General features: G+C 39.8%; 12 protein-coding genes and 1 long non-coding RNA gene across 27 annotated transcripts; 8 read left to right on the top strand and 5 right to left on the bottom strand.

Moving 5' to 3' along the window:
- Positions 1–30,570: 30,570 nt before the first annotated feature.
- tnfaip2b (tumor necrosis factor, alpha-induced protein 2b) lies at positions 30,571–36,465 on the top strand. Its single transcript, XM_056248173.1, has 11 exons — positions 30,571–30,721; positions 31,613–32,273; positions 32,773–32,884; positions 33,424–33,546; positions 33,642–33,736; positions 33,875–33,967; positions 34,046–34,172; positions 35,410–35,535; positions 35,641–35,796; positions 35,985–36,106; positions 36,184–36,465. Exons 1-11 carry the CDS (start codon positions 30,661–30,663, stop codon positions 36,344–36,346), a joined length of 1,839 nt encoding a protein of 612 aa, XP_056104148.1. The 5' UTR covers positions 30,571–30,660; the 3' UTR covers positions 36,347–36,465.
- Positions 36,466–46,673: 10,208 nt separating this feature from the next.
- LOC130083035 (uncharacterized) lies at positions 46,674–54,119 on the bottom strand. Its single transcript, XM_056247998.1, has 11 exons — positions 53,781–54,119; positions 52,399–52,936; positions 52,210–52,303; positions 51,985–52,086; positions 51,790–51,890; positions 51,550–51,648; positions 51,220–51,349; positions 50,765–50,881; positions 50,496–50,648; positions 47,241–47,362; positions 46,674–47,067 (listed from the first exon to the last, which is right to left on the bottom strand). The coding sequence occupies exons 1-11, from the start codon at positions 53,890–53,892 to the stop codon at positions 46,893–46,895; spliced, it is 1,743 nt and encodes a 580-aa protein (XP_056103973.1). The 5' UTR covers positions 53,893–54,119; the 3' UTR covers positions 46,674–46,892.
- Positions 54,120–57,231: 3,112 nt separating this feature from the next.
- Positions 57,232–74,576, bottom strand: LOC130083148 (uncharacterized). The gene is made up of 11 exons (XM_056248172.1): positions 74,467–74,576; positions 72,972–73,485; positions 72,492–72,579; positions 72,227–72,340; positions 72,013–72,113; positions 71,768–71,866; positions 67,069–67,198; positions 59,610–59,720; positions 59,353–59,505; positions 57,975–58,096; positions 57,232–57,850 (listed from the first exon to the last, which is right to left on the bottom strand). The coding sequence occupies exons 1-11, from the start codon at positions 74,567–74,569 to the stop codon at positions 57,697–57,699; spliced, it is 1,689 nt and encodes a 562-aa protein (XP_056104147.1). The 5' UTR covers positions 74,570–74,576; the 3' UTR covers positions 57,232–57,696.
- Positions 74,577–77,253: 2,677 nt separating this feature from the next.
- LOC130083146 (eukaryotic translation initiation factor 5-like) lies at positions 77,254–83,999 on the top strand. Of its 2 annotated transcripts, XM_056248170.1 has the most exons (12): positions 77,254–77,354; positions 77,587–77,785; positions 79,194–79,473; positions 79,645–79,726; positions 79,815–79,987; positions 80,712–80,823; positions 80,980–81,107; positions 81,187–81,348; positions 82,037–82,198; positions 82,710–82,874; positions 82,978–83,118; positions 83,581–83,999. In XM_056248170.1, exons 3-12 carry the CDS (start codon positions 79,402–79,404, stop codon positions 83,674–83,676), a joined length of 1,293 nt encoding a protein of 430 aa, XP_056104145.1. In that variant the 5' UTR covers positions 77,254–77,354; positions 77,587–77,785; positions 79,194–79,401; the 3' UTR covers positions 83,677–83,999. The 2 variants fall into 2 exon arrangements, with proteins under 2 accessions (XP_056104145.1, XP_056104146.1); XM_056248171.1 differs by lacking the exons at positions 77,254–77,354; positions 77,587–77,785 and adding an exon at positions 77,926–78,036.
- Positions 84,000–85,406: 1,407 nt separating this feature from the next.
- mark3a (MAP/microtubule affinity-regulating kinase 3a) lies at positions 85,407–120,216 on the top strand. 7 transcript variants are annotated; one of them, XM_056248169.1, is made up of 20 exons: positions 85,407–86,067; positions 88,184–88,375; positions 88,929–88,982; positions 99,259–99,307; positions 100,442–100,507; positions 100,636–100,706; positions 102,740–102,796; positions 103,119–103,355; positions 103,433–103,552; positions 104,786–104,885; positions 108,612–108,724; positions 108,811–108,961; positions 110,386–110,588; positions 111,402–111,505; positions 112,954–113,193; positions 113,405–113,431; positions 116,069–116,178; positions 117,126–117,182; positions 117,823–117,867; positions 119,027–119,056. In XM_056248169.1, the coding sequence occupies exons 1-18, from the start codon at positions 86,014–86,016 to the stop codon at positions 117,179–117,181; spliced, it is 2,004 nt and encodes a 667-aa protein (XP_056104144.1). In that variant the 5' UTR covers positions 85,407–86,013; the 3' UTR covers position 117,182; positions 117,823–117,867; positions 119,027–119,056. The 7 variants fall into 7 exon arrangements, with proteins under 7 accessions (XP_056104144.1, XP_056104141.1, XP_056104142.1 ...); XM_056248166.1 differs by lacking the exon at positions 117,126–117,182 and having other exon boundaries at positions 85,408–86,067; positions 119,027–119,256; XM_056248167.1 differs by lacking the exons at positions 113,405–113,431; positions 117,126–117,182 and having other exon boundaries at positions 85,408–86,067; positions 119,027–119,256.
- A 595-nt stretch (positions 120,217–120,811) lies between these two features.
- On the bottom strand, positions 120,812–121,429 carry LOC130083034 (creatine kinase, testis isozyme-like; the record flags this gene model as incomplete). The annotated part of the gene is made up of 2 exons (XM_056247997.1): positions 120,812–121,078; positions 121,198–121,429. Coding segments are annotated over 2 exons (411 nt in total), but the record flags the coding sequence as incomplete, so codon positions are not given.
- An 8,785-nt stretch (positions 121,430–130,214) lies between these two features.
- yipf3 (Yip1 domain family, member 3) lies at positions 130,215–137,578 on the top strand. The gene is made up of 9 exons (XM_056248162.1): positions 130,215–130,470; positions 131,984–132,193; positions 133,479–133,585; positions 133,682–133,727; positions 134,779–134,871; positions 134,982–135,113; positions 135,202–135,315; positions 135,404–135,527; positions 137,021–137,578. Exons 1-9 carry the CDS (start codon positions 130,399–130,401, stop codon positions 137,149–137,151), a joined length of 1,029 nt encoding a protein of 342 aa, XP_056104137.1. The 5' UTR covers positions 130,215–130,398; the 3' UTR covers positions 137,152–137,578.
- Positions 137,579–138,918: 1,340 nt separating this feature from the next.
- On the bottom strand, positions 138,919–156,134 carry ckba (creatine kinase, brain a). Of its 2 annotated transcripts, XM_056248156.1 has the most exons (8): positions 155,976–156,134; positions 154,667–154,871; positions 153,799–153,953; positions 153,419–153,551; positions 144,586–144,757; positions 144,159–144,282; positions 139,426–139,615; positions 138,919–139,306 (listed from the first exon to the last, which is right to left on the bottom strand). In XM_056248156.1, the coding sequence occupies exons 2-8, from the start codon at positions 154,857–154,859 to the stop codon at positions 139,128–139,130; spliced, it is 1,146 nt and encodes a 381-aa protein (XP_056104131.1). In that variant the 5' UTR covers positions 154,860–154,871; positions 155,976–156,134; the 3' UTR covers positions 138,919–139,127. The 2 variants fall into 2 exon arrangements, with proteins under 2 accessions (XP_056104131.1, XP_056104132.1); XM_056248157.1 differs by lacking the exons at positions 154,667–154,871; positions 155,976–156,134 and adding an exon at positions 154,105–154,387.
- Positions 156,135–157,003: 869 nt separating this feature from the next.
- Positions 157,004–173,630, top strand: trmt61a (tRNA methyltransferase 61A). Its single transcript, XM_056248159.1, has 4 exons — positions 157,004–157,167; positions 158,331–158,718; positions 163,511–163,777; positions 173,254–173,630. The coding sequence occupies exons 2-4, from the start codon at positions 158,388–158,390 to the stop codon at positions 173,571–173,573; spliced, it is 918 nt and encodes a 305-aa protein (XP_056104134.1). The 5' UTR covers positions 157,004–157,167; positions 158,331–158,387; the 3' UTR covers positions 173,574–173,630.
- Positions 173,631–192,911: 19,281 nt separating this feature from the next.
- On the bottom strand, positions 192,912–209,587 carry bag5 (BCL2 associated athanogene 5). 2 transcript variants are annotated; one of them, XM_056248150.1, is made up of 5 exons: positions 209,453–209,587; positions 198,707–198,980; positions 198,195–198,623; positions 197,182–197,405; positions 192,912–194,476 (listed from the first exon to the last, which is right to left on the bottom strand). In XM_056248150.1, exons 1-5 carry the CDS (start codon positions 209,473–209,475, stop codon positions 193,951–193,953), a joined length of 1,476 nt encoding a protein of 491 aa, XP_056104125.1. In that variant the 5' UTR covers positions 209,476–209,587; the 3' UTR covers positions 192,912–193,950. The 2 variants fall into 2 exon arrangements, with proteins under 2 accessions (XP_056104125.1, XP_056104124.1); XM_056248149.1 differs by lacking the exon at positions 209,453–209,587 and adding an exon at positions 206,364–206,680.
- On the top strand, positions 198,489–206,119 carry LOC130083141 (uncharacterized). 2 transcript variants are annotated; one of them, XR_008806815.1, is made up of 3 exons: positions 198,489–198,627; positions 198,776–198,999; positions 205,871–206,119. It is a non-coding gene; the product is annotated as an uncharacterized LOC130083141 (long non-coding RNA). The 2 variants fall into 2 exon arrangements; XR_008806816.1 differs by lacking the exon at positions 205,871–206,119 and adding an exon at positions 200,815–200,950.
- Positions 209,588–210,442: 855 nt separating the features above from the next.
- Positions 210,443–224,291, top strand: LOC130083140 (cytochrome c oxidase assembly factor 8). The gene is made up of 5 exons (XM_056248160.1): positions 210,443–210,700; positions 211,174–211,371; positions 211,631–211,694; positions 214,857–214,947; positions 224,161–224,291. The coding sequence occupies exons 1-5, from the start codon at positions 210,560–210,562 to the stop codon at positions 224,264–224,266; spliced, it is 600 nt and encodes a 199-aa protein (XP_056104135.1). The 5' UTR covers positions 210,443–210,559; the 3' UTR covers positions 224,267–224,291.
- A 771-nt stretch (positions 224,292–225,062) lies between these two features.
- On the top strand, positions 225,063–268,714 carry klc1a (kinesin light chain 1a). 5 transcript variants are annotated; one of them, XM_056248141.1, is made up of 17 exons: positions 225,063–225,438; positions 236,270–236,546; positions 238,061–238,126; positions 238,762–238,926; positions 239,031–239,109; positions 242,111–242,336; positions 243,191–243,278; positions 244,540–244,641; positions 249,026–249,199; positions 250,768–250,867; positions 251,945–251,997; positions 252,134–252,201; positions 252,333–252,441; positions 256,287–256,421; positions 264,247–264,377; positions 267,121–267,184; positions 268,479–268,714. In XM_056248141.1, exons 2-17 carry the CDS (start codon positions 236,271–236,273, stop codon positions 268,542–268,544), a joined length of 1,902 nt encoding a protein of 633 aa, XP_056104116.1. In that variant the 5' UTR covers positions 225,063–225,438; position 236,270; the 3' UTR covers positions 268,545–268,714. The 5 variants fall into 5 exon arrangements, with proteins under 5 accessions (XP_056104116.1, XP_056104115.1, XP_056104118.1 ...); XM_056248140.1 differs by having other exon boundaries at positions 256,287–256,448; XM_056248143.1 differs by lacking the exon at positions 267,121–267,184.
- The last annotated feature ends 1,726 nt before the right edge of the window (positions 268,715–270,440 follow it).

The following is a 270,440-nucleotide window of genomic DNA, read 5'->3' as shown; positions in this document are numbered from 1 at the left end:
CTATATGCAAATATAGCAAAGTAGTGACTGGTTTACAGCGATTGGTAAGTTATTGCTACCAATAAACATTACTTTGTGAAACTAATCAATGGACAGTAAATGTGTTGTTGTGCGAACTAAACGTATTTATGAAAAGCAACGAAATCCAGACAGCTCTAGAATATAAATAGGCCTAACTGCACTGATTACCGTAGTGATTAAGGGTAAGGAAAAAAAAATAAGTTTTGGAAGATCACTCGCTCGTTAATTGGTTAATTTCTATAAAAATGTTCACTAGCCTATTAAAGCATAAATTACCGTATGGTATGATGTATGCAGCTCATGGCTGGCAAACTGAAGGTTGTTTATCTAATCCTCACAAGTAGACGGCCATGTGTCAACACCATCAAATATTGAAGACAGTTTCCTTTCAAATTTTTGGAAGCATCTCATATCTGTTGATTTATATGTTGTTTTTTGATTAAAGCAGCTCCACAACCCATCCGTTGGTGACTGAAATCTAGCAGGGCATAATATTATTTCAGTTTTGTCATCTGTTCCAGCAGTTTCTTCAACTGCTCACCCACAGTCTCTCTGCACTCTTAGAATAAAGACCAAAGTCAGATACCATGTCAACTTAAAGAAAATAACCCACATGCTATTATGCTGATCTATACAAACAAAAAGTAACATGGGCAACTTTTTAAACTCCAGAGAGACATGTCCCCAAGAACAGTATACAGCTGAAAATGATATGTGAAACTATTCTGCTATGATGAAACAACAGAAATAACCAAATGATGAAACATAAAACCCCACGAGGTCAGGTTGTGGCTGGTTCATGGTTCCCTCTGCTTGTATCTACACACTCTGGATCTACAAAACATCTTTCTCCATTGACAGCCTATCAAAAGAAACGTTATATGTATTGTACATATGTATTGATGTTAAATGAACAATATTTAACAAATATTGTTGTTGTATTGTCCTAAATGAACAACTACTAGTCGACTAGAAAAATATTTTGTCGAGGGCAGCCCTAGATGCATGTAAAGGTATTGTAGAAAACTCTAAAACAAAAGGTTCTGTAACGTAGTGTACACGTACACATTATATGTATGTATTATTATATGTACATATGTATTGGTAATATTGCATTATATTATTGTTAACTTTTTTAATTATGCCCAATTGTTTTTGAAGGCTCACAATGAAAAGGAAATGTTGTTCTCCGTCTGTCACCTTGAAATGAAGGGATTTTCCACATGGCATTTAGGTGAGTGGCTCATCCTCTCTAAACCCAACAAAAGCACTGAAGGAATCTCTGGCAGGGTACTTGACATCCGACACCCTGACTGCAATCTAATACTTTATTTTCTTTGCTGGATAAGCCATAACCTCTAGTGGTTTCAATGGTTTCTGGTTAAGGTGCTTCTCCTTTTTAATGTGCTGCAGCAGGGCTGTTGCCTTTATTCACCTACAGTCTATGTCAGTTTGACTGTCATGACCAGGGTTGCCACTTGCCAGGTCTGTGCAGCAATACTAGCCCAATGGCCATTCAAAACTAGCCCAATTCAGTACTAATCCTGAACCTACCCCTAAACCTAAATGTAGTTACCTTATATTACACAGTTCTTCCTTAAAGGGATAGTTCACCCCCCCAAAAAAAATCTGTCATTAATTACTCACCCTCATGTCATACCAAACCCATAGGACTTTTGTTCATCTTCAGAACATCAAGATCTTTATTGATGAAATCTTAGAGATTTCTGTCCCTCCATTGACAGCTACGCAACTACCACTTTGATGCTTCAAAAAGTTCATAAAGAGAGGAATTGAGCAGATTAGTCAAAATTTTCTGAAGAGACACGATCGCTTTATATGATTAACAGATTGAATTTAGGCTTTTATTCCCCACTTAAACATTGATCAGCGAATATAAACAGAAGCTCAACCGAACCTACTTGATGTGCGAGAATGAACCTCATTGGTTCTTGTACGTCAAGCAAACATGCTTGAGCTCCCGTTTACCACAACTGATGAGTGAGTTCAATGTTTATATGTGAATAAAAGCCTAAATTAAATATGTTCTTCATATAAAGTGATCGTGTATCTTCAGAAAATTTGGACTAAACTCAATTCATATGGATTAGTTTTACGATCTCTTAAAGAACTTTTTGAAAGCATCAAAGTGGTAGTTGCGTAGCTGCAAAGTCCTTTTAGGTATGTCATGCCACTCGGCCGCCATCTTGACAACGCCTCCGGGCAGCTATTTCGGACTAACAAGACCAGGCTCCTATCTAAATGAATGGGCAGAGAGTCAGAACTGCACTTTCACTGGTCACCGGGACATAACAACTGCATGTATAGAAACAGCAGTAATTATATGATAAAAATCGCTGAAAAAGTTTGATGACTTTGCCCCAAAATAAGGTTTAAAACGCCTTTTTCCCCACAGGTTATACTTTTACTACGCATACGCAAGGGTTCACGACACCAACTTAATTTAGGTCTCTATCCAGAATGCCAGTGTTGTGCTCTACAGCACATACTTAGAATGTAAGGTAACATATTTGTGGTCAATATAAAATGCTTTAACTACTGTAACAAGCTTCAGATGTTATGGGAAGAAGGAGGCGGGAACCGGCGAAGATTCAACCATTTTAATAAATAAACAAATACAAAAATGGAAGTATGCCAGCAGCCCCGGACGACTGCTGGCCACACAAAACAGAAACAAAACACCTCCTTTTATGCTTCCGCTCCTCCGTGAGAGATACGAGACCGGTGCGTCGCGCAGGTGTCGCTCATCAGTAATCAAGCCACCGGCCTCTTCCATGTGGATTCCATCTGATCTTGCACACAGCACCATAGCACAACACAACTCGCTGTCGCCAAATCGTCTCCGCTGTCGCAAACCTCAATTGTGCGCATGCGTCAGTGGAACCAGACGATAGGCTTAAATGTTTTCCGGCTTGACTGTTAAAAGCAGACGATTGGCTTTCCAGCGGAAGGGGCGGGACATCTGCATACAACTGCCATCTTTGATGTTACGGATTTTCCCTATAGATTTTCCCTAGGATTGAGGAAGTGGCATGTCTCTATTTAAATTGTCTCTGGTAGCTTTCAATGGAGGGACAGAAACCTTTCAGATTTCATAAAAAATATCTTTGTGTTCAGAAGATGAACGAAAGTCTTATGGGTTTGGAACGACACATGAGGGTGACAAATTAATGACAGAATTTTCATTTTTGGGTGAACTAACCCAAAAGTACATTGTATTTGCAGAAAAGTGCATGTACTGTAAAATAATGTGCAACCATTATAACAAAAGGAAATAGCAGTCATGATGTCCATAAAAACCATTAATTTGGGTTCCCTTTCGAGGTAACTCGTGCTGCACAATGACGCTTTGGAAACGCCCCTACGTGATTGCGTCTGAAGCACATGTGTCAACTAGTCCAATGGCGAGAGTAAACGTCACAGGTGGGTGACGACGTGACCATGAAAGCATATCCGGAATGACTGGCGTTAGCTCTGTGTTCATACTGTCTGTGTTATTTATTGTCTGTCCCGAAATAGTATAGCTCAATATAAAGAAATCATGGCAAATAAACAAACATTCAGATTCTGTCCTTCTCCCTGCACACACGAGCTGTGTGTTGTGTGTTATGTGTTTGGGAGTGGATTAGGGGGGCTGACTGCAAGCATTGTGAGAGACTACCGCTTCCCTCTGCGGCTGCTGGGCGTGAGCAGCCCCAGCCATCCTCGAGAGGCTGGTTCCCTTAGTAGATTATCTGGAAGAATGGAGGATTCTGCCAAACATATCTCAATGGGTCCTGCAGATCTTGGTTCTCCTCTTCTGCTATACAACATCTTCTGTTACTCACAGTAGTACATCCAGGGAAGGCTCATCATCTTTCGTGGCACATACATTTCCTGGAGATGATGGTGGTCTTCATGGCTTTGAAGCATTTCCTCCCAGACCTAAGAGGCCATCATGGGCTTGTCAGGACAGACAACACATCGGTGGTCTCATATATAAATCATCAGGGGGGTCTGCGTTCACGTCCACTATGTAAACTGGCACACCAGATTCTCCTATAGTCCCTGGTTTACATTCTGGGGTATCAGAATGTAGGAGAAGACGTCCTGTTGAGACAGGGGTTGAGGCCCTGGGAATGAAGGCTTCGCCCCGAGGTGGTGGAGCATATATTAGAGGTTTACGGCCAAGCAGAAGTGGATCTGTTTGTGTCTCAGAACACGACGCACTGTCCACTTTGGTTCTCCCTCACACATCCAGCCCCATTCGGGTTGGACGCGCTGGTACAGACATGGCCGAGGCTACATCTGTTCTCTCTTCCCCCAATTGCTCTGCTCCCAGGAGTTCTGGAGAAGGTCCGCCAGGACGGAATAAGTCTACTGCTAGTAGCACCGTACTGGCCGAGCCGAATATGGTTCTCGGATCTAGTGTCCCTCCTCAAAGGCTCTCCCTTGGAGATGCCGGTCAGGAGGGACCTTCTGTCTCAGGCGGGAGGAGTGATCCTTCATCCCCGCCCGGAGAAATGGAACCTGTGGGTTTGGCCTCTGAGGGAGACTCTTCATAGACTCTGGTGGATTATCTGGCGGATTATCTGTGGGGAGAAACCCTCTGATAACATGTTTCCTTGTGGCACTTTAAGGCTGAGGCCTGCAGTCTGTACCAGAGTTCCAGCTTGGGACCTGGCTTTGGTCTTAGAAGGTTTATCTCTGGCTCCTATCGAGCCTCTTGACACAGTCCCAGAAAAGTTTCTGACCTTTAAAACAATGTTACTTCTAGCCATATCTTCACTAAAGAGAGTAGGAGATCTTAAGGCTCTGTCGGTATTCCCTCGTGATTAGAATTCGCACCAGGGATGGACAAGACTTTCCTTTACCCTAAGTTGGGCTACGTTCCAAAAGTTCTGACCAATGTACCACGACCTATCGTTCAGCAGGTGTTCTGTCCTCCTCTTTTCAGAAATCAGGACCAGGAGAAGCTGAACCTTGTTTGTCCAGTTAGAGCGCTGGATACTGTGGAGGAAATCTGATCAGCTGTTTGTCTGTTTTGGGTTACCTAAGAAAGCGCTCCCTGCATCTAAACAAACTTTCAGCAAGTGGATAGTTGAGGCTATCTCTTTTGCCTATGAAGCTTTGGCCGTTGGAGCTCATTCTACTAGGAGTATGGCCATGGGCTTAATTTCTGGGGGTTTCACTTCAAGAAGTTTATGATCCTCTCTGCTCACTTTCCTCAGGTTTTATGATTTGAATCTGGGTGCTCCTGGCTCACAGGTGCTTATGTCGTAAATGTGCTCTCAGTATTCACTTGACAGTAGGGATGCACCGAATCCAGGATTCGGATTCGGATTCGGCCGAATATTAGGCTTTTTAACGGGGTTCGGTTTCTGCCGAACCTCAGAATTTTTTTCCACCGAACCGAACCCTAGGCTTGCACTACGCGCGCTACGTCGAAGTCACCGATCAGTGAATGACATCAGAGTACCGCGTGAACGAATAGAGAGCAGACGGCTTCTTATGCTTTTGAATTGCTCTCGCGGTACTTTGATGTCATAAACTGATCTGTCTGTGCAGCGCCGGTTCAAGTCGAACAAGCCTGTTGTGTAACGTGTTGTGTCAGGAAGAAAAATAGGGATAGCTCACAGCTAAAGTTATTGCAGAGGACAGACAGACTCACGGAGGCGATTGGCATCTCACAACTCGCACTTTATTCCGCAATCGAACTTGTGTAACTGTCTGTCACACGTACCATCCACAGCGTTACTTAACAAAATAAGGTAAAAAATGAGCATCAAACAGAAATAACCCGCATACATGGGCATGTGTTCGAGGCGCACGGTACATACAATACGGACTGCAGACAGTTCAACAGGAGCGCGCAGTTCTTAAAGGGGCCACACCTTATTCCCACTCGTCGTTACAGTAGGTGCACCGTTCGAATGCAGTAGGCTGTGAGAAAGTGAAAATGGAACTCGTGAGCAGAAAAAGTGTTGTTTGGCAGTACTTTCAGTGAAAAGAAGGCAATTCAAGTCGAGCTACATGTTCAATTTGCAATGCCGATTTGTCTCATGGTGGCAAGGAAACAATAGGCTACACAACATCGCCGCTGTTAAAATGCATAATGTTGCTTATTCTTTCTTTTTTTTTTTTTTTACAGATATAAAAGTAAAAGTAGTGTTTATTATTTACAGTAATAAAATAAAATGAAAAATCCACTTTGTTTACTTCATTAATGTGTTTACTGTGTTAATGGACTGAGGATGAGAGTAGGATTCGGTATTCGGTTTCGGCAGAATCTTAACCAGTGGATTCGGTATTCGGCCGAACCCTACAAATCTGGATTCGGTGCATCCCTACTTGACAGGCACTTGTAATAATGGGATTTAGGCATTATTGTTCACAAAGCGTCATTGACACTGCGTGAGTTCCCTCGAAAGGGAACGTCTCAGGTTATGACTGTAACCATAGTTTCCTAAGAAAGGAACTAGACGCTGCCTCACCTTGCCATACTTCCTGCATCCCTGTGATCAATTTACTGGATACTGGGGCAAGTTATCACTTCCATTTAATATGTAAATTTATACAGTTTATGAATTACTATTTCGGTTGGCCTAAACAGCAATTTTATATTTTTACTTTTTATTGAAGGGTTTTGTGTTTTTCAATATTTACTTTTTGCTGAAAGTATAGGCGGTTTATGGCAGGTTCCCATTATGTCAACATGCCCCAGTCTGCCCACTGCCTAAAGAAAATAGAAATAGCCTAACAAAGGAAATACAAGTGAAAGTATTTTACCTGGCTCAGGTGAAAGAAGCAGGATGATTGATCAAGGCTTCAAATATATTTCAGGTAAGAGCTTCACTATACCTTCACTACTTTTTAAAAAACTTTTAAATGAATTCATTTTGGAGAGATTTTGCTTAGGAAATTAGGTCTTTAATGGATCATGACATTCATTTCAGCAGTTACAGGTTAAATGTTTGTGATACTTTTGAGAACTTTTTTACAAACCTTTTTTACCACCCCCCTGAACTTTTAAATGAATTCATTTTGGAAAGATTTTGCTTGGGAAATTAGGTCATTATTTGGATCATGACATTCATTTCAGCAGTTACAGGTTAAATGTTTGTGATACTTTTGAGAACTTTTTTACAAACCCTTGATTTGTACAGTATTTTTTTGGGGGGGGGGGGGGAATACAGAATAAAATATAATGGAACAAGACATTTGCTTATATTAGTTGACTCTGGTGGCACAATCAACTTAAGCTGAATTTGTTAGTTGATTTTTTTTTTTTTTTTATGTGCTTATGATTTATTAAAACCAGATTAAACAAATGTGTGTGTGTATGTGTAGATATACTTCTGCTTTCAAAACTACATGTCAGAAAGATTCTGGTTACATTTTCCAAAAAATTCACGCATTATACACAGCTCTTACGTTCTTTCTTGTTTTTTTTTTTTTTTTACTGTTTGTGATTTCAAAATTTCACTTTAATCAAGAGCCCGAGGCACCTGATATATTAGAAAATTAGAAATACATTAGAATAACTGTGTAAGGTGAGTGCCAAAAAGTCTGGGCAACCCTTCGAGAGAGCAAAAGGCTCCTGAGAATTAACATTTGAACCCTCCCTTACATAATTATGTTACAGCAACATCCGAGACGCAGCACACAGTGCACCTCTCCCCCTTCTCCTCCTCACCTAAAACTCACAAAAATAAAACATGAAATGTTAAATGTGTGCAAAAAAGTAACTATATACATGTTTGGTAACATTTAAAATGTCTCAGTGCACCTGGAAAAATGGTCTCATTCACCCAACCATAATGAAAAGCTTAAAGAAGTTATAAAATATGAGAAAAGTGATGTGTCCCGTAAAGGTGTTCCCTCCCCCAGATCCTCTCCTATATGTAAAACAAGAACCCATTCAAGTACAAATTCTGATCTCACAGCTGTAAGCCCCTCAATAGGGGACCAAAGTCTAATTAACAGACAGACACCATTTGGTAAGAATATTGAATTATCTGGGTTTATAAGGAAAAGGGGCAAAAAGGTTCGGGGTGTAACTAGATTTCCCACACGATTGCTGTGTGTATATTTAGTTGCCAGGTAAATATTTCTTTGATGGTTTTATTCTTATGAATTGGATTTTGAATTATTGCTTCATTACCTGGTCAATAAATTGTAAACATTTGATTTTATTCTGACTGACTCGATTGGTTTCGTATTATTATCGGATTCGTATGTATAACCCTAATTAAACACACCTGAACAAGGCAATCAAGGTTTTCATGATTACTTGATTACAGGCAGGTGAGTTTTTATCAGGGCTGCAGCTAAACTCTGCAGGACAGTGGCCCTCCAAGACCGAAGTTGCCTAAGATATTAGCCAATTGCCTCTGTTTGATGAACAAAACTGGCGAGATTGTGTCGTGAGACTGAGACCTGCGGAAGACCTCTAAGTGATATAGCTTCCTGAGTGGGTAAACATAATCAAATTACTTTGTCACGCGGAAAGACAGTGCGCAGAGACAGAGATATAATGCCCTCGATTCAGCCGGGCCTTACAACTGTACATTAGAAATACTGCTTCATTGTGGCTCTCTGGAGTTATTAACATTATTTCAGTCTCCCATAAGTCTTATGCAATGGGTGCTGCAGAGGTTTGCTGTGGGTCTTGCTTATTGAGAAAGTGTAAAAAATGTAAGCATCCTTTTTTTTAAAAAAGATTGTTGTAATATATATTGTTGAAACACTTTGTATGACTTGAAATTAGGGTTATAATTACTCCGAGACAATTTTTTTAGCGCATTTTTTAGGAAGATAGCAGTAAACCTCTCCTAGAAATGAAGATAGTAGATCAGAGAGCTCTTCCTCTTGAGGGGGATTTCCTGTTATATTACAATCATAGCAGATCCTGGAGTCACTTACTGGCAGAAGAACAGAGATCAGAGTTTACTGAGGGGGGTTCAGGGTTGGAGCTAAACTCTGTAGGACAGTGGCCCTCCAGGACCGAAGTTGCCCATCCCTGGAAACACATTCACTCAAATGGGCTTGATCTTCCTTCCTCTCTTTGACACCTACTGCCTATTTTACTGGATAGCTGACTCATGAGTTTTAAGGACTGAGGCAGGGTTTTCCTGGAATGTTCTTGATACTCTATGGCTGGATCTATACAGAGGATATGGCCTGGATAGATTTCAAGTGTTTTGAAATTGATTACATCTAACATTTGAAGAGATTATTTGTAAATTGCTTGGACCTAATTGTTCTTCTTAAGGATTAAAAAGATAAGCATTTAAAAAAAAAAAGATGTGATTTTTACCCTGCTTACATTTCTGCAAAACATGAAATATGTTGCTCCTGCTTTGTCACTGCACTGTTCAGGTGTCATGGAACAGAAGAATGCAGACAAAGGACAAATTTGAATAGAGTTTATTAAATAACACAGGAAGTTAGCAGGCGAGTCTCTGGATTGCAGAACGTGATTGTGATACTGGCATGTGAATGATAAGTCTTATCTGTAGCAGGTAGAGATGAGAAGTGGCTGGTGGACTGAAGACTGGCAGACAATGACACACAGAATACAAAGGACTGGACAGTTCAATAAGCAGAGAGAAACTTAATGAAAAAATTATTGTTGTCAAAATTTGGTGCATTGATATTGACCAATACCACAGGGGTGCTAAACAGTAACTCAGATACTATGAGGTATCCATTACTGTCAGCCCGGTCTGAAAAGATTGCGAGACTCTCTTTTTATCCTCAACTTAAAGTGATAAGAGATGTGTTTCCTGCAAAAAGACAACCTTAGAGTGTAAGCTATTGAGATGAGAAGTCACTTTGTAAATCGGGACTATGGCTTTAAACCAGTAATCTAAAATTATTGGTTATTGTATGAATCATGACAGTTCGAAAATGAAATGTCTGTGGTGGGTGGCGCTAAATGATAAAAGGCCCTGATATACTTTTTAAATATCTTTAAAAAAAAATCTTTTTAAAAACACTGTTTTGAAAAAAGAGGATATGTTAATAGAAAGGAAGATGACAAGACGTCAGGGACTCTACAGCTCACATGAACCACTGGACAGATCAGTTTCTCCTGTCAGTAATATGGTAAACCCTTTTATTTGAAAAGGGAAGTTCCTTCTATTACTTTTTCTTGTGGCTTTGGCCTCTAAAGGCTTCTGTATTCCAACTGAGTTCATAAATGTAATGGACAGAAGATAAATCAAAGTTCAGTTCAGGCAGTTCACAGTAGTTCTATTTTCAACAAACACTTCAATTAGTTTCTATTTATCTTTCTGTTTCTTGTCTAATCTGTTGATAAGTTTCACAAACATTTAAAAACAAAACAACAAGAAAAGTCTTGCAGCATGGTTAATGAATCAAGAGGCCTTTCAATTCAATGACCGAGTTTTACTTTAATTTCACAGAAATTTCGAAATGTTGATTTACAGTGATACGATCTGATGATGGTTACATGGACTAAATGATTTGATGGATTTTAAGGTTATTTAACTTTGTTTAATTGTATTTAATTATACGGTGGCCGAGAGAGCTCAAAGTGCTGCAACTGAATAAAACACATCCAAATAGAAAAAAACAAATTAAGAAAACATTTTCATCAGTTTTACAGCACACGTGCGCTCCAAATACTCACAACACAACCAAATACAGAAACGCGCTGCAAAAGCTGCATTATTTTCTCCTGGGAAGTTCCCATGACAACGCAGCACGGTGTACATCAGCTGAATAGCTGTTAAAAAATGTCTTATTATTGCTGTTAGCACAACTTCTGAAAATAAATATAAATTTTTTACAAAAAAGGTTTTAAAATATGCGTTGTATAACTGTGTGTGAGTGTCTCAACTTTAAAACCTGCTGTCTCTTTGAACCCTGCATTAGGCCTACCTAACATTTCTTACCCATGAAACTTATTTAAACATAACATGACAAAAATGTGTAAAAGGGAACTATACATCAGTTACATTATGTAACTGATGTATAGTTCCCTTTCGTCCTGGGAACTCTGACGTGTCGTCGGGGAGTTCCCTGACGAATTGGGATCACGCTAGGGAGCCTAATTACCTCTGATAGAATTAAAAACGAGCCAATAAAAATTGGCATGCAATCTTTGCATTCCGCGAGCCGCCTACAAACGCGGATATAAAAGCGGAAGTAAAACATTGCATAGACGCTTTTTTCTTCGGAGCCTCTCAGTAGTGTCTTGGTGCTGCTGTTCCTTACCTTTGGAAGAGAAACGAGCTGGTGGAAGAAGACTTCTGACGGCTGCTGGTGTGACGGTGCTTGTGTGATCAACGCGACTGAGTGCAGCACGAGGGCTTGCAGTTTCACCCGGAAGTGTCTGCCGCGCTGATCCCTCGGTGCTTCGGCGCTTCAGAGTGCTTCTTATTATTAATTTTTTTTTCTTTTTTTTTCTTTTTTTTCTAAAAGAGCTCCACGGTGTGTTCGCGTCCTTTTCAGGATGTCGTCACACTCGTGCGTTTCTGAATGCGGTCGACTTCTCCCTCAGGCTGATGGCCACAAACACTGCCTCACGTGTCTGGGCTTAGCGCACGCTGAGGCAGCGTTGGACGAGTCATGTTCTCATTGCGGAATATGACTCTGGCGATGCTATGTTCGAGACTGAGATCCCTGAAACACATGGGAATCCCTTCAGAGAATCTCCGGTCTAGTTCGTCTTAGGGGTGGTTAATCTGTCTGATTTCCCGATTAGATTCGATTACGATTATTGAAGTCCCGATTCGATTACAGTCGATTTTCGATTATTAACGATTCTCGATTAGCGATTATTGATTTTCCATTTCACAACAGTAAACGAAAAAACACTACAAAGTGATTGCAGTATTAAAAAAAGTCAGCTGCTGAATTACTTAACTCTTTTATTGAGTAACAACAACTCAAAGCACTTTCTGTGTTGTGTAGTTATAATTTCAGAATTATTTGTATGTAGCTTATGTTCTGTAGAACACAGAAATGAATACATCACATTGTGTTGTGACTCATCAAGTTGAACGAAACAATAACAAATAAATGAAAGGCTTATTTCCTTAAGGAAGTAGATCAGAAACAACATACTGTAGAAATTGGACAATTTTCTTCTAGAAAGACAAGGTGTTGTTCAGGTGGAGGAAGACTGCAGGTTGCAGTCGAAACATGTCAAGGTAAATAAAAAGTTTATAATGCAAATTTTTTTTTGCATTATATGCGGTTAGAACAGCTGTCAGCAGCGCGTCCTCATCCATATCAAGCGCCTCGTCCCCTGAGGCGGCGGCAGCGCGGGCGGGAGCCGGCGGCTGCGAGTCCGGGAGAGGGGGCGGAGAAGGAGAGATAGACGCTCGAGGGAGTCATTCCGGCGAGCATTTGCATCAGAAAACGACGGCAGTGCAGCCCGCAGGGTCGACATCAGAAGTGCGTCGCTGAGCTCACAAACCCAGGCAGAGAGCGCAGATCACATGGCGGTCTCCGTCGCTGTGCGGGGCTCTGCACGCGCCGCAGGAAGTGCAAGGCATCTTGAAAAAGACGCTCGCTGCTCTTTTAGACAGTAAGTTTTGCAAGAAAGGATCCGTCGCCGGATAGCGTAGCTCGCACGGATGGCTGAAGGTGGCGAAGACGGCCGGCTTCTTCAGGCGCTGTCTTGTCGCTTCCTCGACGGCGGCTTCTCTCTAGATCCAGCGATGCGGCAATAATAATAACGCAATTTTTTTTTTTTTATAATAATAAAAAATCGATTTTTGAAAATTTAATAATCGATTCATAATCGTCCATAACATAATCGCGATTAATCAATAATCGATTTTTTTAACCACCCCTAGTTCGTCTGCTGGTTCAGTTCAGCGGACGGCTACTTCGGTGATTCCTGTTGGTGAGCGAATGAGGATTACTGTGAGAAACGCGACAGGTGAAAGATCCTGTTGGGCGCCTCACACTTCTAGTTGCACGATCCATCGGCGCTTCCGATGGAGCGGCCGGAGCCTCCTCGGGGCGCTACCTGTGGATCAGATGTCGATCGCGGCATCGGAGGAAGAGCGGTCATCTTCTGGTGATGACTCGGCGGGACTGCCCCCTTCGTGTGTGGTGGTTCAGGCTGAGCCAGATCCGGAAATGGCCGCTATGCTCGAACGGGCGGCCGCGAATGTCGGGCTCGCGTGGAACCCTCCGCCGGGTACCGAGAATTCGCGGTTGGATGATTGGTGTCTTGGAGCGGGCCGTGCTGTTGCCCCACGACCCGCTCCGGTCCCTTTCTTCCCGGAAGTGCATGAGGAGTTGAGGAAGTCTTGGTCGGCGCCTCTGGCGTACAGGCGGAGACAACCTCGCTCCTCCTTCCTTACCACTCTGGACAGCGGAGCGGCGCACGGGTACGAGGGAATCCCCCCCAGTGGAGCGGTCTATCGCGATGCAGCTTTCCCCCAGGGGGGGGCCGGCGGGAGAATATTTTTTTTCGTTCTGTTCCGCCCAAAGAAAAAGAGCAGTTTCCTCTTCCTCCTCCATGTCATCCTCGGTCGAGACTGACGGGCACTCAGTCTCCTCCACCCAAGAGGGTCCGAACGACGGTGGATGCTGTCTCCGAGCAGCATCGCTCTCGTTCCCCTCTTCCCAGTCTGCGGATAGCAGCGACGCTACCCCGGTTGCGTCGCTCCGGTCGGCGGCTGGGCCCAGAGGGGCAGAGACCAGCTCTCGAGGAGGCAGGGCCTCGTACCTCGTCTCTTCCCCTCCCCTCGCCACGGGGCAGCCCGCAGCAGAAAGCCGACGAGCTCTCTCTGCCGTCTGCCGTCTGCCCCACGGTGGACCGCCCAGACCCCGCTTCCAGTGGCTACATTGCCGCTGGAGCCGGGTCCCGGTCTTCCACCTCGCTGCCCCTCCGCGGGTACGCCGCTGGTTCGGGTGGGCTTATTGGGTCGGTACCTGGAAGCCTGGCTAGCGTTTCCGGGTCCGTCCCGATGGCTCATCCACACCATTCGGTTCGGCTATGCAATTCAGTTTGCACGCCGGCCTCCCAGGTTCAGGGGCATCCACTTCACCCGTGTGCGGTCAGTGGATGCCCCTGTCCTGCGGAAAGAGATCGATGTCCTGCTGGCGAAGGACGCGATCGAGCCGGTCCCTCCTGCCGAGATGAGGTCCGGGTTTTACAGCCCCTACCTCATTGTACCCAAGAAAGGCGGTAGGTTACGGCCAATCCTGGATCTGCGAGTTTTGAATCGGGCCCTGCACAAACTCCCGTTCAAAATGCTCACGCAGAAGCGCATTTTCGAGTGCATCCGTCCCCAGGATTGGTTTGCAGCGATCGACCTGAAGGACGCGTACTTTCACGTCTCGATTCTTCCTCGTCACAGACCGTTTCTACGGTTTGCTTTCGAGGGTCGAGCATATCGGTACAAGGTCCTACCCTTCGGGCTGGCCCTGTCGCCCCATGTCTTCACGAAAGTCGCGGAGGCGGCCATTGTTCCCATGAGAGAACAAGGCGTTCGCATTCTCAACTATCTCGACGACTGGTTCATTCTAGCTCACTCGCGGGAGGTGTTGTGCGATCACAGGGACATGGTGCTCCAGCACCTCAGTCGGTTGGGGCTTCAGGTCAACTGGGACAAGAGCAAACTCTGCCCGTGCAGAGGATCTCTTTTCTCAGTATGGAGTTGGACTCAGTCGCCCAGACCGCGCGCCTCACGGAGGAGCGCGTCCAGTCAGTGCTCACCTGCCTGGCAGGACAGCAGTTCCACTGAAACAATTTCAGAGGCTCCTGGGGCATATGGCAGCCGCAGTAACGCCGCTCGGCCTGTTACATATGAGACCACTCCAGCACTGGCTTCACGATTGAGTCCCGAGGTGGGCGTGGCAGAGCGGCACGTTCCGGGTCAAAGTAACCCCGCACTGTCGCCAAACCTTCTCCCCGTGGTCGGATCCTGCGTTTCTACGGGCCGGAGTGCCCCTAGTCCAGGTATCCAGGCATGCTGTGGTTTTCACAGATGCCTCTGCCATGGGGTGGGGGGCCACGTACAAAGGGCATGCAGTCTCGGGTCTGTGGACGGGGCCCAAGCTGCATTGGCATATCAACTGCCTAGAGTTGCAAGCAGTACGCTTGGCTTTGTGCCGCCTCAAGGGGCTTCTCAAAGACAAGCACGTACTGGTCCGTACGGACAGCACTGCGACCGTTGCGTACATCAACCGACAAGGTGGTCTACGCTCCCGCCGCATGTCGCGACTCACCTCCCACCTCCTCCTATGGAGTCAGAAGCATCTGAGGTCGCTTCGCGCCACTCATGTTCCAGGGGAGCTCAACCGTGTGGCAGACGAGCTTTCACGGTTGCCTCCCCTGCCAGGAGAATGGCGACTCCATCCCCAGGCGGTTCAGCTGGTCTGGAGTGTTTTCGGAGTCGCACAGGTAGACCTGTTTGCCTCTCCGGACACGACCCATTGCCAGTGGTTTTACTCCCTGTCCGAGGGGACCCTCGGCACGGACGCCCTGGCTCACAGCTGGCCCCGGGGCCTGCGCAAGTATGCGTTTCCCCCAGTGAGCCTTCTTGCACAGACACTGTGCAAGGTCAGGGAGGACGAGGAGCAGGTCCGGTTAGTGGCGCCGTATTGGCCCACCAGGACTTGGTTCACGGAACTCATGCTCCTCACGACAGCTCCTCCTTGGCCGATTCCTCTGAGAAGGACCTCCTTTCCTCTGAGAAGGACCTCCTTTCTCAGAGACGGGGCACTCTATGGCACCCGCGTCCAGACCTCTGGAAACTCCATGTCTGGTCCCTGGACGGGACGCGGAGGTTCTAGGTGATCTACCACAGGCAGTGGTAAACACCATCACTTCTGCTAGAGCCCCCTCTATGAGGCGCCTCTATGCGTTGAAGTGGAACCTATTCGTCGAGTGGTGTTCCTCCCATCAGGAGGACCCCCGAACTTGCCTGATCAGAGTCGTGCTTTCCTTCCTACAAGATGGGTTGGAGCGAAGGCTGTCTCCCTCCACCCTCAAAGTGTATGTTGCCGCAATAGCCGTACATCACGATGTAGTAGAAGGCAAATCCGTAGGGAAGCACGACCTGATCATCAGATTCCTTAAGGGTGCTAGGAGGTTAAATCCACCTCGTGTTTTGCACTCTGTACCCTCTTGGGACCTAGCTCTGGTACTGAGAGCTCTTCGAAGTCCTCCCTTTGAGCCCCAGTGGAGCTGAATATCCTGTCCATTAAGACAGCGCTCCTGTTGGCATTGGCCTCTTTTAAGAGGGTCGGGGATCTGCAGGCTTTTTCGGTCGACGAATCGTGCCTAGAGTTCGGGCCGGGCCTTTCTCGCGTAATATTGAGACGCCGGCCCGGATATGTGCCCAAGGTTCCTACCACTCCCTTTGTGGATCAGGTAGTGAACCTGCAAGCGCTGCCCCAGGAGGAGGCAGACCCAGCCCTAGCTTTTCTCTGTCCAGTCCGCGCCCTGCGAGTTTACATTGACAGAACGCAAAGCTTTAGGACCTCAGATCAGCTCTTTGTCTGTTACGGAGGCCAGCAGAAGGGGAAGGCCGTCTCCAAGCAGAGGTTAGCTCACTGGTTAGTGGATGCTATCACCCAAGCGTATGAAGCTACGGGTGAGCCTTGTCCTCCCAGGTTGCGTGCTCACTCTACGAGAGGTGTTGCCGCCTCCTGGGCGTTGGCTCAAGGCGCCTCGCTGGCAGACATTTGTAGAGCTGCGGGCTGGGCGACACCGAACACGTTCGCTAGATTCTATAGCCTACGTGTGGAACCTGTTTCCACCCGAGTACTCGCTACGGCCAGTGGTGCGAGGGAATAGGTTGTGTCGGCTTGCTACGCCACTCCGTGCCTCAGCCGGATACGTGCATCTTTCGCTCCGTTGGCGCCCTACGTTGGTTAGCCTCGTGAGTTCCTCCATCACCCCTCCGGTGCCAGGCGTGGTGGACCGCCGGTGCCAGGTCTACTACCTCTAAGGGAGTTGTTGTGTAGACTGGGTGTTATGTCCAGTGGTCTCTTCGGTGACCCATTATGCCACGTGCAGTCCAGCCGAGTCTTCCCCTTGACAGACTCGTTCTGTCGTCCCTGTTGATTATGCTCCCACTCCCCTTGGATGGGACTACCTCAGGGACTGCCATATGTTTCACTATCCCCCTGGGGTAGTACATATGTGTATTCCAGGCCTTCTTCAGGCATCTGGCTTCCGCAGCGTTCCCTTCCCCTTTTTACGGGTTGGGCACGCTTTCCCAGTGTTATCCAATCTACTCTGTGGGTCTTGCGGAACAGCAGTGTGACTCCCTTGCTAGCTCCCGTAATTTGTGAAACTGCTTGGGTAGCTTAGCTGGGCGCTGGAAGGGGCCAGCACCATGGCGTTTTGTTAGGGATCCCAATTCGTCAGGGAACTCCCCGACAACACGTCGGAGTTCTCAGGACGAAAGGGAACGTCTCGGTTACGTATGTAATCCTGGAGACGTGTCGTCCCTTCGTCATGTTGCTGTACCTTCGCGGAGGGCTGGACTCTGTTCGGCTCCTCAGCGAAAAGCGTCTATGCAATGTTTTACTTCCGCTTTTATATCCGCGTTTGTAGGCGGCTCGCGGAATGCAAAGATTGCATGCCAATTTTTATTGGCTCGTTTTTAATTCTATCAGAGGTAATTAGGCTCCCTAGCGTGATCCCAATTCGTCAGGGAACTCCCCGACGACACGTCTCCGTTCCCTGTACTCAGGGAACGAGGGTTACATACGTAACCGAGACGATTAATATCTTACACTCACAGTCTTTTTCTCCATTTTTTGTTTGTTTGTTTTCAGCTCTTATTTTATTTACAGCTCTTCTGTATTTAGTTGTGGTGTGAGTATTTGGAGCGCTCATGTGTTGTAAAACTGATGAAGCTGTTTTCTTATTGTGCGGGTTTATTTTCTGTTTGCATGTGTTTTCTTCAGTTGCAGCGCGTTGAGCTCTCTCGGCCACCGCATAATTCTCTATATGAAAACTACAACAGAAAAATCATGTGATTTAAAGGAATACCATAAGGACTATACCATGCAGCTGACAGGGAAAGCCCCTGAATCTAGGTCACATAAGAGGAATCTAAATGTCAATGAAAACTAAACATAGTGAAGTTGCAGTACCACAGATGTTTATATGATTTATATGTGTTTGTCCTCAAGAAAAACTACTAAGATTAAATATTATAGCCTATTTAAGGTAATCCTATTATCTCAGTTAAGCTAGTACATTAACAATTGCATTAACACTAACGAACAAAAACAATATTAACAATATTGTAACAATATTACCAAAAATGCCAACATGACATCATGACTTTGCGTAAACATACACGCCACTTTCAATTCAAGTGGCGTGCTATCTATACGCATTTTGTGCTATCCGCGTGTATGTCCACGCCGAAATCTTTTGCGTGTATGTCTACGCCATTAAATGTCCGAGTGTTTCCGCGTGTATGTGTACGCCGTTAAATGTCCGAGCGAAACGAAGCTAAATCTATATCTACATCTGTGGAGCGATATTTCTTTTCCTAGGATGGTAGGAGAAGACTCATAAATGGTATTAACCCCAGTGACGGGTAGGTTTAGGGACGGGGTTGGGGTAGGTCATATATTTATATATACATAATACAGTAATATGACGTTAAGTCAAAGGCGTTGATAAACACGCTGAAAAGCGATTATGCGTGTTAATAGCACGCCAAAAATGGAAATACGAATTGGCGTGTCATACATACGCCATTTCATGAGATCAGTCTGAAAATGCACATTTTCGTTCTACAGTGTTTAAAAGTTTAAGGAATCATTGGAACTGTCATTTGATGCACTTCTTGTGGGAGTACAAGAACAAACCACGTGTGGGTTTCCTCAGTGGTAAAAACTTTGGTGTGCAGGAACATGTGCTGAGCCACTGCTCTAACTGTACAAATAATGCAGGGTTAAATGTTTGCATGTATCATGAAAAATCATGTAAAAGCTGAAAAGTGTGCAATTTCTATGGCATTAGTGTAACTAAACAAAATTGGTTTCATTAACATCTTTTAGTTTAATTTCATATGCAAAATCCACATACATTATTTTATTTACTTCCATATTAGCACCAAATGTACACTCTGTGTACTTTCCATTAATTTACACATGAAGTTTAGAGATAAGTTGTAGATTTATACTTTAATTGAACTACTGTCATGGAGAAAGCAGATGCAGATGGGGATGAACTCATCACCAGGGTTGAGGTAATGGTGAATCACAGATAATGCAGGTAAGTGAACAACAATGTGAGAGATACAGAGGATAATTGAAGAGACTTGAAAGTTCTTTGTTCTTTCAGAAGTACAATGGAAGTAACCAGGAATAAGGAGCATAACGATGAGATTAAGGAGAGCCATGAGGAGAGGAAAACAACAACAAGGCAACATAGACGAGATCAGATCTTGAGTGAGTGAGCATGCTGGGTTTTTATAAGGTCCCAGATGGTGGAGCGGGGAAAGTTGGAGACCAAGACAAAGCAGGAGGGATGAAGAAACGGTGCAATGCTGGATCAAAGGACCAAGGTTGATCCGAATGATCCGAGGTGGAGCTGGGGATGATAGTGTTGATGATTTACCTTGGATATGAGTGAGAGTGAGCTTGCAGTGTATTCGCGGATTTCGCGCATAGTGCATGGATTAGGGCAACAAATTTGGAAATCCACTGTCTCCTCAAAAGAGTCCGTTGCAAGCAGCAGAAGGCCACCTTACGCGACACACACACACAGTAAACCTGTGTTTTTCACTCAGCTGCGCATTAATATAGCACCGAATTAATACCAAACACAATATACATACGCTGGTCGTTCTGTTTTCTATCATGCGCCGTGCACGATTGCGACTATGTAATATGCACGCAAACGCACCAGGGTTCGACAGAATCAAGTTGAGTGTGAAACCAGACCAACGCTGCGGGGGACGCCGGGAACAATCGCGCTCGGGCTCGGACTGCAGCAAACGAGCCCAGTGTGAAAGCACCCTCAGGGTGGTGGTTTTTTTGGGGAGCAGGTGCTAGTGATTTGAATTCAGGAAGAGGGAGTAGAAAGAAGATGGTGAAGAAGACCATGGTGAAACCATGGTAACTACTCTATTTTGTAGCCAACAAACATTTGAATATTATATTGAAGCTTGACACATAGTCAAAGACAGACACAGACGTTGAATGCTTATGCTTGACCAGTCTTGTGGAACTTGTATTATATTTTTTCCAGGCAGTTGCATAACCATCCGGTTTCTTTCAATAGACCATGATGTATTTTTCCACCCCCATGGAAAAAGAGAAAGGGAGTTTTGAAATATTCTACAAGCTGACATAAATCATACAGAGGAATATCCAAGATTCTTTTTTTCATACAGTGAAATTGAATGAAGACCAGATCTGTACCTGATCACCATCCACTTTCATTGTACAGAAAAACAGCAATGAGAATCCTCAAATGTCTCCACAGAAGAAAGGATGTCATGAGATTGGAACAACACAAGGGCGAGTAAATGGTAAATTATTGAATGACCAAATGTTAACTTTTAAAGTGAATTCTTCTTTTAACAAGTAATTGTTTCTGGTCAGGTCTGTGTGTGTTCATAGTAACAGCTAAAGTAACACTAATGTTAAATGACATTTCACAAGACATGTTTCACATGTCCATATTAAAATGTTGTGGCTTTACTACATTTTGAGATATCATGTTCCTTATTTTACTTCCCTTTTTTTCTACATACTTTGCAGATGTGCAATACTGAATAAATGGTAACAACACATGTAGGGGAGAGCGGGGCACAACCTAACGTTGACTCTCAGTCTTTATTCACCTTTTTCTCATGTTTTCTCAATAGAATTAATAAAAGTATAGAATAGAATAGCATAGTTCTAGGGCACATTGTAACCGTTCTCCACCTGCACAACTGGGATTTAAACCCTGCTAGTGTCTTCTGCTAGTTAGTGAAGCATTAAAGAACCATATCAACTGTTGAATAACATATTGGAGATTAAAATAATATCAGATTCATTTAAAATAAACACCAAAAATAGAGATGAATGAGATGAAAATGAACATAATTGTTTTTACTTTTGCTATGGTTAAATAAATGTTCAGTGATATCTTCCAAAGATTTCTGAATTTTGGTGCAATTTTTACTCTATATAATATATATATATATAATTATATATATATATATATATATAATTCAAAAACTAGTAAATGCACTAAGTTTCGTCATGCTAGCATTTGTGGAGGTATTTAAAACAAGGGTGTTACAACTAGCCCCAGGTTAGGTTGTGCCCCCCCTTCCCCTATTATATATTTCTAAAATTTATATACACAATTATTAACTAAATTCTTAATATTTCATAAAACTCAACATAAAGGCATAAATATATTTATCAAGTATATTCCATAGTGTTTATGTTTTTATTATGATTACATTTAGGATTCATACTTCATCAGGAGTGCTTTTTTTAGTATGTTGATCAAGATTGTCAATTGTTCAGTCTTGGTTGGGGTCGACCACATTCCTGTACACAGTTAAGAAAACTAACATGAACACGTCCAGGCAAACCTTTGTTTTGCTTGCTCTTTCAGAATACAAACACATTTAAAAGCGGTATTTTGCACAGATAATGGCGAAGTTTCATGTCCACAAATAAAGGTTGGATAGTACTAGGTTTATTGAGACACAGACAAACAGAAGTAATAATAAACAATATATGACCGGTACTACTGTTTCACTATGGGGAATGCGCTGAGCAGCCATATTGGATTCTGAAGTCGTGGGTGGGGTGTTGCACAACTCTGACTTGAGGGGGTATTCCAGTTAAAAGTTCCTACTGGGAACTAGGACTTTCCCACTGGAAACATTTCCGTTGTGGTCCGTACTAGGCTATTTGCAGCGCCTTTTTGTATTTGGTTGTGTTGTGAACTTTTGCAGCTCCTTTCTGTATTTGGTTGTGTTGTGAGTATTTGGAGCGCACGTGTGTTGTAAAACTGATGAAGATGTTTGTCACAAGGTGACGAACCAGCAGCGGAACTATATATTCCACGGAGGAATGTTTCCACCCGGAGCACTTTCAACGGAACACCCAGCCAGCCTCGTATGCATTGCTACCATGGCAACAGCAGCCGCTAATGACAGAGTGACAGCAGGTGCGGCGCATCAAGGGGCTGTTTGATGATTGGGACACACAGCGCTTTGAAACAGATAAAAACCAAGCTTTGAGAGACCAAGAAGTTGAGTTCAGTGCAGTGTTCTGTGTTCGGGTGCTGTGTCCTGACTTTGTTCCGTCGAGGTGGGCTGAGAGTTTCTGTGGGACAAATTGGCTGGTGAGATCGACCCGCGGAAAGGAATCCGCTACGAAGGATTGGGTGGCGTGGAACAGAGGAGCAGAGGAGCAGTCGCCTTTGAAATATCAAGTCTCCTTCTTGGGTAGAGATAAGTGCAAACCTTTTACTGGCCGTACGGTATGTGATTTATACACAAAGACACTATATATATGAATAGAAGCGATCTAGGAAAAGGAGTCTAGACACCGTAATGAGAAGACAGCTGTTGTGATGCATGATTGAGGTTGCTATATATTCTTCCGTCTTACTGTCCCCGCTGTTCAGAACAAGGAGGTGGGCTGTGGCCTTATATTTCACAGAGTGGTTGAGAGTGACGTGTGTTGATGCTGTGCCCCACCGTGTGAGTTTGAAGTGAAGTTACTGCATGCTTACTATACCGAATTCTGTCACGTGCCCATCGGCCTTGCCCTGTGTTGCAGTTTGGAGTTGCTGAGGAAGAGATTTAGTGACGGTGGGATTTAAAACTTGCTGTGTTCTGATTCATCATTGATGCTGTTCTGGAGAACGGAGGAAATCCAGTTATCTGCTGTTCTGAGTGTCCCCCTCCTAAAGCCACTTGCATTCTGTTCCATCATCACTGTTGTGGAGAGCGGAGGAAACCCAGGTATCTGTTGTTCTGAGTGTCGTACATTCTAAGCCTGCTGTGTGCGGATTCATCATTGATGCTGTCCTGGAGAGCGGAGGAAGTCCAGTTGTCTGTTCTGAGTGTTGTACATTCCAGGCCTGCTGTGTTCTGATTCATCATTGATGCTGTCCTGGAGAACGGAGGAAATCCAGTTATCTGCTGTTCTGAGTGTCCCCCTCCTAAAGCCACTTGCATTCTGTTCCATCATCACTGTTGTGGAGAGCGGAGGAAACCCAGGTATCTGTTGTTCTGAGTGTCGTACATTCTAAGCCTGCTGTGTGCGGATTCATCATTGATGCTGTCCTGGAGAGCGGAGGAAGTCCAGTTGTCTGTTCTGAGTGTTGTACATTCCAGGCCTGCTGTGTTCTGATTCATCATTGATGCTGTCCTGGAGAACGGAGGAAATCCAGTTATCTGCTGTTCTGAGTGTCCCCCATCTAAAGCCGCTTGCATTCTGTGTTATCAACACTGCCGTGGAGAGCGAAGGAAATCCGGTGTTTGCTGTTCGGGGTGTTACCCCAAGGCCTGCTGACTCCAGGAGCTGATCGATTGTCCGGACTTGCCGATCTGACCACCCAGTCAGCCTTCTCGCCAGCCCTCTGAAACTTTTCGTTACCCGTTGTATGGGGAAGAACCTACTGTACTTGGAGTGCCCACTTGCTGTCCGGCCGACGTCCCGGCGGCCACTGGATACTGAGGAGGAAGGAGGAGTTTTAATTAGGATCTACAAATTCTTTTAATCAATAAAGTCTGTTACATTTTTACTTTCCTTGTCCGCCTGGTTTCTGGTTTGCTCCTCAGTGGTACATTCTAAAGGGAGGGGGTAGACCTAGTCGACCCTCCCGACCTGTGACATGTTTTCTTAATTTGCCGGTGTTTTTTCTATTTGCATGTGAGCTTTCTCGGCCACCAGCTTTCACTAGTTACAGAAAAGATATGTTTCATGCAATACAGAAAAGTCATTCCTAAAACATACTAAAAGGTTTTGCAACACACATATTTTAAGTCCAGAGCCGTAAGGTTTTGTTTGTGTGTGTCCAAGCTGTGCTGAAGAAGAGTGTTGGTGGTGTGCTTGACTGTCATGGAAATTCTTAATATGAATACAACCTACTTAATCTGACTTCTTCACCACGGACAATTTAAACAACTTGCAATTGTTAAAAGTAATAACTACAGTATCTCGAGGTAATTCCCCTAATTCTATACACTCTGCCGTCCTTCTCAGGTGTACGCTGGTCCTACACGATCATTAATACTAACTGAGTATTACAGCCTCACCCCGAGGGCAGCTCTATAGTCTTCCAACTCTATCACTGTCTCTGCGGTGGTCTTCTGAGCATAGCATCTTTAGTACTTCTATTACTACCTCAATCACACATAGATGTTCTTTTGTTGTCTTTTAAACGTAGAATCTGTTTCTCAGCTGTGCAGCATATACCTGACACGACTCCCCAAGTTGCTCTTTGTAGAAATTAAGTTGTATTCACGGCCGGGAGATCATTGGCCACAACAACCAAGTGAGTCTCCTGAATAATAAGATACATGTAGGCTACATTTATATCATAAAATCAATGTCACTCAGGTCTTTTTCACTGTGATTTGTTCTGGTGATTGTTTTGTAATGATCTAAGCTAATCATATGACTGTTAAGTGCACCATTTCAATGTGTTAAGCACTGTGTTAAGCACTTTTTGGTTAAGTATATATGGCCTTTGACCTGAGCATCCTCAGTCTGCATTTCTCTGTACATTTAATGTTGAAAATACCCATTACATCAAATGTTTCTATCACAACTGTGTGCAACAGCTTTGAGGTCTCATCTTCAACCCCAGACTTGATGTGTTGTTGAAGCAAGTAGTTGGTGGTGTTGTGTATCTTTACCTCATTTGCATTCTACTTATTGAAGTAGAGTTTTCTGTCCTTAGTCTCTTTTGATCACTCTATGATTGAGACTTAAAAGGCAGAAGTGAGTGTTAACCTCAATGATTATTCATTGTATGGTTCAATTCATCTGTTTTTTCTCTTGGTTTACTTGAAGTTTAATCTTGTTTAATTTTAATCTTGATGTGTATTGTGTATTGTTTGGTGAATGGCGAGACGAAATACCAATTTTCAGCTAAGGCTGAACAATAAAGTACTACTACTATACTAAGTTTGCTAGTTAATCATTTAGTTCTTTATTTGTGGGTTAGGGAGGTGGGTGCCATTTATTTTAAACTTGACTTTTTCTCCTGTTTATGTTAGCAAGCGAGTTAGGTTAAATTGCTGTACTCTTGTTTTCTTTTCTTTTAGTTTAAGTTGTTTGGTTAACAAGGAGTTAGACTGATTATGTTTGTTGTTTTGGCAATACCCCCTTCTGAATCTGATACCCCTCTTTTGTTTTTGCTTAATTTGAAAATGAAAACTACTGTCACGAGAATAAATGAAGGATCCAAAAGCAGAGATGACAGGAATAACAGTCTTTAATGAAGTAATAAACAAAGGCAGTCTGTCGTTAATGCACACAGAACTAGAGAGAATAACTTAAGAGAGAGCAGACTCCTGTCACGATGAAAAACAGAACAGGACTCCCTTGGAGCAGACTTGATGAACAGGAGTAGAAGTCTCAGTCAGGGAGAGAGAACCGATGAGGTTCACATACAGCAGGGCACAGAAAATACTTTGACGCTAGACTGTTCCAGATAAACAAGACAAGACAGGGTAAGCAATTAACTGTTCAGACATGAAGGTAGCAGAAGACGTAACGTGTGACATGCAATAATGATCCGACGAATCTACCAGAACAAACACCAGATAAAGGGTGAACACTTAGGGAAAAGTAGAAACAGGTCTCGAAGCAAATCAGCGCGTGCAATGACTAACAGGTGCACGTAGAGAGGCCTGCAGAACAGAGCAGAAGAGAGAAAGTGTGTGTGCGTGTGCGTGTGTGTGTGTGTGTGTGTGTGTGCGCGAGTGAGAATCAAAAGGGAAGAAAAAACTGACTCATGACAGTACCCCTCCCTCAACGAGCGCCTCTAGGCGCTCGAGGAAGGAGCCTGACGGGACCGGTAGAAGTCATCAATCAACGAGCGGTCCAGGATGTCCCGGGCTGGAATCCACCGCCTCTCCTCAGGACCTTACCCCTCCCAGTCCACCAAAAACTGGTGACCACGCCCCCAAGGACGAACGTCGAGGATCCTGCGGACTCTGTAAATAGAGGCCCCCTCGTCAATAGCAGGAGGGGGACGAGAGGGGCGGGCAGGCGCACGAATAACGGGTTTAATGCAAGACACATGAAAGACCGGATGGACACGGCGCATCTGACCGGACAGTCTAAGCTTAACAGCGACTGGACTGATGACCTTTACAATAGTAAAGGGCCCAATAAAACGAGGCATAAGCTTGCGAGACGTCTATTGAATAGGTAAATTGCGGGTGGATAACCACACCTTCTGACCGCAAACATATCTGGGAGGTCTTACTCTGCAGCGATTGGCGGCTCGACGAGTACGTTCTCTAGTTTGACATAAGGCAGATCTCACCTTCCTCCAAGTACCTTTACACCTCTGAATGAAAGCTTCGACGGACGGAACTGAGGCCTGAGACTCTTGCGAAGAAAAAACAGGCGGTTGGTAACCGAGGCAACCCTCAAACGGAGATAACCCATTAGCGGACGATGGAAGAGAATTATGGGCATATTCGGCCCAGGGTAACTGATCGCACCATGACACGGGATTCTGAGAGGTGAGACTACGCAACATGCGACCAAGAATCTGATTGGTCCTCTCGGCTTGCCCATTGGTCTGTGGATGGAATCCTGACGACAGACTGGGGGAAGCCCCTATCTGGCGACAGAATTCCCTCCAGAACTGAGAGGTGAATTGAGGACCTCTGTCAGACACAATGTCCAAAGGAAGACCATGGATCTTGAATACGTGATCCACCATAATCAACGGTAATTTAGGGAGCGGAATAAAATGCGCAGCCTTAGAAAAACGGTCCACGACAGTGAGAATGACCGTATTACCAGCCGAAAGAGGAAGCCCAGTAACAAAATCCAACGCGATATGAGACCAGGGACGGGAAGGAATGGGAAGAGGATTGTTCCTCCCGCCGGAGGATTGTTACTAGATTTGGTCTGAGCGCAGATATAACAAGAAGCAACAAAACGGCGAATATCTCGCTCACGAGTGGGCCACCAGAATCTCTGACGGATAACTGCTAGCGTTCCTCTAACACCGGGATGCACGACTAATTTAGAAGAATGCCCCCAGCAAAAGAACCGTCGAATGAGCGGCCTCGGGTACTTACAAAGTTACCTTAGGAGCGCGGGGTGATCGCGTGGTGTCCCAAAGTGCACGCTTAACCGCTTGTCCCACTCCCCAGACGGCTACCCCGACCACACAGCGCTGAGGTAAAACCATCTCATCGGTCGAGGCACCCTCTGACGAGTCGAACTGCCGAGAAAGAGCGTCTGGTTTGAGGTTCTTGGAACCGGGTCTAAACGAAATAGAAAAATCAAAGCGATCGAAAAATAATGCCCAGCAGGCCTGAAGAGCGTTTAGACGTTTCGCTGAGCAAATGTACTCCAGATTGCGATGATCCGTCCAGACAATGAATGGTACACTGGCTCCCTCAAGCCAGTGTCGCCACTCACCAAGTGCCAGAAGGATCGCCAGGAGTCGTAGTTGCGCTCCACGGGCGAAAGACGGTGTGAGTGTTGCGACAAGATAGCTCCTACCCCACTGTCGGAGGCATCGACCTCAATGACAAACTGACGTTTGATCAGGAGTGATCAGGATGGGCGCTGAGGTAAAAAGCCTCTTTAGACGGTCAAATGCATCCTGAGCAGTCTCTGACTAAGCAAACCTGGTCTTGGACGAGGTGAGAGCGGCAAGGGGAGTGGCAACCTGGCTAAAGTTTTGAATAAAGCGCCGGTAAAAATCTGCAAAACCCAGAAATCGTTGGAGCGCGACTCGAGAATCAGGGACAACCCCACCGAGAACTGCTCGAACCTTGTCAGGGTCCATACTAATCCCCTCCGCTGAAACAACCGAACCGAGAAAAGTAAAAAGAAAAGTAAAAAGAAAAGATTGGGCGTGAAAGGCGCATTTCTCAGCCTTAACGAATAGGCGATTCTCTAATAAGCGCTGCAGGACACGACGAACGTGTTGAAAGTGTACTTGGAGGGATGGTGAGAAAATTAGGATGTCATCCAAGTAAACGAAAACGAAAACATTTAGCATGTCTCTCAAGACATCATTTACTAAGGCTTGAAATACAGCGGGAGCGTTCACCAGGCCGAAAGGTAAAACACGATATTCAAAGTGTCCGACAGGAGTGTTGAACGCGGTCTTCCACTCGTCTCCCTCTTTGATACGCACCAAATGGTAGGCGTTGCGCAAGTCTAACTTTGTAAATATCTTTGGGCCCTGTAGGATCTCAAAAGCAGACGACAAAAGAGGCAAGGGATAGCGATTCTTGACTGTTATGTCGTTCAGCCCTCGATAGTCGATACAAGGACGCAAAGACCCATCTTTTTTCTTTACAAAGAAAAACCCAGCACCGGCGGGAGACGAAGAAGGAACAATGATCCCCGCGTCGAGAGACTCTGTGAGATATTTTTCCAGAGCCTCTCGTTCGGGCGCAGAAAGAGAGTACAGTCTATCGCGAGGAGGCATGGTGTCAGAAAGGAGTTCGATAGAGCAGTCGTACGGACGGTGAGGCGGTAAAGAAACCGCCCGGGAACGACTGAAAACCGCAGATCATGGTACTCCTCCGGGACTCCAGACAAATCATCAGACTCTTCCTGAAACACAGAAACAGAAGACACGGGAGAGACAGCAGATACAAGACAATTTACAGGTGCAGGTAGAGAGGCCTGCAGAACAGAGCAGAAGAGAGAAAGTGTGTGTGCGCGTGTGTGTGTGTGTGTGTGTGTGTGTGTGTGTGTGTGTGTGTGTGTGTGTGTGTGTGTGTGTGTGTGTGTGTGTGTGTGTGTGTGTGTGTGTGTGTGTGTGTGTGTGTGTGTGTGTGTGTGTGTGTGTGTGTGTGTGTGTGTGTGCGAGTGAGAATTAAAAGGGAAGAAAAACCTGACTCATGACAACTACATTCCTTCAAGAAATATTATGTGGTTATTTTTCGGTTGTTGTGAAGCAATTCTGGGTCTGAAGACGGGGTGGCTTCATGCTGTTGCACATTCATTTCACCACCTTCCATTTTTGCTGTGGCTTTTCTCCCCTAGACCAATCAGGAAATTGTAACACATATATTGTCTGATGCATGTGAGAATGAAAATGTTGGTATTTAGAAACACTAATTTCTAGTACTACTGTAGCACAAAAACATCAATAAACATCATGGACTTTGAAATAATGGCAAATCTCTTTACTCAATATCAGCCCATTATATGTCCTCCCTAACACCATTTCACAATTCTGGGTGATAGATTGTTATTGTTTTTTTTTTTTTTGCTGTCCGAGCCAGGTAAAAGTCATGCTATAAGAGATAACACTAGGTCAAGAATTTAATTAATACTTTTTCCAGTCCAAAATTACTCATTGTTTTGGCTTAGGCAAGCGAACAGTGTCAGAAGTGGAGTGTACTTTCCCTTCATTGGGATTTTCCTATAAAGCACTGCTCCAGACTTCCAGTACCACTTGCAGATATTCCCGATTACCAGAAGGAAAGGGCAGGGGCAGGGCCATGAAATCTGGTGGATTTCATGGATAAAGACATAGAAAGGGAAATGTGTGGATGTGTTCAGTAATGAGGCTGGCTGATCCTAAAAGGTCTTTTTTATTTTCATTCATCCATCCCAGGAAACCATATATCAGTAAAGAAACATTCCATACTTAAACTTTGACAGTCTAGTTGGTGAAATATGAAACGTTCTATGGTTAAAATCTCACATGATGATGTTTTGTCAATGTTGATGACCATGTTCACCGTTTATACACGCGTGCTGTTATTAGCGTGAACTCTTTATCATATTATTTTGGTGATTATCAGTAGGCTACATTTTAGTTCGAGTAGCCTAGGATATAACTTCATTTAAATTAAAAAAACAGTTATAAGTTGTATAATAATCAGGTACCAATATAACATTCCGTTGCCAACCTGAAACAATGTTACAGTATTTTGACGGTGATTCTCTTGCAAAAAAATAAAATAAATAAATGCTGGATTTTAGACGTAAATGTAGCAGGATATTTTTACAGCATATCGTTTATAGTCCTATAGCAGAATGTCAATGTTACTTTATTTATTGTTATAAATAATTATAAACTATTTGAAATCACGATTTAACCCAAATCAAGAAGAAAAACGGACATTCACTCAGGAATTAAGGTAGGGATTTTTTTCACCGAGCTCAGTAATGTCTTTGTTTATTTCTATCTTGCTTTTTTGTTTATTTCTCTTACTGTAGCCTACTATAAATAAACTTGTTTAGCCCGCTTCAGTTGGTTAATATTGGATCAGCTCCGTTCGGGAAAAACTGTGATGTTGTAAGATGTGCTCCGCCCAACCGGCGCCTTGGGCGGATGGAGACTATAAAAAACTGTCCGCAAGTTTATCTTATCCACAAACAGTTCTAGATGAATGAAAAAAGATAGAATTGAAATTCAGTTTTTTTTCTTTTTGCGCACCTGATATCACGATATTTGTTTTTTCTTCATCAGAAGAGATGGCAAAAAAGCTCGGAAAGCTAAACTTTTTTAAACGGAATTACAAAAAGACCGATACAGGTAAGAGTTATAGATGCTCATTAAGTCTAGCCTAAGCTATGTTCAGTAGCCTAAACAATCACATTTTAGCATTTTGTAATTGGATATACAAAATTCCATCTTATTTTGTATAGAGTTATTCTCAGAGTCATCTTGTTTATAAAGATATGCATTGACATTCTACATTTTACAGAAAGAAAAATAACACGAAAGATTTTGTTATGAATTTATGTCCATATTTTATTATGAATTCAGCAGTAGGAAATCATTTAAAACCACAAAAAGAAAAAACTTAAGTGTAATTATATTTTAAATGTATGTTATTAGTAAAAAATATATCTATAGGCTATTTAAGTAAAATTATTGTGCTGTTGTAGCTAGGTTAGTTGTAGTTAGTTACTAGTTTAATCAAATTACGTTTACACTTTATTTTAAGTTGTCCGTGTTACAGTGTAATTATACATTTAATAATGATAATGAGTAATAATAATATATTTACTATATAGGGTTAGGGTGTGGTTTAGGCTAGTTGCATGAAAAGCACAATTTATAGTTATTACATAGTAGCTACCTACGTGTGTAACAAGGACACTGTAAAATAAAGTGTTGCATAAATTACTAGTTAAGAAAATCACACTTGTGACATCAATTATTGTGATGAAATTATTGTGTGAAGTTCAAAGGATGGAAACAAAGATTATATTTACCAATTGAGTTTTTTACAGTATTAAAGTGCATCACAAATAAGATCATATCTCAAAACTAGGCTATGGTGTTCTGCTTAGATATAAATTTACAGAAATCTTGCATTTTTCCTATACATCATGCATTGGAATGCTTTTTAAAAGGATTAAACCCAACATTGCTTCAAAGAACAGTCCTTTTCAAGCATCCTTTTTCTGTGCTCTACAGAGGTCCCCACTTTTAAGCAGAATCTACAAGAATGTCGCTTTGTGGACGCAGGGAAACAACTGATCATCCGAGAAGACCGTCTGTTTGCGTTGAAGCAGGAAGGTATCGGATCCAAGAGGAAGCTGGTGGAGGAAGAGGAAGATTCAGAGGCTAGACTAGCAAAAGACTATGAGGACCTGCTTGAGTCGGTGATGCGGACACTGGAACAGTCCCTCGACATCCAGAGTGCCGAGAAGCAGGAGGCACTGAAAGATGCAGTCCAGGCTGTTCTGCAGGAGGAGGAGCAAGACACACGCTGGGAAGGGTTTCAAGAAAAGGGACGCCCACCATGGAGGCCGAGGCGGTGTAAACAGAACCACGAGGCTCTGCTTGAGCGACTTGTTCACAGGCGGATGGAAGAAGCAGAGTTAGACTCCAGCGTTGAGATACAATCCTCCATGGAGCAGTCGATCATTAGCAAAGCAAAACGCCTGAAAGAAGACTTGCTGGAAGTTGCGACGTGGGTGCACAGCTGCTACCCAGAACAAGAGAATGTGTGCCAGTTTTATGCCACACTGTACCATAACACCTTCAGTGCCAAGTTGAGAGAAGTCGCAGAGTACACACTTTGTGATGAGGATTGCGTTCTGTTATTGCAGTGGGTGAACCAGCATTACCCCAAGTAAGACAAATGACACTAGACTGTTTTTTTTCTCATAATATGTACACGTTATCTATCTATCTATCTATCTATCTATCTATCTATCTATCTATCTATCTATCTATCTATCTATCTATCTATCTATCTATCTATCTATCTATCTATCTATCTATCTATCTCTCTATCTATCTTCAGTAGATATTAAAGAGATTTAAAGGGATAGTTCACCCAAAATGTAATGTTCTGTCATCATTTACTCACTGTCATGTCGATTATTTCAAATCTGAGAAGATATTTAGAAAAATGCCAATGAAAGTCAATGGGGTCAGGGATTTTTTTTTTTTTTTTTTTAACTCTCATTGACTTTCATTGTATGGCCAAAAACAGTTGAAAGAAAGACATATAGGTCTGGAACGACAGGTAAGTCAGGTGAGTAAATGATGACAGAATGTCTATCCCTTTTTGTTGTGTTTTTCTGGGTTTTGAGGCAAACTTAAATTTGGTCTTTCTTTGTTCGCAGTATTTTAAATGTCAGAAAGATAAAAGAGGTGATCGACCACACAAAGCTTGATCCACTGCTTCCTGAAGACATGATTACACCACTGGAACAGCAGTTTTTGACCAGCAAGAAGGTTTGATGCTTTCTGATACATTACGTTATCCTCAAACAAGGCATTCTCTAATTAAAAATGCACACGTTTGCATACAATTCCTTTGGATAAAGCCAGGTTCAAAATTGTTCTTGTTTCACAGTCCAATGTTTTTAAAGAGGGGATTTTTTGGAAATCTCTTTTTATCAGTCCATAAATTAGAAAAAAAATCACCATGTTTTCAGGATTTGTAAAAAAAAAAATATATAAATCAGGCGAATGTCATTTGACCAAACCCCTCATTAAAATATATAATAAAAACTGTTTGGTGGATAAGTGCTACCAAAGTGGAGATCAGCGCATGAGAAAAAGTATAGCTTTTAAAGATTGTATTGTAATTTAACTCTAAATCTAGAAGTGTAATAAAATAGACATTTAAATGTGCGTTTTGGAGGTTTTCTTTCTACTAGTCTGAAAGAAGGCATAATATGCAAGCAAAATAGCCCAACATCTCATCATGCCTTAAATGTGCTTCCAACACAAGGATTAAGTTTTAATTTGATCACATTATTGTTCACTAGAGGGAAGTGAGCACACACCTCCGCAAAATTCTGGACAGAGAAGAAACAGCCTGGAAGGAGGGAGAACTTCCACAACTGAGGGACCAGGTGTACTGCTGTATTCAAGCCATTGATGTGATCCAGGTAATGAAAAAGAGGAAAAGTAACAATTCTTTCCCTTCATCAAATAATGGATTTTTGGAGAAACATATTTTTTTCTTTTCCCGTTCCCTTTATAGTGCTTTCATGGACATGTTGAAAATACTCAAAAGATCCTAGGTGATGAGACAAAAGTGAGGAATATCACATGCCAGATGAGCAATTTTCTGAAAGAGTGAGTGAATAAGCTGAATCATTTGTTTCATATTCATTTCTGAAACTACATTCTTTTTGAGCATTCCTGCTCTTGTATTTAAGTGAGTACTATATATTTTACACAGATGATTTATTAACTCATATTCCATCCCTACAGTTATGAAAGATTTCATGCAAAGATCATCAAAAGCAGGCAGACCAACACTGAGGCCGTTTTGATGGTCAACCTATCATTTCTCATACAGTGCAGGTGGGTGTCACTTATATTCAGCTGAAATATCACATTTAACTTTTTTGAATTTGTATTGAGTTTCTTTTTCCCCCGCAGGGACTATATTACAAAGAATGCACATCTGTTCCCTGAAGATGTCAAAACAAATTGTCTGTCTTTATTGACTACCATGACAGAAAGCAGCCAACATTACTTTACTTCTAATATGCATAAGGAACTTAAGGTAAAAGCTAAATTTTGTTTCTTTCACTGTTATGTAATGGAAGAAAAAAAATGGCCCTGTTTTTGCTAATGCAGCTCTGTCAAACTTTTCAACATTAATGCAGTATATCCTACAACTTAGCAGGACATTATTTGCTTATAATCTACTGAGTATCCAGAGTTTAAATCCTCACAACTGAGTGTAAAATTAACTCTTATATACGGTTTAAGTACGTAAATAATAGTAATATTATATACGGTTTAAGTAATGTAAATAATAGTAATATTATATGATTAATAGAAGTTTTAATGCATTGAAATGTATAAAATTCATTTTAAAAGGCAAGTTTGGGTAAATAGAATCTGGGTCATTTTTAGAAAATTGTGGCATTTTTGCTAGAAATGTAATTTTTCTTTGTATTATTTCTATAATATAGAAAAATATATACACGACTGATCAAACGTTTGGGGTCATTAAGATTTGTAAAATGTTTTCGAAAGTCTCCGCTCACCAAGGCTGCTTTTAAAAAAAAAACGGAAAAAAAAACAGTAATACTGTGAAATATTACATTTGACTATATTTTAATGTAATTTATTCCTGTGATGGTAAAGCTGAATATCCAGCATCATTACTCTAATCTTCATGATCCTTCAGAAATCATTCTAATATGCTGATTCGCTGCTCAAGGATCGTATTATATCAATGTTGAAAACAGTTTTGCTGCTTACATTTTTTTTTTTTTTTCAGGATTCTTTGATTAATAGAACAGCATTTATTTGTAATAGAAATATTTTAAAACACTATAACTGTAAATACATTTACTCCCACTTTTGATCAATTTAACACATCATTGTAAAAAGAAATTATGACCCTAAACATTTTACCCAAAAAAGTAACTGCTGAACTTCATATTTTCACACCGAAGTATGTACATGTATTAAAATACTAAATTGAATAATGGCTTATAAATGACCCAGACCTCAGACTACTAGACCAACACAATAGACTTTCATTGTTTTCAAAAACCCATTGAGGTAGTTTATCTTGGCAGCGAATACATTCATGTGAGCAGTTGGCTGTCGGGTCCTCATTCTTCAGTTATATAACAAGCCGGAGTTTTAACTTTTATTAACTGCTTGTCTAGTTCATATGAGCGGACTACATAAATACTTACTCAAGCAAGCCTACATCATGACCAGATTCTGCATGTTAGTTTCTTTATGCATTAAAATAAATGCCAATGTATCTGTTCCTGCAGGATTTGTACAGGAAGGTGGGTTCCTACCAGTGGCTCAAGGATAGTCGCGGTGTATGTGAAGAGATACTTGCAAAGCTGGACAGACATATTCAGAAATTCAACAACTTGGACAAAATGTGTTGCCAGGTATAAACATATAGATCAACCAAAATATTGACTTCTTTATTTGCTGTATATTTAATTGGTCATGATTGATTGATTGATTGATTGATTGATTGATTTGATGATTAGGAGCTACTGGGTGGGATGCATAAGGAGTTTCTTGCTGAATATGTACGGAAAATGATGAAGCAAAAGATCATACTTTCAAATAAAGATCAGCAACAGATGGCAGCATCAGAACTGTGCTTAAACAGTGAACGCATACATAGATGCCTGACTGCAGCTGTAAGTACACACACAAAAAAAAACACATCATAAATAAAGGTTAAATTTGTATGTTTTTTTCTTTTTGTTAAAATGCAAGTTTAATTTGCTGAAACCGCAGACCTTATTTCCTTAGAAACCAATATAATGATCCCTTTTGTAACATACATGGCATTGTCTAATTTTCCTCATTCATTCATTATTTCCAGGGATCAAACATGGATTGGTTGAAAGACATTCTTCCCAGATTAGCAGAACTTCTGAAATTACAGGATCCAGACAGTATAAAGTTAGAGCTTGTAAACCTGATGAGTGTTTACCCTGATCTCAGGTATAGTGGATTCTGCTGTGGAGTTATTCTGGCAAGAACGACCGTTGCACTTTCCTCATGTCTCTTTGTTTTTACAGTGACCGTCATATTTCTGCTTGGCTGAGACTCAAGGGAAATCTTTCTACATTAGACGTCAGGAACATCCGGAAGAGCGTCACTTGCAGCCAAGATCAAATCAAAGAAAAGAGCGATTCGCTCCAGTTTAGCAGGAGCTTCTTTTCCATAGTGAGGATTAAATGAATTTTGCTTCATAACATTTGAACATTGCTTATGTAGATTTGCTTGCGCTCAGGCATCGTGCAATCATTTTGTACGTACTGAAATTCTTTGTGAAATAAAATGACAAATCACCATTTTTATATTTTGTGTTATTCCTTTAATAATAATAATACATTTTATTTATAGGCCACTTTAACTTGATTGGATAGAAAAACTATTGACTGGTCAATAGTCACAGAGAAGCTATCAGATTGTGGCGGAGTAGATTTTGTACTTACCAGGATATACCAGAATTTTAGTTTTACCACTATTAAGTTTTGATGAGAAATTTGATGAAAACCAGATTTTAATTTCAGCTAAGCAGCTAGACAGAGAAAGTGGAGAAAAAGTAGTAGGCATGGAAGACATGTAATGCTGGGTGTTGTCAGCATAGCAGTGGAAATTAATACCGTACTTCCTAAAAATATGTCCAAGGGGCAGTAAATAAATAATAAATAAAAGAGGGCCCAAGACTGAGCCTTGGGGAACACCATGCAGGGGCCTGTTTCAGAAAGGAGGTTAAGTGAAAACTCTTGAGTACGTTAACCCTGAAATGAGGAGAACTCTGGGTTTTCCATTTCAGAATGGGAGGTGTGTCAAACCCGAGAAAGCAGAGTAAGTCAAGCCCGTTTCTGAAAGAGAGGTAACTTATACTCAGAGTCAGTTACCATGGTAACTAACCTGGTCAGGAGCAGGTTCTCTCATGTAAACCCAGAGTTTTTCTTTTAATAAATGCATCTTGATATAAGAATCTTTAGGTATTTTGACTGGAAACAACAAGACAAAAATGCTAAGTAAGAAAAGCATTTTTTGCAGTGCAGTACATTCATTCATTGCACATTTTTCTATATAACAACGGAGAGAGCACATTAGTAAGGCCACTGTATCAGAGTGGGGAGGAAAGTGTCCCTCGCTCTCACGCTCTTTCGGAGAGTTTTTGTGTTGTTTTCTGGACACAAACCCGTGAGATCCATCAAAGAGAAGTTTCACAGGATTGCAGGACAGTGGTGGAGAAATCGGTTTAAATGAGACTAATTTGATAAATGACGTTCATTTGATAACATCTTGCTGTGACCTCTGAAAGTAACTTAATAATTAGAATATCCTTTAGGATTTCCAATGTGTTTGGATGACACACTCCCATCATCGCACCTTCCAAAAATGAAATTACTGTATGGAATGGAAGGATGCCAGATGGAAGGGTAGAGATATATGCCGTAACCACGACCACAGCTGTTAAATACACACTAATTATTTACAATTTATTTGGTCATCTTTATTTCCTAAAATACAAAAGGAACGGTTATTCTTTTTCCTGTTGGATTTTAATATTCTTCCAATATTGTGTTTCTCATTTTCATCTATCAGTGGTGGTGCAGGTCCAGCCTGTGCCTTCTTGCTGTTGGCCCAGTAGAAGTCAAATGTTAATTTCATTAGCCTAAAAAAAGGTTGGATTAGAGAACATTTAATTATGTCGCCTAACGATTACAGCTCCATTGACTACCTGTACCAATCCATTGATGAAGTCAACAGTTGGATGTATCAAAAAGTTCTTCAGTTAAAGACAAAACTGAAGTCATTGCGTTTGGAAACAAAGATGAAGTTCTCAAGGTGAATGCATACCTTCACTCTAGGGGTCACCGTCAAACAACTAAAAATCAAGTCAGGTGTGTCTCTAGAGTCAGACCTTAGTTTCAGTAGTCATGTCAAAGCAATAACTAAATCAGCATACTATCATCTCAAAAACTGCAAGAAATAGATGCTTTGTTTCCAGTCATGACTTAGAGAAACTTGTGCATGCTTTCATCACCAGCAGGGTGGATTATTGTAATGGACTCCTCACTGGCCTTCCTAAAAAGACCATAAGACAGTTGCAGCTCATAATAATAATAATAATAATAATAATAAAACCTTTATTTAACCAGGTGAGCACATTGAGAACACTTTCGCATTTACAACGGCGACCTGGCCAAAAAAGCGTTGAGGTACATAAATCACACATACTTACAAGACAAAGTAGTACTCAATAAACATAGAAGATTAATATACAGATCCGTAGATCATGTACACAGACTCATGCAGAACACTCCTGCCAGGATTCTGATCAGAACCAGAAAATATTAACATATCACACCAGTCCTCAGGTCTTTACACTGGCTCCCAGTTACATTTAGGATTGATTTTAAAGTATTATTACTGGTATATGAATCATTCAATGGCCTAGGACCTCAATAATTTGCAGATATGCTCACTGAATATAAACCCAACAGATCACTCAGATCATTAGGATCACATCAGCTAGAAATACCAAGGGTTCACTCTAAGCATGGTGAGTCCGCTTTTAGCTACTATGCTGGAACCAGCTTCCAGAGGAGATCAGTGTCACGGGTGTGGTGCAGGTTGAAGGAGATGCAGAGCCAAAAGGCTCCAATTCAAACATTTACTAATAATCCCAACAGGTACAGACAGGTAGAAGTATTCACACACAAAACCATGTAACATAAACAAGAACCAACAAGGACTGATTGAACAGAGGGAAACTAAATACAGATACAAATGAACACTAACGAGGTGATGACAGGTGACACGGATGAAGACGATGAACGGGTGTGTAATGAGGTAGTGAGTTCAGGTGTGAAGACACGAGGGATTCTGGGAAGTAGTGAAGACATTGGCCCAATCCCAAATGGCACACTTCATGTGCACTTTCAGTCTTGTGGACTTACAATGGCTGCCGCGTACGCGTGCGCGTGTCCGTTAAGTCCGTGAGACCGTAGTGTGTCCATAGACAGTATAAGAAGTGGACAGAGCCATCTCATTGGAACTCAGTTGAGACAGTTGAAGCCCTTTTTAGCGTTTTTTGAGCACTTCCGTTCCTGACGCGCAGACTCAAACCGACTCAAACTAAGCTTGATGACGTGAGCAACCTGTCTGACAGACGTTAATCTTCTAGTAGCTGTGCGTGAAAATTGCCAACGTTAATCTTGCAGAGACGGGGAACTTGAGCAAAGAGTTCTTTGGCGTGAGTGAGCAGGAGTAAGTATTCCGTTGCTTTTATGGACTCATTATCTATGGGCTTCTCCCTTGACGGGACGTCCCCCCGATTGCCTGCGAGCTTCTCCTCCTGTCTGTACGGTAATTTCTGTTCAGCGCGACAGAGAGTCGAGTGGTTATGACGCAATCGTTAGCCTATTTTTACTAAATCTGTTTCTACGGGGCCATAATGTAACATAGAAGGTAATGGAGCCCTTTATACATTGTCGTGTTTCTTTAGAAATAAATAATGGACAAATGGAGTCTTTAAACGCCTCAGATGTAAAGTTATTCGCTGTCAAAGTGACGCCAAAATGAATGGGAGTCAATGGAAATGCTAACGCAAGTGAAGTTCTGCTACAACATGGCGGCACCCGGCCGGCTTCAACTTCCGGTCGATGGATTACCCCCTTGAGTGTGTCCCATTTGTCATTTTTAGATCTCAGAAGGGTGCTCGCGAGCGCCCCGTGTGGTCGATTTGCGCCCTTGATGCGCACTTTTGCCGAGCCCGTGCTGATGCGGACTCCACAGCAGACTTCTTCCCGACAGTCAAAGCGGCATTACGTTACGAAAGTGCGGACTCAGAGGAAGACCGCGAGTGCTTAGGGTTCCATTTGGGACAGGGCCATAGACAGAATGGTGCAGACGATGACTGTGACAATCAGATGTGCTCCTACAGTAGTCACATTTAAATCCAGACTCAAAACACATCTATATAGCAGTGCATTTACTGTATGAGCACTGTGCCACTGAGTCAGACTGTTTGTGCTGTATTTTATTTTCTCTTTTTTATTCTAATCTGTTTTAATTATTCATATTTCTTTTGATTATTAAAAAATTTTCTATGTAAAGCACTTTGAATTAGGCCTATCATTGTGTATGAAATGTGCTATATAAATAAACTTACCTTGCCTTGCCTATGTGAAAAGAGCATTATACTATGTGGAATCAGCTGCTGCACATTGAAATAGACACTGAATTATATTTATTTAATATGTCAAATGTTTGTCAAGTCATGTAGCCTACAGCCATGAACCTTTTATGCTTAAAGATTTAACTGATTGAATTATGAATTTATTGTTCATTTTTAGTTGCTGCCACTTTTTTTTTTTTGCCTGTGGGATAGGCCTACCATGAAAATGACTTACCTTTCTGTCCGTTTTCACCTGAGAATATAACAGTGATTAAGAATTATACTTGTGTATTGACTCGGAAGTATGTGAACGTCTTTTTGTCGGGTGCTGTTGCCATGGTGAATCGTAATTTCGGAGATCCATTGATCATGGCTTTTCATAGTCGTGGTGCACGTGCTTAATGCCTGGTTCAGATTACACGATTTTTTTTTGTCTGTTACGATAGTCACTGTGTCAGATTACGCGATTTTGACTCCTAAAATCTTGTCGTGTCGTTGACAAGAAACATGTCAGACTACACGTTGCTTCCTGACCAGTCATCGCGTGCCGTCTGTAACGACGCGCGTGATGTCATCGAGAAGGCGAAACTAGTAGCGAGTGACTTCCGGAAACGAACGTAAACAAACAATGGATGAAGCAGTGAGTGTTGGCTGTCCTGTGTTCAGAAAAACGTAAAAAAAGAAAGAAAACCCGACAATGAACACGTTCCTGGATTGCTCGAAGAGGACAGTATGGGCTGTCAATCCTCCAAAGAGAACTTGAGGTAAAATATTGTTTTCTGTTACTGTTCCACAGCTCCACGAACCTTTCCTCCATGTCATAACTCCACCTAGTAGCACCATCGTCTCTCTTTCGTTTCGCCATTTTTGAAAGTTGTGTACGGAAAAGCTTCTGTGCTCCTATAGCTTCTGTCAGGGGCGGATCTAGAAAAATATTTATGGGGTGGCAAGAGGGGGGCAGGAATTTTTGAGGGGTGGCAACATGGCAGACGTATATATATACTAAATTTAATCACAGTCAACACAGTTTGATGAGAAATCGTATGTATACAAAAGGGCATTATTTGTATTATTATTTGTATCTTTTTTTGTGGGGGGGTTTGGGGTCACCTGTGAGTACAGGGCTGGACTGGGACAAAAAATCGGCCGGGGCATTTTGGCCCAGACTGGCCCACTACATATGATCATAAACACAACCGAACTTTGCACTCCCTTGAATATGTATACCAACTCCTATAAAAACCACTAATGTCATAAGTGAATAGGAGTGAGTAAGAGTTAACAGATGAAATAACTACTAAGTTGAATTATAGCCCCACTCCACAGTGATGAATGCTAAAACAAGCTATAAGCTGCATTGGTATAGCAATAGCGTTTTTTCCCACAGGATTTTGGGAAATCTGCGGTGAGTGCACCTCTCTCTCTCTAGGGGGGTTCGGGGGCATGCTCCCCCATAAGAAAATTTTGTGCTTTTTAATGTTAAATTCATCAATCTGGTACACTTTGAGAGTTCAAAATAAAGAGCTCCAACCCATATTCAGTGTGCAAATTGAACAAAGAAAAACTCAAAACTCTTTTAGTTGTGATATAGTGTCTGTCTACATTACACTACTATATAATAATAGTTATAATATTATGGCCAGTCCAGCCCTGCGTGAGTATAAAGGCAGGGGTGCGTTTAACTTTTGGAGCCAAGGTGTGCCGACCTTTTTTCCCTTTTTTATATATATTATTTTGTTGAGCACCCAACTTGAGCGTTTTACTGTGGAATACTGTAGGCTACTGCTTATAAACACCAGGCAGATAATGATATGAAACAGATGTGCTTTACTCATCTCACTTGCACAAAATAAATGCAGTAATATAAAGCATAGAAACGCACAGGTGAAATACACTGAAAATGATATGCATTTAAAAATTTGGTCGGGTTGAAAACTTATCTCTCTGGTAATGGAAATCGGTCGCTGTTGTCTCTTGCTGTCTCCCGCTCTCGCGGTCAGATCACCGGAAGTTTTCGCCGGAAGTATTTGCCCACACAATAAAGTACGAACGTCAACGGTCGTCATATTGTGCACGTAGCGAATTCACTGCAGTCGGACATGGGAGATTCGTGCTCGTAAATTGTCAAATTGGCCATAACTTTTAATTCGTTGCTGCCAACTAGGGTGGCAGCAGGGGTGGCAAGGCTTTCTTTTAGGGTGGCATTTGCCACCCTATGCCACCCCGGTAGATCCGCCCCTGGCTTCTGTGCTCCATACATGTGACGGAACCCGCCGTGGACGACCGTTAAAAAAATTAAACATAGTATTTTTGTCGTGATGTCGTGAAGCATCGCAGACGCAACGTAGGTTGTCGCCCACTATGACACACTATACGAGATGATACGATCGAATCTTGCGTCCCGACGCCCGTTGTCGTTTGCGAATCCCCACGACACCCTACGTCAAACGGATCGTGCCAAAATCGGGCTAAAATCGTGTAATCTGAACCAGGCATAACTCAGAGGCTGCGTACCAGGCTGCGTGGTTCCAGTCCAAAATTGTCATGCCCTTCACTCGCTAACTTCCCTCCGTCTCGTTCACTCGGATGTACGTCATTGCTTACGTTGCATGAGTGCCCACTACTGGCGGAAACTGCAATGGGCTGAACTGGAACGATCCTAAGCCCTTGATCACTTGGAATCAGCTATGGAGTTGATTTATTATTTAATAGTTTCCCTTTAAGAATTTGTTTAAGGCAGCATCCAAATGTATATAGATGTGTTTGGGTTGTTTTAAATTGAAAAAAATCATAATTAATATATCATAGAGTTGTTTGTGGTGGTGGTCTCTGGTGGTGATTTGACGAGATCTGCGGTGACGTCACAATCGTGTTGCATTGTGGTATATGGAGCTGCCTGAAGTGTACATATGAAGTAGACTTGCTCCCTCGGTCAAAATCGAGGGAACGAGGGTCTGTCCATATAAACTTCCCTCGTCCACTTCACGAAGTGGAACGCACTTCAAAATGGCGGCAGGGATTCCCCCTATGGGAAGTGCTTAGGGAAGTTCGCAAGTGCGTGTCTAAAAGTGGACTGGAACGCAGCCAGAGTCAACCTACTCAGAGTTGATTGAACTAACTCAATTCAGCTGTTCTGAAACTGAAAACTTTAGTGTTTCCCATCTCAGGGTAAATCAACTCAAGAGTTCAACTTTTAACTCAGAGTTGGTTGAACCCTCCTTATTGAAACAGGCCCCAGGTCGCACTCAGATCGAGCAAAATAAGTAAAGTCATGCTGCATGACCAGAATGGACTGCCATAAGCAGATAGTTCTTCGGCAAGTGCGGTTTCTGTGCTATGAAATGGACAGAATCCAAATTGAAATTTTTCAAACAATTTATTGAGAGACCTGCGCTGCTACACTCTTTCTACTATTTTAGAAATAAACAGTAGGCCTAAGAAAGATGAAAATTATCAAAATTAGTTGGATCTAATTTTAAACTTTAAAATGTATCTTTGTTCTTAAAGGGACACTCCACCCATTTGCATTAAGAGGTCCATTGTTAGACAACCAGTCATACTATTGAATGGTCGTGCAACATTCTTTCATTTTCCCCTGAGACGAGAGAAATCTACTATTTACCTTTTTCACTTCCTCCTACAATGACGCAAAAATCGTCATTTGACGTCATTGTAGGAGGAAGTGTAAAAAGGGGGGATTTCTGTATAGACTACAAGCACAAATTCCCACCCTTTCAAACCCGCCCATAGGGGGTTGGACCTAATGCGCTAACAGAGCTATCACAGATCAGTGGGTGGGACTTCACTTGCAGATACTGAAAGCAATATCAGCCATCTTGTTTATAAGCTAAGCTAACAAGCGCTGTGGATATAGGAAGTTACGACAATGACGGAAGAAACTAAACATGATATGGAAGAAGAGGATTTTGAAATTCTGCTGCTCGAATCCGCTGTTCGTGGCTATCTTTACGAGCCGCAATATAGTGAAGAGCAGCTGAGGCTGATGGTGGAACAGGAGGCGGCTGCCTGTCGCGGACGAGGAGCCCGGGCTGGCTTGAGCTGGGCGGACTGCTGGTGCGTGTGCTCTCGCTGTGCGCTACGGACACAGATAGAGTCCGTCTGCTGCAGAGAATTTCAACAAGGCAGTTTCTCCTGGACGAAATCTCTGAATCAGACGACCACACGGACGTTTGTGTTGTGATGTGAACCATCCTAGTTTCGCCTGACTGAACATGCAGGTATCATGCAATAATTCACCATATAGAAAGAAATACAAACGAGTAATTCACTAATGAGTTTGCCAATGTAACGGGGTTCGTTGTTGTGGGAAGAAGGAGGCTGGAACCGGCGAACATTTAAACGTTTTAATAGTAAAATAAACAAATACAAAACAAAAGTATAAGCCAGCTGGCCACACACAACAGAAACAAAACATAAAATCAGGCCTGTTCCTTTTGTGCTTCCGCTCCTCCGTGAGAGATATGAGACCGCTGCACAGGTGTCATTCATTATCACTCGCGTCGTCCTCTCACGTCCCTCGCCCTCGTCCTGCTCGCCACAACTAACTAGACATTTTTTGTGAAATGAATTTTAAACTCATTTGGCAGCTAGCCTTCTTGTAGACGGAAGAGCGATTTCTCTGATGTTTGCGCTGTTCTGGATTAGTGGGAGTGGCTTGCGGAGCTGTGCAACATGGTGCATTGTGGGAGTTGTTGTCTTACATACAAATGCGCCCCAAAGTTATTTTCTGTCTTTTCTCGGTCAAGAGGGCACCAAATTTAAAATTTCTTTTACATTTCGACTACATATATAACCCACTTTCAATAAAGATTAATGTTGAAATGGGTGGAGTGACCCTTTAACAATACCCTCTTCTCCAGTTTCTCATTGTAATGTGGTTTATAAAATACATTTTATTTATAGGCCACTTTAACCTGCGTGGATAGAAAAACTATGGACTGGTCAATAGTCACAGAGAAGCTATCAGATTTTGGCAGAGTAGATTTTGTACCTACCAGGATATACCAGAATTTCAGTAATATGGTTTATGAAAAATAAACCTAAGAGAATTTTTGGTAATTGTCTCTTAATATCAGTATCAAATAATTCCAGTACACACATCCTAATTGTTTCTTTGCCGCTATGTATGATAATTACTGATTATGAGAATGCCCATAACAGACATCTACAAACAGGATGTGGTGTGAAAGTGTCAAGTAGTAAACTATTCCAAGTTACCGGTGCAGTTAGGAAACACATCTGCTGTCACAATGGATGTGTAGTTCCTGACAGACTGAAGACTGAAGATTTCCCGACAAACCTTATCCTCTACAGGAACACAGGATGTGGTTTTAGTGTACTTATTTTTACCTCCTGCTTCCTATCCTTGGAAACGAACTGTCAATCAGCCATACACACACAATGCAAATGCATTTAACCATGAAGACATGAGACAACATCAATACTCTGTGAAAATTATTTTATCGAAAAAAAAAGACATTAAAGAATCAAAAAGGGCCATTTATGTCTTTTTACAACTTTTATTGTATACTTGTTGTACAGTACTGCTGACTCTTGTATGATAAATTGCTTATGATGTACCACATTTATAAGTCACATTGGATTAAAAACATCTCCCAAATGAATAAAAAAAATGCATCCTATTTTCAAATGAAATTACATTTATATTAGAATAAATACCAAAATTCAACCAATTTAAATATTAAATAATTTTACAATAACATTTTTAAATATACATATTTTTTAATTAACAACGAATTATCATAAAAAAACACTGAGTATCAAAAAAAGCTATTTTTTTTCCCCAGTGGTCCAAAAGACCAGCAGGCATGTTACGTCACCTGCAGTTGTGCGCACATTGTGATGGCAGAAAAACAGCGGTAACAAGTGGAGGGAAACGGACAAAATCCACAGAATAAGAGAAAAAATGTCTTGTGCTTTTGGATTTTGAATGAACTGGAATGCAAAAAAATATCATTGTCAAAAGATGCCCATTGAAGCTAAACGGAGTCATTTATGGTTACAAGCCACAAACTGAACTGATGAAACCTGCGATGATTAGTCTACTATTAAACCAATGTGATGTAAACAATAGCTTTACATATTATATATGCAGTTTACATAAATAGCATTTAAACCTATAATAATTTTATCTCCAAATTCTGACTTTATAACTCACAATTGCGAGTTTATATCACAATTCCGAGGAAAAAAGACTTTCGAATGAATGAAATTAAAAAGAATTTATATCTCACAATTCTGATTTTTCTTCTCAGAATTAAAAAGACATAAACTCGAAATTACCACTTTTATTCTTTTATTCCATGGCTTCCACACACTGTCCTTTTCTGCCAACAAAACACGCCATCGCTGTTTGCAAACACCTAAACGGTCTTCAAATACATTATTTCCTCTTTCAAGTAAAAACAAAAAGGTCATTTGACACAAATTATATGTATAAAAAATTAGAAACATTGAAAAAAAGAAACAGTAATGCCAGTCATGCCATGTAAACACTTGTAAACAAAGGTTTTATGAGTCTGACTCATGGTGTTATTCATATCAAAGACAACAGCAAAAGCCCTTCAGGGAATGACGGGTGACACATCTAGGCTTTGGATCCAGGTGAAGGTCCCGGATCACATCCAGTACGTCCCTCACCACATCCAGTACTTCCCTAACCTGTCGCTCTGATAACACCCCCTTCCAGCGCAGCAGACCAGGTACATACTGCTCACTGCAAAACATTCAGAAGACTTCACTGCACTTTCTGATGAAAACAAAAGTACTCATTTACACACAAATACTCTTTCAAATATCAATAAAACCTACATTTCCAGACCTGTAATTACATGTTTGAATATTACAAATGTTATACAAAGACAGTCGAGTGTTATTGGCTGAGTTTACCTGTCCTTTGGGAAACTTTGGGAAAAATCACAACAGATAACCTTCAGTGCATTTACATCAATGCAAAGCACAACTTCACTCAGTCTCTGAAGGAGCTGGTTCCTCTGGTCATCACTGCCACTCTGCAGGAAACAGATACATTGTCTATGAAAATACTGCATTGTGTTGATGCTGTGGCTAATGTGCACATGAGTCATACTCTTGGGGATTATCTGATCGTCACTGTCAAAGTTCTTTTTAATTCAGTATCTTAAAGACATTAAAATTACGGTAGACAATTTCGGAGAGAACAGCTCAAAGTGCAACACGGGCTGTCATCTCTTAATTAATTACAACGTGGTGTGAGCGCAGCATAAGCTCGTTGTTTTAGATCAGAAGTCTTCATCTCTGCATAGCCTCATGAAACACACATGGAGATATTTCTGTCATGACAACTCTCGAAGTGTTTTGCATGGTAATGGCTATGACACTGTTAATATGTTTGGTCTTGGCAGAATAGATCTGCTATGCTGCTGGTTATTGCTGACGCTGCTGCTACAGAGCAAGTACAGGACTTGCTACTGCCAATAAATATATGACACGCTGCTGTGAGCAAGTAAGACATGCTGCTGCTGTACAATATAGCATGTATGAAATACCCGTAGCAGATCTATACAGGTGGAGCTGGGGAAGGTGGAGGGTTTCTGAAAGCCACTGCAACTGCTACACCAAATGGTGACCAAGTCTTTGAAGGTTGAGAAGCGAGCTCATTGGCTACTGATACAGCAGGAACCAATCAGGTGTGCCCTAGAACATCGGTTCCCAACAGGGGGGTCGCGGCCCACAAGGGGGCCTCAGCGAGCTCTGTGGGGGGCCGTGTCATATTTTGAAAGGTTTGAGCAATGAGCATTAAATAAAAGTCCTTAACTTTTTTCTGTTCAAAATTTACTAAATTTATATAATGAGCGAGTTCATCATGAATCCATTTTCCAATCGGTGTTTTTGTCTTATCCTGAACCACCATGGTACACCTATAATAAGTGTTTACATTGGGACTATTTTACACTGCTTCGGATCGCTGCCGCTGCGGAGTAGCCCAGTACCTGCGTGAATCGTCATAGACGTATGTAACCCCTCCACCTGGGTCCTTCTCACCCCGCTCTGAGTGGGTCTCCGGCATGAGAGTCAGGCGCTCTAACAAGGAGGCTTAAGATTGCAGCCTCTAGCATCTGTTGCTAGAGCGCCTATTGAGATCAGAGGAGTGAGGTTTACTCGCACAGCAACTACTAGCTGGCCTCCGTTACACTCACCCCCCTAAACCTCACTCCCATCCGGGTCACGGCACCAATGTAACCCCTCCACCCGGGTCCTTCTCACCCCGCTCTGAGCGGGTCTCGAACCCGGGTCTCCGGCGTGAGAGTAAGGCGCTCTAACAAGGAGGCTTAAGACTGCAGCCTCTAGCATCTGTCGCTAGTGCGCCTATTGAGATCAGAGGAGTGAGGTTTACTCGCACAGCAACTACTAGCTGTCCTCCGTTACACGTACACAGAGAGATGTAGTTCCGGCTACAATGTTCTTCCGAAAGACGCATTATTCTGGTAATAAAGTTTATTATCGCTCGCTATAGCGCCAAAAGCGTAAAAAATAAAGCCTCACATTGATAAAGCCTCACAAATAACATGCAAGTATTGAGGCCCCAGACAACAGTCATTTAGTAATAGCCTATATTCTTTCTTTTTTTACCTACACACCAGTGTGAATATTTTTGTTTTTGCATTTCAAATAGGGCCAATATATAGGCTTCTCCTAGGCTTACGTTTTTAAATTACAAAGGGCCTACTGATGTTTTTGTTATTGTATTTTCAATATTATAGGCTATTATTTGTGCATAAACATACCGTTTGTTTGAAAACAACATATTTTGTCATCCTTGCTGCAAGCTTACAAGAGCGATAATATCATTAAATGTGAAGGGGGGCCCTAAAATATTTTCTTGAGAAAAAGGGGGTCTCAGACAAAAAAAGGTTGGAAACCACTGCCCTAGAATGATGTGATTGCAAGCAGATTGTGTTATGGACCTATCAGTCTGCGGCATCTAGAGTTTCATGACGGATATATGTACAATATTTAGGCCCCGTTTACACGAGAACGATTCCGGGTGAAAACGTAAAAATATTTTATCGGATGTGCCTTTCGTTTACACGGCAACAGCGTTTTGGGGGCTTAAAAACGCAAAAAAGTGAAACCACCCTCCAGAGTGGAAATCTTAAAAACGCTCCACTGTCGCGTTCCCGTCTAAATGGTAAAAACGCAAATCTGCTCACGGTCGTCGCGTACGCGTTTACGTCACATGCATGCGCCAGTACAGGAAAATAACAACCAACATGTCGGATTATTTCCATACGTCGGACCTTCAAGTTGCCCTAGCAGCTCTGAAAAACATACAAGAGTCTTTTCAGCAGTTGTAAAAAATATTCTAAGATATTGGTGTTGTTGTGTGGCAGTGCTTCACATTGCCACCTAGCCGCCTGGAGTGCATACTACATCGAATTTCACATGCTTTTGCGTCACCATATGCACGCGGATTTCCCAACCATAACGCTCGTCTAAACGCAGAATAAACAGTGATAATGCAACGCCACTTTTGCGTTTTCTCTTCAGATCGTTTCCGTGTAAACATAGCCTTAGACCACTTCTATTATTGATTGCTATCAGGATGAAGAGAGTTTTAACCGGTATAACAAACAGTGTTTGTGGAAATATGAAGTTCACAACGTAATTTCGAGAGGAGTGAACCCATCTAATCTTTCAATTAACTGCCGGAGCATATAAGCAGTCGCTCACCTTGCTCTGTTTTGGCATCCCTCCACCTACCCAACTCTACCAATATAATTTAGGCATCTTGCTACCATACTCATCATCCAAGCATTAATAGTCTCACTGGGGGGTATATCTAAGCTCGAGTTGAAGCTGCTTCCTCGAGCCCCTCCACTGCGGACAGCAAGCCAAATACGCTTAACCTTATCAGCTTAAAGATCATGGGCAAAGGAACTTGTGAACTACTGGATCATTTAGTTTGAATTGCATCATTTGCTTCAATAAGCAATGGTTGATATCAGTTCCCTATGTTGTTTTTACTCATGTACCAATTGTAACTTGAACATACAATAACTGGGCCTTTGTACCACCACTATGAGTATAAGTACATTTCTGATGAGATAAGAACTTTTAAAAACTTAATGCAACAGGAAAGTGTTTTTTTTTTTGTTTTTTTACCAGTTCAGTGAATGTGTTGTGAAAATTGAGAGCGTCCTCTCTCATCCTTTCTCCGACATTTCCCCATCTCTTTTCAAGCCGCTTGATCTTGCTCTTCATCAGGCAATCCAGATACACGCGTGAAACACAGTCGTAGGCGACATCCACAAAGATCTATCAGAAAGAAAGTGGGGCAGAAGAGCAGAAAATAAGTGTGAAAGAGTTATGTAAAGTTAAAGTTCTGTTGTTGAAGAATTAAGTTTGAGTGGGTTTATGAGTACAGAACCAACCTCTTGAATTTCCTTTCCCACGTCATTCTGAGGCAGAGATGCACACTGCTTTTGGATTGCCTCTGTCAGGGTATGAATTTGCTCACATCCCTTTTTGAAATAACGTCTCAAACTGTCCTGGAAATGTATATTTACAGAAAAAATATAGTAATTTCCTAATTATTTTCATAATTATTTCTCTAGGTTAATGTCAATTTATAAATATACACTATTGTTTACTATAAAATCATGGTTGAAATGCTTGAAAAGCATTGTTCATTGTTATTTCATGATGTCTAATGCATACTAAGTACACAAATTTAACCTTGAACAATGAAATGTAAGCAAACTATATAAGCAAACAAAAAATAATTTCAGAATTTCTGGGACATTCCATTTTAGGAATTCTGTTAATTTGGGAAATCCCCCAACTTTCCTTCCATGCATAAACTGTTGATGATGAAATACTGACATACCTGTGCTAAGTGTTTCATCATCTTTTGTACAATAGACAAAACGTGATCTTCCATCTCCTTTAATATGCAGCAGATGATGTTTAAGAGATCGTTGTTTATATCTGGTTTGTTGAGTTGGGGAGCAAAAAATCTAAACAGGAAAATAAATATAAGAATAAAACTGGTTTTACGAAAGAACTACAGTTCTGTGGTTGCCTGTGTATGAACATAATGCAGGTATACAGAATGATTCAGAATATAATGCATATAAAGTCAGTTAATTGTACACTGGACAGGTTTTGAGTGATATATAAAGTTATTATTGTATTTATCATTAAAAATAAAACTCACCTGAGTTGCCTACAGGTGCTGATGACCCGAAACAGGTACACAGAGTTTGTTTTCAAGGGTTGCCAATTTGTTAGGTGTTTTTTCTCTGCATCCACATACCTAGAAAACATATGAACAAGTAAAAGTTCATATTAATGTTCATATTATTTCAGTATGTTGGTATGAAGAAATCAATAAACAAACATGTATCAAAAATAAATATTTTGATAATAAGAAGACAAACACATTTTATACACTTACTTCCGAACAAAACGATGAAGCTCTTTGAGACAGAGCTTTTGTGCCGTACACTTAAGGGTCTTACTAAATGCTTCAGAATTTGCAAGAACAGCATTCAGACACTGAAAAGACATAACAACATAAAATAAGTGTGCAATGCATATTTAGAAACCATTAAAAATCCATTTTTGAATGATTGTGCATTGTTTACTCTACCTGAGTGACATCTATGTGCACTCTGATGAAACTTTCTTCGTCCGTCGATTCCTGTTGCTCATCATAGCGCAGGATGTTCTGTAGAGTCTTAGAGATGTCATTCTGTGGCATTTAAAATGGGACAGAGACACATGTTTTATGTCCTTCCTGAATATTTAGCTTCCTCCTTGTTAGCCTAATACATTGATAATGCTTTTAACAATTAAAGGTGGAGCATATTATGACCTTTAGTATTGGCAGTAGTTTCCTTATTGCTTTCTCAAACCATCCCGTCAACAGCAGAGGGTCATACACTCTGACGACATGCTGCGAATCTGGACTGTAACAAATTAGTTCATATTCATCAACAGCTCATGCTTCATTTGTTTATTACAAGCAGATTTACGGAAAAGTAAACACCAATTAACATCATACCTGAAGAAAACATCTTTCCCCCACTGTAAAATGCAGAAGGTCTCTTTCACAGACAGATCTCTGTTTAGGAGCATGTCCAACTTGAGAAAGAGGTGATGGCTGTAGCTGTCAACCAGACGATCTAGCAGCCCAGTATCTTCCAGTACAGGTGTTAATCGAAACACCTCATGGCATATCATGCTGTGTGTGCTCTTTAGAAAGTCCCGTAACTGCTCTAACTGAGATCCTTGTGGTCCCTCTACTGGCAGTGTGGGAATGTGGTTTTCCACAAACTGATCTATTTCTTGAAGATACTCACAGGGCCAGGTTTGAGGGAATCTGCCTTCTTTCTTGTCTATGGTAACACGGTTCAGTTTGCTCCATCTTTTCAACACCTCAGCTGCCTTGTCAAGGTCTTCAGGGTTTGATTGTTCACTCAGAATCTTTCTGAGAATATCAAGCTCTTTCTTGCCACTCACTTCAACATCTGGACCTATTAGATCCAGATACACTCGTCCAGACTGATCTGAACTTTCCATGTATTCAAACGTCTGTTCCCCTGTTAAAAGCAGTGACAAATAAGAGTGTGCATGATAAAGAAAAATGTATAAAGCTATGTAAGATATAAAGATGTTCCAAGATCTTGTTTGCATTCATTTTGGTTTCATATGTTTTGAAAACATTTAAATGCTATTTTCAAGAAAAGTGTAAATCATCAAATAAAAAGTCTTTCTTACACTTGTGAAGCAACACAGATTGAACATTATTTCAAAGATCATGAATTATTCAGTTATAATTATCATTTAGTTTTGGGGGAGTCACCACATAACATTTTTATGTGTCTTATCATAAAAGGTTATATATTTTAAGAGATATTTTGGGTCTGATATTTTAAGAGACTTGTTGACCCTGTCTGACACATGAGGGTCTGCAGGGGTCCTCTCTATGATGTCATTTCCTGTTTGTTATCCTGCATATTAATTTGTTTTAATAAAGTCCTTTTATGAAAGAGGCCTGTTATGAGAGGCCTTTTATGAAAGCCGAATCACTCTGATATTTTAATGTTTTAATGTTACATTTTTTAAATTAATTTAAAAATAATCTCAGCATATTTAAGCCATTAAGGGAATCACATTTTAATGCATTTTTTAAAATAAATTCAATATGCAAAAAAAATTAGTGTCATCTGATCCAAAAGCAAGTGGAAATGTATTCCCTTTGAAATATTGTTTAACCCTAAACTTAAATGTGATTCATCAAACCATGCAAATATACAAAACATGAAACAATATGCTTGCATAGTATTCCCATGGAAACTTGTTGGCTTTTCTGACAAGTGCAAAGATGCAAAGATTAAGTTTCAAATCAATGGACTATTATAAATGAAGAAGAGAGTGTCTTACCATCTGTCTGCTTTATGGTTTTCATTAAAGGTTTCTCTTCATTCCCATCCTGTTTTTTCCCCTTCAATTTATTGTAAATTGATTTACCTATTTTTGTTTGCTTCAATGCCATACTTGACTGAGACAAATAAAGAGCTTGCTAGTTCTACAGTATACATCCGAGTAACTGGTGAGATTACAGTGCTCAAAACAGGTACACTTATGGAAGTTTCCCCTGGAATTGGAAAAATTCCAGCCAATGGATTTACAGCTTAGCCATTGGTTGTTTGGTACTTTCCTCACACCTCACATATTCCTCGTCCTTGGACTACCAGGATTTACTGACACTATGTAAGAGGAAATGAAAGTGAAACCCAGTCTCATACTGTCCTCACACATTACAGATTCCTCAGCCTTGGGCCAACTGGCTCTGACACTAAGAGTAAATAAAAGTGAACCCAGCTCTTTGGTTGTGCCATCCTAAATTAAAACCAGGACACAAAACCAGCACATTTTACTACACTGTGCCATGTACTGCACGTACAATTACAATTTTAAAGAGTTGCAAGAAGATACATCTTATAACAGGGAAAGTGAAAATGACATTAAAAACATGCAGTCCTTAGAAGTGCCATGGCACTATTGAGCCAACACATGGTAGATCTTGTAAAAGTGAGGTAAGACTGAACACATATTACACCCCTGTTACTATATGAGGTTATTATGGCATGGTGACAAACCAACAGACAGTGGAGTCTTAAATATGATTAGTGCTTTAAAGCCTGCCCTACTGTATCATACACTCACCTAAAGGATTATTAGGAACACCATACTAATACTGTGTTTGACCCCCTTTCGCCTTCAGAACTGCCTTAATTCTACGTGGCATTGATTCAACAAGGTGCTGAAAGCATTCTTTAGAAATGTTGGCCCATATTGATAGGATAGCATCTTGCAGTTGATGGAGATTTGTGGGATGCACATCCAGGGCACGAAGCTCCCGTTCCACCACATCCCAAAGATGCTCTATTGGGTTGAGATCTGGTGACTGTGGGGGCCATTTAAGTACAGTGAACTCATTGTCATGTTCAAGAAACCAATTTGAAATGATCCGAGCTTTGTGACATGGTGCATTATCCTGCTGGAAGTAGCCATCAGAGGATGGGTACATGGTGGCCATAAAGGGATGGACATGGTCAGAAACAATGCTCAGGTAGGTCGTGGCATTTAAACGATGCCAAATTGGCACTAAGGGGCCTAAAGTGTGCCAAGAAAACATCACCCACACCATTACACCACCACCAGCAGCCTGCACAGTGGTAACAAGGCATGATGGATCCATGTTCTCATTCTGTTTACGCCAAATTCTGACTCTACCATCTGAATGTCTCAACAGAAATCGAGACTCATCAGACCAGGCAACATTTTTCCAGTCTTCAACTGTCCAATTTTGGTGAGCTCTTGCCAATTGTAGCCTTTTTTTCCTATTTGTAGTGGAGATGAGTGGTACCCGGTGGGGTCTTCTGCTGTTGTAGCCCATCCGCCTCAAGGTTGTGCGTGTTGTGGCTTCACAAATGCTTTGCTGCATACCTCAGTTGTAACGAGTGGTTATTTCAGTCAAAGTTGCTCTTCTATCAGCTTGAATCAGTCGGCCCATTCTCCTCTGACCTCTAGCATCAACAAGGCATTTTCGCCCAGGACTGCCGCATACTGGATGTTTTTCCCTTTTCACACCATTCTTTGTTAACCCTAGAAATGGTTGTGCGTGAAAATCCCAGTAACTGAGCAGATTGTGAAATACTCAGACCGGCCCGTCTGGCACCAACAACCATGCCACGCTCAAAATTGCATAAATCACCTTTCTTTCCCATTCTAACATTCAGTTTGGAGTTCAGGAGATTGTCTTGACCAGGACCACACCCCTAAATGCATTGAAGCAACTGCCATGTGATTGGTTGATTAGATAATTGCATTAATGAGAAATTGAATAGGTGTTACTAATAATCCATTAGGTGAGTGTATTCGATACTAAGACCTCTAAATATCAAAATGATAAAAAACTGTTGCTGAAAACCTGTTATAGAATCTTCTACATGCCATCTGTCATCTGATTGATTGTTTATAATTTTTTAAAAGGGCTTTTATTATTCATCCATCAATTTAAATTCATCCCCCTATAGGTTGTTGTACATATGTCTTTTGACTGTGAAATCTTTACTGATTTTTATAAAGTACACATAAGAATAACTTTTATGTCAGTAATATTTCAAGATGAACACTTGACTGAAGCAACTTAGCTTTATTGATTAATCACATCATTTTTTAGAAGAATCGTGTTAATGTCAAGGAATGGCTGTAGTGACATTAACACGGAAGTTCGTAACATGATGGAGAGGAGTTAGATAACAAAACAGTCTTTAATAAAATAAAGGAGGAACACTCAGGAGATCGCAGGAGAATAAATCAAATACAACCACATTAACATTGAGAATATGAGACATTAGAATGAAGGAAACAAAGGCCCAAATACATACTGGGATAATTAACGTAACTAGGAACACATGAGAACTCAATTAAACACCATGAAGACAAACTAGCAAAGGGAACACAGGCAAACAGAAACAGAACACAGAGAAAACAAAAACAAAACTGAGCATAATCATTACATTTATAATGCAAGAATCAAATATAATGCATCAGGCTTTTGAGGAACGGTTATCTCTCAATTGTCATTGTATTGCATTTGCATTATATGTTTTGAGTAAAATCTATATGCATTTTATGTAGGCTGCTATATTGTTATTAAGACCTCTACATTACAAGCTATCAGAATTTTATCTTACTTTTTGGCCATATAAATATCAGCAACTACACCAAAATGCATACATTTCCCTCAGTTTGGGCCTCTGAATAAAAACAAATATTTTTTTTTTACCTAATTGAGTATGAGCTCTATATTTTCTTATTTATAAGTAATAAAATCCTGATGCATCAAATATGATACTCAATAAACTGTTCCATTTAAAAAACGTATGCCTTATATCAGGGTTTGAAATTAACACCAGCCAAATGCGGGTAAAAATGAACTGTGGCGGGTAACGCTGTCAAATCACTAGCCAATTTGACGTGTTACTTTACTCATTTTGCTGGGGAAGTTCGTGTAAGCCAAATCTGCGCAGATTTAGTGCAAATACTCAACTTGTGAGTCATTGTGATCTATTAAATACAGCGTATTGCGCAGAATCTGCACATATCTGGCTTACGCTTCTTGAACATGCACGTCACTACACAACAAATAACAGCGCGCTTGTTCATTTGCATTGAAGCAATATCGAAGATTAAAAAGCATTTGGTTAACAGAAAAGACATTGCTATTTTACAACATCCTACATGTTCTTTTTACTGTATTGATCTGTCCACCTAAAACACATTTTTGGTAAAAAAGGATGAGAATGCCAAATTGGCCGGACAGATTTCAGACACACTGGGAGATAAAGTCACTGGAGTAGCTTTGATGCCTGCATTATGTGTAGGTGTGAAAGAAATGAACTAGAACCGTGTTAAAAAATTTACATCAGATCAGTTTTGAATGCTAGATGGCAGAAATAGCACAATGTTTGGAGAACATTCTCCATATCTTACTATTACCAACTGTAGGGTTTGGGTATAGGTTGTCATAAACAAGGGTAAAGGTTTACTGAAAAAGTTGATATGTATTTGCAAAGGTACTTAAAGTCAATTAATATAATGTCTTGTGGGGTACCATCAATGTGTTACCAAATATCTTTACTTGAAAAAATATCAACCTTCGTTTTCAGCATCTGACCTCCTTGAGCAGCAATAACGTTTCAGATCTGCAAGTTGGCTTGGGGGAACTTTACAAAACTGATTCAAGCCAATGATGTTGATAGGTTCAGAGGCATCTATTTTGAGCAAGCTATTTACCAGAAAATAAGGAAAAGCCCAAAGGACAGGTGACACTGTGACTTCTATGATTTGGATACAGGTCCCGGATCACATCCAGTATTTCCCTCACCTGTCGCTCTGATAACACCTCTTTCCAGCGCAGCAGACCAGGTACATACTCCTCACTGCAAAACATTTAGAAGACTTCACTGTTTGAAAACTCTAACACACTGAAAAGAGATACATTTAAAGACCTGTAAATACATGTTTGAAACTGAAGTGAAGTGTTGATGACTGGTCTGGGTTTACCTCTCATGTGGGAAATCTCTGAACAAATCACAACAGGTAATCTTCAGTGCATCTACATCACTGCAAAGCAAAACTTCACTCATTCTCTGAAGGAGCTGGTTTTGCTGGGCAACACTGCCATTCTGCAAGCAGAAAACTCAAACCATGAGCTTTTTATTTATATAATGAATGTAAAAGCAAACTGTTCTCTTATTTCAACAGTCAATGTGGAACAATTATGTTAAAGGGGTCCTATTATGCTTTTTTACATGTTCAACTTTCTTTAGCATGTAATGTTGCTGTTTGAGCATGAAAAAGGTCTGCAAAGTTACAAAGCACAAACTCACTCCAAAGGGGGTTATTCTCTATATTAGTGCTCACTGTTTCTGAACTCCCAGAAACGCCTCCATTGAAGTCTTGAGTTTTCTTCTGGGAACGAACACTTCACAATATTCCTCGTTTAAATAAATAAATAATTCCCGCCCAAGGCATACACAAAAAAAGGAGCGAGCTCTGGTTGAGTTGCGTTTATAGTGTGTTAAAACTCGCAGTTATGGTAAGGGGCGTGCGTGACATCTCTGAAACAAGCTCAAAGCGGCTGACCAATTGGTGTATTCAAGCCCTCCTGGGAAGGTTATTACGAGATGTCAGGTGCATTCAAGTCGCTTTCGTTGAAGCAAGATGGTGTAACGGAGGCCAGCTAGTAAGAGCTGTGCAGGTAAACCTCCCTCCTATGACCTCAAGAGGCACACTAGCAGCTGATGCTATAGACTGAGGTTTGAGGCTCGTAGAGAGCGGGGTGAGTAGGACCTGAGGGGTTACAGGTGTATCTTCTCTTATTTAACTACACAAAAATTCTGCAAGATTTTTAAACTCTTTTTTAAAAATTAAGAACTTGCATCGGGTGTATTTTGCTTTTTTTATGTTTTTATTTCATTTATGAAGCCATTGTAAACTTGACATATTATATTGTTATATTACAGTGCATTTTGTGCAGGCAAATAGCTTATTTAAAAATATCCCGAGCTTCCCACTCTTACTTTATGACACTGTTAATGTGCGTTCAGCTCGTAAATCTTTTATGACTTCAATGCACCAAATCAAAACACACTTATCCAGCTGACCAATCAGAGCACATTGCACTTTTCGGGAAGGAGGGGCTTCATAAAGCGTTACAGAAAGACTGGGAGGAGAGGTGCTGCAACAATGTAAAATATGTGAAAAATAATGTTTTGTGAACATCCAAGCATGAAAGGCTATTCTAGTAGACTCCAAAATCAAGAAAAGGGGCATAATAGGTGTCCTTTAAATATAGTTTGACCCTGATTTCCATTAGTCAGGTGCATCAGGAAATCAGCCCTTAAATACAAATGGAAATGAAAGCATTAATTTTTTTCACCAGTTCAGAGAATGTTGCGTGAAAACGTTGAACATCCTCTTTTATCTTTTCCTCAGCATTTCCCCAAAGCTTCTCTAGCTTTCTGAACTTTGTCTTCATCAGGCATTCCAGGTACACTTTGGAAACACAGTTGTAAGCTATTTTTATAATGATCTGTCAGAAATAAAGGAAGTATTGGAGAGAATGAGGGGTGACGTATGGAGCTTGAATCTTTTTGAACGGTTTTAAGGTCATACACAGTCATACACAGTGCGTACCATTTTGATCTCTAAGGCGGTCGGAGGCAGAGATGCACACTGCCCGTGGATTGCCTCCATCAGGATATCAATATGCACATTCTTTTTCTTGAAATAACTTTTTAAATTGGCCTACAAATGAACATTCAAAGACAAACAGGATTGCAAGATTGATATAAAATGTGTTAGGTATCAGTATCCTTGGATAAATCTGATATGAATTTATGCAGCTGAAATAATCCCAATGAGATGGATAGAGTTAATTTCAAGTGCATGATAACAATCTTTTCTTCTGAACAGATGATCATTAACACATACTGTATGTTGAAAAAATCGTACTCGGTTACTAACGTAACCTCGGTTCTCTCTAGAGAGGGAACGAGTACTGCGTAATAGCTTTACGCTAGGGGAAAAACTCTTTTCCGCGAGATATTGAAGCCAAAAATTATCCTTAATTTTTTATTAATGTAAAACGCTTTGCAGCAGCAAGCAGACATAGGCGAAACAGCTCGCGCGCCTATTGGTTGCTCTGCAGCAAATGCAGCAGCCTATCGAGAGAGACTCTGCGTGACGTAATGACCAATGGGGGCAATTCGCGCCCATATCGTCACGTCCCGCCAGAAGGGGCGTGGTCTCACCCTATAAATATGCTCGTTAGGCTGATACAAGCTGGTTTTTATCGCTGAAGCGAACCAGAGCGTATTCCAAGCACGGCAAGATACGCAGTACTCGTTCCCTCTCTAGAGAGAACCAAGGTTACGTTAGTAACCGAGTACGTTCTCTTACGAGAGTATCTCTCGTACTGCGTAATAGCTTTACGCTAGGGGAACACAATGCAACACGCCGTGCGTACAGGGATCCAACACCAAAGTCCCGAGGGCCGAAGCCCAGGGCTCATGTAGTGCATAATCACCATAAACTCACATAGAGTGGAGGAAGAGAGGCTGGAAGCATCATTCCCTATAAAAAAGCACCCAGCGGGGCTATCATATGACAATAAAACGCGCAGCCAGGGTGAAAGCTTTCAGCCTGATCTGGGTGGCCATACGTGTGTCAACACTCATGGGGCTGCAGTAAACTCAGCATCTGGGCCGCACAGCGGGGCAGATAGCACTGAATTTTAGACCGCCAAAAGCTTAGCTTGTAAGGCGGGTACCTCCAGGTTATAGTATTTTATAAATGTAGACGGCGAGGCCCAGCCCGCGGCCGTACAGATATCTTGCAGGGAAACCCCGCTCGACCATGCCCACGAAGAGGCCTTATACGCATATACTTTGAGCGTGGATGGGGTCCTGCCCTTATCCAGTAGCTCTTGAAGGAAGGAAAGTACTTCCGAAACCCCGCATTCCACAGGTGAAAAGCTCTGGGCTTGACACCATGCAGAGAAACAGACCATTTCGAGGAGTAGAGCCGCCTGGTAGACGGAGCTCTAGCCTGCGCGATCGTGTTTAACACTCCTTCTGGGAGGCTAGCAGGTACCCGTTGATGGCCCATGCGTGCAGGGACCACAACTCCGGGCGAGGGTGCCAAATCGAGCCCTCCGCCTGAGAGAGGAGGTCTCTCCTCAATGGTACAGGCCATGGGGCAGTGCTGGTCAGCTGCATCAGGGCAGGGAACCACGTCTGGTTTGTCCAGAGCGGAGCTACGAGCAGCACTGGGCATCCGTTCTCCCTGATTCGTTCCAACACCTGAGGCAGGAGCGAGACAGGAGGAAAAGCATATAGGGGGCAGCGGGGCCAAACATGAGCCAGCGCGTCCTTGCTTTTCGAGAAAAACTCCGGGCAATGAGCGTTTTCGTGGGACGCGAATAGGTCCACCTGTGCTCTGCCGAACGTTTTCCACAGCAGCTGGACCGTCTGCGGGTGCAACGACCATTCCCCTGCTGGAACATTGTTCCTGGACAGTCTGTCTGGTCCCACATTCAGGTGACCAGGCACGTGCGCTGCTCTCAGTGAGAGCAGGTTGTGCTGAGCCCAGACCAGGAGGCGTTCCGTCAGCCTGTGAAGGTTTCGTGACCTGACGCCGCCCTGGCGATTTATGTATGCCACCACTGACATGTTGTCCGACCGGACCAAGACGTGGTGGCCTGTTACCTGGGGACAAAAACGCCGTAGCGCTTTGTCGACTGCTATCATCTCCAAGCAGTTTATGTGAAGGAGCTTTTCCCGTTCTGACCACAGGCCAGCTAGCGGTCTGCCCTCGAGCAGCGCTCCCCACCCCGAGGTGGAGGCGTCCGTAGACACCACCTTCACACTCGAAGCGGTCCCCAGACTCACACCTGACTGATACCAGTCGGTTATTTTCCAAGGTTCCAGAGCTGAAACACACTGAAGGTCGACCCTGAGGCGAAACAGACCCGCTGTCCATGCCCTGGGTGGAACCCGCGCTTTCAGCCACATCTGCAGTGGGCGCATGCGGAGCAAGCCCAACTGGAGTACAGAGGCTGCTGAGGCCATCAGCCCCAGCATTTTCTGAAACCTTTTGAGCGGAACTATCGCGCCGTGGCGGAAGGATTTCGCGCCGCGCTGAATATTTAGCCCGCGCTCTGGTGACAGGCGTGCTGTCATGGACAGCGAGTCCAACACGGTTCCCAGAAAGGAAATTTTCTGACTGGGAGACAGTGAGCTCTTCGCCCAATTTACTGTGAGGCCCAGCTCCTCGAGGTGCTCGAGTAATGCGGCCCTGTGTTCTATGAGCTCCGATCGTGATCGAGCTAGAATCAGCCAATCGTCCAAGTAGTTCAGGACTCGCATGCCCTGAAGTCTCAGGGGTGCGAGCGCCGCGTCCATGCACTTCGTGAATGTACGAGGTGCTAGGGACAGGCCGAACGGCAGGACTGTGTATTGATATGCCTGGCCCTCGAAGGCGAATCTCAAGAATCGCCTGTGATGGGACGCTATTTGTATTTAGAAATAGGCGTCTTTCAGATCTATCGACATAAACCAGTCCCCGTGGCGCACTTGCGCGAGGATTTTCCTGGTCGTAAGCATTCTGAACTGGCGTTTCACAAGCACTCTGTTCAGCTGTCGTAGATCTAAAATGGGTCTGAGACCCCCATCCTTTTACGGTACCAGAAAATATCTGCTGTATAGGCCCCCTTCGCTCTGAGCCTGAGATAAAGGTTCTATAGCCCCTTTGCTCAGTAGTTTCGCTATCTCGGCACGAAGTAGATGAGACACTTCGTTTTTCACCGTAGTTTCGACACGCGCCGTATAACGGCGCGGGCGTTGAGCGAATTGTAGCGAATAGCCTCTCTTTATAGTGTTCAGCACCCATTCTGATACCCCGGGAAGCTTTGACCACGCATCTGCGTGAATAGCTAGAGGCAGAATGAAATCCGGGCTCCGGCCGCGACAAAACGGCAGCTCGAGAGCCCGGGCATACTGGGAACACAACACCGTGTTTACAGCGTTCGAGGCGGGGGGCGCGCTGATCACAGCGGGCGGCCTGGCCGCGCTCAGCTTTTTTATGGCAGATTGTGCAGAAAAAGCGAGCGGGGGAGATCCCGTAGGAATCGGCGTGTCTGTGAGAAAATGTGGGCGCGGGGCTGCGGGCACATTTATTACACTGAAAACATTGTCGGTCATGGCCGACTGAATGTGTGTTGGTTTCGTTTTTACAGAAACCAAGGGACACGCAGCATGTAGTGTGAGCGGGCATGGTGACATGGGCGCGTTTACTACATTGTTTGCACAATCGACCTGAGTCGATTTTATTTGTGCTAGCCCTGCACCGTGGCGGGCTGTGTCTGGGTGTGGGAATGGGCACTGGGTGGGCATTCTTACAACACTCATAACACCATCGGCCGTGGCCGGATTGTTTGTGCGAGCCCAGCATTTTTGCGGGCTGTGTTTGTGTGTAGAAATGAGCCCTGGGTTGTAGGCATTTTCAATACACTCATAACACCATCGGCTGTGGCCGGAATACCAGAAAATACACCATTTATGTGATTTATCTGGGTCGCCGTGGGAACAGCATTTGTGTGCAGGCAAGCGGGCATGGTACTGGCTTGCTTACTGCAAAATACACTGGAACAGTCACATTTTCTGAAACTGAACGAGCGAAAATTTCAGTGGAAGTCTGGCCACGGCGAGACTGAAACACCGTCGATTTCCTAGGAGGCTAGGAAGACTTGTGTTGGTTTCGTTTTACAGAAACCGTGGTAGTGTTTGTGGGCACTGGGTTGTGGGCACATTCACTACATTTAATGCACAATTGACATGCGTCGATTTCATTTGTGCGAGCCCTGTACCGTGGCGGGCTGTGTTTGTGTGTAGAAATGAACACTGGGCTGTGAGCATTTTATTACACTTATAACACCATCGGCTGTGGCCGGAAAACCAGAAATACAATGATTACATGATTTTTCTGGGTCGCCATGGAAACGGCCTTTATGTGCAGGCAAGCGGGCCGTGGTACCAGCTTGTTTACTGCAAAATACACTGGAACAGTCGCATTTTCTGGAACTGAACGAGCGAAAAGTTTCGGTGGAAGTCTGGCCGCGGCGAGACTAAATTTTTATCTGCTGCGAGAGCCGGGATCGAACACGGGTCTCTCGCGTGAAAGCTTCAGGTTCTGCCACTGGGCCACAGGGAGAACTACACTAGCGCAAGCAGATAAGAGAGCGTCATCACAGTTTTGTGTGTGTCGGCGTTGAGAAGGGTCTGGCTGCAGACTTGCACTCTCAGACTTGCACGCTCAGACTTGCACGCTCAGACACGAGCGCTTCCGCTGCAAGTGACGTCACTTGCAGTCGACACCTGCTCTCCGCTACCGGCTGTGGCGTCACTTGCAATCCCTTGTTCTCCGTGTTATTTCACAGAGTCGATTGATGCCAGATTTGAAGATAGCCAGCAAGTGGTGTTTGGATCAATCTAGTGCACTGTATGGTTCTGTTCATTTGCCCAAAGTAGAGTGTATGGAGGAACAAGACGTTGCGGAAGCCATTGAGAGATTAGAGAAGGCTGAGTTTCCACAGGACAGAATCGATGCTCTGGAACCCTTTTGCTTCATCTTTACTGTAATGAATGACATGCAAATGTTTCTTGAACATGTAGTCGATGTCATGAAATTAAAGGTAAACTGTCGAACTACACTAGAGCAAAGTGTAATAATGTGCTAATGTGTTTTTATATATGCTGTATATTGTCTATTTCTACCTTGTGTTTGTCTGTTTTGCACATTAACTGTGTGTAATAACTGTAAATTGACATTTACAATAAAAAGAAAAAAAATGCATCATCTTGATGTTTTACATCTACAAACTGTTCCCACAAAGTTAGGAGCATGAAATTGTCCAAAATGTCTTGAAAATAATTAAATATATAATAATAGTAAAAATAATTTCTTTCTTTCTCAAAACTGAGTTTTGATTTCTAAGTGATCAATTTATGTACAAGTGTTTTCCCACATGATTGGCTGTAGGTCATCAGTAAATTAATGTGGCATTTAAATGCCAGTGTTTCCCAAATGAAACACAAGAGCTGTTAGTTTTGAATGATGTGTGTAATGTAGAGAAATGTGTTTAGAGTTTTGCAAATAGTTTGTTTTTCAAATGCAAACTGAGTGCAAAGCATATACTGTCCTTGTATTTTTGCAGGCTTGGTCTAAAGATTGGGTACATGAGTGAATGGTTTCACTGAGTGAGCCTCAAATTCCACTTGTAGTGTTTTAGCAATTTGAAAAAAACTGTCAACAAAATGACAAATGACACCTTAACACGACCAAAATGAGCGTGTCTACGCGTTCAAAAGAAACACGTAAAAAATTGCCGCGGACAAACACTTCGTGTTGACGCGGTCAAATTTCACGCGTTTCGTTTAAAGACTATTACGATCGCGTTCCGTAGAGATCAGGCGTCGATTGCAAGTGACGTCACTTGCAGAGGAAGCGCTCGTGTCTGAGAGTGCAAGTGACGTCACTTGCAGAGGAAGCGCTCGTGTCTGAGCGTGCAAGTCCGAGAGTGCAAGTGACGTCACTTGCAGAGGAAGCGCTCGTGTCTGAGCGTGCAAGTCCGAGAGTGCAAGTGACGTCACTTGTCTGCAGCCAGACGCTATTGTCGGCGTTTGTATGCAGGTGTGCGTGTTATACAACAGGCTCATTGCTGCAATAATGACATTTTCAGCCGCTCAAACTAGGAGCTGAGAAATGTTTGAGAAATGGAGATTAGTCCGGCCTCGGCGGGGACTAAAACACACTCTTTTCTCATTTGCCGGTGACGCACGCCCATGGGGGGCGGGGTAGATTTCTTATAACGTAAAGAAAGCTAGCCGCGGTTTTTAGGGCTCGCGGTCTTGATGCTGGCCCGTTTCCTTGACGACTCGCGGACAGAAGGCGGAGGTCCACAGAGCTCGCCTGTTGCGCGGCGGTTGCGCGGGCGCTTCCCAATCGAGGCCGATGCTTCCCACGGCCTGAGAGAGCAGACGCATCAGCTCAGTCTCAATGCCGGCTCTCTTACCAGTGGTCTGGCGGGAAACGCTAGCGGAGGGGAGATCCACGGAGCTCGCCCAATCCTCACTATCGGATGCCAGAAGAGAACACGCCTCGGTGGGTTCGTCAAACTCGTGGATGGACGCGGCGGCAGGCGGCGGCCGTTGTCCGTCAGTGAGCGACTCGAGCGAAGCCGGCGAAGCTGGCGGGCGAACCGGCGAGCTTTGGCGGGCTGGAGAAAGCTCGGGAGCGCGCTGGGCGCGGCGCTTCTTGCGGCGCGGCACCACGGCGGGCTGCGGTGAAGGCTCGGAGAATGATGCCAGGCGAGTCCTCAGAGTCACCATGGGCAAAAACTCGCAATGAGGGCATCCGCCGTCAGCGAGCGCGAGAGCCGCGTGATCCTCACCCAGGCAGGAAACACAGATGACGTGCCGGTCTCCATCGCTGAGCGGGGCGCGGCACGAGCCACAGGAAGGCATCTTTAAAAAGACGCAGCTCTTTTGTGAGAGAAGTGTGAGTCGCGTCAAGTAAGCGAGCAAACACTCTCAACAGAGTAAATACACACAGAGTATAAAAGGATATAGAACGCCGGAAAGCGCAGCAGGTACGGCAGTTGAAGGCGGCGAGGCCAGCGACTCCAGAGCTCGTCCCGCTGAAAGGCTTGCTTCGACGGCGCGGCTTCTCACTCCGGATCCAGCGATGCGTGTGCTTCGCTGAAGAGGTAAAAATCAGCTTGTATCAGCCTAACGAGCATATTTATAGGGTGAGACCACGCCCCTTCTGGCGGGACGTGACGATATGGGCGCGAATTGCCCCCATTGGTCATTACGTCACGCAGAGTCTCTCTCGATAGGCTGCTGCATTTGCTGCAGAGCAACCAATAGGCGCGCGAGCTGTTTCGCCTATGTCTGCTTGCTGCTGCAAAGCGTTTTACATTAATAAAAAATTAAGGATAATTTTTGGCTTCAATATCTCGCGGAAAAGAGTTTTTCCCCTAGCGTAAAGCTATTACGCAGTACGAGAGATACTCTCGTAAGAGAACTAGACATACCTGTGTTAAGCATGTCATGATCTTTTGTACAATGGATGAAGCCTTATCTTCCAGTTTCTGTAGCATGCTTATAGTTATTGAGACATCATCGCTGTTGTTTTTATCTGGACTGATTTGTGTAGCGCAACATCTGTAGTAAAATAACACTGATTTTATGAAAAAAATGCAGAAAATTCTGTGAATTAAACATTGTAGGGTTAACTCTGTAAGCATGTGAATCAATACATTTTAGGGAAAAAGCCTATTAGAAGTGCACTAAAAAGTTAACTTAAAAAGTTTTTGATAGAAAGAAATTAATATTTGCACTAATATCTTTTAAAATGATACACTCACAGGATATAATGACTCTAGTCATAACCTAGCCATTTTATTTTACACAAGGGCTGTCCCTAAAGGTTGACACAATGTTTTAGACAAATATGGCAGTCAAATATTAGTCACGATCTGTGTGCTTAGTTTAGTTTTCATGGACTTTTAGGCTTATATAGCCTGAACACAATGGGTATACTGCAGGCATTCTAGGTCAACCTTCTAAAAGACCTAGATGATGGCGAGGGAGTTAATCCGGACACAGTTTGAGAACTGCGTCGGGCAACAGACCTGTCTCTTCAGGCTATCAAGCAGATGGCCAGAGCTATTGGTCGAGCTATGACAGCCCTGGCAGGTTAGGAGAGCCACCTGTGGTTAAACCTCTCTAATAGCCTCTTTGTGGAGTATGATTTATGATGTATGTTGAAATGCCTACTTGATAGCCAATCCAATTTGTTCCTTACGGGGACAAATAAAGAAGAAGAACTCTAATATAAAAGAGAAGGACAAGTCCTTTCTGTTGGACAGCGTCAACAGGGTTGTTGAGAGGTTTCAGGAGGCCAAAAAGCAGGCGGTGTTCCAGCAGTATCTCCCTGGCCGGTCTAAGGTCTCAGGAGCAGCTCCTCACATCGGGCGCAACAAAAGCAGAGCGTTACCTCTCGATTTGGGGTTGGGGAAGTGCTTGAAGTCAAAGTCTGACACAGGTAAGACGTATCTGAAGAACACCATTCTAGCTAGGAAGGATTCGGCTAAGAGGTCCTGACACCATCAGTGCCAGGCCTCTATAAGGGCAGGCCTCTCCGGGGGAAAGTGGTGTACACCTCAACACCACCACCTCTGGTCCTTCAGGGCGCAGCAGTTTCCAAACGAGTCTATATCCCAGTGCCAGCCCGTATACATAGCAGCACTAGGAGACTCGCAACCTCTAAGGAGGTTCTTAGAGCAGCCAGTTCGGTTGTTCCCTGCCGGTCAACTGTTTCAGGGTACCAGAGACTAAGTACACCAAAGGCCAGTCTCAAGAGACTGGTTCTCTGAGTAGACTATCTGGCAGCATGGAAGCTTCTGCCAAATATGTCACACTGGGTCCTGCTCACATTAGAAAAAGGATACAGAATTCCGTTCGGTTCTCGTCCTCCCTGTTTCAACAGGATTCTGCCCACTACGTCGGCCCCTGAACAGGCTCTGGTTATGGAACAAGAGATGAAGACTCTCTTGACCAAATAGGCTATATAGAATGTGTTCCTCCACCTGAGATAGTCCTGGTTTTACAGCTGGTATTTCATCGTCCCAAAGAAGGATGGGGGGTTGCGTCCTATTTTAGAACTATGCCATCTAAATCAATCTTCGTTGCAAAGTCTGTCCGGAAGAGTCTGTCGGAAGAGATGCCTGAGGTCCCGCCTGATCAGGTGTGTGAACCGTCCATTAGATCCATGCCTGTGGGAGTTTTAGTGGAGCTGGGAGAGGAAGAACAGCTAGAGACTGGAATACAGAGGTAGTGCTTCCCACCCTGTCCACACACAAACCTTCTCTGTCACTGGTCCCCTCCTGCACTAATGTCTCTTCATCACCAATGGTCCCATCCAGCACAGCTGTCTTCGTCATTGCTGCAAGTTCCATCCAGCACAGTGTTGTCTTCATCGCCGCTGGTCCCGACCAGAACAGAGTTGTCTTCGTCACGACTGGTTCTGTCCAACGCAATATTTTCTTTGTCGCCATCATCCTTGTCTACCACCAAGTCTGTCTCTACACCCAACTTTCCTCCCCTGTTCGGTCCACCTAAGCCAGCCATTGCCTTTGCCCTGCCTCCACTGGATTCTTTCAGCCCTTCGGATCCACCATGCAACCCGGATCCGACTTGGGACTCCGCAGAGGCATGGGAAATCCCTGGCTCCACCTCGGACCGTCGACCAGCCGGCTCCGCCCTGGCTTCTCATTCCCTCGGCTTTAACTGGGACCGTCATCCCTTCAGTTCCACCGGGCTCCCTCGTCCCACTTGCTCTGTCCTGGTCAGTCGTTGCTCCATCATCACCTGGCACTTCCAGGCTGTCAGCTGCGCTCGATCTCTCAGGCTCCACCAGGGTCCTCACTCACACCGCCTCAGTCCTCAGGCCCACTGGCTCCACCTCAGCTGCTCGTAGCTGGGACTCCGCCTTTATTGCCAGGTCCAGCGATGGTGTCGGGTTTCTTGATCCAATGGACTTCACCTGGGCCTCATCTCCCTGTGTCACCTCAGTCGGTCATGGTCAAATTACCACTTTGGCTCCTTTTACACTGTCACATAGCTTTACTTTGTTAGATTTCATATACCTTAAACTTCTGAACTTTTCATCATTATCCTCTGGGCCAAATCGTTACAAATATTCCCACAATTATAATTTAACACTTTGAATAAATCAGTCAAGGGTGACAAATATGTCTTGACATTTTCATAATGCAGAGTTAATACAATGTTACCGTTTCTGAGCCATGTAAAAAAAATGATTTCCATTACACGAGAGTAGATGTTAAAACTTCATGCTGATTTGTACTCGGCTTTCGCCAAGATAAGCAAAACTAAGACGTAGCTTTACAGTAAACTATGCTTCTCCATCCATTTACGCTTCTTTCCATAAGGTGGTGTGACTCCCCTTCTGTCCGGCGTTAACGGCAGCAGTGTACTTGGTGCGTCAGCGCACGCGACGGCTGCAACTACAGGACCAGCACGACAACCGTCTGGATTGAACCGAGTAGGGGACATCTCTAGGGTCTTCAAGTGGGCACCTTCCGTCCTCAGTGTTTCGTCGACTAGCCCACGACACCTCAAGAGGGCTCGACAGTGACTCTGGCGTCCCAGAGTCACCCCCCTCCGTCCCCCACTCAACTCAGCCCAGCTTACTGACCTCTACATCCCTCCTGCTGCTGAGACCTAACCACAATCTCACAATCTCTCCGCAACCCGACCATACGCGCCAACCCGTTTGACGAAGGCTGTCGAGCCCCACTGGTGCGTTAATATGCAGTTTCAGTGGACAACGGTTCCGTATGGCATACCACCTACCGCAAAACACAATATCTGCCCAACCACCCGTCATTCACGCAATATCCACAGGAACGTATACAAACAAACCAACAGATTCTTCAAGTTTTCAAGAATTCTACTAAACCGTACCGTGGCGGCCTGTACACAGCCAGCTAGAATCTTTCCGTCTCAACCACAGCCAGTTGCTGCTCCTTTCTGCTGCTTCAGATAAGTTCTTTACTGTGCGACGCAACTCTTGGCCGCTGAATCCGATGTCTCTGAGGAACCGGGTTGTAGAGTGTGCCACAAAACCTCGACAACCCACTTCCACTGGATAAACCTGGACTCTCCATCCCCGCTGTTCTGCTTCAGTGGCCAGATGAGCATACCGCAGTTTCTTCCTCTCATATGCCTCATCTACCGCATCCTCCCATGGCACTGTTAACTCTATCAGTTGAACAATGCGTGCTGATCCAGACCACAAAACAATATCTGGTCGTAGGTTAGTGGTGGCAATCTCAGGTGGAAAAATAAGCCGTTGGTCAAGATCAGCCAGCATCTTCCAGTCCCTAGCAGCTTCCAGTTGTCCTGGGCGAGAATTGGTGTTAACACCTTTTCTTGGTGGTTGCTCGCCTGGGTGGAGGAATATTGTCTTCTGCGTGTAATGTTTTGCTAGAACAGGTGGCAACTTATTGGTCATGTTACGCTTGCCTTCTAATGCTAAAGCCAAACATCGCAGTACTTGGTCATGGCGCCAAGTAAACCGACCTTGGCTAAGAGCCACCTTACATCCTGTCAAAATGTGCCTTAATGTGGCAGGTGATGAACACAAAGGACAAGAGGGATCCTCTCCTACCCAGAGGTTTAGGTTCTGCGGTGATGGGAGAACATCATATGTTGACCTAATAAGGAAACTGATCCTACTCTCTTCCATTGACCAAAGGTCTCGCCAGCCCATCTTACGTTGTTCCACACTCTCCCATCTCATCCACTCTCCCTGCTTGGCCTGGGAAATGGCCTTTATACACCTCATCCTCTCCTCCTGCTGTCGCACCTCGTTGACTACCAGCTTCCTCCTTTGAGCTGGGCCTGCCTTGTGCCATTTAGGAGGAGCTAAACTGAGCCCAAAACCCCCTCTTCCATGCTGTACCTGTCCCACGATATCCCTAATTTGAAGGGCAGCCTTTGCCTCTACTACAGATTTCTTTGCTGACCACTTTCTACCAGTTTTTAACACAGGGGCTGCCTCCCTGACACATTTGTCGCGTGACTCTACTAAGGTCATTTCCAGTCTGACCTTGGCACACTTGAACTCCTCGATTAAAGCAGAGACTGGCAGCTGCAATATTCCTTTACTATAAAGTAGTATACTTAATGATCATTAGTAAATACCTGAGTTGCATACAAGTGTTGATAATCCAAAACAGATACACAGAGTTCTTCTCAGTAAACTTTAGTTTTTTTAGACGTTTATTCTCAGTATCCACATACCTAAGAAAACACATTTTTATGTTAAGCACAGGATCACAAACCTCCCCTCTCCTGCACAAAATAGATAATCACTGGATACTCATTACATGAGAGTTTTAATCTGTAAACCTTGGGCAAGGGGTAATATAAGATGAGGAGAAACCTACTTCTGAGTAAAGCCATGCAGCTCTTCACTACAGAGTATTTGTACTGCATGCATCAAGGTTAGACCAACCTTTTTTGCATCTAAAATAGCACAATTCAGACACTGTGAAAGCAAAACATAAAATATGTGAGCAATATATCATATAAATCCCCTGTACCTTTTTACATGAGAAAATAAAAATAAGTCTTGCTTTACTTTCTCTCTCCAAGAGCTACCTGAGTGACATCTATGTGAAGTCTTATGAAAGTTTCCTCTTCCATTGAGTCCTCATTATGTCCATGTTGCTCATCATAGTGCAGGATGTTCTGTAAAGTCCTAGAGATGTCATTCTGTTGCAATTAAAGTTGGACAGAGACATGTGTGTTACATCTCTCTTGTTTTGGGTCCATTCATGTATTACTGAGATATTAGTCATTATAATGAGAGAGAAATACAGTAATTAAAATAGCACACAAACAGTCATAAACTGTGAAGTCATACCTGAAGTTTTTGAAGCAGTTTCTGCTTTGCTCTCTCAAACCATCCTGTCAACAGCAGCGGGTCGTACACTCTCAGTTTTGAGTCTGAACTGATACATATAGTACACATCAATGTTCAAAAGGTTGGTAAGCTTTTTAAAAGGTTTTTCTCTTATGCTCTTCAAGGCTGCATTTATTTGTTCAAAAACCCAGTAAAAAGAGGAATATTGTGAAATAATATTACAATTTAAAAGAACTGTTTATTGTAATATATTATAAATGTAATTTCATCCTGTGATGGAAAAGCATATTTAAAATACAATAAGTGTCTTTAGTGTAATTTTTGATCAATTTAATGCATCCTTGCTGAATAAAAGTATAAATTTCTTTTTTTTTTAAAGTGTCTCCAAACGTTTGAATGATAGAGTGCATTTCAACAGTTCAAAATTAACTTGTTTGTTTGTTATACAAATTTTACATACAACAAATTTGCAGTGCATACCTGAAGAAAACATCTTTCCCCCACTGTAAAATGCAGAAGGTCTCTTTCACAGACAGATCTCTGTTTAGGAGCAGGTCCAACTTGAGAAAGAGGTGACGGCTGTAACTGTCAATCAGACGATATAGCAGCCCAGTATCTTCCAGTACAGGTGTTAATCGAAACACCTCATGGCATATCATGCTGTGTGTGCTCTTTAGAAAGTCCCGTAACTGCTCTAACTGAGATCCTTGTGGTCCCTCTACTGGCAGCGTGGGAATGTGGTTTTCCACAAACTGATCTATTTCTTGAAGATACTCACAGGGCCAGTTTTGAGGGAATCTGCCTTCTTTCTTGTCTATGGTAACACGGTTCAGTTTGCTCCATCTTTTCAACACCTCAGCTGCCTTGTCAAGGTCCTCAGGGTTTGATTGTTCACTCAGAATCTTTCTGAGAATATCAAGCTCTTGCTTGCCACTCACTTCAACCCCTGAACCAGATGTCATCCTTAAGTCAACTGTGCTTTCCTGTTCTCCTGCTGAATGCATGTGAATTTCTGTGCATTAACTGCTTTTGAAATTTCAAACTTATATATGAAACAACATGCAAAAGGACAACACCTGTGTCCACATTCAGAGGACTGCATTCTGCACTGTAAAAAAATCCAACTTTCATTTTTAGACAAACTCTATTTTAAAAGCTGGATGAAGTATCAAATGTAGAAAACGTTTTGTATGAGCACCTTAAAATATTAAAAAGCAAAACCTTGAATGTCAAGTTTGGTGGTGAGGGTGAACTAACAAGCTACTGATCATGCTCAGTTTGATCACTGATGATGCACTTAAATAATTTGTTTTTAGTCAAATCATGTGGACTTATGATGACATAAATGTTTTTTATTCAGAAATAATTGATGTTTTAGATTTATGTTGTGTTTTTGATTATATTTTGCTGTAAAAGTTTGTATGATGTTTCAAGTCACCATTAGTGATAAGTGTTTGGCGAAGTTTCTTCCATTTAAATAAGTATAACTTGTTTTGGTGTAGGAAATCATTTTATCAGTTTGATTAACAAAATGACACTATTATGTGATATTAATGCTCAGCTTAAAGGAATAGATCACTTTAAAATGAAAATTCTGTCATCATTTACTCACCCTCAAGTTGTTTCAAACTTGTATGAATTTCTTTCGTCTGCTGAACACAAAGGGATATTTGGAAGAATGTCAGTAACCAAACAGTTAATGGACCCCATTGACTTCCATGGTATTTTTTTCCTACTATGGAAGTCAAAGTGGTCCATCAACTGTCTGGTTACTGACATTCTTCCAAATATCTTCCCTTTGTTCAGCAGACGAAAGAAATTCATACAGGTTTAAAACAACTTGAGGGTAAGTAAATTTTTTTTTTTTTAACAGTGTGATTGCAGTTTTTTCTCAAAGATGCTGACCATTTTATTTTACCCTCCAAAAATGGCTGACTTTACTCAATTATTTAAAAATGAAAAAGCATTATCTTACCATCGGAGGTTTCTGCATGTTGATTTGGCATCACAAGAGGAAACTGATCCTCTTTATTCCTGGCTGTTTTTTTCCCCCAAAAAAACTTTAACGCTTTAAACATTTTTGTAGGTGTAATTTTTCTGTTCATTAAGGGCTTTTAGATTCTGCAATCTGTTAGATTTAGATCCCTAAAAAAAGTCAGCTGTAGTACAGGTGCTCATTAGTAAATGGTGAAATTCAACTACTGTATGTTGTGGCTGTTTCTGCTCTTACACACAGGATATGATTGTGGTTAATTTCTTTGAAGTATCAGATGTATGTTGCAGCAGGTTTGAGCAGAAAGTTTGCACAGTGTTTCATGATATATGCCATGTATGGTACCAGTCAGAAGCTGGATATAAATGATTCTCTATTGTGATCAACTATTATTATTATTATTATTATTATTATTTCTTATAAATTATTATTTCTCATCCATCCATTCTCTATACCGCTCAACATCTGTAAGGTCACGGGAAGACTGGAGCCTGTTATTATTACTATGACATTATGTATCAAAATATATATATATTTTAAATTATGTTAGGTGCGGTTATGAAACCTTGTTCTGTCATGTAACTTACAGCTGTAAAAAATTTCCTCACGTGTTCATTTGGCTTGAGTCATTCTGTCATTATGTCTATACTTGACAATATGGTGATGTTTTATACATGCTTGCTTCGTCTCAAAGTTTACATGCACTGGACACATGGAGCTCTGAGGTTCATCACTGGTTTTAAAGTCCTCACTCACCATTTGTGAACTGTATGAACGTGCTGGGTGGTCTTCTCTATCAACACAGAGACTTCAACACTGGTATCTTCATATATAAGGCTATTTTAGGTCTACTTCCATCTGACCTACATCACCGTAAATAATATCGGGACTTACAATCTTCGTTCCCAGGATCTTTTCCTTCTGTCTGTTCCAAAGGTTAGAACTGAGCTGGGGAAAGGTGTTTAAGTTCGCTGCTCCCTCTACATGAAACAAGTTACAGAAATGCATGAAACTTAATAAACTGGTCCCATTGGTCGCTTTTAAGAGGATGTTAACTGCCTTGGAGGCAGCCACATGTGGCTGTAGATTTTTTGCCTGATGTGTAAAGGATTGGTTGACTTCAAGGGATTTGCTATTTCAGATGTTTTATGTTTTTATTATTTTTGTTTATTTTGTATCTGTATGTATGGCTGTACTGCTGCCTGTCTTGGCCAGGACAGTCTTGAAAAAGAGATTTTTAATCTCAATGAGTCTCTTCCTGGTTAAATAAAGGTTAAAAAAAAAACAATTCTTAAACCTGCTGACGCACTAGATGACGTGTGTATGGGGTCTTGATCAAGGACTCTATTAAATGATTAAATTTAGTTTGTTTTCCTGTAATAACGGATGGCAGAGAGAACATTAAAAGTAAATTTATTATATTCATTGTATATCATATGTATATATCTATGGTAAACAAGCACCAGTTCTACAAAATCCGTAAATATCCCTTGAGGACCATAAACGGGCAGGGGAACAATTTTTCCTTTTTTCGGATTTAAACCAGTCCAAAATATGAAATGAGGGTAGTGTGCAAAGTGGGCAAGACCCAAGAACTCACTGGTGTGGTCATCAAGGGAGCGATTCTCCTGGGTAAGGAGGAGGTGAACGGCTGGCATATCAGTTATTTCTCTCTTCTAGGTCCAGTATTCTGTCACGTGCAGGCGAGACGAAGGCAAGGAAGAGGTGAGGTGGATATAATAACAGCTGTTTAACTCTATTCTATTAATGAACAAAGGAAATCAAACATGAGTTCAAAAACCAATGTAACAGCTTCAATTGCTTGAATTTTTACAGAGGTTTTGCGAGAAAAACACAGACTTGATTAAGACAGGAGGATTAAAATTACAAATTATGTCTGTGAAACATAAATTTCTCCAACGTCCCCCTGGAAAACTAGTCCCGTCCGAAGAGGGCTATACTCTGAAAGCGAGTTAACAAACTGAACAAGAAATAGGTGCACAAAGCAATAAGTAACCATGACAACAAACTAGGGCATAATCAGTAACCAGAAAGGAAGCACAGGAAACAAATGCAAACAGAAAAGGAAATAAACATCCACAGAACATAATTTAAACCTGACATGCCACAAGTATCATTAAAGTCAATAGTCTTAGAACTTTTTGTATGCTAAGTTAATGGTTTGCATACAACCACGGGGTTGGGGCCCACTAGGGGGCCTCAGCAAACTTCTGGGGGCCCCAATAAGTCTTGAAGTGATTAAAATTGTGTTATAATTACGTAATCTTAATTAAAATGCTAAAAAAAACAGTATTGTAGTCAAAAAAGTTGAGAATCATAATCTAAGTTTTATAATGTCATATGATACACAAAAGACATATGGAACTCTTTATGGTGCTTTTGCACCTTTTGTGAATCTGATTTGTATGTGGTGACTACATAAAGCCTAATTCCATATCTTACCATTTAAGTTTTGCAATGACTATTTGGGTACAGTAGCCTAACTGGTATAGCCTGCACTCCCCTTACTATTATTTTTTATTAAAAATTCTCTTTTAAAAGGACGTTGCATTTTCTTTGATGCAAAAAGCCTCAACTAGACTAACTTACATAACCTATATAATTCTCTATTGCGGGATATGAATTGCATGAGAAGAACGTAAACCGAAATAAATACTGATTATGTGATTCAGTTATGATTGACGTCAAAAGGAGCAAGTCAGCGTTAGGAAATTGAATACAGAAAAGGATTTTAGCCAATGAATGGCCACGGTAGGCGGGGCTATGTGGCTTGCACGCGAGGTACACGCCCATCATCAGCACTCACAACTCATTCTGCCTTTGCGTGGAGCAAAGAAGGTTCTGGAAAGGTAAGACGTGACATTAACCAATTTTAAAACTAAATGCTGGTAATTTAACACGTCTAAGACATATATCCGTAGTGTTTGAGTCTAATAAATGCCAAAGAGGTCGTTTGAAAAAAACGTTTGTTTTCTTGTTATGACGAAGCGGGGAGCTGCTTAGCTTTATAAGTATCACACAGCAAGTGTGTTGCCAAGTTACATTTGACAAATCTAACGTTAGTTTTTTTTTCTAATCCAGCTTCTCTCCGGAAATCCGATAGCTACCCCTCGACTGATCGGCTGCATCGCTCAGCACTTTCCAGGTTTTATCTCTGTACCGTTGTGTCGTGTTACATTCTTTGGATCACGACCCAACATATCCAGGCTTTCCACTGTCAACCCTTCACTCCGTCGGTGGACGACTAGCGTTGTGTTTATGTCTTTATTTTACGGAAACGGTGAGTATACGGCCGATCATTTGCATAAACGGCTTTGCCAATATCTATTACACATTTGTAAATGCGTTTTGGGTACATATGACTTGGAAACGAGTGTTTTGGTGGTTTTTATAACTAGCTAATGGGTGTGAACTAGCTTGACGGAGGGGAACAAAATGGCGTCATGGTGCTTTTGCGCACTCCGCTGCGCGCTAACCGTGACGCACTCTGCACCACCGCGACGATCACACAACTTTACGACTCTTTCTGAGGTTTGTCAAAGCAAACGCGTCTTTGCTGTGTTTAAATCATTTAGGGTGATCTAATGGCAGTCGTCGATATTCGGCGTGTTTATTTCGATGTACAAATAGCGTACCTTTAGTGGGTTTAGCTCGAGCGGGTAACCATGTGTGTATATCGACCTTGGGTGCAATAACGTTACGTGTGACTCGGTAGCTTACACAATTTATAAACGCATGCTAAAAGACCCTTATACACTGACGTGAGCTCTGAATATTTCTTATTCTCTTAATGTTAATGTTCTTTCAAAGAGACTAACCGATGGACACGCGCATAATACTACGTGATCGTAATTTTGGTTTTTGGAAACCTTGTTCTGTCACGTAACTTACACTTACAGCTGTAAAATTTTCCTCACCACGTGTTCATTTGGCTTGAGTCATTCTAAAACCTGCTGACGCAGTCGATGACGTGGGTAGCTGGGGTCTTGATCAAGGACTCTATTAAATTATTAAAAAATACCTCTATTAAATTATTTAATTTAGTATGTTTTCCTGTAATAATGGATGGCAGAAAGAACATTTCAAAGTAATTTATTATATTTATTGTAAAGTTAATTATATGTGGCCTAACCACCATTGACATGTATTTTTCCAATAGTCAGATAGGCCTATGTTTTTATGACTGACAGACTTTTACGTTTACGCTCTTTGACCCGTGTAATTAATTATTCAATGTGACAAGACAAGAAACATTAACAGCCTTTTTTTCTCTTCATATTAAGATCATTAGTTAATGTGTTTTCTAAAATATAAGTATTGTTTGCGAACAGTTAAAATAGATTGTTACACAATAAATTATATATTTTTGAAACTATTTCCTAAATACCTAAAAATGAGTCACTAAATGGTCATAAAAATGAATACGTTCAGTCTTGATTCAAGTCCTGAATTGGTTATATTATTCAAATGTTGCACAGAAGATAAATCGTGCTGTTGTACTAAATATCTGCACAGCTGCAATTTTTCCGTATACAAATATTGGCCAGTTAGTTTGTATATCTCTTCTGCCTTCAAAATGGCTTTCAGAACAATCCAATGCATCAAGTGGAATGTCAAGTAACTTATCTAATTAATTTAAGCAGTGGAAATAACTGTTGTATAATAGTGTATTTCACTTTGCTTTTCAGAGCTGTTGCGCAGCTGTTGGAAAGCAAGCGGAGGAAACCTAGTCCACGAGCAAGGAGTTTGCAGCCACTGTGGCAAGATCTTTTTCATGTCAGAGACCGAGCACACTTGCAGTTGTTTATGTCATCCCCTCTTCTCCAGACAGAAGATACCCAAAAAATCCCATTCAAGATCTTCTTATCTTGCTGATAGTGCCTCAGCTCACTCAAAATGTCTGTCAACGTCAACCGCAATGTGTCGGATCAGTTCTACCGCTACAAGATGCCCCGTTTGATTGCCAAGGTACACAAGAGACTTGTTTTGGTCTGAATGCTGTATAAATATGATAGTTTCACTAATTATTTCTGTGTAGAGTAATAATTTCTTATTGGTGTTTTGGCAATCTGATATTCAGTTTTTTCCAAACACATTACATTCCAAATTTTTTTCCCCACTGTCAATTTCATTTAATAGGTGGAAGGCAAAGGGAATGGAATCAAGACGGTCATTGTCAACATGGTTGATGTTGCAAAGGCACTGAACAGACCTCCAACCTGTAAGTTTGTTTTTACAATTAGTTATAACATAGACATTATTCTTTCATTAGTGTTTCGTTATGAAACAATTGATTTTTTTTTCATCAGATCCAACTAAGTTTTTTGGCTGTGAGTTGGGGGCGCAGACTCAGTTTGATGCTAAGAATGACCGCTTCATTGTAAACGGATCCCATGAAGCCAACAAACTGCAGGACATGCTAGATGGATTTATCCGCAAGTTTGTGCTGTGCTCCGAATGTGACAATCCTGAGACTGACCTGGTAAGTTGACAATCAGGGTTTTTGCCTGCTGAAAAGAGGTTTGTCCACTCATGGTTAAAAATTAAAGATTCTGTTTACTTATTCGTTTTGCTGTCGGTCAGATAGTGTTTGGAGAACATTTAGAGGTGAACTTAAACTTGTTTTTTGCCTTTTTGGGCAAGGGCAGTTGGTTTGTGGTGTTCTGTACTCTTAACTTTGTCCTTTGACTTTCATAACGCCTACACAAAAAAAGATATTGAAAAGATATCCACGGTTGTGAAAGCATTAGTTATTTGCTGTTCTGTGTATTTTTACTTAAACAAACAAGAAAAAAATAAGAAATATAAGGTTTAAGTTTTTCATCTAATATATTTTATTGCAACATTATTTCAATAAGCTCAAAGTCTGCAAATGTTTATGGCATAAATTGATTATGGCCATTTTAGCTAACTTAGCTCTAATCACATTTTAATTTACACAATTATCAGCGTTAAAACTATGAATTTTTTTTAGACGCCTAAGAGAAACTGGTGATTTATCTAATGTCAGTGAACACTTTAAACCATTGCAATACCTTGTAATAGCAAGTTTCTTCAATACTTCCACATTTTCTGCTATTATTTAAAAAGAAAATGCAATCCAATCCTCACATGGTTTTTGAAAATCGAAACCTTTGTTGTCAACAATTCAGAAATCCTTTTATTTTCAGAAGCGGTCCTCATAGTATCTGATGTTTAATTCGCAGCATGTTAACCCAAAGAAGCAGACCATCGGAAGCTCTTGCAAGGCTTGCGGTAATCAGGGAATGCTGGACACTCGGCACAAACTGTGCACATTCATCCTCAAAAACCCACCTGGTGAGTTGTGGACTGTTAAAATGCTTCTACTTCTGTTATTTACTATATTTAGTATCAGAAATGTATGCTTTGTTTGCTGTTTAAATGTCTAATTTTAGCTTTTTATATAAGTGTTATAAACACAATTTTTAAGAGCTAATCTGTTTCAAAATGCAGAGAGTGATAGCAGTTGTGTGAAAGAGAAGAAGGAGAAAGAGAAGAAAAACAGAAAGAAGGATAAGGAGAATGGCTCTGGGAGTGGTGAGGCTGGGAACCATAACGACATAGATGCTCCAGATGCTGTGGTAAGAGATGCCCATGAAGATTTTTTTACTGTAATTTGTAACCAGTACATTGAAGTGTATGTTTGTGTGGATTGTGTAGGATGGTGAGGAAGATGACGATGACTGGGCAGAGGAAACCACAGAGGAGGCCCAGCGTCGGCGTATGGAGGAGATCAGTGACCATGCTAAGAACCTGACCCTCAGCGAGGACCTGGAAAAACCCCTGGAGGAGAGGGTCAACATGTTCTACAACTTTGTCAAAGTAAATAATGCCACTCTTGGTTTCAGTGTAAAAACATTGTTTTTATGATGCCCTTGCACCTGGTGAAGTTACACTACTTTTCAAAAGTTTGGGGTTGGTAAAAAAAAAAAAAAAGATGCTCTAAGGCTGCATGTACTTGATTTAAAATACAGTATGAAGAATGGCAATATTGTTAAATGTTATTACTATTTAAAATTGATATTTTCTATTTGAATATATTTTAAAATGTAATATATTCCTGTGATGGTAAAACCGAATTTTCAGCATCATTACTCCAGTCTTCAGTGTCACATGATCCTTCAGAAATCATTTAAATATGCTGATTTGCTGCTCAAGAGACATTTCTCATTAATGCTGAAAACAGTTCTGCTGTTTAATATGTTGATGGAAGGTGCATTCAGCATTCTTTTATGGATAGAAAGTACAAACGAACATCATTTATTTGAAATAGAAATCTTTTGTAGCATTATAAATCTTCTTACTGTCAATTTAGATCAGTGTATTGAGTCCTTGTTGAATAAGTGTTTGTATTTTTGTAATTTCTTGTATAAAACATTTTACCGACTCCAAACTTTTCAATGCTAGTTTACCATAGGTCTGTAAATTAGATTAAAATTAACATGGTTTAAATAACCAAAGATCTATTAATGCTACTAGGACTCAGACATCTCTCTCTTTTTCTACTCAGCAAAAGAAAGAGAGTGGAGCAATTGGCTCTGCGGATAAGGAGATTCTGGCTGAAGCAGAAAGGCTGGATGTGAGAGCCATGGGACCGCTCATCTTGAGTGAACTGCTCTTTGACGAGAACATTAGAGACCAAATCAAGAAATACAAACGTCACTTCCTGCGGGTACTTTTTCAGAACTCCAGTTCTAATTTTAAATCTGATAGATGGGACGCACAGGATCTGCATTTACAAGACTAATTGGAACACCCCTGTAACTTATTTAATTTTTGCCTTAAGCTCAGCTCCATTTTAATACATTTTACACCCAGAATTTGACAGATTTTGCCCCAAAATTAGCACCTAAAATCATCTTGGTCTAGTGATAGATGAATATTTAAAGCAGGACACTGAGACCTGCTGAGATGATGGTGTAAAGCCATGCTAAAAATAAGTCTTGGCTAACAATTTAAATGACACTTTTGAATCAGCAGCTTTGATATCTACCAATTTTCACTTGCTGCTGAGATAAATGAAGATTAAGCTGTTTAAAACTATCTACTGGTGCAAAACAGTTTATCTAGCTCAACATGCATGCGTCTGCGAAAGATTACGAACGAAGTGCTTATGTTTGATAAATGTACATAGTTTTACCACAATCACAGTGCTGAAAGTGACAGATTCTCCTTTCTTGCAGTTCTGCCTCAACGATAAGAAAGCTCAGAAGTATCTGCTGGGAGGTTTTGAGTGTCTGGTGAAGCTTTATCAAACTCAGCTGCTGCCACGAGTGGCCGTCATTCTCAAAGATCTCTATGATGCCGACCTACTGGAGGAGGATGTCATTCTCGCATGGGCAGAGAAGGTGTGCATTTCAAAATTTTACATACAACTTAGATTGATAGAGCATTTTGTAAGATCAAGTTCTTTGAACTATGAATCTTGATTTAATATGCCTTTGTTTTAAGGTATCAAAGAAGTATGTTTCCAAGGAGCTGGCTAAGGAGATCCATGCCAAGGCGGCTCCCTTTGTCAAATGGCTGAAGGAGGCAGAGGAGGAGAGTGAGGGGAGTGAAGCAGAGGAGGATGATGATGATGAAAATGTTGAGGTAATTTCATCCCCAATATATATATATTTTTTTACCAGTTTGAAACTCTTGGATTAGCTCAATTTAGTTATGAGCAGATTGGACAAAAGTCCTTTTATCCAGCTATAGCTGCATCATTTTATCTCAGTCCTTGGAAGAATTAGTTGTTTCTCAGGCTTCAGCCATTTCTCAAGATTTCTCAAGAACCTATGGAAGCTTGTTTCCACCATGGGAAGAAAAAAAAAATTCTATCCTGTTCTGCTATATATATATATATAATCACGTACACGTGGCATTTTATCACAAACACAAACTCTTAATTTGTAGTAAATTGGAGAAACGGCGTTATTTTAACTGTCAGCAGGAGCCATGGGACTGTAATTAGTGTAATTACATTAGTCTTCTCTGGGCTAGAATTAGAGAAAGGCTTGTGTAATATTCTGATTCTTCGTCTTTCTCATTTGAACTCTCTTTGGTCTTCAGGTTGAGTACTCTTACTCTGCACGAGAGCTGAAGGTGGAGACCGTTCAGCCAGGGAAAGCAGAAGAGGATGATGACCTTGATATAGATGCCATTTAAAGAAATAAGTGAAACTGCAGCTGCCATCCTGGAACCTTGCTGCTTCCTGTTGTAATAATCAAATGGATCACAGTTGCCTCCTGTTTAGCCCCAGTCTTGTTTTGTCTCACGTTCTCCTTGGTTATATTTGATTTTCAAGAGTGGTTTTAATATAGCTCTTTCATTGACTTGCTGCTAAAAGTAATAAGAACTTTTGAGCTTTATTGTCTGTATTGAGCAATTTTGTTGTATTGTGAGCTTGACTTTGATTAATGGATTTGCTTATACCGTACATCTGATTCTTTTTTTCTTGAAGTCATAAAATAAAGGTTTTTGCTGTACATTATATGGACTATTTTGATTTCTTAACTAAATGGCATCACATGATTCATCACTCCCCTCAACCACATGCCTTTTTACCAAAAACCCTACCCACCAAAAAAAAAGAATATCCAGAATATGCATAACTCTTAGTCAGAGCATTTCTGATTGGTTAAAAATAACACGGACTGCTCCCCAGACTCAGTCTGGCTGTTCTTAGGACATCTTTTGAGATGTGTAGTAGTAACATCTGAAATTGCTGCCATTGTCTATTGTGGAAATAATACTTATTGTTGAATGTCAAGTCTAAAATGGCCACTAGATGGCGGAATACACCAGGGCATAACTGAGGATTCACTTCTGAACTGACATAAGGCTGGAAATGGGTGGTTCTCGAACCTTTCTTTTTTTTTACTTAAATGTGTTTGTTTATTTCTTGTTTTTCAATGTAAATTCATGTTCCAGTTACATGTTGACATTTTTAGGCTACATAGATAAGCATTTTTGTTGATTGATTCAATGATTGCTCTATTTATTAAAACTAAGTATATTTCTCAAGTGTTCTTTTTCTTTTTTACATCTATCCAAAATAACAATAGGAAGGTAGTATTAAATGCTATATTTTATTTGTAAATTGATGTTCAGCTGTTCTTTTCAATAGTCTTATTTTCGGGATCATCAGTCATCAAGTTTGGTAATCTGGTGTCATGATGCTGGTCACAGACATGGAGATGTAACTGCTTTAGGCATTTATAAATTCTGTTTACTTTATTTTTTATTTATTCTGATATAACTTTTTTTTTTAAAGATAATTTAAAGTATTTTTTTTTAATGATCTTGAAGCCCTCTTGGAAGCTGTATGGTTCCCTAATGTATGGAGAACCTACTGTAAACTCATGACTCAGGTGGAAGAACATAATTCACACAGCATCCTCTATAGTGTTTCCTAAGCTAGCCTATATCCAATTTAATATCCTTTATAAATAACGTTATAACATTAATAGGTTAATATCATAAGGAATGTATTCCCTGAGACAAACCATTTAAGACACATGTTTTTTTGTTTGTTTGGTCATAAGATCTCAACATGGCGGCGCCCACAAGGGGGCGACCCGTTCCATGTAGAACAAAACAGCTGTTTCACAAAAACTAATAAATCTAGTTTCCATCTGACGTCGGTATACAACACTTTTAATGACATTTCTCAAACGTGCATCTTTGAGTAAAGCACACTGACCAATTAATTGAAAACCTTTGTCTTCATTTGCCAAACCGGTCAAACCATATATGATGAAATTACAATTCAATTGAACAGGGTGTGTCACAGTTGTTATGGTATGACTAAGTTTTCCCCCTTTTTCCATATGAACACCTACAGCTCCCTGAGGGATGCGGCGCTCTCCAATGAGCACAGGGATCCGTCTGTTTCCTCACTTCCTCTGTCTCGCTCAGGGCTCGGCTCGAAACTCCTGCGCTGTTGAGCAGCCATCTTGGATCTCGCTTTGAACCAGAGGCGACAGACGCGGCTGTTCGGGTGGAATGGAACCGTCAACGAGCGTGACTTCCCCGCGGCCCCGACGCCTGTGATCACCCGCTTCACCCCGCTGCTGCCGTTACCACTGAATATACCGGACAGTCCGTTTGAAGGACCGTTCGATGAGCAGATTGTCTTTGGGGGAGATCGCAGAGGAGGCCCCGTGAAGTGCAATTTTCTCTATTCTTAACGTTACCTGAACCGGACATCCGAAATATGAAGCAGACAGCGACGCCAGGCCCGAAAGTATTATGTTTTTAGCAGTGCACAAGTTAACCGGTCTCGTTCGCTTTTCAGGGATCTTTTAGATGGCGTAAGTTACACTCGGTAATAAAACGCAGTGACGTCCGGAATATTTCTCCCAAACTTTTAACAACTTTGTTACCAGCTATAGAAGCAATTCAATGATATTGACCAAGCGGTCAAATATATTTCCTATTCGTTGCACTGCAAAACCTGCTGTTTAAATAGTAATTCCGGGAAAGCAGCTTTCCATCAACACTATGTCAACAACAAGAGCCCCCCTGCCAACCGTCAACGAACGGAAGGCTGAAAACGTAAGTAGCCTGTTTATGTTGTAGTAACTGGTTGATAGCAAATGATAACTGTTGTGAACTGACCCAATTCTGTGTTGATTATTCACTAATGAGTGTATTATTTGATCTTGTCGCAATGTATGGCTGTCTCAACATCTAATGAGCAGCCTAAGTTACGTAGACAGCGATTTTAGTCAAACCGATGCTGCCGTCTAAAGCCATTCAGCTCATTTCCTCCAGAATTAAGGGCAGTGTCGCATTCCATACCGTCTTTTGTGTGCTTTAAGTGGATTAGCAGTATCGTGCCAGTCTTTGGACAGATGGGGCACCAGGCTGAAGTGACGCATGGGGTCTGGGGCATCGGTACTTTGGCTGCTTTTATGCATGATGAGTTCAACATATGCTTGATTGGTTAAAGTCCTGCACACTAGTAAGTGATCGTGCGTGGGTTTGCATGTTTAATGCGCCAATAGGATGCAGATATTGCGCATTGGCGTCAGTCTGTCCTATAGGTTACTGCTCGTACGTCAGCAGTGAGAGAAGGTGACATGGGCACGCGCGCTTATGCAGGTCCCCCTTAAAGATGCCTGTGAAAAATGAGCATTAAGTTACGGTCTTTGACTTTTCCACTGCATATACTATGCTGTCTGTCTGTCTGTCATTCAATCATTCTGTCTTTCCACTGTTCTATCAATCTTTTTGTCATTGCCATTCAATTTGTTTTTCTATATGTCTGTCGTTCAGTTTGTTGTTCTGTCTCCATCTCTCAGTCTGTCGTTCTGTCTGTCTGTCTGTCGGTGTCTGTCTATCACTCTTATCGATGTGTTGTTTTAATTCTCTGTCATTTTGTTGTTCTAGCTATCTAAATATGTATGAATTGCTCTTTTTATGAAATGAGAATATATTGTGCACACTGTTCATATATTAAGTTAAAGGATTCTGTAGATGCTTCGGTGTGTGTGAGTGAATGTCATTCTTTATGGATTATGTATTGACATTTATTAATGTTTATAATGTCTTACCAGAATGTACATATTTTAATACACAACTCTTGCTCACTTTTAAAAGTCAAATGAGGTTTCAATCACCCATCCATTCCCCTCAGCCCCATCTGCCCCAAAATCTCTAACACACACACACACACACACACACACACACACAGTGTCAAAAAGACTCCAGCAGTGATGCAGCTCGTCAGTATCAGTGTTGCTGGATGGGAGAGTATTGATGAGATCTTCTAATAGAAAAGACAGGGCTGTTTGGTTCAATGCCATTTAACTTGCAAACAAAAAAATGAGAGGATCGCAATCTAATATGAAGCATCGTGCAAGCATAAGCGTAAGTGACCTTTTTTCAAGATCGTTGTGCGTTTTATTGCAGGGGGGGTTATATCATTTCTATGGTTATGTTAGATAATGTTTATTATCAAGTGTTGGTGTTGGTGGATTTATAATCTATTAGGCAGAGCTTTGTGGATAAGTCAAGTCGGGCGTCAGGGACAATATGCAGGATTTAGTGGGAACATTGTATAGCGCAGTGTCAGCGTACTCTTACATACAGAGGTGTTAGTACCACATGAGAATCACTGACTTACTAAACATCATCCTGTTGCACTCGTGACCTCTGAATGGAACTGTTCGTTTATTTGTAGCCTGGTTTATGTTGCACAAAGGTCCTGTCACAAGGTTACAAGAGACCTTGAGAAACGTTAGAGTAATGGAATTAACTTGTATTGTGTTTTTAATTTCAGACAGACTCCGATTAACTTTTTGTTAAACATGTTTGACATCTTTGAGAAAGTAGTAAAAGTAAATGCAGATGACTCATGATATAATTTTGTGACAGTGACGATCACTTGGGGTGATGATGGATGTGCTAATAGAGCTCTCTGAGGACACTGGATGGGTGGAGTCAATATTAGTGATTTCTGCTCTGACTGGGACCTTTGTGTCTGTTGCCAAATACCTGGTCTTTGTATGACTGTCTGTCGGAAATGGTCTAAATTCTTGGAGGGCAAATTCTGGAATAAAATGTAATGAGCAAGACTGAAATTATAATTTAGAAATTTTGGGAGGGATTAAGTTTTACATTTTTGTTGTTGTTGTTTGTAATTTACATGTGTTTTGAATTCTAACAGCATACAACGAATGGCCATGGCCGAGGGGAGGTGACCTCTCGATCTGTGAGGTCAAGTGCTCGAAACCGGAATTCTGGCTCAGGATTGGATGATGTGCACCCTCTTGTTGGAAATTACCGGCTGCTAAAAACCATTGGAAAGGGCAACTTCGCCAAGGTCAAACTGGCTCGCCACATCCTCACAGGAAGCGAGGTGAGGAGTCAAAAGTCATGAGTGTGTTTCCTGATCTGTGGGGTATGGGAGTTTTCCAGAGACGGACATGTTAGCTTTCTGCTCTCATGTTTCCTTTTGGATTTTTTGGGAATTACAACACGTATACAGACATTTATAATAATGTTACAAAAGATTTCGGTTTCAAATAAATGCTGTTATGTTGTACTACTTTCTATTCATCAAAGAATCCTGAAAAAAAAGTTTCACTGTTTTCACAATAATATTAAACAGCAAAACTGTTTTTAACTTTGATAAGATATATTAGCACCATATCAGGATATTAGAATGATTTCTGAAGGATCGTGTGACACTGAAGACTGGAGTAATGTTGCTGAAAATTCAGCTTTGCATCGCAGGAATGAATTACATTTATGTTTTTAATAGTAATGTTTCACAATATAAATGTTTTGAATGTATTTTTTGATCAAATAAATGCAGCCTTGGTGAACACAATAGAATTTCAGAAACATGATTTCCTTTTTAATGGTAGTGTATAAAGTTCAGGTTCTCATTTTCCTCTTTTCCTCCTTAGGTGGCTATAAAAATGATTGATAAAACCCAACTGAATCCAACAAGCCTTCAAAAGGTGAGGTTCACATTTGATATTAAAATGTGCATGTGTTATACTGTATGTATTAAATGTAAAACTGTGTCGTCATGGCTCAGGTTTTTTTCTTCCTCAATGCTTCTAGTGTTGTGTAATTTACCTTCAGGAAGTTCACGTTCTCTGTTTGTTCATGACTCTGGGACATTGTTTTTGTCTGTGTGATACTGTGTATTGGCTGCTTGGCTAGTTTTGTGTTTGGTAGTGGCGCAGCAGTTCCATATGGATTCATAGGTAATGTTGGCTTTCAATTTAAATTTGAAACTGAATGCAGATTGCAGTGCTGATCTTCTATCCAGAGCGTTTATCAGAGGCTTGTGTAGTGGAAATGGAACATCCTTTCAGCTGGTGTTGTCAGTCACCCATCATCATGAGGAGTTTATTCAAACAGAAGCTCCTCCAGCAGTAACCTTCGCACTCTTGAGCACAAATACTGAAGTACACCAGCTGTGCTGCAATACTCTGCCCACCTACTGCAGGCTGCGCCGCCACTCAAGCTCTCGACTGAAAACACTCTTCCACACTTGTGCATTTGCAACCTTGTGTTTGGAAAGGTTTATTTCTAAATATACAAAGCTGTGTGGGAATGTGGAGCGAGCAAATGCTGTAATTTGGTAATTCAATTAATATAGCATGGGCAACTTGTGTTCTATATGTTAAGACATTTTGTTCCCTTAAAGCGTTAGTTCACCCATCTTTTTTTTTTTTATGAAATCTGAGAGCTTTCTGTCTCTCCATTGACAGCTACACAACTACCACTTTAATGCTTCAAAAAGTTCATAAAGAGATCGTAAAACTAATCCATATGAATTGAACGGTTTAGTCCAATATTTCTGAAGAGACTCGATCGCTTTATATGATGAACAGATTTAATTTATGCCTTTATTCACATTTAAACATTGATTAGCGAAAATAAACAGAAGCTCAACCGTACTTGGTTTACGCAAGAGAATGAACCTCATTGGTTCTCACACGTCAAGCGAACATGCATTTACCACAACTGATGTGAATGTTTATATGTGAATAAAAGCCTAAATTCAGTCTGTTCATCATATAAAGCGATCGAGTCTCTTCAGAAAATTTGGACTAAACCACTCCATTCAAATGGATATGATGAACAATTTAATTTTGACTTTATTCACATAAAAACATTGATCATGCACATACGGAGCACATCAAATATGGTAAGCGCATGCACAAGCATACTTGATTGGTGAAACCACATTGGTTCTTGTGTGTGAGTAAATGTTGACTTTTTTTTCTTCTTCTTTTTTGGTGAACTAGTCCTGTAATATCTGTATTGTTCCACTTATTTGGCCCAGACACAATCTTAAAATGCTCTGTGACACTGTTATAGATTAATTCTGTATTGCTAAATCTATAGTGCCACAGGTTTTTTTTTTTAGTTGTAAAAAATTGGACGCCAACAAAAAACTATAAATAAATGCATTTTGGATTGCTCTTGTGGATTGCATGCAACAACAATCATACAGCACGACAATCATAGTCTGATTCATAAAACGAATGATTTTTAACAAACCAGAAGGACTAGTGAATCAGTCTCATGAGATGTTTAAATCAGTTTGACTCACTCAATAGTTTGGAGTGGCTCTTGACTTACTTTCTGAATCAAGTCATTACTTTCATCATGTCAAACTCAAAATTAATGAACTAATTTATTATAATTATTAATATTATTTTTGATTAAGGAACTGGAAACGATTGCCATTTCATATGTCTCAGTACAGGTGTGTTCACATTTGTGAAATTTTGAAAAAGCTCAACAACCATCTACGCACACCTGGGCAATAGATTCGCCATTGGCTAGTCAATTTTTGGGGTTACTCGCCAGACTGATATAGATGTTTATAATTCCACCAAATCAGCTTAAAAATGGCACAGCTTTTTAAATATCTAAATGTACACTCTTAAAATCAGTCAATCAAGCATTAGTAGAACTTTAGTAAATAGAGATAAAACTTGATAATCAAGCATGAATGCAAATTTGTCATTTTAACTGAACTTAGGACTGGTGGTGGTGCTTAAGATATAGTTGGTCATTCCGTGTTTCTGTGAAGGAAAAAAAAAAGATAATAGTAATTATTATTAAAAGATAATCCTACTACTAATTCTACTGATAATGAGAATATACAACCATACGTAAAAAAAATATATAGTATAGGCCTACAACACATGAGCTGCTGGGTTCATGAATGTTAATCACCTTGTCAGCGTTCGTTCGCTCTGATTTGCTGAAATTATGTATGAGTGCCATCCAATAAGATTGCCGTTTTGCGCGTTAGTGCCGAGTCGTGCGCCTTCACACTAGAGTTTACGGTACGTTAAATACAGGTACGCTGAGCTGAATTTTAAATATTAAACAGATCGCTTGACGGAGAGCGAAACTCTCAAGCGCTTAGTCAGTGTTCAGCGAGTGAAAATATATCTATGCTAAACTTATACCTGGCATCTAGTCAAGTCAAGTCACCTTTATTTATATAGCGCTTTTTACAATACAGATTGTATCAAAGCGCTTCACAGTGATAACATGAAAACAATATAACAAAGTTTGTTTCTAAAAGAAAATTGCGTCAACGTCCACCTGTCCACCACTCCAAACTATCTATCACACACACTGGCGAGTAAAATCTAAGAATGTATTAATAATAATAATAATTCATTACATTTATATAGCGCTTTTCTTGGCACTCAAAGCGCTTTACATAGAAGGGGGGATCTCCTCAACCACCACCAATGAGCAGCATCCACCTGGATGATGCGACGGCAGCCATATTGCGCCAGAACGCCCACCACACACCAGCTTACTGGTGGAGAGGAGACATAGTGATGAAGCCAATTGGTATATATATATATGGGGATGATTTGGAGGCCATGATGGACAGAGGCCACTGGGCAAATTTGGCCAGGATGCCGGGGTTACACCCCTACTCTTTCGAAAGACATCCTGGGATTTTTTGTGACCACAGAGAGTCAGGACCTCGGTTTAACGTCTCATCCGAAGGACGGATGATGTATTAGCCAATGATGGATTAGCTCAATTGTATGAGGCACTGCTCAGTGCTCACACAAAAGTCACTGTGGTCTGTTGGTCAATGCAGCAAATTGGCATGGCCAACTGAACCTGTTGCCAAATCTGCGTGGATCTTTCAACCTCTCTGGAAATTCCCAATAATGTGGATTCTTATTGAAATTACTGGATTTTGTCTGTGAAAATTTGCAGAGCAATGGTAATTTAAATGTGACAGTGTCTAAATGCTGCTCCTTTAGTAGGAACTCTGGGATAGTAGTATAAATTAAAAAAAACTCAACTTATATTGCTTGTTGCTTTATGCCGTTGTGCCTGGTTAGGACAGTGTTATGGTGGTGAACAATTTGGGGTTCATAATCAGTCTTACCATCAGCCAACATGAAGGGAGGAGGAAGAGGATATGAGGGGGAAGGACAGATGGACATTTTGGTGGGCTGACAGTGAAGTGACAGACTGGAGGGACCTCAAAATGGTATGAGATGGAAGATAGAGACTGGAAAACAGGCACAGACACAAACAGCTTGATGTCAGTCTGAATGAAAGGAGTAGAAGATATACATACAGTATAAGTGATAAATGTGAAATGAAAGGCTGGAGGGAGATGCGGGAATAGGATGATCAGAAGAATTCAAATGATAATGCTAATCAGTGCTCGCTCAGGGATACACAAGCCGGGCCGCGTCTCTAATTTTAGCTGGAATCTGCTCGCCGCAGCCACCATTAGTTTTTCCACAGCGACCATTGATTGGGATTCAGAGTATATCCTCTCTCTGTGGCCTGCTGGTCCTCAGCCAACACACGACTGTGACTCACGCACCGCAATAATGACAGACCGTCACAACCAGGCTGGCTCTTTTTATGTTTTTGCTCTAATTATCAGCATCATTTTGATTTTCTCTTCCTTCTAACCCTCTATGGTGCGTGTTGTAACAATGATGTTTTATATATATATATATATGAAATTTGAGGTAAGGTACACTTACACTACCGTTCAAATGTTTGGTGTCTGTAAGATTTTTTCTTTTTTAAAGAAATTAATACTTTTATTCAGCAAGGATGCGTTAAAGTGATCAAAATGGACTTTTAAAATGCTACAAACGATTTCTATTTCAAATTTCAAAGCATTCTTTTTTTATCAAAGAATCCTGAAAAAAAAAAAGCATCAGGGTTTTCACAAAAAATGAACAGCTGTTTTCAACATTGATGATAATTTTAATCATTAATGAATGATTTCTGAAGGATAATGTGACACCGTAGATTAGAGTAATGAGGCTGACAATTCAACTTTGCATCACAGGAATACATTTCTAATTTAATATATTTTAAAATGTAAAGTTATTTTAAATTGTAGTAATATTGCACAATAATACAGTTCTTTAATTTTTAATCAAATAAATGTAGCCTTGGTGAGCATAAGAGACGTCTTTTAAAAACATAAAATCATAGCGACTCTGGTAGTGTAGCTTCTGTAAAAGTAAAAACTTATTTGGAAATATGGCATTAAAACTCTGAACCATACTGGAAAATGGTTGAAGAAAAGTTCTCTTCTATTTAAATTAGTGTGCATGCGTGCGTGTACAAAGTTGATGCGTATTCTTTGTTTTTCATTTTCTAGAAGTAGTTTAAAAACCTTGCTGTATTTTTGTGTAGTTAATTAAGAGAAGGTACACCACCATCTTGCTCAGACGAAAGTAACTTGAACGCACCTAATGTCGCAAACACGACTTCTCAACTCGTAAATACGAACTTCCCATGAGGACTTGAATGCACCATTAGTTAACAATAACAACACTTTTCTGAATAGCATGAAAGTATGTGTCCCTTATTTCTGTTGTGGTCTGTTTGTCTTCATTTCTTTTGCCGTTGAAGCAGTGGTGCGTGCGGTGATGTTTTTAGAAATCGGTTGTGTTACTCTAGTGTCCTCATGATTGTGCATGTGTGTTGTTGTGTAATTGCCCGTGGGCGTCTGAGCTCGACACTCGGTCTGTGTTCCTCGACTGAAGTGAGATGTTCTGCTGTGGACTGGTGTTTTTTAGTCATCACAGAGGCGTTAAGATGGTGCACCAAAGGGAGGGAGAGTGTGAGAGCTGAGAGAGACCAAAGAAAATCTTAAGAAAAAGAGAGACAATCATGTGGAAAATATAAATCTGATAATTAAACCTGGAATAAATTGTCAACAATGATGTGAAAGCAAAGTTATGACTAAATGAAATGTGTAACTGATTAGATATTGTCCTTTTTATCCCACTTTTCATAATTCTGGTAACATTTTACAATAAGGTTCATTAGTTAAGGTATTAACTAACATAAAAATACTGGCGTTCATTGGTGTCATGTTGGTTCACAGTGCATTAACTAATGTTAACAAAAATAACTTTTGATTTTAATAATAATTAGTAAATGTTGAAAATTGAAATTCACAACTAAGATTAATGAATGCTGTAGAAGTAGGTTCATTCTTAGGTCATGTTAACTATAGTTAACCAATGAAACATTATTGTAAAGTGTTATAATTATTTTATCTGAAATTTAAGAAAGCATTGTTCTTATCACAAACCACAGATCTGAATGTCTTTTTGTCAAGGAGTTGATTGATTCAGACATTTTGAAAGTGCCACTGTCTAATGACAAACTACAGAGAGAGCAGGATGGCATCATTTGTGTCATGTGTTATAAATCAATAGAAACAGTAAATGATGAAAGAAACAGACCATCTTTTCTCAGACCTCTGTGTTTCACCCAACTGTTAGGCTAATAGTACTGAGACAATTCTCTATTGATGTGTCTTTATTGTTCCTATCTGCATCCTGAAGATTTTTCTGACCGTTGATTAGTTTCTTATTTATGTGATAAAAAAGAGAGATCAAAAATCATCAATGTAAAAACCTTTAAAAGGTTAGTTCACCCAAAAATGAAAAATCTGTTATTTCCTCACTCTCCTGTTGTTCAAAATCCAAACCCATGAGACTTTCGTTCATCAAAAGACAAATTAAGTTATTTTTAATGAATTTTAAGGGATTTCTGTCCCTCCATTGAAAGTCTATTCACTCAAAACTTCATAACATTCATAAAGAGATCACGAAAGAAATCCTTATGAATCAAGCGGTTTAATCCAAGTCTTCCGAAGAGACACAATTGCTTTATATGATGAACAGATTTAATTTAGGCTTTTATTTACATATAAGCATTGATCAGCTAACATGCATGGAGCTCAACCATCTTTCCTTGATGTGCGAGAACAAACCTGATTTGATTCTTGAGGAGACTCAAACATGCTGTGTAACACATGAAAATGAACCTCATTGGTTTTCATACACCAATCACGCAAGCTTCAACTTCTATTTACCAAATTGTAGTTTTCTGTACATTTTCTGATCAATGTTTAATGTAAATAAAAGCCTAAATTAAACCAGTTAATCAAATTAAAGGGGTCATATAATGGTACATGCACTTTTACAAGTTGATTGTACTGAAATGTGTGTTGGCAGTGCCTGTACACAAACATCATATAATGATAAAAATCCATCCAGTGGTTTTGTTTTAATCTCCTTATATGTTTTCCCCTGCCTCAAATCAAGCCGTTCGTTTTTGTGACGTCAATAAAACGGACGCCCCTCCCACGATTGTTGATTGACGGGAGCGTTTCAACACAGACCCGCCCTCGCACATGAGGGAGCTGTCAATCATAGTCTGCGCAGCGCGGACCGGACCGGTCCGCGGCGCGGTCATTGTTGATATGCTGGAGCACTGTCTATGAGCAGAATGGCGTCTAAGCGATTGTGGTGTTCTGTTCTTGGGTGTAATAACGAACACAGTCATTTTTAATGTTCCTGAATCCGAACCGCTGAAGACGCAGTGGCTGAGTTTTGTTTTCGAAGGGAATATTCCCCACGAGCAACGTCAATGCTCTCATGTTTGCGCGAATCATTTCACACACCAGACTGCTTTATAAACGAGGAGGGTCAGTAAAAAGCTGGATTTGCTAAGAAGCTTTGCTAAAAAGGATCGGTACCAGATATTCGTGTTCCTGCTGAACCTCCAGAAGAACGGAAGTGAGTGAAACGTTTTATTAAACTTTATATTAATATATTAATCTTTGCAAATCGCTAGCTGCACGCTTCACAATGAATGCGTCTAAGGTTTACACTCAGTCAGGGTACATTACGGCATGTTTTCTATGTATGACGTTCTCAATATAATTCATAATTCCACGTTTATACTGAACAACGCGTTATGGTTATTTTGTTATTGTGTTACAAACGGTGTAGCACAGAACAGAGAGGCGAGTGAGCGCAGCTCATGATCATTTAAAGGCATATGCACTGAAACGGCGTGCTGAAAACAGAGCTGTTTTTGACCAGGTAAAATAAGTGTTTTCTTACAATATTAATGAGAATTTTTAATTAAAGTATATTACAAACTTTTAATTTAGACTCTAAAGATTCATATTAGCTTGTACAAAAATGGCATTATATGACCCCTTTAAGTAATTGTGTCTTTTCAGAAGAGTTTCAAACTTCTGTTTGATTCATATAGATTTATTTATTTTACGATCTCATTATATACGTTTTAAAACGTAGTTTTAGGTGAATAGACTTTCAGTGGAGGGACAGGAATCTATCAGATTCCATTTAAAAAAAAAACTTCAATCTGTCTTTCGAAGATGAACAAAAGTCTTATGGGTTTGGAATGAAATGTGGATGAGTAATTGACAGAATTTTCATTTTTGGATGATCTATTCCTTTAACTGTAATATGCCAAGTAAACCAAACAAGAATTTGATCCTGATTTACCCAATGTTCAGAATTCTGTTCTGGAAATGTATACAAACATGTGCCTATTTAATGCCTCATTTGGATATTTAAAAATAACATTGTAGAACATATGTATTATAAAACGATTTTCTTAAAGGGGGTCTATTATGCCCCATTTTACAAGATGAAATATCTTAGGTGTCCTTAGGAAAAAATCGTAGGTGTCCCAGAACGTGTCTGTGAAGTATCAGCTCAAAATACCCCACAGATCATTTACTATATCCTGTCCAAAATGCCCCCGTTTGGGTGGAAGCAAAAACACGCGGTTCTTTTGTGTGTATCTTTAAATGCAAATAAGCTGCAGCTGCTCCCCGCCCCCTTTCAGAAGAGGGCGGAGCCTACAGCTTGTTCCTCCCATACTCTGGCAACAACAAAGCAGGAGAAACCAGAATGCAAATGTATCCCACAGAATGCGTTTTTGCATTCCACTGTGCTCCCTTTCCATTATTTTCTAAACAAACAATTTTCTTTTCCCTTCCATTTGGGGACATTTGCACAAAACACGTCTTTGCGTCTAAAAACGCAACACACAGTGGAAAACACAAGGTGTCGAGACACGTTTCTTTAAAACTTTATAATGCCGTTTTCTGTGCGAGACACTAAAGGATGCCAGAAGTAGTAGGTCATCCGGGTACTTTTTGCCTACTCTTTTATGAGTACAGTGAATTTGGACCTACTACTTTTGTCACGCACTGTTTTTCGCCTACTATATAGTAAGGAAGTATGTGATTACGGATGCAGCCATGGTGTGGAGTGTGTACAGCTCACTCAGGGGAGGATCTAAGCAACAGGACAGATTCCATCACCAGTCACGGATGGGGCTTGTTACATTAGCCACTTTCCGACCGGAGGGACTTTTGCAGTTCCTAGAACCCTTTTTTTCGCGTGCTCCGATCGGACTAAGTTGGGGATTTTTTAGTTCCTCAGAGCGTAGTTCCTATAACTCTTTCAGTACCTAGTCTAGAGCGAGGACTTTTTTAGTTCCCTTTCCCTAGGTCTACGTTGATTGGTTTAATTTATAAGTCACGCCCACGGTCAACACATTTTCTTCACTGTCTGTTGCAAATCGCCTATGTAGGCTATGCTAACTCATAACTTAAGACAAACATAACGCATTCAACCAGCTAATTGCTAATGCTTGCTAAACTTACCCGTCGTTTTGTTTGCCTCCTGCGCTCTGCTCTTCTATCTTCTTCCATCATATTACTTAAGATCATATTACGCTAGAGCCTCCGTCTTCTGTGTTTCTCTGTACAGAACTCAAGCCGTCGTTCGTACTCCGTTATTAAGGTCCCGGCAAGGCAGAACAGTAACATTCCGATAGCCTCCTCCACGCTGGTTTGTTGTTGTTGTATGTAGTGGTGCCGCCGTGCTTGCGTCACTCCCTTACCCCTCCTACCAGTTCCTATGGCCACTTGGCCAGTGCGAACGCAAACAGCAAAACCGAGTTTGGGGGAGAGTAGTTCTTAGAACTGTTTAGAAGTGGACAGTTCCTATAACTAAGTTCCTGTAGCTACTTGGTCGGAAAGCGGCTATAGTGACAACACAATGTATAGAAAAAGTGAATGGCTTATTTTGAGACGCTGTTTATAATTTAAGGGGAATGTAAAAAAAAAAAAAAAAGGGAAAGGGTGGATTTTAATTATTATATAGTGGTTGTGTACACACTTCAGACACATTTATGTTCAAACTCCACGTAAAAGTGGATTTTGCATAATAGGTCCCCTTTATGTACTCAACTGGGGAATTATGGTGATATATATAACTATTCATTAATATTTACTGTATTCACCAGTGGATTCTTGCCTTAAAAGAAATCCCAGTCAAGCCAGTATCTGAGGGAGGAAATCTCTTTCTGAGTTTGTATCTAAATGAACATGTTTTTATTGTATATGAGTGCTGCCGTGGCCTCAGTGTTTCATAGTTAAAAAAAAAAAACGATTATGAGTGGTATAACTCAGAATGTAGTGTAGTGAGAATTGGATTGGGTTTATGCAGTACCGAAAGTGTTTCCCTGTGGTCCAAAAATCGCACCGCGTCTCTCGCACCCTCTCCAAAGCCACAGCTACACTTGTGAGAGCAGGACGTGGAAAGCAGAACATGCTAACAGCTCAGGAACACAGGCTGCCTACTATAGCGCTATTAAAGATGCATGACACTTCCATTCCATTGAGAGGGGAGGATTCAGCCTTTTTTTTTTTTAGGGATCAATAATGAATAGCACTTAACGCTAGTTTCCACAGAAAAGCAAGCACTCTGTTCACTATGACAATGACACAGTCCAGCTGTATTTAGCTTCCTGTTCCATGTTAATGCTGAAAGATGGTACAAAGCTTTTGTTTAACAATACACTGTGACATGTTGATTACATTTTAATTGTTCTTCTCTTCAACAGCTTTCCAGAGAAGTCACAATCATGAAGAATTTAAACCACCCAAATATTGGTAAGTGTGTTTATTTGCACATGCACACCCCCACCACCATAAGTAGAGGCTTAGATACTGTTCCTCTCATTTAGTTTAATTGATTCTTCCACATTTGTTGTTAGTTCCTGTTTGCAAACAGCATAATGTTTAGCAGAGCCAGACACATCGTCATGTCTTCACACAGAGGGGCTTTATGTTTCACTAGCCTATATTTAGACACTGTCGGTGGTACAGCATGAGAGAGCTTCATGGTGCTTCACGACCGACAGACGTTAAACAAAATGGGATGAAGTGGAACCTGCTTTTAAATGTGCAGAGGAGTATTTATAAATAAGAAATGACTTCCAAAGAGATAGGAAAATAAAGCTCATGAGAGCGAGGCAGTAAAACCTCTTACAAAAACAGTTGATAATATCACTGTAGTTTGATGTATACCAAATGATTGCCATATTCATATGCCTTCTTTACATCACAGTATTTTAGTATTATTTATATACTCTATATTTTAAATTCGTTTGGTTATATTTTCTGTTTTTTTTATTTACAGTTTTAGTAATTTTGTATTTAGCCAAATACACACACTTTTTTTGAGAATTGTATTTAAGACTGAGGCCCTATTTACACTAGTACATTTTCATTTTTTTCAAACGCATAACTTTTGCTACGGTTACGCCTGGTGTCCACACTACTTCCACCATTGAAAACACTAAACAGAGACTTTTGGAAACGCTGCAGACCCCGTTTTAGTTTGAAAACACCATGGTTGAGTTTCGGTGTAGACGGACCAAAACAGAGACTTTTGAAAACGAAGGTGTGGCTGCCCACATTTGTTCCCTGATTGGGTCTTCTGGATCATTGCGTATTCTTCCTGAACACACTACCTGAAGCCCAGCCTCGACGACCGTTTAAACGATAGAAACTGCATTTTAAAACACCATAATGCGAAAACGATCTAGTGTGGACATAGCCAAGTTGTTTTTAAACTCATATGTGAACACCAACACCCCCCCTAATAAATGTCTGCTCGGGATCAGATGAACCTGTTGTTCTTCTAAACAAGTCTTAGAGATATCAAGATTTGTGCCTGATTTGACCTGAAAGAAACTTTTTCTATGTTATCAAATTCTCTCTTCTCTGTAACTTTCTTTATAGTCAAACTGTTTGAGGTGATTGAGACTGAGAAGACACTCTTTCTTGTGATGGAGTATGCCAGCGGAGGTAAGTGTGTGTGTGTGTGTGTGTGTGTGTGTGTGTGTGTGTGAGCGAGAGAGAGAGAGAGTTTAATTTTGTGTTCTTGTTCTACTCTTGGTCTTATCTTTGACCTCTCTGCTCTGTGTGTTGTGCAGGTGAGGTGTTTGACTACCTGGTGGCTCATGGGAGGATGAAAGAGAAAGAGGCCAGAGCTAAATTTAGACAGGTGCAGTTCTCTTACTGTTTTCTTTCAACATGTTAGGCAAACACATCTGATTGGTTTTCTGCTCGGTGTGAGTTTAAATGAGGCTCATCAGCCCACTAGGCACATGCATATCGTGACTGTTATTACATAAAATCTTACAAGAGCCCTTTGACACAAGTATGTTGAAGAATGCGAGGTTACTCAATGTCACTGCACTAAAATGTGGAGGGACTGAAGACACTGACATCATAGTTAAAGTAATATTACGCTCAACTGTGCCGTATTATCTGCACTTAGTGTATTTGTTGCTTTTCAGTGTGTTGCATAGTACTTTTAACTCGGGATAGAGCGGTTAGTCATTATCAGCATGGTTGAGCGTGGCCAATTCTGTGAAAAATAAGAGTCAATCAATGCAAACCATTGAATTTTGGAAAAAGCTATTAATCCGAGTATACAACAACCAATTGTATATTGATTGACTGGACCAATGTTCTTTTCCTGACATTTGTTTAGAAATATCTATGCGTGATTGGATGCAAACGTCAACGTTTCCACACTAATTTTTTTAATATTAAGTGATCAATAGCTAAAGTAGTTACGGTTTTGCCAGTGCAAAAGTTAGGTCTAAGTGCAGGCTATGCAATTATTTTTCGGGGGGTGTTATCATTGGCGCTAGTAGCCTAAAAAAGCTCATTAGCACAAATCAAAGTTTTATTAGCGCACAGAGAATGTTAATTAAAATTGTTTTATTTTTCAATATAAATTATATATAATACATATTTTGTTTGGCATTCTTATGCTCATTAATTATTTGAATAAAAACCAATAATACTGTGAAATATTACTATAATTAAAAGCGACTCTTCTGTTTAAATACATTTTGTAATGTATTCCTTTGATCTAAAAGCTGAAATTTCTTCAGTGTCACATGATCCTTTAGAAATCATTCTAAGATGCTGATTTTCTGCTCAAGAAACATTTATTATCACCAATGTTCAGAACAGTTGTGCTGCTTAATCTTTTTGTGGAAACTGTGATGCTTTTTTGTCAGACTTTGTTGAATATAAAAAAACAGCTTTAATTTGAAATAGAAATCTTTTGGAGTGTATCTTTTTCCGTGTCACATTTGATCAATTTAACATGCCCTTTCTGAATAAAAGTATTTGTAAAAAAAAAAAAAAAAAAAGTCTTAATCACCCCAAAGTTTTGACCTGTATTTTATAATAAATTAAAATGCATGTAATAAAGTTGAATCATTCACTCATTCGTCATTCCCTCATTCATTGACCCACATGACAGAAAATCATACTGATGAATCACTTACTTTAAAGGGATAAAAAAAGAAAATGAAATTCACCCTTATGCTGTCTCAGATGTTTATGACTGACTTTCTGCTGTGGAACATAAACAGAGATTTTCTCTGTGAGTCTGTATAATGCAAGTGGATGGGCAAAAACTTAAAAACATAACAAAATGGACAAAAACTGTAAACCGTGCTTTATAAAATGGATAGTTCCAGTCCTTGATTCTGATTGGTTGAGCCGCGTTCGAAGCCGTTGTAAATTACTCAACAAACTTACACCTGTGACCGCATTACATTAGTATTACTGCACAACTGCCGTTTGTGAATTTTTATTTTTTTATTTTTTGCTGCATCTGTTGCTTGACAACATCTTTGGAACTACATTGCTTGGCGGAGGAATACATGTGTTATAACATATTTTTTCTTGCTGGTGTTTATTTTATGAATAAAATAAATATTAAAATGAATATTTTTATGGAGTAACCGTTTTATAAAAGCAATAAGCCCCTTGAAGCCGCTTCGCGTCGTGCCTAACAACGCCCCTTAGCTGTTCTAAATTCACTTTAAATTCGCGGGGCTTATTGCTATAAGCACACCGTGAAACTCATAATAAAAATAATGTTTTAATAAAGTTATGAAATACCATTTAAAGGCTATTTGATGACCCTAATCCTGATCATTTTTTTCCAATGATGATTTTTTTTCTCCAAACTCCAGACAGATGATCTGATTTATTTATTGTTTTGTACAGATTGTGTCAGCTGTGCAGTATTGTCACCAAAAACACATTGTGCACCGAGACTTGAAGGTAAGCAGTTGTTGTTTGTTCTCATGTTTTTGTGCATAAACAAGAAAAGGGACATGACGTGGTTGTATTAAAGTGTATATAGGTCGGTGTAAGAACTTACAAACAAAAGACGAAAAGGATTCTACAGTGGCTCCAAAATGTATCCGGACACTTAAACAATAATTAGAAATTACATTTCATTAGAAGATGAAATATCAAGTAGCATCTTCAGAAAACGATTCTCAAAACTAATTTCACGTTTCTTAGAATTTCTAATGCCTTTTGGAGTCTCTCTTTTTCCCCCCTTCTTCTTCTTCTTACCCCTCTGTGTTTTTTTCCCCAGGCTGAAAACCTGCTGCTAGATGCTGATATGAACATTAAGATAGCTGACTTCGGCTTTAGTAACGAGTTCATGGTGGGAAATAAGCTGGACACGTTCTGTGGCAGCCCCCCCTACGCTGCCCCCGAGCTCTTTCAGGGTAAGAAGTATGACGGGCCAGAGGTGGATGTGTGGAGTTTGGGGGTCATACTCTACACGCTGGTCAGTGGCTCCCTGCCCTTCGATGGACAGAATCTCAAGGTTTTAACCTCCCTTTATCAATGTCTATATGTGTGTGTGTGTACATCACTGTGTACTTACTGCTGTTTATTACACAGGAACTGCGTGAACGTGTGTTACGTGGTAAATATCGGATCCCTTTTTACATGTCCACTGATTGTGAGAATCTTCTCAAGAGGTTCTTGGTTCTTAACCCAGCCAAGAGAGGAACGTTAGAGGTTAGTTTGGTTTCCACCTTTTCTTGGTTGGCCGTACCTCCTTTTTTATCCTTAATAGCATGTCAGACATTTTTCATAATTAATGCCTGATTTGTACTGAAAAGAGGGCTGAGCAATATATTGACTATTCACTATGTATTTATGCAATATCTATTTAAGCAATATCATGCATTCATAACTTTAAATCATTTGTATATTGCTCAAAAATATGTCTTAGTGAATTTATCTGTTAATAATGTGTATTCTTATAGTGGTGCATATAAATGAAATGCTGAAATATTCTTGTTCGTTTGATTTTTTTAAACTACATTTTTACTGTAGTTTTTTACTACTTTTACTACATCTAATTGACTGCAATGTCTTTTGTGTTTTGGTTGAACTGATGGTTCCTCTGAATAAAAAAAATACTCATTATTTACTCAATAATATATTATTTAATCAAAACAAATACTCAATATTACATTACTGTTCAAAAGTTTGAGATCAATATATTTTATTTTTCTTTAAAAAATTACTATTCAACGAGGATGCATTAAATTCATCAAAGGTGACAGTAAAGACATTTATAATGATTTTATAAATAATTTATAAAGAAAATTAGAGACTTCTTTCTAAAAAAAAATCTGACCGACCCTAAACTTTTGAACAGTAGTGTAAATTAAAATAAATATTATTTTAAACATTTGTAATGTAACTTGTTTGGTCACAAGGATCATTCCTCTGTTAAAAATCACCCTTTTAATGCATTTCAGAGCAAATATATTCAAATCTAGGTAACACTTTACAATAAGGCCTCAATAAGAATAATGTATTAACTAACATTAAATGACAATGAGCAATACATTTGGTACAGTATTTATACATCTTTGTTAACATTAGTTAAAAACAACTGTTCATTGTTTGTTCATGTTATTTCACAGTGCATTAATGGTAACAAATGCAACTTTTGATTTTAATAATGTGTTAGTAAATGTTGAAATGAACATTAACTAAGATTTAATAAATGCTGTAAAAGTATTGTTCATTCATAGTCCATGTTAATTAATGTAGTTAACTAATGTTAACAAATGAAACCTTATTGTAAAGTGTTTCCCATATCTAGATATACTGAATACCAAGGTTTGAAAAATAGCGAGTTAAACATTTTTATTGGCCCGCGCTAGTAATGGTGACTGTCAGTCACTGCAGTGAGTCTCAACCTGGAGATGACTTTTTCTGAACTTTCTCCTTCAGCAAATCATGAAGGAACGCTGGATCAATGCTTGCTTTGAGGATGATGAGCTCAAACCCTTCCTTGAGCCAGAAGCCGACATTTCCGACCAGAAGAGAATAGGTAAGAGGAAACCTCACTGTAATTAGTTTTTTTGCCACCATTTCAATAGTCTCGTGTAGCCAGAACTTCAGACTGACGGCAGAAGGTCTGGACTCCATCGTAGCTTTCTTTGGTGAAGGACCGCCCAATGTCTGACCGACACGCAAAGCAACCAATCACAGTTTGTTTTGATCCACGTCATATTTAGGGTCGTAAAAGTGTAAAGTCGATGTCCCTACGACAACAGACCGGCATGCATCTAATAAATTATTTATTCAAGAGCGTTGTGCAAGTTTACTGCAACAATGGCGCCAAGAATTTTACATATTTTTTTTAAATTCAGCGTTTAGTTGATTCTGATATGCTCTCATTGTCATAGTTGTAAACACGACGGCTTTCTTCATCCATGAGGGGGTTTGGCATCACAACTGCTTTGTTTCAAAGCAGATAGTTAAAGAACACAACAGACACATCTCCTGGAAATCCTGTAGAATTCAACCAATCAGATGACGACTTTGAACATCCTGAGGTGTTTCCCATTTTGTGTGCCTTATGCATGAGATGTTCAGCCAACGGTCCGTGGGCGTGACGTCTGAGGCTGAGACTACCATTTCAGTGTTCATTTGCATGCAAGAAAGGCAGCGGAAAGCATTTTGCGTAGTCAACTTGGGAGCTGCCCTCTATTAGAGCAGGTTGAGGGACATTTATATTTATATCCACACTCTTATCACAACACTTGAGAGAAAACATCCAGAGACAGTGATATGAGGGCTTAGGGAGCGTACTTTTTAGTGTGGGATATTGCGTAATACCCAGCAGCTGGCTCCCTCATCTATCGACGTCTCTGATGTCTACTCCTCCCTCTCCCGCTCCATCACAGCGAGGATCTCCTCATGTAGAAATGTGATATAATCACATGACTCCAAGTACTAGAGTTTAGCTTGCAGGAGCACGAGGCAGTGCGGTGCGGTGCATGCTTATCTGCAATCGATCTGCTGTTTTGCACATATGCCTGTCAGTGTAACCACACACACACACACACACACACACACACACACACACACACACCTGGTTGCTTACTGCGGAAACTGCAGGAACAAGAACACTTGAATGTGGATGCCAGAGTTAGATGGTGACTGGTCTTTTCTAGCCTTCCACCCCCATTTTGAGTGAAGCCTCACGTTGAGAGGAGCATGCTGGAGCTTGGCAGCCCTCAGCGGTCCTTTTGTGTGTGTGTGTGTGTGTGTGTGTGTGTGGAGAGGAGGTGAAACGGGAAGCTTTGGTTCTTTGAAAGAAAGCCCTTAAGTCAACCAGCGTATTGATTCCCATGAGCCCATTAAACGTCAAATCTGAGAGAGGAAGAGGCTTAATTCAGGCTCATGAAATATATATTTCCATCTTGTTTCAATCTGGAACATGCATTAATAGAGAGAGCTCTCCATCACACAATATCCGACTGGCCCTTCATTCACTACACCCAGTGCCTCAACATATGGATGGCCTTTTGGAAACTCAGTCCTGAGGATGCTGACCATTTCTTTTAGTTCTTGTTGTGTTCTGTTAAAGTTAAAATAGTGTTAATTCTCGGTCTCTGAACAAGTTATAACTTTTTTAATGTCTTTTATACAGTATAGTTGAGCTGCCATAGCATTTTAGGTTTCCTTTTTGCTTAAATAATTGACACCTTACAATAAGATTCAGTTTATTAATATTATTGGTTGCATTTTATTATTAATTTTATTAATATTATTAATTTTACAGTATGTTACCCAAGAAAGCATCTAGTAATATAGGGTAATGAAATGGACAACATGGGTTTGGTAAGGTTCAGGGTAGTTCTTGTTATACATCAGTTATTGTAATTAATATAGTGATGCTGTCATATGTACATGCAGAACAGGAGTGTAAAATTAACATTAGTTAATGCATTATGTATCATGACAATGAGCAGCACTTTTTGTTAATTTTGCAGCATTTATGAATCTAGGTTAAATGTTAATTCATAAATATACTATCATCCAATTGTTTGTCCATTAGTTAATGTTTTTTTCTTCTTCAAATGTTAAAAAAAATTAGTATACACTACCCAGAGTGCCAGTGGGTCCTTAAGTCTTAATTATCATCTTAAGAGGTCTTCAATTTGGGGACAGAAGAACAAGATTCGTGATATGATATGTCTTAATGTGTATATATCCTTGTGTATATATCACTGGCAAACTCGTAGTTTCAGAGAAATTCTCCATTCTAATAAGCGCAGCTGCTTTGTATTACAGGGTTTAACAGGGTATCTGTTATGTTTTTGCTGTTCCATAAGTGCCACCTGCTGTCAGAGAGTGAATTTGCATTTTGATTCACCCCACAGCAAAAATGGACCCATATTTGTATGCACCTACACACAGTGTTGTTAACCATTGGAATATAAATATAATCATTTATAACTTTGACTGGTTTGAATTTTTTACGATTTAGGATGCGACCAAAAACATTCTGACTAGAATATGAGTATGACGAAGTCAGGCTAAAAAAGCCTTGCATTTTATTTTAAAAACCCTGCAGATACCTACCGTTCAAAAGTTTGGCGCCAGTAAGATTTATATTTATGCGTATGCCCACCAAATCATTTATTTGATCAAATAAAATAAAAAACATGAATATGTATTAGTAATATATGTACGGTAGTATTACAGTTTAAAATAACTTTTCATTAATACATTTTAACGTTATTTATTCTTCAGTGTCACATGATCCTTCAGGAATCATTTTAATATGCTGTCTTGCTGCTCAAGAAACATTTATAAATATTAGCAATGTTAAAAATAGTTTTGTGGAAACTGATAATCAGTGATAAAGTGTCAATTCAGTGTGTCATTGCTTAATAAAAGTATGAATTTCTTTAAAAATAAAAACTTATTGCCCCCAGTCATTAGAATGGAAATAAATAATTGCTGTAGATGTGCTTACAATTGTGCAGTGCATGTTAGTCGTTGCATTAGCTGTAATGTTAACATGGAGTCATAGGCCATTGTTGTAAAGTGTTACCTAATAAATATATTTTTCAGTTAAAACAGGAGATACAGCTTGTTCTTTGAGTAACAGTGAATGGTTGGCTATAGGACGGATCTGTGTATTGTTAGCACATGTAGGTGGAACGGATGACTCATACATTCTTACAAATAAACTGGATTTATCTCTGTATATCAACCTACTGGTTTATAGTGTGTATATGATTATGCTAAAATTTCAAATATTTAATTATCCTTAATCTCTAAAAGAGTTAAATATGGTAGTCTTCAATTAGAGTCTTCTTTGGTAGATATCACCCCTCTTTCATGTTTTAGCACAAATGGTGTGGGATCACTTGTGTACTCGGGTTTAAAAATAACTTGGGGGTTTACGTTAAGTATTATTAAACTACTCTATTTATTGCTCATACTTAGGAACAATTTATTAATAGCTAATGCTTGCCTTAGCAAGCACTAAAATTTTATTGTGTAAAGTTCTAAAACTAAAAGGGGACTCTAAAGGCATCTTTACACAGCTGAGTTGGGGCTGCTCTGTGCACGCTCAATTTTGTTGAAATGATGCCTGCTCTGACCCACTTCAGCCCCTAGTACAGTTATAGTTTGATGTGTAAATGCATTCACGCCACCTCTGAGCAGCATTTAACAGTCTTTGTAAAGATGGCTAAATTACATTTCAGAAATTTGGCATTAAGCTGGTCTGTATTTTTTGTGTGTCATTCTCCAGATGTGATAGTGGGCATGGGCTTCTCCAGAGAGAAGATCCAGGAGTCTTTGTCCAAAATGAACTATGACGAGGTCACAGCCATATACTTACTGCTGGGCAGGAAGACCAATGAGGTGAGCTGCTAATGAAGAGTGGTTACTTATAACTGAGGTTATGGTCTATAGTACAAGTGTGACTTGCTGTTTTTGTGTGTGTGTAGGAGGTCAGTGACTCCAGCTCCAATAGTAATCTCTCCGTGGCCAAGACCAGGCCAACCAGTGAGATGAACGGCCAATCACCATCTCACCCGAAGGTCCAGAGAAGCATCTCCTCCAGTGAATCCAGAAAATCCAGACGCCATAGTGACCAAGGTGACTTTCTCTTTACATGCCGTCAAACATCAGATCCAAATTGTACGCGTAAGCACAGGCTACAAGAAGACGCTGTTTTCTGCGCTGCGAAAGCAAATCCATTTCGCATGAATTTCCAAGGAATGAGAATTTATATGGTGTAACCGACACCATCCTTTCTGTTCTAATCACTTTGGCTGTGTCCGAAATCTCCCACTATTCACTATATAGTGAGCTCGCCATTTTGTAGTGCTGTCCGAATGTATAGTGATGATTATTATACCCTATATAGTCCACTCAATGTATCCCAGAATGCATTTTGAAAAGTAGTGTACAACCGATGGTCACCAACCCAAGCCCTACATACTATCATGCATTGCGCTGATCGTAAAAGACCTATCAGCATCATCTTCATCTTTAACTTACAATTTGACGACGTCTCGCTAGCATAGCAAGAACAGCACGTCATTTTCTGTGTCTAGAAATCCTGTTTCTTTTGCTAGTCCGCAAAATCTTCTGAATCACGAGAACAAACAAACAAAAAAGATAAATATTGAGTGGCATCTCCACAGAGTCTAAAAGCAGTTTTATTAAGAGTATTATGAGCAAGATATTTGATAACGTAGATCTGGGGTTTTTTTCCTAATGTCGACAGGCAAGAGAAAACGGTGTGGCGCGAAAATGAAAATATATGAAATTAATTTTATTTATGTTTATAAGTTATAATCATGTGTGGAGTAACGCATTATAACAGAAACGGCCAGAAATTACTTTTAATTTTACAATTTTGGAGAAATAAGCTCAATATAATGTAATGTATTTATAAAAAAAAAAATCTATTTAGCCCAGAGCTGGCTCGGCACCAGCTGACAGATGATGGCGCGTTTAATCAACGGCGCCGAGAGACGATCGAGTAGTGTCCGAAAGTGGTGTTTCTATTATGCTGGTGAGCTCACTATATGGTGCTCTACTCCCTACCCCCTACATAGGGGTTAGGGAGTAGTGGTTTGAGTGGAGATTTCGGACACAGCCTCTGTTTCAAGTGCTGAGAAAGTCTCCAGGGCTGAGTATCAGATATGCTATTGGGCATTTCATTTCCGACACAGGCTGTAAGCATTAGACCAATCGTAACAGACTGGGCCATCTGACCAAAAGGAGCAGAGTAGACTCTGATTGGTCAGAGTTCTCAGAAAGGAGACTGAATCCTTTATCGAACCGTTTCAGATACTGTGAGAAAGGAGGTGATGCCGCAATGTATATTATGAGAAAATGTAAGTGTTTTTTGACCTTGGATGCATGTAAATCTATTGCAGGAGACCTCCAAAACAAAATCAGGAACCTTTAAAATAGCATAATAGAGGTGCTTTAATTAATATGCTTGAGTATTTGCAGAGAAAAGCCCTCAAATGTTTCTCTCCCTCATTTACTGTCTTTCTCCTTCAAAGTTGGTGTGGTCGCTAACTCAGCGTTGAGTAACTCCAAGAAGACGGTTCCTGTCACAGCCGACGGTGATGTCAAACAGGAAGGTGGAGTCACAGCACGCAAAGCCCCCACTCACAGCCCCCCCAGCCCACTCCAGGGTAACGCCAACAACCCCAACAAAACAGACGTACCTGACCGGAAGAGAGGCAACTCCATCACACCTAATGTAAGCCTCGCTTATTCTGGCATTATGTACAGTGCAAATAGCCAACTACCATCAAGAGTTTGGGGTCAGCAAGATGAAGTCATTTTTTTATTCTGTTAGGATGCATTAAATTGATCAAAAGTGACAGTAAGGACGTTGATATTTTTTTTACAAAAGATTTATTTTTCAAATAAATGTTGTTCTTTTAAACTTTCTATTCATCAAAGAAAAAATACATTTATATGTGATTTTCACAAATTTGTTTAAAAAATGTTTTCAACATTTATAATAAAAATAAATGTTTTTTGAGCAGCAAATCTGCATATTAGAATTATTTCTGAAGGATCATGTGACACAAGACTGGAGTAATGATGATGAAAATGTAGCTTTACCATCACAGGAAGAAATTATATTTTAAAATATATTCAAATAGAAAACATTATTTTTAATTCTAATATTTAATTTCACAATATTACTGTTTTTACTGTAGTTTCAAATCAAATAAATGTATCCTTGCAATGTCTCAAAAGCATTTTAAGAAATCGCTTACACTTTATTTGAAGGTGTCCTTGTTACAGTTTAATTATACATTTAAGTCACAATAATAATTAACTACATGTACCTACTAAAGGGTTAGGATTAGGTTTGGTTTAGGGTTAGTTGCATGTAATTATGAATATTTTATAGTAATTATTATAGAAACTACATGTATCGTAACAAGGACACTGTAAAATAAAGTGTTACCAAAAAATCTTATCCCAAACTTTTGAACAGTGGTGTATATTTCCCATGATGTAATAGATCATTACATCTGCGTTTTCTGATGTCACACAGAATAACTCTGGATCGGGAGGCATGTCAAGGAGAAACACGTACATGTGCAGTGAGAGAAACAACACAGACCGCCTTTCTGTCATTCCTAACGGGAAAGAGAACAGGTACAGGCTGCCCCTCCTTTGTCCGGAGTGATGTACAGTACCTAATATTTAACACACAAATATGCAATTTGCTACTTTTATCCAATAAGAGATTTCTGAGAAACACTGTTAATATTTGAAATAAACCCAAACAAACACATTCCTCCCTTCATCGATCCGCCCCCAAAATGCACAAACACGCAATGCAAGAGTGGATGTCTCTTTATCATAGCTGAAGCGAAGAAAAATAATGCTAAAAAAATAAAGTACGCAAGAATTCGTATATTCAAGCAAGAGTTGGTTGTTAGTCACCAGCTCCAGACAAACAATGACACTCATACCTGTCCTGTTACTGTTGCTAACATAACAACAACTGTGAAACTGCAAAACCAATGTTACTCAAGTTTTGGAGCAGAACCAACGCTACCCCGGCGTCTGTTTCCAGGCCTTCCTACTTAGTCTGCTTAGGCCTGCTAAAGCTCTTGCATGATCATAACCCTTCATTTTCCAGTGATATTCCTATGACACAAATCTCCCTTTGCTCACTCTCTCTCCTCCCCCATCATGAGTGGACACGCCCCCTACTGCTGATTGGCTCAAATCCACTTTCAAAAAAATTTCTCAGAAATCGTTTACTGCACCTTTAAAGTGCATTCAAGGTGTATTTTATCATTATGTTGCCCAAACTGTTGCTGGCGCCTTGCACTAACGATTGAGTTCAAGGAACTAGGGCTGTCACTTTTGTGAAAAAATCCTGATCGATTATTGAGACACAAGTGTTCATTGAATCTATTGTAAAATCGATTTTCCATGTCTAAAGACGTTTCCATTTTCAACACCAAATATAGGCAAATCCACGGACGACTAACAGGCATTAGGACGAACGTAAAGAGGGCGCTTCAGACGCGCACAAGTCAGCAATATTTCTGATGATTTATTGGCGTGAAGTTTCGTGCACAATGACAAACAGGAGTGCAACATTCACGAAAAACAATCAGCAGAGTGGACTGCCATAACATCAATGAAAAACATTACTGCAGGCTTCAACATGGCTGTGTTTACGATTAGAATTATTATTTAGATAGATTATTTAAATGTCAAACAAATTTCGCCTACGTAGGTGTGATTGTAGCCCGAATCTGTATCTGTATGCATGAGACTGTCTGAATACCGGCAGAATTCACATTTTTGTTGTAAAAAGAGACATGCAGAAGTATAGTTTGCTGTTATGTGTGTGTGTGTCAGAGCCTGCAGTTGCTGTGTTTAACGGGCTTCTCTCGGAGCGTGTCGTGACGAGCTGGACGCGCTCCGAGAGAAGCCCGTTAAAATCGATTCCCTATTTTCGTTTTCGATACTTGTGTTGGTTGGTCCGATCGATTGTGCAATCGATTTTCGAACGTAAAGTGACAGCCCTACAAGGAACGCGTCAGATCTAGTGAAACCAAGCCTGATTTTGTCTCTGTCTGTAGTGGGTCTTTGTCTCCTGGCTCACGCGACCCTGGTGCCTCCACTCACAGCATCAGCACTGCTGCCACACCCGATAAAAGCCGATTCCCTCGAGGCTCCGCAAGCCGCAGCACCTTCCACGGACAGCTGAGAGATCGTCGCACGGCCACCTACAATGGCCCACCCGCCTCGCCTACGCAGCCTCGCAGCCGCGGAAACGCTAACAACCTGCTCACCAAGCTGACCTCCAAACTCACACGCAGGTAAACGTTCATTCACAAACACATCGTTTCTTACAGTGCCAATGCCATTCTTTCAATTTAGGCTTGACTTTTCCTTCCCGTTTCCTGACATCCCTCTGCTTTGTATTTTTTTTCTAAGGGGTCATTAGAAATGGTTTAATTTTGTCCATCTATGTAACGTCTATCCTTTTTTTCTTTCTTTTTTTTTTTCTTTTTTATTCTTGTGTTGTAGAAATATGTCATTCAGGTTTTCCAAAAGGTAGGCCATTGAGTTCATGGGGTGTAAATCTGTCTTTAACGTAATGAGAAGAGGCCAGGGGCTGACACACTAACCCATAGAGATTTGATTGCAGTGATTTGGAGTTTAATGCTCTCTCAGTGGTTGATTACAGCATGCTTTAAAACACTGCCTGCATCCTAGTGTGGCCGAATCAAATCAATCTACCGCTCTTTAACTGATTGCTACTAATCAAAATGTTTGCATGACACAAGCTGTGCAAAACAATGTGTATTACTTAATCTGACATTATAAAAAAAACACTTCATTTCAATTATTCAACTGATTCCACAAACTAGGCTTTGGTACATTCTCAGCTTTACGTTGTGTTGAGAGATCAGATTCAGTAGCTCTGTATGATTCCTAGACAAAAAAGATTTTGTTACTTTTTCCCAGTTTTCTTTTTCTTTTGTAGAACAGGGATTGATTTGCACTAATGTTCAAAGATTTATTGGCGTATTTTTGTGTAATGATGCTGAAAAATTCAGCTGTGCCACAATAGGAATATTACGTTTTAAAACAAATTTATATAAATGTATTAAAATGGAATTTATTCCTGGTGTGGAATTAATATATTTTTTTAGTCGTTGTGAACTCGCCAAACACACCCAGACCCCTCTAAAGTGGACAAAACACCATCTTAAAGGTACACTATGTAACTTTTGACCCTCTTGTGGTTAAACAGCAAAACTGCATGGTTGTGCTTCAGCTCTGCGTGACTATGCGGATGAATATGTTTCTTTCTCATAACTAAAACAAGAGAGAGAGAGATGATCCTACTGCTTATAAAACATTCACTACTGGCCTTAAGAGATGTAACCATAGATGGAAAGGATTTTTTTTATCTCTTTGTCGTTTTTAAAAAAACGTGTGATTCCGACGGAGATTCGAGATTTAGCTGCTCCATGTCAACCTTTCTCGCTCTTTGTAACAACTAACCTACGACATACACAAAGTAGCCTGAGCAACTTTTCTCTATTTACGGATATGACGAGACACGTATGGGTGAGTGACGTATGTACACAAATCCCCCCGAAAAATATAAACACTCATAATAGGCTTACCATAATGAATCGGGGTCAGACAAAAACACGTTTTGGAAGAAAGATTGATGCATTGACTCATTTAAATTTTGTTCATTTTGAGCTAAAAGTTACATAGTGTAGTTTTTAAAATCTTGTGAAATTAAAATTCGATGATTGAATTGGAAGGCCTTTTGATGCTGTGGTTGAAGTGAAGAAATTACAACAGAGCTGGTTGTACTATCAATTAAATGTATTTAATTAAATGTAATGTTTATTATTAGGTTAAAAAAAGAGCTTGAGTAGTGTGAACTGAGATCTGAGTCCGCTTTTAGGGCCAGAGACAGTACAAACTGGGTTTACATTTTGGTTCTCTATAAGGAACCGTTTGTCCCTGCAACCAAACATATTGGTAATGTCCATAAGAAGGTTTTCTGGTGTTAGAAGCCAGTGCTGGTTATAGATATTAGTGATGACCAGTTACCGCCTAAGTGGCCTTGGATTTAGATGCGTTTTCCCTTTTATAGGCATTTCAATAAATTATTTGAAAAGAGTTCTAAAATCAACCACCAATCACAATATAAAATCTTAGATTTTTGATTTCTTGAAAAAGATAACGGTACAAGACTGTGTACTTAATTATTATGAAGTATGGATCTAATGCGGTTTGTAAGTCAATAATACTGAGTATAAAATACAATATATTTGAAGGGTGTAGCAAAATATTTGAATGTTCAAGTAGGTTGAGAGTGTAAGGAGACAGAAATATGGGAGCTGAGTTAAATTGGTTCATCTCTGATTGGTGGATCTCTTCAGATTTATGGGTACTGCTGTTCTTCACCAGATGCATCAATACATATACAGCAAAAGTTTGGGGTCTGTAAGATTTTTTGTTTTGTTTTTGAAAAGTCTCTTATGCTTACCAAGACACATTTATTTGATCAGAATTAGAGTGAAAACTCAATTTGAACATATATTTTAAAATGTTATTTGTTGTTGTGATGTTAAAGCTAAATTTTCAGCATCATTACTCAGTGTCACATGATCCTACAGAAATTATTCTATTATGCAAAATTAGTACAGTTCAGTACTGCTTAATATTTTTCTGGAAACGGTGGTACACCATTTAATTTAAATATATATATATTTTTTAAAGCATTATTAATGTTTTTTTGGTTTCTTTTGTTCACTTTAATGCGTCCTTACTAACCCCAAACTTTTGAACAGTAATATATGCGCACCGGAGGCCTGTGTCCCTGCAAACAGAAGTCTGTAAGAGCATATGTTCACATCCTAAAGCAGGTTCAGGTGGGAGGAGCCTGTTCTGGCTCATAGAGAGGATTGTAAGTAAACTGCACTGTAAGCTGCAGCTGACTCCATGTTGAATGACCTTGAGGAGTCACCTTCAGATGATCAGATGTGTGCTGTAGAATATAACTGAACGGATCACACACTTTCTCTAATAAACTTCTGACAATACGAAATGCTCTAATGTTGAAACTGTCTCTATCTATCCCTCTCTTCCCTGTGTTTCCTCCCTCCCTTCCTTCTTCCCTTCCTCCCTTTATCTCTTTCTCTGTCTGCCTTCCTCCCCCAGGGTCACTCTTGACCCGAGCAAACGGCAGTCTGCCGTCAAATCAGGGCCGGCTGCCCCCTCTGTGCCCCCCACCCTCACAGTCCCCTCCAACCCTGCGGCAAAGACTCTTAGTAAGTCTGCGCTCCACTCGTTTACATTCTTCCTCTTTCTTTATCATCCCCCTCTCCTCCAGCCTCTGCCCTTTCCACCACACCGCAGGGTTCCCACAGCATGGAAAACCTGGAAATATCAGGAAATTTTAAAATGGTGTTTTCCAGGAGTGGAAATGTGAAATATCATTTTTATTGTGGAAACACTTAGTGTATATAAAACACAAGTGTGTATAATATTAATATGAACCCACACTCCCACACACACACAAATACATACATGCATGCATACACAAATTATATTTAATAAAAATGTATATAATAAAAATAAATAATTACCTGTCAAAAGTTTGGAAACATTGTTTTTGAAAACAGTCTCTTAATCTCACCAAGGCTGCATTTATTTGATCAATAATCCAGTAAAACAGTGATACTGTGAAATAATATTATTACAATTTACATGAACTAGTTTGTGTTGTAATATATTTCAAATGTAATTTGTTCCTGTGATGGCAAAGCATTTTTAGCGTGTTACATGATCTTCGTCTAATACAAATTACCATTATAATTAAAAATATAATTACCATTTTCGATAGATGGATGGATCTATAGATGTAAATAAATAAATAACGGTCATTTATATTTTTTCCTAAATTAATTATTTAGTTTTTCTGTTTTAGTTTTTCATCATTTTTTCCAGTAGGGAATGCTTTGCTCAAAAATATTTCACACCATACTGATGTCCAGGATATAAACACATTCGAAACGTATCTTGCCAATATATCAGTCAAACCAATTCACAAATTGGGTCTAAATGATCCATTAGCGAATCCGTTTTCATCAGTGAATTTGAATGAGTGGGAACCCTGTCTCCAAACATGTGGCTCTGTATTGGCTTTTTGTTTTCTCTCCGTCCACCAGTTTAATTTTTTTCTTTTTGTGGGCTTTGAACTGCTCTTTTCTTCCAGATTCAGCAGCTCTGGCTATAGGCAGTTGTAAGAATTCGCAGATGAAGAGTGTCTAGAGTAAGGGCTCGTTTAAACACACAAACAACAGCTACAACCACACATTGTGTTTAATGGAGAGCGAAAGGCTGTGTGTGAGAGTGAGAAACCGAACGACTGTTTTGTCTGTCGATTTTAGTCCGACACGATGGTGTATCCATAAGGACACTGCGACGCACCCTCTGGCATGCGAAGAGCACAGTATATGTATAGACACGTCCTCTATATCTGTATATGCGTCTGATGTCAGGTCTCAGCCAATGTCTCACATCCAGCGCTCAGAATAGGCTTTTACCCATCATGCACTCTTTCAGTGAACTTCTAGATGTATATTGTTCTTTGAAGGAAGCAGCATGGCAGTGCAAATGAGTGCATGGTGAAAAACTACCATACATATTGAGGTGTTGATCGTAAGTTGTTTTTGTGTTCGTCTGATCCAGCGTACTGGTGACACTGAGTCTTTGTGGGAGGTTCACTTTTTCTGCTTACCTCTTCTTTTTTTTTGCTGTCTCTTTCACACTCTCTCTCTCTCTATCTATCTCATTGTGTGTGTAGTGATTTGCTCTAAAATGACTCAATGATTTCCTTTTCCTTTTTCTCTCTATCCATTCCTTTTTGCTGCATTGTGATCTCTAACTTTTCGACAAATTAACAATAAAAGAGTCTCAACCGAGTTTGAGAGAAGCGGGAGATTTGAGGGCTCAAGGTGAGGTGTCGTGACTTTGGAAACCCTTATTTCCTCTCCTGGCTCATTATTTTAGTGTGTTGTGGATGTATACTTTCTGTTTCCCACTGTATGAGATATCCGAGTGTATTTTAGTGTAGTGTGTACAGCACGAGGGCCATTAGTCTGCTTTAATAATGAATGTTTGAGTGATGTGTTTTTTTCTTTCTTTTTTTTGTTTTTTTTTAAAAAAAAAACATTTACATTAGGGCTGGGCGATATTTATTATTGAATATTCACAGTAATTTCAAATAACCAGCTTAATCAATGTGAAAGTAATTAACACTAGCTATGTTTCCAACCACCTATTTTATGCGCATTTTGGGATATCCCATAAAAAACAGCTGGATGAATACGTCAACGTATACGTTCGGTATAATTACCTCCCATAACTCTTACAAGACTGCGTTCCTAAACAACAGCATCTGCCTCCGAAAGTAAGATAACGCGTTTATTACGTTTCGTCTGCCCGCTCTGAGTCATTTATTATAGCTGAAAATGATTATATACAGTGGCTTCTCCTACTGTTATTAATGATATTTAGCGCCAGTTTATCAGGAAGTGACGATTTGTTCTGGTCACTGGATGAAATTGCTAGTTTATTCACAAATGTTTTATGTGATATTCAAATTTTGCGCATAATTTAAATTCACAAACACTTTATGGAAACATAGCTACTGAGTATCACAATTCCCTAGTTTCGAATGTTACAATTTGGTAATATCCTTTCTGATTATAAAATCCATAGCAAACTCATCTTGTTGAGTTTGAGTTCAGTTCATTTCTGCGAATCAGTTCAAACTGTTCATTTGATACATTTGACTAATTCAACAATTATTGCCAGTGTGACTTTGGTGGTGTATTTTGAAAAATTAACATGTTGAAAAGTACTGACTTGCCCAGCCCTAATTCATGTCAAATAGCATTAAAAAAAAGGAGCTGCTTCTATGCATGATTTAGTTTGCTGTGCATTTGATTGCCATTAATTCCCATGTGTGCTGATAACCCATGCATGTATCCGCTGCAGTGATTCTTCATTATGTCTTCATGTATAAGTAACCTCAGTATATAAAATAATCTTCATCCATTGCCTTAACCTTACCTTTCTCTCTTTCCATTCCCGTTCCGCTCCGTCTCGCAGTCGCCATGTATCTGGGGATCAGCAGAAAGATGAAGGGAAAGATGGAAAAGACGGGAAACCCCGTTCTCTCCGTTTCACCTGGAGTATGAACACCACCAGCACATTGGAGCCAGCCGACATCATAAATGAGATCCGCAAAGTTCTGGATGCCAACAGCTGCAGTTACCAGCAGCAAGAATGCTTTCTGCTTCTCTGTACCCATGGGGACAGCCGCTCCGACAGCCTCGTCCAATGGGAGATGGAGGTTTGCAAACTGCCCCGGCTCTCACTTAATGGTGTCCGTTTTAAGAGGATATCTGGCAACTCCATCGCTTTTAAAAACATTGCTTCCAAAGTGTCAGGCGAACTCAAGCTATGAAAATCTTTAATCTTACTACATAGAGGAATTTATGAAATTGTTCAGTTCAATATAGACAAACAAATTAAGCTGTACAATCGTTAAGTAGCAGTTCCCCAATTTTTTTTTTTTTTTTTTTTTAAACAAACCACTTAACATGTATTTGAAAAAATGTATATACTGTAACATTGCTTAAAGCAATAATTTCTTTAACATTGGTCACAATTATCGTATTATCGCGCAAGTCGTTAAATGCTGTAAAAAGAACAGGTTTGAACCTTTCAGTGTTACGCTTGTATGCACCTCTGAGAATGTTCAGCGAGGAACCAACTCATTACCATCACCGTCACTTCAGACTGGTCATTCAGGAAATGGACACTAGATGGAGATTTGTGGGGTTTTATTTTAGCTTTTAAACGGGCACTATTCTGTGGTGGTTTTAAGTATTGCGTGTTTTGGGCGACTCTTGTGTAAAGGGTGCACCCGAATCCTGACTTAAGACTTTTGGAACATTTGCTCTGCACCTCTGTGTATTGAGGGTGCTCGTCTGTGAAAACGGCTGCAGTAAACCTGATTTGAGCTCAGTTTCACTGTTTGAATGTTATTAAGAGCAACATTTAGATGTTTTATAATTTATTTCACGTTATTGCCCACTCGAGTGTATTTTTTGTGTAAATATTGTACTTTATGCGGTAATTACACATTTTCATACTGTTTTGTTGGATTTCTTTGAAACCGAGAGGGCATCTTGTAATCTTTCACTTAAAAGACTCACCACAGATTCCATTAAACTCTCTGTAACTCGTCACGGTGTTCATAGCAGAGATCTAATACAGCTACAAAATGATCTCAATATTTGTATTGCCTCTTTTTTATCTTTGTTTACTCCGTCTTTTTTTTTTTTCTGACTCTGGATCACATGAGCTGCAGGTCCACAACTTGGAGATCAAAGAAAGTTGTAGGAGTTTCAAGAGTTTGGGGTTGGTGTGATAAAAAAAAAACTGTTTTAGTGTTTAAGCAACATTTTTTTATTATTAATGTTGAAGAGTTGTATCTATAAATAGATGTCTTTAATATTAATAAGAAATGTTGCTTAAACAAGAAATCAGCAAACACACCGTGTATGTGATGTATATATTTAATCGTATTCAGTTCTGAACCTTTGCATTAGGTAGAAATTGCAGATTGTGATTTCTATAAAACAATTTCTAAAATTCCTTTAATATTCTTAAATCATGAATAGCTGTAAAACTTAACAGGTAAAATTTAAATTAATGTGAGAACCCTGGAATTGTAAACAGGATAGAACAGGGAATAAAGACAAAAAGCAAGTCATCACAATTTTATTTTCAGATATTCAGCCATGTTTTGCCCTGTGACATCTATGTGTAACAAGAACTGACCAGTGCAGATACAAAGGACCCTTAAATAAAACATGTCTTCCAAGAACAAGTCAACAAACATTTAATCCATCAGTTAACAAAGGTGAGAGGAGGTGGAGAGAGAAGAATGTGTGAAGTGAGGTTGAAATGCAGTCTACTTTTGGGCAGGCATAAGGTCATCGATGGACTGGCCTTTCTCCAGCCGTTTCTCCATCTCTATCATCAGCTTGACTCCATCCACCACCATCTGCACCAGCTCCACCTCAGAGAAGCCCAGGCGGTCAGCGTTGGAGATGTCAAAAGTACCGCCCACAGCTGCAGTGTCCACACCACCTAATGAACAGAGGCACCACTTTATCATTGCCATCAGTTTACATGATGCATTTGTTCACGATGCTCGGTGGGAATAGTAATGTGCGGTTAAATGTTCTCCAGCTGAAATCAGTTCTTACCGGTTCCACGTTTCTGCAGCCTCAGTCTCTTAAGGATCTCTTCAAACTGGCGGTACTTGCTGAGATTAGGCAGTTTGACATGCACTCCTGCACGCAGGCCTGTGCCGAGGTTGGATGGGCAGGTGAGGACGTAGCCGAGGTGCTCATTCCACATGAACGAGTGACCCTTGTTTTTGAACAAATCCTCAATCTGAAAGAACAAACAGTTTGAGTTTTTGCAGCTCTGTTCAAGCCATTATTTATCTAAAGTGTCTTGCGTACACCAGAATGAGGAAGAAGTTTCAGGATATTTAAAATATCTGTAATTAGTGTATTTCAATACAAGATGCTAAATACAGTTGTTATTTAAACTTTGACAAGATGGTCTCCACAAGGGTTCTTAAAGCAGTTTCAAAAGAATGTATTGGCAATAAAAATTATTTGCAACGTGAAAAGCAAAAAACAAACAAAAAGGATAACGTTTTAATAATCATACCAATCCTGTGAGAATAGGGAAGTCCACACTATAACAATAACATGTGGCCCATTTCATAAAGCCGGTTTTAGAGGATATACTATGAACAAACTATGGTTTTTGGAGTTGAAGATAAGGGATCGGTAACTTGCGCTGCGTGGTTAATCCGCTCCAGAACATATAGTTCTAAATGTAAAAGAATAGCAGAGTCCACATCATAACTAACGGCACAGAGGAAAGATATCGTTGGAATCACTTCAATTATTAGTTAGTAATTTAATTATGAGATAAAAGGACGAAATTATGATGTACAAATTCTTCAACTATTTGTCATAATTTTGACTATCTCATAGTTATGACTTCCTATCATTTTCGACCTACATTGATAATTTATTAGTTCATAATTAATTATGGGAAAAAGGTTTGAAATTATGAGATACAAAGTCATAATTCAGAGTCTAATTTCTGACATCTCATAATTATGACTTGGCGTGTCATCATTTCAACTTTTTATCATAATTATGACTTTCAACCTTTTGTCTCATGACTATAGCTTAGTACTTCATAATTTTTACTGTCATTTATCAGTTAATAATTAATTATGAGATAAAAGGTCAAAATGATGTGATACAAAATTCATAATTCAAAGTTGAATTTCTGTCATAATTTTGACATCTCATGTTGTCAATGACATGACTTTTTATCTCACAATTATGACTTTTAGTCTCGACCTTGTCTCATGATTATAGCTTAATATTTTATAGTTTATAATAAATTATTGTTAATTTAATTTTGAAATAAAAGTTCGAAATGAAATACAAATTCTTTGACTTTTTGTCCTAAAAAAAATGTTTTGTCATATTGACTTTTTATCTCATAATTATGATTTATTATCTATTATCATTTTGACCTTTTGTCTCATGATTAAAAGTTAATTGTTAGTTTATAATTAATTACAAGATAAAAGGTCGGAATTATAAGATACAAAGTAATAAGTCGAATTTCTATGTAAGTTTTGATGCATCTCATTTCTATCTCTGAATTTTGTGTAAAATGTATGTAAAATTATGATTTACTTGTTTTTCTTATGTGGGGAAAAAATGGCTTCCATAGGATTTAATAGAATCTTAAAGATAAGGTTAAACAGGATAACTGCTGCATTGATAGTTTGCATTACTTGAATCTATCAACACAATAACCAGCAGAGGGCAGTGTTCTACACAGTGTTCACTGTGCTGTTTATATAGGCACTGAAACGGCCAATATTATGAAGCTGCAGACTCGGAGCCTGCTGCTACCATCCTATGGCTACCATGGGCTGCTACAGTCCCCCACCCAGAGTCCCGCATTCTCAGGCCCCTTGTTTTTCGAGACATCGCCTCCTGCTGTTCAGAAGATCGTATAACACCCGCACACAGAGTCGTTAAGATGTCGATTTGGTCTTGATGTTAACAATTCTTTTTGTGTTGATCAGATTGAAACAACAGAACATCTGTTTTATCAAAAACGATGGCTTGACAGCTGTTTTAAATCTCAAAAACATCTGTGTGTACACAGCTGTGTGGCCCAAAGCATGATGTGGTCAGGGCTGCTTTAAACACCGTTCACATGCAGTTCTGTGCAGGGTGTAGAAGTACAGCGGCTCAAAGTGTGTCATGATCACGCGAACATAATGCATTCTCTTAAAGACTCACACAGCTCAAGGAAATTGTTAGTGACCAATTCAACGGATGGACCAAAAATATGCATGTGTTTATTTGTAGAAAGAAAAGCTAGAAACAAACAGCCTTTTTGTTAATATGATATTTTAGAGACTCTGAAGCCGTTTCCCAAGACCTACTAGTTTATTTTAATTGTGCTGTTGGCATAAAACATTTGACCTTCTGTATATGACATGATGTTAAGGGATGTTTAGTAAGTCAGTAGTGATTTGGGTCAGTTGCGACTTTTATTTTAAACTCTTAATCTCCATTCTTCTCTCCGATTCAGAATCCTATGGTGACCCGCCAAAGGTGCCACATGGGCGAACACCTTGGGGTCAGTATAGATGAGTGACCCAATATCAGCCTCCTTCACCCTCAAAATCTTTGTATTCGACTCATTTAAAAAAGAAATGACTTCTATTTTCACTTAGAAGTCATATATTAATGCTGTGTTGCATGCATGATATAAATGTGTAAATGTATGTTTAGCTCTGTAGTGCATTTGGGGTGACCATAGAGAAAGCCAGAGGGGCAGAGGACGACCTCAACGCCATTGTTGCGGGGACCATGACTGGTGTCCTCTATAAATCTCCAGGTAGATCATGAATAATATAACCAAGACTTTAACCCGGGTAAAGGAACGTTTCACACTTGTGATCTAGACAAAACGTGTCTAATTGAGTGAAGAAGAGACGATTTCATTCTTACTTTTATAGTCTGAAAGATCCATTCAGGATAAACTTGATAGTACATTTCCTGGCAATATATAATATGAGGATGTCAAATGCTAGAGCCTTTATAGGGCTTTTCATGCTTGAAATACACTGCCGGCCTAGAAAACAAAGTCGCTGTTAGGATTCAAATAGGGTAATTAATTGAAAGTCTTTGGATATTCTGGACTCTTGCATTGTCAATACAATATCTTGACCAAAAATGTATGCACCTCTTGATGCTAATAAATGTTGGGATGTTATTCCCATCAAGAGGTGCATCAATGTTTGGTCAAGATCTTGTATTGTCAATGCAAGAGTCCCGCACTCTGTATAGTCTCCTCCAGCACATCCCAAAGACTTTCAATGAATTTAAGGTCTGGACTCTGAGGTGAAAATGATTCTTCATGCTCCTCCTCACAACCATTCTTTCACAGTTTGAGCCTGATGAATCTTGACATTATTATCCTGGAATATGGCCATGATGTGTCAGTCTTCCTACCCAGACAGCAACATTGTGTCGGCCCAGATCCGGTCCACATCTGATACACGTGGAATCCACACGTACCAGATGTGTGCCGGATCTGGGCCGACACCATGTTGCTGTCAGGTTACATGGTTGTTTAAGAAATGAAAAGCTAAACACTCCATCAATTAGGGTTAGAACAATTGTTGCCAAATATATAACATGCTAGAAACATAATAATCACTGAAATAATCATCCAATCATAGACTTTTAAGCATTTGCGCATTTAAATCCACACAGGTAACCCTGGGTCATTCTAAACCCTTGGTAAATGGAATCCTGGGTTATCTTGCTTCACATGTCACACTGCTCATAATTTAGCCCGGGTTAACAGTTAATCCTGTCATATTTATTCTATCCTGTCATATTTATTATACATTTATGACAGAAAATTCTGTCATCAATTGATGTCGTTCCAAACCTGTAATACTTTCGTTCATCTTTGAAGCACAAATAAAGACATTTTAATGCAACCCGAGTGACTTCTGTCCCTTCATTGAAAGCTTATTCCAACAAAACTTTGACTCTTCAAAAAGTTTATAGAGAGTAATCCAGTCGCACGTCAAGCAACTGCGGTCGAGCTTTCATTTACTATATTTGACGTGCTCTTTTTGTATGCATTAATGCTTATGTGCGAATAAAATAAAAAATAAAATATGTTTATCAAATGAAGTGATCGTGTCTCTTCAGAAGACTTGATTCTACTCGATTCATATGGACATTCATATGGACCACCCTTACAATTTCTTTATGAACTTCTTGAAGCATCAACGTTTTGATTGCGTTGACTTTCAGAAATCTCTCGGTTTCATTAAAAATCTGTTCATTTGTGTTTCGAACATGAACAAAAGTCTTATGGGTTTGGAATGACATGAGGGTGAGAAAATGACAATTTTCATTTTTGCGTGAACTATCCCTTTAATACGTTTGCGTTGTGTTTTGTTCCATTATTTTCCTGTCATCACTGTAAAGCTGCTTTGAAACAATCTGTATTGTAAAAAGCGCTATATAAATAAAGGTGACTTGGGCAGCACAGATATCAACCTCACCTGTGCACTAATTTAAGACATTTCCGACTATGTTTACGTGAAAATTCCACACGGTGGGCATTTTGACATTATTGTGCGTCAATCTGACAATTCAAACGTAATAAGATGCGAAAGAGAACTGAATTTGCGATTGCATGCTGTCTGAGAGAGGCGGCTTTCTGTGTGCGCTTTGGGTGTATGTCAGTCAGCGAGAGGACTAACGTAACCATGAAATAAACGATATACAGTAAAATCTCTAGACCAAGGTCATGATCCCATCATACTGCCCAGCCCTATTAAAAACCCATATCAGTCGACTTCAGCTGTGGCCTTTTTCCTGTGAACTCAAAGCCTCTCTGACATATTTCAAATATCTGTGTGTCAGGAGGAATGATAAGCGTCTGCCAAAGTTAGAGCAAAAAGATCTCCAGACTCACTTCTTAGATCAGATTATTATTTTAATCTAAAAATGTCTAATGACTGACGGTGCAACAGTATAAACATTTCATATAATAAAAGCCAATAACAGAATTCAGAAAACAAACATCTTTGAGGAGCATAAAAACATCAAACATCTGCACACAGCATGCAGTGGTGAGGGCGCACCTAGGTTCTCAAATGTGATGCTACTCCCCGAGGTCTCCTCCCAGCTGGACATGCCTGAAACACCTCCCTAGGGAGGCGTCCAGGAGGCATCCTTACCAGATGCCCAAACCACCTCAACTGGCTCCTTTCGACGCAAAGGAGCAGTGGCTCTACTCTGAGCTCCTCGCGGATGGCTGAGCTTCTCACCCTATCTCTAAGGGAGACACCAGCCACCCGCCTGAGGAAACCCATTTCGGCCGCTTGTACCCGCGATCTCGTTCTTTCGGTCATGACCCAGCCTTCATGACCATAGGTGAGGGTAGGAACAAAAATTGACCGGTAGATCGAGAGCTTTACCTTACGGCTCAGCTCTCTTTTCGTCACAACGGTGCGGTAAAGCGAGTGCAATACCGCCCCCGCTGCTCCGATTCTCCGGCCAATCTCCTGCTCCAATCTCCCCTCACTCGTGAACAAGACCCCGAGGTACTTAAACTCCTTCACTTGGGGTAAGGGCTCATTCCCTACCTGGAGTTGGCATTCCACCGGTTTCCTGCTGAGAACCATGGCCTCAGATTTAGAGGTGCTAATCCTCATCCCAACCGCTTCACACTCTGCTGCGAACCGATCCAGTGAGAGCTGAAGGTCACGGACCGATGATGCCATCAGGACCACATCATCCGCAAAAAGCAGTGACGAGATCCCAAGCCCACCGAACCGCAACCCCTCCCCACCACGACTACGCCTCGATATCCTGTCCATGAATATCACAAACAGGATTGGTGACAAAGCGCAGCCCTGGCGAAGGCCAACCCTCACCTGGAAAGAGTCCGACTTACTGCCGAGTACTTGGACACAGCTCTCGCTTTGGATGTACAGGGATTGGATAGCCCTGAGAAGGGGCCCCCTCACCCCATACTCCCGCAGCACCTCCCACAGTATCTCCCGGGGGACCCGGTCGTATGCCTTCTCCAGATCCACAAAACACATGTAGACTGGATGGGCATACTCCCAAGCCCACTCCAGGATCCTTGTGAGAGTAAAGAGCTGGTCCGTTGTTCCACGGCCGGGACGAAAACCGCATTGTTCCTCTTCAATCCGAGGTTCGACTATCGGCCGAACCCTCCTTTCCAGCACCTTGGAGTAGACTTTACCAGGGAGGCTGAGAAGTGTGATACCCCTGTAATTGGCACACACTCTCTGGTCCCCCTTTTTGAACAGGGGAACCACCACCCCAGTCTGCCACTCCTTGGGCACTGTACCCGACTTCCACGCAATGTTAAAGAGACGTGTCATCCAGGACAGCCCCTCCACATCCAAAACTTTTAGCATTTCTGGGCGGATCTCATCAATCCCTGGGGCTTTGCCACTGTGTAGTTGTTTGACTACCTCAGTGACCTCCACCAGGGAAATTGATGAGAATCCCCCATCCGCTTCCAGCTCTGCCTCTACTAGAGAGGGCGTGTCAGTCGGATTTAGGAGTTCCTCAAAGTGTTCTTTCCACCGCCCAATTACCTCCTCAGTTGAGGTCAACAGAGTCCCATCCTTACTGTACACAGCTTGGATGGTTCCCCGCTTCCCCCTCCTGAGGTGGCGGACAGTTCTCCAGAAGCACTTTGGTGCCGACCGAAAGTCCTTCTCAATGTCTTCTCTGAACTTCTCCCACACCTGCTGCTTTGCTTCTGTCACAGCAGAGGCTGCAGCCCTTCGGGCCTGTCGGTACCTTGCAACCGCCTCCGGAGTCCTCCGGGACAACAAATCCCAGAAGGCCTCCTTCTTCAGTTGGACGGCTTCCCTGACCACCGGTGTCCACCACGGTGTTCGAGGGTTACCGCCCCTTGAGGCACCTAAGACCTTGAGACCACAGGCTCCCGCTGCAGCTTCCGCAATAGAAGCTTTGAACATTGCCCACTCAGGTTCAATGTCCCCAACCTCCACAGGGATGCCAGAAAAGCTCTGCCGGAGGTGTGAGTTGAAAATCTCGCGGACAGGGGTCTCCTCCAGACGTTCCCAGTTCACCCGCACTACCCGTTTGGGCTCACCGGGTCTGTCTAGATTCTTCCCCCACCCCCTGACCCAACTCACTACCAGGTGGTGATCAGTTGACAGCTCCGCCCCTCTCTTCACCCGAGTGTCCGACACATGCGGCCTCAAATCAGATGAAACGATTACAAAATCGATCATCGATCTTCGGCCTAGGGTACTTTGGTACCACGTACACTTATGAGCATCCTTATGTTCGAACATGGTGTTCGTTATAGACAATCCATGACTAGCACAGAAGTCTAACAACAAACACCCACTCGAGTTCAGATCAGGGGGGCCGTTCCTCCCAATCACGCCTCTCCAGGTATCTCCATCATTGCCCACGTGCACATTGAAGTCTCCCAGTAGAACTATGGAGTCCCCTACTGGAGCCCCATACAGAACTCCATTCAGGGTCTCCAAGAAGGCTGAATACTCTGAACTGCTATTTGGTGCATATGCACAAACAACATTCAGAGTTTTCCCCCCCACAATCTGAAGGCGTAGGGAGGCGACCCTCTCGTTCACCGGGGTAAACTCCAATGTAGTGGCGCTCAGCCGGGGGCTTGTGAGTATCCCCACACCCGCCCGGCGCCTCACACCCTGGGCAACTCCAGAGAAGAATAGGGTCCATCCCCTATCCAGGAGTACGGTTCCAGAATCGAGACTGTGCGTGGAGGACAGCCCCACCAGATCTAACTGGTAGCGCTCCATCTCCCGCACAAGTTCCGGCTCCTTCCCCCACAGAGAGGTGATGTTCCACGTCCCCAGAGCCAGCCTCTGATGCCCGGGTCTGGTCCGTCGAGGCCCCTGACCTTCACCGCCACGCTATGTGGCAGCGCACCCGACCCCTATGGATCTTCCCATGGATGGTGGGTCCAAAGGATGCAGAGGGGGGTGCCACGTTGCTGTTTCGGGCTGTGCCTGGCCGGGCTCTGTGGCAAACCCGGCCATCAGGCGCTCGCCGGCGAGCCCTCCCTCTGGGCCTGGCTCCAGACGGGGGCCCCGGGCTTCCTCCGGGCAGGGTCTCTTCTCCTCTTCCTCGTTTCTTCATAAGGGTCTTTGTGAACCATTCTTAGTCTGGCCCCTCACCTGGAACCACTTTGCCTTGGGAGACCCTACCAGGAGCACTAGGCTCCAGACAACACAGCCTCCAGGCTCACAGGGGCACCCAAACCTCTCCACCACGGTAAGGTGATGGTTCCAAATCGATTAAACTAAATTTGAGAGATTTTAATAGCCTACACTTTGAGTACACGGGGTACAGTCATAGACAGGGTACAGTGCCCCTTCAGAAAATGTTTAACTTTTTTATATACAAGTTTAGCATGTAAAGGACGATACATCATCCAATCTATTACCTATATATATATATATATATATATATATATATATATATTTAATAAACTGAAACATATGCTAATGTAGTAGGTTACGATACATGTGACATTGGATGAATGGACGTTTAAGTAAAAAGCAAAACAACATTTAAAGTAACACAGTGCCTCAATAAGTCATTTTATTTATGTTTTTGTTTGTTTTATATTGTCTACATTAGTGCCATATTTCTGTTATAAATTGTAAATTGTTTACAATTTTGTTTAGCTTAATCCCATTTCTTCACATGATTGTGATATAGTAAAATAAAATAAAAATGACTTGTATAATAATAATGATGATAATAATATGGTTTAAATTGTTTAAATATGCAATGCAACCTAGAAATCCAGTTCAACAAAAAACTATTTTCAACTAAAAAAATAAAACAGTACAGGTCTCACGACTTTTATTTTGACATGACGTACTGGTATGCTAGCCCGATTTTGACATTTAACGGCGAAGTTTTCTGCTTTTTAACGTATGTAATACGTTTTTTTTATGTAGTTAAATACAAGTTTTATGAGGTTAAATACAAGTTTATATAAAAATCTTCCAAGACTGTTCTGTCTGGTAAAATCCGGAAGTTTAGATCTGCGATTAGAGGAAGTAGCGTCACAAATCGCGTCGTCATCACGTCACATTTTTGTCCCAGCGCTCTACAGCTGGCAAAACAATTCACACAAACCATTTTTAATATCAAACTAAAATGAGCACCAGAACCAAACTATAGATCGTAGCGTTTTAATGTTCTAGCAGCTAAAGTTTCTGCTTATATTCTTGATAGTGCAAAACAATGTCGGCATCACAAGGAAGCAAAAACACGAATACGGAACCATGGGGTGGTTTTGATGACAACATTATCCAGGTAATTTACCTCAACTCAGCATTATACAGTCACATAACGTATGAAAACACACGATGTTTCTGTTAAACAAGCCGTTTGCATAGTCTGACCTCCCTGTTGTGGTGGTACTATCTTTATTTCTATTGGATCTTGCTCACTAATTACCATATTCATGTACCATTTGTGTACTATTCAAAGCTGCTTAGGATACTGTAAGCGAAACTGTGATGTAAACAATTATGTACATATAGGTTAGTATAAGTGTAGGAGATAAATTATCGCCATTTTATTGTTATTATTTTCCACGTTACATGCTCATAAACATGCTAGCTTGTTATATGTACAAATAACTATGGTATTACCATTGTAGCATGTCCAAAAACATTATTATTGCACTTTAGCATCCACAATCGTTTTGCCTACCCAGGGTTTTTCCTGGGTCAAAATTGGTCTTCGGTGGTGGCCAACATTAACACATCCTTTCTTGCCCTCTTTTTTCCCTCTTTTTTAAATAAAAGCTGGGATTTTACCACTGGATTTCATAGCTTTGTAAGATAAAATCCTTCTTTGCTAGACCTGATAATTATTTAGGTATATAATCATATCAATATCAAAAAGTAGAATAAAAAAGTAGCATTAAAATGTTTATTTTAACTAATAGTCAAAATTTCTACCATATACAATTGAATAAAATGAGCACCTAGATAACAACTTGCTTTGCACTTTTTTTCTGGTTTCACCTCACTCCGGTCTAAAATAAATTCTTTTTTGGGTAATTTTTCTACACATTGTCAATAACCTGAAAATACTGTAGTAGTTTATTAAGGTTAAAATCTTGCTTACCACTCTTACTAAAGCACACTAACATTCTCATTTTATGATGTGTTCTGAGTAAATTATTTGTTTGTAACACTTTACAATATGGTTTGATTTATTAACATTAGTTAATGTATTAGGATAACTAACATGAACTAACCATGAGCAATACATGTGTTACTGTATTTATTAATCTTTGTTAATAAAAAAATACAACTGTTCATGTTCCCTCACAGTGCAGTAACTAATGTTAACAAATACAACAAACTTTTGATTTCAATAATGTAGGCTACTAGTAAATGGTGAAATTAACATTAACAAAGATTAAATGCTGTAGAAGTGCAATTTATTAATAGTTAATGTTAAAATCTATTACCATTCACTCCGATTATAGAGCCAGGATATTTTTTAATATAGCTCTGATTGTGTTTGGCTGAAAGAAGAAAGTCATAAACCTAGAATGGCTTAAACGTGAGTATATTATGGGATTTTTTTTTCATTTTTGGGTGAACTAACCCTTTAATACTTCCTATGTATTTGCAGTATTCAGAATACTTTAGCAAATTATACAAAAATAAAGGGAAAATAAACCTGTCCTGCATGCTCCATCACATTCTCTAACTTATCTGGAGTGTGAAAATTGGCTGTATGAGTTTTTTACAACATTGCACTGAGACTTTGTGACATAACTTTCTCTCTTTCTCGTGACCGACCCCAGGGCAGCGGCTCGGCTGTGGTGGACATGGAGAATATGGACGACACCTCGGGCTCCAGCTTCGAGGATATGGGGGAGATGCATCAGCGCATGAAGGAGGAGGAGGAGGTGACGGAAGAGGCAGCCGCTACGGACGAGGACAACGGAGAATATGGAGAGTTCCTCGGGATGAAGGGCTTGAAGGGACAGTTGGGCAGACAGGTTGCTGATGAGGTGAGCCAGAGGGAGGGCTAGGAACCTGATTGACATGTGAGGCCTGTTTACACCTGGTGTTAAGATGCGTTTTGGTCGATTGGATGACGCCAAATACAGGTGTAAACGGGGTCTAAAACGTTTTGAGCTTGTCCATTTTCAACCACTTCCAGAGGTAGAAAACACCTTCGACCAGCCACAAAATATCTACTCTCCGCCTATTGAGCAAATATTATGGGAAGCGCACTAGCCAGACGGGATTCAAACTTTATCAGCTGAAGACCCAAGTTTGGTTTGAAGATGAAAAATGTATCAAGCACAATGTTCTCTCAACATTCCTGATTTCTAACACACACTCACAGCGTTCGGCTGGTCTTGTGGCTGTCAGAGCAGAAACTAAGGCCCCGTCCACACTACTGCGTTTTCGTTTAAAAACGGAGAATTAAAACGAATACGATCTCCGTCCACACCAGCGTTTTATCTGCGTATTAGAATTGATCTCCGTCCACATTAAAACGCCTGAAAACGCGGATCACGTGACCATTCACCAACACTCGGCATGCGCGTGCCGGTGTAAACAGGAAACGGATTGACATGTGATGGGTGGCTGACGAATCAGGGAAGGATACGTCATGACTGATGACACCCAATCATAGAGCCGAGCGTGAGCCTCTGCGTCATCGTTTCTAAAGTCCTTCGTTTTGTCCCGTCTTCACTAAAACGCCCTCCGGAGATTCAAAACGCAAAACGGAGCTGCAGCGTTTCTAAACTTCTCCGTTTTAGGTCTTCGTTTTTTCCGTTTTAGTGTGGACAGGAGGTGCAAACGTAACAAAAGGTCTCCGTTTTTAAACGAAAATGCAGTAGTGTGGACGGGGCCTAAAGCTCCTGCTCTCCGTATGTTTTTCCGTCATCTCCGGTCACCTTCATATGTAAATTGTGTGAGCTTATTTTGTCCATTAGATTGAAAGATCTGAAAAAGCCTATAGATTTACCCGCCCATAGACCCTCCCCTCGAAGAAATCAGGACAGAAGTGGTCAAAAGTGGATGAAAGAGACGGATTAAAACACCAGGTGTAAACGGGAACGTGTCTCCCTCGTCTACTTGTGATCCGATCGACCAAAACACATCTTAATACCAGGTGTAAACATGTGCGTGAAATGAGGTAGAATGTCTGAGCTGCTCTTTTCCATTCAACAGGTGTAAGTCATTTTTACTGAAAAAAAAACTTGTGTAACTTCTCTTTATAGATTTCTGTTGAGCTGTGTGTAGAAAAGATTGTTACTAACATAGCGTGTATCTACACAGGTATGGCAAGCAGGAAAGCGACAGGCCTCAAAAGCTTTTAATCTGTACGCCAATATTGACATTCTCCGGCCGTACTTTGATGTGGAACCCATTCAAGTCAGAAACAGGTAAGATCCATGTCAAGCATTCTAGCAGCGCTTTCACAATATCTACTGCAGCTTCACCACTGCTTCAGACTCAGTGACCAACTGCTTAATCCACAGGTTGGTGGAATCCCTGATCCCAGTCCGAATGATCAACTTTCCACAGGTAAGGCAGTCGATCATTCTAGCCATAAAACAATAGAAAGCAAGTTTAATTGTAACGATATAAGAGCAGGGGTTTGGCAACCCTGAGCGAGAGATACATATTATTAACCCTATTAAGTCTACTGTATCATGTTTGATATGCAAATTTCTAAGCCCTTTAAATTATCAACATGATCAATACGTGTTGCCACTATCTACTACGTGCCTTCTGACATCTGATTGATAGTTTGATTATCCATACATCAAAAGTCACGTTAAAATGTGAGTATCAAATATGATCCATCCGGCTTTTGAGTTTATTTGTTCATTTCTCAGTCATTGTATTGCATTGCATTATATGTTTTGCCCCCTACAATAAAAACTACTGAGCTTTGATCATAAAAGCATTTAAATATCATCTTGCTAAGACTAATTTTTGGGAGATATAGAGTGACTTCTGATATTTATATGCACTTTATGTATCTGCTAGACTGTTATAAAGATCTCATTGATTTACATTACAAGCTATCAGAATTTCATCATACTTTTTGACTATGTAAATATCAGTAAATGCAACAAATTACATATTTTTGCTCAGTTTGGGCCTCTGAATAAAATTGAGGTGTTTTTTCCTCTTTGAATATATGCTCCATATTCACCAATATCATAGTAAATGCACCATACAAACCTGAAGTATGAAATATGATTCTCAAAAACTAAACAAAAAACACACATATATATATATATAAAAAAAGTATTGTTTGTTTGTTTGTTTAAAGTCTCAGTAAACCATTCCAATATAAATTAAAATATTTTTTTCTGACTGTTATTTCTTGTCAGACTCTACAGGGTTAATTCATTTTAATGTATTTACTTTTTTATTTTTCATATCTGCATTTCTTTTCCTCGCTGTCACACAGCACATTTTATTTAGTTTTGAGCTGTGTGGAAAGCCAAAAGTGGGACGAAACCGTGTTACTCATTCCACTGGAGACGACAGCGCAGACTTATAGCGGCAGATGTCATGAGCACTTTTTGCTTCATTAGCTACTTATTTTTTCTTCTAAACCCAGAAAGTTGCAGGAGAACTGTATGGACCAATGATGCTGGTGTTCTCACTGGTGGCTATTCTGCTCCATGGCATGAAGACATCAGGAACCGTCATCGTAAGCAATGTTCCAGACATTTGTCAGTGACAAATTTAATCCAAAATGAAAGTCAGGCTTTCTTCATCGGAAGTCCGTCGTTCTTGACTGGTGTTTGTTTGTTGAAACAGAGAGAGGGAACGCTGATGGGCACTGCCATTGGAACCTGTTTTGGATACTGGCTAGGAGTGTCTTCCTTCATCTATTTCCTTGCTTACCTGTGCAACGCTCAGATCACCATGCTGCAGATGTTGTCTTTGCTAGTAAGTAGCTCACATTACCCCTGGAGAGAGTGTATGATGTGCCCAATTCACACTGCGATGAAGTGTGTCTTATTATCTTTGTTTTCAGGGTTATGGTCTCTTTGGCCACTGTGTGGTCCTTTTCATCACGTACAATGTCCACTTCCACTCGCTCTTCTACATTCTCTGGCTGGTGATTGGAGGGCTCTCTACTCTACGCATGGTAAAGCAAAATGAACAAGGGCCAAAATCATGCATGTATCACTGTAAGATGTGTATTCACGTTCCTTGTGCTCGTGTCCTCCTCTCAGGTGGCTGTGCTCATCTCTCGAGCTGTTGGTCAGACTCCTCGCCTCATACTGTGTGGCACACTGGCTGCTCTTCACATGCTCTTTCTGCTCTACCTGCACTTTGCTTACCATAAGATGGTTGAAGGTAAGACATGAGTCCGAGAGCAAGTAGAGCTGGGCGATTAAGCTAAAAATGAATGTATTTTGTTTAATATATATATTTAATACCCTGAAAAACTGTTAACAGTAAACAAAAAAAGTTCAAATAATAAGAAATAAAAGTAAAATGGCACATTTTCCACACTGTTCACCATTGAATTAACACAAGAAAACATTATTAAATCATTTTTATTCATATGCACTAATATAGCAATAGTGTTGTGTATATCAGAATATCATTATGTTCTATGGAGCTGTAGATTGCAATAACACAATTGAGGCTGAGTGCACTTACAACTTAAACTTTACTTTTTCAATGTTCAAGGTGTACGCAATCACACAGTGCCACCTAAAGCATAAGACAACAATTGCAGGACAACCCAGTTTCAAACGTAAATGCATAACATATAGTAAAACACTTTTTTTTTTATATAAAACATTGGTCACACTTTAGATTAGGGTCCAATTCTCACTATTAACTACGACTTTTGCGTCAATAAACTCCCAATTACTGCTTATTAATTGTAAGTAAGGTAGTTGTTAAGTTTAGGCATTGGGTAGGATTAAGGGATGTAGAATATGAGCATGCAGAAGAAGACATTAATATGTACTAATAAACAGCCAATTATCCTAGTAAAATGCATGCTAATAAGAAACTAGTTAATAGTGAGAATTGAAACCTAAACTAGACTGTTACCGAAACATTTTATGAAACATTTTGATACATGCATGCAAAGACATATTTGTGTGATGATGATGCAGAGGAATCACTTAATTAAAGTTATGAATCGAGCCAATGAAACGGGTTCAAACTAGCCAAAATATCTTTATATTAATAGTCTCATCATGGGTCACTGGACAAAGAAGAATCATAAAACTAGTTTAATGCCACAGTCTTTAGGAAATGTTAATGTCCAAAAAGATTGTATTAAATAATTGCAATATTACCTATTCATATCTACAGCAAAATCATAGTAAATATACAATATATCATCTTTGTGGCAAGGGCTGTTCAGTCCAAAACACTAAGTTAACCATATACTTGATTTAATGATTTACATTACAAGCCATCAGAATTTTCACCTTACTTTTTGGCCATATAAATATTATAAACTGCATCAAATTGCATAGTTTCTTGTATGAGCTCTATTTTCTCACTATATCATACTATATGAGCTATAAAAGCCTGATGTGTTTTTGTTTGTTGTACTATCTCTGAATAGCTAACTGAAGATAAAGCAAAATAATGAAAATGAAATAGGTTGTGCACGAGAATGTCTTCAAGGCCTTATTGTGACCTTTAGTAATTGAAATCTAGAGCCACCGAATGACGAATACGAAACGTTTTTTTTGCTCAGCCGACTTGAGTCGACAACACAATCAGCGCTAGTTCTTTGACGTTGGCTTAGTTTGTCAATGCTACGGTCTTTACAGGCCTTACATTGCCGTTTTGTCATTGTTGTGTTTTCCTGCTTGCAGGTATTCTGGATACTTTGGAAGGACCCAATATTCCACCCATCCAGAGAGTGGCCAGAGATGTTCCTGTTGTTGCAAATGCTGTTGTGAATGCAACCATCAATTCAATAGCTGCAATTGTACAGTCACAGTGATCATATTGGGCTTCTGGGTTGGTCTCGCAGGCCAGTGAGACTGGTGTATATATATATATAGGGTCAGAGCAAAACCAAATCATGAGGCAGTCTCCATTGAGCTCAGTTTGTATCTCGTATATTGTTCCTGACGCTGTCAAACGGACCTAAACGGATGCTTTTAGGTCAAAATGGCTTCACTTCATTTTGGCTCATTAATATGAGACAATAATTTTGGCACACTATCCCATTCACTCTATGCTTGTCTTAACCATTTCTGTTGCTAAAAGTTACAGTACCTATGACCTGCTAATGATAGAATGGTTTGGTTTATTACAGTTATGTGTGGATTCCTTAAGGATGCTGATACTAATAACTGAAATTATTCTTCAAAATGTTTTGTAAAACCCAGCTGGATGTTTGTGCTGTTTGAGAGTCCATTGATCCGTCTCAATTACTGAGACCACTAATGACACCACACAACACTTCTGTTTTTAGATCTTGTTGCATAATCTCACAGTTGAAAAGGTAGTCTTCGTCAAGACTCGGTAAAGAAGTCGGCAAAATGTATAGATACAGAAATGCAATGATATTTTATTTCAAGAGGAGAAAGGTTGTGATGGTGCATGCAATCTTTTTTTCCTGGTCCATATTTAACCAGCCATTGTGTTGCAGTCTGATTCCTGCTATTTAAAGCTATGGTTGGGTGTGAGGGTTTTCTGGGCTCTCTCTCATTATGTTGTCTTTTACATGTGAGCTTATTTAAAGGGTTCTTGTAAAGAGAAAATAAAGAAACGCTGTTGTCCTTATTTGTGATTAGAAGCGTCATGTTTAATACTAGGGGTTTGTTAATAATCAAATCCCAAACCCTTAGTGTAGGCAATAGTAATAGAAATACAATTTAACTAATGACAATATAGAGGAAAAGTTGAATCAGCATAAAGCTGGTGGGCTGTGGAATTTAGACTCACATTAAAGCAATTAAATGATACCGAGCATAGCTGATCCTTACACACACAATAAGGCCACTACTCACAATGATTTGATGTAGCCATAATGAAAGCTGTTCTGAGATGGACATACTGATGTTTACTGGGAAGAGTGTATATCCATGATGGGCCATATATATGTATGAAGCTGAGACAGTTAAAGGGATAGTTCGGTCAACTGTCTGAGGTTGCTAATGCAATGCCAAATCAGATATATGTACAATATGTATACAATAACAATTTTCGGGGAAAAATAACATTGCAATGTCCAGAAATACAATTTCAATAGTATTGGGTTTAATTTGATCTTCTAATATATATTGTTAATGGCGAGAATTTTTACGTGCATAAATGCATAGATCCGCAAATGTTGCTTATGTACATTAATGGTTTATTAGTAGAACTTTTTCCAAGAGTGTCAGAACCTGGCAAAAAGTTGTGTAAATTATCTGAAAATTACGCCTAAGACAGAGAGCAATATATATATATAGAACAAAATTATAAACGCAACACTTTTGTTTTTGCCTCCATTAAAGAGTTGTACTTGTATCTATAAATAAATGTCTTCAATAGTAATAAGAAATGTTGCTTAAACAAACACACCGTGTATATTTAATCATTCAGTTCTGAACCTTTGCATTAGGTAGAAATTGCAGATTGTGATTTCTATAAAACAATTTCTTGAATTATTATTAAATCATGAATAGCTGTAAAACTTAACAGGTAAAAGTTAAATTAATGTGAGAACCCTGGAATTGTAAACAGGATAGAACAGGGAATAAAGACAAAAAGCAAGTCATCACGGGCCAAATTTTATTTTCAGATATTCTCATCCATGTTTTGCCCTGTGACATCTATGTGTAACAAGAACTGACCAGTGCAGATACAAAGGACCCTTAAATAAAACATGTCTTCCAAGAACAAGTCAACAAACATTTAATCCATCAGTTAACAAAGGTGAGAGGAGGTGGAGAGAGAAGAATGTGTGAAGTGAGGTTGAAATGCAGTCTACTTTTGGGCAGGCATAAGGTCATCAATGGACTGGCCTTTCTCCAGCCGTTTCTCCATCTCTATCATCAGCTTGACTCCATCCACCACCATCTGCACCAGCTCCACCTCAGAGAAGCCCAGGCGGTCAGCGTTGGAGATGTCAAAAGTACCGCCCACAGCTGCAGTGTCCACACCACCTAATGAACAGAGGCACCACTTTATCATTGCCATCAGTTTACATGATGCATTTGTTCACGATCCTCGGTGGGAATAGTAATGTGCGGTTAAATGTTCTCCAGCTGAAATCAGTTCTTACCGGTTCCACGTTTCTGCAGCCTCAGTCTCTTAAGGATCTCTTCAAACTGGCGGTACTTGCTGAGATTAGGCAGTTTGACATGCACTCCTGCACGCAGGCCTGTGCCGAGGTTGGATGGGCAGGTGAGGACGTAGCCGAGGTGCTCATTCCACATGAACGAGTGACCCTTGTTTTTGAACAAATCCTCAATCTGAAAGAACAAACAGTTCGAGTTTTTTGCAGCTCTGTTCAAGCCATTATTTATCTAAAGTGTCTTGCGTACACCAGAATGAGGAAGAAGTTTCAGGATATTTAAAATACCTGTAATTAGTGCATTTCAATACAAGATGCTAAATACAGTTATTTAAACTTTGACAAGATGGTCTCCACAAGGGTTCTTAAAGCAGTTTCAAAAGAATGTATCCACCTTATTCCTGCACCCCATGACGCTTTGCGCGAATTATGGGTGTAACTTCCGTTAAGCTGTAAACAATCAAGGCTGAAAGGCTCGCTCTATGATCGCAATACGATGACAAAAGTGTCACAATGAGATGACATTAATCGACTCACCCTTCAATCATCGAGCATTAAAATGAAATTTAAAAGTTTAAAAGAATCAATAGACCAAAAATAGCCCCAAAAGCGCGAGTCTTTGGTTAAATATCACTGTAGTAGGCAAATATATATCTGTATTGTATAACAAGCCTTAATCAAAAATGTGCATTAACTTCAGCATTACGTGACGCTACATCAAAGTGATTTCCGTCATTTTGACAGATTATAGATTGCATTTACCTGTGAAAACAAACCTGGAAAGAGACGTGAGGATTTGAGGAGAATAACGAGAGATTCTTCGTGCATTCCAGTGAATTATAAATGGAATATCGTAAATTAAATTCGGGAGAACAGACCACAAATGTGCCGTATATGTTGTCCTTTTTCATACTTTTACAGCGGATTGCAAAGGAAAAAATAAAAATCATCATGAGGAAAAGAAAGCAGCGACTGAAAAGAGCTCTTGCCGTAGATATTCTTGTTATAACATGTCACGTTAAAATACCAAGTATAACGTTATTCTCATGATGTCTGAAAATAAATCATGAAGGAAACTGACGGATCAGCTTCATTTGTAGGGCAACCTTATGATTGGAAATGATTCGTTTCAGCCTTTTTGAATGGAAGTTCCCCAAACCGGAAGTGCCGCCCATAATTCAAAACGCAGTAAACTCGTCAGGAATAAGGTGGATTGGCAATAAAAATTATTTGCAACGTGAAAAGCAAAAAACAAACAAAAATGATAAAGTTTTAATAGTCATACCAATCCTGTGAGAATAGGGAAGTCCATACCATAACAATAACGAGCAATGATATGTGGCCCATTTCATAAAGCTGGTTTTAGAGGATATACTATGAACAAACTATGGTTTTTGGAGTTGAAGATAAGGGATCGGTAACTTGCGCTGCGTGGTTAATCCGCTCCAGAGCAGGTTTCATTCTGAGTAAAGACCCGTTCACACCAAGAACAATTACTATAATGATAAAGATGTAGTTCTAAATGTAAAAGAATAGCAGAGTCCACATCACAACTATAACGATAACGGCACAGACGAAAGATATCGTTGGAATCACTTTCAGATAGGGGAGTAACGGTTCACAAAATTCATGGTTCGGTTCGATTCGACACAGTGGTGTCACGGTTCGGTACGTTTTCGATACCGCAAAAAGAGAGCAATGTCCTGGATTTAAAAAATATATATTTAAAAATAATTTTTCTTTATAAAAAAAAGTGAGTTTCAAGATGTAGGACAACTTTTAGTTTTATAAATGGGGGTTACCTTTGAAGGATGAACAAATAATGTTTTGTTCATCACATTAAAAATCCATGGTGAATGTTGCCGATTAGTGGACTTAAAGCCTTTAACTAGATCATTAATGGCACAATGTTTCTCCTGGTTTCCACGTCAGCGCTGTTGGATCTAATAGAGATCTACGGTTAATAACAGAGAAATTTGAATGTTTCTCACTAGATCTCGCAGCGATGTTATTAATTCAGTGGTGAATTCAAATGCTTTCTTTACTGGATCTCTTAGCGCTGTGTAGAGAGACTCTATTCGTTCCTGTGAAATGTGTTGCTTGATAAAGATCGGCTCGCGCTGCACTGACATCGGTCCAAACTGCACAAAATAATGAGTAGGTCAGTTTCGTTCCGCTTTCATTACGTTTGCTATTTAATGTTGGGCAACGTTGTGGTGGTCACGCCAGCTAACAAAATTTTGGTCGCACAGGCAAAAAAAAAAAAAAAAAAAAAAAAAAAGTCCAACGAATCGTTCGGTTTGTAATGCGTACCGAACCAAAAGCCTCGTACTGAATGGTTCAATACGATTACGTGTATCGCTACACCCCTACTTTCAGATAAAAAAAAAATATTTAAGTTGATGAATGATAAAAACTTTGACAGCCAATCAGAATCCACCCTGGCATCACCACCAACGGCATAGGACTAAACTGCAGCACACGCTTCAAATAAACAATGTTGCGGTCCGCTGATGTGGACGCCAATATAGTTATCGTTTTTATTCAGTGTGAATGGGCCTCTAGAGATTGCAAACTAAAACTGCATCAATCAGCTATGAGCGGGCAGATACTTCCTTCTAGCTGCCTTCTCAAACTTTAGTGGCAGCAGCTGTTTTTCCTGCCTTGTAAATGTTTCAGTTTATTATATAGAACGATCTCTCAATCTTCAGTAAGTGAATCAAATTTAGGTTTTGTGATTGGCTGTTCGCTGCAGATGTCACTTTCATGTGGATGTGCTCCAGAGTGAATTAGTCAGCAAGTTAACAAATTATCAGTCATCAAACCCCAAGTGTTGTGAACACTAGGCCTGTCACGATAACAAATTTTGCTGGACGATAAATTGTCCAAGAAATTATTGCGATAAACGATAATATTGTCGTTCCGAGACCATTTACATCTAAAATAATGATAATGGCATAATAATGCAGGTACACCTTTTCAAAGATCAATAAACTTTTATTTCTAAAGACTATTTAACACTGAAAATGGAAACATTTTAAATATCCACAATAAATGAACAAAACAACCAAAAACAATAAAAGCAATGTCTCTGCTAACAAAAAATGCACTTGAATAAATACCAAAAACAATAAATAAAATGGATGTAAACAAAACCCGACCCTACCCTAAATGATTTGTTATTAAAGCATTAACACACAAACCACTGTTAATTTAACATAAAAGCAAGCAGCTACTGCGTGCATGGTTTGGCATGAATGAATGTGCGCAAAGTGCGCTCGCTTAATAATTCCAGACATCCCAACCTGCAAGAAGTCATTTCAGGGAGGTATATCTTGGTGACTGGATTGTTGACGGGGGGGGGGGGGGGGGGGGGGGGGGGGGGGGGTGACTGGATTGTTGACGGGGGGGGGGGGGGGGGGGGGGGGGGTTTGTCTATCTTTCCTGAGGCACACTCGCAAGGTCTCTCGCTCTCTCCCTCTCTGCCTTGCACGCGCCGCGCGCTGTGTATGTTATGCGCGCAGTCAGAGCCGTTAAATATGAGTTTTTCTAAGCTCTGGGCGCAGTATGTTCTATCTCGCTCTAGATTCCGGGAGATTTGAACTAATTTGCGGGCATCAGGGAGAGGCTAGCAATATGCGGGAGACTCCCGGAACTTCCGGGAGACTTGGGATGTCTGTAATTCCTAAAAAGCAGACAGTTCATCGTGATCTCACACATCTCTGTTATTATCAATGAAGCTGACTGCACAATAAATCTTTCATAATATCCACACTTTGTTTGTTATAATTCGAGGATTTGCCAGCATACAGAATTCAGCACTGAACAAAAAGTCAGTTTTGAGCTGTGAGGGGAGTCTATCTTAAATGCTTCTGATTGGCCATTGCGTTCAAGAAGTCAACACATATGTCTGTGATTGGCTACATCGCTCATCGCTGCAAACATGTTATGAATAGAAACTCTGGCCTGTAAATCGTTTTGTTTTAGTTGTTCTTGATGCTTTTCTGCAACAAATGAATAAAAATCGATTCGTTTTTATATGTTTTATTCATAGATATTTCTAGTTTGCGGGAGTCCCGCGAATCGTTTTATTCTCCCGCAGCCCGCACACACAGAGTGAGTGCATAACCGCCCGCGCCCGGCCATCAAATCTAGTGCCGCGCCGTACTCTATTGCGTTGGGAGTGCACGTCTCTAGATCAAGGGCCTGGCCCGAGGATAGTGTCGGGCCGGGTCGGGTCAAGTTCGGGCTCGGGCAGAGAATCTAAGCTCTAGTTCATGCTAAGAAACCGAGAGTTGTCATCCAGTCTCTTTGGTAGAGAGAGAGAGAGAGAGACACGAGGAAAACAAACAAGCATGCAAATGGAAATTATCGCGTCCGTAAAAATAATCGAGCTTATTTTTTTTATCGTGCGATTAATTGATTTATCGACTATCGCGACAGGCCTAGTGAACACGCTGAACCTGATCTACACCGGGTTGAATTGGTTTGGTTTTGTCAACTCTAAACCTATTCTGAAACTCAAAGTTTGTTCAACTAGCAAAAGAACAATAGTTGCAATCACATTCAGAACGAGTTTTTCCAGCTGATGAATGATAAAAACATTGACAGCCAATCAGAATCCACCAAACTTTAATGAGCTCATGCAGCACACTTATAATAACTGATATAGTGATCATTCTTGGTGTGAATGGGCCTTTAGGATTACAGGGATGTAATACCTTAGTGAGACCCGTGCAGAAACGGGTGAAGACCTCTTTCATGTTGCCACCTTTCTGCATGGAGATGACACGTAGGTGGTCCTCCTCATTCACCCACACAAGGAATGTCTTGGTGTCATTGTGCCTGGAAACAAGGAGAAAATGAGTGAAGGAAAGTCTTCTAAGTCCAGCACAGAAATGCAATGGTTAAGCCAGAATTAAATGCTTTCACAGTAAAGAATTTTGTTTAAATTAATGTTGAGCCAGTACTAAAAACCAACCATTTTCTCAGCACATTTGATGCTGCGTGGTTTTAGTGCAAGACTGGTAAAAATATGCAAATTGCTGTTGCTGCATGTATTTGTAGGATCTGGAACAAACTGACAGGAAGTAGGTTCTTCAACAAAAGTAGCACACGCAGTGCATTAGGGCAATCTAGAACACTGACCAGATACCCCTGGCGTCGGGCCAATCACGAGCCATCCCTGAGGCCAGCAGCAGGGGAGACACAGGCTTGTCGAACAGGAAATGGTCATCGATGAGCTGCTGCTGCTCGGCATCTGTCATGTTCTTCAGAGCGTAGTATTTCCCTTTGAGATCCCCAGACAGGATACCCAGAGCTACAGCAGACAGATCAACAAATCTGTTACTAATTCCGTTATCTTTAAGATAAATAATTTCTTAGAAACATCCTAGACTACAGATTAAAATTTCTATGCAAGGAGTATTTATGTTGGTCCAATCACACATGATGATACTTGTAGCGGCACCCTATAGCCGCTGAGAGGCTAAGCAGCAGGAAATATCCGTGACGCGTTTTCTTTCATTGAATAACCAATAACATTTTATTGGCATGATAACAGACTATCCACGTAAAACATGATAAAGATCCGTATAAACGGTCAACAGAAAGTGAGCACTCCCCGCTACTCACCCCCTCTCTACACAATGAACCAAACAGGAAATACTACCAGGTATATACCCACCGATACCCATGTGACCAAACCACCTGGAAACGTACACGCAAAAATACAAGATAAAAGACAAACATTTTCTGCACTTACATTCCAGCCCCTGATTATTACACAATAAACCTGCAATAATCATAGACACAATCAAAATATGAACAATATTAACATACATTACATAATTAATTGTTATACATGATTTTCTTTTTCCTTTTTTTTTTTTCTTCTTTTTTTTTTTCATTGCTTAAGGAAATGTGAAAAAACGTGTGCAAGAATGTCCAGAGCGCTCAAACGTTCATCATTGTAAAGTTGGAGTAAAGTTAATGTAAAAGTCAAGTCTAAGTCAGTAAAGTCAGTAATTCGATCAAGTCCAAGTCAAAAAGGTCAAGTCAAAAAAGTCAGTTGAGAGCTCTCAAATGTCAGTCATAGCTAATCTTTAGATTCCTCAGCTTCAAGAAGACGACAAATTTTTGTAATTGGCCTGGTCAAGCAGGTACTCATAGTCTTGATCTTAACTTGCCGTGTGAATCCTTTTTTGTCTGTTATCACGTGAATAATTTTACCCATGATCCAGGAACTTCTTGGTGCGTTTTCATCCATCATCAGTACAACATCTCCCAACTGATAGTTCCGTGTCTTTACCATCCACTTTTGTCGTTCTTGTAGTAAAGGTAGATATTCACAGATCCATCTTTTCCAAAATTGGTTGGCTAAATACTGAATTTGACGCCATCTTCGACGAGCATACAAATCTTCCTGCTCAAACAATCCAGGTGGTAATGTAAGCTTTGTTTTTAGAAGGAGAAGATGATTAGGTGTTAAAGCTTCCATGTCGTCAGGATCCAAAGATGATCTAGTTATGGGTCGGTTGTTAAGTATAGACTCTACTTCACACAAGAAAGTATGAAGACCTTCTTCATTCAGACTTTGCCCTCGAAGAATGGAGTTCAGTATTTTCTTTATTGATCTGATGAGCCTTTCCCAGATACCTCCGTGGTGTGAACCGGTAGGAGGATTGAAAGTCCATTTAATTTTCTTTTGTAGAAGAACGTCGTTTATCTGACTGTGGTTCCAATTTTGTATCGCCTCTTTTAATTCACGATCGGCCCCGACGAAGTTCGTTCCATTATCTGAACGTATTTCAGCCACTTGTCCTCGTCGGGCGATAAAACGTCTGAGTGCGTGAATGAATGAGTCGGTGTCCAGTGATGCAACCATCTCAATGTGAACGGCTCTAATGTTCAAGCAGGTGAAAATGACTCCATAACGCTTTAGAGTGGTTCTTCCTCTCTTTACTTCAAATGGACCGAAACAATCCAGTCCAACATGAGTAAAGGGTGGTTTGTCTGATGAGACTCGATCATGAGGTAAATCAGCCATCTGTTGATGACCTGCAATTGCGTTAAACCTTTTACACACTACACATTTTGACAGAAATGTTCTTATGGCTACGCTAGCTCCAGGGATCCAATATCGCTGTCGAAGAGTTGCCAGCATGAAATTCCGTCCACTATGTCCCACTTCTTCATGAATTTGTCGCAGGATTAGGTTAGAAATGTGTAAGTCCTTTGCCAATATAATTGGGTGTTTAGAGTGTTCAGGAATCAATGCGTTATCAAGACGTCCACCAACCTTGATGATATCACACTGAAGTATTGGATTAAGACTATAAAGAGGACTATTTCGCTTGACTACTCCACACTTTCGTAGACTATTTAGTTCCTCCGGGAATCTCTTTCTTTGAGAAAGTCGAATGATTTCCATTTCGGCCCTTTCCAATTCTTCCAACGAAAGTAAGTCCTTACGCACTGTAGGTTCAAACTTCTGCATCTCCTGATTAATAATCATCTCTTGTTGATATGGATCTATATCAGAGCAGACAAGAACAGTCTGCAGTCGTTTCCTTTCCTTGCTACGATCCATCAAGATTCGTCTCAAACGAAGGATCCATGCTACGGCTTTCTTTAGTCGAATCCAAGAGGAGAAGTAATCAAAGAGATATGATATGGAGTCAGGATTTTCATTGACTTCTATCATGTTTACCAAAGCACTCCTTTTAATCTCAGGGTCACGAGGCAATATTACATCCCTATAGGTGGGGTCCATAGGCCACTCCTTTTGTGATCGAACGAGAAATGCGGGACCAGAAATCCACGTCTCGTTCTTCAAAAGTGAATCCGCCTTCACTCCTCTAGACGCCAAATCTGCTGGATTACTTGACGAATTCACGTACCTCCATTGTTCTACATCGGAAGCCTTCAGGATTTCGGACACTCTATTAGCCACAAAGCACTTAAATCTTGAGGAGCTATTTCGAAGGTATTTGAGTACCGAAGTACTGTCAGTCCAAAACACGGAGTTCTGAAAGGGCATCTTGAGTTCTTTCATCCAGATCTTGTCAATACGGCTTGCAAGAGTGGCAGCTGTAAGTTCCAGGCGAGGGATTGTAATGGATCTTAATGGTGTAACTCTTGCCTTGCTTACTAAGAGGGTAGAATATGCCTGTTGTTGGTCATTATGGAGCAGCAAATAGGATACCACGCCATATCCTTGCTCGCTAGCATCTGAAAAATGATGCATTTGAGCAGAAATTACATCTCCAAACCCATCAGGCTTCAAACATCTTCTGACCTCAAAACTCTCCAAGTGATGCAGATCATCCAGCCAGTTCATCCAACGTTGAACATACACTGATGGAATTTCATTGTCCCATCCAATTCCCTCCCTACATAGATCTTGTAGTATCCTCTTGGCAGACAGAATCACAGGTGACAAGAACCCCAAAGGATCGTAAATGGAACTAACCACTGAGAGAATTCCTCTCCTGGTAAGAGGTCTATCTTTGACTACCACTTTGAATTGAAAGGCATCCGATTCAGCACACCATTGCACTCCTAATGCTCGTTCCACTGGCAAAGTGTCACGATCGAAATCCAAATCCTTTACCTTTTTCTCTCTGTCCTTCTCAGGTACTACACCCAATACAGCACGGCTGTTGCTCGTCCATTTTGTTAAACGAAATCCACCTTTAGCACACATACTAGTAAGATCCTTGTACAACTGAACAGCATCTGATTCGGAAGATACGGAAACAAGGCAGTCATCCACATAGAAATTATTGAAAACGACATCCATTGTCTTGGGGTCGAATAGATCCTTTTGATCCATTGCACATTTCCTCAATGCAAAACTCGAGCAACTTGGTGATGATGTAGCCCCAAATAGATGGACCACCATTCTGTATTCCTCCAGACTGCCGTTTACATTACCTTCTGGCCACCACAGAAATCTCAAGAGATCACAATCTTCTGGGTGAACTCTGATTTGATGGAACATGGCTTCAATGTCGGCCATCAAGGCAACATGTTCCAGCCTAAATCGTAGAAGTACACTCACCAGTGAACTGGTTAAGTCTGGACCTTGTAGAAGCTTGCTATTCAGTGATGTACCCTGATAAGAAGCTCCACAATCAAACACAACCCTAATCTTGTGTTTCTTGAGATGATATACACCGTGATGGGGCAAATACCACAGACGTCCGTCACGTCTCTCCAGTTCAGCCGCCGGTACCCTTTCTGCATAACCCTTATGGATCACATCCTCCATAAAGGTGGTGTAATCTGCATGAAAGGAAGAATTCACTTTAAACCTTTTTTGAAGAGTTAAAGCACGTTGTTCTGCAATTCTCCTGTTCATAGGCATGACTACTTCAGCATTTCTGAATGGTAGACCGATGTAATAATGACCCTTAATCAGTCTTGCTGAATTGGACACAAAATTCATAAACTGCTGATCTTCTTTAGATGTTCCTACCATTTCTTCATGAGCAGTCTCTGGAAAATCGGCCTTAAATTGCTGCTTCCACAACTCTTCCAACTTCATTACTGCAATCCTATTCACAGTCACAGGAAGTTGGTTGGCAGCATCATCTCCATTCATGCCTACTCCTTTAAGTGGTCCGTTAACAGTCCATCCGAACAGGGTCCTTACAGCATATGGGCCATTATTTTGACTACGTATGACCTCCCAAGGCTCCAGTGCTTCTGGAACATTAGCTCCAATCAAAAGCTCAATGCCAGCATTAATCATAGGTAGACAAATATGACTCAAATAAGGCCAACGTTCAAGATCTTTCTGTGAGGCGATATTTGCTGTGGTCACAGGCATGCTCTTTTGAGTATACACTTCGGGCAATGCACAGTAATATTCTTGACTCAACCCAGAAATCTCTAAATCCTTTAGAACGTAGCTACCGACTGATTTATCTTGACTCATAGTTCTGAGAAGAATATTAACTCTCTTTCCGGGGAGATTGAGCTTGTTCATCAAACTTTCCGTACAGAAAGAAGCAGAACTTCCAGAATCAAGAAAAGCATACGTCCTCACCACACTGTTTCCCTTTCTTGATTTAACACAAACTGGAACGATAGGTAACGCACAGCTGTCGTTACCAGCCCCAGTAAGCCCACTAGTTTGGAGAGAGACCATGGCACTAGCTACTGCTGAATTGAACTCAGCTTTCTTCTGGTCCAAAGTATCTACCTTCTCATGAGAATAAATGTGAAGAAGACTGGGGTGTTTAAGACTACATATATTACAGATACTTCTCCTTTTGCAGTCCCTACTGAGGTGACCTGTATGCAAGCAGCCAAAGCAAATTCCTCTCGTCATCAGAAAGTTCATCTTTTCTCTATGGCTTTTTCTGATAAGTTTATTACAGACATCCAGTATGTGTTCACCACTACAAAAGAGACAGGTTCTGTTGGTTGATATCTTATGGTGTTCTTTCATTTCAGGTATAGCAGTGACAGTGGTTGCAAAGCTGCTTCTAGTTTTTGGCTGACTTGCTTTGAAATTAGTCTTCCTACCTCCAGCAGGTGATACATCCTGAATATTACCAAATACAGGGTCAGATAGAATTTTTACTTGTTTCTCGATGAAGTCAACAACATCAGAAAAGGTGGTTTGATTGTGGCGTCGCTCCTTTAACTCATATGCAACGACTCTCCATCTGTCTTTGAGTTTATAAGGAAGCTTTGAGAGGATAATTTGCATGTTAGTGGTGAAATTCAGCTCATTCATATAGTTAATATCTTGCATAGCGTTGCAACAACTCCTTAGGAAAAGACCATACTCTTGCAGAGACTTAGCATCTTCAGATTTTATAGCTTTCCATGAAAGAGCCTTTTCCATATATGACGAAGCAATTTTTACCTCATTACCAAAGTTCTCCTTAAGCAATGCCTTAGCCTTTAAGTAACCTTGTAACGGGGTCATGAGCTGGCAACTTCTGACAAGTTCTTTCGACTGTCCTCGTGTATATTGCTCCAGAAAGTGCAGACAATCTCCTGGGTTGTCTGCCTTCTTTTCCACAACTTCCTCAAATGTGCGCATAAACTCATGAAAGCGCAATGGATCTCCATCAAAGTACTGTATTTCTCTGGGTGGAAGTGAAGACAAGTTATGCTGTTTAACCAATAGGGTAGCTATTTCATTCTGCTTACCCATAAGCTGAAGCATGCTTGTATGGCTTGCGTCAATTTGAAAACTTGATCCTGACCCATGAGCATATTCACTATTCTGATTATCCAATGATGACCTATTAGGCAATGTAGATTGTGAAGGTTTCATTTTAGATCTTGTTGATTGTTGTTGTCCTGACTGAGATAGAGAATAATTTGAAATCCTTTGTATATTATCGACATGTGATGTACGTGTTACAGGTATGGACTCTGATGCTGATGGCACATTAGCAGAAGGAACAAATGGTTCCGCCACCGAATGAAGGGGTTTCGACATAGTCCTATCCGCAGATGAATGAGATGCAGAATGAACGTCTTGATACACCTTTACTCTTGCCATTGACTCTGCTAATTTAGTTTCCAACTCCAGTTTTTCCCTCCTTCTCCTCAACAGTTCCTCCTGTTCCTCTAAATCATGTTTCCTTTGCAGCATTTGTTGAGAAGCCAATAAAGCAGCCAGTTCTGCCTCAGCCTTAAGACGAATGGAAGATCGGCATGATCGAGACCCATGAGATGTAACTCCAGAAGATCTTTTACTGCTTATATTTGAAGCGCTGTCCATTGGTTGAATTTCATTTTCGAGGTTCCCAGAATCCATTCCAGCTTGTAGATGTACATTAGAGGGCTGAGTATTGTGTGTCGTGGACACCACGTCAGCAGAGGGTGAAATATCAGATGCACAAACCCCTTGAGATGTTGTATATATGGCTTCCTCAACCACAGGCCCGCAGATATTAGAAGGAGCGGTGCAGGTATTCAATTTCCCAACTTCATTCATCCATTGTTTAACGTCATCCACAAAGCCATTGTAATGTTCCAAAATGGAGTCAAACCATTCATTTTGTTTACTTTGTTCCTCCGGAGGAAGTAGAGGCAATACTCCTTTATGCAGCGCAGATGCATCATCCATAAGCAGCTGTGTCGTTTTCAGCATAGAACACACTTGAGACGCATTGTCATCGCATATCATCAGCTCTTTCATTGACCCAATCAAACTCTTCACTTTATTCACTTTACTCTTGCGATCCCTTTGCAAGGCTTCAATTTTAGCCACCAGGGCTTTTGCCGTGGGTTTATGCTCTCGTTTGCCGCTACCAGCAGCGTGCTCCATATCCTCAGAATCCATCATTCTCCAACGCAACGGACAATGTGAGCTCCGTTTCAAACAGCGCGCTCACAGAGCCAAACAATGAATGAACGTAACAAGGCAGCACACGAGAGCCCATAAATATGCACGAGCAGCACAAAGCGCATTCAACCCAACTCCAATCCAACGACTACAACAGCGTCTTCCACAACGGTGATACAGCACAATCCATTAAAACCGCCAACATACCTCGTTTGCCGTCTGTATGTGCGTCGTGTCCGTCAATCTACTTCATGATGCACGTCCGCCACAACATGCTGTATGCAGAAACAGCCGTTTCCAAGTCGCGTCCATAATCCATAAATTATGCAGGTTTTCTGTTGACTAATGTAGCGGCACCCTATAGCCGCTGAGAGGCTAAGCAGCAGGAAATATCCGTGACGCGTTTTCTTTCATTGAATAACCAATAACATTTTATTGGCATGATAACAGACTATCCACGTAAAACATGATAAAGATCCGTATAAACGGTCAACAGAAAGTGAGCACTCCCCGCTACTCACCCCCTCTCTACACAATGAACCAAACAGGAAATACTACCAGGTATATACCCACCGATACCCATGTGACCAAACCACCTGGAAACGTACACGCAAAAATACAAGATAAAAGACAAACATTTTCTGCACTTACAATACTCATCACCACTAGAGGGAGTCACATGACCAAATTTCAGGAACATAAGTGCTGAATGCTAATTCGCTATGCCCTAAAAGAATGTACTTTGTCTGTGAAGAAAAAGTAAACACTGTGTGTGTAGCAGGAGAAAACAGAAGTTTTGGGACATACTACCACATAACTGCAGCTTTATCAGACCAGGTTGTAGCACAGTTACATGCATCCTGTCACAGTAAACTCAACTGTCAATCATCTTGTCACAGTTACCATTCTCATATACACACACACTCAACTTTTCAATTAATTTGATTTATGCTACTCAATTCTTCCAATGAGATTGGAGAGAAAAGAGGCATTACATTGATCTGCCAGTCATGGGTTTTTCATGCAGAAAGCTCTCATGTTTTTGCACGATGCAATTGGCAAATCTAAAAAAAAAAAAAAAAAAAAAAAAAAAAAAAAAAAAAAAAGTTTTTCATCAGGTTAGAGATAATGATTATTATAAATCACTCAAACCCCTTTATATAAACCTCAACTTGATTATCTGTCTCGCACTTTAACCCTGTTTTTTAGTTTAACACTTTAGGTTTATGCTGCAGTGATATTTTAGTATCAGTAGGATACTATTATAGTTTTTATTCATATTTTAAATGGGTTTTCATTTTTATTATAGTTTTAGTAATTGTGTTGTGCATCATAGTAGATCGAGTTAGTTTTATTTTATGTTATGGTTTTCGTTTTAGTTAACTAAAATAACCCTGGTATGTAGTTGAAGCAAACCGAATCCTCCTCCAAAGCACAATGGGTTGTAGGCAATATTAGCTGTTAAAGTGTGCATGGACTTGCAATTTCTACAAATAGTAGACCATCCAAGTACCTTTGGGATACTCATTTCAACATACTACAGTTTGGGACACTAATTATAATTTCAAATACTATTTTAGGATGGATAGTCTGCAAATTGGGATGCAGCAGATCTTTTTTGTCATGTTTCAAATAAACCGATGTGGTGCTGCAGTGATGTACCTTCCACAGAGAGCTTCTCAACGGCTCTTCTCTCTCCACGACTGCAGTGGGGCGGCAGACAGAATCCACGGATGCTCCTGCCTGTTCTGACGCGAGAGCTCAGCACGTAATTGGAGTCCAGGTCATCCCCACCCTGCAGGAACAAACAGTTTGTCTTTTGAATAAGCAATATCACTGTATCAGTGATTAAGTACAACAACAAAAAAACTCATCAGAAGGTTGTATTTTGAAAATGTCTCAGCGGTTTTGTCTGTACAATGAAACTGAGTGGGGTCTAATGTTGTTTTGGACAAAAACATCTTTTGTTGCGTGCATGTTTGAAATAACGGTCAGTAAATAACGGAATCATTTCTGGGTGATCTATCACTTCATCTTCATACCTTGAGGTTGCTGGGGTTGAGGTCGGTCTTGTGTTTGTCTGTAGGCTTGTATCCTCCATGTCTGTCCTGAATAATAGGGTCCAGCAGGTCCTTGAACACCTCATAGGTCTCTTCATCCCCAGCCACACAACCCACAGTCATAATGAAGGGGTGGCCTGAGATGGGGAAAAAGGTCCATGTACACAAATTAGGAGCCATGCACCTCAGAGGCCGGCACTAACTAAAACCAGCCATGCTTAACATCAAGTGCTTTCTCTTAGGACTATCTAAACCCTGACCCCTGACAGACTATGTATATTCTTTTACCAGGATTATCTACTCCAGTCTGAATGACGTTATCGATGGTGAAACCATTGGGTGTGCAGTGCTGACGGAGACGTTTGTACATGTCCAGAGTGAGGACTTTGGCCATATGGTTGCAGTGCTCTGTGAGGTCTGGAAACTCATCCTCAGCTGGCCGTTGCTTGATGACCAGCCTGGCTAGCTTAGCATTGCTAAATAAATACAAAAAAAAAACACTACACTTTGCTGCCAAAGGCTGAGTTCTGTTGGGTTCTGAATAGGTTAGCACCATTTGACTCAACAAATACTCTGAGCATTCTTTCCTTTCGGAAAACAGTGTTCATGACCTGTTTTAGGCCAATTGCATTTTATTATCCATGCCAGGCAGGTTGGTCTTATCTATACAGGAAATGTTTTTATTCAATGCCCTCTGCACTAAAACACGAGTCAGCAAGGTCACTGTCTAACACACAACTATATTAACACTTCTTTCTGATTGTAGTGTAATGCTCGCAATACACCTATAGGTTCTAAAAGCGCACGAGAGCTGGTCTTTAGAGGACTTTGAGTTGCTTCGGGCCTTTACCTGGGTTATCTATCCCGGTCTGGATTACATCATCCAGTGTAAACCCGCTGGGTGTCTGTTTGGAGCGCAACTTCTCATACAGCACCGGTGTGAGGACCTTGGCCATATGGTTGTTGTGCTTGCTGAGGTCGGGGTATTCCTGCTCACAGGTGTTCTTCATCTTCAACTGGTTGTGACTGTTCCCGAAAGGCATGGCTGCTGTTCGCTGAGCGCGGTGGGATTGGGATGGAAAATAACTGTGGTTACACTGAATGTGAAATAAAGCCAAGAGGCATCCTTGACTTTTCATGGAGAAATATGCATACAGTTGAAGTAGTATCGATACAAGATGGAAACTGTTTGAGACTTACTACTTTTATGCACGTGAACGTGATAAGCGTTACATTTCTACACAAGTAAAAATGGCAAATGATAAGTATGACCAATATGTGCTATGGTTCAACACAGAAATACTCATATAGGGTAGGGGACTTTTGTACAGAGACGTTGTACTAAGATAATGAATAATTTGTACATACATTTACAAAAAAATACTGTACAAATTTGTAACAATTTAAAAATACAGTAAAAATGTTACAAATTGCAATACTCAATGTCTCAACTGAATCCATAGCGTGACGAATGACTCTTATGAACCGATTCTTTTTTTAGTGAATCAAACGAGGCCAGTAAAGTGCGATGCCCGAATGAATAACTCATATGTGCCGAATCCGATTCTTTATAGTGAATCAAGGACAATTTAATCTGATTTATAAATAAACCGAAAGTTAATTTTGTCATGTCCGACAGGACTAATGTTAATATAAAAATATTAAAACGTCTATGTACCTGTAAAATGGCAATTTAAATTGTAGATAATGAATTTCTGATTTGTTAAATTATTTCTCTTTTAAAACCATTAACGAAGCTCGTCAGATCAGATGATTCAGGTCTACATCTAACAGATAGTCATCGTTGTGTTGTAAACTAAAATGCACAAACTTTCGTGCAGGAGTACGATCGATGCTATCGATGACTTAAAACTGGGCGTCCACTGGACGGCACCACTTCAACGAAAGAGAAAGGTTGAGCTGTCATTGTGGACGCTTTCTTTCACAAGAAGCCTAGAAATGTCAGAAAATGTATGATAGTAGACCTCCACGATACATTAAAAAGCAAGTCTTTCTGATCAAAAGGCTTATCCAGAAGCTTTTAAATCGCCGTTTATAGCGTAGTTGCAATACTTTTTCCAAATACAATTTTAATTGCGATCTTGCTTAAGCTTCTACATTAACAAGAGAGATGCAAACTTCTTAATGAAAACTCTTACCGTGGGTTGTTGTGGACTGCTAGAGCTAGAGGAAGACTGAGCTGAGACAAAGATCCCTATTTTTACGGTTGGAGTATGAACTCTGCGTGTCGTCCGTCTGTTCTCTCCAGCACCAGATAATGATGGAGCGTTTGTTTTATAGTACAGGAAAGCTGCTCCTATTGGCTGCTATTTGCAGTCCATTCAGCCCATTGGAAGAATCTGACACTGGAATAGTTTGACTGCTCTCAACAATATGTATATAAAAGATGTGCAAAAATGTAAGAAAATGATCTAACGTTAATTTGATTAAGTTAAGTTATATCCTAGTCGGTTGATTCCCAGGACATGGGAAGTGTTTGATTTCACATGGTGAAACGTAAAAAATAAATTTATATAAAAAAAAAAAAAAACGATTTATATTGGGATTGAGAATGTCCAGATTAATATGTAATTTAAAAAAATGTAAAGAAAAAAGAAAACAAATGTATAATGTATGCAAGTCTTATACGTTTGTATGGTGAGACCCCACACAGTATTGATTGTTTTTGTTTAAATTTGACTTAATAATATGAATTATAATGCAAAATAATATACAGTTATAATCTGAAAAGTAATAGTGTCATTATTTACTGACCCTCTAACGTTAGTTGTTACAAACCTGTATGATTTTCTTTTTTTGAAACATTCTTCGAAATCGCTTCTGTTGAGTGTTCAACAGAAGAAAGAAATCCATAACGTTACAGGTTTAGAATAACTAAGACGGGGTGAGTAAATAATGACATGTGAACTAACGTTATCCCTTTAACAGGAGTGCATCTCTGGTTTGAAGGGATAACGTTACTTCAGCCTGACTAACGTTAGAGTTGTGGGGCTTGGAAACACCTTCCTGGTTCATCTAAACCACCAAGCAAATTTCGATTTGGTTTATCTTGACGTTTATGCAAAACAGATACTGTTCCTTTAAATACTCTTACATCATTTTCCTGAGACTGGTTGTGTTGTGAGAAGTAGACGTTTTGCGACAAGTTGTAGATTTGTATATGGCGAGCAACCCGTTCACATGCGTTTGAGTCCATCCAGATGAGGTAAAGAGCCGCTCTGTAAGACGGACCGCGTCTGCATGCAAGCGGGTTATCAAGCAAACTAGCCGCACACACGTGTTGTAGCTACTTTCTTTCTGCTCTCTCCCTAATATAAAATTATAGAAACGGTGAGTTTTTTTAATGTTAAACATATCTTTATGTCGAACGATGTAACTTACGGTCGGTCAGACAGACACGTTTCCTTTCCAGCAATGCGTGTAGCTGCTATAACGGTTAACGTTAACGTTACTGTGTTTACGCTTTGAAAAACACTTAAGTTTGTGCTCGATGTAAGTTAGCCTAATGAATGCTTTTTTTAAAGTGTTATTTCCCAGTCAGTGTAGCCCTCCTGTAAACACGATCTTATAAAAATATTTATATATCTAAGTAATCGATGGTTTGTAATGAAACATTGTGTGCTCTCACACAATCGAAGTCGCTGTTTAGCGAATCCGTTCCTCTCGTCATTTACGACAGTGACCTTGCTGAATCTAATACATAAAATAACAAGAAATGTTCACAGATATCAGTAAGTGCGTTATTAACAGATTAACTTACATATTGCCCATATTTTTGCTGTTCTGAACTGTCTCCGGACTGCGGTTACACAGAAGGTGCTTCAGGTTGGTACTAACGGTCACTCTAACGGTTTACAACTAACGTTAACGTTATTTAAATCAAAATACTTTACAATATCAAAATTTTGAGTAAGTTAGTTGACGTTCATGTTTTTATTTGAGATTATAGGCTATGTGTATCTTAATATATTGGGTAAAATATTAAACTTTACATTTGTAAACCGTTTACTTTCAGTACAATGTTAAATTTGTTTTTATTTTAACTTAATTTTAATTTATTATTACTTTTAACTTCCAAGTGCACGTCTTTATTTTTACGTTTCTATTTAATATTTAAAAAAATCCGCTTTCTTGGCAATATTGCTTTAATAGCTTTAAACAAAAGCCATAATAGACAATTAGACATAATCCTCCAAGAAGTGTCAACAGTGGAATTTTGGGTTTGTCTCTCTAAAAGTACAGAAATTAGTTTGGCAGGATTTTAAAAGCATGACAGCATAGCTCTTTATTGTCATGCAGTTTATAATAAATAAAGTGTCTAAGTCTGTTTTATGCTTTTTGTTGTCAACACAAATATTTTTTTTTAAAGATGGGAATATCCTAAATATTCAATTTAGTCTATGAAGTAATATGATGGAATATAAATATTAATTTAAATGTTTTGTCTATTAACTTATGAGAATAATGTGTTTGTGTGTTTTCATTTATAACAGACCAGCGTAATTTAATCATCCACACTTTTCGTTGAAGTTGAAACCCAGCTGTGCCTCATGAGTTTTGTGGAATACTCCGAGCTCATCCAAGAAGGGGATGTTGTCATTATCTTCCTGAGTCATGATTCCATGATGCCTATCAAAGTTCAGTCAGGAGCTCAGACGCAGACCCGCTATGGGGTTATCCGCCACTCCAGCGACCTGATTGGACAGCGCTTTGGTACCAAAGTGACTTGCAGTAAGGGTGGTTGGGTTTATGTGCTGCACCCCACACCAGAACTGTGGACTGTTAACCTTCCCCACCGAACACAGATCCTCTACACGACAGACATTGCCAACATCACACTGATGCTGGACCTCAAACCGGGCTCTGTCGTCTGCGAGTCAGGTAAGAATCAAAGGGTTTTGGGCATCTGAATTTTTAGAGATCTTCTATACAGTCTTATCCTTGCTGTAACAAGGAGATACTTGACTTTTAAGTGTCAAGCAGGTGAACTCAAGTCATATACACAGAAAGACACTTCATATTCATATTTTGCTGATGGAGGTTTGATCAATGAAAGTGCTCCATATTGCCTGATATATGCCTCCATATAACCCTAATGCAATGTAACCCTACTCTTACGAGGCTCAAAGACAGCTCAGCCTGTCAGATTAAATGCAGCCCACTTTTCTCCAGTGTACTTCTGATGTCCACCCTACTGCAAAGCTCATTCTAAAAACGGGAGTAAATCAAGTCTGAATGAAGATTTGTTCAGACGCTTTATTTAAAATACTGAATAATTTCTGTTCAACACAAATAATGAAAGTATATTGTCCCTGCAGGTCCTTAAAAAGTTTTAAATTCATTTTGATCAAATTTAAGTCCGTAAATGATCTTTAATGTTTCACACAGTATATGAAAGTCTTAATGATCATTTCAAAATGCCTTACATTTGGGTACAGAAAAACCGGAATTGCAACACGTTTTAATATGATTATTAAACTTCAAAAGGCTATGATTTAATTTATAGCACAATTAATGAGCACACACATTTCAAAGGACAAACACAGCGCTTTTGTGGGTTCCACAAGCTCGGCATGGTTTCATTGATATATACATATTAAAAATCTGTGCATAGAGACAGTCTGTATAAGCGATCCATTTGAAATAGACTACCTAATCTATGAACAGTAAAATCCCATACTGAATGCTGCCAAAAATAGGTCAGATACATGCGATTTGCTTGGCAATGGCTTGCATTTTATATCATCGTATATTAAACTTAAGCAACGTTAGCCATTATATACATATTTATTCAAATCAACTGAATCAATAGGCAGTGCAGGACCATTAAAGGCAGGGTAGGTAAGTTTGAGAAACTAGCAGAAAACTGCTGGATTGTGAAAGTATCCAACAGAGAAACTCCCACCCCCTCCCTTTTGGGCTCCTTCCAAAGCCACGCCCCCCAAACACATGAACGTGTGATGCCGACCGCTCAGCTGGAGGACGCGTTTACCAGCGCCGAGCGGAGAGGAGCGCAGTGCATGGAGTGACATCACCTTTTTTTGCCTTGTTTGCCTGCGCTGACTGTATATGCAGGTACAGGTGGTACTGGGATTTTTGACGGCTCTTTCTCTGCCATTATTGTGAGACTTCCTAGCTTCCGGCCGGTACGTGCCTCTCGTCTTTCGAAATGAGCGAGTCAACCGGGTGCGCGCATGTGGGCAGCTCCTGTAGCAGCAGGGGTGGTAGCCATGGTAGCGAGGGAGAGTGACAGTCGCCCAGCCAATCATTGCATTCGTTCCGAATGGAAAGAGTAGTTGTGTTTATTGCAGCCCTGAGAGGACTACAGACACTCGATTTTTATACTCTCCTTTTCAGATGACTTACATTTTTAGATATATATTGGTATATAAAGACAGTTTAAACAAATTTGGGGAAAAGTGTTTTAGAAACAAACTTGCCTACCCTGCCTTTAAGTTAAAATGTAATAGCCTATTATAAACAATGCGAGTAAATCACTCGCATGTGCGACAGAATTTCACACTAGGCGATTAAAAAATGTCTTTAATTAGCCAATGGCTAGTAAATTGTACGATTTCTTTCGCCTGATTGAGTTCGAGGCAATAAATAAGTTCAGCACAGATATCTAATTGAATTGCCTACTGAGCTTTACATACCGTCGCTTGGCTGAGAGCGCCCTCTGTCGCTTTCTCTCACACTCTGCACTATCGCACTCACCTTGAGAGAAAGAGAGAGGCTTTTACACATGCCACGTAAAGAGAATTGATGCTGTCTCGATCAGGCGAGTACTTCATCATCATTAAAGTTTATCATTTGCACATGTTTTTAAGCCTAATTAATTTGAACATTGAAGCGCAAGAAGACGTGAAAATAACTCAATAGCCAAAGCTGTGTCTGACAGCACGCAAATACTGAAATGAGCTCTTTTTCACGTCTTCACACAAAATTGTCAACATGCCTGTCTTGGCGAGTATCCTAGTAAACGTGAACAGTCTAATTTTACTGCTGCTGTCTGTTTTTAATGTTAATCAAACAATAAAAGACTCACTGCAAAAAATCACTCAATGCTCTTGACTGAATAACTTTTGTAATTTTAATAAGGATCCATCTATTTAGTTCATACAGTGAAGACTATGCAGTGTTTTTACATTTGATTATTCAATTTCTGTGCCTAATCTGTATCTAACTACTGTTAGATTTACATGAAAAAAATGAAAAGCACTGTTTATTTAATTTGCATCTTTGTTCTATTGTTTATTTGTGCTATTGGTTGTAGTTTGATTATTTGGTCTTATTTTATTACAGACTGTTTATTTGACTTTAATAGTGAAATTTATATTTTATACTATATTTATGTAGAATTTTTTTAATTTGCATTGTTCTTGTATTCAATGTAAAAAAAACAAAAATTACTAGCCAATGGCAATTCGAGCTTCGGTGTGTCCATAGGGTTGCAAATAAAAGTTAGTCCACATAAGGTTAAGGTATTGTTGTTCGTTACAACGGTAACCACTTGCGTGTCCGGATTTAAACGCACTTCTTGTGTATGAAAAGTATCTGTACACATGACGGGTGCCAAAATCGCAAGAAAAGCTTGATGTGTTCTGACAACAATACATTATAAAGCGTGTTCTCTTTGTTAGGATGTTGATATAGCAACGGTTCAAGTTTCATTCTTCCCGTTTGTCATTTAATCCGATATAAAATTTCATGCCGTATTGTCCATACATAACCGGTAGTATAACAATCCTATAAGCAAGCTTAATTATATGCTAGTTTAACATGACGTAGAAGAAAATAGAAAAGTTTTGGCTGTTAAAATACTCCCTCACCTTGCTCATCATCCAAGTGGACATTTCTCTGAACTCGGGTGATTTTTGTTTTCTGCTCCAGATATATTACACTTTTCAAAATAATATATTTATTTTAAAACGTAACATTAATATGACTAATTTAAACGTAGCTTTTGTAAATAAAGGCAAAACATTAAATGTGGAAAAAAAATTATATACTTTATATTTAAACGACTAGTATTTTCAAGTCGACTAGCAGCAGCAGTAGTATTGTTTAATCGACTATTCAACTAGTCTCGCACATCTCTTTTATAGATAGATAGATAATATTTGTTGTTGTGCACCTTGAAACAAGGTGTATTGTGAAAAGTGCAATACAAATAAAATGGACTTGTCTAGTTGGAGTGGGCAGAGTAGGCTCGGCAGAGATGAGATGGAGACGAGACTCTTTTCAATTTGGCTCATTCAACTTGTTGGTCCTCTTGTATTCTGAATGAATCCATTAAAGGCTGTTGTTGAGCGTGTACACGCGAACACACTAAACACACACTCTGCTCTGTCCTCAGTGCCCTCCAAACTTATTGAGCTGGACAAGCATTTACCCTTAGATATCAGTGCAGTGTTCAGGTGAGTGTGACTGTCCCACAGAATTGGCACATGTGCAGGCTGAAGTTTGTTTTTGATCATTCAAGTATTGGATATTTCTTTTGGAATAATTCAGTGTGTTCTTTCTCTCCTACTGAGCCTCTCGTTCTTGCGTCACTCACTGTTCTATCTGAATGCAACGCTGTGGACTAAACATTGACCCTATTGTTGCCATGAGAACAAAAGCATACTAATGGGTTCTTGAAGAGGAAGATGGGCCATTAACACCAGAGCTTGCTCACATGCACGTATATCACAATGCACATGTTCATGCACACGTTATTACTGTATTTAACTCTGAACATATACATGCATGTGCATAATTTAATTAAGGTCAATATTACCCCGATAAGATGCTTTTTGTAATATTCCACATGTTAGTGGCTCAAATACTAAATAAAACATGTATTTGATCTCATCAACAATTTGATTTCATCAACACAATCCATGTACTTTCTTCTTTGAAGTCAATATCTGTTGTGTTTGTCGCAACAAAAAGTTATCACATCTGTCAACTATCATTCTGACTGTCATCAGACAAACAGAGTTCTGGAGATATTCAACTCAGTGAAGAAAGTACAAGTATACTGTTTGGGGATTTCTAGGCATTGTATTTCATGACACATATTTATTAATCCTGATTTCTCACAACTTTTTCTGGGCGAGTCGGAGTGAACTGCGGCGCTAAGAGTCTCACGAATGCGTTGAGAAGAGGTCACATCGAGGTCAGGATTTTTGTTAAATAATACTTTTCGGTTTGTTTTTCACCAAACCCTATCGTATACCCCCAAAACACTTGTTTATATGGCCTGTGTGGTATGGGACCATTATGTGATACTTTTGCATCTTTTTTAAAAAGCGTGATTCTGGTCGCTATTCACTGCCATTATATGGACGAGGACATTTTTTTTTTTTTTTTTTTTTATTCTCCTTTTGTGGTCTGAAAAAATAAGTAATTGCATACAGCGTTAGAACAACAGCAGGGTCAGTAAATGATGATAATTTTAATTTTAGGGTGAACTATCCCGTTAATGTGGTTATAGCAATGAGGTGAATGTGTTTATTTATACTTTTTTAATTGTAATACGACCAGATTTTAATTATTTTATTTAGTGTCTGAAACTGTTGCATTCCGAAAAAGTGTAATTTGATATTCATTTTATAATCTCAAACACAGACCACTTATTCCCAGTGGTGGGCTTGTTATAACAGCAGATTTTGTGTCTCTTTTCCAGGTACAGGCAGCGGCTCTCTGTCTCACTCTATTTTGCGGACCATTGCTCCCACCGGTCACCTGCACACAGTCGAGTTCCACGCTCAGCGAGCCGAGAAGGCCATCCAGGAGTTCAAGGAGCACAAGGTGTCTCACCTGGTTACTGTTAGAAACCAGGACGTGTGCGCTGAGGGCTTCGGCATCACAGGTGTAGCTGATGCGGTCTTTTTAGACATCCCTTCTCCGTGGGAGGCAGTCACACATGCCAAGAGGGCCTTGAAACGCAAGGGTGAGAGTACACAACTCAAATAACTAAAGAGACATTACCATATTAATGCTAAATGGCATGTGGTTCTCTGTCGCCATGACTAAAGTATGAAGCCACTAAAGTGAGTCGTCAAATCACAAGATATAGATGCTACTGAATACTACAGTGACCTTTATGAACACACAACTTTACAGGCATATAAATGGTGCCGTTTCAAATTTACCAATATGCACACACTTACAAAAAGTACTTTATATGTATGGTATTTTGATATACAGTATATACCATGGTATTTTCCTGGTTAACCAAGGTAGTTTTAAGAGTACCATATTAACATCAAGGGACATTTCCCCAAAAAATATACGTGTCACGAACTGCTCTGAGACACGAAGGTTGAGATCCAAATGCAGCTTTAATTAAGGGGCAATCCAGACACGTAATCCAATATACAGGTAATAAGTCAAAACACAGGTGGCCAGTCCAAACAAACAAACAAAACAGGCAGGGGTCAGAGGCAAAAGAATAATCCAAGGACCAGGCAAGAAATCCAAAAACCAAGCGACATAAAACCAGGGAAAACGCTCGGAAATGCAGTGCAACAACATACAAAACATCGCAGGGAGTGAATGAGTGAACAAGTGCTGCGTCCCAATTCCCATACTATCTGTCCTAAATAGTATTCGAAAATAGAATTAGTACGTCCCAAATCGTAGTATGTTGAAATGAGTGTTTCAAAGATACCCGGATGGTCTACTATTTCCGAAGTGTAGATCGATGCACACTCTAATGGCTGATATTGCCCACAACCCATCGCGCGTTGGACGAGGATTCGGTTAGAACTACAAACACGAGTAAAAAGTGTTAAAAAACTACAGACATGCCGCGAGTCCCGCGGTTATGTAGAGAGGTTTAGATAAAGAGGTTTGAGTGATTAATTATCATTATCTAACCTGATGAAAATGAATTTATTCAATGTTGTCCACATTAAATTGCATCTGCAGCAGCATTGTGAACTTTTGTAAAGATACGTTTAGCCATTACCTTTTAAATGCATCATTATATTCAAATTGCAAACACGAGGAGAGTATCCGCATGAAAGACCCACGACTGGCAGATGAACGTGCTCTCCGAAACGGTAGGAAATCAAATTAGATTGAATAGAGGATTTTAAATGTGACAAGATAATTGACAGGGCAGTTTACGGTGACAGCTGCACGCAGCACGCGACAGAGCTGTCCGTTAAAGATGACGTCATAGTATGTCCCAAAGCTTGCCTACTCTTTAGCTACACACTCAAAAGTATGCACTTTTTCTTCACAAAAAGAGTACATACTTTTAGGGCGTAGTATAATGCCGTGTTCCAGGCAACCTGTAACCCGTGTTTTTCCAACCTTATACCCGTGAAAGTGCACTGGAACGGCAGTCAAACCCGTGACTTCCCACCCGTGAACTCGTACTAGATCGATGTATTCCCAGTTACAAGCTCTGACGTCACATAGCCCGCGAAACCATACAAAACAGCAATGGTTTGTTTACATCTAGCTACCACAATTCCTTGCGCTCAGGTAGTTTAGCGTGACTGGCTTGGAACGCGACAAAGTCGTGTCAGTCGTAGTTTGAAGTCGTGATTTACGTGCTAAAAAACCTGCCTGGAACGCAGCATAAGTAAGCGAATTGGGACGCAGCAAAGGTTTAAATAGGCTGAGACTAACAAGATGAGACACAGGTGAATGCAATCAGTGATGATGAGTCCAGGCAGTGAGTTATGGGAAATGTAGTTTGTGAGGGAGTGATAATAGTCTGTGTGGAGTGCCCTCTGGTGGCTCTCAAGGGCACTGCAGCTGGTGACTGTTACAATACGCCTAAAAACTCCCCTCATCTGCCATCGACCTCAATGAAATGCCCAAATAACCCCTATGGATCAATGGGAGGTTTGGGGAGAGATTCCTTAAATTGTGAATTTCTTGTTTAAATTTGTGTAGTTTTTCATCTCAGTTATTGAGGCAGCTTCTGTGAATCATAGACAGAGGCCTCTTGTTCTGCATAATTACATCTTAGTTTTGTGCCAAAATGATGTCACACTTCACTTTGATTACTTCACTTTAATTAATCATGAAGACTTTGGTTTGAGTTTGCCCAGCTCGAACAGATTTCATAGTTGTTTTGTCTGTGGTTTCTCTGATCATTCTGTTGGAACAACTTTTTTTTTTTTTTTTATCGAGTGGGCATGTCAGAAACGGTTTCTTCAGAAGTGACCAGACCACTTGGCAAGAGGCTGTTTCCATGGGAACTACAACTCACTTTGCCCTACTGGGCAGGCCTAGACTAGTCAGTGTCCCAGTAAGGGGTCAGCAGTCCTTGTGTATGAATTATTCCCCTGTCTGTAAAGAGGAATTTTCATAAAAATACATAGCCCTTGGCTTTTAACCCATAACTCTCCTGCCTTTGTAAAGGTTGAAGCTTAGATGTAGGTGAATGTTTTTTTTTTAGTTCTGTAATTTAATACATTTTTGATAAATGGGAGGTTGACCGTAACCAAAATGTTTTTTAATTTTATTTTTAAAAATCTAATTATTTAGGTAAAATTTAAAATTAATTAAAAAACACGCACAATAACTTAATACAGTAAAGACACTGCTGCAATTTCATTACTACCCAAATACTTTGAATTTGTCTACATGCGTGTAAAGATCTGCCTTGGCGGAGTATAAGATAGAGACTCAATTTCCACCAGGAGATCCTCTCTTGTCTCATTATAGTGGAATGTCTGCAGCGCTCTGTTACACCCCCTTTTAGAGACTCTGATTTGTAATATACACACACACAGAATGTTTTGCTGGCAGGGTAATATTGACCATAAAGGGGCATGCAGTGAGACTTCAGTGAGCATGGGCAAGGCTCTGGTATTCTCATACATTTGCTGGCCTCTTTCCGATTCTTTTGACAAATTGACTATCTTGTGCAATACTTATCAGGAGTTCAGTGAAGAAAACTTTAGCATGGCTCTGACTATTAAACCTTGGTTAACTCCAAGCCAGTTGTCCTTGACTACTAACATGTTTCTCACAACATGTACATTTTATTGCTATTATGCAACATTCAGAGTGTGTAGTGATTTGAGCTGATTCTTTATCCTGCCTGTTTCTTTATTTCTTCTAATTTTTGGCTTTTCAGGCTTGTTACTCAGATAAGAGAGTGCTCAGAGAATCTGAGCTGTTGGCGTGACTAATTTCTTACTCGGACCTCCGTTGCCAGGAGACCTGATGTGTCTGTTTATGACTGCGTTTTCATGCAAAGGCCTTATTTGTCAATGGAATTGCACACTCTCTCTCTCTCTCTCTCTCTCTCTCTCTCTCTCTCTCTCTCTCTCTCTCTCTCTCTCTCTCTCTCTCTCTCTCTCTCTCTCTCTCTCTCTCTCTCATATACTTGACAACATTGTAAATGGTTATGGAGTAAGAAAAACTGGCCATCATGACATGCACAAACCAACTGAGGATCACATACTACCACACTTTTAAGTCGTCCCAAACAAAACAAACTTATACAGAAACTTCACTCAAACTATCAAACATGTTTGATATTTTCCAATCAATGCCTTTTGATAAATCTAATCCATCTAAATGTAATCCATCTAAAATCCAAATAATTTTTCCCCGATTTGCAGTCTGGAGTCAATGCTAGTTGCCAAAAATCAAAGCTGTTCTGCAGATTTTGGGCATTTAGAGTTGTCAAATTTCACAGAAATCATGTAGTGTATGATGGGGACAGACTATGATTTGTCTGTATGATTTGATTTTGATTTGATACTCCACTTTTTTTGGAAATAGGCTCATTTTACAACTCCCCCAGAATTAAACTGTTCAGTTTTACCGTTTTTGAATCCATTCAGCCGATCTCCGGTTCTGGCGGTACCACTTTTAGCATAGCTTAGCATACATCACTGAAGTGGACAAGACCATTAGCATTTCTCAAAAAAAAATGACCAAAGAGTTTCGATATTTTTCCTATTTAAAACTTGACTCTTCTGTAGTTACATCGTGCAATAAGACCGACGGAAAATGTAAAGTTGCGATTTTTTAGGCTGATATGGCTTGGAACTATACTCTCATTCCTGCGTAATAATCAAGAAACTTTACTGCCGTACCATGAGTGCAGCAGGCGTAATGATATGACGCAGCGCCTGAAAATAGGCTACCTTCCGTCAACACAACGGAACTATTTTCAGGCGCTGCGTCATATCATTACGCCTGCTGCACTCATGGTACGGCAGTAAAGTTTCTTGATTATTACGCAGGAATGAGAGTATAGTTCCAAGCCATATCAGCCTAGAAAATCGCATTTTTAGTCCACGATGTAACTACAGAAGAGTCAAGTTTTAAATAGGAAAAATATCGAAACTCTTTGGTCATTTTTTTTTAGAAATGCTAATGGTCTTGTCCACTCCAATGATGTATGCTAAGCTATGCTAAAAGTGGTACCGCCAGAACCGGAGATCGGCTGAATGGATTCAAAAACGGTAAAACTGAACAGTTTAATTCTGGGGGAGTTGTAAAATGAGCCTATTTCCAAAAAAAAGTGGAGTATCCCTTTAAGATAGATTTGCTTTGTGTGAGGAGTGCTATTTGAGTTGCCTATGTTGAACGTTTCAAATCATTGTTCATATTGTTCATCCATCAACAATCTTGAACTCTGCCTTATGTTCCTCAAACCATTCCTGAACAATGTGTGCAGTGTGGCAGGGTGCATTATTCTACTGAAAGAGGTTACTTCCACCAGGGAACACCATTGTCATGAAGGGGTGTACTTGGTTTGCAAAAGTGTTTAGGTAGGTGGCATGTGTCAAATTTACATCCACATAAATGGACGGACCAAGGGTTTCCAAGCAGAATATTGCCCAGAGCATCAAACTCCCTCCACTGGCTTGTCATTGTCCAATAAGCGCATCCTGGTGCCATCACTTCCCCAGGTTAACAGAGCACGCGTACACAGCCGGCCACATAATGTAAAAGAAGACGGGACTCATCGGACCAAGAAACCTTATTCCACTGCTCTAAGGTCCAATTCCCATGCTCGCGTGCCCATTGTAGGCCCTTTTCGACAGTGGACAGGGGTCAAATACGCACAGCCCCATACGCAGCAGAGTGCGATGCACTTTGTGTTGTGACATTCCTCCCGTAACCCTCATTAAAATGTTATGTGCTTGAGCCACAGTATACTTCTGTTGGCTTGTACCAGATAGAATAGCCTTTGTTGCTCTTGTGCATCGGTGAGCCTTGGGTGGCAAACACCCTGTTGCCAGTTTGTGGTTTGCCCCTCCTCGGACCACTGTTGGTAAATTTTCATCACTGCTGACCGGGAGCAACCCACAAGCCTTGCTGTTTCAGAGATACTCTGACCCAGTCGTCTTGCCATAACAATTTGGACCTTGTCAAAGTCGCTCAGACCTTTATTCCTAACTATTTCTCCTGCATCCAACACGTTGATAACGAGAACTGATTGTTTGCTTGCCATCTGATCTACCCACAAGTAGAATCACAATTAGACAGCAGGGTAGCAACAGAGTTGGGTTACACTTTTTATTTTTAAGGTATAATTATACATTTAAGTACTGAATAATATCAATTAACAATATGCACTTACTTTAGGATTAGGGTTTGGTTGAGGGTTAGTTGCATGTAATTATGCATATTTTACTGTTATTACTATGGTAAGAACATGTAACATGTGTAACAAGGACACTGTAAAAAGGAAAAAAAGTGTTACCCAGAGTTGATATTTAAGCAATTAGTTATAAGAGGCTTTATTGTGATTTAGAATTATATCTGGATACTTTAGATCAGTCGTGGGCCCTGTCTCACACCTGGTTGCCCGTTGACGGCAACATTGGCCAGCAACATTGCTCAAAAAGTTGCTCCGTCTGTACAGTAAAGTACAGACAAGTCACAAGTCACCTTTACTGTATTGCAGATTTTAGGATGGTCTGAACGCTGTATTTACCAATCAGAATTGAGGAACTTTTTTTATAAAAGTATTTGTTTAGGCACCAAGTGACTTTGGATCCCTGATGCATCCCTGTGAAAATTGTCAGGCTCAAGAGAAGAGAGTGAGACAGTTCTGCATTGCTTTCCTACAGTGTGTCCCATTCATTATAATTCTATGGCGAATGTTGAGAGTGAAGGATGGGGTCATGCTGGATTAAGTGAATGTGATTGGATTGAGTCTAAAGACAGAATCGAAGAGTAAACTATACCCATTAAGGTCTCTTTCTCATACTTCTCTCCTCACAGCACCCTGTCTATCTTCTTACTCTGATCACCAGTGGCTATTTTTGTGCATGTAAGTAATACCACCTTAAGCCCAAATTCCCTCCAATCGTGTTAGTGGAGCAAGATGGCAAAGGAGTGGAAGAGATTGCTGTTTCAATTTTACTCCTCTATTTAACATGTTATTATGAAACCGTTTAACAGTAAGGCAACAATATGCAAACATGTGCATGTCGACTGCTCTCTAACCCTTAACAGCTTAGTGAGTTATTGGTTGCTTCCAGTAAACCTTGAGGAACCATATTCTTTGACATCACTTCCTGATTATTCTCAGCAGGCCTGCATGAAATCTGCACCCACAGAACTTTATTTGTTGAACAGCCTACTGGGTGTGATGTTGATGATTTTGGGGCAGGGCTACCTACAATGGTAGTTGGGGGGTGGCGTGTACTCACACTAGGCACTGTTGCCTTGTACCGTGCCCTGGAGTGAATTTCCCCCCTCCCAACGTTCCGGGCCAGAGCATGCTTGCGTCATTTACGATGCAACTTTTTGTTTTGAAGAAAACAATCAATTCATCAATAAGGTGAGAACCAGACCCGCTTGAATTAAGTTGTGTACTATGTGTACTATCCAAGTAGTAAGAGAAGATGTTTACTGTCGTAATAACAGTAGCACACACAAAAGTAGCAGCTGTTCCATGCTCCGGCGTGGTTAGCGATCACACGACATGCTCTGGCCCACCTCTTCCAAGCGGGCCAGGGATGGTTAAACAAACTGTGCCCGGGCACAGTACAGAGAGATCACACTAGTCAAACTAACCAGACTTTGGGGATCAACTGTGCCCGGGCACAGTACAGAGAGATCACACTAGTCAAACTAACCAGACTTTAGGGATCAACTGTGCTCGGGCACAGTTCAGATTGCCCAGTGTGAGTACACCCTTAGTCTTCTTTTAAAATAGTCATCTGTTCTGCAGTTCCGTTTGATGCCCCTAGTGACACACTTCAGCTTTACATCCACTATTCAAGATTCTGTAGACTTGCACCTGAAATTAGTGCAGAAATCGTGTAAAATATAACAAAAATTCTGAGTCTGCACCTCAGTTTACAGCAATAATTACTGCATGAAATTTTTGGATCTACTAAAGAACATTGTCGAGGTAAAATGGCCATTTCTTTTAAAAGACCTGAGCAAAAATGTTCCTGTTCCTCATTGCTTATTTCAAGTTTCAGGTTTGATTTGACGTCAGCCACAAGTGTGATCGTTTCTGGTATTTGATAAGGTTTTACAAATAGTAACGCTTGTTGCTGTCAAACAGGGAGGTTCATAAACAGCTATTCATGTTTGCACAGAGTGTAGCACAAGTGCTGGAGACTTGTGTATATGCTCAGTGGTTTGATAAAGAACAGATGCAAACTTGTAGACAGGCATAGTGAGTCACAGAGATCCAAATTACATTCATACAAAAGAGAAGTTTTATGGAATTTTCTAAATCATAAAATGAGAGGCATTCTCCAGTCTCAGGAGACCATGGATCACGCGGGATGAGGAACACCAGTGCAGCGTCAGTTGTGACTCAACAGTCCAATTCGGGAGTGGCAGTCTCTGCCACAAAACCTGCAGGTGAAAAATGCATTGAATTTTTTTGCATTCATTTTTCTGCAAGTTGGCAACACTGGCCCAGTCTGTTGTTTTACACTCAAACAAGAAACTGAAGAGATGGAACAATAGATGTGTGTGCTGTCGAACATTTGAGTTGGTTTAAGAGAGACATGCCACTCCAGTTTATACGGAATGCAAAAAACACTGGACAAAGATGAAACTTTCTAGTGTGAGTGGCTGTGTTTGCCATATCAAATGAAGTGTACTTTGAAAGACAATGCGTTTGACTGTACGCATATGCTAGTGTTCGTGTCAAAAATGAAGTATACACTCTTGAAGGATTAGTTCACTTTCAAATGAAAATTAGCCCATGATTTACTCACCCGCCTCAAGCCATCCTAAGTGTATATGACTTTCTTCTTTCAGACAAAAACAATCGGAGTTATATTAAAAAAATATCCTGGCTCTTCCAAGTTTTATAATGGCAGTGGATTGCAAATAACAGATTGAAGCTCAAAAACGTGCATCCATCCATCGTAAACGAACTATAAACGGCTCCTGTGGGTTAATAAAGGCCTTCTGAAGCAAAACGACGAGTTTGTGTAAGAAAAATATTCATATTTAACACGTTACAAAATACATTTCTAGCTTCCGGCCAAACGGTCATACGCAGTCTACTTCCCCCAACTTTCGAAATTTATGACGTCAGAAGTAGCGTAAATATCAGCAGTACGTCACATTACTCACATAAGTTGCGCTTTACATTTAAATTACATTTGTATGCATGTTTTTGAGCTTCAATCTGTTGGTTGCAATCTGCCTTTTATAAAATAAATTTGACCATCGGTCGGCTTAGGACGCCGTCTGGGTTTTTTGGGCCGAATCAGCGTGTTGGATCGAACTCTGATTTGCTGTTCAGCTTAGCGAACTAATCAGTGCACGAGAATAAACGCGAAAGTGATGAAGGCGAGCAAAGAAGTCAAGACTGCACAGACAGAAGGCTGACCTGAGCAATCGAATGCACAAATTTTTCATTATTACATGAGCCGACTGGAATGAAGAAAGTGATCTACATGATTTATATTCAAAATCGTAAGCAAGCGCTGCTTTGTTTTACAGTTTGTATATCTGCAGTCCTGGTTTCAGTTTCCCTTTTTGAATGATGAAAATGGACTAGATACCTGCTGATATAGACAGATATTACTTGCATCCAGGTGCAGAACGCACATGCTAGTTGACGGTCGCCTTTAGTCCTTTTGGTGTGTTTAAGCGCAGCTTTTTGGCCGAGACGCAGCCGAAGAGAGGCGACAACATAGTAAGCTTTCATCGCCGCTAGTTTCTTTGACTTCGGCTTGGTGTGTCGAGAATTTTTTTTTTTCTTAGTATGAAGAACATTTTATAATCTAAAGGACACTTTTTCCAGTATAAAGAACCTTATTTTTTCAGTATAAAGAACCTTTTGTGCATTGAAAAGGTTCCATGGATGTTAAAGTTTCTTCATGGAACCATAGATGCCAATAAATAACCTTTCTTTTTAATGGTGCACTTTATGCTTCAGTATGATAATTAGCTAATATTCTAATAATACTAAAAATAAAGCTCACTCCTTTTCTTTTTTACTGTCTTCAGGAGGTCGTCTCTGCTCCTTCTCACCGTGTATAGAGCAGGTCCAGAAGACTTGTGAGGCTTTATTGAACCATGGCTTTGAGGAGATCTGCACACTGGAGGTTCTGCTGCGGGTGCATGACATTCGTTCTGTCACTCTGCCCATACCAGACTTTGGACCAGAGGAGTGCTGTACTAACAGCACACAGATGGCTTCAGATCTTAATCAAGAGGAAGTCCCAAACACTGGGAACACCTCTGTAATCTGCAGGACTGCCATACCACCAAGAGAAATGGCAGGACACACTGGATACCTCACCTTTGCTACCAAACCACGCGACTAGAAGCATCGCTGAAGCCGACCACAGATGAGACTGTTGTAGAGTGTGAGTAACGCAGACTCACGTCACCTGTACACACCCTCAATATCCGGGATGCCCGATCTTGTTCTTGGAGATCTTCCTTCCTGCAAAGGTCAGCTCCAACCCTGATCTAACACAACTGAACCAGCTAATTTAGATCTTCAGGAGCACTTGATAATACAGACAGGTGTGTTTGATCGGGGTTGATTTGAACTCTGCTGGTGGATGGATCTCCAGGAACAGGACTGGCCATCCCTGCGGTCTTGTTTAGCTTTATTTAGATATAAAAGATTGGTTAACAGCTTGATTTGCTTTTACATCAATGTAACCGGTCAGTGGAGTTCAGATTGATGTTCATGTTTTTTTGTGCTTTCTTTTTTTTTAACTGGTAGATCTTTTGTTTTACTGCAATAAAATATATTGAGGTGGAAAAAACATTGTAGTTTTTGTATTTCTGTCTCTTGCTGTGGCAGCTTTGTATGACTGTCAGCTGCTGTGTGCAAATACGGCACACGTATTTGACCTCTCAGGGAAAACAAGGTAGAGTGGCTTGGAAATGTATGCTGTCCGTGACGTTTATGTGTCATGATAAAATTTAGACCAGACAACATCATATAAAGCTTTGTTTAAGTGTGAGGTTTTTATTTGTGCTCATCGATGTGATATGAGCAGTTTCTCACCACTAGCTCTCTAAATTCAAGGTTGTTACGGTCTGTTCTGTATTTGTGTATGTTACTTTCTTGCATGTGGAATGCAAGATACTGAAGAAGAACTAGATGCGCTAACATCTGGTAAATCTTATATCTGAAAAAAACTATTGAGAGCTCCTCTATCCACGAGTCCAAAAAAAGGCCGTCCCTCTGCAATCTGATGCCTTCATAGATGCTGCTGTATAAAGGTGAAATTACTTATTCTTATTCTCTCTCTTGCTCGTGTTATAAACCTTTTGTGCTCTATTTTGGGAAAAACAGAGGATCGATTTTATAGTTGGAGATAGTCATAATCTGAGTTTGGAATAAGATACTAGTGTGTACAGTACATATTTCACACTGCCTGCTAATTTGTCCATAAGGAATTGATTGGATCTTTTGATGGTTGTGGTTAATTTTTTTTTTTTTTTTATCGGCTCATATGGTAATGATATATTGTGCATCCAAAGTAATACAATCTTTTGGTAGTCAGATTAAATAATGAGTGAAGATGTTAAAACTCCTGGTTTATTCATCACACTGGCAGTGTGCTCTATATACTAAACAAGTGTAGATCAGTGTATATGAATACAGAAATTTTGTGACTGCATACATTATAGTGCAGAAATGGTAAGAATAATATGCAGTTCCTCTCAGGGCTCTGTGTTAACATGTTCAGATCCGTATGATTCTCTTAATGTGTGAGGGATTGTGGGTTATGTAATGTTGGAACTCAATTGTAAAAGGCTCCTCTTCCCATATCTGTTTATATATTGCATCCATATGTGGGGGATGGAGACTTGATGATGTAACAGAAGAATGGGTGTGTGTTACATTTAAGCCATCTGCTTTCTGTTAACACATTATACAGTGAGAAATGAGAACAGAGAGTGGTGGTTTCCCCCCTCACATCTGATGATCTAAACCACTGTACAGGACTCTAGAATAGCAGCTCTTAGTGCCTACAAATACTCACTTTAATCAGCTTGTCTGCAAGGCCTCGGTCGTAGGTTCCTGAAACACACTCCGGGTGATGATGATGTGGTGGGCGCAAAGTGTGTGTTAGCTCTCTGATAAAGTTAGAAGCAAGACAAATAATATAGGAATGGACAGAATCAATAATAGAATCAATTGGAGACAATCCAAAAAGGATCACATAAGAAAACATTATGCATCAAATAAAATCCTGTTGGATCCTATTTTTATTTATCAAGTTGGATATCTGTAGATTGATTTTCCCCTCTTGAGTAGGGATATACTTCGATTTCAAGTACTAAATTTCAAAAGTTTGTTTTTTATTTTATTATAATATAATCTGATCCTTCAGAAATCATTCTAATATGCTGATTGCTGCTCAAGAAACATTTCTTATTATCCATGTTGAAACTTGTGCTGCTTAATTTCTTTGTGGGAACTGATGCTTTTCCCCCCAGAATTCATGAGAAATTATTTGTAATATTAAAAATGTCTTCACTGTCACCAATTTAATGTCATTGTTGAATAAATATGTACTTATAATAGCCTATTTACTGTTATTACTGTCTAATTACATGCTGCTAACTCTAAACCAAACCAGCACTTTATTTTACAGTCCTGTTCCCCATGTACATGCTACTTATTATAGCAATTACAACAACTGGGTAATAACTAGGTACTAACCCTAAACCTACCCCTAAACATAACCTTAATCCATGTAGTTACTTTATATTACCCAGTACTTTCTTAGGTAAGTACACGTAAGTGCATAAACCCTATTCCTAACCCTAACCGTATTGTAATGATGATGATAATTAGTATTACTAAGTTCTCAAATGTATAATTACAATGTAACAAGGAGAACTTAAAATACGGTATAACCTAAAAGTAGTCATTTCTTTCAGAGTAGTGTACATTGTCAAAAAAAGAACTAAAGCAAATGAGTATTGAGCCACTACCATCTTACTGTTAACAGCTTTATACTTTTAAGCACAGTGACTGGCATCTATTCTTGACACACAAAGGTGCTTGTGAGCTATAAATACCCTTTCTAGCACATTCTCTATTTAAGCATCTCTCTCGCTGTCCACTCTTCACTCTCAGATTCTAGAGTTCAGCCCCATTAATCCAGGAGCAGAGAGGAGAAAAAGCAGCAGTCATGAGCTAAAGCACAGCAACTTGAGCGCAAAGAAGGCTTGTGCTGGTGATACTTTAGGCCATTAAAACACTTACAGTTTAGCAGTTAGGACCGCCTCGCCATCAGTGTGTTTACGCAGGTTACGTATTCGGTTTCGGGAAGTAACTAGAAAAGTAACACATTACTATTAAAATGACAACAACATTTTTGAGTTACTTTTTTAAATAAGTAACGCAAGATACTTGTTTTCCCATTTATCGACTGACAGCTCTCCTGTCCGCATGTTGAGAGAAATCAAGAGGAAGTGCAGAAGTGTTGTGTGCGCAAAACCCAGAACATTACGCAAAGTTGCACAAATGAAACATTAAATAACACTCAATTTATGTATGTAATCTCACTTTATTAATCAATGTCTTTGCTGCTGATCTTTGATCCAGTTCAACCATAGGAACAAGTATAATGATTTTAGTTAAACATCACATTTGTGGGTTTTTTTATTGCTGAAGTAAGAGTGTTGAACTTTCTTCTCTTGCATCCTGTTCCTCTGCAATCCAGAATGGCTGCGCCCTCTACACGCGTGCGGTTACATTTCCTTCAGCCTGAGGCTTATTCATTGCTTTTTTTGTCATGAAAGGGCCTTTAGTACAATTACCAAAAGTTTAACTGGAGTAACGTAAAAGTAATGTAACATTACCTTCCATAAAAAGTAACTAAGTAACTTGATTAGTTACTTTTTATTGGAGTAATGCAATTACTTTTATAAGTAACTTTCCTCAACATTGCTCGCCGTATACAGATATGAAACCAAGCACAATTCAAACATTATTAGACAAACTTCAGTTTGAAGTTTTTGAACTCAATACATTATTCACATTCTGAATAATGTGAACATTTTAGAATAGATCATTATCTCAGTAAAACAATAGCAGTCAATGGAAGGTCTCCACCTTGACAGGAAAACAAAGGCGTGTGTGTGTGTGTGTGTTTGATCCATGTGTCTTTGGTGGATATCATGAGCTCACAGGGAAAATATTGTCCTGTAAAAGGGAAGCAGGTTGATGCTTTTCCATGACTGAAGTTATTAATAGTAAAGGCACTGGTGTGTAAATGTCAGCAACATCAGGTTAAAGTGACCTACAGTGTGCATTGTATGATTTTATTGTGGAGTGCTATAACATTTCTGCAGCTTGTAACTTTTGTAAAAAAAAAAAAAGCAACATAATGAGATGAGGATAACCCTGTTTTTCTGTTTGGCACAATTATGATAAACTCATAAGCCGAGTCGTGTCTCCAGGTTATAAATTATGATCTTGTATCTGTGAGAAGCTCATTGTTCAGCTTGCTTTTGGTTTGTTTGGTTTAAAAGGCCTCAAGCCACTTCAGATATCAGATTTTAAAGAAAAAAATGTGCATGCTTTGTCTGATTCACAGGTTTTCCATGGAGACCGCAGAGCTTAAATGAGTGAACAGAAAGATTTCCAATTGTTTCTCATTTAACGCCGCATTTACACTGCGGGTTCGATTTGTTGACTGTATCCAATTATTTTGATGACCAGCTTGCATCTTCTTTTAAAAGTGACCCATATCCAATATCTGTATTTACACTATACACTTGGCAAAACAACCCAAAGTAAACGTACTGACCCGGAAAAGCTTAGGCCGGAAAGGAAGTAAAAACGGCACGATTTGCAATGGACGCAGACAAAATGATAAAACAAGATTTTGCTTTAAAGGTCTGCAAAACATTGGGTTGAGCCTTCGTCCTCCTTTGCGCCATTGAAAAGAGTCATGTGATCTCGGTTGGTGTCCACCTGAATTGACGTTCATTCGCCACCATCGCTTTTTCAATGACGTACGACTCACATTGATGGGAATATCCAATCTTTCTGCTTACATGTCAGATGCAAATCCGATTCATATTACATTTATTCCCACTTATGAATGAGGCCTGAAACTAATCTTAGACTATCAGAATCCATGTGGGTTTTTTTTCCTGCATACACATTCATAGGTTATATCCGATCTGTGCCACATGGGAGGAAAAAATTGGAATTGGGTCGCTTGCCCCATGTAATGTAAATGCGGCCCGAATGTTATCACATCTTTAAAGATCCACTCCGATGAAAATAATGTTTTTCTAGGTGTTAACATGTTCTTGTGGCATTTTTCTGATGTTAGAGGACATATCTTGAGAAAAATCAGCTCAAAGTTGTATTTCTGAGTATTTCTACATTCAAATGGCTGTGAATCAGTAGCAGACGCTAAAATGCCGGCTAAAATCGACTGGAGTTGTGACGTAGTAACTCCACTGGGCGTCTCCACACGCGACGTCTTGGAGTGAAATAATGATCGGTGATCGGTGATAACTTTGATTAACTTCGGATAATAATAATTAACGTGTATATAATACTGTTGGTTGTATATAATACAACCAACATATATAATATAATGTATATAATACGGTTGGTTCAAGTCATTTCTAACTCCTTTCTCCGTTTCCTTTTTTGTTCTGGTGTTTCACCCTAATAGTACACTTTTTGCCCCATGTCTCTTTCAAATCGAAAGGAATAGTTCACTCAAAAATGAAAATTTCGGTCATTCACTGCCCCTTATGACATTAGAAAAGTATGTATTCTGCTAACTATTTTTGTTTTCCATGGAAAAATGAGGGTTTGAGTAAATATTTTTGGGTGAACTAATGCTATCACTTTCCTCCAGTTTACTGTCTTTCTGAAGTCTTTGATGTTCTTCTGTTGTATTATTTATAGGTTTGAAGCTTCATAGCTCAGTGCCATTTTTGATTTACATTGTTTAATGTGACTTTTTGCAAAGATGCGTACAGAAATAGGAAGTCGCATTCAGATTTGTTATCTTCCCCTTAGTGCCCTGAGAGTTTCAGATTCAGTCGAGATGTGGAGTGCTGCCTCGCTCCTCGGGTCACTCCTCAAGAGCTCCTTTCAGCTCATAGTAATTGAACATTGAGTTGGATGCTGGGAGTTTGATAACAAATCACAATTCATTTAAATTCCTCCCTGTTCTGGCTCAGATATCATTGAGAAATTCCAATTGTATTTCATTTACTGCTCAGAGAGGGAGAATGAACAATCAATTATGTCAATAAAAGGTCAGTCAGTTGTTCTCAGCACTCCCACAAACCCACAGTTTGTTCACGGATCGTCTGATCATATTCTATGCAGAAATGGCTGAAGTCAGCTGAAATCGTACTTGGTTTGATGCAGTTCTTGGATTTTTGGTTAAGTACAAAAAGCCTTTGTTTGATGAAGGATTGTTATTGTAACTAAACTAAATGTGGACAAACTATTAAAAACAGTTTCATTAAAATAAAGCTGAAGTTATAATTATAGATGGAAAAACTAAACCTTGCCTTGGTAACTTACTGAAATAATTTAAGTTTATAACTTTCAAATTGTCTTTAGTACTGTATTAGTGGCAGTTTAGCCATAATTAGTGGCTTCTTATAATATATAGATCTATATATTAACTTAAGTGCCATTATTAAAGTGGATATAACTTTCACTTTAGAACAGGGGGTCAAATTGTCTTTATTACACTATTTTATCTAATTATAACTGTAAAACCAGCATTAATTAATCATAGTTGTTTTAAGTTGTTCAGTTAACTTAATAGATGGTGGATCACTGAAATGTACTAAGTACATTACTACACAAAAATAATATATAGTTTGCGAAGTTGTAAATAATGGCTAAAAGGTGTTTACTGTACATTCAGTTAATTATTAATTACTAGCTTATTTTTGCTTATCGCATGAATGTGGATCCTTAAATGGCTAATATGTCCAAACTATATTTTAAATTAATTATTAGTTACAAGTGTATTTATGCTTAACTAATGCATCATTCTGAACCCTTAAAATAAAGTGTTACCAAAGTTGCGATTTTAACTTGTGCACAAATTGGAATATCGCATAAAACATTTGTAAATAAAGCAGCGTTTCCATCCCATGTGTTCAAGAGAATGAAATTGCCACTTCCTGGGAAATTGGTGCAAAATATCTGTAATAAAAACGGAAGTTGCTGCATTCGGAGAAGCTACTCTTTTATCCTACATCATAAATGGCATGTGTCTCGACGAAACGCAATAAACGCAGTCATGCTATCTTACATTTGGATGCCTGGTGTGGGAATGCAATCGTGTGAGACAATTCTGGAGGGAATTAAACCAAATCATTCTGATGACAAAACTTTTGTGAGGTTTTTGTTTGCGCATTGAGGGATTTATTCTGTAAATGGGTTTCCATCATAGTTTATGCGCATGTCGTCTTATCAGATAAACAATTTATCTGCCTCAAATTATCCCAATGATATCCCAAAATGCACATACAAATTGGTGGATGAAAACTGCTATTGTTGAAAAGTATCGCTCAGGGTCACTCAGGCCTACAACAAAATCTAAGCCAAAATCTATATCCAGTCTCCCAAAACCATGTGGAAAAATGTATTATGGTTTGAGACCAAAATTGTACATGGTATGTTTGGTGGGAAAACAACACAGCACACCAGTAACACCAAACCCATGGCGAAGCATGCGGCGGCAGCTTTTCCTCCGCTAGAACTGGGGCTTTAGTGAAGGTGGAGGGAATCATAAACCGCTCCAAGTACCATATGATTTTGGCAAAGACCTTCCGGCGTCTGCTAAAAAAGCTGAAAGTGAAGAAAACTTTCATCTTTCAGCATGACAGTGATCCTAAACATACATCTAAATCAACAAAATAATGGCTTCTGCAAAGATCGATGAATGTTTTGCATTAAGAGGAGTAGGAAAATATTCCCAAGTCAAGATGTGCCAAGCTGATAGACTTCTATCCAAAAAGACTGAATGTTGTAATAAAATCAAAGTGTTAGTTCAGGGGTGTGAACACTTATGCAGTTGTGTCTTATATCCACTGGTAAATCATTATTCATTTTTTTTTCTTACTGATGCATGAAGTATCGTGGTATATCTATCTGAGATAAAATCATATTGGCAGGTTTTTGTGGTTGTCTTATATGTGAGTCAGAAGGTCTCTTTATGTGAACCTCTTCCTGTTTGTGTGAGTTTCACATTGGGACAGTTTTAGTTCCCAGTTTAGTCTGAACTGAGACATGATCATGTGTATTTGAACCATATGGACTTAAAATAAGTGGCACATTTATCAAACTCCTCAACATGTGCTGGTGACCAGTAACACTTCAGATGGTGACTAGACTGCTGCTCTGTTTTGCTAACAGGCTATTCTGTCAAAAAGTACAGCTTAGCACAGCTAGCTTATCGAAAGTGTATTTGAGCAAACTTTTGAGTTGTTCATTTTGAGGTGACGAAAAGCACAACCACAAACACAGTGTCCACACCGACTGCCATATAAAAAGCCTGGTGCATTGTAAAAAGATGCAATAAACGTGCTTTTATGAGTCAGAATGAAGTATGATGCGAGACGTGTGCAGAGGTGCACGTATACTTGTTGCTGGCCAAAGTACATGAGAGCAGAACAACCTGCTGTTCCTGTTTTACTCTTTGTAAATCCATTGTCAATAGAGTGGTGCAGGTGCAGTATAACTTCCCGGAAGACTAATTTGCGCTACTTCTAATAAGTAACTGAACGTTTTGGACGTGAGTGTGTGTTTTACGCATGTTTTTTTATTCTTATGGGCTTTCATTCGTTACCAACTTGACCCAAAACACCCAAACATGTGGATTCCTTTTTTTTTTTTTTAAAGGTCTGGAACATTGAGATGAATGTCACAGTGTCCACAGGCATGTGGCTGTAGTTCTGTGCTGTGAATCATGGGTCATTTGACAGTGAGTCACTCTGCTGCGCCATTTCACAACACATAATGAATGACATTTTGTTTAATCCTCCTTACAAATGGTAGTGGCAGTAAAAACTGTTGATCTGAATATGTTTTTATGGTCTTGTGGTTTGTTGTTTGCATCGCTCTTGCTGATGACTAAAAGTGTTGAACAGACTTCCTTTTGACTTCCCCTGGATCACACTTTGGCCTGTGCCTGTTTGCTAGTCTTCTGCGGGTGTTTACTTTAATCATATTTTCTATGCTGAGCTGAATTGAACATTATAGGGTGTGCCACATTCCACTCGGTATTCAGTTTTGCATGTACTCCCCCTGCCCAACTTTCATTACACACTGGAAAAAGCCCACATGGTTTCAAGATGTTCTTGTGCTAACTGTGATGCCTTAGAAGAGGCTGCTCTCTAATGGACAAATGAGGGAAATAAGCCAATAGAAATATACACTGCAAAAATGAAAAGATCCCAGAGGAACCTTTTGGGGTTCTTCTGAGGAACCACCCAGGTTTCATTGTGTGTTACTGCTTTAGGTGCCTCCAGGAACTGAATTTGAAGTTTTATATAGTTTTATTGGTTACACTTTTAGTTTAGGGTCCTATTCTATTAAAGTTGCTTATTAACATGCATACTAGAATATTGACTGTTTATTAGTACTTGTAAAGCACATATTAATGCCTTATTCTGCATGACCATATTCTCTATCCCTTAATCCTAACCAATACCTAAACGTAACTACCTTACTAACTATTAATAAGCAGTAATTAAGAGTTTATTGAGGGGGAAAAAAAAGTATAATAGTTAAAAGTGAGAATCGGACCCTAAACTGAAGTGACTTATTTTTTTTGTGTAGGTTTTTATTTTTTGGTACTTACCATTAACTTCTATTATAATAAACAAACTGAAAAACTGAACCCAATACAAAATAAAATTTGTTTATTGCATATTATAGATACATTTTAATACATACACTTGGAAAAAAAGCTAATAGGCTTAAAAACAATGAATACATAGTTAAACAAATAGCTGCTCAATACATAAGCAACATGAATAATCAACCATTAAGACATCTCAACAAAATGCATGGAAACACAATGTGTTCAATGTAAGAAATAAATGCAAAAAACAACAACAACAACAAGAATTGGCATTAACATCTTGACTGCACTAATTAAAGTGCATCAAATATTTATGTATATTTAACTTTGTATACTTAAAACATTTATGTGCCTCAGTCCACTTGTTAAGTCTTACGTCTCTGTTTCCAAAGTCCAAAATCAGACAACAAATCTGCTGATACACTCACAGTGTGCTGTAATACTACTGAAAAATCATAATCCTAACCTGTATCTCTAAATCGAATACTCAATTATTCAGCTTTTATGAATCATTAGTGATCTGTGAACAGTGCTCATAAACGGCTGTTAAATATTCTCACTAGAAACGAGTGGAGGCTTGGACCTGGAAACAGTATTATTTACATCATAAACAAGCGGATAACATTTTTCCATATAATCAGCAAATTTTCATTTATTTAAATAGGAATCGACACGATCAGGAATTGCATGTGAGGTCAAAAACTGTCAGTGTGGGTCAATGTTGGTCACTCAAAATCGCTGCATTGATCAACAGAAAACTTGTGTGTGAGCTATGCTTCAAACATTACATCGCTACGCTGTTGACATTGGAAAATGTGTAATTTCACTGAAATTTTGCAAACTGCTTTGCAACATAAAATGCAATGCAAAATGCATTATAAATTGATTGCAGACCAAACTTGTGTAATACATAATTCATAATTACATAACATAATTTTGAATTTTTAATGAACATTATTACGCCCCATGGCTCACCATCAATAGTTTTATCTTGCGTTTTGTCTTTTGAGTGCTACAGGCCATGCGTTGAATGTGTGAAATCACACAAAGACCTGTGGGTAATATACAGCTGTTGTTTGGCTGCTGATTTCATCCAATGTCCCATTCAATGGCTGATTGAGATCACATAAAACAGATATGCGTCTTAAATACATGCAAATAAATGTTTTATTGGACTGCAACACTTTCTTTAATGTATTTTTTAATAATTGTGATACAAAATCATTAGTCGTGGAGCAAAACTGCTATATTTTGGGACAGACTTATCTTGAGGTCGTACACTGACCTTGGGTTAGCAGGGGTTTCTCGCAGAAAGCTTTTGCAGCATTTGCAGCGTTCTCTTCCAAACACTGTGATTGTCAGTTGGTTATGATTCCATAACCTACATTTGCCACTGCATTCTACAGAGGCGTCATTTTACTTGCATTTAGCCTGTGTATAAGGAATCTTTTGAAAACATTTATTTTTGGGAAACCCTTGACAAATCCCAGTTCCACAAACAGCTAAGAATGTGATTTTATGTGGGTAGAGACAACTGAACTTTCATCTGCTTCTAAATTTGCATACATGTTTTGCATTATTTTTTTTAACAAATTATAAGGTATAGTGATTATTGCCCATATTATTGTGTGTTGCCACCTTGACCAATAATGGCTGTGTTTGTAGGGTTTAAAGTCTGAAGGTTTTACCATCAGTCAGACAGTTATTTTATATATATATATAAATATGACAACTTCAGACCCCATTAGACCTCACCCACATCAGACAGCTTCAGATCGCATTAGACCTCAGCAGAAAGCATTTCAGTGATAAACTGATGGATGGATGGATAGAAATAGAACAATTGATAGACAGAGCGATTGATTGATTGATAGACAGATGGGCGGATGGATGGAATCTGTAGCTAGATAATAATAGCTAGACTGTAGAATCATGAACTAGATTTGAGTTTGAGGTATGGAACTGAAAAAAGTGATTTTGTTCAGTTGAATGTTACACAGCACATAAGTTGTTATTAGAATGAGCTTTATAAGAGAGGATAAGTGAGAAGCCAGGCATAAAAACTAATCAGGGCAAACATGCATGTATGCGTAAGTGTGATCTGAATCAAATGTGAATAAAGTTACATAACCTATAATGGCCCTCACATGTGACTGTCACACAGATTACAGGGAAAATGCAGGAAAGATCAGATGTAACAGCTTACTGAGTGGGGGTGGGTACAAGCACACATTACCTGGAACAGTTAAACTGGGCCAGTCAACACACGTGATGAACAGCTCAAGGTTTTAAGTCATGTCTGTTAGATCAATGAAATTCTTAATCTTAAACGTTTAAGATGAATATGTGAAAACAGATCCACAGAGACAGATGATAGGGAAGAGGAGCACTGCTACAAAGAGTACAATTTCTGTACTGAACAGCACTAAAGGTGTTAGTGTTTGTCTAACAATCTTATTTTTCAATCTCTTCTGAGCCAGTTGGTCAGTGGATTTAAAGCCCCGTGTCGTTGGTGTACTCATCTTTCACCGTTCGTTGCAAGCAGTGAACTAACAAACTATTTAACCATTTAGCATCTGACCCGTGTGGAGAGTGTCGAGACTGAATTACTATTCACATTAGTCACATGATGCCATCTGGTGGTCACTGTAATAACTAAAAGATTCATTTCCTAAGCCTAGTGCATTATTTAAAAAATAAATAAATAAATATGAGGCCTCTATTAAAAATGCTTTCTTTGCTTTTATCATTTTATACTGCACAAACACATACATATATATATATATATATAAGCTATGTATTAATCAGGATGCTTTATATTTATCAACATTGACAGTAAAGATATTTATAATGTTTAAAAACATTTTATTCATCAACGAATGCAACAAAAAAATCACATGTTCCATCAAAATATTAAGCAGCATAATTGTTTTATTCTTGGATAATAAGACATGTTTCTTGAGCAGCAAATCGGCATATTAGAATGATTTCTGAAGGATCATGTGACAAGACTGGAGTAATGATGATGAATATTCAGCTTTACCATCACAAAATATATTACAATAGAAAATTATTATTTTAAGTTGTATACATTTTTTTTTTACTATATTACTGTTTTTATTTTTGATAACAAATGCAGTTTTGGTTCGCATGAGACACAACATATGTACATAAAAAAATGAAATCAGAATGTCTTATGTAGTTTGTCTCTCTTTTGCTTTAATGATTGCAGCATTCAAGCTTCTTATGTTGCTTAGCTTTTCTTAAAAAAAAAAAAAAAAAAGTTTCTTGTTTAAAGCTGCAGTCCGTATCTTTTCCTCTTTGTCGCCATCTCTCTGTTCGAAATCTGTAACTGCAGTGATTCGCGGAATTATCATCTTTACGTGGGTTGTAAATCGGCATGAAACAGCGCGGATGAACACAGTGCTTTGAGGCGAGTGCTGCTGTCAATCACCGCGCTGTGTGGATACTGTCATTCAGAATCACAGTTTCACTTTTTGAAAGTTTGACCAACATAAGAATTTTCATAAGAAAATGTCTTCTGAACAAGTAAGTTAAATCCATTTTTGTTCTGACCAACTAAGGGGGAAAAAGCATTCGACATGATAAGCTTCGTTAGATTTAATCAACGCGATTTACAGCAACCGTGCAAATTATAGCCTACTTTGTTCTCAAATTGTTCATGTTAACAACATCAGCATTGCGTGACTAATGTTAAATTTAATGTGTTTTATGGTTAGCAGCTACCTGTGTAGTTCAGAATTCATATTCTCCATAATAGCTAAACGAGAAAGGCACAACAAAGGAAACTCCATAACTGTGTGAATTAAGAAAACGTACTGTTACACGATTGAACTATTGAAATGTCTTACTTGTTCAGCAGAAAAAAGCCGTCTCTTATTCCGTTTCGAACCCCTTCAAAACACGGAGTTCACGCACTTTTCAAAAGCCCCGCCAATGTTTAAATCCTTGTGTTCGCATGAGACGGTTTCTTTCTCTTTCTCTAGCCACCTTAAATCCGAAGTACGAAGTCTTTTGGGTTTTATAACTGCTGAATCTCCAGTTGACACTGATGATTGTTGTTTGGATCTTTCTGGATGCCATAAGTTTAATTATGTAAAGTGCTGCGAGAAAAGCCTATACATCTAAACATCTCGTCACGAGCAGTATAGCCGGCTAGCCGAAACTCCTTCTTTATGTGTACGGGTGTGACGTAATGACGCAAAGACATGCTCGAATTTCCCGCGGAAACCCACCAGTACCACTGGAATTAAAATCATTATTACAAGCTAACCGTTTTGAATCTAGCTATGGCAAGCAGATAGTTTTGACCACTGGCAGAATAAGTTTTTTTTTAATATAATTATTTTGGATTATTTTTAACTTAAAAAAGTTATGGACTGGAGCTTTAAATGAAAATAAATGTTGATTTTCAATGCAGTCTAGGTTATTTGGACCAGTGGCTGTGTGTGTTTGTGTACTGTATTTTCTTCCCTCAAGGGCCTTGATGTCCTTGCAGTCATGGGGTCATGAGTGTGTGTTGACTGTCCCTCATGTGGTGACCTGGGTGGAATCAGAATCAGACAGATGCATTTTCTGCCAGATCAATACCCCTGGCAAAAAAAGAATGAATTTGAGGCTGTGAATATATGGAACAATGTTATGTAGTCAGAATAAAAAAGGTTAGTTTATCCCTTTAAAGTTACATACAAAATATACAGTAGGGGTCAGTAAGTAACAAAAAAAAAAAAAGAAGTTGCTAAATTAAAAGTGACAGTAAAGAATTTTAATAGACCATTTGGGTGTTTGCAAACAGCACTGACCTTTTTTTAGTGGGCGGAGCCAAACTGGTGGCAGAAGCAGTCTATGTAAGCCACGGAATAAAAGACATTATTTATATCTCAAAACTCTCTTTAGATTTTTATATAAACTCGCATTTGCAAGTTATAAAGTCCACATTGGGAGATATAAACTCGCAATTGCGCGAAAAAATGTAAAATGTAATCATTATTTCACGCTGTAACTGCATAATACATTATGTCCTCTATGAACTGCATATGTGAATATGTAGACCTATTGTTTACATCAAATTCATGCTTTGTATATGTGTACATACAGTATATACAGAGAGAGTGAGATATTTTACGCGTCTGAGCTACATTTCATACAAACGCACTTTTTTTTTATATAATTTGTATGGGTTTTCTCTTTATTTGCATTAGTGTCAGTAGTGCTATTGCATTAACGTCATGCTGCAATATTTATATTAGGTTACCAATTATTGCTAATTTATTTTGTAATACATTTTAAAATAAGCATCACATCTCTGCTTATATCTGAATTATATTGCTCAATATATCTTGTCTCAGATTTGCATAAAGCACTTTCCAGCTGCTGAAGTCTTTTGACAGTTTGTTGATTCATGTCACCTTACACATGAGCAGGGATGTTAATAACTATATCAGTTTAGGCAGATTTATTTAGCCAACTAAATGTGCAGGGATATTTTCTATGCTCTGTGTTTCAGGAAAACCCGATTCTTTTTCTGAACACCTATTTTGTAAGCACAGGGAGGGGTTGCCATGGAAACAGTTTGAAAGATCCCAGGCCATAATTAATACCTTGCCACAAACATAGGTTATTTCCAGATCACCGCCATCTTTTATTTAGCATTGTAGACATGTAAAAACCAAACAACCCCGCTGACAAAAGCATTCACACAGCAGTTTGAACTTGATGTGCTTTTTTTTAAACAAGCATAAACCAGACAATATACACAATGCGTCGAACATTAGATAAATAGCATGACACATTTAAACAATCTCACAGTTCACCACGAAAACACATTCTTCCAGACATATAGTCAGATAAGGAAAACCAAAAGCGAGAATGACAAGTTTTACCTTTTCTGGTTTGTATAGTTTCAGTGATTATAAAGATAATGGAAGTTAAAAACAGGAAAGAATCAACTTTGGTATAAAGAAAGATGGACATTCTTCATTACATTCTCTTTTTTTTCCAGATACTGTAATAGGTTGTCAATGTAATGGGTGTTGTTCAAAGCTTGTGTGATGACCTTGAGTATGGCATCCAAAAAGACGTAGCAAATCACACTGCATATTGGTTTACACCTAACAGCAATTTTGACGCCTGTCATCTTACATCAGCCATGTCACTACTAATAAAGACTAACAGCTGTAAAGTAAATATTCAAAGACAGGTCAGTGCAAGGCTCGCTCATTACATTAAAGCAGGAATAGAGCCCTGTAACAAATGAACTCGCTCTTCATGTCAAATATCTATTTTAAAGCTCATCCTGTAATACAATCAAGGTAATCTAATTCACCACATACAAAAGAACTGTAATAGTTCTAGATGACTGCCATAAACTGCTGTTGAGTGGCATTCGACAATCGGAATGGATTTGATTTGTGACCATAACCATGGAGATAGTTTAGCAGAAATCAGTATGACTCAGATTTGACAGACCAATCGTCTGTGTAGAGGTGAAGCTCTGGCAGCTAATGGAATGTGGAACGCAGACCACAATCATGTAGATTAGATTTACAATGCATGTCAAGAAAATCCCAACAACATTTTAAGCTAGAGAACTTGGATTGATACCCCTCAAATTCCCCATCAAAGTCTATGAACGGATCTAAAGCTCCAGATGTGGGCACTATGTACTTTAGTGGAAAACAGAAACAGTACTGGTAATTTCCTGTCAGATTATTGTCAGTTAAATTGATTTCTTTTAACCCTAAAACACAAGACGGGTATAATACCTATGAAAAAAAGAGGATTTTTTTTATGGACTTTTCTTACACATTCACGCCATGTCGCAATTAATTAGATGATTTAAACTCTATGAACGGACCTAAAGCTCCAGATGTGGGCACTATATACTTTAGTGGAAAACAGAAACAGTACTGGTAATTTCCTGTCAGATTATTGTCAGTTAAATTGATTTCTTTTAACCCTAAAACACAAGACGGGTCAAAATACGGGTATAATAGGCTACCTATGAAAAAAAGAGGATTTTTTTTTAACGGACTTTTCTTACACATTCACGCCATGTCGCAATTACTGTAATTAGGTGATTTCAACTTCCGTCCTCGTAGAGCCGTTAATAATTTGTAAACTGGGGATTTTTCTGAGAGCTCCTACTTGTACCAAGTGACTGCTGCAGATTCAGATTGCCATAGAAACGCATGATTCCCAGTCTGAAGAAGTGAACAGCTCAGAATAGATAGGTCACATGTTGTCATCCCGAAATTACGGACAGATTAATTTAGGTGTTGACAATAGTATTGCCATAGAAATGCATAATTCCCAGTCCGAGGAAGTAAACGGTTCAAAATATAAAGTCATATGTTGTCATCCCGAAATTATGACGTGAACACATTTCATCCCTTTCTTAAAATCAACTGCAAGCTCGCATTCAGATATGCCTCCATCCAAATAACAACCAAATAATAATGGATAGAACCAAATCCAATTTTTTTTCTTTTTCGAAACGATCCGTTTCAGTCGGATGTGCGTCACAACGCAAGAAAAGATCCCTCGCTAGACTTCAGTAGTTCAGCTTTAAAATAAATAAATCTCCAGACCCTTGCCTTATGTCCCATCTTGTTCTCCATCGAACTCTTTTGAAAACAAGGATGAAAAGCCCCTTACAGCTAAAAGGTTATAGAAACCTCTGGCGATCTCAAGGCAGAGAACCTCTGATGTAACTACGGTAGACAGACAGGTATCAAGATTTGCATAAATGTGATTTTCTAGCACTGCACTTCAGACAATCTGCCTGTATATTAAGCAACACTACTGCATTAACAACTAGTTATACCACATGGATTTAATGAGGAGCGTCAACCATATTGATCTGCAGTGTGTATGTGGCCAATGCATGTTGTGCTGGTAAAACAACAAACAAACAAAAAAGTCTGGTTGCGCAGAACTGACATTGCCAATATTAGCTCACATCTTTGCCATCTCTATGTGGGTTTAGAAGAGGTGCACAAAACGCCAACGCCTAGTGCAAGGTTGCTTTAAAGTGCTGTTGGAGCGTGCATTTCACCTTGACAGATATAGGATCCTCCTCAGCTGATCTGCCAGTGCTGCCCACCACAGGGGACTCTGCCAGACAACGGCTGTCTGATGACAGAGTCTGGATTAATCTCTTCTGACCACGACCTATCCTTTCCAGCGGCCCCTGCGTCTTTATTGTCATTTTTTTCAAGAAGAATGCCCTTAAATAAGAGTGTCTGGGTTTAATCCAAGCACAACCTGATATCTTTGTTGATAACTCTGGTGTTGCTTCATGACTGCTGATGGTCCTTTTAATTGGACATTCCCTTATGTGGAGCAGGACAGAGGGTAGTGACCACACGGCAAGTGGGACACGACCGAAATAAACACCAAAGGATGGTCACAGTTCAAGGTCAAAACAAGCCATTGTAACCTGCTTACAGCACAGACAGCTTAAATGAGCAGAGAGAGGCTCAAGTGCCCAGCATGATACAGATGACATATATTTGTATTTGTTTATGGCCATAACCTGGCCTCTGTGGTCAGATTTTAAACAGCAAAACTGAATACTTCTGCGGTTTTTACCACAGACAAGCTACTCCTACATTCAACAGACTCAGAGGGATTTAAACAGACTGCTTCACACTACAAGCTAAAGTGCCCAATTAATTTTTCATGTTTTTTTTGTGTAAAGTTGTTTGACCTTTTAAATGTGGTCCATATCAAACATTGCTCAAACGATTAATTCAAAAACACAAATTCATTCAAAAATTAAAAAGTGACTTTTCAAGAATGAACATGATCTTTAGGAATGAGTCATTCAGTTGCTCACTAAACCGATTTGTTTCAAAACACCACTACGGTGTGCATGCTGACCCTGTTCTTCAACAACCACAACTTCCATAATAGAATATTATATGCTATATTTTTGTTATTAAATGAAATTCGAACATTTAACTTAGTCACTTTCTGTCAATACTAGTGATGGGTCGATGTACTGTATGTGTACTGATTACGCCCTTCTTGCCATCCCTTATGTTACTTCCACGAGTCTACAAACAGCCTTGTCAATGTCAACACATAATTTCCGTTTTCAAATATTTTAGAATTGAATCAAATAAATAATGTGTAAACAAATGCTTGTTTAATTTCAGTGTCGTCTCAATTGACTGCAACAGTGCCCGTCCACATTTTCAGCGGCCTTGGTTCCGGAAGTATTTCTTTCCCAATTATTTTTCCAATGAAGATTTAAAAAAAAAAAAGAGGCTTTTTTTAAGAAGCAAAAAATAATTTTTAAAATCGGACAAAAAGACGTACAAGACTGTTTACTTAACAGCTTTAAGGAGCATGAAGCATTGTGAATGGTAAAATAATTGTAAATTTTTATTTTGAATAAATAATTCATATTATTTAGTTAAAGTTAAGTTTACTGCAAAATATGCATATTGTGTATACAAATACTGAAGTAGTTTGAGAGTGTAGGGAAATATACTATTAAGTAATTCGCCAGTGTAAATATGTAACTGTGTAAATGTAGCCACAGTATTTCAGTGCTTGTTTGATAGCTTGCTGTCTTTCCATGCCGCTCCAATGAAAATGTCCTAGAACGCCCCTGTCCACTTTGATCAGTCTCACTACCAAAATAGCATGCACCACTTTTTATTTTTTTTAAACAATCACAGACACACTCTTTCAGTCTCCGCTCTATTCCCTGGTGGCTTGCACAGGCACTTGTTGCCTAAAAGCAAAAAAAATAAAAAATTTAAAAAAGCAATGAAGAAGACAAGAAACTTGTGAACTAGTTTCTATTTTTATCCTCCATATCAATACTAAAAAGAAACGTCTCCAAGGACAATACCTCGTTGCAATTTTGGCCTCCGACTACTGAAATATGGCAAAACTGCAGGAAGGGTTAGACATCTTTTTCTTTTTTTGCCGTTTCTCTCACATTCTTCTTTGATGTCAAAAAGTCTTCTTTAAAGGTGAAGTGTGTAATTTTATGTTAAAATAAAATTACACACTTCAATCTTTAAACTAAACACAAACCACTGTTTACCATCTATTTTAAGATACAATTTTCTCAGTGGGATATATGCATGTAAAAGATGCAACAAAATGTAAAAACAATTGTTCCCACATATAGAGTCAGCTCTTGTTTATATATGCAGCTAATAATTGTAGCGAGAGGAGCTTAGGCTCTGAAAGTGCAATTTAGAGAAGAGATCAAACCTATGAATGCTAAGCTTGGACTGCCTTTACATTACGGTATGTGTGATTTACAGGAAATGGCCCACTGCACAACCTGGTGTGGTCGTAGCAGGGGATCATGTGCTCCTGTACGGCTCTAACTGGATAGGAATGAAGAGCTGATGTGTTCACACCGTGATAAAGACTGAAATTTGTTCCACACAGGCATGTGGTAAAGCGGGAAGCAGATTTTGGCAGCAGAACAGGGTTTAGCACCACACCACACCAATCAACAGCACAGATTCAACTAAAAAGATCATGGATTATTGTCATGAAAAAAAAAAAATGCTTCATGGCAGTAGAAATCGAGTTTCCTTCTGCCAGAAAAAAGGCTGTTTTCAGGGACCAGTAATGGACCAACAAAAGCAGCAGGTGCAGTGCATCATGGGTAACAGTCTCGCTGCCCACGGCGAAACACAAAGTATTTTATATACAAATTAAAAATTCCGCCCATGGCCTGTATCCTCGGCACGGGCGTGTCTTGTCCTGATGTCGCACACGAGGCAAAAAAGCTTTTGCCTTTTTCTCGCGGCTCCTTATTCAGGGAAATCTCGGCAATACTGCAGTCTCTTTTATCGGCCTCTCAGTACTCCCACTCATCTGTCTTCATATCCAAGTAACTAAGGATATTCTGGGCATGTTTAACAGCTTGCTTACGGGCAGTTTTGGTCCCCTCGTCCCCTTGAGGGTCCACAGCATCAAGAGCCAGAAGTTGTTTGGTCAGTAGCTCTTCCAATACCATGTAGCTCTTGTCAGCCCTCTTGCCGTCAAAGCCCAACACCTGAGCCTGGAGTTGGCCCAGGCTGGCTAAGACACGCCACACGGCCGCATGAGGAGGAGGCTCCTCTGCTCCAGGGTTACGACGTCCCAGGGCTTCCCAGAGGTCTAGGAAGGTGACGAGTGCTTGAACTTCCAGCACAGCCCTGCGCCGTGCCTCCCGAATGCAGGGATTTCGGCCCGTGTCCACCTGATCCAGGTGCGTGAGGAGACCTTGCAGCTCCGCCCCCTGTCCTGTGGCACCATGACGGAGCACCTCCTCCCGCAGCACTGAGACACGGCCCCTAATCGCCTCAATTTCACGAATAGAGTCATTCTGCGCTAGATCATACCTGGAGATGCAACGGGTTAAAGATTATTAATAGATTCAAAAAAGTAACTAATAATCCGTTAAAAATAACTCTAATCACATACAAATTAAATTTCTGTCATTAATTACTTGTCATTCTAAATCTGTATGCAGTTATATTTTGACATGAGGGTTAGGTTTTATATACCCTTATATATTTAATATATATAAAAATAACTTGTATACGACAATATTATATAACTCAATATAATACTTTAAATTAGCTAAGATTCAACAAATCGATTAAAAGAGATAGTAAAGATACTTATGACAATGACAAAAAATCTATTTCAAATGAATGCTGTTCATTTGAACTATTCATCAAAGAATCATGAAAAAAATGCATCAGTTTCCACAAATGATCATTTTTTCTTTAGCATCTTAGAATGATTTCTGAAGGATCATGTGACACTGAAGACTGGAGTAATGATGCTGAAAATTAAGCTTTGCCATCACATATCAAAATATATTAAAGGGGGGGTGAAATGCTGTTTCATGCATAGTGAGTTTTTTACACTGTTAAAGAGTTGGATTCCCATGCTAAACATGGACAAAGTTTCAAAAATGAAGTTGTAAGTTTGATGAAGTAATTCTGTTCCAAAAATACTCCTTCCGGTTTGTCACAAGTTTCGGAAAGTTTTTTTCCGAATACGGGTGTGTGTGACGTCAGAGTGGCCGGAATTTCCTTATACGGGTCTTAAGGGCACTTCTCCCGGAAGGGCGCGCGCCTCTGTAGCCTAGTGCGTGCGAGAGTACGCCTATGCCCATCAGAGCGCTGGGCTCGGCTGCGCTGCAATTAAAAAAATGGCACCATAAAGTGTGTTTTTGGTTGCCAGGGCAAGACAACACTGCACAAATTTCCAAAGAACCCAGCGTTAAGGGACCTGTGGATGGATTTTGTTTTTCCAGAGCAGCAACGGAGTTGTGCAAGTGTTTTTGTTTGTTCCCTTCATTTCGACTTTAATAGTTTTATAAACAAGGCCCAGTTCAACGCCGGATTTGCAGATCGCCTAATACTTAAAGGAGCTGTATGTAAGATTGTGGCCAAAACTAGTACTGCAATCACTGTCAAATTACTGTAGAGTGGTGTATCCCCTCCCCCTCCCCCTGACTCGAGGTTGCCAGATCAGCCGCAGGATCCAGCAGGAACGTGACGAGCTGCAGCTGTGGTAACTAGAGCAGAGCTGGCAACCCAGATGCCGCAACACTACTGACTTCGTGATTGGTAGACAGGTGGAGGGTGGAGCATCAGACCAAAACACAACATGACAACATCAACATCAGTTGAGGGCTGCAACTGCACTTTTTAAATGACAATATCCTGGCCAGACTACTGTTGTCAGTGATATAAGTATTTGAAATGTACATGATTTCGTAATGTCTAGTGATATTTCAGGGCCATTTTATGATTAATTGAAATAAATTTCTTACATACAGCTCCTTTAAAGATGGAGCAGTCCCAACGATAAAGGTTCACGGTCATGCGTTGGAACCGCAGGCGGTGAGTAAAACTGCTTCAAATGTCTGTGAGTTGTTAACTATCGGCGTGTAAGCACAGCAAGTAAACAACATGATCACATACAGTTAATGTATCAATGGAGCATGCGATGTATGGTGTGTGTGTGTGTGTGTGTGTTTAAATACATTTGTTTAGCTGGCCACTGTAGGTGACAGCTTGTTTATTGTAAAAATAAATCATGTCCTCATAAACCATGAGTCTGTCTGTTTACAACACACAAATGTTGTAAAACTCGCGCATGACAGGGTGTTCTAAAAACACTGCGCTCAAGTTCAAATCATTTCTATTTTTAAAAAAACGCTCGAGTTATGTTTTTCACCCATTTCACTGCCCATCTCGTATGAACGAGCACTTAGTATTGTTTAGATCCTTGTTCTGCGTGGGATTACTATCTGATTGTTAGCCATGGTTTATTTTCGGATGTCACTCACAGCTTCCAGACGCTCTCAACGCAAAAGCTTCGCGCGCTCGTGTCGTGATTATTTAGCTCCGCCCACACGGCACGCCTCCACCCGCTCGGGTTTTTCCGGAAAGGCTCGGTACAGCCTATCTTTCTTTTATAAATATAATAAAACTAAAGACTTTTTGGAGATATGAAGGATGCAATACTACTCTATAGGTACTCAAGATTAACATGAGATTGAGTGAAACTGAGTGTTTCACCCCCCCTTTAAAATGGAAAACTGTCAATTGAAATTGTAATAGTATTTCACAATATGACTGTTTTTACTGTATTTGTGATCAAATAAATTCAGCCTGCAGTGCATGTACATATTTTGGAATGATGCAAGGTAGAGTTGTTAATGATTTTTGGAGTGAACTATCCCATTACAATTTCATCTTCACTGAATGGTTGCATAAGTAAACATAAAATGGCATTTCACTGGTGCTACACATTTGTTGTGTCTAATTTCAATGGATATGACCTCCAGAGGTCTCATTTGTTGGTTGCATACATCATTAAGGCTGCCTTATTTTAGAGAAGTAACCATTAGAATTTACAATTATTTATGCCTCAGAAAAAGTCAGTTTTATAATGACTACTTTTCTGAAATGAAACATCCTTGATGATATAAATGCGGCCAACAAACGCGACCTACGGAGGGCGCAGCCTTCAAAATGAGACACAAGCTATTGTAGTTTGTGTTGATGTGTCCATTTGGTGTTACCTGCGCGTGTCGTATCCTTCTCCCTCCAGGTCAAGATGTTTTAGCAGACCATTGATCTCCTCCACCACTTGTTTTCTGTAGTTCCTCACAGCAGCGTTACTAGACACATCCAGGGCGTCCAGTTCTACCAACAGCTCTGTGAGGATCCTTGCTAGGTGGGTACAGCTATCACGCCCACTCAGACCCATCAGCAGAGCCACTTCCTGGCAGCGGGCACCACTCACCTACATGAGATCAATTCATTTCAGGTTCCCTTTACTTAACATTGTCTCTTGGCTAAAATCAATCTTTTAAAAATTATTAAAGAGATCATATACTACTGTTCAACAGTTTAAATAGCAACAAAAGTAATATTGTGAAATATAATTACAATTTAAAATAACTTTTCTAGGCTATTTGAATATATTTTAAAATGTCATTTATTCCTGTTTTCAGTGTCACATGATCCTTCAGAAATCATTATAAAATGATGATTTGCTGCTCAAGAAATATTTCTTATTATTATAATTTTTTTAAAGAATCTTTTTTAAAAGATTTTTTTTAATCAATTTAATGTCCTTCCTGATTTTTTTTTACTAACCCCGAACTTGTGAACTGTAGTGTATATTTAATATATCTTTTATTTTACTGAAAAAAAGTATGATTTAAAAAATAATAATTCTGACCCTAAACTGTTGAACAGTAGTGTCAAAAAATAGAAATAAATGTAAAACATGTAGAGATTTTTTTGACCAATTTAGTGTCCTAGCTGAAAAAAATAAAAAATAAATCTTACCGACTGTAAACTTATGAGCTGTAGTGTACATTTTACTTTCTACTTGAGGTCAAAAACAGAATTAGGTATTTTCATGACCTTTTCTACCCTCTCTCTAACCCTTAAAATTAAAAAAGTTTTTTTCCAGCTGTATCTTTAAGAAACATCCCTTCATGTGTAAAAAGAATATCAGCAGTTTGCTAATTAATACGCAGGTTTGTGATTCCTCATGATATTTGTCTTTTGCAATACCACTCACCTGCGCCATAACTTGATTAATGCGCTGCACGGCCTCGTGCGTGTCGTCGGACAGCGGCAGCGCCAGCGTATGAGTGCGTATGCGACCCTCCAGTATTTCCTGTACGGCACAGACCCTTGTCAGCGCCTTGTAACGGGCCTTCCTCAGCGGTACGCTCCCACCCGTCTTGACCTGAGCCAGCCGCATGGCCACGTCCTGCACAGCCTCCACAAGCTCCTCACTAATCTCAAAGGCATCTTGAGCCTGGCCCTGCCGGAACGGCCCCACAACCCCTTCGTTCAGCATGTTCTGCGCCTCCTGGGTCAGCTCCTCAATGGCCAGTCGAGATGGATGCGTAGCATTACCCTCCAGGTATCGAAGCAGACCCTCGAACTCTCCCGCCGCACGCTTCCGGGCCTGCTGAAGCTCCGGCCGGCCCTCCGTCTCCACCTGGGTGGGTAAACAAAACATGGTTAGTCATTAATATACTTTACTTTTCAGATTCTTTTGACGCAGTGATGCCCTGTCCTGACCTTATCCACCTCTAGCAGTAATCGGGTCAGCTCTCGCTCCAGTCGTTTGTACTCTCTGTCGCTCTGCAGGCCACTGTAAGAGCACACCTGTGGGCCCAGGTTGGCGACCTCCCTCTGCAACTCATCCAGCCGTAACAGGGCTGGGTGCTGCCCAGGGTACGGGCCCCGGGGTCCGGAATAACCTGGGAAGGGTCCTGGCATCTGCTGAGTCTGTGGCTGCTGACTGCCATGATCCATTGTCCTCTTCCCACCATCAAAGGGTTTCCCAAACAGGCTGAAAGAGAAACAGATAGGTGAGATAACCAAATAACCAAATGATCAATTTGGTCAAACCAAATTTATCTGGTCAAATAACCAAATGATATGGTGAGATATGGAAATAACCAAAGTATGATGTTGAGAAGTGAGGATGATACAGTTGATACAATGGAATAAACGTTAGAGTATTTTTATAGGTAGCTGACATTAAATACTTTACAGGTAAAATCCAAAAAATACTTTAAATAGTATTTTACTAATTATTATATTATGCATCATGATGCATGCATGTGTTATGAGCTCATAATAATTAACAGACTGTGAACTATTGTGAATTTTTTTTTTTTACACTGCATGACCATTTAAATTAACTATTGAAAGCAATAACATGATTAAAACTGTGAAATGTTTTTTTTTTTTTTTTTTAATAAATGGTGACAACACCTAAAATACACACTTTTCCTAAACATACATAATGTTCAAACCTTTGGGGCCATGTTTTTGAAAGAAGTCTCATTTATTATTTATTATAACACAGGAAAAATAGTAATATTATGAAATGTTACTACAATTTAAATATCATTACTGCTGTCTCTAGTGTCACATGATCCTTCAGAAATCATTTTAACATGTTGATTTGCTGCTCAATTTTGACTGTTGTGCTGCTTAATTGTTTTGTGATCCATGAAGACCGTATCTTTGCTAAACAGAAGTATTCATTTCTTTGAAAAAACAAAAACAAAAAACGTATTACCCCAAACTTTTGAACGGTATTGTACATACAAATTTACACAAATAACTACACAAATAAAATCACAGACATATTGTGCCTCAACAACCCTTTTACAGTAGCCTCAAAAAGAATTAGAAATGTATGAATTCCATTGCATTAAATCAATATAAAAAATATCCCCAAATGACATCAGGCAAACAACAATTTTTTCCCCCTAAATTACTTCAACAAGCAGGGCATTTTTCTGTCTGTATTAGAAATCAAAGTAATATATGAGCCACTTTTACCAAATTCAGAACCGTGTATGATTGTGGGAAAAACAAATAGGGTCAATCCTAACTCAGGTAAACTTTTACTATGAAAAATGCAGGAGAGAGGTTTTGTGCGTCTGTAATGAGCACAGGTTGTATGTGTTGTACAGCTGTGATGACTAAGGCTGACTCAGCCAGATGTTTCCAACTACACCCATCATAAACAAACAGTCCCAATAGGCACACGGCATGACACAACACGAAACAGGAGCTGCCTAAATGCATGACACATCACAAAAACAAAGCTCCATTTTTAGGGACAACGTTTGTGAACAAACATGTAGAAATTAAAAACAAACTTTCGAGGATATAGCAATGGAATATTTCAGTTTCTAAAATTTAGAACATGTACCTGGCTTAATCTGTTCATCCAATGAAAAAAAAAACTGAAACTCGAGCATTCACTCCGTGTGAATTCTTGAATTCAATCAAGTCTGAATTTCGCCAATGAATCCATTCATCTGATTTTGACAGCAACAGTCCGTTTGCAACAACCCAACGTACTGGAAAGGTCTCGGAAAACATACTTCCTACCTGCCGGTGTCGTGACAATATGTTGATACTGGAGAGCAAACATTTACATGTGGAGAGCAAATATTTACATGTGCGATAGGGAGAATAACTATTAAAGAAGTTGTGGTCCTACTCATTACCACAAAAAAAGATGGCAAAATCTGTCTAGCAGCTGTTATACAAGTGTACCAATCCAACAGCACCAACAAACCGAACTGCAGAAGATGTTTAGAGAAATGAAGTGTCCTTAAGTGCAGACGCCCTTCACACAGCCCATTGTCTTACCTCTACAGATTCAAAGTCCAAGACAAGATTTTATTGGCAGACGACTGCGGCTGCTGTTCCCTAGGGAAGTGTCTGTGATGTCACGGAGAGGTCATAATAACAGGACTTAAAGAGACAGTGTCTATTAGCACCCAGACCGTATAGTGTTCATGAAATACATTTGATAAACATGGATGAGATTGCACAAGGATTTTAAATATGATATTGATCTATACAAAAAAAAAATATATATATATAGCTATAAAAAAAAGAATGGGGAAAAAGAAAGAAAAGTGGGCTGCTGCACACACATTACAACTGAGGTATGAATCAAAATGATTTTCTGTGGTGATTGAGAGTATGCCACAGATGCTGGTGATAGAGTTTAAACTGCATTTAATCCGGAATATTACTTTACAACGGTGTAGTGAGAATGAATGCAGTCCTTGTATACTTCAGGATCAGAGATCTTATACTACTTCTTGATAGCTTTTTCCTCCAAAAAAAAGAAAATAAAATAAAAAAGCATGCCTTGGGTGCTTTGTCCTTTTATATAACCAGGTGAACAGACTGTTTCGAAGAAGAAAGCTCAAATGAAAAAGTATTACAGTGAGTGCGAGTGGCCATCTTTACAAGTTGCCTATGAATATACACTCACCTAAAGGATTATTAGGAACACCTGTTCAATTTCTCATTAATGCAATTATCTAATCAACCAATCACATGGCAGTTGCTTCAATGCAATTAGGGGTGTGGTCCTGGTCAAGACAATCTCCTGAACTCCAAACTGAATGTCAGAATGGGAAAGAAAGGTGATTTAAGCAATTTTGAGCGTGGCATGGTTGTTGGTGCCAGACGGGCCGGTCTGAGTATTTCACAATCTGCTCAGTTACTGGGATTTTCACACACAACCATTTCTAGGGTTTACAAAGAATGGTGTGCAGGGATGGAAATTAGCACCCGCCACCAGCCAAATGCGGGTGATTTTGTGTTGTGGCGGGTAAACTCGCTTCACCTACCGGCCACCGTGGCGGGTAAATAAAAATAGCATACTGTTTCACCCGGACGGTGGACACTTTCAGAGGAGGCACACCTTCAAACAAAAATGTGGCGTTACATCGCAGGCGTAGAGGTCTGCAGAGAAAACATCATGGTGCGTTCACACCAGACGAGAATAGAGCGACTCTGGCGCGAGTGATTTCATTTGCAAAGACGCGTTACGCGCGTAAAAAATTCCTACGGCGCGAATGAGGTGTAGAGCGCGCCGTGGTAGATGCGAATACGCCTCATTCGCGCGGCAAGTTCGAGCGTCTGACGCGTTCTGCGCGCATGATTTTATTGAGTGCTTTTGTGCATTCACGCGTTTGACGCGAATTCGCGTCTGCCGCCCGAGTTGAAAAATCTGAACTTTGGCGTCAATTCACGCCGCGTTAACCAATCAGGAGCCTAGCTGCTGTCACGTGGTGAAGTATCTGGATGCTTCAATAAATTATTTTGTACTAAATGCCTGATGTGGTTCTAATGCACAAAAAAAAACAAATATTTTATCACATAAAACTTGATTTCAATATATGAGACATATTCATTTTGTATTGAATGCTATTTATTCCATTTCATATCTAGATTATATTAAATATTATTCTAATGTAAAGGCAACCAACATACTATAGCTCATAAATCCGTGTCTGGAGAGTGTTGTGTGAGAGAAAAAAAAAATCACAGGACAGGTTAATTACTTTTGGAGGCTGGCTCAAATTATCATCAAAACAAAAATAAATGACAGATTAGGTGGATGAGGCCGAGGGTGAGAGAAAGAGAAAATGTCAGTATTTCATTGAGACTTGAGATTAAATAAACTGCTTAAGTATTCTTGTAGTATTCATTTTCACATGCAGTTACACATTGTCGGTTAAAAACAAGAAAGTGGCTGGTAAAAACATTGAGTGGCTGGTAGATTTTGAAATCCACCAGCCACAGTGGCCGGTGGACAAAAAAGTTAATTTCCATCCCTGATGGTGTGAAAAGGGAAAAACATCCAGTATGCGGCAGTCCTGTGGGCGAAAATGCCTTGTTGATGCTAGAGGTCAGAGGAGAATGGGCCGACTGATTCAAGCTGATAGAAGAGCAACTTTGACTGAAATAACCACTCGTTACAACCGAGGTATGCAGCAAAGCATTTGTGAAGCCACAACACGCACAACCTTGAGGCGGATGGACTACAACAGCAGAAGACCCCACCGGGTACCACTCATCTCCACTACAAATAGGAAAAAGAGGCTACAATTTGCAAGAGCTCACCAAAATTGGACAGTTGAAGACTGGAAAAATGTTGCCTGGTCTGATGAGTAAACAGAATGAGAACATGGATCCATCATGGCTTGTTACCACTGTGCAGACTTGTGGTGGTGGTGGTGTAATGGTGTGGGGGATGTTTTCTTGGCACACTTTAGGCCCCTTAATGCCAATTGGGCATCGTTTAAATGCCACGGCCTACCTGAGCATTGTTTCTGACCATGTCCATCCCTTTATGGCCACCTTGTACCCATCCTCTGATGGCTACTTCCAGCAGGATAATGCACCATGTCACAAAGCTCGAATCATTTCAAATTGGTTTCTTGAACATGACAATGAGTTCACTGTACTAAAATGGCCCCCACAGTCACCAGATCTCAACCCAATAGAGCATCTTTGGGATGTGGTGGAACGGGAGCTTCGTGCCCTGGATGTGCATCCCACAAATCTCCATCAACTGCAAGATGCTATCCTATCAATATGGGCCAACATTTCTAAAGAATGCTTTCAGCACCTTGTTGAATCAATGCCACATAGAATTAAGGCAGTTCTGAAGGCGAAAGGGGGTCAAACAAAGTATTAGTAGGTGTTCCTAATAATCCTTTAGGTGAGTGTATATGCCTAGCCTAAAAGCAAAAAATAAGCCCTACACTTAAGTCTCTGTCCAAAACGCATCATTTGCTACAATCTAACACAACCAGCTTGATATTTCTGCATTGTATTTTTAAAAAATGTAAAATAAATACTCCTTGAACACTCCCAAGATATATCGAAGTTCAAGAGAACGTATAAATTGTTCACCAAGCTTGTTGAATTTTTGATTCCCCAATTGTGCAGCAGTACAGCGTTAATTTGACATCATGCTGGGAGTGTAGGAGGAGGATAGGGTCAGGTCAGATAAGGATGAGTCAGAACCCTCATCTGTCCAGATGCTCCACCTGCTTCCCAGCATCCTGCCTCCCCCTTCTCTCATACTCCGGTATACAATCATTTAAGCCCCAGAAGACCTCTTATTATAGGGTTGCAACTTCTCTCAAGTAAATATAACAAACACTATGGACTATGAAATTTGGGTGGGGCGAAAGAGCCAACATGCCATCCATGCCAGAGCTTATCAGTGGGTAGTAGGGTACTGCTAAATACATCACTGCTTCTTTCACTACTCATGGAATTCTGCCACATCATAGTCAATTAATTATTTTCTATTGCTCAAATTCACATGGCAAAAAGCCTTTCCTAAACTTTTGTCCACAGCCCAATCACTACGGCTCAAGAACCACTTAATTGACGCCAAAACAAACCTTTTAACACCTAAAGTCTCGTTTAAACAACAATACAGATACAGACTTGATACAGAACAAATAGGACATATTCTTTTGCCAATGTCATTATGCATAAAAAATAAAATAATATTAAAGAAATTGTGATTATTCACAATTCGGCCCTTCTAAAATTGATGGAGGACTAAACTAGACTAAACTAAAGCGGTTCTCTGTTCAATGCAGGCTTAATGCAATGTCTCATCACCATAATCATGAAGTGTTTCTTTAAAGCACCCCAATTATGCTTTTTCAAATATTACCTTTAATGCAGTGTGTAACATAGCCGTTTGTGAATGTAAAAGTCTGCAAAGTTTTAATGATCAAATTACATGATAAATAAAGTTATTGTCTCATATAAGATAGAAACGATTCTGAACGGCAGAAATTGGAAAGGCTGTCGTCAGCAATTCCAGTCTCACTTCCTGTTACATATCTAAGTAACAATGTAACAAATATTTGTATAATGCCAGCTTATGATCTTCACTTGCTGCCCCCTTTCCCTCAAACACTGTAGTTGTAGCTGAAGCCTGGAAGAGTTTTGTTTGTGTTGTCGACATATCAAGACAATGCTATTTTCAGCACTGCGAGAGCAAATCTACTTTGCATGCACTTCAAAAGGATCAGGACTCGCACTGGAATTGATACAGAAAAAAAAAAAAAAAAAGATGCCAATGTTACTGTTCGCATCACTGTGTATTCAAGCGCTGAGGAAGCTCCGGAGCTGAAATTCAGCTATAGTAATGGCCATATACGCAATGTAATCTGTAGACCAATCACAGCAGACTGGGCTGTCTGACCAATCAGAGCCGAGTAAACTAGGAAAGGAGGGATTTAGAGACTGAATCTTCGAAAGAATCGTTCAGACTCTTTGAGAAATTATGTGATGTGCAAGGTATATTATGAAAAAAAAGATTTTTCCTTTTTTTTTACCTTGGATTCATGTAAACCTATTGCAATTTGCAGGAGATCTCCAAAACAAATTAGGAACCTTTAAAATAGCATAATATGGGCACTTTAAGTACACTGTAAAAATATACAGTTAATTTTACTGTACTGGCAGCTGTTTCACCTAAAAAAGAAAAAAGAAGAAGAAAAAAAGACAACCATCAGGGTAACACACAACACTAAAATTATGCAATAAACATTAGCATAAACAATAAACAAACTAAACTAAGAAACTACCATAATAATAGGGCCCAACCAATGCAGTGTTAATATGAAGACATTTTAGCTATTGATTTTTCACAGGTGATTTACCGGTATTTTGAATTATGCATTTTTTAATTTGCACATTAATTATTGCATTTTAGGGTTAAAGGAAATGTCTGTAAACTTAACGAATAATGTCCTGACAAAAATGTACCAGTCCAGTACTTCAACACGTTGTTGTTTTTTAAACAGTGCATTTATAAGACAGTCTTGTTTTCTGCTATGTTACTGAGACTAATAGCAGGGTGTCTTCAAACTTCAGCATCAACACTACAGGGAGGGAGTCGAGATTCTGGAACTGTCCACGGCAGCGACGATCATCTTACCAGCAGTATCAACTAAAACTATCTTCTGTTCATGAAGTCTGAATGCAATACACTTCTCATCATCATGATATGCCATCATGAAGAGTGTCTTATAGCTGAAGATTAATAGATTAAACAGGGACGTAACGTCCCCCAAATATGGGTTTCGCAATGGCTGATTCTTAAATTAGCCTACTACATTTGTTCCCCCAGTACTGAATGTGTGGCTACATCCATGAACTATACAATAAGGCAGAATGAGAATATAACAAGCCTGTAGATGCCTCACCAAAACGATCCTTCCTGTAATCTGACAAAGCGGTGCCTGAATTTACATGACTCAAATCATCACAGAAGGACATATTTATTGCTTCTGAGCACAAGCCAACCCTTTCCGACACAATCCGAGCATGTCTCACCACCTCCTGAGATGCGCAGCATATTTCTCACCTTTTCAACGCGCCGAAAACGTTCGCGCACATGTCTAACGGGCTCCGTTTCCATCAGCTACGCTACGGAAATGTTTTGCGCGGTGCAACACTCCAGTAATTTCTGCTTCGTGGAGTTGCAGTGACACTGGCAGAGACTGGCATTTAGAGCAGCACCATCACATCGGTATGGACTGCATTCCTGCCCCTCCCCTCACTCTATGAGCGCGGGTGGTGGGGATTTTGATTCCTCTCAGTGACTCTTTTGGATCAGTTCACTAAAAGACTCATTCAGTTACGCTTTACGCAGTTACATCGTTATGCCGGTAGGAGGCGACAAATGAGTGTCATTTTGCGTGTTATGAGCCATTGAATCGTTCACTTTGAGTCGATCTTGACCGAAATTAGGCTTAAATTATATATTTTTTTTTTAAATAATAATTTGCTTGTCTACAAATCTATTAAGAAACCATCATAGTGTTTCCCCCACAAATTACAACAAAGCAGGTGTATAATTTCCCCTCCATTTTCTCAACTTGCTTTCTCAGCATGACTTTTATTAAGCTATAGAAAAAACATTAGCCTATTATTAGGTTAGCCTATTATTAAACATTAGGTAATAGCCTAAATAAGTTAATTTTAAATTGTGTAAGGTAAATAGTCATTCTTTATACGTTCATAATTTAGTTTGTAAACAAACGTTTGTTTATTCAGATTTTACCTTGCTCAAGGTCGATCCAAATCTCATTCAGACTAAAACAAAGGCTTAGCATACTACGCATATAGGCAAAAATCGAATAGTCAAGGCCCAATAGCTAGAAAGATAATTATATAATGATACTTATTTTACCATCCACACTAACAAAGTTATAATAATGGTTGGATATCGTTTTTTTTTTATTATTGGCTGTCAATGTTTTTATTGTTCTGAAAGTGATTCCGAACAATATCATTCCCTTGTGTCATTGATATAATGCTCTGGATTTCCCTATTCTCATAGAATTAGAACGATCATTATAACTTTATAGTTGTCATCCTTAGTGTGGAAGATGGAAGACATTTCTATTACATCAAAATATGACAAATAGTAAGAATAGAGTAGCAGCATCAGTTGCGTAGCTTCACTGCCATTAGGGCTGAGTATATGTCCATTTTTATGCCTGGCAGAACCCTTGAAACGCGTTTTAATGGAAAACCTTAAGCCATTGATCACGTGGAATCCGGATTTATTATTTACAGTTTTTTCCTTATGAATATATTTTACACACCATTCAATAGACCTGTATGTATGCTTGGGCTGTTAAAAAAATAAATATTAATTATGAATGTATATAGTGTGAATATGAATAGCCTGAAGTGTATGTTGAGAAGACTCGCTACCTCTGTAAAAAAAAAAAAAAACGAGGGGTCATGGGTCTGTCCAAATAAACTTTCCTCATCCACTTGATGAAGTTGAATGCACTTCAAAATTATTTAATCAGGGATTCCCCTGAGAGGATGTGCTTAATTTGCACACAGTGGAGTTAAACGTAGCCTAGCGGTGCGTCCGAAATCGCATACTGTATTAGTAGGTACTACATTTGAACTTGAACTTACTTCATGTCCATTAAAAAAAAAAAGTAAGTTCTAAATAGTATGAATGTAATCCGGATGTACTACATCTGCCATGTTGTCATTATCATGTGACCTACCAGCGTCAGTTGCATAAATCCCCTCCCGTGGCCTCATGGGATATTAAAGTGTCTATCAAACCGATTCCCGATTGGTGCAATAGCACCTCATTGCAGTACATGAGATCCAGGGGGCGGAGTTGGATCCAGATCAAAGGGGTGGAGATGGGTAGGATTAGTGGTGGGGTTAGGGATCAGGGGGTGGAGATAGGTAGGATTAGTGGTGGGGTTAGTGATCAGGGGGTGGAGATGGGTAGGATTAGTGGTGGGGTTAGGGATCAGGGGGTGGAGATGGGTAGGATTAGGGGTGGGGTTAGGGATCAGGGGGTGGAGATGGGTAGGATTAGTGGTGGGGCTAGGGATCAGGGGGTGGAGATGGGTAGGATTAGTGGTGGGGTTAGGGATCAGGGGGTGGAGATGGGTAGGATTAGGGGTGGGGTTAGGGATCAGGGGGCGGAGATGGGTAGGTTTAAGTATATGTAAGGTGGGAGGAGTTGGATCTGGATTTCGTGTTCTGCAGTAAGGACCATCTCGATTGGCGTGTATGACGACAAAGTACTTCGATGTCATAGACCGATCGGCCAGAGCAGCGCCGCTTCAAGTCGAACACACCGATTCACAAATCCTCTCCCCTGCATGGCCTCATGGGATAGTAAAGTGACCATCGTATTGTGCACTTCAGAATCTCACTGAAATAGTAATCATCCAGATACTGTGAATTTGCACTCTACTTTTGTAACATACCGTTTATCACCTTCTATATAGGCTAGTAGGGTATGTGATTTGGGATGCAGCCACTATCTCAAGGCAGGAGAGCAGCAGCAACGCGCTTCGAAATGGAGAAAAATATGTCCCCAAAGAGCCTTTCGTCTGTGGCAGTGTACGGCTGTGTAACGAGAATGATTCGTTTACTTAAAAGATTCGTTCAAAAACTCAGATTCGTTCACTCACGAACACCATACTGGGGAGACCATTCCTCGCATCAGGAGGGATCCCTAATACTGCGATATCTTCAAATTGACCACTTTACCCCGATCAGTAAATAAAACCATCTTGCCAATAATTGAAGCATGTCATATTGATACAGCACGGAATGTACGGACTCACCCCCTTTGTATTTTTGATAAAACCATTTAAGCCTGGAAGTCAAATGTGAACTCCCTTCCAAAACACAAAGTGGTTTCATCTTTCATGCACAATAACGTCAAGGAATCTGCTGTAAACGTAGTAGCTGCGTAAAACTATTTAAAACGGCATAACCACTTGAAATAATCCGCCCGTTCAGATGGCTGCTATTACGTCCATTTAAAGCACACAAAGACACTGATCAGCTCTCATTAAGAGCTCACGGCAGTGCGAGGTGAGGTGTGTAAAAAATAAAAGACAGTTATATGAATACATTTCTTATTAAACATGATGTTCAACGGGCTGTCCATCCTACCTGCATAACCATCTGACAGCCATTGGTGCGCCTGTGTTTACAGATTAAACAACGCACTTTTCATTTACAACCACCGGGCATACATGTCTAATGACACAAACCAGCTGGCCAAGCGAGAGTTACGAGGAGTTTAAATTCATTAAACGTTCTCACAACTAATATAAATGTTTGGAATCTTTGGCGTGGCGTGAACCTGGCATGAAGCAACCCAGGCACTGCACATTTTGTATGTCTCCCTCATCTTGCTTCATCTCATCAGCTAATTAGTAGAGACCGCAAGACCTGAAATGGGTGTGACTGATATGGGAGAAATGTGCAGTGCTTAACGTGCATTTAAAATTGTTTTTAGGGGGGAATATTATATAATACTATTATATACACACTACCGTTCAAAGTTTTTAAATGCTTATTAAAGAAATGTTTTATGCTCACCGAGGCTAAAATAGTAATAATGTGAAATATTATTACAATATAAACGAATTGGTTTCTATTTGAATGTATTTTATTATTTATTATCAATATAGAAAACAGATGTGCCTCTTAATATTTTTGTGGAAACAGTGATACACTTTTCTCAAGATTCTGTGATGAATAGAAAAAGTTAAAAAGAACAGCATAAAGTGACTGTGAAAGTCACTGTTGATTAGTTTAATGCGTCCTTGCTGAATTTTATTTAAGTATTATTTAATTAATTTTTTGTCACAAAAACTTTGTGATGCAGATTTATGTTCATACCAGGCCCATATGTTGTTGTGTCGGAACTCATGGGATGTTTTGGTCGTCCAGTTTGATAAAATCAGAATTAGCGGAAGTAGAGTGCACCAGAGCTTTCCAAAATACTTTATTTTTGTTGAAAATATAATTCAAATAAAACACAGTGCACTCTCTCCATAATGTGATATGCTACGGTTGTGATTTGACCTCGGAAAATAATATCTTCTCTTGTACGAAGCGCTGAAGCATGAGTAATGTAAAGGACTTTTATTTAAAAATCATCCACCATGTTAAAAATGTACTGATAGATGCGTGCTGTTACGGAAGCCAACGGAGAAATCGCACTTATTATGATTTGTATTTGTCAAGGTCGATTCTTTAATTTAATCAAAGATGAATGTAAAAACGTTGAATTGTGTAATATTTAGGTCTCTGCGTCCGTGTTACACACATGCTCCTGTGTCATTAAGGAGTCCCTGTCGAGGTCATCGACAAAGCACAAGCCAACCACCAAAACATGCCAAACGACCAGAGGTTTGTCGTTTACTACCTTATGTCAAATTAACAGCAATGCAACAGTTCATCTGCACATCTTACATTTAAATGCTCTAGTTGCACGTATCAACAAATTATATTAGATTAATATAATGTTATACAATTAAATTAGAATTTTGAATTTGAACTGATCTGGAATTGCATATAATTGTCTATACTTTTGCTTTTAGTTTTTAAAAAACTTTTAAATTGTACATAATTATTGATATTTCAAAAATGCACATTTTTGTACATGTCATTTGTAACATTTAAGTTATTTCAATTAACTGTTTTTTTTTTTACCTGATAAAAAAGTGAAAGTTAAAAAAGTAAGTTATAACTGGATTTAGTTGTTTGATGTTGCCTAGTTTTACGCAGATTAATTAGACTGGTTAGATTAATATGTTTTTGGAAGTTTTCTATCATGCTGCCTTGTTCTAACCTAGATGACCATTGTTTTTTTTTTAATGTAGAGGCCTGGATTCAGTCCAACAGCAACATCAAAATATGACTGGATCGGTCCACCAGATAGACTGTCGAACCTGAGGCCGATCATATATCACATCCCTGAGAATGAGACGCCACTGGAAAGGGAGTTGAGGCATCTGAGACAGGAGACCGAGGACTGGAACCACGAGTTCTGGACCAACCAGAACTTCTCATTTAGCAAGGTATGAACCACAAATGTATGATGCAAGCTTTAAAACCCCTCAGTTTGTAGCAGGCAACATATTTAATATGTTTGTGGAGTAGTTACTGTAACTATTGAGATCCTCCATGAAGTTCTCCCTTTACCATTAGGGGGCAGTTGTGTGTTCCAAAAGATTCTTGCAGTATATCTTTACTATTTCTATAGAATATCATAGAAGTCCACTAGAGTGGACTTTTTTGACTACTTCATATTGACCCATTTCTTTTTTTTTACAACAGGAAAAAGAAGAATACGTTCAATTACAATTGACGGCAAAAGGGTTGTCAGAAAGAGATGATGATGGTGAGCTGTCTAAATACAGACACTACCTACAGCAGGGGTGCGAAACTCAGTTCCTAGAGGACCACAGGCTTGCAGAGTTTAGTTCCAACCCTACTCCAACACACATACCTGTAGGCTGTGTCTGAAATCTTGACCTCTACAAAAAGTGTGTTTCTATATTGTATGAATGTAATCTGGACATACTGCATTCGCCATGCTGCCATTATCATGAGACCTACCAGCGTCAGTTCCATCAAAGCCACTTGAAGGCAAGCCTGCAACCTTATAGCTGAAAAATGCGTAACGCCTGCTGCTAATGCTGCAGTACGCAGGGAAGACAAGAGGCCATTTGTTTCTTTTTGAATGGATGTCAATGGAGGAGAGGCTTCCCAACGCTGAATAAACTGCTTTTGTGAGCAAATAGCTTATCATTTAATGAATCGACAGCCCATTGACTAATCCTCAACATGTTTGCTAATTTTTAGATGGATTTATTTTGAGTTTACACACAAAAAAATCCTGTTTTATTAGAGAAGTCACGGACAATTGTGTGACAGCTTTGATTCAGTTTACACACTTCTCATTTATTTCTATGGTATCTGCAAACTGTGGTTGACCGTCGAAATTCAATGTTGTCAAGGCACACGTGATCCAAGTTAGGTGTCACGCTTTATGCAACGGTAGAGCCTTTGACCCTCCTATCTCCCAATAATAAGACATCTCTGGTTGCATCACTTCACTGCCATTCACAAATCCTCTCCCATGGCCTATGGGATAGTAAAGTGTCCATAATATGCGCACTTCCGAATCTGTAGCAAGTCATCTGGGTACTTTTTGTCTACTCTTTTAAAGTCCCACTCCGATCATATTTTGAGCTATTTTTAAACATTCCCAGTGGTCTTTAAATTATGATTATGCCATTTTTAGCCAAAATCACATAACCTGTGCCATTTTCTGGGACTTCGCTTCAGCAGAGCGGCAGTAGCTCATTAGCAATTCGCCTCTGCGTTGTGGGCGGAGCCGTTAGCACGGAGACGACCCTCCCCCTGCCCGTTGCTGAGAGCTCTGTCTCTCCCGCTAACTTACACCCCCAATACCAGTGGGGCAACAGTATTATATACACGTTAATTATTATTATCCGAAGTTAATCAAAGTTATCACCGATCATTATTTCACTCCAAGACGTCGCGTGTGGAGACGCCCAGTGGAGTTATTACGTCACAACTCCAGTCTATTTTAGCCGGCATTTTAGCGTCTGCTACTGATTCACAGCCATTTGAATGTAGAAATACTCAGAAATACAACTTTGAGCTTATTTTTCTCAAGATATGTCCTCTAACATCAGAAAAATGCCACAAGAACATGTTAACACCTAGAAAAACATTATTTTCATCGGAGTGGGTCTTTAAGTACAATGAATTTGGATATACTACTCTTGTAGTAGTAGTAGTATGTCTAGTTGTGGGCAGTTGTGGCCTAATAGTTAGAGAGTCTTGTAACCTGATGGTTGCGGGTTCGATTCTCAATACTGGCAGGAAATGACTGAGGTGCCCTTGAGCAAGGCACCTAACCCCCAATCGCTCCACAGGCGCCGCAGTGAATGGCTGACCACTGCTTCGGGTGTGTGTCCACGGTTTGCAGTGTATGTGTGTGTGCACTACTCACTGCTCCCAATGTGTGTGCACTAACTCTGACAGGTTAAAGAGTACAAAACCCGGGAATGGGTTGCCATACTTGGCCGTCACTTTTTACTTCACATACTGTTTTTGGTCTACTTTATAGTAGGTAAGTATGAAATTTTGTATGCAGCCCTAGGCTGTGTCTGAAATCGCATACTCTCTTGAGTAGGTACTTATTTTGAATAAGTTACTACTTTACGACCGCTAAAAGAGTATGTTCTGTATAGTATGAGTGTGTGTAGTATGAATGTTATCCGCATATACTACTGACTGCCATTAAAAAAAAAAATCTCCCATGGCCTCATGGGACAGTAAAGTGTTCATCGTATGGACACTTCAGAATCTCACTGGAAGTAGTAGGTCATCCGCGTACTTTTTGCCTACTCTTTTATGAGGACTGAGAATTCAAATAAGCCTGAAGGACTTGATTAGCTGGATCAGGTGTGTTTAATTAGGGTTGAAGCTAAACTCACATTTGTCGGCCGCATACGTCATAAAGGATGTCATATTTCAGAATAGTAACTATGAAAAAATGTACCTTTTATTTCTAGTGAAGCATAAATTGTTGTAATTTCTTAATGACTTTGAAATGTAGTGGTCAGTTTACAGAAATGAAGCAGCCTCAATGACATATGCAACTGACAAATGCGACCTCTGGAGGACACAGCCTTCGAAATGATGAGACGCAGCTTCTGCAGGGCTGTGGCCCTCCAGGAACTGAGGTTTGCACCCCTGACATTCAATTCACACTGTCAGTCCAAATCTGATTATTTGTGTATACTATTGGAATCTGATCTAAAATTATTGACATCCACATTATGTATCGCAACTGTTCAGATCCGTTAGTTTTCTGAAATATCTGCATTGGTTTCTATGACAATGACATTGTGTTTGTAGGCATAGGCCAAAAACAACAACCACTACATGGAGTAATTTGCAATACAGATGATGTCTTATTTACAACATGACAATGTGTAGCATCGCGCTGGACTACATCTTCTGAGCCAGCGGCAGAAACGTAGGAGACTGGTCTGAGCGGCTTTATGCCACGCTGTCGTCTCCGCCGGTTTCGAAACATGTCTACGTTATATTGTCTTTTTTTCTTTTTTTTGCAACAACCACAACCTGGTTTCTGCAGTGACTTTCAGCATGTTTCCTATTAGCAACGTCTGACGTTTACGGTTTACGTGGCATGAGAAAGCACATAAACCATGCAAAGTCCGATCAGAGCAGTCGGACTGAAAAGGATTTCCAGAAATGTGATTTGAATAGGATTTCAAACCACATTTGGATGTAGCTTGAAACAGATTTTCGCATTTCATGTGATTTTTCTTTTTTCTTTTTCTTTGCCCTTCACACTCGCTAAATCTGATTGGATTCTAGTCGGATATGCAGATATCAGATTTGGACTGACAGTCTGAATGTAGGAGACATGCCTGTGGTGGTTTTGGCACTGCTAATTGATATGTGCTTGTTTATGCTGTGTCATTTATCACTGTTCCAGGAAGGAAAAGGACTTTAAGCAGTGAGGAAATGGCAGTATTCTACAAACACTTCTTGGACAAAAACATTACAAGGCATTCCAGTTATAACAGGTGAGATTCAAATACTTTAATAATTTTAAAAACGGCTCTACACAATCCTCTACATGCATTCTCTCGTCTGATTTATAGTTTATACTTTTTAAGCAAGGAAAAGGCTTATATTTTCTTAAAATGTCCCCCTTCAGCATTATTGCATTGCAGTTAAATATCGACTTTTCTAACACATTATTGGGAGAAATAGTGACAAATGATATTTATATGCATTTTATGTAAGCTGTCTGCCATACTGTTATAAACAGGGTGCGATTTGTGAAAAAAACAGAGGGGGGGATGTTTTGAAAAAGTTTTAGTCATAAAAATAAATCATGAGAACATGAACTTCACTGCATTTGCAGGAATTGTAAAATCTTTTTTCTTATTATCTCATGAAGTAGCTAGTCTAACGCAATATTTTTACTCTAATAGCTTATATGAACTGTGATCACGCACAACGAAAAAACACGCAAGAATTAAATCCCCCTCCCAGTAGCCACCATGGATAGTGCCACTCGGCTTGACATGTCAAAACACTTATTTATGAATGGCAAAATTAAAGCTGCTGTCCGTAACTTTTTTAAGTTAAAAATAATCCAAAATAATTATATTAAAAAAAACATATTCTGCCAGTGGTCAAAACTATCTGCTTGCCATAGCTAGATTCAAAACGGTTAGCTTGTAATAATGATTTTAATTCCAGTGGTACTGGTGGGTTTCCGCGGGAAATTCGAGCATGTCTTTGCGTCATTACGTCACACCCGTACACATAAAGAAGGAGTTTCGGCTAGCCGGCTATACTGCTCGTGACGAGATGTTTAGATGTATAGGCTTTTCTCGCAGCACTTTACATAATTAAACTTATGGCATCCAGAAAGATCCAAACAACAATCATCAGTGTCAACTGGAGATTCAGCAGTTATAAAACCCAAAAGACTTCGTACTTCGGATTTAAGGTGGCTAGAGAAAGAGAAAGAAACCGTCTCATGCGAACACAAGGATTTAAACATTGGCGGGGCTTTTGAAAAGTGCGTGAACTCCGTGTTTTGAAGGGGTTCAAAACGGAAGAAGAGACGGCTTTTTTCTGCTGAACAAGTAAGACATTTCAATAGTTCAATCGTGTAACAGTACGTTTTCTTAATTCACACAGTTATGGAGTTTCCTTTGTTGTGCCTTTCTCGTTTTGCTATTATGGAGAATATGAATTCTGAACTACACAGGTAACCATAAAACACATTAAATTTAACATTAGTCACGCAATGCTGATGTTGTTAACATGAACAATTTGAGAACAAAGTAGGCTATAATTTGCACGGTTGCTGTAAATCGCGTTGATTAAATCTAACGAAGCTTATCATGTCGAATGCTTTTTCCCCCTTAGTTGGTCAGAACAAAAATGGATTTTACTTACTTGTTCAGAAGACATTTTCTTATGAAAATTCTTATGTTGGTCAAACTTTCAAAAAGTGAATCTGTAATTCTGTATGACAGTATCCACACAGCGCGGTGACTGACAGCAGCACTCGCCTCAAAGCACTGTGTTCATCCGCGCTGTTTAATGCCGATTTACAACCCACGTAAAGATGATAATTCCGCGAATCACTGCAGTTACAGATTTCGAACAGAGAGATGGCGACAAAGAGGAAAAGCTACGGACTGCAGCTTTAAATGGCACAACATAGTGTCAACTTAAACAAATAGGCTATAGTGTAGGCCTTTGCATCATACTAGGAAAACAGTCTTTTTCTGCTTTCCTGTGGGAAAATCCGCAGCTTTCCAGTGGGTGGTCTATTTCGGATTTTATTGTTCTATCGCACTTGACAGTTCACATTACATCGCTTTACTTAGTTTAGGCTAGGCTACTTCTATTAGTCTGTTGAACCATGGATTGATTGCAAAGTTAAACCATCACAGTAGAAACAGTTGTACTGCTGTTAAAGTAACAACGTTAATGTTACATCGTGATGCTGAGCTACAGTGAAATGATAGAAAAGACAGATGACAGATCTGTCAATTCGCGTCTACCGCGCCGCGCTAAACGCCTCAGTCTCGCAAGTGTTGATAGGCTATTACTCGTGAGGAGTAACCAATCAGATAGCGCCGTGGGCGGGACATTGAGCAAGTCTGCAGAGAGGTGATTACAGAGAGGCTGCGGCCGCTATACCAGAGCCAGCCGAAGGAGCGCATTTTAAAATAAAATTGACTTTATTCAAACCACGGACCCGTGATAAGTTTTGTGATCCGTCTCGCCACTATTGTAGTAGCACTGATCACTTTGAGGGGGGGGATAAATTTATCCCCACCGGGGATAAAAATAATTAAGCAGAGGCAGGGATACTTTGACCAGAAAGGGGGAAATCCCAGCGCATACGTTTTTGTATGCGCTGAGAAGTTCCTCCACTCAAAAGACCAAGATTCCTTGCGAATAGAACATGCGCAGAACACAAATCACTATGGGGATATGCCGATGCGCGTTTACTTGACCAAAAATTCGGGTTAGAAAAGGGGTACCCCAGGTATCATATCCCGGTTTTTAAAATCCGGGATATAAGCATATTCGGGTTCCCTTTCAAGGCGGTCACTTCGACATTACGTCATACTGACGTATATGGAAACTCCTCCCTTCTCCATTTTCACTGAAATCTTATAGGTGGAGACAGCTGGCCAATTGACGCAAAACATGCAAATGCTGACCGGTCCGCGGGCAGTATAAATAGCATGGGCGCGACAATTACGTCAGAATCTCTTTCTTCACGCTAGAAGTCTTATCTGAAGTCATCGTGGAAGTTGCAATAGAGGTTACGCACCATGTTTCCTCCCCGCATCCGATGGCTGCTACATGCCAGATATGTGCGGTATTGACTCGCTCTACCCAAACAAGGATCTACTGAGGCCGCACTCACGGACGACAGGCATGTGCTGGTCCAGTGGTTTTCAAACCTGTCCTGGAGGACCCCCAACACTGCACGTTTTCTTTGTCTCCCGAATCAAACACAACTGATTAAACTCATCAGCTCATTAACCCATGTGATAATGAGCTGATGAGTTGAATCAGGTGTGTTTGATTAGGGAGACAAAGAAAAGGTGCAGTGTTGGGGGTCCTCCAGGACAGGTTTGAAAACCACTGTGCTGGTCTACCAGTGCGCGCCCTCATAAACCCGGGCATCAGCAGGGATGAGGCCCACTGCCACATTTTAACCTGCCCGTCGCCTCTCCGGTCCTTTTCGCGGGCTCGCTAGAAGGACTCGACGCGATAGGCTTCGTCGGAAAGGATACTTTTATTATTTCACTTAGCCCGGTATCTAACAGCCAGGCTACTTCAAGAAAGATTCCGTCTTCACGACGTCCTATGGTAAGTCATGCGAAGATGCATGAGAGACGAGGCAAGGCCATGGCTCTGTGTCTAAAGGCGCGAAAGTGGTTGTTTCCCCCTGTGGCTCAGTGGCGAAACCCAAAGCCGTCGCACGGGAGACCCGTGTTCGATCCTAGCTCTCACAGCAGATAAAATTTAGTCTCGCCGCGGCCAGACTTTAAACCGAAACTTTTGATCTCTATACGGTCCAGCCTTCCTCGATGTCTCTCTTCGTCGGCACCTCGTCCCGCCTAATTCGGCTACAGCCGCCAAAACGGTTCGAACCCGAACAAACCGGATCTTCACCGTTGGCAGAGGGCGGGACCGGGAATGTGGCGACACAGGCCACGGAGAGCGCTGCGCCAGGACGCCCCGCTCTGGTGATGGAGGTGCACAGCTTACAGCTTATGTCGTCAGGCTGCCCTGTATCCTTCAGTGCAACTGGCCATTCTGATTTAACCACGTATCCACAGTTGTTGTCGCTACGCCACTGACGCTGTGTTTATGTTCACACTGCACACTGATATGTGCTATGATTTGTGCCGTTATATATTGCCCTGTTTCTTTCAGTGCGAATGGCTACTCTGATTACCACGTATTCACAGTTGTTGTCGCTATGCCACTGACGCTGTGTTTATGTACACACTGCACACTGATATGTGCTATGGTTTAACTGTTATATCCTTATATATTGCCCTGTATCCCTCAGTGCAACTGGCCATTCTATTAACCACGTATTCACAGTTGTTGTCGCTACGCCACTGACGCTGTGTTTATGTACACACTGCACACTGATATGTGCTATGATTGAACTGTTATGCCCTTATATGTTGCCCTGTATCCCTCAGTGCAACTGGCCATTCTGATTTAACCACGTATTCACAGTTGTTGTCGCTACGCCACTGACGCTGTGTTTATGTACACACTGCACACTGATATGTGCTATGATTTAACTGTTATGCCCTTACATGTTGCCCTGTATCCCTCAGTGCAACTGGCCATTCTGATTTAACCACGTATTCACAGTTGTTGTCGCTACGCCACTGACGCTGTGTTTATGTTCACACTGCACACTGATATGTGCTAAGATTTGCGCCGTTATATGCTGCCCTGTTTCTTCAGTGCAATGGCTATTCTGATTACCACGTATTCACAGTTGTTGTGCGATGAAATGACGCTGTGTTTACGTGCACTCTACACACTGATATGTGTTCATGATTCATGCCGCTATAAATTGCCCTGTATCCTTCAGTGCAACTGGCTATTCTGATTCACAGTTGTGCGATGCCACTGACGCTGTGTTTATGTACACTGATATGTGTGTGTTATGCTTATGCCACGATATTGCCCTGTACCCTTCAGTGCAACTGGCTATTCTGATTACTACGTATTCACAGTTGTTGCGATGCAACGGACGCTGTGTTACGTACACACTACGCACTGTTATGTGTATGATTTATGCCATTATATATTGCCCTGTTCCTTATCTTTCAGTGCAAATGGCTATTCCGATTACTACGTATTCACAGTCGTGCGATGCAACTGACGCTGTGTTACGTACACACTGTCCACTGCGTTATGAATTTTGCCGTTGTTGCCCTGTATCCTTCAGTGCAAATGGCTATTCTGATTACTACGTATTCACAGTTGTTGTGCGATGCAACTGACACTGTGTTACGTTCACACTACACAGCGTTATGTGTTGGGATTTATGCCATTATATATTGCCCTGTAATTTTCAGTGCAAATGGCTATTCTGATTACTATGCAGTACGTATTCACAGTTGTTGTGCGATGCAACTGACGCTGTGTTTATGTACACACTACACACTATGTGTTATGAATTTTGCCGTTGTATATTGCCCTGTATCCTTCAGTGCAAATAACTATTCTGATTACTACGTATTCACAGTGTGGCGTGATGCAACTGACACTGTGTTACGTACATACAACTCACTGTTATGTGTAATGATTTATGCTATTATATATTGCCCTGTGTCCTTCAGTGCAAATGGCTATTCTGATTACGTACACAGTTGTTGTGCGGTAGGGCTGCACGATATTGGTAAAAAATCACATTGCGATATTTTATTTTTCTGCGATATATATTGCGATATAAAAACAATTTCACCAGATTACTTAAATAGCTCTATTTGGAAAGAATGAATAATTCTAGAATGACTTGGGTGGTTTTGTCATGGAGTAAATCTGCATAGAAACTAATATTAATAGTATGTTAACTAATGTAGTTAACTAGACTTTAATAAATGGAACCTTATTGTAAAGTGTTTCTGATTTATGTCTCTTGAGTTCAGTGTTGGACAGATCAGTTGTTTTAACCATTCATTAAAGTGAATCGGTTCAAATGAGTCATTAGTTCGCGAATCGGACGTTTCATTAACGGACCACATCGCACAAGATTTGTCAACACAGAAAACATTTCATCACTGGATGAAATCCATCACTGAGTCAACTCAACTCAATTCATTAATATGCGCGAGGGAGGGAGAGCGAGAAAGACAGTTTGAAGACGGTGAGAGTGCGCGCGCGCGACCGGGGCTTTCACTCTCTCTGCTCGCTCTCTCAGTTAAACAAGCGCAGCAGTCAGTCTTTACATCAGTCACCGGTCAAACTTTGGCGGGACAAAAATACGCTTTAGAGGCTGACAGAAAACAGCGCGCAAGTTCCAGTCTTCTTGCGCTTTATGTTTAAACTGACAGGCCTTGCAAATTGATAAACTCTCACACTATGATGGTTGAACTTTGCAATTAATCCACGAATCACAAGCGTTACGGGCCGGAGAGCTGCTGGCACGTTGCCTACTGATCATGAATCACCATCAACTACGATCCATACTTGACATCGTACATATCTGCGATGTGACTATCGTGGATGCGCACATCGCGATATCGATGTTAAAATGATACATCGTGCAGCCCTATTGTGCGGTGCAACTGACGCTGTGTACACGCTACGCACTGATGTGCTATGTTTACGCCGCTAAATATTGCCCTGTATCATCAGTGCAACCGGCTATTCTGACTTACTATGTATTCACAGTCGATGTCGCGATGCCTCTGACGCTGTGTTTTTGTACACACTAATGTGACTATGCTATCGCGTTGCCCTGTATCCTTCAGTGCACCTAGCTATCCTATCTAACTGTGCATAGTCACAGTTTGTCGCTACGGCGACTTGCGCTGCATCTGTGTCCACACTGAAGCGTTATGCAGTTATGTGGCTAACGTAACTGACCATTATGTGAACTGTGCATATTCATGCAGTCTTGGTCGCTTCGTCGACTTGCACTGCATTATACACTCAGATGTTTGAAATGTGCACACTGATGGGTAATGCTGTTATGTTGCCCTGTCCTTCAGTCCAACATCCAGCTATCCTATCTAACTGCATATTCAGTTTCCTTCAGTGCAAAACTAGCTATCCTAATCTAACCGTGCATATTCACAGTTCTGGATGTATGTACGTAAACGGATGTGTTATGCTGTAATGCTGCCCTGTTTCCTTCAGTGCTGCTAGCCATCCTAATCTAACTATGCATCTTAGTTTCTGTCTCTACACAGTTTCTGTTGCTACAGCGACTTACGCTGCGTTATGTACATGCAAGGATGCGCTATTCCTTACTCACTTGTGTTATGCTGCCATGTTGCCCTGTATTTTCAGTGCAACTAGCTATCCCAGTCAAACTGTGCATATTCACAGTCTCCGTCGATAAGGCGACATGCGCTGCATTTATTTACAAATGGATGTGTTCATGCAGCGGTGTTGCCCCGTATCCTTCAGCCTAATACGGAGCTCACTCCGTGTATTAAGTTGGCGCTACAGCGACCTATGCTGTACGTGCATGTGCTACGCTGTTATATTGCCCCGTTCCTATCAGGGCAACTGGTTATTCTGTGCTAACTCATATATTCACAGTTGTAGCTACAGTTATGACTGTGTTTGTGTGCTTACTGAGGTGCTATGCTATTATGGGGCTATTTTCTAACTGCGTATATTCACAGTTGTCGTCGCTACGGCCACTGGCACTGTGTTTATGTACATTCAGTTATGTGTTGATTTGCACTTCTGTACATTGGCTATAGAACATCGGCTATGTTCTACAAGGTGGCACCCCAGCCCCAAGCTGTGGAACCTTCTTGTGTGTCCGCTGCTGGGTCCTTAGTTGAGCAAGACACTTCACACTGACAAGTGCTGAGACGGAGCTCTCCCTAAGATGGCCTTACCACCGGCTCTCGCCCCAGCGAAGCGCTTGGAGACTTACGCTCATTCTAGTGAATGTTGTCGCATTGTCTCGGACCTGATGACTGCAGCATCACTCTCAGTCCGATACCAAGCTACGTTCCGAAGTCGCTTACACCGTTCAGAGCACAGGTTGATCCCTGCCCGCCTTATCTGCTGAGTTTCAGCCTCGCATGATGCCGATGCTCAGAGTGATGTTGGCCCTGTAAGGGATTTGTGGATGTACGTGGATCACTAGGCAGCAGTCTACCAGCTGTTTGTGTGCTTGGTGGATGGTACTAGGGACGTGCTGTTTTATACAGGGACTTTCTCTCTGAATTCGACGCTTTAAATTTAGGTATGCTGGCTGTCTTCTCAGAACACATTCGCCAGGGTTCCAAGTTTGATGCACCACCTTAGCGTCGTGGGTTCGGTGAGTTTTATCAATGTGCTCATGAAACTGTTACCACCAGCTGTGCAGTAGTCTGTATTGCAGAGTTACCATTGCTGCTAACTCTGTGTTATGACTATAAGGTTACATAGCTGTTTCCACATTACGCAGTAGTTCCAACGTACTGTTAACTCTGTGTGTGGCTTAAGGTTATGCAGCTGTCACCGCTATGCCGTCGACACTGTGTTAGCTCTTGTGCTCGAGTGCTTATGGTGTTGTGTTGCCCTGTCCAGTGCAGCCTTCGCCTCATTGCAGTGGATGCACAACTTGGTAAGCCGGAGCAGACGTTGGTCTCGTTTCGCCTATCAGTTTTGAGTGCTCCTAGCGGCGCTGCTGGCTTAGAACTGTTGTTCCTGTGGGAGTGTAGTTTGACCCCGTTCAGGGCTTATCTTCACTGCGCTCACGGCGGGATTCTATACAGTTCCCATATACGTCAGTATGACGTAATGTCGAAGTGACCGCCTTGAAAGGGAACGTCTCCGGTTACTATCGTAACCTCGGTTCCCTGAGAGGCGGGAACGAGACATTACGTCAACCGCCGTGCTCGCCGTTTGATCAGCTGTGCTAGCGTTCAGTCTTGATTCTGACGTAATTGTCGCGCCCATGCTATTTATACTGCCCGCGGACCGGTCAGCATTTGCATGTTTTGCGTCAATTGGCCAGCTGTCTCCAGCTGGCGTTAACCTATAAGATTTCAGTGAAAATGGAGAAGGGAGGAGTTCCCATATACGTCAGTATGACGTAATGTCTCGTTCCCGCCTCTCAGGGAACCGAGGTTACGATAGTAACCGGAGACGTTTTTGCAGGTGTTTACATGGCCGTGTGCGACCGGGTTATTGCTAATATCCCGGTTTTGAACGGGTTATTGGCTGCATGTAAACGTAGTCATTGATTTACATTACAAGCTATCAGAATTTCATCTTACTTTTTGGCCATATAAATATCAGCAACTTCACCAAATTGCTAATTATTTGGGCCTCTGAATAAAACGGAGGTGTTTTCTTTCTCCTCAAGTGTGAGCTCCATATTCTCCTATATTATACTATATGAGCCATAAAAGCCTGATGTATCAAATATGATAGTCAACAACAACTAAAAAGAGCCTTTTTGGTGTTTTATCTAAAACTGTTCCATTAAAAAAAAATTATTCTATTACAACAGGATTAATTCCAAACCTTTTGTGTTTCAGGGAATGGTACAGACGGAACTTCACCATTACACTTCTGATGGCAAGAGTAGCTCTACACAACACATGGAGGACACTGACTGGACGAGAGAAAGGAAAAACTACATGAAATACAAATAAAGACTGTAAATGAATCACTGCTCTCTATGGTGTTGTCTCTATGTGGAAGTGAAAGCAGTAAAAGTTTAGACCAAACATTGCACCAAAACCTGGAACTGTTGTGTGGGTTTTTATAATCTGAGTCTTCTCGCCAAGTTCAAAACCTAAATATTATTACATCAATAGTTATACGTTGAGAGGAGAGATGCAGAGGTGGTTCTGGTGTATGGAATTGTAAAACCAGGAGTGTAAGCAGAAGCAGAGTGATGCCAAATGCTTTGAGCAGGCGGAGAAATTAATCTCACTCCGCTCCACATTATGTGGCATTCCAGACCAGTTTTCTTTCTGTAATTTGCTTATTTACGCGCAAAACTTGATAAATTGGCTTATTCTGACTATTTTTTAATTTATTTTTTATTGGCAGGGAGTACCGGACACTTTCTCTAGCTCGCAAGATATTCAATATTAACGTCTTGTTAATTAAACTGAGGGATATCACTCTCTCTCAACTCACTATACATTGCGAATAAATCACTCATATTTGCGACTAAATTTCACACCAGGCAACTAAATGTCTATCATAGCCACATAGCTAATAATGAATGGTTTATCTGACGATTCTTATTACTAATATTGCTTAAATAAACTAGACGACCTTTGTTATAATATATACGGAAACATAATAGTACAAGACAAATAGGACTACTAATGAAACAAACTAAATAAAAAGTTATATTAACAGCTGATATCAACATTTTCGATAATCCCAAATTCCTTTTATCTTCGGATGACATCATAATGAGGAGGAGTAAACCTGCCGGGAGAAACAACGCCATTTTCACCCAGTGCAGCTCCAGACAGATGAGATGCGTCTGAGATCTGACTGTCTGAGCAAACACCGCGTCACACATTATGACTATGTGTGATTAATAATCTATTGTTTCTGCGCCACTCTGTGATTTGAGCTCGTGCTGGAGGAATCGGACTGCTAGTGGCAGGAACTTCCCCCATCGAGCTCCGGAAGACTGGAGAGGACACACACAACTGGTCCGACTGCCCTATTCCAGCCCCCAAACCCTCTCAATCAGGCTGCGGAGTGTTATATTGACTTGAGTTTTGTGGTGGGACACAGAGGAACAAACCCTGTTACAGTTGTGTGTGATCTGGATGTTCCGCTGAACGGTAAGATGTTTATTATGCTAACGAGCTAACGTTAACTCACGCGCTCATCTCCCGTCCGAGGCTGGCTGGGAGTGTCAGTCTACCTGTCAAATGAGTGTTTACATCGCCTTTAAACGACTTCGAGATCGCTATCACTTTATTAGACCTGGTAAATCGGCTGGATGGATGCTCAGAGGTATGTTATTGAAAGTCAGATGTGTGATATTAAGTCACAGAGTGTGTAAGCCCAGCCAGGCCATGAAATGCAGTAGAGAGTGTTAGTCACTGCACCAGATAACTGTCTATGATACTGCCCTAAACCATCCAGAAGATCAGTATTAAACCAGCAATTGATCAGTGTTCATTCAATGTTAGTCACTGCTCCAGAGAACTGTCTATGATATCTGTTCAGTAGGGGTCAAATCTCTGCGTGGCAGTGGTACTCAATCCTGACCTCCACATTTTGGAAATCTCCCTTATTGAATTTATATAGCTGATTCATATCATAAGTTTCAGTGCTGGGTGTCTTTCAGGATTGAGGACCACTGCCTTAATCCATAAAGAAGATTGTGTTAAATGAGTTTAAAATCATTGCACCACTAAGCAGACTATAGATTGTTTCACAGCCTGTGCTAACACATTTCTGCAGTAATAGGCTATATAGATTTTTAATGTTTTTTAAAGAAGTTTCTCCGAAGTTCTTCACCAAGACTGCATAAAAAACAGTAATATTGAGAAATATTACAATTTAAAATAACTGTTTCTGTTTTAATTTATTGTAAACTGTAATTTATTCCTGTGATGGTAAAGCTGAATATTCAGCATAATTTCTCCAGTCTTCAGAGTCACATGATCCTTCAGAAATCATTCTAACATGCCGATTTGCTTTGAACTTTGCTTTTGAACATTTCTTTTTAGTATCATTTTTGAAAATTTTGTTTGTGCTGTGATGCACTTCTCAGTGTATTCAACAGTTTAGAGTTGGTAAGTTATTTTTTTTAAAGGAAGTAATATTTTTATTCAGCACAAATGCATTACATTGATCAAAATTGACAGAAAAGACATTTGTTTTAGCTTTCTATTTAAAGAATCGTTAAAAAATGCATCGTAGTTTGTTTACACAAAAATATTAAGCAGCACAACTGTGTTGACAGATCAACTTGATAACAATTGAGCACCAATAATAATTGAGCTCAAAACCAGCATATTAGAATGATTTCTGAAGGATCATGTGACACTATATATATATATCAGCTATGCATGAAATGCACTCCAATAGAAGTGACCGTTTGAATATATTTTGTTGATCATGACTCGCCTCTCTAGTTCTTCTCTATTCACATATAAAGGCTAAATTCAATCTGTTCATCATATAAAGTGATCGAGTCTCTTCAGAAAATTTGGACTAAACCGCTCAATTAATAGGATTAGTTTAACTTTTTGAATCGTCAAAGTGGTAGTTGCGTAGCTGTCAACGAATAGACAGAAAGCTCTCAGATTTCATCAAAAATATCTTAATTTGTGTTCCGAAGATGAACGAAAGTCTCATGGGTTTGGAACGACATGAGGGTGAGTAATTAATGAAATAATTTTTATTTAGGGGTGAACTGTCCATTTAAGAACTGCCTAATTCTCTAATAAATGTATTATTGAACTGGTTCTGCTGGTCTCAGAAGGAGACTTTATATAGGAGCTTGTTAGACCAGTTGAGTGATGAATAGTACTTGTATGTTGCAAGAAATTAGTTTTAATTGTTTATTTGTATTTAATTTAATTAAACACACAATCCCTGTCTCACTACTTGATATGTTGACGTGTAACCCAAATATTTACAAAAATAATTATTTCATGACGATTACTAGCTTGGAATCAACTGAGCGCAAGGTGCCTGATCTTGCTGCATGACGTGGCTCTTCTTTAGTTGGTATGCAGATGGCTTGCTCTGCTTGGTTGACATACAGTCCGTCTTTGCTCAGTGAAAGCTTTTGTATTTCAGTGAAGGAGATGCAGTCTCTGAGCGGTTTGAATGTGTGGCCAGCTGTGAGCTCGGGCTCCACTGCAGTGGCTTCTCAATGAGAAGGTGGCTGCTTCTCCTCTGGGGAATCAATGGGACAGTTATAAATTTGGCTCCGCACAGGAACACGAGCGCAATTTATGGCCACTCATACACTTGTGCTGCAGCAAAGCGCCTCCGTTTGATTATACTGAACGCGTTCATCTGAATTGAACTCTGGGATGTGACTTGTGTGATGGAAATGTGTCAGCATCTTGTTATATGGGATAGGTTTTGGACACATCAAACCTGATATAGTAGGTTTTCTTATAAAACTAACATCGCAACAAGGGTTTCTTGATTCATTGTTTCTACTAACACCTGTTTCTCTTCTTCTTTATTCACGCACAGCTGATACTTAAAACAGAACGAAACAGACATCAGGATGATTCCCCAAAATATCACAGAGAAAAGGCAAAGCTTTAGTGTAAGACGGTGCTTTAACCTTCACACATAGCGTTGGAGAAGTCAGAGGGAGTGGCGTCTGAAGCTGAGTGGGTTGGACTGAAGTGTCAGGGCAATCGCACTCTTTTGCAGAGTTCATTAAAATGAAGCGCCACACTGCAGTTTCTCATGGTGGTCTGAGTCTCTAGCCCAAGGCGATCAAGGACACACACACCAGCCTCAGTGTTAATGTTACTTCTCGCAAACAATGTCATCTGTAGATTTAGACTTTGTTATAAAATTAACATTAAGATAAATAAATGCTTTAGAATTGTTAGTTCATTGGTAACTAATGTAGCTAACTAATGTTATCAAATGGGATCTTATTGTAAAGTGTTACCATTTTTTTTTGACAGCCCCATGCAGTTCTCATTCATTTTAAATGCATAAATGTTTTGCCAATCATTATAACATATTAAGGACGGTCTTTAGCGACCTGGATCTATATGTTACACGGATGCATCTCTAGCTGTCGCAAATCGTTTTCCCAGTACATTCAGCATCTGGCTCATATTCGCGATCTCAAACATATTCTTAAAACTATCATTTTCAACATCTTCAAAATAAATACTTTGATCACTGACAGCTTCTTCACCAGATCCACCATCAAGTGACAGTGACACGAATATTTGATTATGTTCAGTACTTGCTCTGCAGTAAATCGCTTCAAGTTTTGCTGATGATGATACTTATTGTTTTGTTTTCTGCCTGCGGTAACTATGAGTGAAACGTCAATTCATCACTGTGTATCAGACATTGCCACCTTGTGGAATTAAGCCGAGTTGCACTTATTCAGTCAACAAAGATTAAATTATTGTTGTGCAGAAAAACATACTTGCACTGTTGTTACTAGGGGTGGAACGGTACATGTATTCGTACCGAACCGAAACGGTACGGGCGTCACGGTTCGGTGCACGAATTTACACGGAGAATACACGGTATAAAAATAAATAAAACTCGCGTGGAAATTAATTAATGTAATGCGGAACTACTGTTAGATACGCGGGTTCTTTAGGGACACATAATCTGTAACATCGGCTTAGCTCTGAACGCGCGTTCACTTCAAACGTTGGCTTTATACGCGCGTCCTATTCGCTTTGGACTAGCGTCGAACTAGACGCGATAGACGCGAATTTAACGCTCTATTCGCGTTTGGTGTGACCACATAATGAACAGGCTGCGATGTCAAGATTGCAATGCTGGAGTGTGTGTGTTTGTGTGTGTGTGTGTGTGTGTGTGTGAGAGAGAGAGAGAGAGGCACGGCCGCAATCGAACAGTGAAAAACATAAAAAACATACTCGGTCATTTTGTTCATACAGATCATTAAACCTGCAAAGTGTTTACTTATATTTGTGTACACTCGCAATAAAACACAACATTGTGCTTTTGTCACAATGTAAACTCTTGTCAAACTGTAACCTACAACTGTCACCCAACCAAAATCTCTCTCTCTCTCTCTCTCTCTCTCTCTCTCTCTCTCTCTCTCTCTCTCTCTCTCTCTCTCTCTCTCTCTCTCTCTCTCTCTCTCTCTCTCTCTCACTCACTCACTCACTCACTCACTCACACTCACTCTCTCACTCTCACACTCACACTCACACTCACACTCACACTCACACTCACACTCACACTCACACTCACACTCACACTCACACTCACACTCACACTCACACTCACACTCACACTCACACTCACACTCACACTCACACTCACACTCACACTCACACTCACACTCACACTCACACTCACACACTCACACTCACACTCACACACACACACACTGTTTTAAAAGCAAAACATATTTATCCAACTCCATTTCAAAACAGTCTGTGGGTCCCATCTTTTGGACATTCATCGCATTGGTTTTCATTTCTCGTCCTCGGAGCACTAATCTTACACATTCTACATTGATTAAAAAAGAAAATTGAATGCGTCATTAATGGTAGTATTATTTTATACAGAAATCAATTATGTATAATTCAGATGAGAATAATGTTACATTGTTAATTAATAATGTTAATTAAAATTAAGGAAAACAAATATATTGATCTGAAATATAGAAAATTAATTTTAAATTAATTCAGGTACAATTACCAAACATATCGCAAGGTCTTTTTGTCTTTTTATTAATTTAATTAATAAACTAATTATATAAAACTATTGTCAGTCCACTACAAATAAACTGGTTCTATGCCTTTATTAATAAAACTTATTTAAAAAATACATTGCCTTCTGCATTTTTGTTTTGCTTTTCCCTCCATTGTACCGAAATCGTACCGAACCGTGATGTGTGAACCGAGGTATGAACCGAACCGTGACTTCTGTGTACCGTTCCACCCCTAGTTGTTACACACCTTGGGTTGTTAGCGACCCTATACAATTTTTACAAAAAAATGAATGGGACAACAGGCTTCCTTTTATAATTATTATTATAAATTTTTTTTATATTGATCATAATGAATTGATTGAGGAATACTAAAAAGTATGATGTCTAGTGAGTGTAGAGTGTAGTGAATGATGTCCCGAGTCACTAAAGACCCGAGGTATGCGTTTATGGGTTAATTATAGTGATGTAATGACTAGGATATTCCTTATCATTTTAAGAATTATATGATTGCTACTTTCTATATACAGTATAATTGCCGTTTTCTGTTTTTACGAAAGGAGAAACGTCAAAGAGGAGGTTTTGAATGAGTAAATAATTTTGGGGTGAACTAGCTATTCCTTTAATCTCTGTCCTGTTTTTTTTTTCTCCCTTGGTGTGTGGCCTTCCTGTAATGTCAGCAATATCTCTTCCTGTGACTCGACAGCATGGATGTTGTTATAGTTTCAGGCGTTAGGTTCAGCCCCCCCTCCCCCTTCCTCAGGTCACAGGAGAGTTTTGGCCCGATGGACAGGGTTGTGAGTCATTCTATAGTCGTTTCTATCGGCTTAACAGCTCTGAGTAATGAGCCTCTCGCCCAACCTGCTCAATCTCTTCAGCTCTCTGCGTTCAAACCTCAGCTTCCTCTTTTTATTACTGCATCTTTAGCGTTCTCTGTCTCAATCTCTCCACATTGAGTAATAAAGGACGGATCGTTATCTTTTGTAATTGAGTGACAGTAGGCCTGCAGCGTTTTGCATTTATCTGTCCCCCTCATACTGTTAGGATTTGTTCTCACTGCACTTTTGTATTTGGGAAACTGGAAATGTTCCCTCTGCTTGTGTCTATTATGACATCTTGCCCTGGTTCTGTAATAATTAAAATAAAAACCTTTTCCTTGAAGTCAGAGTAGCTGCAGATGTTTTTGTACTTCCCTTGGTTTTTGGATATAAAAGAGGAACTTTATGAATCTGTGCGTCCTTTCTTCTCTTATCAGCTTTCCCGGTCTTCTTTGTGTCCTTTATGTGCCGTTAGTATTACTGAAAGCTGATTAGATTATCTGTTACCTTATGATTTGTTTTGTTTTTTGTGTGCTTTGCAGAACAGGGATTGCATAACCCCAGCACAAAACACCGAAACACACATTTGCACTTCAAACAGCAGCATGAAATTTGCATCTCGGTCCCTGTCGTGTATTTGATTACCTGTCCTGTGCCCTTCCTCTGTCTTTCTGCTACCTTTTGGTTCTTTAATGCATCTGAAAACACAAATCATGGAGATCATAGGACGAATAGGACGAAAACAAGGAGAGTGTCTAGGTTTATTTGCAAAGAGTAATATATGGAGTCAGTTTTCATGTTAAGTTAAAGGGATAGTGAAAATGAAAAACTGTCTGGTTCACAACATTCTTCAAAATATCTTCTTTTGTGTTCAACTGACGAAAGAAACTCATATAGACTTGAGGGTGAGTAGTAAATTATGACAAAATGTATTTTTGTGGGTGAACTATCCCTTTAAATTAACCTGTAAGGCAAAAGTTGATTAAATTAGTTAAGTTTTTTTTTGTGGAAAAGTAGGGATGCATACCATCCCATTGCATGCATGCATACCATTGGTACTATATCAGTTATCTGCCAGTATTGTATTTTTTTTTTTTTAAATCAGCATCTGTTGATACTGCAAAGTCTCATTTCCCTAATTTTTATATTTAGATTACTTGTGCATAATCTAATACTAACAATTGCCATTTTTACTAATAACTTTATTTAACACCCTGAAATTTATTTTTTATTTTTAAGTCAATTTTTCCATACATATAAAATATAAATACAGTACACTTGTAGAGTTTAAAATAATAGATTTTAGTTTTTAGTGTTTTATTCTTAATTTATTCAGAGAAAATAGTTAAAAAAATTAATATCTGCAATCTCTTACTAATCCAAAACCCGTTTTATTGGTAACAGCCAGAATATGAATATTGCTGCATTCCAATGCTACTAAATAAAATGCCTTGCACTCTGATATATTCGTAATACCTAAATGTAATTATGTTTGTCAATATTAGTAATGAAATATTTAATATCTAATATTGTTATATCAGCTGCTTTTAGGTTGGATGAGAGTCTCGTGGTTGGTCCCCGTTGGAAAAGAACTGTGAGATTTGTCTGTGCAGCAGATTCATTAGTACTTTGATTCCCATCATGCACTGGTTTTTCCTGCCCAATGGTTGTCATATGCCAGATGACGAGCTACGTTATGGGTCACATGAATCGCTGTCTCACTTCCTATTTCCCCTCCCACAGGAATATAGCACAGGCCCGAAGCTCAAAATCAGCACGTAGACCCTCCTCCTCTTTACATCAGCATTGCAGGGAGGAGACTGTACTGTTGTTTTCATGAGAGAAAAGAAATCTGAGGAGACGTGTTTATTTCTAATGAATGGGTTTTCCCAACATCTTCACTATAGTCTGGACGTATTGCGTTTGAAAGGACAACAATCTCAGGTTCTCTCTTCTTGCTCTTTTGGTTTTCCCAACTCCAAGTGCTCTTACGCTATCGTGCCTCACCTACTCTCTTAGCAACTGTGATTTGCATTACCAGGTGAGTTGTGTCTTGGCAACTGCAAAGACAGCTGCTTTGTGTCCCTGTGGCAGGCTGGGAAGAGTGAGGAGCCTCTCAAATTCTTGGAGAAGGTTTGCGTTGTCATTGCACCTCTGAGTGAACTTACTTTGTGCCTTTCATTTTATTTTAGAATTTCGTGTTAGTAGTGTTTGCTAAGGCTCATACTTAAGATTAGTGTTTTGAACAAACCCATCAAAGAACTCTCCATACCAACAGGTGGCAGTAGTCTGTATTTGTAATTCAAAAAGGGAAACAGAAAGAGTTAAGACTGCGAATATATAATCCGTAAACAAAGCAACTGTGTGTGCCCTGTTGACTTTGTGATTTATTTGTTTTCGTTAACTTTTTCGCTAAGCTGTACAGCCAATCAGAGTGATATCTCTCACTGGCGGTCTCAAAATGCAAAATCAGCTGAAAAGCTGCCGAGGGGTTGTCTGATCGGTCACGAACGCAGAAGAAAACTAGGCAGACACCAAAAGTGTGGTCAATGATGGCCTGACATGGGCCAACGGCAGACCGTCGGCTTGATGTGTCCAGGGTAAACTTGATTTTCCACTTTCCACACGGCGCCAGTAGCACCTCATTGCAGTACACGCGTTCCAGGGGGCGGAGTTGGATCCAGATCTAAGGGGTGGAGATGGGTAGGATTAGGGGTGGGGTTAGGGATCAGGGGGCGGAGATGGGTAGGATTAGGGGTGGGGTTAGGGATCAGGGGGCGGAGATGGGTAGGATTAGGGGTGGGGTTAGGGATCAGGGGGTGGAGATGGGTAGGATTAGGGGTGGGGTTAGGGATCAGGGGGCGGAGATGGGTAGGATTAGGGGTGGGGTTAGGGATCAGGGGGTGGAGATGGGTAGGATTAGGGGTGGGGTTAGGGATCAGGGGGCGGAGATGGGTAGGTTTAGGTATATGTAAGGTGGGAGGAGTTGGATCTGGATCCAACTCCTCCCCCTGGATTTCGTGTTCTGCAGTGAGGACCATCTCCACGGCGCAAGCCTTTCAAAGTATACTCTATTGACCATGAATGCATTCGCCATGTGCGTTCTAGTGGAGCTTCTTTTTTTTTGCGCTCAAATCACTTGCACATGTCTGCAATGACCATTTTTATTGGTCATAACTTCTGGAAAGAAATAGCGCAGACACTGAGCAAGGTCGAAATTGTCTAGTGCGCATGTGTTGAGGCTGTGTTTGAGCATCAAATCTAAGACACTTTTAAAGGCTGCACACATATGCTAAGCGTTCACATCAAAGCTGAAGTATACTTTGGGCTTAATGCAGATAAGAGATTAAGGGAAGAATACTGTCTGCTTTAAAATCCCATAAAAGAATATTACATTGAAAAAAGGATCTGAGACATATCTAGAGAATATCATAGAGACATGGGTTGGGTCAGTAAAACAGTTTGTTCGCCACTCAGCAATATGTTTAAAATGTCTTAGAATCCCATAGAAACTGCATAGTAATGCCCTGTCAACCATCTAGAGCACCATAACATTGTGGTAGCGTGTTTTGCCTTGTTATCTGTGTAGTCCATCTCAACTAATTGGTTAAATCTGAGCTAACATTTTGCTCTCGCTGATGTCCATTGCCTCAACTCGAATACTGTTAAGTGAAACGGTCGTTGTTTAAAGCTTTGCAAGTGGTCTAAGCTGATTTACTACACGCAAGCCGTTCTATAGGTTCCTAGTCCTGTTACATAAGTTGTTGAAGACAGCATGGAAGTTTGCCTCAGTGAATCTAGATTAAAAGCAAATAAAACTGTATGGATGTATGGTTCAGTTTGCCATGTACAGTTCATATTGGCTCCAGTTCCCATGGTGTTTTATGGGAGTTGGTAGGGAATTCATTCTTCTGCCTAGAGATGTTGGAACATTTGTGGAATATTTTCACCACTTCAAATTTACAGTGACTTGAATTATTTGTTTCAAGACACAAGAACAAGCAAGAGACAACTCTCATTTAATTGCCTTCAGTGTCTTTTCATTTAAATTTTACACACTCATCTTAAAGGCACAATATGTAAGATTTTTAGATTAAAACCTACCCTTGATTATCCTGTTTACTTCCATAGAAACCATGGAAACACCTAAGACGCTTTAATATATTATGTTTCATTAGACAGGATACCTTTATCAACAGAAAACTAATCATTGTTATATAGCTCAACACGGATAGTCTTATTGTTTGAATCTCTTATTTTCTTACCACGAATAACATGTTTGTACCATGCCTCAGAGACAATGCTATTTTGTCAGGTGGCTAACATCACATAATCAGAAAGAGCTTTATATGTAGTAAATACAGCATTTTCTCCACCAGCGGCCGACTGTGGCAAATAAGCATAATCATACTCCACGGCGCTAAGGATTTTTTCTAGTGGCCCGATTAAGCCAGTGGTTAAATATTTTTTCTTGCCCTGCCAAAATTTTCACTGGCCCCACCAAAAAAAAGTAATAAATAAGTAATAAAAAAAATGTTGTTTTTTACCCTTAATCTTAATAAGGTTGGGACACCAAAAACTACTAGCCTAACTCGTATAAATTTCAAATATTGTTAAAGATGAGTATCAGTAATAAAGTGAGAACAAATAATCAAATTACAAGCAATAGCACAAATACAATAGAACAAACATACAAATAAAATAAACACTGCTTTTGTGTTTTCAGGTAAGTTTACCAGTAATTTTCAGGTAGAGAAAATAAGTAATCAAATGTAAAATAGCACTGAATGGTCTTTACTGTATACATTAAATGTAGATTAATCCATATTAAACTTACCGTACAAAAGTTATTCAGTCAAGAGCGGTGTGATTTAATGTTAATCAAACAACAAACAAAGAAGAAAAAAAATAAAACAAAGACAGCAGAAGGAATATTAGGCTGCTGTCACTTAAAGAGCTGCAGGCATCCAATATACTGTCTCACATGCGTTTTATTTCTTAACTGTTTATATTCACTTAAGATATAACAGACTATGTGGGATACTCGCCGAAACCGGCATTTTTTTTAATGTGATTTTGTGTGAATATGTCCGTTCAAGCGCAAGATGATGTTAAAGAGAGCGCAATTCAATACTGTGAGAAGTTTTGTTTGAATTGAGTTCTCTTTCGAGTCTTCTTTTGCTTGAATATTTAAACTGCCAAGGCTTAAAAACATGTGCAAATTATAAACTTTCGTGATGCAGCACTGGCCCGATCTGGCAAGTGACAATACCGTCTACTGTCCCGAGCGACGTTTGCACTGACCCCGGGCCATCAGGCAGTCCTTATTGTCAAGCCCTGACATCAACGTAAAATGTCCCAGGCTCTCGTCCCTGTCCTTAACAGGAAATGTTTCCAGGCTTCTGTTCTCATATTGTATTGTGTATCTCTGTGTAGGATGCGTGAGGACATGTCGAGCGTGGTGTGTGTGAAGGAGACGGAGGGGCAGGGGGACCCCGACGAGAAGCTGTCCCAGGACGAGCTGCTATGTCGGACACGAGAGGTCATGCAGGGGCTGGAGGCGCTCCGTGCAGAACATCAGGTCATCCTGGAGGGGCTGATGGGGACCTTGCGCTGCCTCAAACAGAGCCAGGAGGGTCGTGCTGTTGAGGAGAAGACGGCCATGATTCAACGCTCCATGGAAATGCTGGAGCTGGGCCTTAGCGAGGCACAGGTGCAGTGTGGAAATGCTTCCAAAGTGGGATAAAATGGGGAATGCTTTTTGAATTAATTTGCTTGTAACTAGGGCTGCAACAACTAATCGATAAAATCGATAATAATCGATTATGAAAATCGTTGTCAACGAATGTCATTATCGATTAGTTGGTCTGCTTACGTCACGGGGAGCGTTTACTGGTGATTGGTTGAAACAGGCCAATCAGGATGCTCTCTGTCTTACACGCGCTTCATGAGGCACACACGCACACACACGCAAGGTCTCTCTCCCTCCGTTGCTCTGCCGCGCGCTCGCGCTACACGGTTTGGAGCACTGTCTCTTCTGTCTCGCATCCGCGCTCTTGCTTGCGCGCTCAAATCCCGGGAGTTTGAACTAATTTGCGAGCATCAGGGAGCCGCTATCAATATGCGGGTGACTCCCAGAACTTCCGGGAGACTTGGGATGTCTGTATTTTGCGTCTCGAGCATCAGGTTGCGCAATCAGTTCGCTCGCAACATAAGTGATGGATTAAAATAGTGCTACCGCAGAAATATTAAATTAAAACGGTCTTTACAAAGCGAAGCACTAAATATAAAGGCAGTTAATAACAGCAGTAGTAAAATATTGTTTTTTAGTCACTGTACTCAGTGGTTTTCAGCGAATGTTTGTGCACTAATGCATCATTTTCCTGTCCTTTTAATCAAGCCTGTTAGCTTGCAGCGTACCTCCATTACGTTCTCTTTATATAGCATTTGTCTACTATTAAGTTTTAATTGTTTTTCAAACGCGATCTACTGCGGCTCTATGTTCACACGCTTGTTTTCAGTCTTTCTATATTTATTTTTACAAATTATCCTTATAATTCAATTAATTAAAAAACAAATTAAATGAATTATATATTTTAGATGTTTTTAGTTTATATCTTCACATCTGAACAACATGTCTGTAAATTTGTTTTAACAAAAATTGTGTTAAAACAATATGTTGGATATAAATGGTTTTTTTTTTTTTTACATTAATCATGGTTGTCAACTTGCCATCAGCAATTATCATTAAAAACAATGCAAATATTGATATTTGTAAAACTCAATGTGTGGCTTTTGCACTTTTTAAAGTACACTTTTACACATAAATATCCTAATTTAGGGTTTTAGGTAACACTTTATTTTACGGTGTCCTTGTTACATATGTTACATGTACTTACTGTAGTAATAACAGTAAATTATGCATAATTACATGCAACTAACCCTCAACCTAATCCTACCCTATTCCTATAGTAAGTACATGTAGTTACTTAATATTACTCTGTACTTAAATCTATAATTACACTGTAACAAGGACACCTTAAAATAAAGTGTTACCGGGTTTTATTTAGTCATAATAAACAAAAAATCTAATTGAATTTTGTATCCGATTAATCGGAAAAATAATCGTCCGATTAATCGATTATCAAAATAATCGTTAGTTGCAGCCCTACTTGTAACCATTGTAACACCATTGCTACTCTGTCTTTCTTTTAACGATCGGCGCAGGTGATGATGGCTCTGTCAGGGCACCTGAGTGCAGTGGAGGCTGAGAAACAGAAGCTTCGAGCACAGGTACATAGACACACACTGCACCACATCAAAAATTTAACTCTGCTCTCAGGTTCATTGGCGGATTGGTCTGGATACCAGACTTGATTTGATTGCAAAGTCCAAGCTTAAATTTAATTCCATCCCCCTACTGCCATTTGATATATTTTACATTGTATTATTTGGCTCCAAATTGTAGTATGTTTATTTCATCAGCGTGAGTACTAACAACAGTTTACCACATTAGTAGGATAGCCGTTCAGGAAGAGAAGATGGCAAAAAATGGAAGCATGGTTCACTTTACAATGGTTTTGCCCCACACACGTAATGGCACTTGTGTATATCTAAAGAACGAATCAGTGGAGTGCACACGGTCAGGTTCATGAAGCAAACGTCAACAAGCCAATGTGATTTTAATCTAATTTTTGAAAAGAAATAATAATTGTTGAATTGGTTAATAACTAAATTACACACAATTACCAAGAAATATCATAAAATGTAAAAAAAAAATAAAAATTTTTTTTATGACTATGGGGAAAATAAAGGATAAAATACTCCCTGAAACAGGGCTGCTGTCAATGGTGTTATTCGCTCCAGCAAATGAGTTTAAAAGCTCTAGTGTGAAAATGCCCTAAAGCATATTTTTTCCTGTTCTCCAGGTGCGGAGGCTGTGTCAGGAGAACCAGTGGCTGAGGGATGAGCTGGCAGGAACCCAGCAGCGGCTGCAGAAGAGCGAGCAGAGCGTGGCCCAGCTGGAGGAGGAGAAGAAACATCTGGAGTTCATGAACCAGCTCAAGAAATACGACCAGGACCTCAGCCCATCAGTGAGACCTAGTCTTATTTACCACAGAGCCTTTATCTCGGTGTCATTCTTTCTTTGGTCTCACTCTGTACTTCTCTCCACCTCTTTACATCTCACTCTCATCAGGATGATAAGGACTCTGATTCCAGTAGGGAGACACTGGATGACCTTTTCCCAGATGATCAGGATGAACCGGGTCCTGGCAGTAAGTACCCCAGTAGCACTCAGCTTTGGATATCTGACCTCTGACCTGGGCACAGAGAAGAAACACCATGATATAAGAATGGGGGAACCATTCAGGCTTATTGTATACAGTTGTGGTCTAAAAGTCAGAAGCCATTAGTAGAAATACTTCTAATTTGGATTCTTTTGGATTTTTTTTTTATGTCACAGATTTGATAACATTTTATTGTGATCTACTAATTATAAATATATTTATAATTAAATATAATCAGTATATTTAAAATACATTTAAATAAATATTTACACTACCGTTCAAAGGCTTGGGGTTGGTAAGAATGTTTTTAACTGCATTTACTTGATCAACAATACAGTAAAAAACAACATAATATGAAATATTATTACAGTTTTAAATAACTGTTTTCTATTTTAATTTATTTTAAAATATAGTTTGTTCCTGTGATGGCAAAGCTGAATTTCTATTACTCTAGACTTCAGAGTCAAATGATCCTTCAAAAATCATTCTAATGTGCTGATTTGCTGCTAAAAAAAAAACGTTGCTCATCTTTATTTGAAATATAAATATTTAGTAACACAATAAATGCCTTTACTGTCACTCTTGATCAATTCAATGTGTCCTTTTACTGAATAAAAGGTCTAATTATTATTATTTTATGTTTTTACTGACCTCAAACATTTGAACGGTAGTATATACTGAATATATCTTTGTTTATATTTGTATAAATATAAATACATTTTCAATTTATTTCCAGGTTTAAATTCCAAGATTTTCAATGTGGTACTCAGTATTTTGTACCCCACTGTACTTCACCGTTGGGTGGTATTACCATCTGATACCATCACTGTACCGCGGTACAACCGGAATATGAAAATGAAGATACAAAAATTTCATATAATTCGCTTACAAGCTCAAAAATATTAAAATCATGCTCTGCTTACTCTTTTTGAATCAAAATATTTTACCACTGTATTTTTTAGCAAAATAAAAATGTAAAAAGTGTCAATTCTGAAAGACTTAAAAGGAGCAGTGTATTGTTGGGGGAAGAGAAGAGAACCACAGTTCTTCCTTCCCGTATTTTCTGCTAAACAGTTTCCCGTCTTGCATTTTCTTTCCGCCCTTCCACTTTCTCTGTTGTCCTGCCTGATAATGGCCTCATTGACTGTGGAGGAGGATCAAAGGGCAGCCCGGGACATGTGTCAGAGTGCGCAACAGCTCACGGGAGTTTAATTAAAGCCTGACACTGTCGCAGGCTGACACTGTCGCAGGCTGACACTGCCGTGCTCAGATTAGGCCTCATTCTGACACATGCATGCCAAACGGCTGTTTGACTGTCAGTGTTGCATCCCTACAGCAAGTGATCTCCAGCAGGCTTTTTCAAAGAGACCGACATTAATCTGCTCTAAGAAAGATCGCATTAATCTCTCCTCCTCATTCCTGAAGTAGTGGGGATGTAATCCTTTCACTGTCATTTTGCTCTGCCATCTTTTTGATTAATTCTTAGTTTATTTGAGTTGGCTAATTTAAAGTTTGTTTTTGTCTTGTTAAGTCTGAGGCATGTTTCTAATCGGAAAATATGCTCTCTTAGATCTTGTGCCTGAATGTGACAGTCTTAAGAAGAAGTGCTTTCTGGGGTCTCGGTTCATGTTTTTCTACTTTTAGGGGGAAAGCTACATGTTGACTTCTGATAATTGACCATCTTAACTCAAACATATAGGCTTTGTTCCAGGAAAAACCTAGTGAACTGTGTGCTTCCATTTACATAGGCAGCTTCTGAAATGAAATCATAAAAGTGACTGATCAGTTAATGACCACTCGTGAGATCCAATGCTGATTCCAATAGTCTAGCAAATTTAAGCTGAGGCTCAAGATGACTTAAAAGTATTTAATTATTAATCAATGATAAAAAAAAAAAAAAAGATTCATTTAATTGCATTATTTATATGCAAAATCAAGATTTAAACTGGAATCACATTTCTTTTTTCCCGCTCAGTAACTATTGTTTTTATTGTACAATGTACAGTTTTTTAAACTGAATCAAGGTTAATTTTAATATCGGCACTCCCAGTTTCTGTTAATAAAATAGTTTGAAAACAAGCTGCTTTGTCATAACTACAGCAGAAATACTGCCGGGTCCTTCAAATATTCAAATTCGATACAACCATACCACTAAACCTCTCTCTAATCTTACCCGTATCTCACCTCAATAGCAGCAGAAGTGTTTTGGCAATACAACATGAAGACAATAAGTATATTGTACCTAACAATTATTTGTTTTTGAAGTAAGTACATTGTAGAGATTTGAATCACACCTATTTTGGTTACACTTTATTTAAAGGTGTACTTAATGCAGTGTTATCATACATTTAAGTACCGAGTAAAATTAATTAACAATATGTACTTACTATAGGGTTCGTTTTAGGGTTTGGTTTAGGGTTAGTTGCATGTAATTATGCATAATTTATCATTATTACTACAGTAAGTACATATTTAACAAGGACACTGTCAAAAAGTGTTACCGCTATTTTTATTAATCTTTGTAATGTTAAATGTATTATATTGACTTTCAACTCCACCCAACATTTTCACTGAGCTTGTCACTGTGCATTCTGGTACCGGTATTTCCTTATTCACAAAGACCAAAAGAATCACTGCATCTGAAATCGAATACTTCCCTACTGTATAGTATTTGAAAAACAGTACGGCAAAAGAGTAGTATGTCCGAATAAAACAGTTGGCGAAAAGTCTCTGGATGACCTACTACTTCTGCCGAGATTCTCGAGTGCGCATTTGATAGACACTTTAATATCCCATGAGGCCACAGGAGAGGATTTGTGAATGGCAGTGAGCATTTTAATATTGCCACCTACTGTGATTAGTTTTGGGTCTGTTATGCTTACAAATGCTGTCTAGGTAGGCAGCTCACTAGGTATTTTTGGAACATAGCTATAGACAGCAGATATTTGTAAAGATTTTTACAACGTTTTCTGAATTTTGTTTTCACTAGTCCAGCCTCCTCACAGCAGTGCAGTGGCAGCAGCGCAGCAGGGCGGTTACGAGATCCCCGCTCGTCTCCGAACCCTCCACAACCTGGTGATCCAGTACGCCTCACAGGGCAGGTATGAGGTGGCCGTTCCTCTCTGCAAACAGGCTCTGGAGGATCTAGAGAAAACATCTGGACACGATCATCCGGATGTAGCCACCATGCTGAACATTCTCGCCCTCGTTTACAGGTCAGCAAAGAGAAGACTTTAATGTACAATTTTAAGCATGGTCATTTATGTAGACTACCTTTCCAAAGTTTGGGCTCAGTATTTTCTTTTTGAAAAAATCATACTTTTATTCAGGAAGGATGCATTCATTTAATCTATTTCAAATAATTGCTGTTTTTGAATTTTGTATTAATCAAAGAATCATGAAAAAATACATCATGGTTTCCACAAAAATATTAAGCAGCACGACTGTTTTCAACATTGTTGATAATAAGAAATGCTTCTTGAGCAGCAAATCAGCATATTAGAATGATTTCTGAAGGATCATGTGACACGAGACTGGAGTAATGATGCTGGAAATTCAGCTTTGCATCACAGGAATAAATTCCATTTTAAAATATATTAAAATAGAAAGCATTTTAATTTGTAATAACATTTCACAATATTACTGTTTTTACTGTGTTTTCGTTCAAATAAACTCAGCCTTGGTGAGTTTAAAACGTAAAAAAAAAAAAAAAACTTTTGAACTGTAGTGTAAGTGTCATTCAAAAGTAATTCATGTTTTGTTTCATGTTAAAATACTTTCTTCTATCACAACTTAATATGCAGCAGTGCTTTAAGTGGGAAAATTGCCTAGTTAATCTTAAACCGCAGTATGGTATCAACCAGTGCTTTAAACAAATGGGCTGAGAACCTCCTTCTCCATTGTTGTAAACGATGGTAATATCCGGCTCGCAAGCCGTTAGGATATTAGGCTATTGTGCCATCACCCTGTTGCCATGGAAACAGCTTTTTGTGAGAGAGACCTTTGCAACAGCCCTTTGTTGCACAACGAGTCGCAATAGATTGATGTGAAAGTGTTTTCTGCTCTCCAGGGACCAGAATAAATACAAAGAGGCAGCAAACCTCCTTAACGATGCATTGGCCATCAGAGAGAAGACCCTGGGCAAAGACCACCCTGCGGTAAGAACCGGTCCTGCCCTCATCTGTCTGCTCTCCACATTACAGTCTGTCTGTGCTGTGTGCCAGTATATTGTGTGTGTGTATTGAAATAAGCGGCACAGACTGCTGAAGTTTATTGAGTCTGTCATGTGAAGCTCACGTCTTGCCCTCTCATCAGGACCAGCGTCCCACAATTCTCTGCAGAGGTTAGATGCTTTAACACCTCTTATAGATCTGTCCTCTGTTTCATTCTTTATCTTCTAGCTGGCTGTTTCCTAAAACTGGATGATATACTGAATATTCACAATATATTTGTGATGATTTTCTGGGCGATATGAAATTAATTAAACAACATTGTGAATATCATAATGATTTGAATGCACTTTTTTGACTGGTTTCACAATCCTTCCTTGTCTCACAACTTGCTAGTGCGTTAACAACAATTTTTTATTACTTAAATATTTGCCATCTCTGATTTAAACTTGCTGTTAGAATCGGCCGATTTGATTCATATCTGTGAATTAATATCAGTTCAAAATTTTTGTATCAGTGAACAGATTAAAAACTTGGATGTATTATTTGTTTGCATCATCACACAAAAATGTCTGCATATATATATATATATATATATATCGTATATATCATATGCAATATTTTGATTATATAAAATATAAGTTGTGTAAACATTATGATTAAATATTATTCATGGTGTTAATTCATAATAAACAGTGCAGAAAAAAACATGCCCTGGTTATTTAATTTATTTTTTACTTTGTTTTAGTGCTTTTATTAAACCGTTTCAATCTAGTATTTGGTTACAATGGCTTTTTGATTAAATAAGGGTTCCTCTGATTGAAAAAGCAACCCTTTTTAAACACAATTTCAGAATAAATATGTAAATCTGGAGATATGAATATAATATAAATATCTAATATTGTCACAAGGTCAAAAAAATTAAATTTGCCCTTTCCCTTTTTCTTTTTCTTGTCACTCTTGCCGTCTATCACACACGTATGTGTCTCACATGCACTGAAGTATATCTTAATCAAAGGTTGATCAGAGCTCATCTGTCACAATGCACAGGGTGTATGTGTGTTAGTCTACCCACACTAGGAAAATTTGACCTTGATCGGATTTCCAGCAAGTAATCATTTTCCGTAAGATGACATGACTAATTGTATATAAATGATTGCACCAATTCAGAATCATTGATTGGTTGAATGAGTTTGAAATCTATCTCTGTATGTAAATATAATGTGTATTTTTTTTCCTGTGTATGCAGGTGGCTGCCACTCTGAACAACCTGGCCGTTCTTTATGGCAAACGAGGGAAGTACAAGGAAGCAGAACCTCTGTGTAAAAGGGCTCTGGAGATCCGAGAGAAGGTGGGTCAGAGGTCAAATAAATGAATCCTGTGTTTGACTTCATAGTAAATTCTTTCCCTACCGGTTTTGCATCTCAAAACATAACTCACATTCACCTTTCTCTCCCTCTCCATTCATCCCTGTGTGTTTCAAAGACTTAAGAATAAAGCATCCATTCTTGGAAGCTCAGGAGAGATGTGAAAAGACTCATGAAACATTTATCTTCTGAAACCCTATTTCTTTTCTTGGGGTTTAATACTATTTCTACTGCTACTTCAACATTCCTCCTAAACCTCCTAAAACTTTTCCAGTCATTTCACACTCATGCCTCTTTTTTTTAGAGATCTTACAATACATCAGGAAGACCGACACCTTTCTTACCGAATAGGACATGTATACGTTTGTCCTATTCCTTTTGAAATGAATTTGCTGTTTCAGTTTACCATTTAGGACTTACTATTTTCTTCTACTTGGAGTTTAATTGTGATATTGCTCTTCTGTAGTTCTCTGTGCGCATTTTTTTTTCTTCTCCCCTTATCCAAAAATACCACATTGCAGAATAAAACACCTGCAGCAGCCGCACACACAGATGAAAATGTTGTGCTTCTTAGACACTCTATTCCCATTCCCTCCCGCTGCGTCACAGATTTATTTTGATCTCTTTATGGACAGAGTTCTTCTAAGCCTGTGTGATAAAGCTCTTACTGCAAGTCTTGAGAGTCTTACTCAGAGTGCTGCGTCTCACACATGCAGAGCTGAGAGAAAGAGCTTAGACAACCTGCTGAATTCAAAATCTCATCGCTTAACTTCTGCAGACATTTCATATTTTCCTTTCTATTGCGGCATGACCAAATTCTTACATTGGCATTCAAAGAAATAAATGCTTTTAATCAGCAAGGATGCATTAAATTGATCAAAAGTGACGGAAAACATTTATAATATTATAAAAGAATTCTATTCCTAATAAATGCTGTTCTTTTGAACTTTCTATTCATCAAAGAATCCTGATTTTTTTTTTTTACCATGGTTTCCACAAAAAAAAGCAGTGCAACCGTTTTCAACACTGATGAAAATATGAAATGTTTCTTGAGCAGCAAATCAGCATATAAGAATGATTTCTGAAGGATCATGTGACACTGAAGACTGGAGTAATGATGCTGCAAATTCATCTGCAAAATATTTATAACATTTCACAATATTACTGTTGTTACTGTATTTTTGGTCTAATGAATGCAGCCTTGGTGAACATCAGAGACTTTTATATAAAATTTAAAAAATATTTACAGACAGCAAAGTTTTGAATGGTAGTGTACATATAATGGTATATATCACAATGTAGTTTATCAATTGTTTATATATTAGATAAGTTTGTTTTATAAGATGCTATTGATCATTTTTCTTTTATAGGATTGCTGTTGCCACTGTTTTATAAAAGCCTTTTAGGGTGTTTTAATCACCATGGTAGAATAACTGAAGCACATGGTATCTATAGAGTAGTGCATGTATGACATCAGAACCAGCAAGACTAATTCGCCGCTAGTTTCTTTGAGAGTTTCCTATGGGAGTTTCGATTTATGTATAAAATAAAGCCTGTGGTAAACATAACTTGACAATACTTTGTCGTTTTGGTCTACAACAATCCCAAAATTACACAAACCCATATTGAAAGCGTGAATTTTGAATCAGTTATGTTCATTTTTGAAAAGGTAGGTTTTTAATAATAAGATGAGATGGATTGGGATGTGATGTGAGTGTGTGAACTTCAAAGTATCATTGAGTTGTTTACCACAGTCTTTATTTTACTCATAAATTGAAAAACCCCATAGGAAAATTTCGAGGGAACAAGCGGAACCAGTTGGCAAAGGTTTTCTTTCAACTTCAAAAAACATTGAATCACATTGGTCACAGAGCCCTTCCCTGTGGACAGTCAATATCTCTCAACACGAGCCTAACAACAACAGAGAGGTAGAGAGATAAGCAGAGATGCTCATTGTAATTAATCAATAAAATCCCCCTTAAGGCCTGTGTTTTATAAACCGAGATGGAGACAGCTTAAGTTAGAATGAAATCAGGAATAATTAAATTTCAAACATATTTGGTGAAGGTGAACTGAAGTGAAGCCCAAGTATGGTAACCCATATTTGGAAGTTGTCCTCTGCATTTAACACATCCAAGTTAGTGAACGCACAATAAGAGCAGCGAGTAGTGAAAACACACACACACTGCAAACTGTGGACACACACACCCGTAGCAGTGGGCTTTAATTTTTGCTGTGGTGCCTGGGGAGCAATTGGGGGTTTGATGCCTTGCTCAATGTCACACGTTTTCTGGCGGTATTGAGTATCGAACCCGCGACCTTTGGGTAATAAGTCCGATTCTTAGGTCACAACTGCCCCTATCAGCCCCAAATCAGCAGTAAAATCTAATAACATTAGTATAATAAATGCTGCTTTTGCTCAAATCACTCTTAAAAAAATAAAATCTGTTTTTCAGACTGGCATGCAATATGTAAATCTCTGGTTCCTAAACTTTTTCTGCCGGGCCTTTTTTTTTAATAGAAATATTAAGACACTCTCAGACATGACCTTGCTTGTATTTATTTGAAACATTATAATTAATACAGTACTACAACTTCTCAACTTTAATTGGCTTCTCTTTGTCTTTGTGATGTGAAGTCTCTAAGTCTCTTAACTTGTTCAGCTCCATACTGTCAGAAGTTAATATTTTGACACACTGTGGTTTCTTAATTACCCACAATTGTACTGTTGATGAATCCGAGGGCTGTCTAGAGGCGACAAAGCAAACATTGCAAACTCATTTGTCCTTTGTGTCAAAAGTTGCGCGAGTGCTTGAAGCACATCAAAAATAGAGCGAGGCATTAGTTTACTGTCGAAAAATTGTTGTTGCGCCGACGTTCAAACACATCCATCATGCTTACATAGAATAACAATGTAAAAGGACTAGGAGCACAGTGGAATGCAAAAACGTGAGACACCGGGCATTGGGGAAAAAGTGGAAGTGGAAAAAATGTGCACGCTTTAGAAAGGGTCTGGTCACACAGAATGTGTTTTTGCATTTCACTGCCCTGCATTTCCATTGTTTTTCTTTGTAAACGTGTTTGAGCATTGCGCTCGTGTCTCACATTTTTTGCAGAATCTCATGTCTTACACTGCATTCTAATAGCACTCCAGTTAAAAGAAGTTACACTTTAAAAAATGCATTTCTATAACTTGCCATTTTTGCAGTTACACTGACCTGTTTTAACCACTAAAACGCGTTCTGTGTGAATGGCCCCAGATGCGTTTTAAAGTTGAACTTCTTTTTACTTGAGCGCCGCATTTTAGAACCCCATGCCATGTGCAAGACATTGCAAAAAGTGTGAATACAATGTCAAACACTCTCATGTTCACATAGAAAAATAATGGAAAAGCAGCGCAGTGGACTGCAAAAATAGGGGCTTTCGCACCGGAGGAACCTTTTCATAGTTCCTAGAACTATTGGCGGAAGTACCCGGATTTTGGCGTGTTTGCAGAACTAGGAACGATTTTAGTTCTAGGGACTCCTTTTGGAGGAACTAATTTATTTCCTACTTCAGAGTAGGGTCTAAACCAGCACTATAGGAATTATCAGTGACGTTAGTGTACGCTGATTGGCCGAATGCACGTGAAACACCAGCACCCGCCATTTTTCAAAAAGCTATGTAAACACACAGATTTGAGCCTATATATTTACTCCAGAAACTAACTCTTCGAACATGGAAAACAGTGATAGATGGTCCTCTTAACCTTTATGCTAAGGAGAAAATCCAACGCAACTTTGAGGGAACCAAGCGAAACATTATTGTATTTCTGCTCAGCTAGCAACACTAGACATCAACCACATGGCATACGCTTATACCTTTTCATATACTGTCTACTTTCTATGTATAACAGTTCTATCTAATAACGTATTATATATACGTATTATAATAAAGTATAACGGACTGTTAGACCGATCATAAACTAATGAACACGGAGAATGTGAGCACTATATGCTCAAGCCCTGGCTGGCGTTCTTAGTGCCGTCAAAATAAAGGTTAGCCGTGCCATCAAAATAAAAGCCACAACAACAACCGCGGCTTACATCACTTCAGAGTTCCTACAGGAAAACGTTCCTAAGGGAGCCATTAGTTCTTGGGGAACCCAAGAACTAATGGTGTGAAAGCCCCTAATGTGTTCTGTGTAAACGTCTATAAAACGGGGCTATTTGAACTGGTAATTGGGACCATTCCTACAGCCACCATAGTAATCATTAAGATGAATAACCAGGTCATCCCCTCTCTGTAGGTGGTTGTATACTACTACAATCAGAGTAACACAGATAAGGCAGCTGAATAACATGAGCTATGTTTGTGTTTGTGTGTCAGGTGCTGGGGAAGGACCACCCTGATGTTGCTAAGCAGCTGAATAATCTGGCCTTGCTGTGTCAGAACCAAGGCAAGTATGAAGAGGTGGAGTACTACTACCAGAGAGCCCTGGAGATCTACCAGACCAAACTGGGCCCTGACGACCCCAATGTGGCCAAGACCAAAAACAACCTGGTACAAACACACTCACAATTCACACTCCCCATTCATTTAACTAGCAAACAGACCTCCATTTGTGGAGTTATGCATTTCTGAGTATGTTTAGAGAAAATCAAAACCTCCATTTGTCATAAATACATAATGGATTAACTTTGCAATCGAATATCCCATTAGAATAACACTGATTCATTTTGAAAAATTATCTTCTGTCTGGTCGGTCTTTTTGATTAACATTAATACATTTATCCATATGGTGTGGTGTCTGCAGTGTTTATACTGCAGGATTTCTGTAGTCTCAGCAAATTATACACATGAGATATGGCTCATTCTGCTTTCAGTGTAATGGAAGAAGCTTTTAGAGTGTATAGTCGTGCTCAGACTGAAACATCTTTAAGCTACGGAGCCCCCAAAGGGACATGGTGAAGGAAAAAAATATGAGATGGGAGGAAAAATGATATGTCAGTGCTTATGCGTTTTCTCACAAAAGTTTTGCGTTTCCCCGTGAAACTTTGTGTTCCCTCTCAAAGAACACAAAAGTTTATCTGGGGAATGCAAAGGTTTTGAGTGCAAAGCACTGAGTTTAGGTTTATTTTTGTGACGCGCTCAAGTTCACGGAGACAGAGACGGCACAGAGAAAGCCCAACGTTTTATTGTTATTGTGAGTTTACACAAATAAAAGTTTTTTTTACAGTTTCGAATTGATGTATTACTTTTATCTGTGTGACCAAAAACAGTATTTTAAGTTATATCCGCTGTTATCAAATAAAAAAATGCAAGTGATCTCGCCGGCGCCTCCATGTCATGCTGTAAGCGCGCTATACTTTAGCTTCCGCACTCCGCAGAAACGCTTGGATATGCGCCTAATAATAGTGCACATTTAACTAGGTTAACGTTAGAGCAAGCGACCAAGTAAAGTTGCTACTACTTACTTGCATGTTTCAAATGATAAGGCATATTTGAGGTCGATGGATGATATGCGAACGTTTGGATTTCCTGCCTGACATACTGTAATTACCACAAGAACGATCTTTCCCTCATGATCTGCGTTACTTTGCCACTTCCTGTGGAGTTTTGTTTTCTTGCGACTAACCGACTAATATAAATTTTGGTTGACTAGCGTTTAGTTGACTATTAGGGGGCAGCCCTAGTTTTGAGAGTGAACACAAAGTTTCTCTTGGGAATGTGAAAGTTTTGCAAGGGAAGGCAAAGGTCTTACGAACGAACGCAAAGTTTCTCAGGGGATTGCAAAACTTTAGCGAGTTAGCGCAAATGGATTGAAATTTATTTTTTCCATCACCATGTCCCCTTAGAGGCTCCGTATTCAGCAGAAGTTGTTTAGGGTTTATGGCAGCTATGATACGATGCACTGTATATCAGCCATTGATATTTATCAGACAATTATTGATCAAATTGCAATCAAGCACCAAAGGTCGATGTATGTATAAATAAATTAGTGTATTTATAGTATTGTAGGGTCTAACTTTTTTCCTGCACATAATATAGTCAATAAACATACTTGGTCAAATGTAATGTAGAAAATTGATACAAACCCTGTTTCTGACCCATTTCTCTCTCTTTCTCAGGCTTCATGCTACCTGAAACAGGGGAAATTTAAGCAGGCCGAGACTCTATATAAGGAGATCCTGACCAGAGCCCATGAGAGAGAATTTGGCTCTGTAGATGGTATGTGTTTTTTCCCGACCCAAGCATTAATATCTTTTTGCATTGTTCTCTATGGAATATTAAAATTTGCTCGACACTATTCTACTTAAAAATAAACCTCACAAACTTTCTAGGCATGTTTTATACAGTCAGCAGCAGCGACACAGCTTACCACACTGGAATTATGCAGAATTCAAAGTGAAGCTTAACAAGCTCCTTAGGGCTAAAGGATATGTTATTTATTCATTATATATTTATGATTTTTCTGGCGATATAAAATGAATCCTCTTTGTGAAAATGGCAATATTTGGCAGATTTATTTTACAGATATTTTGAAAGATTATACATGTTTTTTACTGTCACTTTTGATCAATTTAATACATCCTTACTTACTGACCTCAAACTTATGAACAGTAGTATGTATTAAAATATTTTAATTAGAAATGTGTGTAAATATTGGTAAATGTTGCTCTGAGATGTATTGATAAATGTCAGTGTCTGAAATATATCAAGATAATATTTATATCATCCAGTCCTAATGGTTGCACACATTTGGAGTCACATGCACACACACTTTCAATCACCTTTTTGTTACTCTAGTTCTGGGGCCAGTTGCATAAACATAGCCATAGCCACACAGTGTCTTAAGAACTAGTATGACCCACTAGCAGTTAGTCAAGGGGCAGTTAGTCTTACTTTTCGGTATCAAATTAGGCCAATCTACGTTTTTATGTAACTGACTTAAAAAAGTTGTCTAAAAAAAAAAAAAAAATGTGATGACTAACTTGTAAGACTAGTCTTGGTGGTTTATGCACTTAACGGTTTATGCATCTTCTTTACTTCTCTTACATGCTCTTTCTCTCTCACACACACACACACACACTGGCAGGAAGACATGTTGATTAATTGTAAAGCTCTAACCAAGAGCTCATTTGTAAGCTAAAAGCTCCCACTGTTTCTGTCAGTGAGCTCACTAGTCACCTCAGGCACTAGAAACACCATCACTCATTATATTGAACTTAATAGCTAGGCATGTGTGTGTCTGTGTGTTTGGGCTTACAGTGATGTTGTTTTTATGTCCTTTGTTTCCCCCTGCAGATGAAAATAAACCCATCTGGATGCATGCAGAGGAGAGAGAAGAACAGAGCAAGGTGAGAACAGGTCAAGGGTCACAGGACGAGAGTAATGTTTATACTACAGTATGCTTTAATGTTGAATATCAGCACTGTCCAGATGGTACTTTCAGTGTTTTTGAGAGCTTGTTTCTAAATGCTTTCTGTGTTTCAGGGAAAGCAGAAGGATGGCTCTCCGTTTGGAGAGTATGGTGGCTGGTACAAGGCCTGTAAAGTAGACAGGTCAGATATTCCCTCATCTGCTGCATGCATTGATACAAGTATACACAATTTGCTTAGCCTCAAGATTTTACAGTCTTACTTCTGCAGCATCACAATGAAATGTTTTCCTGTTCGACTTCTGCCGCCTGCAGCCCCACTGTGACAACCACACTGAAGAATCTTGGCGCTCTCTACAAGAGACAGGGCAAGTTTGAGGCTGCAGAGACTCTGGAGGAGGCAGCTTTGCGCTCCAGAAAACAGGTGTGTGTGTGTGTGTGTGTGTGTGTGTGTGGCTGGTCTGTTGGTGAAATACAAACGGTCCACTGTCACTCAGGGTTCAATAGGTTTTTATTAAGGTCTTATAAAGGTTTAGCTTGGTCATATTAGAGCATACGCCACTCGCATTGAACAAAGTTTGGGAGAAGCCAGAATGCGTATCCATCGACTGAAACATACATTAGCCTAACTCTGTTTTACGCGTATTTTCAACAAACCATATTATAAATGTGTACATGTCGTCAGATTTGATATGAATCACAGTGCAAGTGCGTATAAAATGTGTATATATAATATATATGTGTGTATATATAGTATTTTATTTAAAATAATTTAATACATAATTTTATATTTTAATATTATATTTGTGTGTGTGTGTGTGTTAGGGGTGTCCCCGACTAAGGATTTTCATAGTCGAATCAGATTCGTCAAGTCATGCCTATAGTCGACTAATAGTCGAATCATGTGTGTGGTGTTGGGGAGGGGGCGGGGCTTTAACATTTTAAAGCCGCGATGTACAGAACATCACACAAAGATATAGAAGAAAATGTATAAAAAGATTTTGGATCAATAAAACTAAGAAATAACATACCGGTAAATAACTGCAGAAAGGCCACACTGCAGATAGGATTTGCATTTCACATGCAAATTAAATCGGCTGAATTGCCTGTATGAGCATGCTCTAAGTAGGCCTACAGCGCAACATCGATGCACTGAAAAATAATCAACAATTAAGAACACAATATACATTTATAATAAATAAAAATACAAAACGAAATAAGTCAGAATCAAGTCACAAGAAGCAGAACAAATGTGTGCAAAATGCCTAAAGTGCAGGGGAACAAATATTCAAAACACAAGTCACAAATAGTTAAATTAGATCACCCTGAGTGATCAATTAATAAAATAAAAATAAAGAAATTATTAAAATAACGAAAGTATGGCCAGGATTGTCAACTTTGTCTTTTTAACTGCAGAAACAACAATAAACGCTAAACTGGAGCGGCAGTCTTTTTAGCTAAACATGTTCACAGCAGGGGCGTAGAATTTAGAAATGTTAGAATAATTTAGAAATGTTTTGAAATCACTTGTACCCATACCTGATCGAAAAAAACAAAACCCAGTCTTTCACTCGGCCTGTGTCCGTTTGAGTCTTTTCAAATTGTGTGCGCGGATAAAATACATTCTACGCTTAACGTGAAAAACGCTTAACGGCTTTGTCCTAAAACTGTTATATTAAAAGATCAAATTCTGTACACACCTTATTAATAAAGCATACTATATAGCCAACAGAAAAGCAGATGAGGCCAGAATATGAACGCAGCGCGTTTTATTATAGGCTACGTTAAGCATTTTCCTCCCATAGAAAACCGTTAAAGAAAAAGCTTTAGGCCTACGTGACTTTCTATAGGAGAAACGCGTTGCGTTCATATTCTGGGTTCATCTGCTTATCTGCACATAGAATGGTTTCTTAAGGTGTGTAGCCTACTGTATACATACATTAAGCACGTAAAAGTGCCATTTAAGCGTTTTAAAAGCTTTTTTCATGTTAAGCATTTTAGAACGTCCCGAGGAAAACCTGTTAACGTTGGCCGGCAGAAGTGCGATCATGGTTTTCCTGATGAAAATGAAAATCCAGCCTTGGAGAATATCCTTTCTGATGGTGTGCATCTTTAGATTTTCTTATCCCAGACATTTTTAAAGATTTAAATCCTGCCGACAAGATGCTCCTCTGTCGGTCACGGATCGAAAGTGAAACTTAAATCTGTCACGGGGTGTTTGGATTTATTCACGCTGCACGCACGTTACAAAATATTTATTAAAAGCTTCTTTCTTTGCACATTTTTATTGACAGCATTATCATAATAGGCTGTATATTAACGTATTGACAGAAAACCAGTAGTTCTATGTGAAATCAGACATTGAGCACACTCATATAGCCAAAATGTCATAATCCTCGTTTAATAACACATCTGCGAAGATTCGACCGTGTGATTGGTAGTCGAATCAGGCTCCTCCTATCGAAGCATCGAATCTTCGACTATTCGGGGTCACCCCTAGTGTGTGTGTATATATATAATAATGAAAAAATATAAATTACAAATATTTAAATATATATATATAAATATACTATATATATCAGTGGTGGGCCGTCAGGGCCAGCAAGGCCTTCTCTGCTGGCCTAAACACTATCAGAATCACTGACTTGCACTTTAATATATTTTTTCCATGAATGAGTATTAAATTATTCCCAATAGTTCATTCTCTTAATTTTATAGCTTTTCTCTTGGTTGCGCTGCTTCCAGTAGTGTATGTTTATTTTAGCGCTTTTATCCAATCATATTTCAGCCATCATGCGTTGCCAGGGTCAAAGAAATCTGCCCTCAGGCCTTCAGAATCGACAGTGCGGGCGCCTGTAGCTTACAATGAATGGCAATGAAACCGTTGCTTTAACCAATCAGATAAGCAGTCAGATTTAATCAGCCAATCAGATTTCGATTTGACTGCAGCGGGGCCATCTAGCAGGCATACAATAACGTCGGCATTTTCACGTTCTTTGATTGGATGCTCAGAGCGCGTACTATTACTGGTAGTCAGTAGGCTATCCGCATCTGTAGCGAACTGCAAACTAAAATATATTCCTGTAGATTTAATAGTTTTTCAACCCACAAATTAATGTTTCTTTCCCTCCTCGACCCCCCAGCAGGTTCAAACCTACCGGAAAAAATCCCTTATTCAGCCTGAGCTTAACGCAGAGTCACGGAACTCTATTCGATCTGTCCGGGTAATGTAAAAACTGACTAATGTAAGTTATGCCACGAATGATTTTGAAGGCAAAAGTCCCGCTGATCTCATTGCTTTCGTTCAAAACTCTGTGAGAGCATGGGACAGCGGTACACATCGTCAGGTTATGCGGTGATTGTGTCCACTGCTTCTGTCGAGCAGACACTCTCTAAAGCGAATTAAAACTTATGCTAGAAATATGACGGGACTCGACTTTCAGCATTAGACTCGTTATTGTTGGAACTGAAACGCACAGATAGCCTGTACAACAGAGTAATTTAAGTCTTCCTGAGGAAAGAAATAAGGATGGATTTTGTGTAAAAAATAATCAGTAGTTTTGCTGAGTATAATGCTTTTTTCCCCGTGGTGAATATGATTTTCTTCTTAATTTTTCTTTTAAATTTATGATCGAAAATTAATTTTTTTTCAAACATCCATACTATTGTAACCATTGAACGACAAGATAAGGGAGGCTCCGTTTCTGAATTTATAATCGGAACGCAAGAACAACTGTACACAAACGCACCAGCCGAACTCACGCGCTCGTTTCTTTCTACCGGCCTTTTCCAAACTCACCGCATTAACCCAATAACTGCCGGTGCAAAATAAAAACAACAATTATAGAGTCTTTGCACTGCTACACTATTAAAAGTTATTAATTCAGGAAGGACAGAAGGCCTAGGTGTGAAATGCATGGCCCGCCACTGATATATATATATATATATATATATATATATATATATATATATATATATATATATATATATATATATATATATATATATATATATAATTTTTTTATTATTATTATTTTTTTTTTTTTATATTTTTTTTTTTATATTATTTATTATAAAATAATAAAAACGAAATGTGTGAAATATATAAGATAATTAGGAATGTTCAAACTGCATTGATTTATACTGACAATGACAACCTCCAAAAAGGACCAGAAAAGTCACTATAAATTTCTATAAATGGGTAGATAGGTTGTAGGTCAAAGCTGATAAAAAAATGATTGTTGTGATCAGACCATATTCCTCCTGCAGGGTCTGGACACGGCACATAAGCAGCGTGTGGCGGAGGTGCTGGGAGACCCTGAAGTACGAGAGAAGCAGCGGAGCCGTGAGAGCCTGACCTCTGACACGGTGAAGTACGAAAGCGGCCCTGACGGAGGAGAGGAAGTGAGTATGAGCGTGGAGTGGAACGGGGTAAGTACAGTACACACCGCCCAAGCCCACACACACTACAACATCTCACGGGTCTCTGAGTCCTGGCAGGCATACATATTCAGTGAGAGGATAATGATGTAGGGCGGCATGTTATTCTGACCTGACAAGACACAATAATTCCCACATACATCCACCCCACCTCACATCCAGAATTAATCACATGAAGAATAATGCATTCGGATGTGTGCCAGTGCATTGACCAAACTCTATTTAAGATAGGAACATGAATCACTGGAAGCAGATCAAACCTGCAACCAGATAAAGCTAATTATATTATTACAGTGGCTTGTATTGAGTTTCGAATCAGAAGTATGAAAGTAACCTCAGTCAGTTCAGCATTACTGCTCTCAAAGAGCAGCGTGTGGAATTTGCAGGCCTGTTTCTGGGACTCAAATTGTGTTGGATTGGAGTTACTCTTTATACTTCCTGACTCCATACATCATTGTAGTCATATTCCTCATGCTGATTGAGTGTCAAATGTATTTGCCTGTAGTGCTTTATAGTGGCCTGACTTGAAACCCTATTAACCCTTTCAACCATGAATTAACTCCAATTATATTCATTGACTGCAGAGAATGTTTTTTTACATACTGTTTATATTTAGCACACATTCTTTATACATAATACACTACCAGTCAAACGTTTGGACTCACTTGACTGAATTTCTGTATGATTTAAAAGTTGATTTAGAGTCTTATACTGAAGTTGTAAATGCATTTAGATGTTAATTATAATAATGTTATTTTATATACAATAATAATAGCAATAATAATGATTATGATTCAATTTTATACAATTATTTTAATAATAGTATTAAATGTCATATATTTTAATATTAATAATAACATTATTATTTTTATAAGAGTTGTCCAGACATTTAAGTGGCAGTGTATTCATACACATTTGATATATTCAAGAGTATTAATGTTTGATACCGTTTCATTTGTATAATATAAAATATATGTATATAAAAGAAAAACATGTCTTTAAACAAGAGTAAACACTTGAATTATTGATATACCTGCGGTTTCTAAAATATGGGTTGCATTATTGAAATAAATCTCATGCATTTGCAGTTTAAATCACAGCTTGTCTTTTAAACACACTCAATCCTTAAATTAACAGAATTTCTTATATGCCAGACGCAATGAATTGTTTAAAAATGTTCCACAAGTTTAATGAATGATCCAAATCATCATTAATCTAAACGGAACCCATTCATTCATTAACTTCCTCTCTGTAGCTTAGCATTAGATGAATATGAACTGCTTCTCTTCTGTAAGGCAGATGTTTCGTAGCTGCTGTTTTGATCATCACACCTCTGCTGTAGTCTCTCTGCAATTCTGAGTCACAACTTTTATGCTGCCGTAGCAACAGTAACCATAGCTCCAAGACAACCAATCAGCATCCCCCATGGCGAAAACCCACCCCAATTCAGATTGTGGGAGGCTCCTATCAGATTCATCGAGCTGGTTTGGCTGTGATCTCATTCACCTGAATTTCCCTTCCCTGTCTTTCTTGCTTATATGTCCTTGTCTCTTTCTCTCGCGCACACGGCTCAGTACTTCACTATATACTGTACTGTTATATTGTAAATCTTTCTCAAACATGCATTTGTTTTTCTTACACATACAGGCACTCACGTAGCATAAAATCAGCAAGGTTTACATTCACGCACATGTTGGCGTGGGCTGTGTGTTCTGTACTCCTGGTGTGTTTTTCTGATTTGTCTCATTGAATGCATGCTCTCTAATCCTATTTGTGAATGTGTGTTTGTTTGCACACTTAAAGTATCCTCTTGCTTTCTACCTCTTGCCAGTCCATTTTGTGTTATTGTCCTCATCTATTCATATCCCTCTCCCAGGCAAATCTGAGGTCCATAATGTATAAGCTTGCACAAATCAATAGGACCTCAGGGTTGATAGTGTGCCATTTTTAGACCTTGCTCAGGGTTGTAGGAATAGAGTCATGGAAAAGTGCCTGTGGCTTTGGCCTCTAAACAAGACTACTATGCTGAATTTATTTCGGTCAGCCATTTTACACGAAACAAGCACATGATCCCATGTGTGATCACAGTGGCACAATATTTGTGTTCTTTGTTTTGTTCCAGATTTCATTTGCTTTTTTTTATGCCCCTGTGAGTTGCTGTTGTTCTTCTGAGGAGTATATTATTAGCACAATCCATTTACGTGTTCCCTCTTGACTTAACTATAACTGTATGCAGAAAATTGCAAATGCACGGTCACGTTTCTGTGATAGTAATGACATTTGAATATAGACCAATGCCAAAAACCTGGCAAATACATTGATGATTTGATCCTCAAAAGCATATACATCAACCTGGTACCTTGTAAACTTTGTTAGAATCAGACGTTAGCATCACTCTTGTTCCCTCGACAAAAAGCCTATAGGATATTTTTCCATTGGCTTTTGGATTATTGATGAAAATAAGCTCTGTGGTGAAACCAAAGTTTATGATTCTTACACATTGTCCATCAAGACAATCTTCATAAATGAACAAAACTTTTATGATTTTTGAAAATCTAAATGCAATCACCAGAAGTAAAAAAAAAAGACTGGCTATATACGAACTTCACCACAGTTGTGTGACTTCAACGTCACCACCACTAAGCTTCCAACAACATAAACACAACGAGGCTGTAAAAGCAGATTTTATGTCATAGAATAAAACGCGAACATATCCTGTTAAACATTATTTCAGACATTTAACCAAAAACCCATTCAAAAACCCTTTAACTTTAGGACTTCAGCAACCGTAAGTGCAAAAATGCTAGCTCGTTTCTGGGTTTTAAATGAGTCCCAATATGGTTTTTTTTTTAAAAAAAAAATTTTTTTTTTTTTTTTTTTTTTTGTAATGTTGCTCTTTGATCATGAAAATGTCTCCAAATTTACAAAGCACAAAGTCCACTCCAAAGGGAGTTATACTCTATATCAGTGCGCACTGTTTCTGAACTCCCTGAAATGCCATCGATTGTAGCCTTGAGTTTTCGTACGGGAACATATATACCGGTATATCAAAATAATCCTCATTTACTTAATTCCCACCCAAGGCATACAAAAAAAAAAGGACGAGGCCTGGTTGAGTTGCATTAGTACTGTGTTGTCGACATGTCCAAGAGATGCTGTTTTTTTCATTCCAGCTCATGTCGTGCTTGCAAAGGTGTTTTTTGACTATGATGTAAACGTGTTTTAAGAAGACCCCATAAACAAATTATGAACCTGTGTATGATCACAACAGGACCCCTTTAAGACTAATTCCTGCAGAACTCTGTTTGAATTGGTGAATTTTAGACATTACTAGTTGTTGTTTTTTCGAGAAGTATTTGCTCATATTAAACTCATAATGATTCTACTTAAACTGTTGAATGCAGCTGATCTGAAAGAGTGAACTGACTATAGAAGAAAAAGTTTGCTCTAATGCTATAGCGCCCCTTGTGGCATCTCTGAGAATGCAGAGAAGAGAAGTGTGTACTGGCGTAATGGAGGCCAGCGAGTGCGAGTTAACCTCACTCCCCTGGCCTCAAGAGGCGCACTAGCAACTGACACTAGATGCTGTGGTCTTTAGCGTCCTTGTTAGCGCTCCTGCCTACCATGCAGGAAATGCCAGTTCGAATTCTGCTCGCAGCGGTGCAAGTAGAACCAGAGGGGTTACATTGGTGCCGTGACCCGAATGGGAGTGTGGTTCAGGGGGGTCAGTGTAACGGAGGCCAGCGAGTAGAACTGGGGCGAGTAGAACCGGAGGGGTTACACTGGCACAATTTGAGCATTTGCTTGTGTACAGTATGTTTCAGGCCTTGCTGCCATTTAACATTTTGTGTTTCACTTTCTATATCTCTTGCTTTTTCATCTGTCTCTTTTCATTGTCTGCACTTTCAATTTCAGTCTCCCTAATAATATAACATTTTGTCTCTGTTCCTCTTTCTCTATAACCTCTCTCTTCTCCTTGTGTACTTATTCTGCCTCCTCTTGCATTGCTCGCTCTCTCTCTCTCTCTCTCTCTCTCTCTCTCTCTCTCTCTCTCTCTCTCTCTCTCTCTCTCTCTCTCTCTCTCTTTCTTTCTCTCTTTCTTTCTCGTGTGGTTGGCAGGTGTAACTCCAGGTGCCTTGTTGTGGTTATTGAACTTACCTTCTGCATGATGGATGCCCTCCTCACCCCCCCCTCTCCAGCTTTGATGTTTTTTCGTCTCCTCTCTCCGAACGGCACCTTTCCTTCTCCTCCTCCTCCTGTGGGCATAAGTGGGCTAAAGCAGACCCTGCCTGGCCAAGTTCCTTGGCCTTTCCTTCTTGTCAAAGCTGAACTAAGTCTCTCTTCTATCTTGCAGCACTATAATAATCTGTCAGTCTGTAATATGTCTGTAGAGAGGTCTCTTCTTGTCCATCAGTCTCTTTAACTGTTTGTCTGTTCATCTTGAATGTAAGCTGCCACTATGTCTGTGTCTCTAATTACCTTCCTTTAGAGATCCATCTCAGAGTCTAAATCTCTCTTAGTAAAGACTCTGTTTTCCTGATCAAATACTCCATTTTCCTTTCCCTTTTTAACACTGATTGGAATTGCCGTCCTAATACAGCTGCTTTGGTGTTTAAGCAATAGTTCACTCAAGAATGAATATTCTGTCATTATTTACTCAACCTCTGAATCTATTTGCTGTTATTTTCTCCATTGAACACAAAGGGAATTTTTGTTCATAGTGAGTGACAATATCTGTCAAAAATAGTCCATGACTTGCACTCTTTTACAAGTCTGTATAAAAGAGCTGTAAAGAGACCTTAGAGTAGAAATCATATTTAATATAGGGCTGACCTATTACATACAAGTTTGTTTATATAATATGTGTATATATAAACAAACTTTTGTTAGATTAATCGATTTGACAAATTAAAACCAACTCTACTCTGATTAATGTCTATGCTGTACATTTGACATACATCCTCCATAAAAACAATATTCTGCGTTGAATAATAAGTTAAACTCAAAAGCATTTTTGGCATAATGTTAATATAAAATAACTTAATCTCATTCCTCAAAAAAAAAAAAAAAAAAGGTAAAAATCATACTTATAATAACAGTAATTTGTCAAGCTTCCTAAAAGTTAAAAAGAAAATCAATTTGATTCAGTATAATTGTGTAGAACTTTGGACATGTGGTCATACTTCTGAAACCATATTTATATATATATAATTTATAATATATTTTTTTTAAATAACTTTTTATTTAGATATTATTTTGTCTTGTGAAATATATGGAAACATTTCCTATGTGGAATAGCTTATTCAGGGCAGTGCTGAAGCAAAAAAGCTAAATGAAATCTTAAAGACCCCTCTTATTTCCTTAAAATTTATATTACAAAATAATATATTAAAATAAGTGAATAAATAGACGGATGAGTCGAAATTGTACGTTCTAATCCCCATTATGCCAGAAATGCTGTAAATAGAGCTTCTCTCGTATTGACGCTAACATTGATTTCAACTGCAAGGCCTGTGACACTCAGTTGTCTTGTTTCTCATTGGTTCTCCTCAATGTCTTGTAGTGCTGGGAGCCATTTGAACTTTGATCTGCTGTGTCCGAAAGTGAGCCCTGTAATGCTATCTCTCTCTCACACTTCCTGTACAGTGCATTAATGTGGCATGGTTGTGTTGTTCAGCATTTGTATAGACCAGTAAATCTTGTTTTCCACACACTTTTTCAAACCATTTCATATTGTTCATTATTCAGAGACCATTGTATATAGTAGAACACTAGAAAAGGGAGATGGGTAGATGAGAGGGATTAGATGGGACGAATAGAAGCATGTCTGTAGAATCTGATGCTCTTGTTTTCTTTCTTCTACTAACATGTTCTCTGGTGTGTTGCTGCATCTTGTCTTTCATAACTTAATAAAACTGACTTTGCTGACCACAGCCTCTGCTTGTGTTCTCCTTCTCTTTATCTGTTCTTGAAAGCATATGTGTGTGTTTTTCCGGTGAAATGTTTAAACCTGATGTTGGTGTGTGTGAGTTGGATGTGTTGTGGCTGACTGCTGTAACTACTTGTCTTTTTAATGGAGGTGGTGGTTATGATTTTTCTGGCTCAGTGTTGCATCTTCTTCAAACCTCTCCTCCTCCCCCTTCCACCTCCATCACCCCCTTCCAAGCCTCTGTTCAGGGGGTCAAAGGTGAGGGGTCGCAGCAGAAGAGACTGCAGCAGAGCAGATTGTGGTAAAGATCGGTGGACGAACTGTATCGGGACCTACAGAATATTACAGGGTTCATGGGAAGATTTCCAAATCTGGGAACTTAAAATATTTTTTTCATTTCTATAGTGATCTTACTAGTAATGCTCCGCTCTAAAATGTTTCATTAGCTAGAAATTGCTGTTTTGTGAGTGCAGTGTATACGGTTCGATAATTATTTTAAAATAATTATTTCGTAATGTTTAATCATTCTTATCTAGCACTCATGAATAACTGGAAAAAGTAATGGAGAGTCATTAAGAAATAGTAGTAAATATTTTTTTGGAGTAGAGCGTGAGAATTATTTACACAATATACTCTTTTCTTTCTAAAAAGATGAACTGAAATTTAACTGTAGTCATGTTTAAGCCATAATTAAGAGATTAAGAAATGGAAGTTTTAGTTTAAAGGATTAGTTCACCCAAAATGACCTCATGTCGTTCCAAACCTTGGACTTTCGTTCATTTTCGGAACACAAATGAAGATATTTTTAATGAAATCTGAGAGCTTTCTGTCCCTCCATTGACAGCTACGTAACTACCACTTTAATGCTTCAAAAAGTTCATAAACAGATCATAAAACTAATCCATATGAATTGAACGGTTCAAATTTTCTGAAGAGACATGATCGCTTTATATGATGAACAGATTGAATTTAGGCTTTTATTCACACTTAAACATCGATCAGTGGACATAAACACAAGCTCAACCGAACCTGCTTGTTGTACGAGAATGAATGAGTTGATCAATGTTTATATGTGAATAAAAGCCTAAAACAAATATGTTCATTATATAAAGCGAAAATTAGGACTAAACCGCTCAATTCATATGGATTAGTTTTACGATTTTTAACTTTTTGAAGCGTCAAAGTGGTACTTGCTTAGCTGTTAATGAAGGGACAGAAATCTGTTATATACATATATATACATCTCCATTTGTTTTGAAGACTAACAAAAGTCTTATGGGTTTGGAACGGCATGTTAAATGTGTTTAGCTTTGGACTTTGTCCTGACCAGCAAATATAATCTGATTTGTAATGAAAGCTTATATACTGTAATTCAAATATGGTCATATTTTTAGTTCTAGTGTTTAGGTTAGTTCACCAAAAAATGAAAATTGTCATGAAATTTGCTCACCCTTATGTCAGTCCAAACTGAAAAAGACTTTTGCTCATCTTTAGGACATAAATGAGGATGTTTTTAATATTCTCATAATTTTTGTCCATCCATTGAACGCTCAAAGCTTTAAAAAGTTCATAAAATAAAGGTAATCCATATGAATGGACATGATTGCTTTATAATGTTTGTCATATAACTAAATGACTTGGAATGACATGAGGGTAAGTCATTTATACCAGAATTTTCTTTTTCGGCTGAACTATCCCTTTTAAACCAACATAACCGAGGACCATATTTCCAGATCCAGGTAAGTGATCATTGTGCTTGAGTGTGTTTGAGGATGAGCTTGTGTCAGTGCCCTCTTTCACTAATGTGCAGTATGTAAATAAGTCTGTGTGGTTTTAACGCTGCAGCGTCTCTGTTGGCAGGACGGCTCGGGCTCGTTGAAGCGCAGCGGTTCCTTTAGTAAACTGCGGGCCTCTATCCGACGCAGCAGTGAGAAACTGGTCCGCAAGCTCAAAGGAGGAGGCTTACGAGAAAACGAACCCAAAAATCCTGGGTAACTATCACCACTTCCATCCCTATTTTCAGACCATACCTCCCCTTTCCAAAATCCCAAACCTTCCCACTACGGACTCAACAATGGGTAGGCGAACATGACATCATGACCATACACTGGATTAGCAACTTGAATGGCTATATGGTTCGAAAACTGGGACAGGAGAATGCTCAATCACACTTTTGGGAAGACATTGTTAAAATGATTCAAATAGAGTTTCAACTAAACTCTGCAGTGAACGAAGTAGATCTTGGGGAGCAGGATTGAGCAGTTCAGGATCCCACTGGGACAGAATTACAATCTGTATCTCTGTCTGAAATGTCACTAGACATTCTAAAGATAATTTAAATGTCATTGGGAGTCATAGACTGTAAATATGGAAAGCATGAAGTGAATTAAAGTGAATGTCCCAATCTGAATTACTTTAAACACTGGATGACACCAAAAAAAATTGCTTTTATGAGGGTTTATGGGACCGATTTTATCGAATTATCTCTTTAATGCGAGGAAGGCAGGTGATTTTGCACACTGTTATAACATTATAATGAAGGAAAGTCCTCTATCAGTATATAAGTCTTTCTCTTTCACTGCCCAGTTTTAAGTGGATGAAGGGATTTGCTTGCTTTATTAACTGGGCTGTATTTTTTGCACATGAATAAACCTGCTTAACCCTGAATGACATATTGACATCTAACGTGACGGACGGAGGACATTATGATGCAGTGTGTTCAGGACGGCTCACTGGGGTTCCTGTAGCATCTGATTTGCCAGATGTGACTAACTTTCTCTCCTTACCCTGTAAAATGCCATTTATTTTTATTTATTCTTTGCATTTTAACTATTTTCTGGTGCGTGTTATGATTACTTTGTTCATCTTTTATGCCTTTTTGCCTGGTGATTTTCTTGATGCCTTTTTGTGTCTGCTTGGATCTGTTTTTATTTTTTTTAATTTGAGGACTTTTATTACTCTGTGCTGTGTTGTACATTTGTTTAATTGAATAAACATTTCCATGCAAATTTGCTGTCTGCTGCATGCCTGTTTCCTCCATTTTCTGTCTTTTGGTCCCACTTGCTGTGTTATCCGATTTTTTTTAACCTTTCTTCATCATCTCCTCTCTGTCTACCAACTCCATGGCAAACTACTTCTGTTTACTGTTGTACAATGGACCCTTTTCACAGACTGTGATGATGCGTTTACACAGTTAACATTGTAAATCAAGTTTTTTTAAATGTATATTTTAAATTTAATATACATTTATAACACTATACTTTTAGCATTAAATTACAGAAAAGTAGTAAATAGTGCTGTGTGAGGCTGAGGGAGTGAGGGCAAATTTGAATGATATCATTTTCTTGTATTTCCATTCATTACTATAGAAGTTCGACTTCCGCTTCTGAGAAATCCAGAAGTGTGAAAAGGGTCCGTTGCAGCTCCTTTTTGGTGTCTGTTTGTTTAGTGTATATAATTTTGTGCAATGTTTGTTAAAGAATTCACCCTTTTCGGTCTTAAAAAAATAGTTTACTCTGGAATGAACATTTTGTCATCATATACTCACCCTCATATCTTTCCAAACCTGACTGGTATTTTCTTAACACCAAACAAAACAACAAAAAATAAATCCAAAAGTGGTCCAAATGACTCGTACTCGTTGCAAGTATTTTAAATTCATACAACAGTTTTGTGTGAATTTTTTGCACCGCTCAAAAATATAATTTTCTGTCCTTCAAATTCAAACTGGTGTGTCGTATTCAGTTACAATATATGCGAAAACCAATTGCGTGTCGGCATTAATGTCAAACTTGTTGTAACGCTTTTATTAACCATTTATAAATTTGAATATAAAAAATAGAAGCGTACAGGCTTGAAAAAAAACATGAGGGTGAGAAAATACAGACTTATAATAATAACTCAACTGAAATAACTCAGCAGTAATATTACATAAAAAAAAAAATTAATGTATCTGTGAGTAATGAGAGAAGTGTCAAAAAACAGATGACAGATGACTAACGTAACACAGTGGCCATGTACACACTGTAAAGTTATAGGAGTGACAATTAAATACTGGCGTGAATCCCCAAAATTATCGTTTTGTGTGTGTATGGAACAAACTCGCTCCCGAAATTCTGATGATTGACGTGATAACCACAGCAACATTCTGGTGTCTCGAGTGTTTGGTATATTTTTGATTAAAGGTAGGGTAGGCAATTTTCGGAGCAGCTAGCAATTGCAAGTTAGCTTTAAAAGCATGAGATCCCACCCTCCCTTCAGAGCCTCTCCAAAGCCCCGCCTCCTTCAAAACACATGAACACACACACACACAGCAGAGACTGCAAAGAGACACGTTACACTACATATGTCTCAAAGCACATGATATTATAATAATAATAAACAAACAACTTAAAGAGCTCTGACCTGTAGTATACACCAGATTAATTATTTATTTGTTAATTCAGTTGTAGAATGCGGTTGTCGCTCCCGTAAATTACTGAACACTGTGTGTACAAAACAGGATTAAGCACTAATTGACAACTGAATTTAGCTGCAGCGTGTACATGGCCAGTATGTCATTGCATGTCTTTCCACAGACTGTGGTGTTTTATCTTTGTCCACATAGTAATAAAGTAACATCATTGAGTGATTGCTTTTACATGTTTTAACCCACACATCCCCATCCCTCCGTGACCCCTCACACCTGCCCTTTGACCTAACTGACGTGCTTGCATGTGGCTCTCTCGGATGCAGCATGAAGAGGGCCAGCTCTCTTGGAGTTCTCAACCAGCCGGATTTTCCTGTGGGAGAACTCAAAGTAAGACGATATCTTTCTTTTCTGCTCTTTCTCTCTCCTGACATCTTTCTCCTCAGTTTCTCTCAATTCCTCCTGCTCTCTTTTATTTATTTATTTTTTTCTGGCCCATCTGTCTCGCACTTTACTGTCTTTCAGTCTCGTACTGTTGGACTCTGTTTTTTGGGAGCATCTATTATCAACACACCCACAGCTCTTTCATTACCATATTAACACACGTTAATTAACTGTATGTGTGAGATCTCAGCGGTCACAGACTAACACATCTGATTGTGTTTGCTAAAATCCCCAATAACCACTGATGGTCTTGGGTTATAAAATAAACACTTTTTTTGTTAGGAAACAATCCTGACGTTCAGCTAATGCATTGTTCAGTGTATTTATAATATCTTAAGAGATTAATATAGACACCTTAACAGTAGTATTTCTCATTATCTTTTTGGGGTCTTTTTTTCCAGTTCTTTGGTCTGAAAGTGAAATGAATGTGGAATTTTTTTTTATTTTTTTTTTATTTTTTAGTCCACGTTAGCTTTTCAGCTATCTATATGCTAACATACTCTTAAAGGTTTTATTACATTTAAAATGCATCAGAAAAATAATGTATCCATTTGTATTCATGGGCGTGTCCAGGTTTTTGTCCAATCAAATGCTTTCTAGAATGTGAATGACCCTCCCCCTAATACCACCTCACACCAGCTAGCATTAGCAAGAAGCAAATCATTGTTTACAGAGTTATAAACTAAACCTCAGGTGTGTCCGACATTGTACACTGTCTAAGTAAGTACATTTGATGAGGAATAACCTTTATAGCTGGTATATATTGTGAATGGAATCCAAACATCCTACATTCAGAATGGCATGGTTCTCTCATGACAGTATGTCATCATTTCCTGTCATGAGAGAACCATGCCATTCAACTGCCCCATAGGGAGTTGCAATAATGATGTTTGTTCATTTAGAGAATCTTTTCTTTAAAATGACACTGAATTCAGCTATTTTTGTACAGTGATTTTTAATACAAAAAAAGTTTGTTTGTTTATTTGAACATCATCTTTCACCCAGACTGCAAGATGTTACACTTGTATTAGCTAATCAGTTAAAACAGCTTTCTTTTCCTTTTTAACATGATTGTGAGCCTTTTTTGCCCCCAACAATGTGTCCTGACAAAATGTCAACTAATGTTTGTGTCAATTGATAATGGGATTAAATAATATATAATGTAAAATAGACTCACCCTGAGCGGCCTTTCGTTCACTTCCTTCAGGATCTCCTGAGCTCAGTTTATTGTATCTTACAGGAACGAAATAATCGTCTGAGTAAGACGCGGGACCTGAGTTCCAGTCACACTGACCTGGCGCATTGACGGTCTGCTGTTGGATGTCCCAATGAAGAGAGGTACTAAGAGGTCTCATCATCGGGCTGACGTGAGCTGTGTTCAGACAGGACTACCTTCTCCGGAGGTTACTTTTGCTCTCGAGTCTTTGTATATGTATTTAATTTCTGGCAAGTTAGCTGTAGAAATTATGTTAAAAAGCTCAACCAGAACCAAAGTGCACAACAAATTTGAGATTGTGTTCTGCAAAGATGAAAATTTGTGGGGGAAAAAATCGATAATGCTATTGGGACTCAGGTTGAGACTAGACTCTAATGGCTTTTTTTTTGCTGCTTTCATTGGATTTTTCTTTGTTTTATTTCGAGATGTACGTTGATGCTTTTTTAAAACCAACAACTATAGGACCGTTTTTATTGATGATTATAGTGACTTGAGTAACATAGGTGTGCATATTTGACTGTTTATAGACAAAATTGTCCCATTTTTCCCCTTTGCAACTTAATATTCTGCATTGACGAGATTAATGTTGTTTATACCTTGAGTTACACCAGAGGACCATGTTGCTTCTATTAAAGAACTGATACAATCAAACTTATTCCCTTGATAAAGTGAGAACTGCACCGTGTTAATGAAGGTCTATGTTTACATGAGTGATGGTTCAATGATGCACATTTTTTGTATTGCTTTTAAGAAGTTGGAGAGAGACAGGCCTTATTTTTCTATTGGGTTTTATAACACAAGGAACAGGAAAAATCCTCCCTCATAGTAAAAAGAAAAAGATTTTCGATGGTTTACGCTGCCATGGTTGTATAAGAATGTGGATTAAATCTCAGGACTGAAAGAACAGATTCAGTGTGCAAAGTAACACTGCACTTTGAATGATCTCATAGGATAATGTTACACTTATCAAGCCATTAAATGTTACGAAACTAAATTTAGTTGTTTACCTCAGTTTTATCGATCGCATTTGGTTTATAGATGCTTTCGGTTGATTTAAATGTTTTGACTGGTTTTACTTCAGTTCTTACACCACCTGAATATTGAAGGTTTCCATGAACAATAACAGCAGGAAGCCTTTGTCTTTCTGTTATTTGTGAGGTAAAAGCAACAGTATGTTATCTCACTTGGAGTTATAAGTACTGCTACTCCAGATAAAAATGCACTGGAATATGAATTCTGTCCCCAGATGTTTAACTACAGTACCTGTTTGAAAGCAAGCGTGCCTTGTGAGTGCCTCGGGCAGGTACTATGAATGTGGAAGTTATTGATTTTGTGTATGACGACAGAACAGTTTGAGCTCTTTAAGGTCAAATGTCAGTCAAGATTTTACTAAATGCATACTTTTTAATACTGTGGTCAAATAAAAGCCCAATATATATATCAGTGTATCATGTCAAGGATTTGTGTTAATATAGTGCACTGCTCAACTGGCCGCCTTGACTTTGTTTCTACTTCTTTTGTTCTCTGTATTCATGTAACTCTTTCATTATAACCTTTCTATTGGTGTAATATATTATATTACTGCCTGATGCAGTAATTACTTCATCTTGTGTGTGTGGATAAGTGTGTTTTCTCTGTAAAACGCATGTTAATTCTCTGCATTGTGACCATGTGCAATAGGGTAGCTGCTGTGTGTTGGGTGGATTTGATCTCACATCCAATGTTTTACTGACAAAAGCTGGAATATCCACTCGGCTTGTGTGTTTTAGTTGTCTTTACTCTAAATGAATAAATGTATCATTTTGCATTTTTATACATAGAGTATCCAGTTGTGTTATGTCACTAATTTGAGCTTTGCTACACACTTGTGGGACTAAATGTGCCCTTCACATGTTTGAATTTCATTTTCAGACAGTTTATATGTGATTATATGCGTTTTTTGACTGTTGATCAGTTTGTTCATTTTTTTGAGAACGGGGTTACTGA

This window comes from Rhinichthys klamathensis, unplaced genomic scaffold (assembly GCF_029890125.1).
Source record: "Rhinichthys klamathensis goyatoka isolate OS25496 unplaced genomic scaffold, OSU_Roscu_1.1 h1tg000053l_1, whole genome shotgun sequence".
In the NCBI taxonomy this organism is placed as follows: Eukaryota; Metazoa; Chordata; class Actinopteri; order Cypriniformes; family Leuciscidae; genus Rhinichthys; species Rhinichthys klamathensis.
Note: the sequence above shows the minus strand (reverse complement) of the source record. Positions and strands in the feature narration are given on the sequence as shown.

Coding starts and splice junctions, on each gene's coding strand:
- LOC130083140 (XM_056248160.1), top strand. CDS start 210,560: ATGAATGTAAAAACGTTGAATTGTGTAATATTTAGGTCTCTGCGTCCG. Junction 210,701..211,173: donor AACATGCCAAACGACCAGAG/GTTTGTCGTTTA, acceptor TTTTTAATGTAG/AGGCCTGGATTCAGTCCAAC. Junction 214,948..224,160: donor AGGCATTCCAGTTATAACAG/GTGAGATTCAAA, acceptor TTTGTGTTTCAG/GGAATGGTACAGACGGAACT.
- mark3a (XM_056248163.1), top strand. CDS start 86,014: ATGTCAACAACAAGAGCCCCCCTGCCAACCGTCAACGAACGGAAGGCT. Junction 99,308..100,441: donor TTTAAACCACCCAAATATTG/GTAAGTGTGTTT, acceptor CTTTCTTTATAG/TCAAACTGTTTGAGGTGATT. Junction 108,962..110,385: donor CAGACGCCATAGTGACCAAG/GTGACTTTCTCT, acceptor TCTCCTTCAAAG/TTGGTGTGGTCGCTAACTCA.
- bag5 (XM_056248149.1), bottom strand. CDS start 206,395: ATGTGCGCGAACGTTTTCGGCGCGTTGAAAAG. Junction 198,981..206,363: donor GTTTTCGGCGCGTTGAAAAG/GTGAGAAATATG, acceptor TTTCTCTTTCAG/CCTGTTTGGGAAACCCTTTG. Junction 194,477..197,181: donor GAAGGATACGACACGCGCAG/GTAACACCAAAT, acceptor TTGCATCTCCAG/GTATGATCTAGCGCAGAATG.
- LOC130083146 (XM_056248170.1), top strand. CDS start 79,402: ATGTCTGTCAACGTCAACCGCAATGTGTCGGATCAGTTCTACCGCTAC. Junction 79,988..80,711: donor ACAATCCTGAGACTGACCTG/GTAAGTTGACAA, acceptor TTTAATTCGCAG/CATGTTAACCCAAAGAAGCA. Junction 82,875..82,977: donor TTCTCGCATGGGCAGAGAAG/GTGTGCATTTCA, acceptor CTTTGTTTTAAG/GTATCAAAGAAGTATGTTTC.
- tnfaip2b (XM_056248173.1), top strand. CDS start 30,661: ATGGCAAAAAAGCTCGGAAAGCTAAACTTTTTTAAACGGAATTACAAA. Junction 33,737..33,874: donor ATGAGCAATTTTCTGAAAGA/GTGAGTGAATAA, acceptor CCATCCCTACAG/TTATGAAAGATTTCATGCAA. Junction 36,107..36,183: donor AGTGTTTACCCTGATCTCAG/GTATAGTGGATT, acceptor TTGTTTTTACAG/TGACCGTCATATTTCTGCTT.
- klc1a (XM_056248140.1), top strand. CDS start 236,271: ATGCGTGAGGACATGTCGAGCGTGGTGTGTGTGAAGGAGACGGAGGGG. Junction 243,279..244,539: donor TGGGCAAAGACCACCCTGCG/GTAAGAACCGGT, acceptor CTGTGTATGCAG/GTGGCTGCCACTCTGAACAA. Junction 249,200..250,767: donor CCAAGACCAAAAACAACCTG/GTACAAACACAC, acceptor TCTCTTTCTCAG/GCTTCATGCTACCTGAAACA.
- LOC130083148 (XM_056248172.1), bottom strand. CDS start 74,569: ATGTTTAAAGCGTTAAAGTTTTTTTGGGGGAAAAAAACAGCCAGGAAT. Junction 72,341..72,491: donor AACTGCTTCAAAAACTTCAG/GTATGACTTCAC, acceptor TAATTGCAACAG/AATGACATCTCTAGGACTTT. Junction 58,097..59,352: donor ACGCAACATTCTCTGAACTG/GTGAAAAAAATT, acceptor TTCTGCTTGCAG/AATGGCAGTGTTGCCCAGCA.
- ckba (XM_056248157.1), bottom strand. CDS start 154,372: ATGGTGCTAACCTATTCAGAACCCAACAGAACTCAGCCTTTGGCAGCA. Junction 144,758..153,418: donor TGAGAAGCTCTCTGTGGAAG/GTACATCACTGC, acceptor TGTCTGCTGTAG/CTCTGGGTATCCTGTCTGGG. Junction 139,616..144,158: donor TCTGCACGGGTCTCACTAAG/GTATTACATCCC, acceptor TTGTTCTTTCAG/ATTGAGGATTTGTTCAAAAA.
- yipf3 (XM_056248162.1), top strand. CDS start 130,399: ATGTCGGCATCACAAGGAAGCAAAAACACGAATACGGAACCATGGGGT. Junction 133,586..133,681: donor CCCATTCAAGTCAGAAACAG/GTAAGATCCATG, acceptor CTTAATCCACAG/GTTGGTGGAATCCCTGATCC. Junction 134,872..134,981: donor AGACATCAGGAACCGTCATC/GTAAGCAATGTT, acceptor TTGTTGAAACAG/AGAGAGGGAACGCTGATGGG.
- trmt61a (XM_056248159.1), top strand. CDS start 158,388: ATGAGTTTTGTGGAATACTCCGAGCTCATCCAAGAAGGGGATGTTGTC. Junction 158,719..163,510: donor CTCTGTCGTCTGCGAGTCAG/GTAAGAATCAAA, acceptor TCTCTTTTCCAG/GTACAGGCAGCGGCTCTCTG. Junction 163,778..173,253: donor GAGGGCCTTGAAACGCAAGG/GTGAGAGTACAC, acceptor TACTGTCTTCAG/GAGGTCGTCTCTGCTCCTTC.
- LOC130083035 (XM_056247998.1), bottom strand. CDS start 53,892: ATGGCATTGAAGCAAACAAAAATAGGTAAATCAATTTACAATAAATTG. Junction 51,891..51,984: donor TGCACATAGATGTCACTCAG/GTAGAGTAAACA, acceptor ATGTCTTTTCAG/TGTCTGAATGCTGTTCTTGC. Junction 50,882..51,219: donor TGATGAAACACTTAGCACAG/GTATGTCAGTAT, acceptor ATACATTTCCAG/GACAGTTTGAGACGTTATTT.